General features: G+C 40.7%; 6 protein-coding genes across 8 annotated transcripts; 2 read left to right on the top strand and 4 right to left on the bottom strand.

Moving 5' to 3' along the window:
* Positions 1 to 10,065: 10,065 nt before the first annotated feature.
* Positions 10,066 to 27,048, bottom strand: LOC137294992 (dimethyladenosine transferase 2, mitochondrial-like). Its single transcript, XM_067826231.1, has 10 exons — positions 26,488 to 27,048; positions 25,804 to 25,872; positions 25,145 to 25,236; positions 24,316 to 24,472; positions 23,638 to 23,786; positions 22,575 to 22,673; positions 22,387 to 22,437; positions 20,856 to 21,019; positions 20,078 to 20,180; positions 10,066 to 11,745 (listed from the first exon to the last, which is right to left on the bottom strand). The coding sequence occupies exons 1-10, from the start codon at positions 26,858 to 26,860 to the stop codon at positions 11,569 to 11,571; spliced, it is 1,434 nt and encodes a 477-aa protein (XP_067682332.1). The 5' UTR covers positions 26,861 to 27,048; the 3' UTR covers positions 10,066 to 11,568.
* Positions 27,049 to 28,896: 1,848 nt separating this feature from the next.
* LOC137293883 (mediator of DNA damage checkpoint protein 1-like) lies at positions 28,897 to 64,228 on the top strand. The gene is made up of 17 exons (XM_067824666.1): positions 28,897 to 28,935; positions 31,459 to 32,922; positions 33,269 to 33,331; positions 40,285 to 40,376; positions 40,731 to 40,758; positions 44,679 to 44,940; positions 45,255 to 45,617; positions 45,803 to 45,971; positions 54,025 to 55,151; positions 55,323 to 55,374; positions 55,848 to 55,934; positions 57,180 to 57,382; positions 57,925 to 58,078; positions 58,202 to 58,309; positions 60,458 to 60,564; positions 60,780 to 60,888; positions 61,279 to 64,228. Exons 2-17 carry the CDS (start codon positions 31,560 to 31,562, stop codon positions 61,600 to 61,602), a joined length of 4,611 nt encoding a protein of 1,536 aa, XP_067680767.1. The 5' UTR covers positions 28,897 to 28,935; positions 31,459 to 31,559; the 3' UTR covers positions 61,603 to 64,228.
* Positions 64,229 to 69,598: 5,370 nt separating this feature from the next.
* On the bottom strand, positions 69,599 to 77,064 carry LOC137294541 (isoaspartyl peptidase/L-asparaginase-like). The gene is made up of 7 exons (XM_067825580.1): positions 76,929 to 77,064; positions 76,301 to 76,547; positions 73,382 to 73,524; positions 72,251 to 72,411; positions 71,959 to 72,089; positions 71,356 to 71,466; positions 69,599 to 69,954 (listed from the first exon to the last, which is right to left on the bottom strand). Exons 2-7 carry the CDS (start codon positions 76,497 to 76,499, stop codon positions 69,752 to 69,754), a joined length of 948 nt encoding a protein of 315 aa, XP_067681681.1. The 5' UTR covers positions 76,500 to 76,547; positions 76,929 to 77,064; the 3' UTR covers positions 69,599 to 69,751.
* Positions 77,065 to 88,579: 11,515 nt separating this feature from the next.
* LOC137294822 (palmitoyltransferase ZDHHC22-like) lies at positions 88,580 to 90,332 on the top strand. Its single transcript, XM_067825941.1, has one exon. It carries the CDS (start codon positions 88,689 to 88,691, stop codon positions 89,610 to 89,612), a length of 924 nt encoding a protein of 307 aa, XP_067682042.1. The 5' UTR covers positions 88,580 to 88,688; the 3' UTR covers positions 89,613 to 90,332.
* A 5,062-nt stretch (positions 90,333 to 95,394) lies between these two features.
* Positions 95,395 to 115,132, bottom strand: LOC137294120 (UBX domain-containing protein 1-like). Its single transcript, XM_067825080.1, has 11 exons — positions 115,024 to 115,132; positions 113,403 to 113,456; positions 112,704 to 112,783; positions 112,417 to 112,513; positions 109,418 to 109,549; positions 107,280 to 107,399; positions 99,113 to 99,184; positions 98,412 to 98,463; positions 96,412 to 96,522; positions 96,061 to 96,241; positions 95,395 to 95,801 (listed from the first exon to the last, which is right to left on the bottom strand). The coding sequence occupies exons 1-11, from the start codon at positions 115,074 to 115,076 to the stop codon at positions 95,758 to 95,760; spliced, it is 996 nt and encodes a 331-aa protein (XP_067681181.1). The 5' UTR covers positions 115,077 to 115,132; the 3' UTR covers positions 95,395 to 95,757.
* Positions 115,133 to 173,955: 58,823 nt separating this feature from the next.
* On the bottom strand, positions 173,956 to 282,135 carry LOC137293726 (homeobox protein Meis1-like). 3 transcript variants are annotated; one of them, XM_067824436.1, is made up of 13 exons: positions 281,771 to 282,135; positions 267,166 to 267,279; positions 266,815 to 267,038; positions 266,279 to 266,426; positions 265,518 to 265,568; positions 264,746 to 264,796; positions 263,393 to 263,593; positions 239,684 to 239,816; positions 221,276 to 221,433; positions 210,747 to 210,823; positions 180,786 to 180,844; positions 178,272 to 178,346; positions 173,956 to 177,764 (listed from the first exon to the last, which is right to left on the bottom strand). In XM_067824436.1, the coding sequence occupies exons 2-13, from the start codon at positions 267,175 to 267,177 to the stop codon at positions 177,427 to 177,429; spliced, it is 1,527 nt and encodes a 508-aa protein (XP_067680537.1). In that variant the 5' UTR covers positions 267,178 to 267,279; positions 281,771 to 282,135; the 3' UTR covers positions 173,956 to 177,426. The 3 variants fall into 3 exon arrangements, with proteins under 3 accessions (XP_067680537.1, XP_067680538.1, XP_067680536.1); XM_067824437.1 differs by lacking the exon at positions 281,771 to 282,135 and adding an exon at positions 267,992 to 268,103; XM_067824435.1 differs by lacking the exon at positions 281,771 to 282,135 and adding an exon at positions 267,992 to 268,082 and having other exon boundaries at positions 180,705 to 180,844.
* Between the last annotated feature and the right edge of the window lie 5,385 nt (positions 282,136 to 287,520).

Below are 287,520 nucleotides of genomic sequence, written 5' to 3'. Positions count from 1 at the left end.
TGTAGAATACAGGGTTACAGATCTGATGATATAATCTCACCGTCCACGGCCACTGCAGAATACAGGGTTACAGATCTGATGATATAGTCTCACCGTCCATTGCCACTTCAGAATACAGGGTTACAGATCTGATGGTATAATCTCACCATCCATGGCCACTTCAGCATACAGGGTTACAGATCTGATGATATAATCTCACCGTCCATTGCCACTTCAGAATACAGGGTTACAGATCTGATGATATAATCTCACCGATCTGATGGTATAATCTCACCGTCCATGGCCACTGTAGAATACAGGGTTACAGATCTGATGATATAATCTCACCGTCCACGGCCACTGCAGAATACAGGGTTACAGATCTGATGATATAATCTCACCGTCCATTGCCACTTCAGAATACAGGGTTACAGATCTGATGATATAATCTCACCGTCCATGGCCACTTCAGAATACAGGGTTACAGATCTGATGGTATAATCTCACCGTCCATGGCCACTTCAGAATACAGGGTTACAGATCTGATGATATAATCTCACCGTCCATGGCCACTTCAGAATACAGGGTTACAGATCTGATGGTATAATCTCACCGTCCATGGCCACTGTAGAATACAGGGTTACAGATCTGATGGTATAATCTCACCATCCATGGCCACTGTAGAATACAGGGTTACAGATCTGATGATATAATCTCACCGTCCACGGCCACTGCAGAATACAGGGTTACAGATCTGATGATATAATCTCACCGTCCATTGCCACTTCAGAATACAGGGTTACAGATCTGATGATATAATCTCACCGTCCATGGCCACTTCAGAATACAGGGTTACAGATCTGATGGTATAATCTCACCGTCCATGGCCACTTCAGAATACAGGGTTACAGATCTGATGATATAATCTCACCGTCCACGGCCACTGCAGAATACAGGGTTACAGATCTGATGATATAATCTCACCGTCCATGGCCACTTCAGAATACAGGGTTACAGATCTGATGGTATAATCTCACCGTCCATGGCCACTTCAGAATACAGGGTTACAGATCTGATGATATAATCTCACCGTCCATGGCCACTTCAGAATACAGGGTTACAGATCTGATGATATAATCTCACCGTCCATGGCCACTTCAGAATACAGGGTTACAGATCTGATGGTATAATCTCACCGTCCATGGCCACTTCAGAATACAGGGTTACAGATCTGATGATATAATCTCACCGTCCATGGCGACTGCAGAATACAGGGTTACAGATCTGATGGTATAATCTCACCGTCCATGACCACTGCAGATTAGGGCTTGATTGTCTGAAAGAATATTTCTTTGATTCATGAATAGAGAACGCTATCTCCAGATAAGTCACTGAATTGTGATGTCCTTGCTCCAATTACAGGAATCAGAACCCAACAGAAGGAAGGGCAGCCATGAAGGAACCAAATCAATCATAGCATTCCATTATTTACCTGGATGGACTTTCCAGGTGTGTTCAACTTTCCTCATGACATATATGCTCCCAAATTTTCGAGAATTAAAATACGAAGGGTTTTCACATTTGATAGACATCTGAGATAAAACAACAAACATTTCCACATCATTGTTCAAATTAGACAGCACCTATATGGTATTTAAAGGCATTTACTCATATCAAACATCTAGAAATTCATCTGCACACAGAAAGAAATGTCACATACTGTCCTAGTTCAACACACTTCTATACTTGGCATACATTTGTATGACTGTATGTGTTATAAGTATTTGTATACCTGAATACTTGACATAAATGTTCATACCTGAACACTTGACACAACAGATGTTCATACATGAATACTTCACACAGGTGTTCATACCTGAATACTCAACATAGATGTTCATTCCTGAATACTCAACACAGATGTTCATACCTGAATACTCAACACAGATGTTCATACCTGAATACTTGACATAGATGCTCATAACTGAATACTTGACATAGATGCTCACGCCTGAATACTGAACATAGATGTTCATACCTGAATACTGGACATATATGTTCATACCTGAATATTTGACATAGATGTTCATAGCTGAATACCTGAATAACTGACATAGATGTTCATACCTGAATACTTGCCATACATGTTCATAGCTGAATCCTTGACATAGATGTTCATACCTGAATACTTGCCATACATGTTCATAGCTGAATCCTTGACATAGATGTTCATACCTGAATACTTGCCATACATGTTCATAGCTGAATCCTTGACATACTTTTGTATACTTATATTGGATGTATATTTGTATACTTGTTATTGTTTGTCTTTGACGGTTTCGGTGAATGTTTGGCATGACTGTTACATCACTAGTATAAAATTTTGAAGCGAGTCTCTATTTAGCAGTGTCAAGATATTATACTTCACATTCTAACAACTGCTGTACATAACATTTTCATATTTATGGAACCGTACTATTTTCATAATCCATAAAAGCAACAAGTCACTAAGGAAAGGAAAGTTACTCTTATATTTTACATCTTTCTGGTTGATTTTGATCTGAGGATTCATCACTGAAGAACACAAAAGTGTCCCTGTAGGAGATGCTGAGTTATCACTGCTTCAAGTTGGGGATGATAACATACTTTAGTATATCTACAGTATGTTCTTGCACTAGACAACCTTGACCTTTGCATGTTCTATAAAGGTTAACTTTTTATTTCCTCCTACCAGGAAGTGCCCAGTATAGCACTGACTCATAGGGGAAGCTTTTGTCATGCTCACCTTTGCTTCAAATATAATGAGGTCAGTGGGAATTACAGTTGAATTTCCCCTGTCCTATTTGTATGCCGAGGACTCCCAGGTTCATATCCCCATACTTTATCATTGACTCAGATCTATTTCTACTTACTTAATCACAGACCAGTTTCAATATACATCACTGATCAAAATAGTACAGTACTTTTGTACATGTGTATATTCATGGGGCCTGCTGAGGTCTAGCTTTGAGCATGCACTTGCCAAGTCATGACATTAGGCAATATACAATTGAGATGTGTTGGTGACAATGAGGGTGAAGTTCTATGGGCGTCAAACTCAAGGTATCCCCAACCCCAAAGGAATATAGTTTACAAATAAAATTTTCATGGTAATTTTCTAGTGTGAGAATGTAAATCCAGGTAGTTGGATGTAGTGGCTTTGACAAGTGTGAGTAATACCAGATAGCTGGGTGTAGTAGCAATGACAAGTGTGAGTAATACCAGATAGCTGGGTGTAGTAGCAATGACAAGTGTAATACCAGATAGCTGGGCGTAGTAGCTATGACAAGTGTGAGTAATACCAGATAGCTGGATGTAGTAGCTTTGACAAGTGTGAGTAATACCAGACAGCTGGGTGTAGTAGCTATGACAAGTGTGAGTAATACCAGATAGCTGGGTGTAGTAGCAATGACAAGTGTGAGTAATACCAGACAGCTGGGTGTAGTAGCTATGACACGTGTGAGTAATACCAGATAGCTGGATGTAGTAGCTTTGACAAGTGTGAGTAATACCAGACAGCTGGGTGTAGTAGCTATGACAAGTGTGAGTAATACCAGATAGCTGGGTGTAGTAGCAATGACAAGTGTGAGTAATACCAGATAGCTGGGCGTAGTAGCAATGACAAGCGTGAGTAATACCAGATAGCTGGGTGTAGTAGCAATGATAAGTGTGAGTAATACCAGACAGCTGGATGTAGTAGCAATGACAAGTGTAATACCAGATAGCTGGGTGTAGTAGCTATGACAAGTGTGAGTAATACCAGACAGCTGGGTGTAGTAGCTATGACAAGTGTAATACGAGATAGCTGGATGTAGTAGCAATGACAAGTGTGAGTAATACCAGACAGCTGGGTGTAGTAGGAATGACAAGTGTGAGTAATACCAGATAGCTGGATGTAGTAGCTTTGACAAGTGTGAGTAATACCAGACAGCTGGGCGTAGTAGCTATGACAAGTGTGAGTAATACCAGATAGCTGGATGTAGTAGCTTTGACAAGTGTGAGTAATACCAGACAGCTGGGTGTAGTAGCTATGACAAGTGTGAGTAATACCAGATAGCTGGGTGTAGTAGCAATGACAAGTGTGAGTAATACCAGACAGCTGGGTGTAGTAGCTATGACACGTGTGAGTAATACCAGATAGCTGGATGTAGTAGCTTTGACAAGTGTGAGTAATACCAGACAGCTGGGTGTAGTAGCTATGACAAGTGTGAGTAATACCAGATAGCTGGGTGTAGTAGCAATGACAAGTGTGAGTAATACCAGATAGCTGGGCGTAGTAGCAATGACAAGCGTGAGTAATACCAGATAGCTGGGTGTAGTAGCAATGATAAGTGTGAGTAATACCAGACAGCTGGATGTAGTAGCAATGACAAGTGTAATACCAGATAGCTGGGTGTAGTAGCTATGACAAGTGTGAGTAATACCAGACAGCTGGGTGTAGTAGCTATGACAAGTGTAATACGAGATAGCTGGATGTAGTAGCAATGACAAGTGTGAGTAATACCAGACAGCTGGGTGTAGTAGGAATGACAAGTGTGAGTAATACCAGATAGCTGGATGTAGTAGCTTTGACAAGTGTGAGTAATACCAGACAGCTGGGTGTAGTAGCTATGACAAGTGTGAGTAATACCAGATAGCTGGGTGTAGTAGCAATGGCAAGTGTGAGTAATACCAGATAGCTGGGTGTAGTAGCAATGATAAGTGTGAGTAATACCAGACAGCTGGATGTAGTAGCAATGACAAGTGTAATACCAGATAGCTGGGTGTAGTAGATATGACAATAGTAATACCAGACAGCTGGATGTAGTAGCTATGACAAGTGTGAGTAATACCAGATAGCTGGGTGTAGTAGGAATGACAGGTGTGAGTAATACTAGATAGCTGGGTGTAGTAGCAATGACAAGTGTGAGTAATACCAGACAGCTGGGTGTAGTAGCAATGACAAGTGTGAGTAATACCAGATAGCTGGGTGTAGTAGCAATGGCAAGTGTGAGTAATACCAGATAGCTTGATGTAGTAGCAATGACAAGTGTGAGTAATACCAGATAGCTGGGTGTAGTAGCTATGACAAGTGTGAGTAATACCAGAGAGCTGGGTGTAGTAGCTATGACACGTGTGAGTAATACCAGATAGCTGGGTGTAGTAGGAATGACAAGTGTGAGTAATACCAGATAGCTGGGTGTAGTAGGAATGACAAGTGTGAGTAATACCAGATAGCTAGGTGTAGTAGCAATGACAAGTGTGAGTAATACCAGATAGCTGGGTGTAGTAGCAATGGCAAGTGTGAGTAATACCAGATAGCTGGATGTAGTAGCAATGACAAGTGTGAGTAATACCAGATAGCTGGGTGTAGTAGCTATGACAAGTGTGAGTAATACCAGATAGCTGGGTGTAGTAGCAATGACAAGTGTGAGTAATACCAGATAGCTGGGTGTAGTAGCAATGACAAGTGTGAGTAATACCAGATAGCTGGATGTAGTAGCAATGACAAGTGTGAGTAATACCAGATAGCTGGGTGTAGTAGCAATGACAAGTGTGAGTAATACCAGATAGCTGGGTGTAGTAGCAATGACAAGTGTGAGTAATACCAGATACCTGGATGTAGTGGCTATGAGTCTGAGTATGACAAGTCTGAGAACGCAATGCCATTTAGTTGCACATAGTAGTAATGACAGGTATGAGCTTGTAATACCTGGTGTTCTAGGGTGATCCACTAAAAGATCAAATGCCCTGATAGTTTATTTTTCAGGCGATGGCACACTTTGTGCATCACATCACACTGCATTAACATTATTCATCTGTCCATTTGCTATCAGATGCACTCTTGATAGCTGTACTGCCTCCTACAATAAACTACTCCAAAGGTCCCAGTTTCTTGCTGTGATTGTCATCACTCAGCTAACATCACTGCTGGAAACATAGTGTTTATGCTTTTAGATGGATAAAATGTCTCAGCTCAACTAACTATTAAATATCAACAAACCAACATTCTCAGTGTTTACAATCCCATAATACTCTGGAGTAGAAATGTGATTTTCATATTGACATTTGAAGTTAATCACAAATGTAATTAAAATGAAAAAAGTTAGAGAAGATATTTAACCCAATTGTACACAATGATGAAACTGATTATCATGGTTTTTTCTTGTAACAGATGTCATTTAGCCTTGAAGAGACTTGTTACTATCAAAAGTTATCAATCACAATATTCTTGTTTATTTCTTTCAGTTCCAATTATAACTCAACATATTTTCATACCAATTGAAGAAGTTGTCTCTCTAGTGAACAGCAAATATTCTTCTTACAAAAACCCAGAGATTTATTGACACTAATGATATATAAACTGGTGATAAAGATATGAGCAACTGTTGTCTTTCCCCTTCCTAGTGGAATTAGTAAAAGTAGAAAAAAGTAGAAAGGTAGATCCTGTGCTCTGGTAACAGGGAGTGTCTCTTAACCTGATAAGTAAACAGTTGCCCTGAAACACTGTCACAAATGCAAAATTAGCTGTAGTAACCTGACACAACATTCATGACCCAAATACATTTGCTAATGTGTCACTGATGTAAAGTATTTTAGGGTGTGAACATATTTTGAAATGACTCAAAGAGTCTTTTACATAAAACACAGTCATTGTAATACAGATGTAAACATTTCACATCCTTGAAACCTTCATTTCATCAGAAACCTGCACAACAGTAAACATCCTGTTTTGATGTTTCCTGAAGAAAACAATAAACCTGTGTCTGCCTTGCATGGCTGAATGATTAACTGTGGGGGTGTTGTGAAGATACACAATATGAAACAGGAATGTTGCCATTAATGTTCTACCTTGCAAGGAAATTAACATACTATGCACTGGAACACTTTCAACATGCAGAGAAAGTTGACATTACTTTTTGACTTGTCACCGAGGGACAGGTTGTTGCCTAGTCACACACATCCTGAGTCATGGAGGGGTATATGTCAAGTAGAGCTAGAGATGTTTGATTATCTGTAGGAAATCACTACATTATATTTGTACATGACACAGACACACGCAGACAGAGAGGGGTTTCTCCCAACCGATGGAAGACACATCCTTTGATGGCTGGGGGTGTTGTGTACAGCGGGCTAATTCATCCATGTGTGCAGATCACATGGCAGATACTGTGAAGGCCAGTCCCGATGAGGAGGAGGAGGACTGCATCACATGTTTACAATAGCCTGTGGAATCAGTGCAAACAATCTGCCAATAAAGTCAGTATGACTATGTTGCGAAAACTCTGTCTCAGCCTTTGGATGGAAAGTTTTAGCTTGTGACTGTAATGTTCAAGACTATTACAGGGTTGTGTTCACTATTGATTCTTTGGGATGTCTAGTGACAGCAATATTTGGCAACCAATGAGTCATAACAAAAATACACCTCTGTATTCATTTTATCATTTCCTTTTCAGTCCAACATCTAGCAACAATCCCTGTTGATCAAATGTAAAGGGGTTATATGTTAAGATCTCACATTCTTCAAAAACTCTTGTACACAGTCATACTGACTGCTCTCAAAAATGTTATTATTTCTACATGTCCACAACTTATCAAGAACTGCCTCAGATTCACCAGATTCAGGACACAGTTAAAGTTCAGTGCTGAGTAAACATCCTAACCCATTATAGCTCCATAGTGAATCATGTGGAAGGTATTGCAACAGGGTTCTAGCTGGTGGCATGGACTTGAAAGGAATTTTCCAATTGGGAAATCTAATCTGCATCCTCAGAGGAAATTTCAGGATGAGTTGTAAGATAATTTTCCAAATTGGTGCATCAATAAAAATAACCAGTTTTTGAATAATCAATAACAGACTGAATAGAATGATCTTGACCAATGTCATTCATCTGGGATAAGCTGTGGGAAAATATTGGATTTAACAGTAAATAATGACCACATTACTAAAGACATGATCGCTGCTTAGGACACTAATCAGCAGGGATAGCATGGGTAACCCGAGACAGGTGGGTAATGAGTTGGACCTGTTACCTGGACCCGTTATGATCACATGACTAACAGATTAAACAATGTAATGTGTTATTTTTTCATGATTAAAAGGTTGTATTGTCTTTGACAATTTAGACATAATTACAGTCACTTCTGTTGAATATATGGTTAAGATATGGAATAACTCCAACTTTCAGCCTCCAAGCTGATGAATATCTTGCCATTTCTTACAAATTTGATGTAAGGACTTAACATAACAGGCATCTGGATAGGGTAAATGGGGGTGGGTTACCCGTGTTGAAAATCATGATGTGTCCTATCCTTACTTATCAGTGTGTGGGCTTCCCAGCTGTACAGTGTGACTGAGGTAATCTGATCCAAGCATGGCCTGCAGAGACAGGCACAACAAACCTGTGTTGTGTGTAGGTGGTTAGACGTTATCAAACAAGACAAACAATGGCTAGTTCATTCTTTTATACCTTAAATATGAATATATTTTTTGGCTAGCAGAATAATGTGTGTTACTAATAAACTAACTGAACTACTGCAAAAGAGAATGTGCAGATCAGAAATTGGAACATCACAATTTGTAGGATTAAAGAGTTTTCAGACTGTCTCCAGATTTCCTGTACAAGGAAACATTTTATGAATACATGTTGGAGGCTTTTGGGTTCTGGTTGACAGACTGAGCAAATATTTGTTTCAGTTATCTTCATTTGCACCAACTCTTTTCTAGTATATATTGCTCTGTTTTTAAATCTATGTGGAAAACCTAAAAGCTCTACATCTGTAGGTCACTTTCTATACTTTTCAAACACAATGTTCTATGAAATGTCTGTATTGACTTCATTCTGTCAAACTATAGGTGAAGTATCATTTCCTGTAAGTTTGCCATAGAAAGTTCAACATCCCTTCATTTGAGAAAGCAAATCGAGAAGAGATGAGATTAGTGAGAGCTTTCGACTACTTACAGGATGAGATAAAGATATGTAAATATTTAAAATGATTTTATTGTACTCTCTAAATGTTCCTTTACATGCTGTAAAGCTATTTTGTATCACTGAAAGACAACAAAACCCATTTTAACCCAATACATCTCTTACTGTATGAACGCCTCTGTTTAACCAGCCTTCCAGCAAGAAATAATTATTTCTAAATTAAAGTGGTGATTCAACTACGAAGGTTCACACAAGATTTCTTCTGGTTTACAAGTATTTATCTTATGTTGTGTATAATATTTACTCCAAATAGATAAAACATCACTCCAAAATGGGTTATCGATCCTTGCATGACTGTTAATATGTGCACCAAGAAAAATATATTTTTACATACCTTTTGAGGCATGGTAACTTTAAGGTATTTAGAAAGGATTTGATATCTGTCATTCTTAATCCACCTTTTCGTATCTTCTACATATAGTTGTTCTCTTGAGTTTATCCTACTTGCCATCCCACATGAAATTATATACAATATTGTTTAGTTATGACAAATTCCTTTGGGGCCACATAGGAACAATATGTACTAAAGTTGATATTGCCAGCGATTTTAATACAGTTCCATGTAAGGTTAGTTTTCTCTTTTTCCAACTAGTAAGGATTCTGTTTAATGTTTTGAGTCTATTTCTAGCATTGATTAACCATAAATCCTCCAAATTGGGGTTAAAATATACACAAAGGGTGTTAAAGACACCTTCATGCCAGTCTAGACTATTTTCTGCACTAAACATCACTTGGCTACCAGTCACTGAACCTATACAAATAGCTTTTATTCTTTCAGTGTTTATATTAAGCCCTGACATTTTATAGAATTTATGTTAAGGATATATTCAAGATCTGTATGTACTCTATACATGTACTATGTTTTCTCTCTCACAGACAGTATGGACACTAACATGCCATACTTTAGTGAGGTATTGTAATGTCACATGCAGTATGTGACAACAATAAAACCATTGGACTTGTAGTCCAAGTGAGTTCATAATTATTAAACCACTGAATCAGGAGGAAAATGTCAACAGGAAAGAAACTTACAAATCTGTATCAACATTTCACAGATACATAACACTGGACATAAAACTAAAAGTTGAATATGTTTTATTCAATACATTATTCACATCTAAACTAACCTTTTAAGTCCAGCGATGTACATGCCTCTAGTGACACAATACAGACGCTGGTGAAAATGACCCAGAAAGGCCGACACATCAATCTGCAGCGATTACAGAGCAGCAGTATGTTTAGAGGGCTTTGAGTGAGTGAGTGAGTGAGTTTAGTTTTACGGTGCACTCAGCAATATTACAGCTATATGGCGGCGGTCTGTAAATAATCGAGTCTGGACCAGACAATCCCGTGATCAACAACATGAGCATCGACCTGCGCAGTTGGGAACCGATGACATATGTGAACCAAGTCAGCGAGCCTGACCACCCGATCCCGTTAGTCGCCTCTTACGACAAGCTGAGTCGCCTTTTATGGCAAACATGGGTTGCTGAAGGCATATTCTACCCAGGGACCTTCGGGGGGTCAGAGGGCTTTGAACTTGAGGGACGGGGCAGTGGCTAAGGCCTTCACTCACCATGTTATACACCTGAGTTCAATTCCCCACATGGGTACAATATGTGAAGCCCAGTTCTGGTGTCCCCTGTCGTGACAATGCAGTAATAAAACCAAACTCACTCACTCACTCACTCACTCACTGAAACAAGACCAAAGCGTTTCACATCAAGACTCTTCGATGCGTAATGACACATAGAAACATAGCAAACAATTGTTTTGTTGTCAGCAGTGGTGACGTCATTGAAAAGTCTATTGTCACGCTGATGCCATCGGTTACAAATGGATTTTCATGCCTCAAATACTCAATAACACCCGGAAATTGGCCAACACATGATGTTTATCTCCTAAAGAAATATTTTCTCAATTTACATTGAGTTCAAAAGGCATTTGCAGTTGTTCCACGAGACACGTTGTGTTGTTTCTGCAGCAAACAGACGTGTGAAAGACCTACCGGTGATACAGCTGCAGAGGGGAAGCAAGTCAAGCAAGTCACTTGGACAAGTGTGTACTGCTCGCATTGTCATGAGGGACAAGTAGTTGGTGTAAGCTCAAATTCTTTGATCACTGAAGAGATTATGAGACTCGAGACTCAACTAATCCAAGGGAGATAATCACAAACCTGATGTGCATTGACAAGAAGGCATTATATTCTCACCAAAGTATTCTTCACTCCTATACACAATATGATGAGGAATATTACTATCATTTGCACACCATAGCATCAGAAATAGATTATTGTGACACACATACACAACAAACCACACACCACCCCGCAGATCGGTCACCACCATGGACCAGCATGCTGACTTCCAGGACCCTGAGTAAGACTGGTGCATCTGTCACTGCCATGGGCCACCCTGCTGACCTCAGGACCTTGGTAAAGACAGATGCATCATTCACCCCATGGACCTCAGTCGCAACTATGGACCACCCTGCTTAACTCAGGACCTTAGTAAAGACTGGTGCATCGGTCACCACCATGGACCACCCTGCTGACCTCAGGACCTTGGCAAAGACTCGTGCATCAGTCACCACCATGGACCACCCTGCTGCCTTCAAATGCAATATCTTCATATTTCAACTTGTCCTCCTCCTCTTTTAATTTGTCCTTGACCTCTTCCTCATCAATGTCGACCTCTGACCTCTCTGTCAAGATGAAGGACAGGGGAGAGTCTGGATACTCTGGCCAGGTGAGAAGTGACTGAAAACAGATAACTCACATTTAGCACTTTCTCATATCATTAGTAAATTATATCAGATCTGACAAAAACAGAAACTCCCAAACAATCAAACTACAGTTTTCCAAAGAAGCAAATTTATTAAAATCTAAATATTGTAGATATTTAAATACTTACCTTATCACAGGTCTTATGCATATTACCTCAAGCTTTGCATAAAAGAGATCAGACAGTCGTTGATCTGCCATTTCCTCAAATGGCTACCTCATGTATCGACGAGTGTATGGGCACAGGAGTAGCATGATCTCCTCACCCTGCAAGCGCGGATTATTAAGAAATCCCTTTTAGTGGAAAGCAGGTCTGAAAAGCCCAGAGTGGGGAGGAGCGTCCAGCGTTGGGAGGGAATCACCGCCCTATGGTAAGGTAAGCATTTAAATATCTAAAATATTTAGATTTTAATAAATTTTTAACTTAACTTACTATAGGTATTATGCATATAGCTTCGACAGCAGGAAGGTAGTGTCAGGTTCCAGAGGACCAATCCAACTACCAAAGCACATGCAACTAGGACCCGAGAAACTAACTGTAGTCAGGATCAGGAAGACCTGACGCAGGAAAACAGATATTAACTCAAGGAACCCATTGGAAAAAAACACATTCAACAATATGAAGGTAAACCATGAGACCAAATGGTAAGCCTAAGTGGGTACCTATTCAGTGGCAGGCCAGGTGAGCTGCTGGGCGACCACCAGAGGTGAAAGTCAGTAACGTAGAAAAGGGCATGGATAAAATCTTATCTGATGGGCCAAATGCTGAGGTGAGTAGGCAGAGAGGACACTGCCACTGTCATAGCCGTAACGGAGAGAGCAGAGCTTGCGGTATCATGGCTTGAATCTTGTCTCAACACCATGTGTTGCGAAGAATGGATCTAATGTGTGTCAGATACAACCCTGACTTTGTCTATCTACTAGCAATGCGATACCATTCTGTGTACACCATAGACGTTTCTGCAGGAAAGTTTCAATCAGCTGAATATTCATGAAGAGGTAATACGAACAGGTACATGAAGTATCTGTAATGAAGACATTAGTACCTGGTACACTTTGTCATCAGGTCGTCAACATAGTTTAGATGTGAGCGAGCTGTCCTTCATGTGAAGACTACTTACAGCTGACTGGCTGTTGTGGTAGAAACTGACATAATTATGTTGCTGTTGACACCCAGAAACATGTACAACGCTGAATCAGCTGTAGAAGACAAGACCTCTTTGCATCAGGAAGACAATCAAATGCCGCTTTAGACTGCATTTATCATGCTTCCTATCCAACGTTGTAGATGGCTCCCTGACAAATGAGCACTAGTAGCATTGACTTTCAGGACAAGCACATTGTAGATGTGATGTCACCGGAAATCATCGTGGAATCTTGTGCTGTCAGTGATTCCCTCACTAGCAAATAGTTTTATCTGAACTCCGTTATTATTCGACTTGTCCCGGAAAAACATGAGTGAGTACAAGTATAGAAGACTCAGTAAAAGCGCATGAATTCTTCTGCCGCTTAATACTGACATATGTCGACTGCCCCTCAGGTCATTGTATCAGTGATCTTAAACAGGAGATAACACCATGGTCATCTAATACAGGAGCTGTGAAGCAAATGCCCTGCTTCCCCACGTTGATACAGGTTGACTGTAGTACATGGTCTCAATGAAGTGTCATAAATAATGCTGTTGAACTCCTTGCTGCTGCTAGCAACCTAATGTTAGTGCCGTTTGCTTGTTTGTAAGGAGGAACCAGTCGTGGTGGTTCATATCTTCAACAACCTTAGTAAGGACGCTTCCTCCTACCCCTGCCGGGCATCAAAGGGGGGAACCCAGGAAGGATCCTGCTGATGGCGCTAACCATCGGAGTCAGACTTGCCGCGACCACAGCCTCTGGTGAAAGCACGACGGATGGCTTCCCTGCAGAGGACATAACTACGCTTGCCTCTAGCCCTTGATGGCTTGCCATGAAAGGCAGAACCTATGACTTCAAAGGTTGACAGGGACACCATGGTGATCATGAGCTCAGCATGCTGATGGTAAATTTCAGGAATCTTCCCATTGAACAGAAACTGAGAGGTGAAAGGAGCTCGTAACAAGTGTCACTATAATTCTACCTGCCACGAGCAAGGGTTAAAAAATTTTGAGCGGTTGTATAGCTCTTGGAGCCATAGTGAAGACAACGGGAAATACAGCAATCTGTTCGCTATCTACTCATAAATGGCAGAAGAAAGACGGGGGCGGTAGGTATCCACATCATCCATATCATCCAGCTTGTCTTCATTATAAACCGCAGAGAAAAAAATGCTCTTTGGAGTCGTCCCAGGACACAACCAGTGTATCAAGTCGCTCTGGTGCTGAACGTTGAGGTACCGGAGCCGATTGACTGTCTTACCTAATGTTGTAAGAAGAATCTGGAAAACGTGATTTGGACGTTGAGCAGCAGCGATGGCCATGATGAGGACTCTGAGACCAACAGCTGGGGAGCTGGATCGTGATCTTCTGGAATGCTGGGAGCATTCGGCTTCTACACACCGAGCACGCTCTTCCGCAAGCTGGAGCTGTAAGTCTTCCTCCCGAGAGAGGGTATGAGATGAAGACACACCAGGTATGCGGCAGTCCAAGCTCTGACAAGCAGATGGCATAGGCATTGGTGTGGCGTAGGTAGAGGAGGCATCGACACTGGTACCGGCACTGGATCCAACAAGTTCACCACCCTAGTAGGGAGAGGTGTACAGGCGCAGGCGATTAAGACACGATAGCTGAAGAAAGGGTCAACACTGACGTTATCGTTGTCCTCAGTGTTGGTGTAGATAGTGGAGACATTGGCGCTTGTGCCGGCGCTGGATCCAACAAGAACAACACTGCTGTAGTTGGGGAAATTCCGGCACTGGCAATGAAGACACAATGACTGAAGCAAGGGACGAAGCTGGCGTCCGCATCAGGGTGGCGCCTCCACACCCAAATAAGCGTGGCAGGGAAAGTGACAACTAAGATGGCTGCCCCTACAAAACTGCAACACAGGTAGAAAACTAGAAACATAGCAACCATAACGACAAATATGGTGAAAACAAAGCATAATGGTGACACCATGACATACACACGTGGCCAGGTAATATGCATAAGACCTACGGTAAGGTAAGTTCAAAATATATTTTGATGAATACTTAGATATTTTGTCCACATGACAGTGGTTAGCTTTGGCAATTAATTGTGGGTGGCAAATGACTGGAAACAGTCGGCGTGTCAGCAGCCTTCGATCATGATGTCAGATGTGGGTTTGAAGTGCCTTGAGTTATTCAAGTAGTTCATGACTTGACCATATTGACATGTTTTTACCACCCCGCATAAAAGGTGGCCTCCTTTCCACTTTCTAGTGTCGTGTAGTGTTTCCTATGTAGCAACTGCTGTCATTGACATGTAGTGACTACTGTCATCCACATGTAACGACTACTGTTATCCCCATGTAATGACTACTGTTATCCACATGGAACAACTGCTGTTATCCCCATGTAGTGACTACTGTCATCCACATGTAACGACTACTGTCATCCCCATGTAACGACTACTGTCATCCCCATGTAATGACTACTGTCATCCCCATGTAATGACTACTGTTATCCCCCTGAAACGACTACTGTTATCCCCATGGAACAACTGCTGTTATCCCCATGTAGTGACTACTGTCATCCCCATGTAACGACTACTGTTATCCCCATGTAACGACTACTGTTATCCCCATGGAACAACTGCTGTTATCCCCATGCAGTGACTACTGTCATCCACATGTAACGACTACTGTTATCCCCATGGAACAACTGCTGTTATCCCCATGTAACGACTACTGTTATCCCCATGGAACAACTGCTGTTATCCCCATGTAACGACTACTGTTATCCCCATGGAACAACTGCTGTTATCCCTATGTAGTGACTACTGTTATCCCCATGTAGTGACTGCTTCTATCCCCATGAAACAACTACTGTCATCCACATGTAACGACTACTGTTATCCACATGTAACGACTACTGTTATCCCCATGTAACGACTACTGTCATCCACATGTAGTGACTACTGTCATCCCCATGTAACGACTGCTGTTATCCCCATGTAACGACTACTGTCATCCACATGTAACGACTGCTGTTATCCCCATGTAACGACTGCTGTTATCCCCATGGAACAACTGCTGTTATCCCCATGTAGTGACTTTTGTCATCCCCATGTAACGACTGCTGTTATCCCCATGTAACAACTACTGTTATCCCCATGGAACGACTGCTGTTATCCCCATGTAACGACTACTGTTATCCACATGTAACGACTAAATGTAACGACTACTGTCATCCACATGTAACGACTGCTGTTATCCCCATGTAACAACTGCTGTTATCCCCATGTAACGACTACTGTCATCCACATGTAACGACTACTGTTATCCCCATGTAACGACTACTGTTATCCCCATGTAACGACTACTGTTATCCCCATGGAACAACTGCTGTTATCCCCATGTAACGACTACTGTTATCCACATGTAACGACTGCTGTTATCCCCATGTAACGACTGCTGTTATCCCCATGGAACGACTGCTGTTATCCCCATGTAGTGACTGCTGTTATCCTCCTGAAGCGACTGCTGTCATCCCCATGTAGCGACTGCTGTCATACCCAAGTCATCCACATGTAGTGACCTCTGTAATCCCCATAAGTGACTGCTGTTATCCCCATGTCATCACTATGTAGTGACTGCTGTCATCCCCATGTAGCGACTGCTGACATCCCCATGTAACAACTGCTGTCATCCCCCATGTCATCACCATGTAGCGACTGTTATCCTCATGTAATGACTTCTGTCATCCCCATGTAACAACTACTGTCATCCCCATGTAACGACTACTGTCATCCCCATGTAACGACTACTGTCATCCCCATGTAACGACTACTGTTATCCCCATGGAACAACTGCTGTTATCCCCATGTAGTGACTACTGTCATCCACATGTAACGACTACTGTTATCCCCATGGAACAACTGCTGTTATCCCCATGTAGTGACTACTGTTATCCCCATGGAACAACTGCTGTTATCCCCATGTAGTGACTACTGTTATCCCCATGGAACAACTGCTGTCATCCCCATGTAGTGACTGCTGTTATCCCCATGTAACGACTACTGTCATCCACATGTAACAACTGCTGTTATCCCCATGTAACGACTACTGTTATCCCCATGTAACGTCTACTGTTATCCCCATGTAGTGACTACTGTTATCCACATGTAACGACTGCTGTTATCCTCATGTAACGACTACTGTTATCCCCATGTAACGACTGCTGTTATTCCCATGTAACGACTACTGTCATCCACATGTAACGACTGCTGTTATCCCCACGTAACGACTGCTGTTATCCCCATGGAACGACTGCTGTCATCCACATGTAATGACTGCTGTTATCCCCATGTAGTGACTACTGTCATCCCCATGTAACGACTGCTGTTATCCCCATGTAACAACTACTGTTATTCCCATGGAACGACTGCTGTTATCCCCATGTAAAGACTACTGTTATCCACATGTAACGACTAAATGTAACGACTACTGTCATCCCCATGTAACGACTGCTGTTTTCCCCATGTAACGACTGCTGTTATCCCCATGTAACGACTACTGTCATCCACATGTAATGACTGCTGTTGTCCCCATGTAACGACTACTGTTATCCCCATGTAACGACTACTGTTATCCCCATGGAACAACTGCTGTTATCCCCATGTAGTGACTACTGTCATCCACATGTAACGACTACTGTTATCCCCATGTAACGACTACTGTTATCCTCATGGAACGACTGCTGTTATCCCCATGTAGTGACTACTGTCATCCACATGTAACGACTGCTGTTATCCCCATGTAACGACTGCTGTCATCCCCATGGAACGACTGCTGTTATCCACATGTAGTGACTGCTGTTATCCTCCTGAAGCGACTGCTGTCATCCCCATGTCATCCCCATGTAGTGACTGCTGTCATACCCAAGTCATTACCATGTAGTGACCTCTGTAATCCCCATAAGTGACTGCTGTTATCCCCATGTCATCACTATGTAGTGACTGCTGTCATCCCCATGTAGCGACTGCTGACATCCCCATGTAACAACTGCTGTCATCCCCCATGTCATCACTATGTAGTGACTTCTGTCATCCCCATGTAGCGACTGCTGACATCCCCATGTAACAACTGCTGTCATCCCCCATGTCATCACCATGTAGCGACTGTTATCCTCATGTAATGACTTCTGTCATCCCCATGTAACAACTACTGTCATCCCCATGTAACGACTGCGGTCTTCCCCATGTAAGACTGCTGTTATACCCATGTAGTGACTGCTGTTATCCTCCTGTAGCGACTGCTGTCATCCCCATGTCATCCCCATGTAGCGACTGCTGTCATCCCCATGTAGTGACCTCCGTCATCCCCATAAAGTGACTGTCATCCCGTCATCACATGCAGTGACTGCTGTCATCCCCATAAAGAGACTGCAGTCATCCCCATGTCATCACCATGTAGCGACTGTTATCCTCATGTAATGACTTCTGTCATCCCCATGTAATGACTTCTGTCATCCCCATGTAAAAACTACTGTCATTCCCATGTAACGACTGCTGTCATCCCCATGTAGTGACTAGTGTCATCCCCATGTAGTGACTGCTGTTATCCCCATTTCCTCCCCATGTAAAGACTGCTGTCATCTCCATATGGCAACATGTAGCGACTTCTGTCATCCCCATATATACTACCAACAAGAAATAAGGGAACTAATGAAATAATAGCGAATTTGAAACTGCTTTAAATATCCACTAAATCCACTAAGTTCAATATCTGGTGTGTCCACCATGTTGGGCAACACTGTTAATCAATTTCCGGATGGTAGCCCGTGGTATTGCCCGCCATTCCTCTTGGAGAGCTGCACCAAGCTGGGCCAGGTTGGCGGGTCCTGGGTCCCTGGCGTACACCCTTCGACCAAGAACGTCCCAGAGATGTTCAATTGGGGACAGGTCTGGGGACTTAGAGGGCCAGTCCAATGTCTGGATACCTTCTTGTCGGAGATAAGCTGAGATAATTCGGGCCCGATGTGGTCTGGCATTATCATCTTGGAATACAAAATTTCGGCCGATATCTCTAGCCAATGGAGCCACAACAGGACGCAATATTTGGTCAACGTATCGCTGACCAGTCATGGCTCTGTTAATGATGACCAAATCTGATCGTCTGTCATGTGTAATCCCACCCCACACCATGACACTACCACATCCATATCGATCATGGTCAAGAATTGCTGCTCTGGCATAACGCTCCCCGCTCTGACGCCAACAACCTTTTCTGCCATCTGTGAATCATAAGCAAAACCTTGACTCACCAGAGAACATGGTGTAACGCCAGTGGCGCATAGCCCGTCCCTGATGCTGCCTAGCCCATGCAAATCTTTGGCATTAAATATGAGCTGAAAGGGTGACACCCTTAAAAGGCCGTCTTGCTTTCAGACGAGCTTGATAGAGTCGGTTTTTAACGGTTGAGGTTGAAATGCGTCTTCCAGTGAGTGTGCGGAATTCTCTATTGAAGGCAGGGGCCGATTTAAACCTATCGAGTAGAGCAATTAACGTAATGAGGTGATCCTGTTGTGGTCTCGTTGATTTTGGTCTACCACGCCCAGGTCTCGTTGCAACCCCACCCTTTTGACGGTACTTATCCCACAGGCGAGAAATTACACTTTTTGATTTACCCATCTGCCGGGCAACTTCACTTAATGATGTCCCCCCTCTATCATCCCCACAATTCTCCATTTTGTTGCTTCAACGAGATACTGCCTCGGAGGCATTTCTGTCAGTAAGTGTCAATCTCTATTGCATTAGTGATTGCGACTTCTCCAGTACATTTACAGGAGCTAACTTCTGTATGCACGTGTAGCACGTGCTGGGCATGCATTATGCGAAATTCCTTTGTCATTGGATGTTGCGCTTGGGAGATACGCCACGATAACAGACCCTGTCACAGTCATCTCCATGTCATCCCCATGTAGTGACTTCTGTCATCGCCATGTCATCACTATGTAGTGACCTCTGTCATCCCCATGTCATCACTATGTAGTGACTGCTGTCATCCCCACGTCATCACTATGTAGTGACTGCTGTCATCCCCATGTCATCCCCATGTAGCGACTTCTGTCATCCCTATGTCATCACTATGTAGTGACTTCTGTCATCCCCATGTCATCCCCATGTAGCCCCTGCTCTGATTGTGTTGGGACTACTGACCTTGAAGACCTGCAGCAGCTGTGCAGGAGTCAGGTCCATCACTAGCTGCATCATGGAGAACCTGGCCTGGATCAGGTGCAGCCCACACCCAGGGATCAGTTGTCTGTTGACACAAGCACACCGATTACAAACCACAATAGCAGCACCTAAATAATACTAGTGACACCAGCTACTTACAAACACTTATATCTTTAATAAAGCATGTGACTTGATACATATCAACTTCTTATTTATTACAATGAGCAATGTTTTGGTGTGGATTCTTAGACTTTTTTCAAGCAAAAATTATATTTTTGCACTTTAAGTTTGCAAACCGTGTAAGAATCAACACTGAAACATCACTCAATGCAATAAACAAGAAGTTGTCATCCATAAGGTAGTGTGCTACATCACTGCTTTTCAACTTCCAGAATGGCGATCAAACAATTATCACATGTTTGACTGCATTCTTTCAGCAATATGCCTTATTTCAGTCACTTTCAAAAGAACCTCAGCTGTAAATATTTATCAAAGGGAAGAGCTTAGAATGTCACAGAAGAAAAGGACAATATCATGGGGAAAAGGACAATTTATGAGAATAAATTTAGGGCTTTTTCATTTTGTCTTTCCAGGGTAGGTTATGAAGAAAATGTACATGACATGAGTCATGACAAATATGACAAATATTAGAGGGGGGCTTTATTTTGTGGTCATTTTCTGTGCATGAAAAAAGTCTCACCCTGCAATAAATGACAGATTCTCCTTATAGACTTGAGGTGAGGTGATAAAATGAACTTACTCCATTCGAGGGATGAACCTGTCATTCCTCCTGAACAGCAGCTGTTTCAGGAACATGGCAAAGGTGGTGATCTCACTGGGAGGAAGAATCTGTTCTACGTTTGGCTTCACTGACAGCTGCACAAGGTACTTTGTGTTGACATCACACTCGGGGTATAGCCGGGTCTGTACAACAGACAGTGATATACCACTAAACTCAGTCCTCAACAGACACAGTGACAATACACTACACTTGATCCTCAACAGACACAGTGACACAACACTACACTCAGTCCTCAACATACTGTGACACAAAACAACACTAGACTCGGTCCTCAACAGACATAGTTACACAACACTACACTCAGTCCTCAACAGACTTCGTGACACAACACTACCCTCATTTCTCAAAAGACCCTGTGACACAACACTACACTAGACTCAGTTCTCAACATCAGTCTAAGTAAACTTAGTCTCGGTACTTTTCGTTACACTCCACTAGTGAGTCTAACAAAACCTTATGGGAGGTTGCATCAGGTAACCTTTGAGATTGACCAATCAGAACACAGCTTACCAAATTGCGAAAGTGCACATTTGCACATACCTTTTGAACATTTTATCTCGAAAAGGTTCATACTCGAACAATTCTGAATGCTATTTAGCGTATGCCCGCTTCCAGGCGATGCACACGGCCTACATACAACCATGACAACAGTGAGTAAACAGTCGCTGAAAAAAGTGTTTTTGGCAATATTCAAGGATATCATCGTGCAGAAATATTAGATAATGGTAACCATGTCAAAAGAAACCCCAAAGTGTATATACTGCAGGTCAAATTACTGTGTTATATGTGGATTTTGGTTTGTGGAGAGATCTGTGTCAGTGTCCTGAATATTTTGAAAGTCCATAATAGTAGCTGTTATCTAATTGGTTAAATCTATTTAAGCGTCTCCCGTTTGATGGTCATGGTCACTGGATGGTCATTGGTCGCTCAAAGGTTACCTGACGCGATCTTCTACTAAGTTTTGTTAGACTCAGTGGTGGAGTGTAATGAAAAGTACTGAGTGAGTGAGTGAGTGAGTTTAGTTTTACGCCGCACTCAGCAATATTACAGCTATATGGCGGCGGTCTGTAAATAATCGAGTCTGGACCAGACAATCCAGTGATCAACAACATGAGCATCAATCTGCGCAATTGGGAACCGATGACATGTGTCAACCAAGTCAGCGAGTCTGACCACCCGATCCCGTTAGTCGCCTCTTACGACAAGCTGAGTCGTCTTTTATGGCAAGCATGGGTTGCTGAAGGCCTATTCTACCCCGGGACCTTCACGGGTCAAAAGTACTGAGGATAAGTTTACTTAGACTGTTCTCAAAATACACAGTGACACAACACTACACTCAGTCCTCAACACAGACAGTCACACAACACAACACTACTTTCAGTTCTCAACACACAGTAATTATTAACAAGCAATGGCTTTATTTTATTCTATCCCTTTTTTAAAATAAAACATTAAAATGTATCCTCAGAAAAGACATGATGTAACTTACCACTTTCTTGATTTTCTTTCTGAATGGGGGTGCAAATTTGTTGTGTTCAAGCTGAAAATAACATTGCCAGTGTTAGATGTCTCAACAATTTCACATTAATGCTGATAGCGACCAATAAGCACAAAGTTCAAGAGGCATGGTATAAATTCATATTTATAGGATATATTCTTGAAGCTACTTTCACTCACCTCCATCACCAACTTGAAGTCAAAGAAACTGTAAAGGATGACAGCCACTTTGTTGTAGAAGACAGACGACCAAACATCACCCCGACAAATTTTCAGTTGCTAAAGAAACAGAGCAGTTGTTAGCCAGCGGGAATGCCAGGTGGCCTTACGTCACAACATCCAGATGCTTTCTCTGTTTGTTGTTGAACAAACAGCTATATTCCATTCATCTCACTGCAGTCTGTAAAGCAGCACATCCTGGCAACCCAGCAGTTGAGTGCACGAGTAGCAAGGCACATTGTGTGGCCATGGTAGGTCATACGTCACTTTTTAATGATGACACAGTATCTCCATGTCATATATCATCAAGATGCCCCTGTGATATATGACCTAACTGATAGTGTGCCATCATGCAAGAGTGATTTATGACCTGATTGATAGTGCTTCATCATGTCCCAGCGTTGTATGACCTGGGTCTTTCAGCCAGGTCATACATCACTGGGGCATGATAACACACTATCAGCCAGGTCATACATCACTGGGGCATGATAACACACTATCGGCCAGGTCATACATCACTGGGGCATGATAACACACTATCAGCCAGGTCATACATCACTGGGGTATGACAACACACTGTCATCCAGGTCATACATAACTAGTGGCATAATGACACACTATCACTCGGTGATACACCACTGGGAATGATGACAGATTGTCACCAGGTCAAACATCACTGGCCATGATGACACACTGTCACCCAGGTCATACATCTCAGGGGTATGACACAAAGGGTTCTAGGTCATACATCACAGGGGCATAATCACACATTGTCACTCAGATCAAACATCACAGGGGCATAATGGCACACTGTCACTCAGGTCATACATCACAGGGGCATAATCACACACTGTCACTCAGATCAAACATCACAGGGGCATAATGGCACACTGTCACTCAGATCAAACATCACAGGGGCATAATGGCACACTGTCACTCAGATCAAACATCACAGGGGCATAATGGCACACTGTCACTCAGGTCATACATCACAGGGGCATGATGACACACTGAGAAGACTCACCAGATACATTTTGGCAGATACAAACAAGAACCAGTTCCTTGGCCTGACAGAGAACAGTCCTTCCCCCAAGGCAAAGGTCTTAGACAGGTAGGAGAGGAAGGGATACTCCTTGTTTTTACTCAAAACACCGAACACACTGACAGGAACGTCTGTAGAAGTTGTGAAGTGCCATGTTGAAAAACAGATTTCAACCAATAATGTTCAACATACACAGGCCAACCAAAGGAAACTTTCCCACTGTGCACAAAATGCAGAAAGCCCATATTAATCATGGAAATAGCAAAATAAACATAATACCTTGCTACTGAAATAGTAAAAATGGTATAGAAATAATATGAAACTACAAAATTTTAACATCAATGAACTCTGACCTCTACTTCGCATGCGCATTAAGATCTATGCATCTGTCAAATTTATGAGCAACAGTGAATGACCTCGTGTCGAAAAGGTATTGAATATGTTGAAAATATTACTGTCAAGCATGTCATACGAATGGAAAGTAAACTAGACAAGTGTGCACACAATCATGATGATGCTAACTGCCTAACAACACAAGAGAAATACTTTAAAAAGGGAATGTAGCTTTGGTTCAAACTGGACAATGGCAACATGTGGTCGAAACTTCCTCTCCCATATGCGCATGCGCTGAACAGCTGCTACCTATCTACTATGTCTGACCTGTCTCCAACCTGGATATTATGTACTGGGCAATGCTGTTTTCTACTTCCTTGTATGTGGCATCATACTTGTTTGTGATCATGTCCCGCCTCCACAAGATGAAGGGATCAAAGTCGAAATACTTGAGTTTGTCTGGGCCCACTGTCTTCTCTATTGTCTGTACACAAAGGTAGAAATACAATGGCATAACAACATAGGAAGTCTTCCCTTGCACTTCTGACAGGCAGGCATGCTAACACCCCTGCTGGAACAGTAAGCATGTTCAGAAAAAAACTGCATCATTTGAGTCGAAGGTTTAATTTCACAGCTAATGCTTTCTTACATACATAGGATATGGCCTTCTGGGGAAACAATTAAACTGATTGGTTGTTTTGCTGGAGACATTTAATATATGAATTTAAATTTTGAATGGGAAATAAGTTCACAGAGTACAAAATAAGAGCAAGATCTGGAGATCTCTGATCAGACAATTTATGTGTAACTACCACATTCATCCATGAAATCCCTAGTTGTGTCTTCATTGTCATTGTTGTCTTTCATGGTTTGGGATTTTTCAGGGCCTAAATGCCAAAATCATTTTGTGAGTAATCATGTGTAAGTGTAAACACAGAAAGTAAACTGAGATGAGGCAATGAGTCAACTGTTAAAAAGTTCAAGTTGTCTCAGTTCAAACCAAAGCCATCATCATGATCATAATATCTGTACTGGAGACAGAACTAGGAATACACTGTATGAGAATTTACAGGATGACAAGTGGCCTGTGAGACAGCTACCTCAAGGTTACAATGCCCAATGACAGGATGCAGATGCTGGAATGTGCATGATGTACCTGCATGTATGGCTGGAACTCTTGTTTGCTCTCTACAGCTACAATGTGCTGAAACCCTGCATCAAAGAATGCCCTTGTCAATATCCCCGGCCCTGAAAGTACAAGAGCCACAATAAAACAAGACTTTCACATGTTTGTACACCTTGTTCACACACTCATTTCAAGTGACAGAAACAAAGGACATGTGCTGGTCTATGGAATGGGTAATTGAAACAAACAGATTTCATAATGACAGGTGCTTCACTTTTTATTGCCATCTGGTTAGATGAGTAACTAAACTGCCAACAATGAACATTGGAAAGGCAGAATGAAGCAGAATACACTCCATTCTAGTGTCTACATCATTGTGAGTGAGTGAGTGAAGTTTTATGCTGCTTTAAGCAATATACCAGCAATATCACAGCTGGAAACCCCAGTAATGGGCTTCACACACTGTACCCATGTGGGGAATGAAACATGGATCTTCAGTGTGATGAGCAAACGCTTAAACGCTAGGCTACCCCAACTCACTATTGCAAGATCCATCAATGGTACCTCTCAGTCCAGCTTGTGGCAGGGTAGTAGATGTGTCACAGAGGTAGGATGGACAGTGTTATATCTTGGAAGATGTGTTGTATGCATGAGATTGGTCGGAAAGGGATAGATTCTAGATAACTCACCAGGATTTGCCTCGACAAGGAGACAACTTTCGGATGGCTGGTTTTGGTACACCGCTGTAGCTATTGCCCCTGAAATGATAAGTCAAATCATCATCTCAAATCTTGAAGAACTTGGCAAGAAATGATTGTGGGCATAATGATATGATGACTTCACACCGTCAATACATACCACAATACTGAAGTCTCAATATAGCATGTAACATGATAGTAAAAACACTGGGCTGTGACTTTTACCACACTGAGTGTGTCTGTATTCTGAATGCCACAACATGACATGACAATAAACTGGGCTAGACAAACGGTCTTTGGTTCAAAAAACTTTTAAAAGAATTAATAAAACTTGCAGTCAACATAAAAATATATATATGTTTTCTTTTGAGTATATTTACACCAGTAGTCCGCAAGTAAATAGTTTTTCACGCTCTGTGCATGCAAACAGCGAGTTGAAAAATTAATGTGAAACCAACGAATGTGATCCATAATGGGAACAGCTAGATTTCCTCATCAATAGGTTATGTATCACTGTTTGTTGGAAGAATGAAAAGTTGTCAGTATTGGCATTGAGCATGGTGGCTGCAGATATGACCTTTCTGGTTTAGTTTTATTCTGCCCCATGCTGGTGTGGTGTAATACACATCTCTACTGCCGCCATTGCCATTGTCATTTTGCCATCTGCATAATTACTTGCAATATCTCTGTCAATGATGTAATGACTTGAACGAGTAACAGTTTTTCCCGCTAACACCTCATGACTGGACAGGACTTTTTCCTTGCTGGGCACATCTTCTGCGTGTAGCAAAGACCGATGTTTAGGCACCGCCTCCGCATGTTTTCTGGGTATGGCAGGTCGGTAAGTTCCATCATTTGTACATTTTCTTGCACCTAAATGCTTTGGAACAGAGAAAGCATTAAGTTCTTTTGGGGTTGCTTGCGTAAGCCGTAGAAAGCGGGAACAGTTGATACAAAGGTGCATGCCCTGGTCTTTATGAACACTTCCTGCGTTTTCCTGAGTGTCAAAACAGTAAAACAAGCTCCCGCCGATTTGACATTGAGACATAACCTATGTTCCACTCAGATATGTCAAAGATGTCATATTTTATGATAAGACATTCCGAGAAAACTTTTGTTTTAGAAACTTGAAAAATGTACTGTTAATGGTTCAGTGTCAGGCAATACTTGAGCAGAAATCTATTTGTTTACAAAACAAGTGCACGTTTTCATGGTGGCAGCCATTTTGTGTCATGTGACCGTATTATTATATTTTAACCATCGCAAAACAATTAGTTTTAAGCACTCGTTTCGTCGACAACACTGGTGGCGAATGATCGAAAAATGATCGAAGATAAGTTGTATTGTAGGAGATGAATAAATATTGTTACAAAGCCTATTAAATACAAAAGAGTGACTCTAGTCCGAAATCGGATTTGAATTTGAGGTAATGTGAAGTAAGCATGCATTGACTGACCTCTTCACATAATTATATATATATCCTTTAACCTCTCTGACACTAGAGAAAACGGTTGTCTTTTCCTGTCGCACTTGTGCTAGGTATGATTAGTATTCGATATGTGAGAACTATGTGGGTATTTAACGGATCGTATTTCCAATGTCTCATTCAGCTTTGGGGTGTGTTGGGGACGGGGAACGGGGGAAAGGGAGGGGGGTCGGAGGATGGATGGTAGGGGATGGGAGGGCAAAACATCACCTTGACGAAGTTAGTGATCTGTTTGTTTTTAGTAAAGTGTTGATCCTTGTTGGCACATTCTGCTGATATCACGCGTGTACGAGCGACTTTAGTCCTCTCTCTGTGTCATGCTAAAATCCCCGACCGTTATAAGCATCTATGTAAATTACTGTCTTTACCTGTGAAACCTTATACTAAGTCGTGTTAAAGTCTGTTACGATGTTGCCTGGAAATGTAAAGATACTTTCAGTAAAAACTAAATTTTATGGTACTTCGAGATACCGTTTCTTTGCTATCGTCGTGCATTTCCATATTCTTACGGATGTTATAAAGGGGCTCCCCTATACAACATACGAATAATTCACATACGCCATTAGGTTTTTTGTGAACTATGTTGACGTAGAAACGCAGTCCATCCTCGGCCCAAGCGCCTTTAGCCGAAGCACCACAGTCGTTATCATGAACGAAGCTCCAGGTTTTAATCAGTCTACAAACTGTATGGTTATCTCACTCACTCACTCACTCACTCACTCACTCACTCACTCACTCACTCACTCACTCACTCACTCACTCACTCACTCACTCACTCACTCACTCACTCACTCACTCGATAGCTCGAATATATCGAGGATACAAACAAAACCTTTTCACTCAGATTCTTCAGTGTGGTTGTTGCGGTGTTTGGAACATTTTTTGTGAGAGTTTGCTCACTGAATATATAGTCACGTTCTTAAGAGTCATTTGAATTTGTTACGGCAATCTCCGCGCCAGGGTTTTACATTATTTTTGCCCATGGCAGAGCTAGTTGTCTTTTTATGCATTTGTTCATGCACTATAACTCAAATGAGAAATACTTTAAGACATCTGTGTACTTCTTGTGTATGAGTAATGTTGTGATCAGTTTCAATTGGTCTCCTATTTCAAATCTGATTTCTTATAAATGATCAATTAAGATTCTACATTCACAGACGTTGTTTTCTTCTTCTTCTTTTTTTTTGCATTAAACAACCAAAGAATAATATACATATATTGACAGTAACAACTCGTCAGTTTAATCGCCACCTGATCGGGAACGCCGACGAGCCAGGACGGACGGATTTGCTGATAATTACCTTAACAAGGTATCGTTTGTCTTTCAGATGAAGATTAAATGGCAATAACATTCTTTTACTAAAACGCCACACATTTTGTGGCGTATTTTCACGAATGACAAATATTTTAATGAACAGTTAGTATCACAAATTGTAAATTTTAAGTTCCATTTGAGGAATCTTTATAAATTTGTAATCAATAGATTTTAAAATATACATCCGTTGTATGACTACTTAAAGTTACGTTGAACCTTGAAGCACACTTTCACGAGTACATCGCCCATGCCATAATAAATGTTGTTTCGCCATTCCGGAATTTATAGAAAATCGTGACTGCAATGGCGGGGAAGTTTTCAGGTTAGTATGTTTCTTCACACTCGTGTGGCTAAGGATGACTTAATATATTCGCAATATTTGTGAAACCTGTCGTGACGCAAAGATATAAAATACTGATAATAAATATGCATATTAATTAGTTTTGTCAATGAATATTATTTACTTTGCACTCGCTAATTATGGGTCTGGGACGTGCGCTGCATCGCACTGGGAATCAGAGGGATCGCTTGTGGAATTCATTTGAGTTTGTCTTGTAATATGAAAGAAAGTATATTTGTCGATCTTTGTACGTATTTTGGCAATAATCACTAAGCGAAACAAATTGTATGCCAGTAAATCAGGAGTCTCGTTAATATGAAATTATAGTTTACGGAAATGTGTCCAAGGGCAGATAACTACCAACTGACACCTTCGATCAATACAACTTTTCAGAATATTGTCACCCTCGATGTGCAGTATTATTAGTCCAGAGTTGACGTGTAAGTGTTTTCTTGCTATATGCTCACATTGCATATATCTGTAGTTCGAACTCATTTCTATTAACAGAAGTTTCTTTGTTTCTTTTCATTTGCCATACAGCCATTTCATTTTGTAATTTGAGATGGCCACTAGGGGGCTCTGTTAAACTTGCATAGTAATGAGGTTTATTTATAAATACTTCCTGTAAAAGGTCAGTACATGCTCTCATGTATGTTGATAAAATGTTGAATTTGTTATGTATTCATTTTTATTTTGTGCAATGAAATGCATGTTCGGTGAATTTCGATGTACGTTTTCTATCAATAAAAGCGAAATAAGACGCGGGTAAAATGTTTCACCGAGGGCAGTTCGAATCAGGAAAGTTATGTAAAAAACAAATATGTAAAAACAAATAGTTCATTAATTGCCATTGTTGAGGTGATGGGTTAGCCTAGTGGTTAAAGTGTTCGCTCGTCACGTTGAAGGCTCGGGTTAGATTCCCCACATTGGTATGATGTGTAAAGCTCATGTCGGGTGTCTCCAGTGTGATATTACTGGAGTATTGCTAAAGGCAGCATAAAACCATGCTCATTCACTCACTTGCTCAATGCTATTATAACAGATGTTTGTGTTGTACTTTCACCTTTGACCTTGATATCCGAAAGCTGTTTGCGCTGTGAATGTAGTTACCTCACATTTCTGCTTACCATAATTGAAATTTTGGTCTATGCGTCATATTTCTCCTGGCCCTAGTTTATATTCTATAGTCTATAGCTATCCATCGTACTCAACATGTTATACATGTTCTGTAAGTAAGTTTAAATAACCCACCGCTGATTACAGTTGGTCAGCCAGCTGACACGATGAAAAAAGTCTCCACCCATCAGAAAGCCAGAAGTAAACATAGGGAGATGATCTGAAATTGTCCATGAATAAGTATTTAATGCACCATTTGACACCACACCTCTTTAAAAAAAAGTAATACATTTCTCTCACTAATACTCATGTACAATCAGTCCTCAGGGAAGCTACCATATAAATTATTCCCAAATAATTTTCATATCTAGATTACAATATTTGATGAAGACGTTAAAATGATTTTAATAAATGTTGCATTGAATGGATTCTTGCTCCCCCTTTTGGCTGAACATTAAATCAAGCAAACCTCATTGAGTTTAGTCCCTTGGTGCTCTTCACAAATATCCTTTAAAAAATTTGTGACTGAAACCAATTCAGTAAACATGGACAACACCAGGTGTGACAGTTTCGATGTATGGAGCAGTTGGTGTTCTGATGATTGAAAATGAGAGGGAAAAGAAGGATTAGATATAGTTAGCGATTGTAAAAAAGGTTTTGCGATTCATCAGAATTTGTTGTTTTAGTATAACGCACTTGAATGAAGTAAACGAACTATTAATTTTTATGAATATTCACAAACAAACATGCACTCAACAGCATAGAGCTATGCACATTGTAAAATTTTAACCACTTTAATTGTTTTATTGTTCATTTCAGTATTAAATCATGGGAGAAACCATTAAGATGGTGATTATGTTAAAAATGTATATATTTTGATTATATATAAGCAATAATCATTTGCAACAAGTCTCCAACAATCAATAGTGGATTAGTTTCTGATTCCCAAAACTACATCTATGGCAAGGGTTTGGAAGCTGTTCAACTCAAAGTTTCAATTACATATTTCAGACAAGAAGTAAGGGATAATAAGTCTTTTATTGCATTAATAGGAATCTAGAGTGAGTGCATATGTCCCAATATATATCATATGTGCTAAAAGATGTTGAAAATATATGAAATTGTGCCTTTAATTATTTTACTGTAATGAAATAAACTATGAAGTAGGAGAGACTTGGTCCCAACATGTGAAGGTTGCATTTAGTATCGACAGGGTATGTAAATAACATTGATTTTGAAGACTTTTTGTGAGGTTCAATACAGTAGACATTGCTGTCTTCAAGCAAGAATATTGTAGACTGTAGCATTAAACAAACTCACAAAAAGAACATTAGAAGTTATGTTCAGAAAACAAGTGATTACCATGACTTACAATTTGTGTATTTTCAGCAAGAACGACTGTTGAAGATGCTGCTTTACGAGTGGTGCATGTTGCCATTGTTGAAGTGCTCATGTAAATTGTTGACACTGGCATAGAGACTAGTGTCATTATGGAAAGTGTGGATACCCCCCAATCCTCAACAGGTGACCATGACTACTTTACACAAGCAACAGTACACATGGACCACATAGAACCTGTTCCATCAGATCATGACTATTTCTCTGAGAAGCCTCCTGATCCTCCTGTATCAGCAGAAGCTGACAAAGATGAAGATGCAGGAGCAGCTAAAGGGTCTGGCAAGGTTGAGGATTACATGATACTGACACTGTCTCCACAGTGTAATGATGATGGCGAGGACCGGGAACATACAAAGAAAGATGCACAACCAGATACAGAACCACAAAAGGAAAGTTTTGAAATAACAGCAGTTGTAAAAGAGAAAATAGATGCTAATGAAGGTGTAGAAAGTACTCCAGATAAAAAAAGTGTTGAAATCACATTAGAAAGTATGGAGACGGCACCAGATGAAGAAAGTATGGAGACTGTACCAGATAAAGAAGGTATGGCTACAGCAGCAGATAAAGAAGGTACGGCTACAGCACCAGAGGAAGAAGGTACGGCTACAGCACCAGATGAAGAAAGTATGGAAACCATACCAGACATGGCACACCTTAAAAGCACACTAGATAATGGAGATGTGGAAACTACAGTAGATGAGGAAGGCATGGATATTGACAAAGGGAATGAAGGTGCAAGTGAAGACAATGTTGATGAAAGGCAGGAAACTAAAGATGAAGGGACTAATGGCTGTAAAGGTCCACCTGGAGAAAAGGTGAACAAGACTGTAGGATCAGAGATTGCAAATGAAGTACAGAATAAACATGGACATGAAAAAGAAAACACTGATGCAGAAATACAAGGAGTTGTTGAAGAGAAGAAACCTGAGAGTGGTGCAGGAGATGGTTTAGATACTTCCAATGATGTAGATGCAGTAGGTAAGTGTGTCCAGGAGGAAATTGCAGGGGTTAGGGCAGAGGTGGTTGAGAAGGGTGGATCAACAAAGCCCCAGAGTGTTACCATTTCTGCCTCTCAGACAGATTTATTATCTGATGAGGAGGAGGCTGACGATAATGAAAAAAAAAGTGATAGTGGGAAAGATGATAATGACAATGATAAGGATACTGTGAGCACTGTAACAGCCGAGGAGGGAGGGGAGGCAGTGGTGGAGATGGACAATGCCGAAGAGGGTGAAAATGGAGGGGAGGCAGCCGACGACTCCTTTCTCACTGTAGAGAATCTCAACAAAATTGCTGGGCACGACAATGACAGTGACACAGAATCAGAAGTTGATGCGGGCAGATCCAACAGACGTGGGCGCAGATCAAAAGACTTTGGTGCCTCATTTGTAACAGAAGAAGATGACATGGGTTTGATCATTGATGCTGAATGGAAGGAAAAGAAGAGAACATCAAGTAAGTAATTACGTGTTAAGCCCTGCATTGGAACTGTGGTCATTGGAATTTTGAGTTAGATATAAGTACTCAATGGTTATTTAATGCTACACATATCCAAACGTGCGTGTCGTCTTTCTAATTCCTTTGTTCCCATGGGTGTTGTTGTCATTGAAAATCTTAATGTGAATCTTGTCCCTGTTATGTTTCAACTTTGTCATATTTACACACTAATGTGAACTAAAATTTATTACATGGCATTTAGTTCGCTGTCCCTTTCCTTGTACTCTTGTCCTTGTCTTTATAAGTTTAGGGTTAATATAAAGGATGGAAGTGGTAACCCAGACAACATGCTCCATTGTTTCAGCACCTCGACGTCAACATGAACTTAAGCTGGATATGTCATTATTGAGGGTACCCTTTGAATATGGTGAGTACAGAAGCTTAGTATGGTCATTAATCCCATATGTGTTCATGATTATAGTAAGTTCCCAGAAGCCAAAATAGGCTATTTCATGGGTCTTGTGAGGGCAGTGTTATAGCCTAGTGGTTAAAGCATTCACTCGTCAAGCTGTAGACCCAAGCCCATTTCTAGTGTCTCCCTGCCATTATATTGCCAGAATATTGCAAAAGGTAAAAGTGACAAAAAACAGTGTCACTCATTCGCTCATGGATCTTGTGGACTGGTGCATTGACATGGCTCATTCTGTCACCATTCCCGACAGCTTTGAAGATTGATATTAATATCAATCACTGGATTGTTTGGATAACACTTGATTAAATCCTTACATGTTTTCCAATACCAAAGCTGTATTTCAGCTGTCATGCTACAACAAAAATGTTGGGAGATTCATCAGAAATCTTTTTGTCAACTCTCCATAATCAGTAGTGATACTAATTGTACCTCATCCCCAATCACAGAGAGGAAGTCTTCACTTATTTGCAACATCATCTATTCTAAATGCAAAAACATCGGGCAGAAGGGTTAGTTTCCTGTTGATATTTTGGAACTAGTTTTTTATAGAAATTAGTAACAGTAGTTACAAGTGGTGCACTGATAGATCAAATAATTGGATTATTGATCGTTTGACTATCATTTTGTATTTGCAAAAGGCTCAATTCTTGTCAATTCACAAACAAGGTTTCGAAATGGATAGCTATATTGATATTGTCACATCAACTCTTAGATTTATAGCTGCTCTCTTCTGATTTCTGCATCAAATATGATCTTGGGTTCCCACGTTTCACATTCTTTTACAGAAGAAGTCCTCTTTGGGGTACATATAAGCATTTTTTATGTCCATTAAAAATCCCTACGACAGTTGTAACTATTTTGATAATAAAATATTTACAAAACAAAAAACTCGTTTTTGTCTTGTGAGACCACCCTTATAGGGCCCCTCAGGCCCCCTACAGCCAAGAGCAGGTAACTCTGGCCATCTACCTCGCACCTCACTTTTCATGCTGTCGTTCCAGTGAACGATCGCGTCCATTCAGAGTAGCGTAAATTCCTACAAACCCAAAAAGATGAGTGAAAAAGAGTGAGCATCTGTATGTATGGTTCCTTTCCTTTCGCACGGGCGTTAGTTGGAATTTCATGGCTGAAATTTTCATTCATAAATTGTGGTAACTTTTGCCAGATAGGTCCTGTCTTCCTGCCATGTGGCTGGCAGGATGGCGGTCTTTATGGCTTCTCTTTTTTATAGGAAGTGTTTCGCCTGCATCACATTACAGGCGGGGGGTGATATTTGGGCTCAGGACCCGCCCTCCAAAAAGGTCAAGGGTAACAAGAGCTCTAGCTCCTCTTCAGAAGGCCCAGGGGTCAAGCGGGCTAAGTCGGGGGATGTTCCCTCCTCTTCTTCTCTCCCCTCTACCTCTAAAGTTCCACCCCCCGAACCACTCACGTTAACAGATATTTCGTCTCTTTTACAGCAACAGATGTCATCTGTCCGGTCCCTGATCACGGACGCGATGTCCGATCTCTGGCAGGAGATCGGCATCCGTCCCTCTGATCTTGGGGGGCCGGGGTTGTCTATGGGGGGTACCCAAACCTCGGGCCTAGGCTGGGGCACGGGTACTGTCCCTGGAGGAGTGTCTGATCCGAGCTCAGGCTCCGGTGACGGCCTCCTCGCTGGATCGGCGTGTTCTGCACCGAGCTCAGGCTTGGGTGCAGTTCCGCCTCCCGGCGCTGGTCCATCGGGTCTCGTACCGTTGGTTACCGGTAACCTCACTAGTGGTTCCCGAGCACCGGCTTTGCCGCCTGCCTGGGTTCCACTCGGTGCACCAGGGGTCCCTGCTTCGGCAGCCGATCCCACGGGGTCTTGGCACCCAGGTTCATCAGTAACCCATGGGTCGGTCGGTTCGGGCAACTCGGCTCTTCTAGATCCGTTGTCCTTGTCGGCAGGCTCCTCGTGCGTTTCTTCGGAGGTATCCCTCAGTACGGGGGACTCCTTTGTAGAGATGCGTAGCGAGGTGGCCATGGACGAGGATGGCGGTCTGGAGCAGCTGGGGGAAGCTCACAGCTTCTTGCTCGGATTGTCCCTGCGGCAAGTGCGTGAGTGTATCGCGGTTGTTTTGCCGCAGGTGGTTGTCCCTTCGGACGCACCCGATCCCGCGGAGTTTCCCCTTCCTGGGGAAGCGTTTGCTCCGTGTTGGGTGGCCGAGACTCAATTGCGTATTTTACCTTCACTTATCAGTGAGGTAATTAATCCTCTCCTGTCGGGTAGTCGCTCACGGTTCGATCTTCCGGAGCTTAACCGCCGCTACTCGATGGGGGAGGATGCGCTGTTTGACCCTCCCGTTGTCGACGAGTGCGTGTACGCCTCGATCGCGCTTGGGGGGTCGTCTGGCCACAGCTAGGCGTGGCTCGTCAGGGTCGCCGCTTGCTGCCTTTTACCTCATCGAACCAGGTGTTGCGCTTGGTTTACCGCTCCTTTGAGGAGCAATATCGGAACGCCGTGCAGCAACTTAAGGTTGCGGTGCATTCAGCCTACTTCTCTGTCCAGCAGAGGCAGCTGGTGTCACAGGAGGACGGGGACGAGGATGTTTCCTCGTTCACGTTAGAGTGGCAACTTCTGGAGGTGCATTCACATTTGGCGCGCGACTCGATGCGCTCTTGCGCATGTCAAATGATGTGTGCTGTGATGGGCCTTCGTAGGCTATGGCTGTCTGTCGCCAGGTGGACTGCTCCACTACAGGCACGCAAGAGCAAGGGCAAGGGTAAAGGCAAGGGCAAGGCAGCTTCTCAGCCGCCTTTTCAGAGGAAGGGGAAGTCGACCCCGGCTTCCCAGTAAGCTTGCCTCCGGAGCCCTTGGTTGTCCCGTTGCATGCGGCAATCTCTCTGCCGTCGGCCGGTTGCCTTCTACCCGAAATTCCTGTGGGTGGTCGCCTCCCATTATTCCTCTGGGAATGGGAGAGAGTCACGTCCAATCCCTGGGTCCTGTCCATACTCAGGGATGGCCACATGCCACAGTGGAAGCGAGAGCCTCCTCCTTTTACCGGGATTCGCTGCACTCCGGTGCCGAAATCGCCGGAAAAGGTGGCAATCCTCCGTGCCGAAATTCAGTCTTTACTGGACAAGGCAGCCATAGAGATGGTTCCATTGGGACAGGAGAATACGGGGTTCTACTCTACTTATTTCCTGGTGACCAAATAGGACGGAGGGTTCAGACCCATTCTAAATCTCAAGGGTTTGAACAATCTGATAGAGGTACCGTCTTTCAAGATGGAGACACTGAGGTCAGTGATCTCGTCTGTGGAGGCAGGGGATTGGCTTACGTCAAACGACCTCAAAGACGCCTACCTCCATGTACCGATGCATCCCGAGTTCAGGAAATACCTTTGGTTTTCCTTCGATGGGGTTTGCTACCAGTTTCGCGTGCTCCCCTTCGGCATCTCCACAGCGCCAAGGGTGTTCACCAAACTCATGCTAGTACCAGCTCAGGTCGCCAGGGCGCAGGGCAACTTTTGTTTCCCGTACCTGGACGACTGGATCCTCAGAGCGCTTTCCCAACACCTAAGTCGAGAATCCACACAGTCAGTGATGGATATTCTCACCAGGCTAGGTTGGGTTATCAATCTTAAAAAATCAGAACTGGTGCCGACGCAGGATCTGGTTTTCTTGGGGGCGAGGTTCGAGACAACCCGAGGGGTGGTTTCTCTGTCCCAAGAGCGCATTATCAAGGTACAGAGCATAGTGTTACTGTTCCTACAGTCCCCCACGGCCTCGGCACGAACGTGGCTTCAGTTGCTAGGCAACATGGCGGCGACGGTGGACGTAGTTTGGCGTGCACGTCTGAGAATGCGTCCCATTCAGGGAATCTTTCCAAAGGTTTACCTCTGATGACTCCGGTACCGTCGCTCACAGTTCAGACGGATGCCTCGCTCACAGGGTGGGGAGGTGTCCTAGGCGACCTCACAGTGTCGGAACTATGGTCCGAACACGAGGCGACCTTGCACATCAATGTGCTAGAGTTGAGAGCTGTGAGGTTGGTGTTCGAACGCTTCGTGGATCAGGTTCGAAGCCGAGTGGTTAGTCTAGAGATGGACAACCAGACGGCGATGTCCTACATTCTGAAGCAAGGCGGCACTGTGTCTCCTTCAGGAGGCGTGTCAGTTTCTGCTATGGTGCGATCAGTTCAGCATATGGGTTATGCCTGTCTATCTCCCAGGGGTCAACAACATGCATGCAGATGCGCTCTCACGACGTGTTCTAGCTCCCCACGAGTGGTTGCTCGATCGGGAGATATTCGGGATTATCTCCCAGTTGTTTGGGTCGTGCCAGGTGGATCTGTTTGCCTCTGGAGTGACGAACCAGATTCCGGTTTTTTGTTCCTGGATTCCGGATCCGAGAGCGATTGCCGCCGACGCCTTCCAGCTGGACTGGACGGACAGGGTCTTGTGGGCGTTTCCGCCAATTCCCCTGATTTCCAAAGTTCTGTCCCAGCTTGCCACCCAACCAGCGCGGCTACTAGTGCTTCTCGCACCTCTGTGGCCGTCTCAACACTGGTTTCCGGTAGTACTCAGGTCGCTAGCGCAACCACCTGTACTATTACCACGGCGACCGAACCTACTATCCCAGGACGGCCAGCCTCACCCCAATCCCAGGATTCAGTGGGTGGCATGGCCACTGTCCGGAATCGTCTCCAAAAGAGCGGAATTCCTGCATCAGTTGCAGACACAATTCGGCTTCACGGAGGGATTCCACAAATGTACAGTATGAGGATAGATAGGTCTGTTATGCGCGCTGGTGTGGAAATAGAGGGATTCTCGATCCCTTTTCTTCGACTGTAGTTGAAGTATTGGAGTTCTTACAGTCTCGTTTAGAATCGGGTTTAGCCGCTTCTATGATTCGGGGCTACTCCACGGCTATTTCAGCCTTCCACATACCCGTCGAGGGTGCCTTGTTGGGACAACACCCCCTGGTACAGCGTTTTCTTGCAAGCGTGGACAGACTGCGTCCGGTCGTTAGACAGACAAGTCCTCCATGGGATTTGTCTATAGTTTTGGATTGGTTGTCCTCTCCTCTATTTTATGACTTGGCCAACCTGTCGTTGCAACTGTTAAGTTGGAAAACGGCTTTCTTGGTGGCGGTTACTTCGGGTAGACGTGTCGGCGATTTACATGCCATGTCTTCAGACCCGGAATTAACGGTATTCCATAAGGATCGGGTGAGCATACGCTTACCGGATTCATACCGCCCGAAGATTGATCACTCGTTTCATGTGAAAGCGCCTATCGATCTTCCTGTTTACGATACACGATACACGCCGTAAGGCTCATGTATTGGACATTTGGAAAACTCTTAAAGCTTACATTAAGAGAACTGCCTTAGTCCATAAGGAGAAACAGCTGTTTTGCTGTTATGGTGGTGGCAAAACTGGTTGTCCGGCTAATACACAAACAGTATCCCGATGGATTGTATTGGCAATCTGCATGGCCTACATACATAGGGGCTTATCTCCCCCAGAGGGGTTGAAAGCTCACTCAGTAAGAGCAGTGGCCACGTCAGAAGCGTATGCCGCTGCTCTGCCCATTGAGGAGATCTGCTCAGCGGCTATTTGGAGCCGTCCGAGCACGTTCATCCGGCTTTACCAACTGGACAGACACTCCCTAGAGTGTGCTCGGTTCGGTCAGTCAGTTCTCCACAGTGGACAGAGTAGCTCTGCTTGAGACTTGTAGACTATATCTGTTTGCACTTGGTGGTGGGTCGCTATCCGTTCCCATTTGACTGGTGGTGGTATTTGGTGATGGTTTTTTAATCCCGCCCTCCCTTGGCTTGGTGCCTTACTTTCCTATCCATTTCCCCGCTTAGCTTGCTAATGTGGTATGGACAGGTTTTCCAGTTTGGCAAGTTTCTCCTATGTCCACGTCTCCAAACTTTGTTTGGGATGGGCGGGGTTTGTTATTTGGGGTTTCCCAATTTTTGGCCAATGGAAATATAAGCTTTGACAAGCGGGTCCTCAGCTTTGTCACGCCCCCCGCCTTGATTGACATCAGCGGTCAGGTGACAAGGTAGGTGCCTTTTCTATTTCCGTATGGTTGTAGATTCGCACTTCAATCGAATGGACTGTGCTGTCAGACAGAATACCACTCCCTATTGCTTATCTTTGGGAGTCTGTTTAATGCTTATATGTACCCCAAGGAGGACTTCTTCTGAAAAAGAATTATACAAACCTGTAGAGGTTATGAATTCTTTGAAGAAAGTCCTCCTCTCATTCTGTCTGATACGTTCAGCATGAAAAGTGAGGTGCGAGGTAGACGGCCAGAGTTACCTGCTCTTGGCTGTAAGGGGCCTGAGGGGCCCTATAAGGGTGGTCTCACAAGACAAAAACGAGTTTTTTGTCTTGTAAATATTTTATTATCAAAATAGTTACAACTGTCGTAGGGATTTTTAATGGACATAAAAAATGCTTATATGTACCCCAAGGAGGACTTTCTTCAAAGAATTCATAACCTCTACAGGTTTGTAGAAATTTTTGCACACACAAATAATTGACGCACTTATTGTTTACTGTTTAAATAGTGATCTAAATTCATGTTAGTTGTCAAATACTCCATGATTTTCAGTATTATTTTGTCAAAGCGTATTTTAATCCATTTCTAAAGAAGAATGGTTTACGATCTCATGTCATATGACATCTTTGTTCCAAGCAGTTGTGTAGCAGTCGTTTCATAGCTGGTCTTGTGTTCATAAATCCATACTTTTACTCAATCATTTATCAATCAACAGAAGATATAGATAATCCATTATGGTTGTAGAGGTAGATTCCCAACACTAGTAGTCACTTTTTGTTTGATCATTTTCACCCTATTTTAATTGGGGTTGAACGTGCCAGTAGGTAGATGGTGTAGAGTGTAACATGGTGAGAATGTGTTGTGCAGGTTGGAAGAGGGAGGTGGTTGTGCGAGCAGTGGTGGAGGGATCCAACACACAGATGGACACCTATTACCATCCCCCAGAAGGACCGAAACTGGTAAGTTCACCATCCATTTTGCTAGAAATGAAAAGTTTTTTGACACAGTTGTGTCAGATGATGTAGGTATTTTTCACATATTTAACAGTCTTCTCATGTACAACTTATTACAGTGGTCTTCTCAAATTCACACAACTGGAACACGTAAAAAAGAAATATTTTGACCTGCAACACATTTTAACATGCTTATGTGCATTACTGCCTTGGCTGAAGAGAAATTGAAATCTGTTAATGTAATCAGAATACACAATGTTCCAATATGCTTATAGAATCTACCAACAGTAGTAAGATTTTCTCATTTATATCAATGTTAGTGAGTAATGAACTTATTGAGGTTGATGCGTTTCCTTCCAGAGGTCAATGGTCCAGATTGCTGATTATTGTAAGTACAAACTGTGGTTCCTTGACTGTATCTGTATGTCACTGTCTCTTCATGACACTGCTATGCTGTGAGGATGTTGTATGAATATAATGTACAATGAACTTGTTCAGATTTATATGGTCTTGACTGGCAAGGTGTTTTACTGTTTTACTATCACGCCAGATGGTATGATGCTGGTAGTGGGCAGGTGTAGTTGACATTATACACCTAGCCATAGGGGTGATTCTGTATTATAACAGGTTGTCCTTGGGGTGCGTATTTGCATTTTCTGTGGCTGAAAATGTCATGTGACAGTTGTATTCCTACTGCTGTCGTTAACACGTGTTTGACTGTGCTGATACTCTTAAAAAAAACTATGTCTGAGACTTCAACTACTTTAAGTATGGTCTTTATTCGTTCTTTAGAATGCTCTATTGACTTTGCAGTTGGTTATTTCTCATTTATGTGTCTTTTGTATGACAATTTATGCTGGCTTTCCTGCAGCTAAATGGATAAACCTAAATCTGGTTTGCAGGAATCTCAAGGTTTTGGTATGTCACTGATTGAACAATTGCTCCAACAACATATGGACTCCATGAAGACCCTTGTACATGAGTTGGTTTGAGTACTCTGGCTGGAGTTCCTCTCACACTCGGGATTGGTGATGGAGAGTTCAAAGGTCGGATGGCAGGGCCTGGCTCGATCCATTAGCCTTGAGGCACATGTAGATTTGTTGAGACTGGCTTTGGGTTCGTGAGCCTTGGTCACCCCAGAGAGGGAGAGATCGCACCCAGTCTCTCTCTTGGTGTTGGAGCGGGGTCCGTTGCGGTTTCTTGAGGCTTTAGTCCCTGCGCTCCATTCTCCTTGAGAGCAGAGGAGCCAGTTCTGTCTGCGCAGCCTCCTGCATCTTGGGACTGGGGTCCAGGTGTGCTGTTGGTTTCCAGAGCGGAGAGGGTCTCTGGCTCCTCCCTTGTTATCTGTTGCTGAGTCTTGCATTGGTTTGGAATTCGGGGTCTTCTTAACAAGGGGATCTGGCTCTGGCTCGGGGTATGAATCTATTGATGTGAGGGAGGTTGAGGAGTATCATAGTGCTTTTCGTTTCTCATTGGCTTTATGAGAGGTTCGACAGCTCATTGCGCAGATGCTGCCAACATACCACCAGGACACAGCTGTGTTCCTTCACCCACCAGGTGAGGCATTCACTCATAGGTAGCCCTCGCAGATGCAGCTCTGATCCATTATGTGGTTGATCCATCACTGTCTGACTCTATACTTCGGCTTGATTTACCCGAACTCATTAAGCAGTACCAACTCAGTGATGAGTCCCTCTTTCTGGTCCCTGTGGTGGACAGGTGTGTCTCTACTTTGGAGCCTGGCTCAGCTTCATCAGATGCAGCTCCATTTGCCTTACATGGATTTTTGGTTCCACCGTTTACACAGTCGGCACCCAGAGACCAGCATCTGAGGGGTTGGTTTCAGTGGCTGAGCAGGGGAGGGTGGAGGAGCTGCCCCGTCAATGCTTACAAGGAGCAGACCTTTTCGTCCAGCTCCGAGCAGGCTTTTCACACATTCGTTAGACCTGCAGGCAGCTCTGGCATCTCCTTCCCGACCAGTACATCTGCAGGGGACTACTTACACCCTCTTACCTCATGTTCCAGTAGGTGTCCGTCTCTATATTCCTGCCGGAGTGGGCAACACAAAACTGTTGGGTGCCATCCACCATTCATGATGGCAATTTACTGTGCAATCTGGTGCTGTCATGTCTGGTCAGAGTGGGTATTCTGCGTCATGAGGTTGAGGCTTTGCTGGACAAGACCGCAATAGAGCACATAACACTGGAAAACAGGCAGGGTTTTATTCCAGGCATTTCCTTGTACTGAACAAGGACAGCGGATTTCGTCCAATTCTCGATCTCAAGGGGTTGAATCGCATGTTAGAAGTTCCATCCTTCAAGATGAAGACACTTCGCTTGGTGATCTCCTCTGTTCAGTCCAGCAATTGTCTCATGTCAATCGATCTCAAGCATGTGTATCTACATGTTCCTATTCATCCCCTGTTCAAGCAGTACCCCAGGCACATGATGTGGTATCAATTCAGGTGTTCACCAAGCTCATGTTACTGAGGACGGTGTCTTCATTCCTCTCATAGCCCAAGGCTCCAGTGCTGACTTGGCTCTGTCTGCTGGGTCACATGGTGGCGACCATCTCTGGAGTGTTGCTTGCGTGGTTGAGGATGCACACTATGCAGCAAGCTTTGGTATGTGTGGGCTTACTCTGAGAACCTGGAGAAATGTCTCACAGTTTCAGTGGTGGACCAATGTCGGGAACCTCTCCAAAAGGGTCCCTTTGGAAATCCCGACACCCTTTTAGGCTTGGGGAGGGGTGTGAGGTGTTTTTCTGGGCCATGTCCAGATGCTGGTATTATGTCAAAGCCAGTCCTCACATCAATGTCTTGGTACTGAGAGCTGTGCAGTTGGTTTCAAGCATTTCAGTCTACATGTCCGGGGCTTGGTGGTTCAGTCTACAAGTCTGGTGCTAGGTGGTTCGTCTTCAGTTGGACAGCCTTATGGCCTTGACATACATCCTGAAGCAAGGTGGCATTGTGACGTTCTCTCTTACTGGATCCTGGCCCCTCTTGAGTGGATGATAGATGCTTGAACAGCAGAAATTTGGAGTTATCTCCCAGTTGTATGGATTGTTCCAGGTGAATCTGTTTGCGTCCGGCAGGATGAATTAGCTACATGTGCTATGCTCTTGAATGTTGGACCAGAGGGTGTTTTCCTCTGATGCCTTCCTGCTGGATTGGACGGGCAAGGTACTGTGACTGTTCGGCCACTACTTCTCATTCCATGGGTCTGTCCACCCAGCTTGGCTATTTGTGCTCCTGGCACTGCTTTGGCCATCACAGGGCTGTTGTTTCACCTGTGACTGCACGTTCTCACTCAAACATGTCAAAAAGGTGTGCCTACTCCAATCCAAGGATTCAGTGGATGACTTGGCCTCTGTCAGGTGTAGCACTGAAGCACATGGAATTCTCTGCAGGAGTTGCAAGGTGGGATTCGATGTACATGTATGCATGTTGGGTGCATATCTGTACCCCAAGGGCAATCTCTTTGAAAAAGAATTAAATAAACCTGTGGAGGTTTTCAATTCTTTGAAGAGAATCATCCTTGGGATAGGGCCGCCCACCTTCCTGCAATTCTGTTCTCTGATTTATTCAACAGAAGGAATAATGATACGGGCTTGGGTGCTTACCTGGCTGGCCATGCATGCTTGACAGTGAGGTTACTCCACGTATTGGGGGCTGTATATAATTCATAAAAAAGGCTTTTTTATTTATTGCACAATATTTTATTGAAACAATGATACTGGTGTCAGATGACATTTTCAGCCCCAGAAAATGCATATATGTACCCCAAGGACGATTCTCTTCAAGAACTGGAAACATCTATGTGTTTATCTAAATAGGAATGAATGCTATGCTCAAACCTAAACCTTGAATAGTCTGCTTAAAGCATAACAGAACACCAAGAAGGGTATGTTAAAAGCATGACACCTCAACTCACATATTGTAAGCATCTTTGTCAGTTATCCAGGTCAAGCATTAATATTGATTCCAATCCCAATTTTATCTCCAGAAACTTCTTAGATGCTAGATAAAGTAAACTACACTTCTAATGAGCTTGAAGGTACCTGTAATTTTGGTGTAGTAGTTTGTTAGGCACGTTTTTACATTCTCACAGTAAGTGGCCGGCATAAAAACATGCTGCAAGTTATATCTATCTGTTTGATGTAAGCATGTTCATTATTACTGTTGTTTATTTTATAGGTAGAGGGTAGATGTTTGTGTCAACACAGTGTATTTAGAAACAAGGAATGGGCACAAGTATGATGAGATGTTTAGAAGATGTTAGACTGCATTTGTTTACTTTTCTTCAACAGTGTCAAGGACTAAGTCTCCATTATCTGTCAAAAACTTTTCCTTTGCCCGGAAGTGTATCTCTGAACCTCCCTTTGAAGTCTTGAGGCAAGCTAACAGAGGAAGGAGATCTTTCCAGAAAAAGTCACGAGGTGGTGCAGGGTTTGGTCGGGGTCGAGGAAGGGGGAGAGGTCGAGGTCGAGGTCGGGGTGCATCTCCGGGTCGAGGTCATTTTTTGCGCTCAGCCACGCCAAGTCCAGAGAATAAATCTTCATTTCGTGTTAGGTGGGCCCCTGACGATGTTGTATTTTAAAGCTATAAAATCACTTTCATTCCAATGATCACCATGGTCAAGATATTTTCGAGTGATGTTCATATAAATATGAGCTATAGATCCGTATTTTCAGATTATGTTTGTGCTGTAAGATAATGAAAACAATTTGAACATAGAAGAATAGTGGAAAGTAAAAATATTTAAGATTATTTTCACCAGATAACCTTGCAATATCTTACAACTCACTTCAGGATGCATATAGCACTTTTTAAACCTTCAGGTTTGCCATTTGCCCATGAAGTATATAAATGTTTTCAATTGGCAGTGCTAAGACAGACAGTCCAGTGGTGACAAAAAGTTCAACACCTGTGTCTGAAAGTGTATCCCCACCCAAACGTAGACCAGGCCGCCCCTCCAAGTTGTCCTACCCTCCCCCCGAGGTTGTGATTGAGAGGGAGGAGGAGGAGGAGGAGGAAGAAGAGGAGGAAAGAGATATAGATGTGAACTTGAGCCCCACTGTTCAGTTTGCTTCAACTGCTGTCAGCATCAAGCGTTCGCACAGTGACGTGGAGGACACAGAGAGTGATCACGATGCTAACAGCTCCATCACCAGCTCTGCACCTCCACGGAAAAAGGCCACAGCAAGGAAGAGCACAACACCACGTGTCCCAAGCTTCAAGCCTCTTAGGTAGCAAATATGAGATTGTCACTCACAGCAAATAGTTGTAATTATATGTTCAGATGTACCTTTCTGACTCATGTTACTATATATACAGTCAAGATTACATTTTTCTGCTCTTTGTTGACTATGGATACAAGTTCAAAAGAGAGGACAGATACAGTATTCAGTTAATGACATCTTTCTGTTTTCAGCAAGACACCAACACCCCTGTCTCCCCCTGGGTCTCTTGGTCAGCTGTGCACGTTGCAGTGCCCGGGGCTGGAGGGGATACCCCCAACTCTACAGTGTGCTGGCTGTATGTGTCTCTTCCATCCTCGCTGTGTCAACTGCAATGAAGACAAAGTCACATTCCTCTGTCTGGTAGGTTCTGGCGTGTAAGGATAAACTTTGTGTGTCTGGTAGGTTCTTGGGTGTAAGGATAAACTTTGTCTGTCTAGTAGGTTCCAGATATATTAAAGACCTTCCATCTGACAAAGTCACATTCCTCTGTCTGGTAGGTACTGGGGTGTAAGGATAAACTTTGTCTGTCTGGGAGGTTCCAGATATATTAAAGACCTTCCATCTGACAAAGTCACATTCCTCTGTCTGGTAGGTACTGGGGTGTAAGGATAAACTTTGTCTGTCTAGGTTCCAGATATGTCAAAGACCTTCCTTGTTCTGGGGTGTATAGATAAACTTTGTGTTTCTGGTAGGTTCTGGGATGACAAAGTCACATTCCTCTGTCTGGTAGGTTCTGGGGTGTAAGGATGAATTTTGTCTGTCTGGCAGGTTCCAGATATATTAAAGACCTCCCATCTGACAAAGTCACATTCCTCTGTCTGGTAGGTTCTTGAGTGTAAGGATAAACTTTGTCTGGTAGGTTCTGGGGTGTAAGGATAACCTTGTCTGTGTGACAGGTTCTAGATATGTTTAGGCCAGCATCATCTCTTTGGTAGTACAGGGGTCTTAGATACAAGTCTCCTCGCTGGTAGTTCAGCATGCTTAAAGACCGTCTTAGTCTGTCTGGTAATTCAGGGGCTTTCAATCTGAATATTTGAATCTTTCATTCTTTTTCAGAAGAAGTCTTCCTTGGGGTACATATATAGCATTAAAATGTCCATTTTAAAATGCCTATGACAGTTGTATCAATATTTCAATAAATATTTACAAAACAAAAAACTTGTTTTTGTCTTGTGAGACCAACCCTACAGGGCCCCCCGCCTGGGCTCCCAAGAGCAGGTAACTCTCGCAGTCTACCTCATACTTCACTTTTCATACTGTCGTCATTGAGGACAGTCGTCCTTTCAGCAGCTCTCTGTAGTACAGCGAAGCTTGCGATTTGAAGTTAGAAAATGAGTGATAAAGCACCCAACTCTGTATGTATGGTTCCTTTTTAACGCACGGGCGCTATCAGGAATTTATAAGTCACTCCTTTTCATTCATGAAATGTAACTTGGCATGGTGTCAGCAGTCGACACGTTCGGCATGTTCCTCATTAATATTTACCAGCCTTGTAAGACTATAGGCATGGATAAAGAGTACTACAGGATCATAATTTAATATGCTTACTTTTTATCTCATATATAAAAAGTGAGGTGTTTATTAATTGTTGCTGAATTACTTAAATATCATATCCTTTGTGGCTTCTCTACTTCTGCACATGTGTCTACTATTTATACATTATAGGTATAATAGTGTTAAGTTTTTAACAGTTAAATACCGCCCGTGCGCACTATTGTTTCTGTTGAATATTCATGTGCATTTGATGGATCTATGTACCTTTGCTACTAGTCATAGCTCAGCTCTTTTTTTTCCAGTTCAAAGGATGCGCAACATGTAGCGCCATGCTGCCCCCACAAGATAGGCATTTGTTAGGAGGAAGCTCACAATGAGCAAGGTTGCAACATATGCCAAGCTTTCTTGATGGGGGGATATATGGGCTCAAGAGCCACCTTCAAAGAAAGCAAAAAAAGATTCAAGTAAGAAAAAGTCTTCGTCTTCGGTTTCAGTTTCGGTGGGGGGAATCTTCCAAACCAGTGAAGAGTACTTTGGTCCACACACACACACACACACACACACAGAGGCGGTGGCGTCAACCTCTAATGCACCTCCCCCTGAAACCTCTCAACCTTTAACACTTGATCTAATTTCCTCTTTGTTGCAGCAACACATGGCATCAGTACATACCCTCATTTCGGATGCGATGTCTGGTCTCTGCCAGGAGATCGGCATCCGTCTGGAATTGGGTGTATCTACACACACGGTGTCCAAAGGAATCCCCAAAGAAACCTCTGGTGCTAGTGTGGGGATATCCTTAGGAAGTGAGCCGGTACCGACCCTGGCATCAGTAGCAGGCCACTCCACGGCTGCCAATATTGGTCTGGCGGGTTCTGCCCCTGAGGTGTCTACACAGGGAGTGTTGCTGGTGATCCGCCACTAGGATTCCATGTCACTCACTCTCGGGTGTTCCCTCAAGCGATCCTCTCGAGCTGTCACTTGACTCAGAGACGTCGCTGCTGGGGGATCGTGTCAAGGAGACTGGAGGAGGGGGAGGGTCGGGGTGGGCCCAGCGAGTCTTCCTTCTCTTTGCTGAGACAGGTACGGGAGCATATAGCTACCGTCCTGCCTCAGGTTGTCGTTGCCTCGGCGGACCCTGCAGAGTTTCGGCTCCTGGGTGAGGTGTTTGGATCGGAGATACCTCATGGGGGAGCTCGGCTTGTACAACCCTCCAGTGGTCGATGACTGCACTTTTGCGTCAGTCGTCCTGGGGGTTCCTCAGGCACTTCCATGGCCTCGGCTAAACAGGGGCGTTGATTGCCCTTTACTTCTAATGTCACGGCTCTCAAATCGGCTTACCACTTATTTGAGGAGCAATACTGCAATGCTGCACGGTGTTTAAAAGTCGCTATCTACACGACGTATACTTCGGTATTGCATCGTCAGCTCGTGGATGATGGCGGGGATGAGGAGGAGTGTGCACTCTCTACCCTCGCGCAGCAGCTCACGGAGGTGCAGTCACATTTGGCATGGGACATTATCGGGTCCTCTGCGTGCCAGATGTCTGCGGTAATGGCTCTCTGTCGGCTTTGGTTATCGGTGGCTTGGTATTCACTGGCCACCCAACAAGCACTACTGACGTTGCCCTACTGGATGGAGTCTACCCTCTTCCTGGGGGTGGTAACAGTAGTCCGAGAGGCCGCGGGGGCTGTCTCCACATTCAAGGATTCCAAGCCTTTGTTGGAGCAGCCTCATTTGTCTCTGGCCAAGCAGACTGCTAAATGGGCGCAACCATTGCAGCCACATAAAGGCAAAGGTAAAGGTAGGGGCAAGGGCAAGGCTGCGGCGCCCCAGCAGCCTTTTCCAAGGAAAGGGAAGTCGAGCCTGGCTTCCCAGTAACAAGTCCTCGTTAGCCCTTGTTGACCCCGAATCAAGCAGTCACAGTACTGCTGAAGTCGGGGATTCACTGCCTACTGTCGCACATCCCTGTGGGGGCCGCCTTTCTCTCTTCCTGCTGGAATGGGAAAAGATTACATCCAATCCCTGGGTCCTATCCACACTCAGGGATGGCCACTTACCGCAGTGGAAGCGAGACCCACCTCCTTTTTCCGGGATTGGTTGCACTCATTTGAGTCGAGATACGATGTTTGTGGTAATGTGCATTCTCACCAAGATGGGCTGGATTATCAATCTCAAGAAATCAGACCTAGTTCCCACACAGGATCTGATCTTCTTAGGCTCAGTTTGAAACAGCACGAGGCTTGGTCTCCCTGTCTCTAGATGGAATCTCCTAAGTTCAGAGAATTGTTCTACAATTTCTCGAGTCCCCCTCGGCCTCTGCTCAGACTTGGCTCCAGTTGCTAGGCAACATGGACATTGTTTGGAGAGTGCGGTTGAGGATGCATACATTGAGTACACTTTGGCTCAGATGTGGTCTCATGCCCAGAGCTACGAGATTATTCTCCACACTCCGGGGTGGTTAATTCCTCATTTACAGTGGTGGACAGTGGTAGGGAATTTATCCCGGGGCTTGCCCCTGGACATTCCATCACCAGATCTCTCAATTCAGACACATGCTTCCCTCACAGGGTGTACTGGGCGACCAATCAGCTTTGGGCAAGTGGTCACAGAATGAAACGTGCCTGAACATCAATGTGCTAGAATTGAGAGCAGTCCGGTTAGTGTTCCAACACTTTCAGGAGATGGTTTGCGACTGTGTGGTGCGTCTAGAGATGGACAACCAGACGACAATGACCTATATCCTGAAACAGGGTGGTAAGGTGTCCCTCCTATGAGAGGCTTGCCAGTTATTGCTGTGGTGTGATCAGTTCAATGTCCGGGGGTGTGCCGTTTATTTTGCAGGGCTGGACAATGTTCGAGCAGATGTTTGCTCTCTCAACGTGTCCTGTCCCGGCAGGAGTGGATGCTGCATTGGGAGATATTCGAGACTTTGTTCGGGTCGTTCCAGGTGGATCTGTTTGCCTCTGGGCGGACGAACCAGATTGCTGTGTTTTACTCTCAGATACCGGATCCGAGAGCTATCGCCCAGGACGCTTTCCAACTCGACTGGACAGACGGGGTATTGTGGGCGTTCCCGCCTCTACCACTGATTCCCAAAGTGTTCTCGCAGCTTGCCACCCAACCAGCTCGAGTGTTAGTGCTCCTTGCACCTCTTTGGTTGTCTCAAAGCTGGTTTCCGGTAATTCTCAGGTTTCTGTCTCTGTCTCCTGTCCTATTACCCTTTCGACCAGACTTACTATCCCAGAACGGAGTGCCGCATCCGAATCCCAGGATTCAGTGGGTGGCTTGGCCACTGTCAGGAATCGTCTCCAAGCGAGCGGAATTCCTGCACCAGTTGCAAACACAATTCTGGCTTTGCGGAGGGATTCGACAAACTTTCAGTATGAGGATAGATGGGCCTGTTATGTGCGCTGGTGTGTCGACGGGGATTCATGATCCCTTTTCTTCAACTTAAGTTGAAGTACTGGAATTTTTACAGTCTCGGTTAGAGACTGGTTTAGCCGTGTCTACTATCTGAGGCTATTCCATGGCTATTTCAGCATTTCATATTCCTGTTGACGATGCTGTCTTGGGGCAGCACCCTCTTGTGCAGCGCTTTCCAGCAGGTGTGGATAGGATCCGTCTGACTGTCTGGCGGATTAGTACCCCGTGGGATTTGTCGTTCTTGACTGGCTGTCTGGCCCTCATTTTCATGAGCTGTCGTCTTTTTCTCTCCAGCTGGTTACTTGGAAGGCTGCCTTTCTTGTGGCGGTAACATCTGGCAGGCAGGTAGGCGACATTCATGCAATGTCAGCGGATCCTGCTCTGTTTTTCACAAAGACAGAGTCAGTATTAGACTGCTGGATTCTTACCGACCTAGGATCGCAGGCACTTTTCATGTTACAGCACCTATTGAGCTACCTACGCTCATGCAGCCTCCCTCTCTTCGACGTGCTCATGTCTTAAATGTCCGTAAAACTCTCAGAGCTTATATCAAATGAACTGTTGATATCCGGAAGGATAAACAATTGTTCTGCTGTTATGGTGGGGGGAGAGCTGGTCTGCCGGCGAACAAGCAAACCATCTCTAGGTGGGTTGTCTCTGACATTTGTGTGGCTTACACTCATAAAGGGTTAACCATACCTAATGGGTTAAAAGCTCATTCGATTAGGGCAGTGGCTACATTACAGGCTTATGCAGCGGCACTCCCCATTGAGGAGATCTGCTCAGCGGCTATTTGGAGCCGTCCGAGCATGCTCATCTGACACTACCAGTTGGACAAACATTCGTGGGAGTGTTCTCAGTTTGGCCAGACAGTTCTCCCCAATGGGCAGGGACGTGACCCTGCTAACTGAATGAGCTTTCGATCTCACGACCTTGTATAAATTCTTTCTGGTGGTGGGTTCCACAGAATCATTCTTATTGGTGATGGGTATTTACTGGTGGTGGTAAAAATTTGTTCATTACAGCGTTGACATACGCTATTATTTCTTTTTATGCACTGTTATTCCTGGCACTGTCTCGCTGGTTTGGGGAATTTTCAGTGTAGAGAATGGGGCGTGGGCATACGTCAGTCACTTTGAGCTCCTTGTCTGACTGGCTCTTATTACCATCATTTGCCACACCCCAGTCTCGGTGATTGGGTAAGTGCTCTCACAGCTTCAGCAGTGTATGAGAGTGTGTGCAGACAGAATGCCCCGCCCCGACTCACGTTCATTGGGAGTCTATCTTATGATATATATGTCAAGGAGGACTTCTTCTGAAAAAAGAATTACACAAACCTGTAGAGGTTATGAATTCTTTGAAGAATGTCCTCCTTGGGCTATGGCCACCCACCTCCCCACATTCTGTCTGACTAGTTCAGTATGAACTGTCACAGACATTTTAAAATGGACATTTTAATGCTATATATGTACCCCAAGGAGGACATTCTTCAAATAATTCATAACCTCTACAGGTTGGTATAATATGAAATAACATCCATTTTTATTTCCCTGACAAGCGATGTTGAGGGTATAGCCAATGCCTTGTCCATCTATCTTTGTGTAATTGTTTTTTTTCCAGGGCACAACTCAAAAACTCTTCTATATTTTTCAACAAAAATTGATAAATGTGTCAAACAGAACCTTAAGAAGTGCCCTTTACTATTTACAGATTTTGTCATTTTGTTTTTTCTTGGTTTCCGTTGAAATGTATTGGACTAAGTCACAAAAGGGAGAAATGGGCTTCTTTTAGGAAGCACAACTCAAAAACCTTTCAAGATCTTTCAACAAAACTTGGCAGATCAAAGTGGTGCCTTTTGCTATTTCTAGATTTTTGTCATATTTGCTTGTCCCAGTTTCTATGGACTGTTTGCATGGTCTCAGAAGGGAAGAGTGGGCTTTGTTTCTGGAGCACAGCTTCAAAAACCTTTCAATATCTTTCTACAAGACTTGGCAGACATATTGAACAGATCTTGAAGTTGTGCCTTTTCCTATTTACAGATTTTGTACATTGATTTTTTTCATGATTTCCATGGATATGATTAGGACTTAGTCTAATTATGATTCAGGTTAAATTTTTAAGTAACTGTCAGATGATTTGTTCTTTCATGTATGTGGTGTCTGGGACATTTGTCTGGTTCCCATTTGTGCAGATCAATGCTCATACTGTTGATCACTGGATTTTCTGGTCCATACTCATTTATTTACAGACCGCCACCATATATCTGGAATATTGCTGAGTGCGGCGTAAAACTAAACTCACTCACTAGGTTGTCTTTTTATGACTCTTGTGAAACTAACCATTGTATCATGCAATTTGGAGTGAGTGGGAAACAAATCACAGAATCTCTTCTCTTCCCCAACACAAGCTGTGATCTTTCACCTCCATTTCAGGCCAGATTTTATGTAGCTGGTGTGAACCTCAGTTTTTTCCTTTTCCCAAAAATGATGGATTTGAATATCACATGTTTAACTTGCTACAAGGCAAGATAGAAGTTTTTAATAGATTTTTTACACCGAACATTTTGTCAGAAAGAAGAATCACATGTCACAGATAATTAATATATTTTAGTGACAATCTGGCACTGAAGGTCTAATTACTTAAGGGTCACATATGCAACATAAAACACAATTTTGAAGATTCTGATACCTTTCAGTATGCATTTACCGAAACCAATCATCAAAAATGCTGATTCAAAGTTTAAAAAAAAACGTGAAGAAAAAGAGCGCTGAATCGGAGTTCAAAAGATTTTCTAATTTTCCCCCAGCGCTGGGAGAAAAGTGGTTTCAACTGCTATTCTGTGCTGCGATCATAATGCATGCGCAGTGAGGAGGTTCACAGAGCTTGAAACAGTATGCATGCTATGAGTATGAGGTCGTGAGCAGGAGTCTAATCCTGGTTGTGTACATAAACAAGTAAATAATCTACTCACTACATAAAAAAGCATGTTGATTGTGATAAGCAGCCTCTGTCACGGAGAAAGCTAAATGTGTGGTTTATTGACACCTACATGTCTTGCTTGTCTGCTGATGACAGTATGCTATTCACTACTTCAATGATTGACCTCACGCCATTTGAAATAAGTACCTTTATGGCTTATAAGCCATGAACAAAGAGCCGGCTAAGCATATCGGCAAATGAACCAGTGGCCAATGAAAAGGTTTCCTTACAGTTAAGTGCACACCCACCAGGTCTGACTGGGTTCGGTATAGCGGCTGCTTCGTTTTGAGAGAGGTAAACCCAAATACAAAATATTGCACCTTTGATCTGAAATTATAGGCTTATAAGTTTGTTTATTGATTTTTTCTTAGTCAGCAATGTATTTTATATCATGAATGAGTGATGACTGTGTTTTAATTATGTTTGATGTTTTGGTTGCATTTGTCATTTAAACATGTCCTATGTGTAATGTAAGTGCTCTGATGGGTGACCGAAAGTGTTTGTGTTTCTGCAGATATGTGCCCAACATCCACAAAAGTCTCTTAAGTCCAGCTCGTCTATGCCGACGCCAACCCCCCTCGTAGCTGTGTCAGGGCCATTTGTAACCCCAACCTCAACAATGATGATGCAGTCAAGCATCCCTGTGGCAGTCACTCCCGGAGTTATACGGCCCGTCAGACCAGCCCCAGCAACAACAATCAATCAGAATTCAGATGCCATTGGAGCTTTACGATCAATCCTGGACCGTCGACAGTCCAACTTGCCCAACTTTACCAGTTTGAATATAGTGACATCTGTGCCTGTGTGCCAGGTGCCAAGAATGACCAGTTTACTGACTACCAACAGCATAAGGACTATGAGTATCCCCACGGCAACGGTGAGAGCACCAGTGCCGGTTCATACCCTTGTCAATACCAGTGTGAGACCACCCCCTATTCTACCCTCCCCTCCTACAGTTTCCATCCCCACGACAACTGTAGTTCGAGCTGCACCCCCACTCACTTTGTTAAGGGCCCCACTCCCAACATCTCTTAACAAGCCTGCTCAGGCCACGATGCCTACTATCCCCCCTCCCAGACTCACAGTTGCCCCAGGGGTGCTTGTACCAGTGTCTCAAGGTTCTAATGGAATACAGCCTAGGACTGATGCACAGCTCGCATCAAACACAAACAAGCAGTCAGAAATTCCTCTCAATGCACAGTTATTGACTCTACCAGAAGGTGTGACAAAGAGATTAAAACTTTCACAGCCTTTGGCATTGAAAATCAACAATATTCAGATTGTGGTGCCTCCATCGTGTGTGATAAACTCAAGTGATGGGTTGAAGGTGCTACTTCCTCCCAATACCTTCCCTCTTCCAACAGATCCCAATGCCAAACTCAGTGTGACAGTGTCCAATAACACAGCTTCCTTGGAGAGTGCTGACCCCAAGCAGCAAGTTAGCCCCGCAGTGCAACCCCCAGGGGAGGAGCTGCCTGCTGCAGCTAAAAAGGATGCACCAGTCATTTCCTCTCCTTCCACTCGAGCATCTAAGCGGAGACAAGCCATGGATGCAACCTGCTGCTATATTAAAAAACTATATGCAGGTTATGACTGTATGCTACAGATATTCGAATATTTACGGACTAAAGATCTCCTAAGGTAGGTTATGAATTGTGAAATTTGTGCTGAGGTTTTGCACTTTGTTTTTGGTTTTGTAGTACAAACTTTCCTTTCATACTATAAATGACTGATATTATTGATTTGTGTTGAAAAGGTTTATATATGCAGGTTCGTATGCTTCTGCTGATTATGTTGGTGTTGTTTTGACAGGGCTGGAGCAGTTTGTCGTACTTGGAATAAAATCTCCTTGCAACCATGTTTAGTGAGTATGATGACAGTAGTGTTTACACTTGTCAAGTTATGGACAGTTTAACTAGTATTATTTGTTGATGTATTGTATTATTTTTAATAAATTTTATAGTTTTATGACCTAGTTCCATTGTAGCTGTGTGAGGATTCTGGTGGAGAGACTGAGTTGGGTTTTACACTGCTCTTAGCAGTATTCCAGTAATATCACAGCAGGGACACCAGAAAAGATTTACTCATCAGGGGAATCAAACACAGGCCTTCTGAGTGATGAGCAAATGCTTTAAATGTTGGGCTGCCCCACCCGTCTGTATTCTGATGTGGAATAGCTGTGAAGCACAGTGATTGACTGAAGCAGAAATTACATACATGACATAGATAGTCCACAGCAGTTTAGTGTGAGGTGTTAAAATGATATCATGGTGCTTGACCCACATTTAGTTTACAAGTTGCAGGTAGTCAGTGTTGGAATGTACGGTGTTGTTTCAGTGGAAGCGGGTACGACTGCGGAGCACAGTCATCAGTGAGTGGGAAGCTGCAGCACAGTTCTTTAGGAAGGTCCGAGTTGAAAGTTTGGTAGGTTTCAGATCTCTTCATGTCTGTCACAAAGCATCGGAAATGTGGCGTTCTCTTCACTGGAATGTCCTCAGGATATTACGTGATAGTGCATGGATTTTGGACCATGGTCTGTTCCGAATAAGTCGCTTTGGACTTTGGACTATCTCATTATCTCTCATCAGTAAAATCCTTTTATTATGTTTCCTTTCTCCCTACCAGTGGAACAGTAGTTATGACGAACTTAGTTATATATATTTCACACTTATTAACTTCGCATATCAACTTCATAAACTGTAGAGATAAATGTGCAAAAAACCCTGTATCTTCCTTTTTTCTGACAGTACTTTAGTGCTCCTTTCCAGAACAGAACTTAATATCCTTTCAGTACTCTAATTCCACTTTGTGGGCATTCAGGAAACTAATGGCCTAAATGAACAGTACTCTAATTCCAGTATCAACATTGCTGAGGTACATCAATTCATGGAAGCACTCAGGATGCTAGTATATGAATAGTTCATACATGTATCTTTTTTGTTTAATCTATGTGGAGAACGTTGTAACATTTGACCTGGTCATATCTAGCTGACAGTCATGAAGAGCATTTTGACATTGTGCGGGGTATCGATGACTTTATCTTCTTGTTAGTTATTTGTAAGAAGCTGTTGCATATTGCACAGCACTACATAACAAACAACAGTGACATCTATATAAGTGTGCTAGAGTGTGAACTCAGTTCATAGGTTTGATATTGACATAGTGCTGAGTGATGATATGCAAAACCTAGATGACTTCATTTCACTTGAAAATTGTAAACATGCTCACGTTTTGTAAAATGAAGGTTTGAAACTTAGTTGGTGTTGTGGGATGTGGTGGACTAGCTGGTTAAAGCACCAGGCCAGTGATCCAACGAGGTTGAGGTGTCAGGATCGCCTTGTGACTGGGTGTGAAAACTCTGATCGTGCAGACTCTTTCTGTGTTGTCACAACCCCTAGTGTACAGTAGACAACCTTGTTTACTTAAAAGAACCCACAAATCCGTTGGTATATGACCAGATGCTGACCACATAAATATGTGCATACACCTAGTTGCGGGTACAGCAACATGCAGTAAACTAGGACAAACTATTGTTACTGTGTCCAATGACATCCAATGATCAAGGGAAACAAATACCAGCACCTTGAGCAAGCACTAGTTGCATGGATACTGTATAAATATCCTATATCTTCTTGTTGGACATGATGTTGACCTAGTTGTCTGTTCCAGTGTCTACAAGGGATGTTCCACAAACATGACAGGAACCGGACATGGCACTTAATGATTGCCAACCTCCACCACCTGGTTGGTCTGCGGGAGATTGAGTTTGGCCATGTGCCAGCCTCAGTGCTCCACCAGGTCTGTGAGAAACTTGGCAACCTTGAGGTCTTCAAGTCAGAGTACATCTCAGAAGTCAATGGAGATCAGAATAGGTAACTTTAGTCAGTAGATGATGCATGAACTCAAGTTGAGTCCTTTTGGACGTTGCTCATGAAACAATAAAGAACATAAATGTATATTACCCTGTGTCCAAAGTGTCTGCATGGTGGGAAGTCACATATCATCTTCATGCAGTGTAAAGCAGGTTAACAAATGTTGAGAACTGGTTGAGCCTGTAGACAAACACAAATGGACAGCCCAATTAAGTCTGTGAGGAAAGTACTTATTTGAGTTCAGATTACCTGGTCAGTGCAGGGCCTCCTATCACAATGCTCAAAGGTGATTGTAAGTCACTGAGGTAACCTCAGTGCAGTGTTAAAGAATAGGAGTTAAGGTTAGCCATAGTAAAGGTTGCTTCATGAAAATAGCTCCAGGTCTACTAGTATTTCTCGTTATCACGAAAGCCTGTGACTCTTCTTCTAATTTAAGGCCATACTGCTGCAGATTAACATGGGATATTTATGCCATCATGTCTCCATTGATTCAATATGTTGTAGTTATTTCTCCTCAAATATTCTGTCTTGCCTTCTATCAGGAACATACCCTGTAAGATTGACTTGGGCAAGTTTGTGTGTCTGAAGCACTTGCGTGAACTGCGACTCCGAGGTACTAGGGGCCTCACTCTGCCTGCTTTCTCATTCAATGGGGGACTGGCAGAACTGGCAGCTCTCAAGAACCTGGAAACTCTGGTGAGGCAGTCAATTCAAGCATGTTGTGTCTAATGTTGAACACAGTTTCTAGTTACTGCTGAAATAGGTAGGCAAAATCTCTATGTGTTACTTATGGTTAACTTGTTCCTGCTTTGTGTGCAGTCCCTTACTACACTGAAGTCCATCCCGGATAATGAATTCCACTTCCTCCGTGACATGAAGCAGCTCAAGTTCCTGGAGGTTGGCAACTGTAACACATGGTCATCGGAGGTGAGTGCACAGATGAGTCATCTTTTACGTGTGGTTATCAGAGGGCTTATGAAGTAGGGTGTATCTGTGGGGCACATGTAGCATCAGAGATCATCAGAGGTCACAGTTCAAGTCGGCATACTGTTTGGGCATGTAGAATATGTGGTCAATAGGGACTCAATGTTGACATGGTGGAAAGTGTACTGAAGTAGAGATGATACTGCAAGTGGCTTCTCGGGAGTTCTCTTACTTTAAGATATGTCATGATATGTATGAGATTATGCCATTTTATGCTTTAGAAACAGCAAACGGCTATTGACTTAGAGGACAATGATACAGTACAAAGTAGAATCATTTAGGAACTAAACCTAGTGTGTTTGAAAATCAGAGACATGCTGTATATCAATTCAGTACAACATGTCTGATTTTCAAACACTCAAGGCTTTTCTACCATGACCCATTTAATATTGAAGCTTCCTTGCTCTGTGGATGACACTGTGTAATCCGGCTGTGAAGGGAGTGGTTGTGCTGTTCATATTTTTTAAACATTTCAACATAAAAAGTATTCTGTCTGAAGGAAACAAACTACTGTTTATTCAATACAATAATGTAATACCTAAAAGCTTGTTTTTATAATCCCAACCTTACATGACTGAAACCAGCCTATTGTTTTGTTTGCCGTACCCCCTTCTGGTCACACAACAATGGAATCGTTTCACCTACTTATTTTCTTGGAAGTTGAGTTACGCAGCAGTTTGAAATGGTGGACGAGCCAGTGTTTACATTTTGCGAAAAAGTTTGAGATTTGACGTGAAAGTGGTAAATACTTGACTAGCTGTCGAATCAGAACCCTCCAGAATCAATCCTTTTCTGATGGACCTACGACATGTAATTCATAAAAAACTGTTGTTCTTTTTCATAGAGATCGCCCTTGGGGTACATATATGCATTTTCTGCTCATACTTGCCTCCACTCTGGCATGCAATGAAGGAGTGACAGTGCTGCTTTGGCAAAATGTGTGTACATGCGACTAACTTGAGATTCCGTGAAACTTTGTTTTCATCATTTGGGGTGGATTGAGGCCAAGCTTTTTTCAAAGTGTTTGAACGTAACAGTGACTGCCTTGTGGGGATAATGGCAGAGCAGAACTCAGGTGGTTCAATGTTTTAATATATTATTGTGAATGATGCATAATGGGACATGATGGAGTATGAGTAGCATAAATTTGGTGTTTCATCAGACCATTATCTTGCAAATTTCCCATTCTAGACTTAAACAAATATACCATTTTCCTGGTAGGTAAATGTTTACTAACATTTCGCTGCAGAATTTTGTGTAGATAGGGTGTATTTTGGTATGGCATTCTGATTTATAAGTTAGATATTGTTTATGTTAGGGGCTATGTATTGTAATTGAATATTTTTATAATAGAGGATAATATGATTGTGAAATTCCCAGATAATTGTGGAAGAAAAATCATGTAAGTGTATCTTTTTACTACATGTTTTATCAGCATTTCCATCACGTTTCTTGTGTTGATATCAGTGATGTTGGTGGTCAATCTGAAGTAGTGCGGCAGTGTTGTACATACATACGTAATGAAGATCTGTAAAGTCAGATGCATTTTTATCCAAAAATTTCGTATTGCATATGTGGAAGATTTAAAGTCCATGAAGTTGTTGTTATTATGATCCACCATCATTATGGTCGAATGGAGGTACTTCTCATAATAAGAATTGTTAATGCGCGGTGAAACGGACTAAAATGAGATGAACATCAATCCAGAATTGATGCCGCCTGGCTTTTCTGAACAACCAGTCCAAATCCAGTATTTTCTTTAATCATGGTAGCATTATGCATAAGTTAACAAGTCTTTCAAATGCAATGTACAGTTTTATCTATTCACTACAAGTGCTGTGAACCTATTGGAACCTTACACTCCATTGGTGAGCAATGTTTAGCTTTTAATTACATGGTTATTTGGCATTGACTTGACCCAATTAAACTCCAGTATTCCAGTAATTAAGATGCATCTGTATATTAGTGTACACAAGGGAGATTGGCATTTCCATGCATTTGTAACAGGTCTTGATTCACAGTATCACAGAATGCAGGAAGAAGTATGTCAGTGAGAGAGACCCCTTGTGATAGAGTTGATTGTTTTCACAGACATACTTTGTGCTGGGCTCGCTGACCAACCTGACTCACCTCCGTCTGGAGTATGGTGGGGAGATCCCAGACATTGGGCTCGGTGATGCTCTGTCTTCCTTGGAGAAGTAAGTTGACTTACTATTAGCCATGTTCAATCTCCAGTTCAGTTACAAATGACTGTGTCCTGTTTCATTTTGCTACAAGATGAACATGCAGTAACCACTGTAATACAGATATAAGCCACACCAATCATGCTTACTTTACAGTGGAGAACCCTTAGCCTGACACAGGGCTGTCACTATGTATGTTGATTATTATACAGTGTGTATTTAATTGTCAGCCTGGAGGAGCTTCAACTGATCCACTTCAGTCTGGCAGACACGCTGTACATCTCACTGGAGCAGCTCACCAAACTCCGGTCCCTGGTTGTCTGGCCGGAGGCACCAGATGTAAGTCAGGTCCTCACTAAACTTACCATTACCTTTTGAACTAAATATCTACACCCATAGCTACTCATACCACGATGACTCTGTAGACTAGAGCTTGACGCTTTTGCTTTTTATACCACAGGCCTGAATTCAATTGTCCCTATGGGTTACGATGTTTATATCCTAGTTCCAGTATACTAGTTTGCCAAACGGTAAATACAACTAGAAACATTCACAAGAAATGATTTATTTACTTCATTGTTTCTGTCTTGATATACTGGTGAGTTAAACTAAGGTGACATTTGAACAGTTGAGTATGAGAAAGGATTTCAGCTGCATGACTTGATTGTGTTGTAACATCATGTAATTGTCCAAGGTTTTCTGATATCCAAGATGTTATTGTTGCTTCAGATGGCAGCTGTCAATTCCAACACGCTCACACTGGTGTCGAAACTCCAAAAACTTCAGCTGTTGGAGTGGGGGGTGATTGTCAACTCTGACATGTGTGCCCCGGATCCCATGTCTGACCATGACCGACAGGCCATGTGGATTCCCTTCTATCCCCCAAACTATGTGGAACTCCAGAAACAGCCAGAAGCCCCCACTGTCCCAGTCAACCGACTCAGCCTGATTCAGCTGACAGAAAGCCTGGCAGACTGTCTGGCACATACAGACATCAAGGTCAAGAAGATCAAGTCTCAGGTGAAGGTTAATGGCTGGGCTAATGACTCATAGTGAAAGACTGTCATAGTGAAACTTTCTCATCCATTAGAACAAATTCCTTTACAGACCTCTAGAATTGTACATATCTGAAGGGTGATGACTTGAGTGTGAGTGGAAGCTTGTTCCTGGCAAAGATGTATTCTCTGTTCTTGTTTCTGCTGATGGTCAAATAAGACCATCCACATGTTGTATTGGCAGGATTTTTAACATTTTGGTAATTTTATTACAGTGAAACACTAAGTTTGTTCTTTTATTTGAAATTATTTGGGAACATTTTATAAAGAATGTGGTTATATGTGTTTTGTTGAAGAAGTGGAAATATGAGACAGACTCTTGACATAGGGGATTGCATGATTTGTACAGCAGCAACCTTAACAAGAAGGCTCACCTTTTATAATTATTACAACATTATTGCTTGAAATATTGGTGATTGGTGTGGTGACAAGCCCCTCTCAGCTGTGGCCCTTGATTCAATCCTCTCTCCTCTGTCTTTGACAGCAGAGGAGGGAAGATTCATGCTACGACCACAGCTTGAATTGCTTGAAATTGACATACAACTTATGATGATAAGGGATTTTTCCTTATGTTTTTAACCCAACACACAGTGAAACAGCATAGAGACTATGGACAGGCCATTTGCTTAGAAACTAGTTGGCAAAGACCATGACTTGATGCATATGTACTAGTGTTTGGAATTGGTTGAAATCACACAATTGATGATTGGTTCATTGCCAATGAGAGAAGTATAAAGAAGAAAATTATGTTTTTCTTATTACTTGTTTTATTCATAAACTATGACTTTCACATCCAGTGTAAAATGATGGAACTTTAAAGTATTGACTGTTATACCATGAGGTTCTTAACATACAGTTCCCGGTGTCTTTAAGAAATGTTCAGTCATGCCTTCTCAGCAAGTGAAGTGAGTTTTCTAATAAGTAAACATGTTTTCAGGCCCTGGCAACTTCAGAGATATGTTCCAACATGAAGTGCTTCAAACACTAAAACACAAGTTCCAAAGTCATTTGTGTTTGATTATGAAAAAGTTTGATTGATTACTAGGTCACTTCTTCACTTTGACCAATCTTTGATCATTTGAATTAACTGGAACACAATGTGTACATGATTGTTTCCATACACTTTACTACCCTTGAATTTATATATAGTTGATAAATCCTAGTCAGTCAGAGAAACAGTGCATGATTATGTATATACAAATATGTCATGAAATAAAGAAGGTGACACAATGTTTTGATTAATTTGTAAAGGATTTTTGTTAATAAACATTTCTAATATGTGCAATAACTTTCAAAATGTGCTCTACACATAGATAACATTATAACAATAAATATGATGAAGAAATATTTTTAAGGACTTATCCCAGTTTTCTCTATGGCTAACACAAAGTTAGTACAGATGTATATTCATTGCAAATTACAAACCTGTACTCCTAGGATGGAACTGTCTACTGTTGAGTTGAAGTGTTGCTGACATCATCTAAGGGGTGGGGCAAGTAAGGGTTTGTTTATCCCTGAGGTAGCAATTGTAGTAATTGAAGCTAACTTTTAAAGCATCTACCCATGTTAGCTTCTTGTGGTAGAATATGCTGTCTGTCTACCATGCCACCTGCTTTCAACAGTAGCACTGCTGCCCCCATCTGCACAACTCTGTAAGGCAATAAGAAGAGTCATGCACAACCCCGTGGATGTTATGTTATCATGCTTTAACCGTTTGGAACAACCCATGGTGAAACGTATTCAGTAAGGGAGGAATACACATAACCATTGTCAGTTTATCAAAATATAGGTAGTTCATGTTTTCTTGTAATGACTTGTACAGTGTTAGTGAAGTGGATGGAATTTACTCCAGTATCTTGAAATACTGATTTAATGAGAATGATGGTGATTCAGTTGGAGAAAAATGAGAGAAAATAAATGTGAGCTGAAAATGAGGGATTGTAAACCGGAAACAGTCTTCTTGTTTTGGCATAAATTGTGGTACAAGTTTGTGTGATACTGATAATATTGTGTGGTTCTTTTTTTTCTTCTTTTTTTTTTTTTTTGACATTAGTAGCAACTATTTTCAATGCCGAAAGAAGTATTACTTATAGTCTTTCATGGATATTGTTTGAAGAAGGAAAGAGACAATATAAGTAATGTAGTCTTAGTGGGCTATGGATGAATGGTGGATTTACCCACATCGGTGACAGTGTGAGTGACTTGTGAACGTATGTGTTTCTTGGGAATGTGTACTGATGTACATGGTGCTGTTTCTTTCTAGATACACAGCTCTACTATATTACTATTGTTCTGACTATATTTCTACCTTCCAACTTGGATAATATGATATGGCATGTTGATTGTAATGTCAACGTAGAATATTGAGAAGGCAAGTTATACCACACATGAAACCTTGACTGTGTCTGCAAGAGAAAGGTTTCACTGGTTTCATTAATTGACTTATTTGTTCATAATACTTAATTAGTAATAATCTTCATTGTATATTTCATCAGCACTTGTATATAGCCTTTATAAAGATGGCTAGTGTACACTATTCATCTAGTGCTCTGTGACACCTGTGAACTTTGTATCAAAGATCAAACTGGATATTGCCCATTATGCAATAAATCATGTTTACGATACCTGCTTGTGTGTCTGTTTATGTGAATTCTTCTGGAGGCATATATATACCACAAAACTTCCTGCAGGAGTCCTGTACTCACTATTTCTGGGTTCACATTCTTCATGCTGAAGACCAAGGTTCACTTGGCCACATGGGTATAATGTGGGAGTCCATTTATTGTGTCCCCCACCGTGATATTGCTGGAAAATTACTAAAAGCGGTGTAAAACTCACTCACACAATTATTGCAGCCAGCATGCCTACCTCAAGCAGTGTGGACCTGGTTGAGGGTTGTAGTCTGATACTTACCTCTGTCAGCGGTGACACTGAAGCCCTGTGTTCAGCTTCATGACACAGGTATGTGAAGACCATTTGTAATGCCCTCTGCCCTGGCAGTGTATGTCTAAGGGCAACATCAGACCCTGCAGACTCTTCCATGTGATTCATACAAGTCAGCTTTCAAGACTTGGAAGGCAGGAATAGTTTGTTGGATCAACCATGGGACCAGTGCAAGCTGACCTGGACCAGTTACCTGCATGTTTATACTAATGTTGGGAATTGGTCAAAATCTCATAATTGATCATTGGTTCACTACATCCAATCAGTCATCAAAGATAATTGGTTAGCATTATTTATAAACTTTTCCTGGTTATGTTTGTTAATGAACAAAAAAAAAAAAAAAAAAATAGCCACATAGTTCGAGTGTATTGCAAAATTGCACAAAATGCATTTTCAAATTTTACATCCTTGAAGGACGACTTGTATCTTTGTAAACTAAAGTTCCCAGAGTCTTTTAGATAAATTCACTCCTGACTTGGAAGGAGCTGGTAGTACAACCTTGTTAAAACTATCATGCAAATAAGTGTTCCCAAATTGTTTGTGTTCGATTATTTCAGTTAATCAGACCACCATTAGTTCATGCCATGCTTCCAGCCCTGTATCACCAGTCCATTGCACAAACAGTGAATGCAATCAATCAAATCACAACAATATGAGCAAATGCAGTAAAACTGTCAGAAGTAATGATCAACGAAGATTCACGGACCTCGACCCGAGTTGGTGGTATTCCTGGGGTATATACAGTACGTAAATAAAATATAAATAAAATAAATAAAAAGAAACAAAATTAAGTATTTTGGTTGTATAACTACTACATAAACGTCTTCACATAGATCGTTTGTCGTCAATACACTTCTTTGTTTTAATACGTGGTACTGATATATATTGACCCCTCCTAGTGAGAGAATACAGGCACATTTCTACATTTGAATATATAGCACTGTTAGGATTGTGTAGGGTTTCAGAAGTACATTCAAATGAGCGTGCACTCAATAATGATACATTATTGTGTTAAGGTCATTGAACGCGGAAGTTGCGCTGTTCTATTAAAGAGTTTAACCCCCAGATTAATTAACACTTTCTCACTGTCACTATGGAAACTGCGGAGTGTGTGGAAAACAGTTGCCATGCATTCCACGTGGGACTTTGTACAGAGTTTAAAACAACAGAGCTGTAATTCGACACACACTGAAAGCGGCACGTAAGTTTAACTGCCTATTTATTTGTGTACGTCAGGAGTCACACACACAGACACGCACGCACGCACGCAAGCACGCACACACATAAATCCCACTGGGACGTTTTAGCTCTTCGAAATCGCCATTTTTTATCTTGTACCAGTCAACCCTAAGTCTGAGACAGCAGTTCTTTTCATTCGTAGCAGTTAGGTATTGAAGCCCCTAATAGTGATTTACCACGGAATTTATTCTCCGTATTCCGAAATAACTTGCAATAATGTACAGACACAAGTGCTTATTGGGTGCCGTGCCGCGTGTCGGTTGTTCATGGCTTGAACTGTATATAGTAGCAGAGTGTTTTGGCTTATGTCGTATGGTGTAACGCAAACATGTACATGATGATTCTTTTGTAGAGTTGGCTTATTACAGAAGACGAGGAATACATCCACTCATGGCGCACGCATCTCAGGTAAACGTATGATACCTTTCGATGTCTGGACCAGTGAAGGTCAGAGTGTGAACTGATCTTCAGCAACCAAGCGGGTGATTAATTGGATCAGTCTGTCTTGCTTTCTTGGTAGATGTCACCGTACCCAACATGCACACAACGATGGTCATGGTGTCAACTGATCATTCACAACCGCCAATATGTAACTGGAATATTGCTTAGTGAGGTTCTTTTATATGCGCGTTGGAGTGTTGCTATGCAGCACTGGACAACACACACGGGGCTTATGGCCACTGTATGAGTGGTGGCGAACACCCGGTATCATAACTTTCTGAGCCAAGCATTATTGTGCCCCTTGTGGATTCGGTAAATACAAGCAGACTTCCAATTCTTTCAGCTTATATTGTAATGTTTTAAAGAAAGGAAGACTAATTGTTTTAGAAAGCTGATACACTTGGGCTTTTCATCACTGACCCACGTGTCTTTGTGAGGATTAAAGATTTAAAACAAAATGAGATGATCCTATCCTAAATGCTTCACAGTACAATGCATCATGATGAGTTATCAATTCTGTGAAGCATTTCGAGTCGGGGGTCATCTAAACAAATAGTTTTGATCGTTAATCCTCGCAACGACACACGAGGGTCTGTACATTCCGCTGGCTGCATGAGTGTGTGGTAATGATTCACGTAATTGTACTTCCTGTAAAGTATTTGTCAAATCTTGACAAGAGACGTTTCGATTACAGATGTCATAATAAAGCTCTACATTATCCATGCAGAATTTCCTATGCACAGTAGTTTAAGTAAACTTAGTCTCAGTGTTATTCATTACGCTCCACCACTGAGTAGTGGAGTGTAACGAAAAGTACTGAGGCTAAGTTTACTTAGACTGCTATGCTCAGTTGATCCCAGGGAGCTAAACGAAGAAATGCAAACCTATAGACTCGATCGGTGTTTACACAGGCACATGGCAGTCAACATCAATCCATATAATTACCTTTCTCTGTATCTGATATATCTTCATAATCACCCTCACTCCTCTACGATCAGATCGACTATTCCTAATAACTAAAACCGACACAGGTGGGGTAGCCTAGTGGTTAAAGCGATCGCTCGTCACGCAGAAGACCCGGGTTCTTTTCCCCACATGGGTGTAATGTGTGAAGCCCATTTCCGGTGTCCCCCGTCGTGATATTGCTAGAATATTGCTGAAAGCGGCGTAAAACTAAACTCACGCACTCCTACAGCTTAGCTCCCTGTGAATGAACGTGCATATTTTAAATACCTCACTCTAAATGAAAGTCAGTGGGTAATTTTACGTCAGTTTGTCATTGAAATGTCACCTTACATCCATCGTGTATGTAGATATTTTATGAAGTTCAAGCATTTCGTAGTGCGAGGTCAGAAGGTACATGCTACAATATGGATGTGGAAGAGAGACTGTCGGTCAGTTACCAAACTAGATCTGTCTATAACTTACAACCTCCATGTCACCGCAGCCACCATGTCCGCCCGTCAGGAAGAAGAGCTACGACTCCAACACCATGAAAATGAGAACGGAAGGTACATTTATGTTTCATAACAAGCCTTTAATTAGTATAGCTTAAGTGCATAATAAGCACATCCTAATGTTGCTCAATAGCACAGGTTGTACATATCACAGCATGCAGATGCATACGTGCAATTACTCAACCAGGGTATCTTTTCAATACGTTACCCGGATTATTTTACAATAGCAGCCGGGTAAATATTCAGTGTTGAAAAAAGACACCTGGTGTTGAAATGTAAGTCCAGGTGGCCAGACTCGCTGACTTGGTTGACACATGTCATCGTATCCCAATTGCGTAGATCGATGATCACGCTGTTGATCACTGGAATGTCTGGTCTAGATTACTGTCTGGTCGATTACTTACAGACCACGGCCATGTAGCTGGAATATTGGTGAGTGTGGTTGTAAACAACAACCTGGATCCTGTTCTCAACCTGTTCTTGAGATTTACCGATATTGTATAGTATTGTGATATAACACAAAAATGAATCAGTGTGTTTAGTTTTACGCCGCTTTTAGCAATATTCAGTCAATATCGCGGCGGCTGACACCAGTAATGGACTTCACACACTGTACCTGTGTGGGGAATCGAACCGGGTCTTCGGCGAATGGAGCGAATGCTATAACCACTAGGCTACTGCTCCGCCCTGTAACTCATCGACATGCAGTGATTCGTCTCCTTCACTTGTGAACAAATATGTCTTACTTTCTGACCAATATACTGTATCTGTATATACATATTAACGATATCTTTTGTTTTGTTTTGTTTTAGTTTTTCTTCAACCACTTGAAACGGAGTATATTTTGATGCATCTTTTTCGTAAGGTACGAAAGGACGAGCCCCACTGTCCTCGTCTGGGAGAACGCCATGCGTTACGCTCCCTCCGATCGACGTTGTACCGTCGCCGATGTCGCTCAAACGAACAGATGCCGCTAGGTCGAAGAAGCGCTCTGTGTGTGACGATGACACAAAATGGATGATCAGCAAGCTGGCGGAGATGTCGTTCTGTGACAAGGACGTGGAACCGCTACAGGTGGAAGAGGAGGAGGAACAGCCCGAGGGTATGACACCGGAACCGGAACTCTTCAAAGACTTCCGGGTTTTCGAAAATGGCATAGCTGTTCTAACCGAGGAACAGAAGTTACGGAGCAGTTATCGGCCTCGCTATTGTTGGTGCTGCCGATGTCAGACGATGTTTTACATGTACAAAGCTAACGACCCTTCCCTGGAGTACTGGGGAAACTACCCGTGTCACCAGTGGTAGAACTTTACACGCCTTGTGATTGTAATCGTGGTGTTTAAATCCAACCCTAGTCACGTCTTCATGGTGTATTAAGGGGAGGGAGGGGTGTGGATGGGTGTGGGTGGGTGATAGGGGTGTGGATGGGGGTGTGGATGGGGATGGGTGCACCTTGAGAAAGAGGTAGCGCACACTTCATGTTCTCCCGTTTTCAGTGGTTATTTCATAAACTTTCAGGACAAAAGATGGGTGTGCACCCCAGCATCCCAACCCCCTCTGGATCCACGTATGGATCGTTGTTTGTGGAACTGCCCGGTAATTTTGATTTGGGTTAGACTATGGGTTTCATGTATACGTGTAAATGGAATGCTGCCTCGACCAGTGCTATGGGTGTTTATCGCGTGTATGTTAGTGTATGTCACGTGCATGTTAGTGTTCGTAGGTGTGTGTGAAAGAAAAGTATAGGGGAAGGAACTGTTACATTTAGATGAGAAACACAAGAATATGTGACTGTCCCATAAAGCTCATAAAGACTGTCTTTACCCACTTTGTTTTGCTTCAGTGTTTTCATCATGTACTCTGTTCGTGGTCTTTGTTGTATAATTCGTGTAAATAAAGACTAAACGTCCATAATTTGCTTTCTCAAGTCTTTAATAGATTCAGCAGTAGAAGACATTCGAAACTAATGAATTATAAGAGGACCAAAATAATTAATATATTTAACGTTATACATATTTTTTGTGGGATCCATTGAAACACACAGGTATGTACAGCCCAACCAACTCTCTATAGGCTGGCAACTACGTGCTGTCCGGAGTCCAGGCCATAGTGTAGCTCCCCTCCCCTCGCCCACGCCCACGCCATTCTGTCTGTGGTGAAGGAGAGGCCGATGTCACCCTGGGAACTGACCACCACCACACCACCAGCGCTGCCCACTCGCTCAGTCATATAGGCCAGGCCACGATCAGCCGCTTCCTGACACGGGACGCCTGAAGGGAAAGGCAGCAAATGTTTGACGTGCAGTTGTCTGGGGAGAGCAGACACGTACGTCGTGCTCGGGCATCAGTGACGACACCTTCAGTAGTCGGGGACGTAACTACCATTATTCAAGAAAGTCCGGGCATGCACATGCTTTTTGCCATGAAAATAAGGTGCTCTCTACTTACACCGAATTTAGATGCAATGTCTTGCCACTACATTATAACGACAGTAGGTGGCAATCGATCGAACCTGGTTTACGATTCTGTCCTATTTGCAACACCTCCATAGAGGATGAGTATCATTTCACTGTTATATGTCACTTGTTCATTGAGTTCAGAATAACCTTTCTCACGGAATACTTTTGGAAAATCCCTTCTGTCCATAAATTCAAATGTCTGTTATGTACATCTCACAAGCAATTAAACAAACGTGTACAGTATTACATTTACCGTGCCTACATAAAACGAAACATGTATTTAGATACACTTTAAACTTCATTTGTTAATTTTTTCATAACTTTGTATAGTTATGTCTTGTATATATGGGTCATTGGCTTCATAACAAATACTCTCCTTTTGACTTTAACTATGAAAGTAGGGCAAGCCCTCATTACCAACTAAATATAAGGCTTTGCAACCTATCGAAAAAATGACTAGCTACGCGCCCAGTACACATGTGTAAATACCTGCCAACATTGGCACGTGGCACGTCACTAGGAGGCTAGACACATGTCAACATAGGCACGTCGTCCGTCACTAGTAGGATAGACACATGTCAGTTTAGGCACGTGGTACGTCACTGGGAGGCTTGACACACACATGTGCTCGCGGTGCGTCACTAGGATGCCAGACAGATGTCAACATAGATACGCAGTACGTCACTAGATTAGACACTTGTCAACATCTTCACGTGATATGCCAATATGAGGCTGGATACATACATGCTATCAAGGGCACGGGTTAAGTCACTGGGAGACTAGATGCATACATGCTATCAAGGGCACGGGTTAAGTCACTGGGAGACTAGATACATACATGCTATCAAGGGCACGAATTAAGTCACTGGGAGACTAGATACATACATGCTATCAAGGGCACGGCTTAAGTGACTGGGAGACTAGATACATACATGCTATCAAGGGCACGGCTTAAGTGACTGGGCAGGCCGAACAGATGACATGTTTTCATACGGTTGTGTGACAAAAGTTCAATGCGGCTATCATGTTGAAAAACAATATAGGAAGGACAACGGTGAAGCAAAACGTCATTCGCACACATTAATGTTGTGCTAGGTTATAGAATTCGCGTGTGATGGTGAATAATGCTGTAGGCGGCATAAAAGTCTATTTTTTCGTGCAAAGTCAACATGAATACTGGACACCGGTACACACTTTCTTCAGTGTTTGTTACCTTGCTCCATGAGATCAGTGACACGCTTGGCGAGGCACACTCTAATGATTCCCTCCCCGTGGCCTGTGGAGGAGACGGCACCAGACCGGTTGTCAGCGTACCCACCAGCACCTGCAGCAGATACATGTGTAGTGGCAGTCACTTTGTATAGGGAATATCGTGTATCTCCCACCCTGTCTGGACTCTAACTCACCTCCTATAGACGTGTCCCCCACCCTGCCTACACTCTTACTCACCTCGTATAGACGTGTCCCCCACCCTGCCTACACTCTTACTCACCTCGTATAGACGTGTCCCCCACCATGCCTAGACTCTCACTCACCTCGTATAGACGTGTCACCCACCATGCCTAGACTGTCACTCGTCTCGTCTAGACGTGTCACCCACCCTGTCAACACTCTCACTCACCTCGTATAGACTTGTCCCCCACCCTGCCTACACTCTTACTCACCTCGTATATACGTGTCCCCAACCCTAGACGTGTCCCCAACCCATGTCTCACTCACCTATAGACGTGTCCCCCACTCTTCCTGAATTCTCATTCACCAACTTCGACTACCCCCCCCCCCTCCCCCACGCACGCAAGCACACACACACACTCACCTACTATTGACGTGTCCCCAACTCTTCCGGGTCTCTTTGCCGTGATGCCCCCAGTAGAGGTACCGAACGCTACACAGCCAGTCTTGTCAACTGCTACCGCCCCCACTGTGTCATGGCCCTGGGGCACCTTTCTGTCACACAAAACACTAGGATGCGACAATACATAATAATAACGCACACCATTTGACACACTGTCCAGAAAAGTCAGGTATCATTTCACTTTGGCGATTTGAACACAAGCGTTATTTTACAAGCACTGTCCGACAGAATGAGATGTGTGACAACTCCTCACCTATTGTTAAAGAGGACGTTGACAGTTCTTTTGTACTTCTTAAAGTGTTCTAGCTCAGCTCTGGCAGTGTCTGTGATCAACGACTCAGCTTGTACCGTCGGAATGCCGCACTCTTCAGCGAACTTATTGGCTCCTGGGCCAACCAGCAGAACATGCTCTGTCTGAAGATGAACACAGAACTGTCAACATAGTCACACGGCACAAAGACACGTGCTCCTTCAGGTGAACATAGAACTGTCAACATATAGCCACAATGCACGATGACACGTGCCCCATGAGGTGAATACAGAACTGTCAACATGGCCAAGTGGCATGATAACATGTGTTCCTGTTTTCAGGTGAACTCATAACTTTCAACATGGTCTCAAGGTACGACCTCAAGGTACCTCATTCATCAGCGAACTTGTTGGCTCCTGGGCCAACCAGCAGAGCATGTTCTGTCTGCAGTTGAACACAGAACTGTTAATATTGTTACACGGCACTATGACACGTGCCCGTTCAGGTGAATACAGAACTGTTATCACGCCACTTGGCCATGGTGTGTTCCTGTCTTCAACTGAACACATAACTTTCAACATGGTCATATGGAACGACAGAACGGTTTCTCTCGTCAGGTGAATACAGAACTATCAGCATGGTCACAAGGTACGGCAATACGTGTTCTGACTTCAGATGAACACAGAATTGTCAACATAGTCACATGACACCGCACTGGTTCTGCTGTCAGGTGAACACAGAGCTGTCAACATGTTCACATGGCACGACAGCACGTGCTCTGTCCTCAGGTGAACACAGAACTGTCAACATGGTCACATGACACGTAAGAAGATCTGTCTTCAGGTGAATACAGTCTTGACAGCGTGGTCATATGGGTCGACACGCAGCACTGAATTATGGCGCAATGTTGATGGCTGATATTACGGTTTTCCTTAATACATTACACCAACACACATGGAGCCAAAAAGTCCAGGCATAAACACAGCTCTAAGTCAAATGTTTTTATGACGAAGTGTTACAGTTATCACCTAGAAATCCAAAACAGTGTCAGTTTATGTCTGTAAAATCACCAGTACCCTGGAATATTCCGTGTATCAGATCACTATATATTCATCACGATAGAAATACACCGACCTTCTCGAGCACTTCTCTGGCCAGGATGCAGGGGTTTTTGATGTTCTGGACACAGGCGACACCCCCTGCTTTCAGGTTGCGCCCTTCCATCACGACGGCGTCCATCTCCACCTCGCCGTCTAGGGTCAGTACCGACCCAGTGCCTGTTGGTAGAAAAAAGTATCGGTCCAAGACAATAACAACAAATAGAGATGCAGGCAAAGCAAATCTGGACATTATGATATTCAACTGTATTTGAGACACAACATCACTTCGGCTCGTTTGAACCACACTGTGTAAGTATTAATTTGACATTCTCGTAAGAGGCTGTCTAAATAGTTTCAAAGTGAAAAAGTAAACGATTGTTGTTTGGCTAGTTTCAGATATTCGCATTATCCTCCAAAAGCAAGACGAAACGATTTGATAGCTATCCTCTTGAAAACAAATCTACTCGAAGGAAGAGGAAGTTGTTAGGTAAGTTATAAGTGCAAAATGTAGAATAGTTAAACTGAAACCAATGAATACTTCGTTCATACAAAATGAAATACTCTCCTGTATTTTGAGCTCTCATTGTATCTTAAGATATTTTCACGGTTTCCTTCGTATGAACCCCAGTGTGTACAGTGTTGCTACAGTGTCCTGTGTATGAACCCCAGCCTGTATTGCTACAGTGTCCTGTGTATGAACCCCAGCGTGTTGCTACAGTGTCTTGTGTATGAACCTCAGTGTGTTGCTACAGTGTTCTGTGTATGAACCCCAGCGTGTATTGCTACAGGGTCCTGTGTATGAACCCCAGCGTGTTGCTACAGTGTCTTCTGTATGAAAACCAGCGTGTTGCTACAGTGTCCTGTGTGTGAATCCCAGCGCATATTGCTACTGGGTCCTGTGTATGAACCCCAGCCTGTATTGCTACAGTGTCCTGTGTATGAACTCCAGCGTGTATTGCTACAGGGTCCTGTGTATGAACCCCAGCGTGTATTGCTACAGGGTCCTGTGTATGAAACCCAGCGTGTATTGCTACAGGGTCCTGTGTATGAACTCCAGCGTGTATTGCTACAGGGTCCTGTGTATGAACTCCAGCGTGTATTGCTACAGGGTCCTGTGTATGAAACACAGCGTGTATTGCTACAGGGTCCTGTGTATGAAACCCAGCGTGTATTGCTACAGGGTCCTGTGTATGAACCCTAGCATGTATTGCTACAGGGTCCTGTGTATGAACCCCAGCGTGTATTGCTACAGGGCCCTGTGTATGAACCCCAGCGTGTATTGCTACAGGGTTCTGTGTATGAACCCCAGCCTGTATTGCTACAGGGTCCTGTGTATGAACTCCTGCGTGTATTGCTACAGGGTCCTGTGTGTGAACTCCAGCGTGTATTGCTACAGGGTCCTGTGTATGAACCCCAGCCTGTATTGCTACAGGGTCCTGTGTATGAAACACAGCGTGTATTGCTACAGGGTCCTGTGTATGAACTCCAGCGTGTATTGCTACAGGGTCCTGTGTATGAACCCTAGCATGTATTGCTACTGAGTCCTGTGTATGAACCCCAGCGTGTATTGCTAGTGTCTTGTGTATGAACCCCAGCGTGTTGCTACAGTGGTGTATGAACCCCAGCGTGTGTTGCTACAGGGTCCTGTGTATGAACCCCAGCATGTATTGCTACAGGGTCCTGTGTATGAAACACAGCGTGTATTGCTACAGGGTCCTGTGTATGAACTCCTGCGTGTATTGCTACAGGGTCCTGTGTATGAACTCCAGCGTGTATTGCTACAGGGTCCTGTGTATGAACCCCAGCCTGTATTGCTACAGGGTCCTGTGTATGAAACACAGCGTGTATTGCTACAGGGTCCTGTGTATGAAACACAGCGTGTATTGCTACAGGGTCCTGTGTATGAACCCCAACGTGTATTGCTACAGTGCCCTGTGTATGAACCCCAGCGTGTATTGCTAGTGTCTTGTGTATGAACCCCAGCGTGTTGCTACAGTGGTGTATGAACCCCAGCGTGTGTTGCTACAGGGTCCTGTGTATGAACCCCAGCGTGTATTGCTACAGGGTCCTGTGTATGAACCCCAGCCTGTATTGCCACAGGGTCCTGTGTATGAACCCCAACGTGTTGCTACAGTGGTGTATGAACCCCAGCGTGTATTGCTACAGGGTCCTGTGTATGAACCCCAGCGTGTATTGCTACAGGGTCCTGTGTATGAACCCCAAAGTGTTGCTACAGTGGTGTATGAACCCCAGCGTGTATTGCTACAGGGTCCTGTGTATGAACTCCTGCGTGTATTGCTACAGGGTCCTGTGTATGAACCCCAGCGTGTATTGCTACAGGGTCCTGTGTATGAACCCCAACGTGTTGCTACAGTGGTGTATGAACCCCAGCGTGTATTGCTACAGGGTCCTGTGTATGAACCCCAGCATGTATTGCTACAGGGTCCTGTGTATGAACCCCAGCGTGTATTGCTACAGGGTCCTGTGTATGAATCCCAGCGTGTTGCTACAGTGGTGTATGAACCCCAGTTTGTATTGCTACAGGGTCCTGTGTATGAACCCCAGCGTGTATTGCTTCAGGGTCCTGTGTATGAACCCCAGCGTGTATTGCTACAGGGTTCTGTGTATGAACCCCAGCGTGTATTGCTACAGGGTCCTGTGTATGAACTCCTGCGTGTATTGCTACAGGGTCCTGTGTATGAACTCCAGCATGCATGTGCATTAACATTCACAGGCGAGCATAGGGGTAAGTTTTGTATTCACGTCCAAGCGTGCCAAGCCACTATGAAACAGACCAGGCAACATGTAGTAGCTACACGCCAATTTAGTACTGCCGACATACTGGCGTTGGGTGAATTATGAAATGAAGCTTGTGTCTTCTAGCATGCATCATAGCCACGACATCTTAGATGCGGCGTTGAAAATGTTCGCTCACTCACTCACTCACTCTAACCTGCATCAAAGGCCGGGTCATCCTCCATGATGCAGATAGCTGCTACCACGGCGTCCAGGGCGGACCCTCCCCCTGCGAGGACATCGTGTCCAGCTCGGGCAGCACGCTGTACCCCGTCAACGCTGGGCCCGGCCAGGTTTTCGGGAATACTCCATGCCCCACCGTGGATAGCTATTGCAGGCAACTTAGCAGCACTCATACCTGAGTGAGCGGAGGCGAGGGTTGGGGTAGCGTCTTAGGGTTGAGGCTGGAGCATGAATCAGACTGCCACAATACACCAAATCCAGGCGTATTATAGCTATCATTTATGAGAACGTTTTTAAAGTAAATGGCCCAATGAATAACCCAAATTATCCAAGGAGCTTGTGTAACAAACAGTCAATAGAAAATGTGCAAGCATTACAAAACAGTTACGAAATGGTTATGTTAGTATTACCCTGAACGAGTGTAACTGACTGTATGAGGGAGAGTGATCCTCTTTGAAGCTCACAGACCTAATCTTTCGACAATATGCTCACTATTTTTATAGAACACGTGGTTCTGGTACTATCGACATACTGACCATCTCTACAGTAGGTCAGTAAGGTTTTTCGCAGTACCACAATTCGCCAAACACCCCTCGACTCACCTGCTGCTAGAGGATTCAGTCCAACAATGTCAGGGTTACGCAGGTCTTTTCCTGGGGAATAGTGCTGCCGCGTTTGACCTAGTTGTTCAACCTCACAGCAGATAGTCTGTATACTTGAGAGTACTGTGACCCAAGTCAGGTTGTCGCAATATATTTCATCGATGTTCACTCTTAGTGGCATAGCATTTAATTGTCTCCGTCTCCAGACCAATCTATTTTCCATTCCGGCTAGTCCTGTACGTGAAGAAACTATAGATTGTCTTCACTGAATTTCCCATCTCGCCGGCGTTCATTTCCAATACAAACAGGTTATTCTCTGTTTCTATCAAAATTATTTATTTTCAGAGACTATGTGTTACTCTAAATATGTATCCAGGTATACATGCTCACATTTGTTTGTGAGTACTCTATATACGCGTAGTTTTACTTCAGTGTAAACTGGATGAGATGCGTATAACATACTAAACATGTACCTGGCAACATAGACTGATAGACTACTCTTTTTTAAGTGGCGACGACGTTTCCGATTTCGTTTTCGATTTAATCCACACACGAGTCTGTGAGTAAGTCGGGTTTTGAGCCGCAATGTTCAAGCAATGTCAGTGCGGGGGGCACCAGAAATGGGCTTCACGCATGGTGTTAATGTACTAATTCCTATCCGGCTGTTCAACGTTCACGAACCCATCATCAACTAGTTTAAAAACGTTGTATCCGGATATCTGTGAAAAGAAGCGGGCGTCCGATAGGTGGGATAGAGTCGTCTCGGTCACATTCACTGATGGTAAAAAACAAACTTTCGAATTCTCAAGTCTATACCTTTGAGACACCAGATAACACTTGACAAATGCATGTACATATAGTAGTCAGTGAGTATGGTATACTCCTGACAACAAATAAGACAATGTAACGATGTTCAAATAAACCGAAACATAAATAATGAAATAAACTACTCATGTGACATTGCGTATTAGTTGCAGTACATGTAACCAGATAAAATGTATCAGCGGCATATACAGTGTTCCCAGAAATTATTGAGAAAATCTTTGTTTCTTTTTTCTAATGATGCTAAGATTGGAAAAAAGGGCTTTCACTATGCACTAAGCATACTAAATAAGGGAGACAACTCTTGAAGGCTTAGAAGGCAGCTCATTACGTCAAGAGTTATCTCCCTTGTATGAGCAGACGGCTTCCTGTGTTGACATGGCAGAATTTACAGCAAGAGAGAAAAGAAAGCTCATTCTAGATGATTTTGAAAGGGGTGAGGCTGATGCTAAAGTGTTAGCTTGTAGACATGGTATTCCTCTGTCTACAGTATACAGAACTTTGAAGAATATTCAAACAGGAACCGGGATAGAGCACAAAGGAGGGGCAGGTCGGCCTAGGAATTTCAGTGTTGTGGATCGCCGAAGACTTGGGCAGATTGTGAGTAGGGGCAAATTGAAAAGTGTTGAGAACATCAGAAATGAAATGATTAGCAGAGGAAGTCCTCAGGTATGCAATGAAACAGTTAGGCAGGAATTACAGGGACTTGATTGGGTGAAAAAACGTGGAATTCCCTCGCCGTTGATGAAAGATGCACAAAAGGAAAAACGTTTAAACTGGTGTCGGGCTCATGAAAATCAAGATTGGGATAATGTTTTCTTTTCGGATGAAAGTTCTGTTTGGCTTTTCCCTAATTGTGTGAAAATTTGGACCAAAGATACTGTCAAACCTATCTACCAGCGACCAAAACATAGCCCGAAGTTTCACATGTGAGGTGGCATATCGGCTCGCGCAGTGACGCCATTGTGTGTTTTCACGGTAAACTTGACAAAAGAAAGATACGTTGACATTCTAAATGGTCACCTTCTTCCGACAGCACAAACATTGTATGAAGATGATTGGATTTTCCAGCATGATAATGACCCAAAACACACTGCGCGCTACAAAAAACAGTGGTTGTCGGGCGAAAATGTTCAAGTTTTAGACTGGCCCAGTTACAGCCCAGACCTAAACCCAATTGAGAATGTGTGGGGAGTCATGTAGGACAGAATAAACCAAAAGGGACTGAGAAATATTGAAGATATGAAGGGCGAGGTGGTCCAATATTGGGATACCCTGTCACACGATTACCTACAAACTTTGATGGGTAGTGTGCCTAGGAGTATTCAGGCATGCATTGCTGAGCGAGGAGGTCTAACAAAGTACTAAAACAAGACTGAGACTGTAAAAGGATGATGTTTTAACATCTTTATGTAAGTAAAACGCCAGAAGTTAATAAACGTAATGAGTTACATGACGCAACATGATTCTCAATAATTTCTGGGAATACTATATGTTGCCCGTATACACCGTACATTTCAGAAAGTGAAAACGGTTATGACAGTTTACATACGATAGGGGTATAACAGGCTAGTAACTTAGGTAATACTGGGTAGGTATACCCTTAAATGACTTAGACTAGGTGGTATGCATACATACAATGCTGGCAGTCGAACCCTTTTCGTGTCAGCTACAACAGGCCGGTGTTGACACAAACCCATGTCCAGAACATCTAGTCTACTTGTCAACTGAAGCACGTGCTTTGGAATATTTTTAACAGTAAAATCCAGACACTGCAACATTGACATTCAATGGTTGGTACTACATGAGGTGCATGGAATAATGAAGCTTGAACAATGTTTTTGAACTGCTGCTGAATTTGCAATACAATAACACAGTTCGCCTTGTTACAGTAGTCATTGTTTCAGTATGGGGGACATAAAATCCTCTGATATTCCTGATATGTAAGTGTCATGGTCCATGCCATGGGGTAGTCTAATGGTTAAAGCGTTCGCTCTTCACGCTGAAGACCAAGGTTCAATTAGCCATATGGATACATGTCTGAAGTCCATTTCTGGTGTAACCCGTAGTGATATTGCTGGTATAGTGCTAAAAGCGGCGTAAAAAAACTAACCTCATTTATTACCTTTCTGGAGAGAATGCGCACGATTTAACTCACGTTTTCTCGAAAGTCTTACGTTCTTGTCGTCTGTTCATATGATATATTTAATATCCGACGTGGTAGCAACCTGTTCACCTGTTAAAAACGTTTTCGTAACTCTTGATTTTTTGGCAGATTGTCCAGAAACAATGTAAAGACTTCTCGTGTATTTCACGGGATACTTGCCACCTTACTAACAGTACAAATCAGGCTGTAAATGTTATACGATACCAGTTTAGGTGGCTTATGTTAAATACTTTGATCTCAGGTACAGAGTAACCTGTTGGCTTGCGATTCCTGTTGAGATGTGGAATGATCTGAAACAAAACTCAGTATTGTAATTTAGTTCTACCTCTAGTCAGTGTCCAACCTGAGTCTGGAGTGCACTGGGTGTGAATGATCTAGTATTCTCTAGGGCATCATATAGTTAGACACTGTAGTTAGTTTTAGACTAGTGAAAATGCGGAAGAGCCATTTTATTGCTATCACATTTTAACTATTATGCAAATAACTATTTGAAACTGTGAACTAGTTGCCTTTCTTACAGGTGTTTACTCCTCTATCATCTAGACATCCAGCAATGACAACAACAATGCATTATGCTAAATAGTGCTATTCCAAAATGGGTTTATTGTTTTTCACGGCACATACATTTTCTTATGGAAAATTAAGATATTCATGTCGACACTGGATTACATTAACAGAGTCTATTCTCCTGTAATCTTGGCATCAAGCATATATGTCCCTTTCAATCCCCGTTTTTGGGGTATCACATGAACAAATACAAAACGTCTCGCTATCTTATAAAAAACAGGTTCATCTCAACCACAAGCTTTCGTCCTATTTACAATATCTGTGTGACGCAACACACCAAGTTACAGTGTGAGTGAGCACCCGAAAACATACACTGACGATAAAGAACGGTGTGTCGATGTTGCGTTCTGGCAAGTTCTCTTCAAGTCCACTAAACATATTCATTCTCTAGTAAGACGCAAGTTATCATCCCAAACTGTGTTCCACAAGAGATATCGCTTGTGTGAGATCAGACGATATCTCCTAGGAAATATTGCTTTGGCAATAGATTTTGCACAATGCAACAACAATGCTATGACGCCATGAACTTGATGACGTCACAATGCTGACATCGTTGCACTAAAAATCTAATTCCAGTGTTCTGTACAGAGATGTACATTTTTTCACTGAAAACTAGTGAAGAATGATTTTGGATGATAAATAGAATCTCACCCTCGTGCCTACTGATATCAATTATATCAACACTCGTTGATAAAGGTAAAAATATTATCGACAAGCCTCGGATATTTGTTACTTTATGAACGTGTTTATATATTTGATATCAGTAGACACTTGGGGGAGATTTTCTATTTATTACCCACGTGGTACTTCGTAAATGTGTTTCATAACAAAGTATGTGTCATAACACCTTCGAGTGATTTGATTGGCTAATGCGTGAACTTTGACATTACTGGCAATACACTCATTCCATTCATGATCTGCATTCAAGTTTTCACACCTGAGAGCATGTAAAACGAAAACACTTCTATGGAATTAGATAAAATTTATTTCATTTAGTGTGGTTACTAGCATTATTTTCAATTCTATGATAACTCATGTTTCTGTAATAAAAACGAAAATAAAACAATCTATAAAAAAACGTAAACAAATAAGTATAGTAGGTCTCTCATGAGTGTAAACAAACATGGCGTCGTAAGTAAAAGTTATTGATTTCGTAAAATTGACGGACAATTCGTTGGAAGAGTTGTGAATGTTATCAAGAGATTGAATACCTTCTGCGCGTATGTTGTCAGGACTGCACAGTAACACACATCAAAAGACGAGCAGCGCTCTTGTATCTCCACCAGTGCCAGCCGCATCCATTCGCATCTTCCCGCACAAACATATTGTCACGGCCATGTCTCCCGTAGTTTCTTACGTAGGGGTCAAAAGCACTTCCCAGAATCTGAACACAATAGGCTTGAAATCGTCTTCGTTCGAGGTTGTAGGCTGTGTTTTCAGACCTAATATTTTCGGTGGTCTTAAACATCGAATCTCGACAAGTGGGAATTCCAAGCCGAGATGAGAAGGCGTCACTGGCATCCGGCGCAAAGCGTCGCCGAATTATTTACAGTAACTCGTCCTCCGATGAAGAACATTAAGCTCAACTATTTGAGACATACCGTTCCCTGTTATTCACATTCGTCTTTGCTGTTGAGTTTGCCGCTCCTAATTAAATGCTCCCTAGAATCTTCTTCTTAGGGAACACTTCTCAACATGACGACTAGCCCGACAGTGACGGCCGACAGACGTTCAGGCAAGATTTAGGTCACGTAGTCAAGTTCGAAATATTTACACTTCACAAGTGTTTTGATGAATTACATTATTGCTTTTGAAAACAAATCCTCAAGTGAAAAGACTTAAATTTTCATTACGACTTGATTCGGTCTTAATTGGTTTATTTTCTTGTGATTTGGCGCCGTATAGGAAATACATTGCCTCTACGCAGCATACGTTTTCCTGGAGTGAAGCGGTTGACATTCCAATCACCAATGTGATGTATTAATCCGCGTTACATGGTTCTATATAGGAAAGCAAAACATTGCTATATTTTATCGACATTTTCACTTTTTAGAACGTGGGTAATAAATAGGATACAAAACTCGTTCCCCTTTCATATCAAGTATATTTCACTCGGGACATAAACTTGATATGAAAGGGGAAGCCCGTTTAATATCCTATAAATATTCCTTGTTGATTTCTCCAGACACAGGTTTTGAAAGTATCCCCTAGAAAACATAAAGGCTTCTAGATCTTTATTTTTTGAACGAGGGGATATTGCTGCTGAATGTTTATTCGTCTGTCAAGTCACACGGGTGGACCTCCATTACATACTAGTACAATAGGGTCCATGGTACAATCTGGATTATCTGTATATCTAACACCTGTATCTGCATGAAAGATTGTTGCAGCTGACGCCAGACTCCACCAAATAATATATGGTCTGTTGAAACTTAGATGGGTTGTTCACTTCCTTGATTGATTTTGTCAAGCCCACACTTGTGAACTGATCTCAGTTCAGTCTAATGTCGCCTGCACTTTGTACAACAGCCTGCCCCAACTATTGTGTAATTATTTCATATGGACAGTCTTTAGTTTGTATTCCACAAGTTTGTATGCATTGAAGCACCGAATAGCTGCCTGTTGAAGGACGGGCCATTTTGAACAGCTTGCATGGTAACTGCATTTAAGTTATCCGCCCTGGACTTGTGCAACCCTGATAAATACTTCCTGCAACGCTTTGGATTTCACTAACAGGCTCCATCTCTCTATTATCGTGACAAAAACAATTTATGAAAATGATTTAGGTATATATACTATAAAGTCACTCTAGAATATGAACATTTCAAAACGGTTTTATTATATGTAAAGGCAAAAACTTTTCCGTAGGTAAAAATAAAATATTCAAACACAGTCTGAACATGCATACTTTACACAGTGACATTAACTTACCATCATAAGATATCGAGTCTTACGGATCCAGCACACTCTGGACATAACATGATAATGGTGAAAGTGTAAACATAAGACACCCAGTTGATGCAGCACTGGCTGAAACACATTCAGTCAAGTTCTTCCCGACATACAGATCTACCGTAAGTTGTCAAAATGTAATTGATTCATCTAGACATTCCGTCTACGTCAGTGTCACAACTTGCAGGAATTGAGTCAAAATCTCCACGCATTACTTAAAAAATGTTCCCAACATCCTCGTATTAAGAGTTTTTAGATGCCTAATGCGCCACTCACACGGGCCCGCAACACTGAACTCCTAGTTGATTTCTTCACACTTAAGTTTTGAGAATATCTCAAAGACAAGATGACAGGCCTCTAGATCGGTTGACTTGTGTGAGGGGATATTGCTGCTGAATATTCATGCATCTGTCAAGTCATCAGGTGAACATGTTCGTCTCGTATCACACGACACATAAACCTCCTCTTTACAGACAATAGGATATGGACTATATGTATACCTAACACGTGTATCTGTATCTGAAACCAGACGCCACACCAAACAAAATATATAATATATGTCCACTTTGTCTTCAGCCGTGAACAACTCAGGACGACGTTGCCGCTCTCAGTTCACTCCGTGTTGCCTGCAGTTTGTTCAGCAGCCTGTCCCTTTTATTCTGCAAGTATTTCACACGAAGAGTTTTTAGTTTGTATCCCACAAACACACCAGTGGCAAATGCAATGAGGCACAAAATACTTGTTTGGTGAGGGATCGCCATTTTGAATAGCTTGCATGGCAAGTCTGGGGGAGTTACCCGCCCTTGGCTGGTTGATCAATGCTGCGACTTAGAGGAGAGGTAGAAGGGAGAGCTACACCAATGTAACTATGCAGGGTAGAGGCATTGTGGAATCCGGTAGTTTGTTGACAAGATATAATGACGACAATGAATTTTGTTCTGCACGGGTGTTCTTTGTTTACAAAGCAATATTTAAACTTTTCAAATGTACAGATGCTCTGTACATTGTCATAAAGTCATTTAAAAATGTTGGCGTAAAGAATTTAGAGACCGTAAAAGTACATGCAGTTTCGATTATGCCTTCTGTGCTTGCGAAACATCTGATGTTACGAAATATGCATCACGTGTTGGTATAACGAGATTATCAGCCACTACAGATATCGGTTGAACAATAGCTCTGTATCACTTTGTATCGGGGTTCAGGGTACAACGTACATCGGCAGCGGCAGTGCATTGTGTCATGAACTGTAGGAGCAAAAACACAACAGCTTCAAGATGAGACAGTTTGTGAGAATGAACGCAGCCTTTTCTGGGTCGAGTGTGATGGTCGTCGCCGCTCTGTCCTTACTGGTCGGGGCCTATCTCGGCTACAGACTCCGTGACAAGATGGACAAGAAACAGGGAAAGGACTGATACTGACATCAGGTGATACTTTACATGGATTTCATAGACTCAATATATCTCCACCCACTAAAGTAGATGCATTCATATCGTAGTGGGTGGCGTCACTTCGAGATACCGTGATTTGCTTAAACAAAACACTTACTTCGTTCGTGAACTGTTCTTTTTCTCTTTAAATTCTCATATCGACATGTCACAAGACACGCTGCCTACCAGCAATGAAATATTTATTACCTTTGCTGACATCCCCAGGAATATATTTAGTGTGTCAGATTTGTATGATATCAGTAATTATAACACTCTCCCACCCGTAGGCAGCTGCAAATGTATGGTGACGGTAATAGTCCGTCTATATGACGACCATATCCACGTATATTGCCTGCCCGCGGCGCTACATACATTACCATCCCTGGTCATAGGATACCAAGGTACTGCAAAATACACTTTAACTCCATGGGGATCATACAGCCATGCTGCCTGTTTAGCACACAGAACTAAACAGCCATATTGCCAGTCCAGTCTCACGGGTACCCATTTCACAACTGTTTGAACTTAGAGAATGTGGATCTAAGGATCTTGGCCAAGGCATAGAGGCATGTTTTGCGTAGAAACAGCTTTAGGAAAGACCCAGTCCTATTTTATATAGTAATGGGTTGGGTCAATACACCTATATATCTTTCAAATGGTGTTTCTAATCCGTATGGGTCAAGGATACTACGCTTGTGTTCCCACCTCGGTGCTTTGCTCGTTTGATAAGATGTGGTCAGTGTTATTACCGCCTTCATTGTAGTGTCGTAGTCAGAGTTCCTCGTTCTCAAATTCTATGTAGAAAACTGCCTGTTTTATTGCAGGGTACACGTCATCCTGGGAGGACATGGACCTTCTAATGCATGTTGAGGACGCATGTTCAGTACCCTCACGAGGAAGTCAGTTCAGCGCCATAGTCAAAACACAATACCTTGATTCTCCACTTTACGTTGAATAAACGATTTCCCACTTTTTAAAGTATGCCATTATTGTGATGTCAAGAATTCACACAATTTGGGAATTACAAATTCGGAGTAACGATTAATTAGTTCATTAACTGTGCACTCATATGTAAGTACTATAAGCAGCGCAAAGAATAACACTGAATCTAAGTTTACCTATATTGGTAGTATAGCGTGCTTTGCAGCGTAACACATACTTTGGAACAACCACCGTTCTAGTTATTTTTCAATTCCTTTTCGTTATATTGCGCTTAAACATGCCCACTGTCGAAAGACAGACGGTGCAGTTACAGTATTTGGTACATGTCCCAAACCTCTGAACACTCGGAGACAAAAACTAAAACCTATATCAGCAGGCTTATTTGCACGTGAGAAAACTTGAAAAAGTAAATATCGTCAACTTCAAAGATTACCTATTCATTACGTAAAATGAAATTCTGGGATTACAAAACTAAACTATTTATAGCCATTATCAGTCCGATGCCTGTTGGAATAGGTCCACAGCAAGCTGTGACTGAGGAAAAGTGTGAGTGAATGAGTTTAGTTTTACGCCGCTTTCAGTAATATTCCACCATTATCACGGCGGGGGACACCAGACAAACAGAAAAAAATAACAATTTGATCATTGGAACTCAAATGTTGCAATACTTAAAGACTTTTCCTGTCCATCCAAATATATTGTTTGTTTCTATTTCGGATAGAAATAGACAATATGTTAAAACAATGTCTCATACATCTCTCATGTAAGTCAATATTGTACCTAGAAAAAAATGTGACGTACATTTCAAATCAAGTTGCTGTCTCCCGTTACTTTGTTTTCGCCAAATACTACAATGACAGCAATGAGGGGGCTTCAAAGGCAGCAGACAATTGTTACTTCTAACTTTAACATATTAAGAACTTATCTGTCTTTTTACCAAATACTCTAGGTTTTCAGGTGGTAAAACGTTGTGTGTAACAAGTGCATACTGAAGAGGGACCACCATTGTTACGTCACAGCTTCAGGTGGTAAATTTCACTTAGAATTTTTAATCTTCCCTGCAACCACGCTTAGGTCTCCATGACTCAATTTAAACATACGTGCCACATGGTACTGGTTCATGAACCATGCACAAGAGCTCTATGCAGCAGCATCCGATGACATCTAGACGTGACGGCCATTACAGAAGATGGTGTCTAGATGGCATAATGGAGATGGTGACGGTGTCATCGCTGCTGTCGATGTGTGGTTTTAGGATCAGCAAGGGACTTCTGAGCAAACGCGAGGGAATCTGTTCTCATGAACTCGAAAAGGCCGCCATTTAGATATTCACGTCTGTGCAGCTGAATTTCCAAGACCAACCACAGCGTGAACCTTAATGGTTCCTTTGATTGTGACCCATGGCTACCAAATCTTAATGTAGAAAATATACACTTCAGCGATATGCTGTACAACGTATCAAGCATTCGATACTAATATTCTGAAGACATTACGTTTAAAATTTTAAGTATAGATGAGAGAAAAGAAGCATTACTGGGTACCAGGTGCTTACCATTAGGTTACATGATTAAATACTGTTCCAAACACGTACATTGTTGAATGGTGTATGCATCAAAATTGTGTCGTTTTTACCTTATAAATGCATTTCTGACAAACTGAGCAACTGTTTACACAAAACTAGGAGCTGCATTTCTAAATTGTATGGAAGTAACGTAACGTACATTTCACTAAGGTTTGCGACTGAACATTTGCCTGACATTGAACCCATTTGGTTTATCCATCAATTCCAGATATATCTGAATGATTAGACATACAATCATTACTTGCAGATTGCAAAAGCAATAATTCTAAGTAACCATGTCAGTGGCCCGTGTTTGAATCCCGGTGGAGACACCATAATGCGTGACCTGGGTCTAATACTGCGTTGTGTCTGTTCCAAGGTACTTTGTTTAAATTGTACTCAGTCCATCCTGCTGTTTAAAATGGGTACCTGGGAAATTAAGCGGATGTATGGATCTATACGGTCCCGCTTAACGTTTAGCCAGGTGAGTCAACAGTCTGTCGTCATACCTGGCTGGGCTACCTAATTAACATCTTGTAGTCTGCATGAACTATTGTTTTACGCAGCTATTCGTTTTACGAGTAAATATATACGTTTCTGGAAATCCCGGCCACAGAATGCCCAATTTGACCGGTGCGGGTTGTTTCGACATATATGCATTTTGCAACTGTGTAAATGTTCAGGATATAGAGTACAACAACCTAAACCCAGTTTTTATTTTGTATTTCTGACACTACTTTAGTCTGGTATACTTGTGAACCTGAATGTTTTGGTACTGTGTAAGTTTCACACACTTCATTAAGATCTTTATTTACCACACACAACATCATGCAAAATAAGTTGACGTCATTACATATGACAGTGAGACATCATTTTGACCTGCCTGTGCGGAAGGATTTCAGTGAAAACAAGCATGTCCGAACTGCGCTCTCGAGCACATGTCGAGTCGGGGCATGCGAGCGTGACATATCCGGGAGCAATCGTTATTCAGTTTTGTGGCTCGCCGGTATTTTTAGACAAATACATGATATATTAAACAAGTATGATACAAACAGTGTTTGTCATATTTGTTTTTACTGCCAACAGTATAAAATCATACTCACAATTTGCTATGAACTCACACACAAGACAATAAAGAAATGAATACGAGGATATAGCGGTAAAATACAAGGATTTCCCCCCACAGTCTGTTTACATCTCCTTGGTTACGCTGGGATTCCCCTTCTGTTGAAAGGTATCGCGTGGCCCATTCCAACCGATACAGAATTTCAACATTTGAGGCATTTCAGCTTGGGGAATAGGGTCTACACTCACGAGTAAACATGGAGAGCGGGGAAATGAGACAAAGGATGTCTTTGAAGGAAAAGTTCAAGAATCACTACAGAACAAATCCGCCAAAATTTGCACCGGAACCGAAGGAGGCCAATAAGGTCGGAGTGACTTACTTCACGTGTATGCTGCTGAGTTTGACGATAGAAGGAGTATTTATTCTGATTCCCTCGAATTTCAGAGGAGAATTCTATTCGATCATAATCTTTGAAGTTCTTGGAATTTTCATTTTCGTGCAGACATGTGCAAATTGGTATCGTACGTGGTACGACGTTGCAAATTACGTTCGAAGTACCACAAAGGAGAAATACTTCACGTGTGGAGACACCCCCGAGGGGTGGAAACACTGCTTCGCCTGTCAGCTGGACGCCCCTCCTCGCTCACACCACTGCGTTCTGTGCAACAAGTGCATGCTGAAGAGAGACCATCATTGCTACTTCACAGCATCATGCATAGGATTCCAAAATCAAAAATACTTCATAGTGTTTTGTTTCTATACGGTGTGTGGGTGTGCCCTGGCTCTGTATCTCCAACTGACTTACCTCAGTGAAATATTCCCTCTGGGTACAAGTGCTGCAATCCATTACATTCCAGTGATGCCTGTATGGGACTGGATAACTGGTGTCATATCCTTCCCTCTTCTTGTTCTGATGATCCACATGTACATGACTCTTACCTGTTTAGTGGCCACGGGAATGTTTGGCACCTGGCAGATGCTGATGATCATCTGTGGCAAGACTAGCTACGAAGCCAAGAGAAACCTCTCAACATACAATCTGGGAACATTAGACAACCTCCGAAGTGCGTTTGGCCCAATTAAGTTTTGTGTACTGTTGCTACTAGCTCCTGTTACTTTGCCACAACTTGGGGACGGAATACAGTGGAAGCTTAACCCCAGATGTCAAAAGAGGTCCTAATAAGACAATGCAGACTTGTCTCATGTGTGACTGTCCACTAGTGTGCTTTTACATTCTATCACGTTTCACTGATCTCATCTGTCAAATACTACTACTGAACTTATTTCCACTGGTCATCACTTGTTACAGAGTCTGGGATAATGGGTCACATACACAGCCACTTGAGGCTATACCCACCAGTACAAGTGTTATTGCACTGGAGTGCATGGAACTGTACTGTTAAACATATGGAAGTCTCTATCTTACAAGTAGCGAATGAGTGTGTAAGTGAGTGAGTTTAGTTTTACACAGTTTTAAGCAATATTCCAGCACCTGAAATGAGCTTCATACATTGCATCCATGTGGGGAACTGAACCCAGGTCTTCCGCGTGATGAGCGAAATCTTTAACCACTAGGATACCCCACTGCCAATTGGTGAATGAGTGAGTATAGTGTTACATAAGTTGTAGATAACAATCATATATGTGGTGGGATATCCTAGTGGTTAAAGTGTTGGACAGACATACTGAATCAGCTGTTGGGTTTACCACATGCATCAATATCATATCTAGAGACTCATTAGATTTTATCATTGGAGCTATTCTGTATGTCTACACTCTGAAGATATTGTTACCTGTGAGAGAATCAAATCACACTTACTGATGGTGAAGCTAACTTGTTGTTAAGTGATGATAATTTATCCCTCAAAAAGAGAATGATTTGCAATAAAGTACTTTGCTGTCAGAACATAGCTTTTCATTTTTCAGCTTAAAGTCCAAAACAGACATTCACTTGCCACATTTATTAGTCTTACCAACAAGTAAGAACAATTCTGTGTACGTCCTCCAAATGTCTTTGAGGAATATTTCTAACATTCATGCTGAAATACTGTGTAAATGAGTTGGTTGTTGTTTGATGCCCATTCAGCAATGTTCCAGCTATATGGCAGCAGTCTGTACCAGACAATCCAGTGATCCCATCAGTTACCTCTAACGACATGCATGGCATGCTGGAGACCAGTTCTAGCCTATATCTTCATGATGTGTGTAAATGAGAAAACATGGAACAAAATCTACAGCCATGATACCTGTATTTACTTACCAGGTACATGTATCATAATTTGGTTTTTACTTACGATGCAGAGACAAAGTATGTAGCATGCTATCTTCATTCACACCAGACAGCATTCTCACAGTGAAAGCAACTGGACAAAGTGTTATTTTCAGTGTAGGTCAACGATGCTAGCTTAGAGGCTGAATGCCTGATGACTGACATGTTACAACACTATAGCAGATGGAAGGGCAGACAACTGACAACACACACAAGCAGATGGATGGGCACACAAAGAACAACACAACACAGAAGGGTAGACAACCAACAACATATCAATTAGCATGAACCCAGCTGAATGAAAGACACAATGAACAAATTAGAAAATATTTAATTTGATATTTCACTGTTGTTACAAAAATGGAACAGAACATCAGCATAATACAGGGTGATGGATTGTTACAGCTTCACACTGTCTTGATTCCAGTACACAGCAGTACAGTCTGACACACACTGTGTTTATGTGTTGGCTTGTCTTCACACTAACTCCAGTACTATAGTTTGTACACAGGGAATCAACTCAGAAGGGTTGATGTTCACTGGCTTTCTTGCTGGCTCACGTACTGAACAGTACAGACACAAGGTGACAGACATTAACAGGTTCATCAGCTTTTCAATGAAATGAAAAGATGTAAGATCACCCACAAATTTCCACAACATCCCCGTCTGGTATCATTGCAAATCACAAGAGCAAAGAGCTTCCTTCAAGGTAAAGCAACTATACAAGATAGGTGTCCACCAACTCATACAATGCTGCATCACTAACAAACTTGCATGATGTCATTCAAACCAAATTTGTGAATCTAGCCACTTTTTACTATTTACTACTGCCTTCAGTAACCTACACAATTAGTGTGTACAAAAACAAAGTCAGGTAATATAGTGTGCTTACACAGGACAATGCTCTCATACATATTTGCTGTTTATTTTCAACCAGACAGCACATATAATCACATATTTAATATTAGACGCTAAAGACAGTGATTAATGTACTTGTCATGTAAATGAGAGAAACATGAAGGCAATCTAGAAGCCATCTGTTTTCATTAAATATTCTGTATCTTCTGATGCTTACTAAGGTGCCATGCACTACTATAGTAACTATGGTTACCATTGTTACTAGGGTAACATCAAATAGTCTTGAATCACTTGTATTTGACCATGTCTAGGAAAATGTGCACATTCTACACTGCGTAATACTGTGGAGGAAGTACAACTCATAAGGCACAGCCAAAATTCACAGAATATTGATACAGCATATCTCTGGTGGGTGTCTTCTTACTGCTCTCTACAAGTAAAACACAGAAAGAACAATATATTTTAAACCAGGATTTGTGTAATTTCATAAAATTGTATTTCATTGACATAATTTTAAAAATCATAACAAGATGGTACAAAATATTGTTATCTGGTACATTTCAGAATAATCTGTCCCAATTCACGTTGCATTTCAGATCTGCTCCTGTGATTTATCAGAGAGACTTCATTAATAATTGGCCTTATGGCCTCAACTGATTTCTGGCATGTCTGCACTAAACACACACAATGTTTCCCTAACATCATATTAACATCATATTTACATTCATACATGTTCAGTTAAACATACACATGTGACATGTTAGAAAGTGTACACCATCTGTACAATGTATAGCTCAAATGCCTGTGTATAACAAGATTTATGTTATTTTAACAATGTGTTTTTTGATTTGTTTCAAATTTCATAATATTCTTTGTTGCCTTATGTTGGACTTAGACATATGAATACTGACATAAACAAGATCACATGAAAGAGCTGTACACATTTTGATCATCGTAACTTGGGTGGTTCCGGACAAGATCATGAAATCTACATGAAAACAAATTACCATTGTGGGCTGAAACACTCTCAAAATGACATCACAATGAGTGTCTGAATACTGAACAAGAAGAATGAGTCAGAACTCAGGAAGAGTTACCACTCATTATTGTTAATGGTGTGGTCTTAAAAATTGCCCCCGCTATCAATTTTGGGTGAGAGCATTGCAACTATGGATAATTTTGACAACAATAATGACTATGAACAAGGACTCTAACTTATACCTGCAGTGTGACAGGGTAACAATACAGACTCACCATAGATTACAGCATTCAAACCCTCAACGGACACCAGCAACAAATTCCACCTAGCCCACAATCACATTTCACACAAATTGCATATCAAGGTACTACATTTGGAAGAAATCTCCACGACATAATTTTTACAGAGCAAATCTGGAGCTTGTTGATGAGAATAACAACCTAAGATAACATTACTGTTGTGTAGTGTAGCAATCACAATAGTCGAGTCTGGACCAGTGACTGATATCATGAGCAATAATCATGATGATCATCAATAAACCAGTCCCAATCACCATACTCTTTAAATGTGATTGGTCTTAGTCTGCTTTGAACTCTGAATCACCAAGATGATGATGTATCAGTTTGATGTGAGAGAAAAGCAACCCACTTTACTGACTTGACAAGAACAGGTTGACTATTTCCCAAACACAATCCCACAAGGAGCAAAATGAAGAACAAGTTGACAAACACTTGACAGGCTCAACATATTTAACACAGTGATGATGAAAAAACATCATCAGAACTACAAAGGTCATTGAACATGCAATCTGTCCAGAAATTTTGTAATAAACATGAAATAATACAAACAAATACAAACATTCAGTGATCACCCATTTCATTTTCTTGAGTTACAGGCTGGGTTTCCTACAGAGAATATTCTCAGTAAAGCTTGATGTTGGGGCCAGCACAGATGAGGATCATGAGACAATGATGACATTGTCTGCACCATGACAGCATGGGTTGTTGGTCACGCAGTCTACTGTTTGTTGGAATCAGGGTTGATTTACAGGCTGCCATGACACAGCTGGAACATTACTGACCATGACAAAAAACAACTTTCACTTCTTTGTGAGCTATCAAGTCTGCAGAAAAACGCATCACTGATTTCTTTCCACTTTGTAAGAACTGAGCTAGTGGTTGATGTGTGTGATCCAAGTAATAATTACAGTGTTGGTTTACAAAATAACAACATTATGAAAGTGATTTGTAAGAAAACAACTACCCTCTCTACTTTTATATTTGCCTCACATAATAGATATACAATCATCTTGACCAAGGTGGACACACTTCATAAGTTACTTTTACGACCAAAATTGTAACACACTTATAAAATATGTAGTTTTCTGAACAAAATTGATATTTTATACTTATCCTGACTCATGCTAATTGCTCATCTCCTCTTCCCTGGCGAAGGTAGTGGAACACCTGAAATCCCTTGAAGTTCCCTTCTAGAAAGAAGCGGACATAAAATACACTCACCCATGTGTAGCCTCCCTTTTCCCTAGCCCTAGGCCACGTGACCGGCCATGCTTGTTACTCTCTCCTTGTATATTGCTCGACACACGAATATAGGAATTCAGCATGCCTGTGTGGGGCGACTGGGAGGGCTTTTGTCATGAGTCAGGATAAGTATAAAATATCAATTTTATTCAGAAAATTGCATATTTTTCCTTATCCTGACTGGTGCTAATTGCTTACAGAATCCGACGGAAACAGCAGTGGTTCAGGGCATGCTGGATTCTGCTGGCTGTCAAAATTACGTCCAATAATTTTCCCCCCAAAACAGGAACTTGTAATGGCAATAATATGGTCCTGCTCTTCCAATATTCATTGTAGATTCTGGGGGGATCACATCCAGTGAACTTATCTTCAGCTGAAGGTTTCGCTGACTGGAATGTGTGACATCGAAAGTAACTAGCATCCTGCTAGTTTCTGATGCCACAAATTGTCAAGATATAGCAATCAAGACTAGTTGCGACCCTTCTTCATGTATAAGTAACTTCATTACAAGTACAGGGTCATAATCAGTCATGCTAGTCTGTTTAAGACATGTGCATGGACTTTCCACCATTATACTCCGCAGAGCGTCTGGCTTCCACAAGTCACGTGATAAAACGGGTGAGTGAACTCAGCGCCTTCGTAGAACTGTTAGTTGCTGAGTAACAATAAGAAGCCCAAACTGATGAATGCCAGAGACGTCCTCCATGGCTATGTCTCATAGGTAGTGGTTGGCAAACACTGTGTTTGACTTCCAAACGCAGCCCTCCATTATAGTTGATAGCGAGCAATTCCCATGTAGTGCTAGAGCAGAGGCCAAGGCTCTGACTTCAGGTTGGTTGGTGGCTCGCGCAAGTTCCAATCCTGCTGCTTTATTGGCTCTCAATGTAACAGCTCTGATCTACACTGAGATAGTGTTGCAGGATACTTCTGCAAGTCTCTCAGTAGATATAGGGATAAACAGGCACTTGAAACGTTGCCTTCTAAACTTGGTATGTGCGATGTATATCTTCAATGATCTGACTGGACATAATGATAAATCTTGAGTATCATGGGGTCCAGGGATTGAAGAGTGTCGGTATGTGGAATTGTCAATCCAGTTGACCTGGCAGCTGATTTCTCGCAAGAATTTAGTTTAAAGACTAAAATAAAGAAAGAACTTATCGCCATATCGGGACCCTCAGGTGCCTCCAGCCGCCCACATCGGGCGATAAGGACAGAGAGACAAGCATGGCCGGTCACGTGGCCTAGGGTGAGGGAAAAGGGAGGCTACACATGGGTGAGTGTATTTTATGTCCGCTTCTTTCTAGAAGGTAACTTCAAGGGATTTCAGGTGTTCCACTACCTTTGCCAGGGAAGAGGAGATGAGCAATTAGCATGAGTCAAGATAAGGAAAAATAATAAATATCTTAGAATGTACACTACACTGCAAGATATCTCATTTAGTTACACTATTGAACCGCTCCTGTAAGACAGCTGTGGGAGTCAGCTGGATGACTATTTCTGCCTCCTGTGTTGCAGGTCACGAAACAGTCTCCCCTGAGAAACACAAGTCAGTTCTTGAGCACACACTTTGCATCCAGTCTCGTGGCTGGAACTTGAAAATGTTGTTCCAAATATGCCGTAATAACATGTAACACTAAAACCAATGCTTCTGCTACCCACACCATTCGACAACCTATCACTGTGTCTTTGTGACTATCAAAACAGCTGATGGCACCAAACCTGAAAAATAACACAAAATATCACACATGCTCTCACAGAAATGCACACTTACACTGAAGTGAAAAAGTAGTGACACAAGGCACTGTAACTCATTGGACATTTTACATAAATATCACCTTGGATCAAAAAGGCCACCAGAGTGAAAAGAAATAATAGAAGATGTTAAACTGAAGATATTCTCAAATATATTCACTCATCCACATAATGAATGAAAGATGTTGCTACCTAATAAGTTTAACAAATAAGACATGACACACACCTAATGTATCTAGTGGTTTCTCCATGTCATCACTGGAGAAGACTTTGCGAGGGAATGATGTCATGAGGGAGAAGGGTCCAGTCCCATCAGATCGGTTCATCTCGATGTACAGGCGAACTGCAGCAAGAGGTTCCTTGGCCTTGAAGGTTTGGGTCAGTGCCTGGCCATTGGTCAGCCGGATCTGCCAACACAAGAAGCAGCAGCGTAATGAAAACTTGATTGCAGATGAAACAGGTGTAGAATGCATAACTAAATCCTATGGTCAAGCTATTAACTAGTGGCAAGCAAGCAATGCTGTGTGACATCAGCTGATGCTAAATGCTGGTGGTAGACCGTCACTGTGGAACATACCTGTAGCCTACAGGTGTCATACTCCTTGGGGGCTGCTGCTGCTGCTGTTGTCTGTGTGGCAGCAGAGGGTGATGCTGCTGCAGGTGTAGATTCCTGGCTGGTCTTGCCAAACTACAATCAGTCAATAGTGTATGAAAAAAAATCACAATTCCTCATGATGATTTTTATACAGAAGCATGTACAATGTGAATGACCCCTCTAAAATATATGTACAAAGTAAGTGAGCCCGCCCTGCATGTCATGTAAAAAAAGTCAATGACCCTCACTCCACAACAATAATTTTATAAATACTTAATAAACATTAATATGGACAAATGCACAAAAATGCTGACCCCTTCTGGTACATGTGCACAAAAGTCATGTCTACCCTGCTTCTCCAGAACAAAATGGGTGACACCCATTGTTGGAACTGGTAAAACATTGTGGTTATTTTAAAAGTTCTTATTTCCTCAGACTGAGAGATACTTTAACAATGTATATAATGAAATGATTTAACACCACCAGTAACAGTGAAAGTATTTCCCTTGTATTAAGAAGAAATTCCCTTATACTGACCAGCAGTACAGTGATACTTTCATAGTCATAGTCATTACGATAGCAACATGAAATTTCCAATGTTCAAAGGTCACATGCAACTTAAAACACAACTTTGCACATTCTGATACCTTTCAGTATGCACTTACCAAAATAAAATCATCAAAAATGCCAATTCAAACTAAAAGTTAAAAAAAAAAAAAGTCTGCGAAATCTGAGTTCAAACAACTCACTAAATTTCCCTCAGTGCTGGGGGAAAAAGTGGTTTCAACAGCTCTGCTGTGCTCCGCCCATAACGCATGGATCTTGAAACAGTATGCACGCCCGGAGTATGAGGTCTTGGGCAGTAGTTTAATCGTGGTTGTGTACACAAACAAGTAAATAATCTACTCGTTACATAAAAAACGTGTTGATGGTAGTAAGCAGCCACTGTCACAGAGAAAGCTCAATGTCTGGTTTATTGACACCTCTATGTCTGCCTGCCTGTCTGCTAAAGACAATATACAATTGACAGCTTCAATCATTGACCATATGCAATTTGAACTTAACATCTATCAGGCCATACACCATAAACAAAATAAATTGCTTTATGACTCGTGTACCCGAGTCCTGTACCTGCCACATTACGTAATTAGGCAGGTGTGATTCTTGTAGACATGACATGTTTTTATGTCTGTGGGATGTAAACAAACTACATCTATTTCACTTTCAAGTCCTGCTTTGTACTTGAATGAATGACAATTTCCAGCCACACAGTAGTTCACCATCTCTACTGTGATGATTTTGACTGGATCAAACGCAAATTCAGAGAACATGTATTTACAAAACCCAACATCTCTATATACATTCTTTATGGATAACAACTTCTTCTAGTGTATATGATTTTACTTGACAATAGTATATGAATCCATACTGAAACAATGCATCAAATACAATAAAAGAAGTTGTTATCCATAAAGAATCTCACTTTCTTGTGACTCACCATACTTCTAAAATGCCCATCAAACAAATCATCTTTCTGTACACACAATGAGCCTTCATATATCAGCAAATGAATCAGCCAATCGGAGGGCCAACATTACACTTGAGTGCACAACTCACCCGGGTTTGGTCTCCCGAGGGCTTCGTTTCGAGGGAAGAAAGCCCAAGTAAAGAATATTGCACTACTGAATTGCGATTGTATGCTTATAATTTTGTTTATTTTTTATTTTTACAAGAAGCATTGTATATTATGTCATGAGTAAGTGATAATTGTGTTTTAATTATGTTTGAATTTTTGGTTGCATGTGACCTTTAACCAAAACTATAAGAATGATTTGATTTCAGTACGGGTCTGACTATCACCTCTCTAATGCTTAGATATGTCCCTGGAAATAACTCACTAAGCACACTGTGCTAGGTGAAACATGGCCCAGCAGGTTAACACACTCATGGAGAGTAAGGTGACATACACAAGTCAGACTTACCTTGACAGCCCTGTCAGCTTTGTCCTTGGCTATCTGCTGCCTCACACGCTCTCTGGAACAAGATGACAACAGTCCAAGGGAGGCAACTCACAGCTAACGGATACACTGTCAGAATTTTGTACATTCATCCCAAACTAAAGGATTGTCACAGTATCTTAAAGACTGGACAGAAACAACAACATTACCCTGTGTTTAAAGGGACACAAAGTTCTTGACAACTGCTCAGGCCACAAATTCCATATCAGCATCACTTTCAGTCTTAATATATGGATGAGTACATGCTCATTTCACTAGATCATAACCAGTTTTATGAGACTGGGGGTTGGAATTCATGACAGCAACTGCCAGTCGTGGAATGTCTGTCGTCTTCAATACACAACTGTATGTTTGTTGAGAAGTTGCTACAATCTTGAATGACAGTGTCTAAGTTTACATGTGGCAGTAACTCAGGTAGAACAAGACTGTAGCGTAGTAGTATATCCTTGAGCATACTCACTGTTTTTACATTGTGACCATGCACAATATTCCAGACTTTCTAAACAGCAAAATATATGAGAGTATGCAGTCATCTGAGGCACTGGTACAAATGAACACATCATGCGGTGTGACTGACCTAAATATTTTTGGTTAGTATCATGATTACAGACGAAGACAAATTATTGTTATTTTCAAGGGAAGCAACTGTGCGGGTTTCTGCTCACCTAGCCAGCCTCTCTTCCATTTTTTCTCGCCTTCTTTGTTCTGCTATCTTCTTTATTTCCTCCTCCTCAATCCTGTCAGCAGAAATAAGACATAGGTTATTTGATATTGTAGTACAATCCAAACTGTTTGTGTACCAGAGAGGGAGTTGTAGTGACAGATCCAGTCCTGCCTACCCAGTTGCCTTCGCAGTATGGAGGCTAACACATGTTTTTTTAGGTGGAAAAGTGTACAATTTCATGAGGAGTATAATCTGGCTCCTCCAAGCATGTTCCCAAATACGCAATATTAATGTCTGCACGGCAACATGTACAATACACAAACCTAGCTCCTTTAGCTGACCTGCTTATTCTGGGGATGGAAGAGTATTTCTCAATAAACTTCTGAGCAAAGGATAATGTTTGGATTTTCGAATCCTGTGGCGTTGTCAATAGCTTGGTCATGCTGTTGCCATTCGGAAGCAACTGGCATATATTGGCGTAACTCGAGTATGTGTGTTGATGGCACTGATAAACAATATTGGGAGAGCAGAGAAGGACGTTCTCAATGATGGTTAATTCTAAAAGTTGAACTACAGTGGAATGAAGCTATTTTGAAGATTATAACTTGATTGGCGTACAATCTGCTATCTGGTTGTATAATCGTATCTTATTTGCAACTTTTAGGGTAAGTAGAATTTCCATGTATTCGGGATTATACTTTCTCAATAAAGGGCAGCTGTAACCTACACCTGTCTATTCACATTTATATTACCTCACACATGAATGTCGTTTTCTGACTGGATGAGCGCTCTTCTGTTATTTTCAATGTATCCCGCTTACAAGCGATATATTATTTTCAATGTACACCGCTGGGAATTCCGAACACTTCTGGTGCTTCATGGTAGTACCTTTTTACCTCGAATAACTCTATATCTGTTTACCTTGTGTCTTCTGCAAATGGCAATTCGCATTCAAACACTTCAAAATGAAAATTCAGGTGTTCGGTAAGATAAATATGTTGTTTACTGGTCCCTCGGGTCCATAGGCTCATGTACCCTCGAGGTTTGATTTCCCCACAGGTTCGAGGGTACATGAGCCCATGGCCCCCTCGCGACCAGTGAACAACATGTAATTTTCTGAAAAAATTGATATTTTATACTTATCCTGACTCATGCTTAATTGCTTATCTCCTCTTCCTGGCGAAGGTAGTGGTACACCTGAAATCCTTTGAAGTTCCCTTCTAAAAGAAGTGGACGTAAAATTCACACTCATCCATGAGTTACCTCCCCTCCTGCACACATGGTCAGCTGATCGGCCATGATACTCACTCTCTCCTGTAATTGCCCGACACGAGAAAATGAGAATTCAGTGTGTCTGTGAGGGCTTTCGTCCTGAGTCAGGATAAGTATAAAATATCAATTTTATTAAGAAAATTACAAATTTTTCCTTTCTCTTTATATGACTCATGCTTTATTGCTTACAGAATCCAACGGAAACGGCGCTGGGTTAGACCAAGCTGGATTCTGCGGGCTGTTCCAAGTGACATCCAATATTTTTCACCCCTAACGGGAATTTGTAACGGTGATAATTCGGTCCTGTCCTTTCTAATATTCATTGTAGATTCTGGGGGATCACATCCAGTCAAACTTGTCTTCCGTAGACGACTTCATTGACTGGCACGAGATGACATCGAAAGTAACTAGCATCCTGCTAGTTTCTGATGCCACAAATTGTCAAGATATAGCAATCAAGACTAGTTGCGACCCTTCTTCATGTATAAGTAACTTCATTACAAGTACAGGGTCATAATCAGTCATGCTAGTCTGTTTAAGACGTGTGCATGGACTTTCCACCATTATACTCCGCAGAGCGTCTGGCTTCCACAAGTCACGTGATAAAAAGGGTGAGTGAACTCAGCGCCTTCAGGGAACTGTTAGTAGTTGCTAAGTAATGACAAGAGACCTAAACTGATGAATGCCAGAGACGTCCTCCGTGGCTATGTCTCGTAGGTAGTGGTTGGCAAACACCGTGTCATGTTCATACGCATCACTTGTGAGATGTTGGAGTACAATGTTTAGATGCCATGCTGGAGCTCTAAATCTACGTTGTTGATCTTCCAACTTGAAGGAGCGTAGCAAGTAGCTCGGGTACTTTAGTCAGCTTGTTCCCTGTTTCCATGGTGATAACTGAGCTTAGAGCTGCCAAGTATGTAGATAATGTAGAGCCTTCCAGACCTCTGGAATATCGTAGGTGACATAAATATTTTGCTATCTGCGGATATGTTGTCTTCATCGCTGTGAAGCCTTTCTTCTTGGCGTACATCTCAAACCGCTTCCATCTGTCATCATAAAGGGTGCAAGTGTATTTCCTTAAAGGTCACATGCAACCAAAAAATCAAACATAATTAAAACACATTTATCACTTATTCATGACATATAATATACATTGCTGCTGTTAAAAAAACAAATAAATACAATTATAACCGTACAATCGCAATTCCAAAGTGCAATATTTTGTACTTGGGCTTACTTCCCCCGAAACGAAGCCCTCGGGAGACCGAACCCAGTCATAGCAGGTGGATATGCACTCAAGTGTAACGACGACTTCCGATTGGCTGTTTCATTTGCTGATATGCTGAGGGTTCATTGTGTGTACAGAAAGATGATCTGTTTGATAGGCATTTTAGAAGTATAGCCAGTCACAAGAAAGAAAGATTCTTTATGGATAATAACTTCTTTTTGTGTATTTGATGCATCGTTTCAGTATGGATTCAAATACTATAGTCAAGTAAAATCATATACACTAGAAGAAGTTGTTATCCATAAAGAATGTATATAGAGATGTTGGGTTTGGAAAATAATTGTTCTCTGAATATGCGCTCGATCCAATGAAAAGTCATGTCAGTAGAGATGGTAAACTACTGCGTGGCTGGAAATTGTCATTCGTTCAAGTACAAAGCAGGACTTGAAACTGACAAGAGTTTGCACCAGTTTCCGTCAGATCCAGTCATCCGAAAAAAATGAATGTAGTTTGTTTATAACCCACAGACATAAAAACATGTCATTTGTATCAATGATTGAAGCTGTGTATTGCATGCTGTCTTTAGCAGACAGGCAGACATATAGGTGTGAATAAACCAGACACTGAGCTTTCTCTGTGACAGAGACTGCTTACCACAATCAACAAGTTGTTTTACGCAACGAGTAGATTATTTACTTGTTTGTGTACACCACCACGATTAAACTACTGCTCACGACCTCAGACGCTGGGCATGCATACTGTTTCAAGCTCCGCGAACCTATTCACTGTGCATGCGTTATGGACGCAGCGCAGCACAGCTGATGAAACCAGTTTTCCCCCGAGCGCTGGAGGGAATTTAGTGAAACGTTTGAACTCTGATTTCGCGGGCTTTTTTTTCATCGCATATTTTTCAACTTCATAGGCTGAATTGACATTTTTTATGATTTGTTTCGGGACGTACATACCGAAAGATACCAGAATCTGCAAAGTTGTGTTTTACGTTGCATGTGACCTTTAAGGCTAAGGTAACTGCTTTCGCTGCTCTCATCAAGTATCCTCTGTGTTTTAAACAGATTTTGATACGTTCCACATGTGAAGTCAGAACGCAGATGTGTTGCTGTTTGCCTGTTTCGTGTGGAGATGGAGGAGAAGATTTCCCCAATCTGGTAGTTGCAGTGTTGGTTGTCCTAACTCCTCTATGAGTGCTGGAGACCAATGTCTCGTTGGCCAGTAAGGTGCGACCAAAGTCAGTTGTGTTTTGTCCTTCCCATGGGATGCTGAGACCATCTGTTGCCCATGCTAACGGGTGATACAAAGGTTGTAGTCTATTGTGGAACCTTGTTGCAAATAAGTCTATTTGCAGCGATCCAAATGTTTGGCTGATCAGTTAAAACGCCTCTTGAAGCAGCATCCACTCTGTTGGAGATGGACGAAGAGGACGAGATAAGGCGTATGCCATGATGTTGCAGACTCCTGGTATGTGACATATTTTTATTTGGAGATTCAGACTGTCGACCTTGTCAAAAAGTTGAAAAAAACAGGTGTAGTAGAGATGGCGATCTCATTGACCCTTGCTTGTTTAAGCAGAAAGCCACTGTTGAGTTGTCTGTGTGGATCATCAGTAGCTTGTCTCTCAGTGTTGTCGACCAGTGATGGATAGCATGAATCACCACTTTCATCTCCAACTGGTTGATTGGAAGAGTTCGATCTTACGTCATCCCGATTCCTGCTGCAATGCCGTTGTTTAGATGGGTACCCCATCCTTGGAGAGACGTGTCTACATAGAGATGGTTGTTGATTTCCGATTGTAACATATAAGTTCCTGAGCAGACATTTGACTGGCGAGTTCCCCATAGTGGGTGTGGTTTCAAGTTGTCAAGCATCATAACACGGTAAAGATGTGAAACCGTGACACAGGAATCGCTGTCACAGACATAGTAGTAGGCGTCATATTCTGAGATGACGTGAGCAGACTGAGTAGACAACTGACACTGTCGTAATGGTAGCGGAGAGAGTAGAACTTCCACTTGAACTTTGACCCACCGATACTCTGGGACAGTGGTGTATTTCCACTTAGGGATGAATCAAATCCTGAGAAATTTAGATTCACATGCCATCCGAGCTGAGTTAGTAGCCTGATTGTGAAGTCCAACTGTAGAGTTGACTTCTCTCACGAAGAACTTATATGACGTGAAGATACGTCATTCTTCATTTCCAGATCGTCAACACTATTCATTATGAGCGTGTTCAGATTTGCAGGAAGTCTATTTATAGCTGGCTGCCCGTCTGATCAGGAGCTGTCATTCATTGCTGCAATCCTAGTGATAGGCCACATTGAGTCTGCTGTTAGACGACCTCTGTGCTGCCTGACGAAATCAAATGATGCTGTAAACTGTTAATCTTGTGTGTAATCGACATCTTTCCAGCATTGAAAGTCACCGACAACTTCCTGATACTGGAACAATAACACCACATTCTGCGCAGGGCGTTGTCTCTTAAAGACCAATCAGATTGTAGATGTAACACCACCGGCTTTCTTTGAAGGGCGTTGTCTCTTGGGAACCAATCAGATTGTAGACGTGACGTCATGGGTGTAACAGACAACAGATCATCGTGAAATCTTGTTCATACGGTGATACCCTTGCTAGCATTTAGGTTTGTCCGCAACCATGCTGTTTGACAAGCACGTGTCTAAAAGAGTAAAGCAGGCGAAAAAACCTTCGTCGCTTGAAGCTGATGTAGACAAATTGTCTTCCAAATAGATGTGTTGGAATTTTCCCCCGAAGATAATAACGTCATTTCTGTGATCGGAGGTGTATTTAGCAGTGGTATGTTGTAGTTGTCTTGAAAATTCGTCGTGACGTATTCATCATTGAGAATTCCCCAATTGAAAACTAATCTAAGGAAGTAGATTTAGTCCCGCAGTAGTTGAGACGAGGTGTTTGGACGTAAGCTACTGATCCTTCTGAGTGACGAAAGCTGACAGAAGCATTTACTCCTCCTTGTTCGCTGGATTGCTGAGCTTGAGAATCTCGTTGATGGCTCTAAATCAAGCCCGTCTGAAGAAGGTGTGTCTCGTAGAGGTGTCCCTCTGATGGAGGGCTCCCTATGGTGAAGAGGGAAGCGACGAGCGTTGAAAGGTGGCAAAGGTTGGGTTCGCTGGAGTCCTTGGATGGTGAGTCTAAGTCCACACTATTCGTGATTCACGATGTGACTTCCGAGTCCGAGACGAGAACTTCCTTCAGAGAACACGATCGCTAATATCCGTTTTAATCTTTCCGTAAGTGAGACGCATTTGATGGATGCTGACATCTTTCTTATACGAGTCCAGGTCTGAAGGGGACAACAAGTACTGACGGTGCCTTCGACAAACTGGGGAGACTGCTGACGATCTTCTCCATTGACGGGTAGACCTGTGAGTGCACTCACCCACATGAGCTTCCTCACTCAAGCGAGAGTAGTCACCCACGAGTGCACTCGCCAGTGCGGTTGCACACACTCGACGTAGGAGGATCTCAGTCCGAACTGCGACAGGATGATAAGGATGATGGTGACGATCTTCCTGAACAGGTGCATGCATACACCTCCTCTTCAACCTCTGGAGTGAGTGCAGATCTAGTTGAACGCTCACCCGGAGCAGCAGTCGATGTAGTTGAAGATTGTAGTCTTCGTTGAAGATTGTGGTCTTTGTTCTTCTTCAGCATGACCTATCCAAGCTCATGTTGCATGAAGGCATCTGCGTCGAATGGCTGCATTGAGTACAGCGACAGCTGACTGCCCGAAGTGTAGCATCAACACTGGCTCATCGTAGACATGTCCTTCCTGTAGAGGGACGATCTTGTCACTGAAGGAAGTTCTTCAAACAACATTCAACATTCTTTGACGACTTCGTCGCTTGACAACAATGGTGATCTAGACTTCTTAGGCTGCAACGCAACCGTTCCCGATGAAGCACTCTTCTGTGGTCTTGGGGATGACTCGTTTGACCCCGGTATAACCCTGGAGACGCGCCTGACTGGTAACTGGAATAAAATTCAGCAGTTAATGAAAAAACGATTACCTGAAGCTTAATCACCTGATTATACATAACTAATGAAAGTCGATGTTGTCTGTTCCTCGCATGCCTGTGAAAAGAACGAATTTATACAATAAATTCTGAAACGGATAAATTTCTGCAAATTTCACAGCAAATATTGGAAGAACATAAGGGCTTACATGCTAGAGCAGGTCAACTGCTGACAGCCATAATCTACACTGCAAACACAATTTCATCAACAGAGACTAAATCTTGGTTGACGAAATACGTGCTATATCAACACCCAATAATCACAAATAAACAAGTTGTGATACTTGTACCTAAACCAAATACTGCATAGGACATAAATATAGTAAAAGGACCGAAATAGTTGACAACCTATCGCCGTAATGGAGACCCCAAGTAACTCCAGCCGTCATCATCAGGCAATACGGAGAAAGTGAGTAACATGGCCAATCAGCTGACCATGTGCGCGGGAGGGAGGTAACTCATGGATGAGTGTGCATTTTACGTCCACTTCTTTTAGAAGGGAACGTCAAAGGATTTCAGGTGTTCCACTACCTTCGCCAAGAAGAGGAGATAAGCAATTAAGCATGAGTCAGGATAAAGAAAAATTTATAATATCCTGCCATACAATTGTAACCTACACATCAACCAGTAAAAACCCAGGCTACATCAACCCAGGTGTGCAGCAGTAACCAACACCTTCTATTCATAAATACCCTTGTCCACATGTATTGTTTATCAGGGTTTATTCATTGTAATAACTGCACTGTTAACCAGACAGGTTATTCGGCTTCTGTTTGTGTACTTGTGAACAGTTCGCGAAAACACACCTGACAACACCTTACTTCGTGGAATGCACGAACATGCAAAAAAGCATGCATTGTCACCATGTGCAGGGTTTGATGTGACATTGTAGTTAGTTTGTTTTCATATGTTGATTAGGCAGCATGCCTCGAGACTGCCAGATAGTGTTTGTATCATATGGGTGTCAGATTGTTTGACAGAAGGTTAGTGTAACAGAAAGATAGGAAGGTAAGACATTGTAAATATAATAAGAGGTAAATTAAAACAAATATTAGATTCTGATTTAGTGGTTTCATTTTCATAGCCGCACAGTTCTTACTGACCAGTGTGGAACTGATCTGTACACAAAGCCAACAATCTCCTACATCAAGGCACCATGGTCAAGGACATGAAACGGATCTAGTGAAATCTAGTGATGTCATTCGTTTATCAGTTTGGCACCAACGACATCATTTGCAAGGGACATATAAACCAAGGTGTGCATATTGTGGAAATAGAACTCTTGGCAAATGTGCAAGATTTGAACAGGTACAATGCCAAAAGTAAATTAGTTACTTATGACATCTATACTCTTTTGGCGACAAAACTACTTGACAAGCATATTTCATTTTTGTGTAAAAAGAGTCCTTTGATGTGACAAGAAGATGCATGAAGACCTTGTACTGATGTGAAATTGTCTGGTTACTACTGGTCCCCTACAACCATACAGTTCCATTTTAAAAAATTCTTATCAGACAAACAATGAGCTAAAACACATCAAGCTGTCATGTTCAAGTGGTAGTCAGAGGCATACAGCATTAGAAGCTGACAGGATTCTCTTACTTCTGCTTGGCCAGACCAAGTTCCTTGTTTGTGGTGCGACGAGCCTTCTCCCTGGCGATCTGCTCCTTCTTCTCTTCCTCCTCCTTTGCCAGACGCCGCTGCTTCAACCGCTCCTGCAGTCTGACAACAACATCACCATTCATAAGTACACTGTCCTACAGTCTGACAACAACATCACCACTCATTAGTACACTGTCCTGCAGTCTGAAAAAAAAACATCACCATTCATTAGTACACCATCCTGCAGTCTGAAAAAACATAACCACTGATTAGTACACTGTCCTGCTGTCTGACAACAATAGTACACTGTCCTGCAGTGTGACAACAACACCACCACTCATTAGTACACTGTCCTGCAGTCTGACAACAACATCACCACTCATCAGTACACTGTCCTGCAGTGTGACAACAACATCACCACTCATTAGTACACTGTCCTGCAGACTGACAACACCACCACTCATTAGTACACTGTCCTGCAGACTGACAACATCACCACTCATTAGTACACTGTCCTGCAGACTGACAACATCACTCATTAGTACACTGTCCTGCAGTCTGACAACATCACCACTCATTAGTACACTGTCCTGCAGACTGACAACAACATCACCACTCATTAGTACACTGTCCTGCAGACTGACAACGCCATCACCGTTCATTAATACATGGTCCTACAGACAGACAACATCACCACTCATTAGTACACTGTCCTGCAGTCTGACAACAACATCACCACTCATTAGTACACTGTCCTGCACACTGGCAACACAATCACCACTCATTAGTATGCTGTAAAGCAGTCTGACAACATCACCACTCATTAGTACACTGTCCTGCAGTCTGACAACATCACCACTCATTAGTACACTGTCCTGCAGTCTGACAACATTACCACTCATTAGAACACTGTCCTGCAGTCTGACAACATCACCACTCATTAGTACTCTGTCCTGCAGTCTGACAACATTACCACTCATTAGTACACTGTCCTGCAGACTGACAACACCACCACTCATTAGTACACTGTCCTGCAGACTGACAACGTCACCACTCATTAGTACACTGTCCTGCAGACTGACAACATCACCACTCATTAGTACACTGTCCTGCAGTCTGACAACAACATCACCACTCGTTAGTACACTGTCCTGCAAACTGACAACACCATCACCACTCATTAGTATGCTGTAAAGCAGTCTGACAACATTACCACTCATTAGTACACTGTCCTGCAGTCTGACAACAACATCACCGTTCATTAATACATGGTCCTACAGACAGACAACATCACCACTCATTAGTACACTGTCCTGCAGTCTGGCAACAACATCACCACTCATTAGTACACTGTCCTGCACACTGGCAACACAATCACCACTCATTAGTATGCTGTAAAGCAGTCTGACAACATCACCACTCATTAGTACACTGTCCTGCAGTCTGACAACATTACCACTCATTAGTACACTGTTCTGCAGTTTGATAACATCACCACTCATTAGTACACTGTCCTGCAGTCTGACAACATTACCACTCATTAGTACACTGTCTTGCAGACTGACAACACCATCACCACTCATTAGTACACTGTCCTGCAGACTGACAAGAACATCACCACTCATTAGTACACTGTCCTGCAGACTGGCAACACAATCACCACTCATTAGTATGCTGTAAAGCAGTCTGACAACATTGCCACTCACTAGTACACTGTCCTGCAGACTGACAACATCACCACCACTCATTAGTACACTGTCCTGCAGACTGGCAACACAATCACCACTCATTAGTATGCTGTAAAGCAGTCTGACAACATTGCCACTCATTAGTACACTGTCCTGCAGTCTGACAACAACATCACCACTCATTAGTACACTGTCCTGCACACTGGCAACACAATCACCACTCATTAGTATGCTGTAAAGCAGTTTGATAACATCACCACTCATTAGTACACTGTCCTGCAGACTGAAAATATCACCTACTAGCACCTCCATGTCTACAAAGTTTGATAAGTATAATAGTTATCTGACAAAATAATTCCTACTATGTAATACATCGACAGAAAGTTGAACTTAAGTTCAATAGAAAGCAGATATTGTTGAGATAGGCTGCAGACAGTTTTGTCTACTCACTCTTGTAGCTTTTGTTTCTTCTGCTCCTCTGTGAGTGGTTTGATTTCTTCTGTGCTCTCAGAGAAGCTGGCATGCTGTGTGCGAGCTGCATGGGCCTGGGCGTCCAATTCTGACTTCAACAACTTGCTACATCTGCAGACAACATGAGGTCAATAATAATTCATTCCATAAAGGAAATTAGGGATGCTTCCTCTAGAATACTTAAAACTTTGTAAAACTGTATGCTACTTATTTCAACTACAGTCTGACTGAAATATTTTCCCACCTAGTACCCATACACTGCTGAGTCACTAAAGGCAATTTTGAAAAAAGAAATGGCTAAGTTGAGACCACATGTGCTGTGTGTGTATCTATTTAACATTCACATGAACACTGTGTTTAAACAATACTTAGTAGGTGAGGTGAGGTGAGGTGAGGTGAGGTGAGGTGAGGTGAGGTGAGGTGAGGAAAGGAGAAGTGAAATGGGAATTAGCATTGCACTTAAAGTAGCACTGATGTGGAGCGAATAACGCTTCTAGCAAGCGGTCTAATTATGATACCAAGCTGCAAATTGGTCAGCGGACAAAGGGACTGGGCTCCTGTCCACATTAGCAAAGTTTCATCACCCTAACCAGTCAGGAGGCTGGATGCCCATCATATGCCATTATTTAAAAATATTCATGGTATTGCTTGTCTGATTGTAAAAAAATATCTCGACAGTGTAGTTTTTTTTTTATTCTTGGATGGTAAAGTGACTGATCCAATTTGATCCTATTTCTGTGCTTCTTCCCTCGATATTTAATCATGTCATGTGAAACACAAGGTTTACAGGCACGCAGCAAGCCATTTGTTTCATAAAAGTGAGAAAGATTGCAAAGCTTTATATTTAGCTAGTTTTGAGGGTTGGCCCAGCTGTCATAGCTAAAAACATTATGCAAAGTTTTGGCAGCTATGGTAGCTACCCTGGTTGATTATCTACATGATAATAAAAACACACAGTTGATTTATTTGAATTCGTAGACAAAAAATGACGACTTTGCATATTGGTAGAGAAATCTGAAAATTGTCTTGCGTATGAAAAACTGATTACACCTATTTACCCAAGTACACAGCAAATGCCTGTATGTATTTCTTATGTAACAACGAAGTTCCGCTGGTATCCTCAAACCAGTGTCAGCCCACACGTGTTTTCTTGCCGCATGCGACACACAGATTACATCCTCCTTGCTGTAACTCGTGTTTGATGGTATAAACCTACATGTGCTATTTGTCCTCATACACTTGATGGTCAGTTAATTAATTTATAACTGGTATAATTAGTGGTAACACCACTCAGATTACTAAACAAAGGTTCCCATTTGGCATTTCTTCTGTCTGGAGTAAATACTCAACATCATAAATAAAGGTCTGTAGTGGTAAATGTATTGTATGTTATGTAATATGTGCATGTAAGTGATGCGAGAGGGTTTATCAGCTGAGTTACAAAAACAAACATCGAGCAAAGGAATAACTGATAAGACACTGATTGATTAATTCCTTTCATCTTCTACAGTGGATTTGTCAAAAGGCAGTGTGTGCAGATGTACTAATCTATACTGATACACCCTGTTGTAAAGTGCGAGTGTAAAAACAACATCCTCCCTTCAAAGAATGAACCACCACTGCGTTGACTGATTGCTCATTATTGGTTAACTAAATTACCTAGAATGGAGGACATCATACAATTAGTTGCCAGGCGTGCCATCTTGGGTGACCAATGAGTGGTTTATCAGGTTTTCACCAATGTGAAAGACGTTAAAACATGTTTTACTTTTTCTCAAATTAGACTGTTGTAAGACACATGACACAGAGCAGGATTATTCACCAGCTGCAGATGAATGGAATATTGTTCTTTTATGTGGATATTGATGGATACATTCCTGAACAAGGTAGTAGCCTGATATTATTGCTATAACATTAGTCTGTTTTCAATTCATTCTTTGCATTTTGTTTTAATTTATTTGTTGTATCATTCAACGGAATCTATATGACAGAAAACACACACTAGATCGTGCATAGGGCGTGTGTAAAATAGGATCCATATTGGCAGTCTATACAATATTTAAATGTTACAATCATGTAAGAAATTTACTGTAAGTATAAACAGACCGTGTGTACTAATATGTTTTACCATTTCTACCACTGGCAGATGATTAACCTTCAAAATGTTTCATTTGTTTTCGTAATACATTTGTAATGAAGTAAAAATGACTTCATTTGAGTTGATCTGTCTATACTTAAACTCTCAATTGCACAAATGGCTGCACATCAGAGGTCATGAACCAGTCACAAATTCTGGGATACCATCCAGTTACACACCAGAGAAAAACAATAACAAAAGGAACAACCAGTCCACGGAAACTGCTCCACATCAGTGCCCCTTAAAGAATATGTCACTCATATGACAATGCCAATGTGTGTATGTGTGGCTGTTTGTACTTGCCCATACTTAGGCTGGTTTTTTAGTGCCTGCTAAATGAGATAACATGCCACAATACATTAATCATGAATACCCCACTCAGACAACTCAGACACATTATATTGGCTCTGAACTGAACAATCCTTGTTGTACCCATAAAAGCTGAACATTAGGCCAACAAGTATCGTATTTTAATGTCTTTTGGTATATCGCAACCAGGGATTGAACACATGGATTTCCGCTCTTTGGGCTCATCTCTAACAACTACACCGTATAGGCTGTGAGTAGTCAGGAATATATTACCATCTGGTGTAATTAGTGAATGAGTTTGGTTTTACCCTACATTCAGCAGCAATATTTCAGCTATATCATGGCAGGTACCACAAGAAATGGGCTTCACACATTGTACCCATGTGGGAATCAAACCCAGGTTTATGGTATGATGACCAAACACTGTAACCACTAGGCTACCCCACTGCTCCAATAAGTTGTTACTATAAGTGTGTTCTTCCAGTGAGGAGTGTAACCTGGAATCTTCTAGATTTTGTACCCAAGGACTCACTCATCACACTTGAGTGACTTGACCTCCATAGTACCTTCATCTTGGGGTTGTGGACCCTCTCCCCCTGCAGTTGTGGGAGGGGCAGGGGCAGGGGCATCTGAAACCATCATCACATACTTACACACTGGTGCACAAACAAGAACATTTCATGCCTGGCATTATAATATATTATTATATATTGAGGTAAGCTGAGTTCTGTAATACCTTTTCACTAGCATTTTAATAACCAGGGTCTTCAACAGGACCAGACATCTGTTCACTGTATTGCAGAAAACTATTGTCCTTACCTTCTGCTTTACCAAGCACATTTCCCTTGGGAGCTTCGAAAGGTTCATCGATGTCTGCATCTCCTTCATGGGCAAACAACCTTCATAACATGAGTATAGCAGTCAGTGAGTACAGGCATGTATGTAAGCTGGAATTTATTATGAAGTACTGGTATTGCATAAATATTCATCTAAGGAATACATGAAATAACAGATTTTTAAATTTAAGAAAAGTATAGTGAATCTGTCTGTATGGTATCAATTCTGTAAATAGCAATATCCAAAAGTCAACAATGTTGGACAGAATCAATGCTTAGTCATCATTCCTCCCTGTGAGTCAGTTCATAAGTTTGGTTTGAGCTTTTGGCATTATTCAGGCAAAATCATGGCGGGGGCACAAGAAATGGGTTTCACACAATGTACCCATGTCGGGAATCAAACCCAGGCCTTGGCGTGACAAATGAACACTTTAACCTCTAGGCTCTCCCACCGTCCCTATGACTTGATGGTTACATCATATGCACGGTATGATTGATATATGTCATCGTTTCAGGTTACATCACCAAGTCACCAAGTCACCAAGTCTCATCACATGGGTCACATCTTGCTATTGGTAGTGGTTGCTAGACTAATTGTAATCTGGAATTCCTGAAACATCATGCCATCATAAGTACTTGTGTCAATCACAATATATAGCATACAGCAAAGAGTTTCACTTACCAATCCATGGCTAACTGAACTCCCTTATAATTCGTTTTTGCCAAGGCTCTTTGCCTGAAAATACCAACAGATATATCTCAAAGGACAGATCCAGCTTGTTCAAAGGAAACAATAGTAATTATGTAATATTCAGCAGTGTGCGCTATTATTTCAGACTGTGCTATTGTTCATTTTTTGCTTTTCATCACTGCAAGTCAGAAATATTCCCTTGGGCTTACAGAAGAGAAGTATGGCCACCTGATGTATTTGGTTGTCTCTGCATAGCTTGCCGTGTCCCTACCTAACTAGGGATCTCAAAGTAGTTCTGATGTTGATGGCTGTCTACTGACCTGAATAATGAATATGGTGAACTGTGGCTAGTCCCTTAGTTAACTACGCAGATACAAAATTTCATAAAAAAATTGTACAAATAATGTTAAGCAGTATCATAAATCTGATTCAAGCCTCTAGAACAAACTGGGAAATTATCATTTTAAGGAGCAGGTTTCCGCTTATCAGCCAAAAGGTTGTTGAACAGATTAGACTTACTGTGCATGAAAATAAATTTTAGAGACTTTGGAAGCAAGGTTAAAGTGCAAAACATCAAATATGGAATCTTTACAAATTAAATATCTACATGTGTAGGTTTGTAACAGGTGCTACTTTCATATCATTGCCAGAGGTCTGTACTCTGAGGCAATCTATCTCCTTAGATGTTGGGAACAGTCACATAGGAAATAAATACTAATTCAAAAATTAGTCCTAACGGTACATATGCTTTCTGAGTCCTTTTCTTTTGGAGTGCAATAATTATGACTACTGTTTGTATTACTGTAACTAATCTAGACTTTGCTACTAATCCATACTTTGCTACAGCAGATAAAGAAGACATTCTTGAAGATTTTCAAGATCTGGTCTATTTCTGAGAGCCTACACTTTGAGTAACCAAACACTGACTGAAACTGCAAATATTGATGATATTTCAATGAATGACCATGAATGTGCAAATGACATCTATAAGGTCAACAGTTGGTGTTTTAAGCAGCTGAAGTGCTAATCTGATATATCCCATACTTTCTTGGACTAATGATGTGAACATTTCCAATTGTTTCTCACAGCATAATTCTACAGGGACCAGCTGTAAACTGTGAGAGAAACAATTTGGTCTCTGGTTATTGAGTTGACACATAGGTGATTACATTCGCTCAAATGTGAGGAGTTAGCCTAGTTTGGACAATTTGATTCAAATTCAAGTTGTGCTGAAACTGGTCGTGGGCACTGATTAGTCCAGCATATAACTAGACGACTTCGCCCTATACCAAGTTGTGCTCGATGTGGGCCTTGGCTGGAATACGAGTTAATTCATATGAACTAGGGCACTGATTTAAATCGTATCATTAAATAGTGTCATTACTTAGTAATAACTAGGGAACAATAAACCTGGAGAAAAACTCTGAAAAGTGGTGTCATTTCTTTGCAACTAACTGTAACGTAATGTAACGAACATTGTCTAAAACATTAAAACCTGCCCTTACAACTTTGCATTGCATGCATGGTAGCAAACTTCGAATCAGACTGATGATTCAGAAAATGTATGAAGTTAATTGTCACAGTATTTATTCTTAACAGCTTAAAATCATACGCTTTGTTCCTGGAAAATCCCATTTCCATGAGTGTATCGACATCTGAGGACATGTTTGATTTAGGTGGATAATCACAAGCGTTCACGTTTGGTATTAACTTTCCGGCAACAAAAGTTATCTCCCTTGAATGTAACTATTTCTCCCTCCAATAACTAAAGATGTCGGTTAGGGAGACAATAACAAAAGTGACAGGCCGTTGCCGTCTATGGCGTGTGGCAGATTCCCTTGTTCTAATCCGTTGAATGTGAATGCAACTGGCGACACTACAAAATCGTGTCAGAAAACTTGATTTTCTTCGAGGTTTGATAATTTGTATTGAGTTGTCATGCGCCAAATTTACTTCAAACTTTATAAAATACATTGGAAATGTCCCCGGACTGAAAGGCCCATGTTTATTATCAACTATGGAACACGATCATTTACCATAAGCAGTTAATAACCTTTAGTGTTCTTCTCGTGAAAGGCCACGCATTCCAAATCGAGTAACAAATATTGCATAATACATCCAGGGATAATCTACACCAGTCTATATATAGATCTAGTCTCCTTGATGCAACACACACAGGTTGGGCATTACGTTGGATAATGTAAAATCAATACTGACAGCTCATAGCCATTTGACGAACTGTCACTCGAGTGTCAAAATCATGACTAACCATCTACCACGGATTTGTTTCAAGATCCACATACAATGTTACGGGTGTGTCAAGGCAGTTATCTCTCAAAGCTGATGAAACGAAGGATCATAACATTCGCATTTCATGATCCCCTACGTTTATGGAGAAACAGTTTTATATCCTTTTATCCTACTGATAAATGTGTTTGACGAGATCAGGCAGCATTTATATTGTTTGTACTTGGCTATGCACACTAAAGAGTAATGATAATATGCCACATTTCTATAACGCCCTATTTGAACTATGTCTAGATGACACCTAGGCACCTCACTAGATAAACACATAACTGGACATAGACAATGTCAAAGAGATGTGCTTTGAGCCGTTTTTGGAGGTACAGTGTTGTTTGTTGAAGCAAATACATTTCAGTCCTTGATTCATGCAGCAGCCAGATTGTTGCTGCATCAACTATTATTTTTTAACATGACTCCCTCAAAGGTCCACTCACATTACTGGTTTGAAAGGCCTTCTTCTGGAGGTGTGAAATGTCCTACACAGCAGAAAATGGCGCTGTCGCCATCATCATCGTTACTACAATGGTTTGCCGTTTATTTATTTCCCCAAGAGATGCCAATTAAATTAGTCAATGCATAAGTGCGTTGTCCAGGTGCAATCATATAGCTATAATAGGTGTAAGACGTCGTTTTGTCTTTGGCAATTGTCCTACAAAGGTTTGCTTTTTCGGGAAATATGTCGCCGGTAGAATTCACTGGATTCCTGAAGACCGAAGTCACCACTATACCACTTGCTGATACAGGCGGCCTTCAGAGGAGTCCGTGGTGTTCCAGGACTGGTTGTTGTTTGGTTGTGATCCCAAGATTCCCCATAGACACAAGCCGCTCAGCATAATGTCCCCGGGTCTCAGTTCTCACACCCGAAGTCTTAGAACACCGCATGCCGCCAATGCCCAGGGCACTCCCCAGAGTGTTCTCACGTTAGATTATTCAGTGAACTCAGTGAGCTTATCGTAAGAGGCGATTAACGTGAAGTGGCGGCCAGGCTCGCTTGCTTGGCTGACACATATCATCGTATCCCAATGGCGTAGAAGGATGATCATGCTGTCGATCGCTAGATTGTCCGGTCCGGACTGGATTATTTACAGACCGCCACCATAAAGCTGGAATGTTGGTAAGAGCGGCGTTAAACAACAAGCTAATACTCCATTCTCTGTTTTCTATGGTCTGTCTGACATATCGTGTCGTCGGTCATCCATACTCATATCATATATTACATCAACATTCTGCTGTATGTCATCTGAACGTCCTCCTGTTCTTGTGTTGATATTCCTCTCTGTTACCTTTCACCTGTGGCAGAGGATGGATCATCATTCCCTTCAAGATGACACAATGACCTCATGGATCGCTGTGGCAGTTGTATATGGAGGTCCTGTAAGACAATGCTGAAGTCGCATTGCTTCTTTCTGTCAACAGAACATATATGGGCCACGTTTCACAAAGTGATCGCAGCGCTAAGGTGATCTACCTCCTATACTTATACACAGACTTGCGACAACCGTGGCGCTAAGGTGATCTACCTCCTATACTTATACACAGACTTGCGGCAACCGTGGTGCTAAGGTGATCGTAACTGCTATACTTATACACAGACTTGCGACAATCGTGGCGCTAAGGTGATCGTACCTGCTATACTTATACACAGACTTGCGGCAACCGTGGCGCTAAGGTGTTCGTACCTCCTATACTTATACACAGACTTGCGGCAACCGTGGCGCTAAGGTGATCGTACCTCCTATACTTATACACAGACTTGCGGCAACCGTGGCGCTAAGGTGTTCGTACCTCCTATACTTATACACAGACTTGCGGCAACCGTGGCGCTAAGGTGATCTTCCTCCTATACTTATACACAGACTTGCGGCAACCGTGGTGCTAAGGTGATCTACCTCCTATACTTATACACAGACTTGCGGCAACCGTGGCGCTAAGGTGATCTACCTCCTATACTTATACACAGACTTGCGGCAACCGTGGCGCTAAGGTGATCTACCTCCTATACTTATACACAGACTTGCGGCAACCGTGGCGCCAAGGTGATCGTACCTCCTATACTTATACACAGACGTGCGACAACCGTGGTGCTAAGGTGATCTACCTCCTATACTTATACACAGACTTGCGGCAACCGTGGTGCTAAGGTGATCTACCTCCTATACTTATACACAGACTTGCGACAACCGTGGCGCTAAGGTGATCTACCTCCTATACTTATACACAGACTTGCGACAACCGTGGTGCTAAGGTGTTCGTACCTCCTATACTGATACACAGACTTGCGACAACCGTGGCGCTAAAGTGATCGTAACTGCTATACTTATACACAGACTTGCGGCAACCGTGGTGCTAAGGTGATCGTACCTGCTATACTTATACACAGACTTGCGACAACCGTGGCGCTAAGGTGATCTTCCTCCTATACTTATACACAGACGTGCGGCAACCGTGGTGCTAAGGTGATCGTAACTGCTATACTTATACACAGACTTGCGGCAACCGTGGCGCTAAGGTGATCTTCCTCCTATACTTATACACAGACGTGCGACAACCGTGGTGCTAAGGTGATCGTACCTGCTATACTTATACACAGACTTGCGACAACCGTGGCGCTAAGGTGATCTTCCTCCTATACTTATACACAGACGTGCGATAACCGTGGTGCTAAGGTGATCGTACCTCCTATACTTATACACAGACGTGCGACAACCGTGGTGCTAAGGTGATCGTACCTCCTATACTTATACACAGACGTGCGACAACCGTGGCGCTAAGGTGATCTACCTCCTATACTTATACACAGACTTGCGGCAACCGTGGCGCTAAGGTGATCTTCCTCCTATACTTATACACAGACGTGCGGCAACCGTGGTGCTAAGGTGATCGTAACTGCTATACTTATACACAGACTTGCGACAACCGTGGCGCTAAGGTGATCTTCCTCCTATACTTATACACAGACGTGCGGCAACCGTGGTGCTAAGGTGATCGTACCTCCTATACTTATACACAGACTTGCGCATGTCGTGTCGCTAAGGTGATCGTACTTCCTACACTTATACACAGACTTGCGACAACCGTGGTGCCAAGGTGATCGTAACTCCAATACTTTATTAACTCCAATAACTCCACAGACTGCGACGGCCGTGGCCCTACGACCGCTTTATGGAACTGGTTCCTGGTCACTTTACTGCCTGCTATAGTGTACCTCATTATGTATCCGGTAGTGCAAGCAAGTGAGCACAGGAAGTATCGTTCTCCAAACACCACACTTCCACTGGTCTACCTGACACTCTTCTTTCTAAAGCATTGTCTCTCAGCTGTGTATATATACCAAAGGTATATTAATTACATTATAGCTAAAATGGATAGAATTATCATTAAAACGACCGCAGGCAGGAAAGTGCATAATGACACAAGCACATGTGACGAATGTGAGCCAGATATATGGTCAATAATGAACCCAAGTTCAAACGAGCCGTAGGTGATGAACTTCAACAGTTGAGTTACTTATGACGTCACCTAACAACGGGCTTGATAATGGCCCGTCGTTAAGCATTTTGCGGGCATTATCAAGTTTTATAGCTAAAATGGATAGAATTATCATTAAAACGACCGCACATTATCAGAAATGAGCGGTCCGCTGTAACTTGATAATGACCATATATCTGGCTCACATTCGTCACATGTGCTTGTGCCATTATGCACTTTCCTGCCTGTGCAAACCATAACAATTGTATCATAAATGACAACATACAGCAATGAAAATATCGACTTGAAGTCTAACGTTGTTGATCACTGAAAACAATGGCGGCTGGTAGTATGAGCAGAGGTCAAGGTCGAATGTCGTCACTCTCAATAGTGACGTCATCTGTGTTGTTCTATGACGTGTCTATGTTTGTAAAATGTGTGTCAGTGACCTCCGTCGTTTTGTTGTTGGCAGTAAATGCTTCTAAACCGATGCCGCTGTTTTTATTCTATTTTGTTAAAAATTCTATTCATTTTAGCTATAATAACAGTAACGCTATTTTTTAGGGCATTATCATTTGCAGAAGCCCTCGGTCTTTTCAACTGCCCTCCTTCGTCGGGCAGTTAATGAAAGACCTCAGGCTTCTGCAAATGATAATGCCCTGAAAAATAGCGTTACCTTATATTATTCACTGTTTCTGTGGTTGCTTTTTGGTTGTTTTTTTTCGAAAGAAATATCACAACGGAAGGTACACTTGCACATTGAAAAAAGTAATTAGAAGCTGTATATAAGGGTTTAACACGTGTATTCTATATACTGTCTGCCGCTGAAGTCAGTGAAAATACAACTTTGTGTCCAGTGTACAAACATATCCAACGCTATTTGGCCCTTCTTTTGCGTCAGCTTGTGATTGCTACCTGGTCTAAGGGAGATAACTCGTGCATGCCTCTTAAACACTACACCAGCACACGGCCAATGAGATGACATTCCTCTCAAAGGAAAGAAACGCTCTGTTTCCTCAAAGAATCGTGATAGCGTCTCTAGTTTCCTGTTGTTTGGATATATAAATAAATACACACTGCTGTTGCCATCTACTCTATTACCCTAGTAACAGGCAGCGACAGGACTGTAACCTTAGGACAAATGTGCACAATATGTCTACGTGTGTAACGATGTAGAGGACTGTCTATTATTAAAACATTCACAATAAATGACACAGGCTGAAAGGTCGAGGATGGGTCATGATTACACTGTTTGTGTGTCGTTTAACTTCGAATTCAGCAACAGCCCGTGCTTATGGCAGCGGTTTGTAAATTTTCTCGTCTGGACCAAGCAAAAAAAATGACTGACACCATGAAACTCGATGTGAGACATCGGGATAAAATGTCACGCATTAACCGAGTCAGATTGAGTGACCAACTGATCCCATTAGTCGCTGTTTCTGACAAACCAGTGTCCCAATAGATAAATTCTAACATGGATGTTCATGGGGTGAAAGTCCCAGAAAACATATGACAGCAGACCGAGGGGAAAGGTGATGGAAACAGCTGGCTTTTGTCAGAAAGAGAGGAAATGCGTCTATAGTGTGCTGGAGAATTATTTTTGATTTTATATTTGTACTATTCCATATTAGTATTTATTACCGAGTGACCAAATGTTGAATATCATCTCACAGACAGCTATTTATAACTATTTCTGGCCCGTGTCTGAGGCTGCATTCAGTACACCAGTGGTTGATACAACGAAAACCGCTCCACACCCGATCGAATATGGCGACTTACTTAAACACATATGTTTATACTTCTGCAGTCAGTGATATTGTACATGTATTGTACAATCAAGTAAACCCAACCTGTTTTAGATATAACTATTAGTGATTTGATATATGGTAAAGATACTTAACACCACGTCAAGATCCCACCCAGTCAACAAAATGAATTCGTTATCCAACTGGTCTTCATTCAACTAATATGGAATCGCATTAGTGTAACAGTCTGAAACAAATAGCATGTACGCAGAAGCAGTGAGACTTATACATTGTAGAGTATCCCTGGGAGAAGATACTTAAATCTCCGTAGACAATCAGTGTGAGATACCTGCTCTTTCTCTCAGAACACCGCAGCAATGACAGAACATGAACGGTGTCTCCACCGATGTTAAAACTCCTGTACATGAGTCTCGTTATACAAATTACAAGGAAAATATTGTAAAAACAAATGCATGTCTGGCCACGAAACTCCATTTAAATTAATTTGTACCTCCCAGGGGCATCCGTAACACGCTAATTTCTTTATAACGAATGTTGATAATTTTAAACGTAAATAGTGTACAGACTTTCCAAGTCATATTGAAGGAGAGGAGGTTAAGTTTCACACAAATGTTATGCAGGCGATCACAGCAATCCGACACATATCCGTTAAACTGACACAAACTGTTAATGCTGGTGAGAAAATTACGTTTTACATTTTGGAAGAACCGTCACCACGAAAGATGATAAACAAAATATGACGCCTGAATACATGAGAAAAGGGCAGCTGTTTTGTCACATTCATGATTCGTTTCCTGACACCCGTGCTTAGTTTTGGCATTTAAAAATCTTGGAAGTCATTAATATATTTTATGCCGAGACCGACATCGTAAGCAATAACAACGGCGTGACAAATGGGAGGTAACTCTATACGCCCTCGTTGGATTAAGTAGGGTTACTTCCCTTAGAACATAAATGCAGCCTGTGGACTCGTATTCAAGAGGGCGTTCGCGATGGAAGGCAGTGTTATTGATCATGACGTTAATATTCACCATCAAAAGAATCTGTGTCAGCAAAAACAACAAGTTATGTCAAATTCGATATATTTCAACACTATACTTCGTATAGTAGGCTGAAGACAATATTAATTCATTACCTAAGATCATGTATATGTTGAAATGTTTACTACGAGTATAAGCAATTCAGGTTTCATTATCACTTGGGTTCGTAGCCTATCCGAACCTGGGATTTTATTAGGAATAAAATTTCCATTTATGAATACGAAAGACATAATCAATGTGTCTCAATTATTCCACCGGATATAGAGCGGATTGTCACACCAACATTCGAACAATCGTTACTTGTTTTTGTCGCCTATATCGCTGAAATATTGCCTATGCGACATGTAAGTTACTCGCTCACTCACTCGTTGACAGGAGGAACGTATTATGACTTGCCCTAGGCCTTTCAATGTACTGTTATTCAGTATTCCTAAAGAAACATGCTTGCTCTGTTTGGAAGAACTTAACAAACTCAATTTTCAGATCATGCCTGAATCATTATGCAATATTTTAAAATTCAAATGGTATATAGTTTAAAAGATTGTACGAATACACACCTCACGCTACAATGGGGTTTTACCCTAGTTATTAACATAGACACGAGGCAGAACACCTGATAGAACATCAGGCAGAACACCTGACCGAATGCCCCGAGACAGTAATCACGGGCTATGGTAAAAAGTCTTGTATTATACCTTGGTGGGAAGACACTCGTCGGGGAAAGTGTTCGGTATCTCTTAGCAAGCCATTCGCTTTTTATCGGGCGATGACGTACGGAGTCAGTTTGGCGTCAGGGACAGGTGACAGACACGGAAGTAACGGGGGGTCTCAGTGCGGTATGAATGCCAGCTAGTGGATTTGATGAAATTACTATAAACTAAGCGGGAGCAGTTCGTCCATAACGAACAACACGTTTGTTTTAATGCGCCCCTTCCTTATAAGAACAGAAGTTGTTTCACGTCAGGTGGGGTGGCGTTTCGTATGGACCTTCGTTTTGACGATCGACAGCCCCATTTCTTTAGTTTTCGGTCACAGCAAGTAGAAATACATTCATAAAATAGAAGTTATCAAAATACGTATAATCAAAATAATTAGACTGCGCCAGGGTGATATCGTCAGCAGTTTAAAGGTGTAGCATTTGGACATGAAATTAGTTCAATCAAATTCGCCGAGAAATGGGTTTGTAATGCTCTCTTAATGTACGCGGTCTCAGATATCGTTATCATATTCATGTTATTCTTTATGTTTAAACAAAGCATGAAATATTTTGAACAGTGGTGGCCCCATGCATACATAAACAGTGTGTTTTGTGATTCGAACAAAACCCATTCAGAGTATGTTAATGAAGATTGTCCTTGTTGCTTATCTGCCCTGCTGTGATTTTCCGGTCCATTCTCCCAGATTCCAGTAATCCTAGTCTATCACAGGTGTATTGTACACGGTACTTCAGGTTGTATCCGCGTGTCGTAGGAGAGTGTAGAAATAAGGAGAGTGTAGAAAGTGCCAGAGAGTAGAAAGTTGTTGTTTAAAGCTATATTCAGATGGAGAAGTGGTAATTTTGTGTCTAGTGAACTGTCATGGGTTCACTATGCGGATAAAAACTAATCCCCGATAAAACAATGATTGCACATCTAGCAGTGTCGAAGATGGCGGTTTTGTTAGGTACTTGGGTCAGATTATCACTCAATAGGCGGAAGTGTCAGCTAAAGTGCCGCCAGGTGTCAGATAATTTACTAGGTCGCTCACAGCATGAAAAACAAAACAATTTTATTGAAAATACAAATTTAAAATGTTAAGTCATTCGAACAGAACGTATTTTTGTCGAGGCGTTTTATCATGCGCTTATACGTTTGAAGACATGGCGGGAGACCCTTTATTGAAAAGGTTCATCAAAAAGATGTAGACCGGAAAATATATTTTCCCACCAACAAGGCAAAAAGTCAAACTATTTGTACGCTATCTTTGATACGAATCGTGCACGATAATTGTTAGAATGTTCTGTATAGGTGATTATTGTAGGCCTAATATACAAGTTTAGGAGACGATCGATTAAATAAACACTATAAAAATATTATGCATTTTCATGCGAATTATATAATGGGAAGATAAACACATTATGCGCACACTCCAACAATATTACACAACTGGTTAAGAGTAAAATGAACAAGCATTATGAGATGAAGGAAAAGTTTAATTTCATTTTAAAGAATGGGTGTATTCAGGAATGTAGTACATTAAATTCTTTTAGGTTCGTCTGTGTATTATAGTTGCATCACATGTTATTGTATTCAGCCAGAGATATCTCGTAGTGAAGTCTTAAAAGCGCAAATGTGTTCAGCACTTCTCCCCGACGCTCATACCACATTATATCCTGATGTGTAATTATGCTATTCGAACCGAAGTTCATCTATTGATAATTGTGCAATAAACTAGAGCAAGTTCGTGTTCGTGGTTGTTGCTGACCACTGAAGCGTCATTTTGTTATTCATTGTCTTTTACTGTATATACAGTTTTCCAAAGAACATGGGATATGTAAGTGATGGTTTAGCTCGACCTCTGAGCAGAAAAGATGGGATATTTAAGTGATGATTTAGCCCGTCATTTGACCAGAGCAGATGGGATATTCAGGTGACGGTTTGCCCGTCACTTGAGCAGAGAAGATGGGATATTTAGGTGACGGGCAAACACTTGAGCAGCCAAGATGGGATATTTAGGTGACGGCTTTGCTCGTCTTTTGAGCAGAGGAGATGGGATATTTAAGTGATGGCTTAGCCCGTCATTTGACCAGAGTAAATCAGGTGGCAGTCAAGAGACCCCTCTGGTAGACATGTTTCTCATAAAGAAAACGTCATGAGCCAAAAAACCAATTTAATTATCTGTATGGCATTTTTCAACCTGGTTAGATCCTAGCCCTGACTTTGTCAACCAACACTACACGTTTTGTGTCTCTGCTTGGTTAAAAACAAGCAAAATGGACCATTTCCAGATTTGAAAGGCCCGAGCGACAAAGCAACATTCCTGATTATCATTACAATGAAAAAGAAAAACAGTCAGAATATGTATAGCGCCCTTCTTGAAGAGAATACAGTAGTATTGTTTACGTCTGGCGGAGGAGATCAACATTTTAACAACAACGCTTTTGTTCCGAAACAGGATTAAAATTCCGTCTCTGCACCATAAAACAAAACCGCGGTAAAAACTAAACATATTTCCCCCAATCAGGAACAGCTAATTCTTTCAAGCATATTCAATAGATCCACAGAAACACTAGCCAGATCGGGTTACGGGAATAGTTTTTTTTCCTTTTAACCTAATAATTCTTGTGAAGTTTCTTAATGCTTAAAACCGAGCATTCTGCGGCAAGAAAGGACGACAAAAACGTCCGTGGAGTGTTGCAACATACTATGTCGACTACGTACCGAGAAACGTGAAACTGTGGTAGCTTCACGTCGTAGATGTGGACACCTTTGCCTTGAGGACTGGACAGATCGAAAGCCGTGACAACAGCAAAAATGACTGCAAAAATGTAAGATCCAGAATACTACAGTTCGGCACATCGGCACTTCGATACTTGATGTTCGATTATGATTGTAGGTTGTCGTCTTTTCCAAACAGTGAATTATAAAGTATAGGTTTTGTTTACTTGCTTTTATTCTTTATCATTTTGTAAACTGAATTTCTTTCAGATACTGGTTATTGGGTGGGGTTGTGAATAAGGCGACAGGCCGACTGTCCGTGTTCGATCCCCTTTAGGAGCTCATGATGACAAAGTTTTCGGTGTTAGAGTTTTGGTGAAACGTCATGTTTGAAAATGTTTCGTTGTTGTAAAATTGTGACGCACTGATGATATCAAAACGTTTGTTACAAAGACTAAGCAATAGATGAATCGTACGATTAATGAACATTTGCTCTCCAAATATAGGGTGGTCATGGGCCTATATATAGCGTTCTTTGCAGCGCAGTGGAAGAATCAAAGTCTGTGACATCTGACAGTGTTAACACGCCAGCTTGGGATAATGTCATTTCAAATGTTTTTAGCACACAACATGTCACCACTTGAGAATGGTCTGGCGGAGAGATGACAGTGGGCGAATGTAAAAAGCATTTGTTTAAACCTGTCACAGTATGCATCAGATATGTTGACAATGTACTTTCACACGATCAATTACTGCAGTTTCACCATGTCAACTATTTCCATGCAGGTCACGTACGGCTGTCATAATACACTAAAGTCGTCAGGCAATGTCGAAAATATGAAAATAACCCAAGTGGAATGCGATTACCAGTATTACGAAAAAATCCCCTAATTTCAATACTTTGAAGTTTGATTCGATATGTTCCTGTTTCATCAGTTTCCGAGATACCCTTGTTCGTCATCAGTTTGTCTAGACGAGCTCAATCATTAATTCAGATGCAGTTATGTTAATATTATCAACACAAGTAAGAGTGCTCCTATGCACATATCAAATCACAAAAGGGTCATATATAGCCCCAATTGAGAACCAGATGTCTGTACACGATGGAGGAGGTTTGAAGTGATTTGGTTTTAATCCGCCATCAAGTCAAAGTTAATAATTACGACTATATATTGTTATCCCGTACTCTCAGCGAGGGCGGAGGCGAGATATGATGACGTGAGTATCAAAAGACACACACACACAGACACACAGACACACACACACACACACACACACACACACACACACACACATGCATGCGCGCGCGCACTTGTGTATATCTGCTTGTGTCAATGTCCCTAGTCTGCATTTATGTCACATGTTCAATGTGTCTGTGTTAAAATAGTACAGCATCATATATGTACATACAGAAAAGAATTATAATCAACGAATTCAGAAATAATTACGGAGCTAAACAAAATATGAACACATATTTTTCAACACACAACGAACCTTTAATGTTTTGTAACATAAAGATTACTGCATATGTACCAGGGAATGAATATACGAATGTTTTGAGTTAATCAGTCAGATCAGGCATTACATCTCCCACCAAGCTGACATGCAGGTGATTGTGACAGGTCTAAAGCTCTCACTTCGTGACCCTGACTACATACTTCAGTCAGTTACTCAGCCTTCACAAGACAATCGATACACCAATATACTCATCACGCAAACGAACGGCCGCTTAAAACAGGTGGATGGTAAAAACTGCCTAAGCATTTCCTGGAAAATCTTTCATATTATGGTGCAGCGTATGAGAGTTGTGCAATTAATTTGTACAGGCACGGCAACACCGACTCTTCGACGGGAACAACCTTTGCAACATTTACTTTGTTTGGTGTATTAAGGCGTCGCAGAGTCGATGGACAGGTTCCACCATTCTGGGTGACTTTGGAAATCCAAGAGGAATGCATGAATATACCTCACGCCCAGTCTCTGAATATGTATGTGTTTCATCGCAGCATATAAACCACTATGATTTGAAAAGGGAGACCATAGATTCAGAACCTGGGCAAATCTACACTTGCATCATTTGTAAACTGAGGTGACGTTAGTCAGTCACGTCAGTTCAGTTTAAAATCAAAATTTGTACAAACTCTAAATACTATCCTAAGCCTATCAATACGCACGTGTATCTATAAAACGTGTGTTAAACTATCACTGTTTCGTTAACAATCTCGGCAAAGAATGGTAAAAGATGTTGCTTGTCTGTATCAGGTATCGTGATTTTTTTCAGATGAAGGTTGTTAACTAGAAAAAGTGCCGCTGCCCTCATTCTCCCTGATGCCAGAACTAGTATATTAACATTCTGTTGTGGTGAGCTACACGGCGGCACTGATGCCATAATTAACTGCATTAAGACTTTACTTTATCTCCTTCACTGACACAGATACAGATTTGCAACTAAATTAATACAAGACAACAAGCTGCTTGGCACTGGTGTCTGCGCATACCAGCACGATTACCAGTCATATATGGCGTGCTATGGTACGTCCCTTAATGATATGCGTTTGTTGTTTGTTAGTTTCTGTAGGTTATTACAGCAGGCAGGTGATCGGAAAGCCCATGGCGAATAGTTGCACAGTGGGTAAATGAGCTGAAATGGAGATAACAGATCAGGTCGAATCGATGTGTCCGACGGTGCATCCTTCGACTAGGTCTATCGTGGCCCGATACAGTCAGTGGTAGTCAGGACAAAGATGCTATACTCAACAGTCAACGAACACAGTCCTTTCTGGAACAGACAGTTCTCCTGACAAACACAGCTTACATTTTCATGTCGTAGACCTACTTTACGTTTTTGACTAAGTGCTGGATGTTAGAATCAATTCTCTTCCTCGGCTACAATAACTCGAGACAACATCTGATCATTGTCGGGTTGAAGTATGTAACCCAAGAGAACACGGCTTATCTATGGCAGGTTTATTCTAACTTAAGATAGGCTGCAAGTTGGGGAGCGTTTTTCATAGTCACTGAATATGTAGAGCTTAAATACCCATCCAAATACATTTCCGTCAGGAAATTCTGTCTCGGATGAAAATGGAATGCATAATTGTTCAGGTGAGGCAGGAGGACTTATGACACGGAAATAAGCAGTTATGGAATTATAATATTGTATGATGTAACTCTTGATGAAACTTTTCTTACTACATTTCTTACTATTCTTGACTAAGTAATTATCGCATTTGGTGCATAGTTATAGTTTTCCCTTTGTCCCAAACATTACTTTGGAATTTGTAAACCTCAATTCTACATCCACAGTTCTGAGCTTTACTTCATTTCACGTCTCATGCTTTTCACCTTGTCACACTCCCAGAAGATATGATAGATTGTTTCGTCATAATCGTTGCAAAAGGTACATTTAGGACTATCCCTAAGTATGGAACACCTTGCTGATATGGAACACCTTGATGCTGGGGTGGAAAATTTTAACGCGGGCGTGGAACATCGTGATGCTGGTATAGAACATCTTGACTCTGGAATGGAATATCTTGACGCCAGGATGGAACACCTTGATGCTTGGGTGAAACACATTAACGCGGGTGTGGAACATCGTGATGCTGGTATAGAACATCTTGACTCTGGAATGGAATATCTTGACGCCAGGATGGAACACCTTGATGCTTGGGTGAAACACATTAACGCGGGCGTGGAACATCGTGATGCTGGTATAGAACATCTTGACTCTGGAATGGAATATCTTGACGCCAGGATGGAACACCTTGATGCTTGGGTGAAACACATTAACGCGGGCGTGGAACATCGTGATGCTGGTATAGAACATCTTGACTCTGGAATGGAATATCTTGACGCCAGGATGGAACACCTTGATGCTTGGGTGAAACACATTAACGCGGGTGTGGAACATCGTGATGCTGGTATAGAACATCTTGACTCTGGAATGGAATATCTTGACGCCAGGATGGAACACCTTGATGCTTGGGTGAAACACATTAACGCGGGCGTGGAACATCGTGATGCTGGTATAGAACATCTTGACTCTGGAATGGAATATCTTGACGCCAGGATGGAACACCTTGATGCTTGGGTGAAACACATTAACGCGGGCGTGGAACATCGTGATGCTGGTATAGAACATCTTGACTCTGGAATGGAATATCTTGACGCCAGGATGGAACACCTTGATGCTTGGGTGAAACACATTAACGCGGGTGTGGAACATCGTGATGCTGGTATAGAACATCTTGACTCTGGAATGGAATATCTTGACGCCAGGATGGAACACCTTGATGCTTGGGTGAAACACATTAACGCGGGCGTGGAACATCGTGATGCTGGTATAGAACATCTTGACTCTGGAATGGAATATCTTGACGCCAGGATGGAACACCTTGATGCTTGGGTGAAACACATTAACGCGGGCGTGGAACATCGTGATGCTGGTATAGAACATCTTGACTCTGGAATGGAATATCTTGACGCCAGGATGGAACACCTTGATGCTTGGGTGAAACACATTAACGCGGGCGTGGAACATCGTGATGCTGGTATAGAACATCTTGACTCTGGAATGGAATATCTTGACGCCAGGATGGAACACCTTGATGCTTGGGTGAAACACATTAACGCGGGTGTGGAACATCGTGATGCTGGTATAGAACATCTTGACTCTGGAATGGAATATCTTGACGCCAGGATGGAACACCTTGATGCTTGGGTGAAACACATTAACGCGGGTGTGGAACATCGTGATGCTGGTATAGAACATCTTGACTCTGGAATGGAATATCTTGACGCCAGGATGGAACACCTTGATGCTTGGGTGAAACACATTAACGCGGGCGTGGAACATCGTGATGCTGGTATAGAACATCTTGACTCTGGAATGGAATATCTTGACGCCAGGATGGAACACCTTGATGCTTGGGTGAAACACATTAACGCGGGTGTGGAACATCGTGATGCTGGTATAGAACATCTTGACTCTGGAATGGAATATCTTGACGCCAGGATGGAACACCTTGATGCTTGGGTGAAACACATTAACGCGGGTGTGGAACATCGTGATGCTGGTATAGAACATCTTGACTCTGGAATGGAATATCTTGACGCCAGGATGGAACACCTTGATGCTTGGGTGAAACACATTAACGCGGGCGTGGCACATTTTGATGCTGGGATGGAATATGTTGAAGCTGATATGGAACACTTTGACGCTGGGGTGGAACACCTTCATGCTGGTATGGGGCATCTTGACTCTGGAATGTAATATCTTGACGCTAGGATGGAATACCTTGATGGTGGGGTTGCACATATTGAAACATCATGTCACTGGGGTGGAAACTTTAGACGATGTAAGTGATAATATAATGGTTATTGAGGTACGGAATGACTAGACACTGCTACGGAACATATTGACGCCGCGTGAACAGTTCGAATTCTTTTTGCTGGTGAGAGACGATCATAGCGATGCTGGATGGGACTAGTAAGCACCGTCTCTCGAGTGACTGTATGTAGGCTGATATGCTTAAATTGCAAAGTTTCAAGACATTCATGTCACACTGGCCGATCAGTAATGTAAAAGGGATGAACTCTCAACTGAGGCAGACGCTGACAGAACAGGTTAACTCATTTTCCTCTTGAAAGGTTTACTTATCATAGCATTAACTACATGAATGTTTTAGATAAATGTTCCTAGGCTGTCGTTTCTTACTTTGTGATACTAAGGAATTCCAGACATCGCCATTTTCAATCATATCATTTCCCTGACTTCAAGAGATATCAAGGGCGGGTAACTCTAATCGGACTTCAATGGCATGCGATTATGCCTGTATAACGGCCAATCCGTGACATGAAAAAACAAAGATTTGGTAGAAATTATGTACACATCAACAGCACAGCCTTGTGGTTCTACTGGGAAAATAATTTGTCCATATTAATCAACAATTGTATATTTCCTTCATATACACGCACAATATGTTGTTATCGCTTAGAAAAACAAACGAGGTGCAGTTAAGATTTCCAGTGGACAAGACCATGCTTGACACTATGACTATGTGAAAGTTTAACACATTGCGAGTTTGAGTAGCTGTGCGATCCGAAATGCAGACACAATTTGGTGTTATCTTTTTGTTCGATCGTTTATATAAATGTTCAAATTCATTGGGTCAGTAGTTGCATCATTGTAGACATCTTCGGTGCACGTATCACGTTTTCTGGCGCTTTGTAATGTGGCTACATAGTAGTCGTATTTGGTTTTCAATCATTCTTTAGTCGTTTGTTTTTCTTAAGTTAATGATGTGTACCCTACTCTGCTATTTTCAAGCATGTCTGGTGTCTTGAACAAATATGAACCCACATGCAGTATCACATCTGCCTTCACAACTATAACTAAGTTAGCTAACAACTGTTGTTAGCCCTCTGCACAAACTATTTGCAGCTTGACTTGAGCCAAATTCGTACTGCTTTATACCAGGTCTACACCGTTTTCAGCTCTTTCCGGTGTGTGCTATCCTTTTCTTGCCTCTGTGGATGGCAGACCTTATAGTGACCTGCCCAAAGTCGCCTGGTGTTAGCCATGAATGGAAAGTGGATGAATGGCACCCGGGTTTTAGCTGGCAGATGTTAGCACTGACTTTCCACCTCCCCTTTCGAAGGGGGTAAAACTAGTATGTTATAGGGGTGCTGCAACATTAACTAACTGTCTCAACCATGTTGTTCTGTTGGTCTCACTCACGTCTTCAGGAGTCGGTGGTGTGGCGGTGGAGATTGAAGCTGGAGTTGTCCAGTTCCTGTTGTTGCCACGATCTGATCCGATTCTTGTGTACTCTGTATGGACTCAAAGTTCCATTATCGTAGTAGAATATTCTATGGTGAAGCTGTCTATCGAACAATAAAGGCGATTGTTGGTGCAGCCAGCGAGCTACGTACAAACCCCTCGACCTTCCAGTGAATTCATTTTACTCTGAGACAATTCAGTCGTATTTTGAGGTGCCCAAACTTTTTCGTCTTCTTTCATACCCCTCGGACTTTTCACGGACTCACTGTGTATCACCTTTAGACATTTTCTCTGAAAGGAGGGATCGAACAGTTGTGATCACGCTATGCCTCTGATTCAAGGGAAACTATTATCTTTGGCAATAATTTCTGGAAAATCGTTTCCTTAATTAATATCCCAACACCACCGCGTCTATTAACTATGTTAGATGATTTAATGTTAGATGGTGTTCAGTAATCTCAGTTTGTAGGTGTAAGTTTGGCTACACAGACCGCCAGTGCTGCCATGTTCAACTGAACTCATTTCGGTTAATGTCAGTTCTGCTGACAGAACTTAGAGAAGTGAAGGTTATGTCAGTTCAGCTAGAACAGCTCCAAGTTAAGTCAATTCGATGAACAGCACCAACTGAAGACAGTTGGTGAACAGCACGGAGTGATGTCAGTTCAACTAGAAGAGCTGAAGCTGAAAACAGTTGCATGAACAGCACGAGGCGATGTCAGCTGAATCAGAACAGCCCTAGCTGAAGAGAGTTTGTAAAAAAGTTCAGAGTATAGCCGGTTGGGTGAAGTGTTAGCGTCCATGTCGGCTGTTTTCCGGTGTTAGATGTGGATATCTAAATGAATACATTGGGAAAACGTAATCACGTCTGAGGGGTACTTCTTTCACTGTCACTTGGTTTAAAAACACAAATAAAACTCAAAGCCCCAAGAAGCAGCTTTACTGAGGGAACATACTGTTTCACGTAGATGTTATTGCAGAAACCTGCTGCTGTAATATTGGTCAGGTACCACCATGACCGCACAACTCCTGCTTAGTCGAGTTCGAGCACAATCATGATGTGTTCTGTGAAACAGAGGACTGATGGTTGATAGTATTAGCACTGTTCCACCAAAACGGCCCACTACACAATGCCAGTCACAGCCTTGCCAGTCACACTGCAAATGTTTTGTCCCCGACTCTAATGTTAGATTTGAGTCGACACTAGCAGCATGAACCTCTCTTCTGGGTGTGCACCTCTGAATAACTAGAACTGAACAGAATCCTCTTATAACGAATGCTTTTATGATCCATTTACATCTTAAGGATTAATTTATCCCGATAATGAAATCTTAAGGGTTCTTACCCTACACTCAATGCCGCAAGAGTTCAAGGTACTTTTTGAAAGCATGAAAATGTGGAGGCGTCGTCAGTAGAGATATTGAGGTCAGTAATCCTCAGTATATTGGCGCGTCATCGTCTGGTAATTAGTACAGGAAAATATATGGTGCATGTAGCGAGAACTTTCAGAACAAACTAGGTAGGAAATGAATATACTGCTGGTAAGAGGCTCAGGAAAGGAATCTCGACATGACATCCTGGTCATTAAGACAACGGCGTAATGACACAGGCAGGTAGCTGGTGATGTGACGTCCAAGACGTTGCCCGAGTCTTGGTCTTGGTTCAACAACCACATTGTTAGTGAGTGAGGTTCAACGCTACTTTGTACATTATGTTGGATGTGTAAATGCGATGTGAGGAAGAAGTAAAAACCCACGAGATGGATAGAGTCTCGAGAAACTCTTCCGACCCATGATATTGCTAACCTCGTCTCACACTGCCGCAACATTCAATTACCTTCTTCTTTGGACATGACACTCACAGGGGTAGAGATAAGTTAGCATGGAAATCGCGGAATGCCATGGAGGACAGCTGACATCGATATCACTGAAGGCTATAGAGTTGAATGGGCATACATGTCAAGACCGGTGACAGAAGTCAATGGACATGAAAATCATGGAAGGCTTTAGAGATCAATGGACATGTAAATACGTGAAGACCATGGAGGTCAATTGGCATTGAAGTCCAGACTGGTGACAGAAGTCAAAGGCCTTAAAATATGTGAAGGCAGTAGGGGGCAGTCAAATATGTGAAGGTCGTGGGCATAGAAGTCAAGGAAGGCCATGAAGTACGATGGACACAGATGGCCGTGAAGTACGATGGACACAGATGGCCGTGAAGTACGATGGACACAGATGGCCGTGAAGTACGATGGACACAGATGGCCGTGAAGTACGATGGACACAGATGGCCGTGAAGTACGATGGACACAGATGGCCGTGAAGGTTAGTCGACACCTCTAGGTCCATAGGCATCGAATTCATAGAAAGTAATTGAGATCTACGGGGATGGAAATCAAGGTCGGTGATAGATGTCAATTGTATTCAACAGCCACTACCCGCCTGACATAATGACCGGCGTTGGTTTACTTTAATGAACGAAACAAGTGACCTGTGCTGTACGGAGCCAACGGCTATGCTTCACAATTCACGCAAATTTAAGGATCAGATTATTGGTTTTTATATAAAATATATTCTTATATCTTGTCAACACATCTTTTCAACAGACGGCGATCAGTAAATAAGAACCCATCGGACTGCATGGGAAAGTACTGGTTTCTTGAATGGTTCAGTGTAGATCATTACACCCTTATCTACCTTCCAAACGTTTCTCAATGCTATAAACCAGACGTTCTCATCCAAACAGATGTATCTATCTTTGTGGTGGGCCGTGAATGCCAAAGCCTAAAACTACAAGAACGTGTATTATTGGAGAATATCTTTACTTGTCTACCAGGATGATCCACAACAACTATATAACATTGATCCTACATGCACATCCATACCACGATGGCAGTAACAAAACAATTTCCAGGCGATTTAATGGTTGTCAAATACTGTTTTATGCTTTTTAGTATCCCCCAAAGCAGATCGAAGAATGTCTTCAATGCAACGGCTATCACTGTGGTACTATTATCTAACGGATAACACTTAAAACAGATATAAAGTCGCCCAGTTACGTTCACAAACGCTTTCCCCTAGCTTTGCTGTCCTTTCGAAACGCTGGAAAATTGCTCTATTTCTTGTAACGATCAAGGTTGAATTTAAGTACCCGGCGATTTTGTGGTTATGTATATAAAGGGAAGTAACTACTGCTTGTCATCGCACATTACATTTGAAGTCACCAGATGACCAGTGTCTGCGGTGATCCCGCATACTCCTGGTTGTAAGCTGAACTAGTCTTGCTGAGAGGTAAATATCAACATCGTTGTTGTTATTGCTCTAACCGTTGCTCTTGTATTACATCATCTTTGAATTTGTACTGCCACCCATTTTATGCTGCCATAGTGATGCCTTTGCATCAGTTTGTATTAAAACATAATTGGTAATTACATCAATGGTTTTTTTTGTTTGTTTCACAGCTTGTTTTTTTAAACGTAGGGACCAACAGTGTGATGCATACGTATGTGATCTGTAAGAGTGAAGCCAACATGTACCTGTGTGATGAATACGTGTGCCTGTGTAACGCAGAAGTGTGCATGTGTGTCAGTTCCTTGTTGTATTTGCATGTGGGTCATCACTCACTGTGATCGTCTGAGAGTCAGCAAACGTCATGTGACCCCACAGTCAGCATCTAGAGTGAGAATCAGCACCGCTCGGTCGTAGCCTGACAGTCAGCACCTAATTACTTAGATGTACGTTTGAGAGCCTCGCATGGCATTGACCTTGTTCCGATTACGTGGCGCGTGGTTCTGAGCCTGAAGGATATATTGTACACGCTTAACATTTTTCATGCTTACCAAATCTCACTAAAATCTGTTATTAATTCTCGCTACGGTTAAATACTGATCTAAAGACACAATATTATGGGACAGGTCAGACCGACTTTTCTTCCCACTAATTATAGCGTCTCTGATCAGGAAAGTGACTTTCAGAATGTGTTTCATAACCATGCAGCCTCGAAAAGGTTAACACGAGGTATCCCGAACAACGGACTAATTCCGTCAAAGTCTAGGTCTTCCTCCCGCTTCAGTGAGTTAAATGTTTGAACGGAGGTGACGTTTCATAGCATATTGGAAATGCTGCCAGACCTTCTCAGCGATATATACATACAAGCAGGTTGAATCACAGTCATCAGCTTGAAATTTGTAGAAAGCTGATTCCTCATACGCTTATGGCGACATTTTGTTGGTGACTTCATTGGAAGGACAAAGTTCTCAAAAGGTTGTTCTGACTTGAACTGTGCTGGAATATCGTCAGAGAATTGTGTAGCAGAACCATGAATCACCATCTGAAACTACTGAGACTAGTATGCTTATGTGACTTCATGTGAACCAAATAGGAGCCAGGTATACATAGCCAGGTATACATAGCCAGGTATACATAGCCAGGTATACATAGCCAGGTATACAGAGCCAGGTTGCATATTTCTGCAGCTGTCATATGCCCATAATGTCTGTTGATGAAATGAAGACATTGGTTATACCGCTGCCATCATGTACCTTCAGCTGAACTGGGTAAGAACAAGAGTCATCCATGATATGAACTAGGAGATGAGGTATCTCCTACCTCGTGTATGGGAACATATTGCACATATATTAGCATTGAAGTGAGGGCTTGGCAGTAGAGGAAATAATGTGGTTCAGAGACTGTGAGACAGAGATGAAGAGGTGAACTCGGAGATGATTAAGTAGAGCTTGAATTGAGCAATGTTGATAAAATCCACAATGTGGAAGACTGTCACCCAACCAATAAGGTAGACGTTTCTCACGATGGTGAGACATTGTAGACGGCACAGACTAATGTCTAGTCTCTGAATACATATGATTTTGACAGTAACAAACAAACCCATATAAACTGAAAAGGAGCACCAGGGGGACCAGATATTCAGAACCTGGGGAAATCTACTCTTGTTTCATTTAGACTTTTAGCATTGCAGGAAGGGCTAGGTAGTAGGGAAAATAATACGGTTCGTGGACAGTTAGGCTGTAGACGACATTACGCATATGTAATGTAAGTAGTCAGTTACAAGTAACGACTACCAGTCAGTTTGCACAGTTTAACAAGGTATACAGATATGAGCGTACGTAAATTAACAAGGGCGGCAGAAACAGTTCGTTGTTTCACATGGTTGACAGTAATACTCTGTACCCTGTGACGAGGGCTAGTAATTAGCTTCCACAATCTGAAGGGTTTATGTTCTGTTGCATGGCTCATATTTTCCAGCTACGTTTGTCTCGAACTCTCGTGCTGGCGCTGCCTCCATGTATCGCTGGTCATTGGGTTTCTCCATACTCCACAGTAGACTGCAGATCGTGCGGCGGACGGATATGCAACCAGATTGCAGATTACAGTATGTGTGAGGTCATTGCAGTAACTTGATTTTCACGAAGTTCCGAATGAAAATTAGATTTTGTCAAATTTCATTTGAGCTTTGAGGTCAACTCCCGTGCGAATATTTGCATTCTTCGAAATTCTTTGACTGACATAAAACTATTCCCGTGACAACAACTAATCCAAACAACGTCCCATTTTGTCGAAGAAAAAGTATGGATGGCTACATTTATTCGACCCGAAGTTCTTTTGCTGTCTCCGACTGTTGGAGATATTGCTAGTTCCCCTGTCGAACAATTATCCCTGTTCTTTATTTTAAAAATGTCAAGTAAGGCTTTCAGTAATGTGGTTTGGAGGACGATTATTACTTGTGTTGTAATGGCGGCTGGGATGTAGTTGACGGGTCGGTGGGCTGAATGTAGACTGTGATTAAACTACGTTAGTTGGCCTGGGATGCGCTAACTCGAGCTGGACATCCTCCTGGAGGACCGCGGACAACTAATACCTTTGAAAGGTCACATCACACTCCATTCCCTCAGTTCGTTTGTGAGCAGCTTCAAAGGAAGACGCTTGTATGTGTCCATCATTCCGAATAAACATCTTGAGCAAGTCGAGGTGAGATGTTCTAACAAGACTATTTAGACGACAGTCGGATCTGTAAATAACTTACGCAACAACCTTGTTCATTCAGTAATGCACGTTCATTTGATAAATCCATATTTAGTTTACACATTAGTGTGACACAGGGTCGCAATTATGAAAGCACTAATTAGGGTTATGAATATTGCTGAGTGTGGCGCAAAACTAAATTCAGTCAGAGTTATGAAAGTGATACTTCACATTTAGAAGAAATAGCATGTATTTCTTTTCAGATACAATGTTTTTGGGCTGTAGAATACATTCTATATTTTCGGAACTAGTCTTTATGATATTATGTATGCTTAAATGAACATTATAACATTCAGAAATTACGATGACTTTGGTTTCAGACAATGGTTGGATGCAAAGTGCAAAGTACGGAGGACGTAAGGCACAAGCCCGCGGGTGCGCCTGTTTTTATTACAACAGCTTCCATGCTGCATTTAGATGACCAAATACAGTAACCGACAGTTTATATCAAATTGACAATTTATTCTCTGTTGATAAAAATGAACAAAGTTGGCTACCTCGCTGTCTTCAAGTAACTATACCTGACAGGATCAACTATATGAGTGATCCATGTGGACATAGGGGTACACTTTACGGGAAGATGCTCCTTTCCTCCTTCCTTCATACGGTCAAGAAATAGTCAGTGGGAAAGGGAGAGGCTACGACTACGAGTCAGTAAATATTAGTTTTACGCAGCACTCAGCAATATCCCAGCTATATTATGGCGGCGGTCCGAAATAATCGAGTCTGGACCATACGAGGAGACAATCAAATATCAGGAACACCTCCACCGATGAAGTCCGAGTCTGTTCCACCAACTGGAAAGGTCGTTAAGTCTTCAGGTTTCTGCGATTCCAGACACATACTACTGCTGGACTTCTTTCCGAAGGTCAGGCGATGTCACTCATCTGCGTGATATGCGTGTGAATGTCAAGGTTAAACGTGAAATATCACAAACCTTTCACAAATCTTTTGACGTCATGACTGGTTTTGAACTCATTGAACAGTTTGGACATAGGTGGAACTTAGACGGTGCCAAATCTAACGCACGAGGAGTGGAAATAAGGATGCAAATGGCAAGCATTATATAAATGATGACGTCGATTCAGTTGTGTGTGTTATACTAGCGGTGGGGGCTGCCTCTATGCCCCAGGCTCTAGAGCTTGAAGAAATAAAGAAACAGAGACCAACTAGTCAAAGCAGTCAATCGCACCAGTTATCAACTTTTCAGCAGAGAAAAAAGCAAAACATTATCAAGTTGCGTATATGTTTTTTTGCTTTGACATCACTGTATATTCGCATATTATGAGGTATATGTCAGACATTATATAATTACTTCATATATGCATAGTAAAACGGGGCTGTCTGTTTGAAGTGTATAGCATGATTGTACATGGGCACATTGTACGTGACTGTATGTTTGGGCATAACGAAATAACCAATGTTACATAGATGTTATGACCTTATAACTTATATTTTTTGCATGCATGAAAAATGACATAAAGAAATTGTACACTCTGCTATGATGAGGCTTTGGTACTGTGTACCATTATAATACAGTTGTTCGTTTTAATGTCATGACACAAGTGGCTTTTCAAATGTCGGGGGTGTCGTGAGGTCATTAACTTTGTTCATAACTGTTATTTGAGTCATTCATATTGTACATGCTTACATGCATCTCCATAAAAATCAACATCAGCCCCAACCTTTCCCCCAGCCATAAATAATGTACGGTTTCCAATATGCGCCAGTAAAACCGACGTGAGCGGGTATTTGAGGGGACCCAGGATACAACACCTGAGAACAGTACTGTAGAGTTTTCCCGTGTGTCTGCCACTGGCAGTCTCACCCCACCATGCTTTATCCCCCACCCCCAAACCTAGTATTGATCCCTGTCGTTTACGCGACTTCATTGCCTGCAGGGTTTAGCGCCGGATTAAGGTTCCGATAATCCACTATTGTGTAAGCCTGTGTATGGGCCCAGATTAGCGGCTTGTCGCCTAGTCGATTTGTCTCCGAGCTCCACCCGATAACCCGGGCCGACCTTATTAAAACCTGACTGTAACACATTAAAAGGGTTGAGTCTCTTTTTACACACAGGTCTTATCATTCCACAATTTGGAGGATTTGGGAAATGCACCCCGCGGTCTTTGATCGATTATCGATTAAAAACGATCGAAATGTATTGATTGACAGGTGGTATAATTTTTGCAGTGCGTGGACGTGTTGTGAGACGTCAGTGCTGTTGCGAAATGTTCTATGTGTAGCTCTACCGTCCTCTGACCTCTTGCCGTCAGGAGTCGTCCACGGGAACACCGCCCAGACACCAGACGTGTTATATCAGAAAAGTCGTCGTCGTAAACAGGGGCGACACCATGACGTTGTGGGCAATGGGGACTATGGGGATGGCCACTCTTTGATTCCTGAACAATACAAAACGTAACAGCACATCCACGGCCTCGTTTCAAATTTAGACATAAACAGCATTATTTTTCGTCTTAAATTGAGGATATTATATGAGTGTTCATTTCATACCTTGTTTGAGTGAGTGAGTGAGTTTAGTTTTACGTAGTCCGACATGGGCACGAATATAGTATTCTGTTTATTACCGAAGTCGTCAAATTGAGGAAAATAAGCCCAAATGTTCTTGCAAACATGGGCCGTCGCCGCTTGTACAACGCAACGTCACATAAGAAACGTGACGTCATATCATTGTTCATGGCGTCACATCACCATGATAAAGTGATATTGTGCCCTTGGGCATCGTATGATCGAACCCAATATCTTCGCCCTCATAGGTAATAATAAAGTATAATTCCTACCAACTGTATCACAGCTGTGAATACTACATTGGAGGTTGTTGGTACATGTCAGTTTACTTTTGCTACTAATAAAAACGTTCTTGATGTTTTTGAGTTAATAACCTTAAATAACCTGGAATCACACGTGTGTGTAATAATTTTATAATCGATTTTGGCGCATTATTATTAAGTTTGAATAATTCATATCTGATTTTACTGTGAATGTCATTATCCGTTGCTGAAATATATCGCTCTATGATAACGTTCAACTTTTTGCTGAAACCTTGTTGTGGGCATCTCTTGTGGGGACTTCGGTCCTCCTGAAAAGACTTTCTGATTTATGTGCAATTTTACAATTTAATTTGAAATCATGCAATAAAATCAAATAATAAATCCAAGGACTGAAGTTGATTTTATTACATCCAATTCCTCACATATTCAAGTCGACCGCTGAACAAACCCAAACACACCACAAACTTCGGGGCAAGAAATGAATGACAACGTTCAGCCAGGACGGCAACAAAAGAACAAAGAAATTCTTACAATACCTCGCAGCGTTATTTTAACATTAATGTAATAGAATTTTAATTTGTAATTCACGTTGAGAATAGATAATGACTACTGATTGCCATCGCGAAATAAAATCGTTAGAAGAACACTTTCCTCGCTGGTCTTGGTAAGGTTTACGCTTCACAACACGATGAACGTGTAAAACATGCTTTGTCTTCAACACAGACGGATTAGCACTAAATGCTTATCTGGGGAAACGGGCAGCCTTCCATGACCTTCCTAAGGCTGAAAAGACGTGATCAACAACGTCAGCTACACCTTAACTACTGCAAGGGCGTAACTTTCACCTTGTTTTTTGAGAATATGTCCAAATTACATCGATTTCTGATTCTGCGTGGAACAAGCGTTCACGGCCCTTTCATGTCAGAGAATGGTAAAGTATGCCATTCTTTGACGAATAGCGTTTTCACGATCGTCCACGTCAGAGGGTTCAGTGCAATTAGCTCGGTCCTCACCCTCGTAAATTCTGTCTAAAAAGACCACATCTCACCTTTGACATGCCCTCTCGCACCCACCACACAGAATGGTACTTTAGTTACACATACTCCGCCTCGGGTTGATGACAACAGTTAAGTAGCGACCATAGGTGCAGTCTACATTCTCGACAAGACATTCATTACATCATGTCTAAATGCACTGCCACATCCACTAACCGCTAATGTCGGCTTGTAACAGAAATGTTGTTATGTGAAAGAGTTCCCGTGATCTCGTCAAGCTATTTAGCTAAATAAACAAGCGGAGAGAAGACTACCTGTGTCATATGTTCACCTAACAGTGACTAAAAGATAATGATTGTCAGCTGACTTGTCGTATCCCGGAACAAAGGACAAGTCAAAGCAGCGATGTATTGAACTGATGTGGCGATAAGGTTGGGTAGGGGCGGTGGGGTCTTAGGTAAAGTGTCTGCTTGTCACGCCGAACACCCGAGATCGGATCCCCACATGGGTACAATGTGTGAAACAAATTTCTGGTGTCCTGGAATATTGCTGAAAGCGGCGTAAAGCCATAATCACTCACTCACTACAAGGTTGGGTAGTACTTTTGGAATAAACGAGACAACATTGGTAGCATCCACCAGTTTCGTTAAGACGTTTTTGTGAGTACATTTGCTGATATTCTTGGGAGCTCCTTCTCTGATGCCAGTGTCTTGGTTTTTCACCTGTTTCAGAGATGACAAACATCGTATTTATAGTATATATCTGTGTCAACTCAACTCGTGCATTGCCGCACTTCCCTCCTGGAGAAGTCAGCAGTAAGCAACTCACCATATTGTGGGCAGTTGAGGCATGACGTCATTATCTGGTATTGTGTACGGACGCTGGGTACGCTTGGAGGAAATAGCATCTCCTCATATGAAGATCTCGGAAAAGACCATTAATGTTTTGTTTTCTACATATTCGCATGGAAGATATAGAATTTTTTCCAATCTAACAGGAACTGTTAAAAGGTACCTGTTTAGAGTTGCCAACCTAAATGACTGTATTATTGTCACTTTCTCGAAGAACCTCTAATACGCTCTGTATACTTTTACCCAGGCAAATAATTCAGTGGGAAGCATATAGTTACTCTAGCTAACGTTTACCGAAGGCTCTGACCATACAGTGAAACTGGGCATGTTTATAACAGGTCCAAAGTATGTCAACTGCCGTTTGATTTGATACAGGTCTTTGAAATCCTAAACCTCATCTTAGATATAAACACCATTCTGTACTGCAGTCTTCAGTCTGCAACAAACTATAAATGAAAATATTGTTAGTCAAACTCATAAATTCATTGCACGTAGTAAGCATTTCAATTAATGTGTAACATGTCTTGCTTCTGTTCATTTTCCATTACATGTATCTTTCCATACAATTTTCGGGAGCGGCCTTTAATAAGTTGAATACCTTGTGCCCAATCCCTTTCATTAACGAATAAAATATGTTGCAACAAACCCATGACAAGACCATGTGCGTAGCATTCGCCAATACAGTGATTGTTAAATATGGACGAACTTGTTCATTAACCTTAGAATGATAGTGACTCACTTTCAGTTCCTGTAATGTGGCTATTTATTGAAATATTTTCAAACCAGAAGTTTAGTAAAATACATCAGAATATCCTGTAGCCTGCTACTATTTGGAGAAGAACGGTTTATTGAGGTGTTGAAGGTCGCCGTACGTCCACCAGCAGCTGTCGCCCTTCACACTTGAACTCGTCACAAACAGTCTATATCCGGATGTACACGGACTCTCGGAATCCAGGCATAAACAGCACTTCCATTTGATGTGTCAACGAGATATATAACCTGTCACTTGGTGGATTTTATGCAATAAAATAGTTTGATTGGTTATGATTTCATTCAGTATATCATAAAGGAATTCACAATTCAATACAAATTTGGTTGGAGGAACATATATATAACAGGACTGACAGAAAAGTACTCAGTACACCTTAACCTTACACGAGTAAACATCTGTGAAAAACAGCCGTCTCACAGTACACTTTAACCTTAGATGAGTAAACAGTTGTGGAAAACAGCCGTTTCACAGTACACCTTAACCTTAGATGAGTAAACAGTTGTGGAAAACAGCCGTTTCACAGTACACTTTAACCTTAGATGAGTAAACAGTTGTGGAAAACAGCCGTTTCACAGTACACCTTGACCTTAGATGAGTAAACAGTTGTGGAAAACAGCCGTTTTACAGTACACCTTAACCTTAGATGAGTAAACACTTGAGGAAAACAGTCGTTTCACAGTACACCTTAACCTTAGATGAGTAAACAGTTGTGGAAAACAGCCGTTTCACAGTACACCTTAACCTTAGATGAGTAGACAGTTGTGGAAAACAGCCGTTTCACAGTACACCTTAACCTTAGATGAGTAAACAGTTGTGGAAAACAGCCGTCTCACAGTACACCTTAACCTTAGATGAGTAAACAGTTCTGGAAAACAGCCGTCTCACAGTACACCTTAACCTTAGATGAGTAAACAGTTGTGGAAAACAGCCGTCTCACAGTACACCTTGACCTTAGATGAGTAAACAGTTGTGGAAAACAGCCGTTTCACAGTACACCTTAACCTTAGATGAGTAAACAGTTGTGGAAAACAGCCGTTTCACAGTACACCTTGACCTTAGATGAATAAACATTTGTGGAAAACAGCCGTTTCACAGTACACCTTAACCTTAGATGAGTAAACAGTTGTGGAAAACAGCCGTCTCACAGTACACCTTAACCTTAGATGAGTAAACAGTTGTGGAAAACAGCTTCTCACAGTACACCTTGACCTTAGATGAGTAAACAGTTGTGGAAAACAGCCGTCTCACAGTACACCTTAACCTTAGATGAGTAAACAGTTGTGGAAAACAGCCGTTTCACAGTACACCTTAACCTTAGATGAGTAAACAGTTGTGGAAAACAGCCGTCTCACAGTACACCTTAACCTTAGATGAGTAAACAGTTGTGGAAAACAGCCGTCTCACAGTACACCTTAACCTTAGATGAGTAAACAGTTGTGGAAAACAGCCTCTCACAGTACACCTTAACCTTGGATGAGTAAACAGTTGTGGAAAACAGCCGTTTCACAGTACACCTTAACCTTAGATGAGTAAACAGTTGTGGAAAACGGCCCCTCACAGTACACCTTAACCTTAGATGAGTAAACAGTTGTGGAAAACAGCCGTTTCACAGTTCACTTTAACCTTAGATGAGTAAACAGTTGTGTGAAACGGCCTCTCACAGTACACCTTAACCTTAGATGAGTAAACAGTTGTGGAAAACAGCCTCTCACAGTACACCTTAACCTTAGATGAGTAAACAGTTGTGGAAAACGGCCGTTTCACAGTACACCTTAACCTTAGATGAGTAAACAGTTGTGGAGAACATCCGTTTCACAGTACACTTTAACCTTAGATGAGTAAACAGTTGTGGAAAACAGCCGTTTCACAGTACACTTTAACCTTAGATGAGTAAACAGTTGTGGAAAACGGCCCCTCACAGTACACCTTAACCTTAGATGAGTAAACAGTTAGGAAAACAGCCGTTTCACAGTACACTTTAACCTTAGATGAGTAAACAGTTCTGGAAAACGGCCTCTCACAGTACACCTTAACCTTAGATGAGTAAACAGTTGTGGAAAACAGCCGTCTCACAGTACACCTTAACCTTAGATGAGTAAACAGTTGTGGAAAACAGCCGTTTCACAGTACACTTTAACCTTAGATGAGTAAACAGTTGTGGAAAACAGCCGTTTCACAGTACACTTTAACCTTAGATGAGTAAACAGTTGTGGAAAACGGCCCCTCACAGTACACCTTAACCTTAGATGAGTAAACAGTTAGGAAAACAACCGTTTCACAGTACACCTTAACCTTAGATGAGTAAACAGTTGTGGAAAACAGCCGTCTCACAGTATACCTTAACCTTAGATGAGTAAACAGTTGTGGAAAACAGCCGTTTCACAGTACACCTTAACCTTAGATGAGTAAACAGTTTTGGTAGACATAGCCGTCTCACAGTACACCATAGACCATAGTCCATAGACCACAAACCAGACATCAGACCAGGCCCAGCCACCGCAGCCACGCGTATCCTACCGTAGTATACGCGTGTAATCCCTTTATCCCGTGACGACATTCCCTACATGTGTGATGCCGCTCTAATCCGCCCGATCCATCTAATCACCAGCACATGATCGTTGTCTGCATAATATACCTACTATTGATTAAAATAGCGATATAATGGGATATAATGTTTGAGCGCGCAACCCTAGGGAGCCCCGGGGATCTTTATGTCCATAGCACCGCCTCGCCTCACTGAACGCCGATGCACACGTGTAGTTTATTAAACATTACAGCCATTAACTAAATATTTTCATGCTGACATATCGAACGAAAAGAACGCCTAGTGAATTACAAATAGATATTAAATTCAGTTCATAATCCTGTACTCGATTCATTGGGTAGATTTGGTAGATTTTCTCTGCACCGCAATCGTTTCTGCTTGAATGTATAGCCTTTTGGTAGTACAGGAAACGCGGAGATTCACCGAGGAAGAGATTTCCGAGATGGTGCCAACTAAGTTGTTGTATTTAGTGCTATGGAATTAACAGTTCCGACTGCTGTACCTGACCATCGTCTCGGTAAACACAGCTGTATCTCTGTTCTGAATCAATGAGATTGTAACACTGGACTCAAATGCCCGACTCCGTCACAGAGAGAACTACACGCCTCCATGATTTGCTTTTGTACACACACAATTATCAACACAAACAAACGTCAAATGGAACTTGCGCCACACACGATATTTCATGCTTTGTACAGAAATATGTGTAAGATTGATGGTTCATCTTTTGTCTTTGCAAAGTAGTATGTCCTATATTCACATGATATTTGCGTTACAATATGGATGAAGATGATTCTTGAGATTCTTAAAGTAAGCTCGACAAGTGATGTGTACAAGTGTATACAGGTGACATGTCAATAGCATTCAGCGTGTACAGGTGACATGTCAATAGCATTTAGTGTGTACAGGTGACATACCAATAACATTTAGTGTGTACAGGTGACGTGTCAATAGCATCCAGTGTGTACAGGTAACGTGTCAATAGCATTCAGTATGTACAGGTTACATGTCAGTAGCATTCAGTGTGTACAGGTGACATGTGAATAGCATGAAGTGTGTGCAGGTGACATGTCAGTAGCATTCAGGGTGCACAGGTAACGTGTCAATAGCATTCAATGTGTGCAGGTGACATGTCAACAGCATGTAGTGTGTACAGGTGACGTGTCAATAGCATTTAGTGTGTACAGGTGACATGTCAGTAGCATTCAGTGTGTACAGGTGACATGCCAACAGCATTTAGTGTATACAGGTGACGTGTCAATAGCATTCAGTGTGTAGAGGTGACATGTCAGCAGGATTCCGTGTGTACAGGTGACATGTCAGTAGCATTCAGTATGTACAGGTGACATGCCAACAGCATGTAGTGTGCACAGGTGACATGTCAGTCGCATTCACCGTGTACAGGTGACATGTCAGTAGCAATCAGTATGTACAGGTGACATGCCAACACGATGTAGTGTGTACAGGTGACATGCCAACAGCATTTACTGTGTACAAGTGACATGTCAGTAGCATTCAGTATGTACACGTGACATGCCAACAGCATGTAGTGTGTACAGGTGACATGCCAACATCATGTAGTGTGTATAGGTGACATGTCAGTAGCATTCATTATGTACAGGTGACATGTCAGTAGCATTCAGTATGTACAGGTGACATGTCAGTAGCATTCAGTATGTACAGGTGACATGTCAGTCGCATTCACCGTGTACAGGTGACATGTCAGTAGCAATCAGTATGTACAGGTGACATGCCAACAGCATTTAATGTGTACAGGTGACGTGTCAATAGCATTCAGTGTGTACAGGTGACATGTCAGTAGCATTCAGTATGTACAGGTGACATGTGAACAGCTTTTAGTGTGTATAGGTGACATGGCAGTAGCATTCAATGTGTACAGATGTCATGCCAACAGCAATCAGTGTGTACAGGTGACGTGTCAATAGCATTCAGAGTCTACAGGTGACATGTCAGTAGCATTCAGTGTGTACAGGTGACATGCCAACACGATGTAGTGTGTACAGGTGACATGCCAACAGCATTTACTGTGTACAAGTGACATGTCAGTAGCATTCAGTATGTACACGTGACATGCCAACAGCATGTAGTGTGTACAGGTGACATGCCAACATCATGTAGTGTGTATAGGTGACATGTCAGTAGCATTCATTATGTACAGGTGACATGTCAGTAGCATTCAGTATGTACAGGTGACATGTCAGTAGCATTCAGTATGTACAGGTGACATGTCAGTCGCATTCACCGTGTACAGGTGACATGTCAGTAGCAATCAGTATGTACAGGTGACATGCCAACAGCATTTAATGTGTACAGGTGACGTGTCAATAGCATTCAGTGTGTACAGGTGACATGTCAGTAGCATTCAGTATGTACAGGTGACATGTGAACAGCTTTTAGTGTGTATAGGTGACATGGCAGTAGCATTCAATGTGTACAGATGTCATGCCAACAGCAATCAGTGTGTACAGGTGACGTGTCAATAGCATTCAGAGTCTACAGGTGACATGTCAGTAGCATTCAGTGTGTACAGGTGACATGCCAACACGATGTAGTGTGTACAGGTGACATGCCAACAGCATTTACTGTGTACAGGTGCCATGCCAACAGCATTTAGTGTGTACAGGTGCCATGCCAACAGCATTTAGTGAGTACAGGTGACATTTCAATAGCATTTAGTGTGTACAGGTGACATGTCAGTGGCATTCAGTGTGTACACATCCTCTCATAACGCAGACAGTATGAGTGTTCTAGACCACGTCTTCTCATAACGCAGAGAGTATCAGTGTTCTGAACCACATCTTTCCATAATCCAGACAATATCAATGTTTTGGACCACATCGTCCCATAGATGCAGACAGTATCAGTGTTCTGGACCACGTCTTTCCATGTATGCAGACAGTATCAGTGTTCTGGACCACATCTTTCCATAATCCAGAGAATATCAGGACCAATTAGGAAGAATACTATTGCCGTCTTAGTGTTATACATATGGTACTGAGTAAATATGCCTAACCTTTTCCTAATAGTAACTGCCCAGTTTGAGACTTTCTCTTTTAACTAGACATTATTCCTCAATAAAGTGCATGAGAGAATCTGTCTGAATATCGTTATCGATGAATGGGGAAATCAAAGACGAAGAGGAAAAATACTAAATGTTGGTGCTGTTGTGATTCCGGTTAGTAACACTTAATAACTAATTACAGCCACTCCAAAGCATCTCAGATTGTTAATTGTTAACTCTGAGTGAAGAAGCCAAAATTCAAAATTACTGAATAACTAATCGGTGTCTTGACACTAGTACACCTGTAAGCTGGTGTCTAATGATTGTTTAGTTGACATAATTACTATAGTTCTCGGACATAATGTAGTTTGAATACCACACCTGATTCTCGTATGTTTTTCGCTATTTGAAAAACAGAACGTCGCAAACAGGGTATATTTGTTACCTTATGTTAGATAGGACTGATGGACAGAGGCTGAAAAACAAACACAGGTGCTGGTTGGTTTTCCGTTATACGGAAGTGCTGAATAATTAAACAACTCTTGCACAGAGGTGAACTTGTGAGGTGGGGTTTCAGTATATATGATCACACTGTTGTAGATGTTTTATGTACAGTCTTTGAATAACGATCCCGCTAACGAAATAACGAAAAACGAACCCGCTGCTGACTTCATGAATCCTGTCTATCTTCCACTATTATCCCCACCCCTTCCTTCTCACCCCCGTGCCCTGTCACCCCTCCCTCACCTCTCGCGCCATGAAATAACAAGGAGGTAATCAGACCCCGGAAAAAAACACACGACAACTCCCTGAAATTCCAAGAATAGAGCCCGCTAATAAGTGAACTGCAGGCAAACCAGTCAGGAAGAGCGATCCGCCTACTTAGGCTGTATCAAGTCAGACAGTTGTCACTCCCCGGGATGACACAGTCTTCAATCCCGAGATTGGCTAGGTAAGGTTTCTATCAAGGGATAAGGATATCAGAGGTTAAGCTAAAACAAGGTGTTCTCGAGATATGCAGCTGGGAGTACAACTAAGAAATCCTGGTTTAAATAAGTTAACAAGCTGCCTGTTGAACGTCCCTTTTCTCCCGGAGTGAGAGAATGCTAATAAATTTCTAATGTATATATGGCAGCCAACTTATTTGGTTGTCGCCAACTTTCTATACATCCAAGACGCAAAAATGACATTTCCTGCGTCTGATGTTGATCCATGTCTTATAACGAGCAACTGTTGTCCTAACGGTCCTTTTCTGTCAGTGAAGGTTTTTAATGTCAGAGAAGATCTTGGATTCCAGGGATGGCTGTAGACGTCAGTGAAGGTTGTCGAGAAGGTTCTATACGTCAGTGAAGGTCTTCAATGTCGAAGAGGGTTGTACATGAGTGAAGGTCATCGATGTCAGAAAAGTTTGTAGATGTCAATGAAGGTTGTAGATGTCAACAAAGGTCTTTGACATCAGTGATAGTTGCAGATGTCAGTAGAGGTCATATTTGTGACGGCCGAAGAAATGTTTTTCAGATGTCTGTGAAGGATACATATTTAAAAGAAGGTCATAGATGAAGTAAAGGTTGTAGATGTCAAAGAAGAGTTGTTGATATCAGGGAATATTGTAGATGGTCCTGACTGTTGTGAAACAAACTTTAAATGCCAGTGAAGGCTGTAGATAGTAAAGGTCCTTTGCGTCTTGAATGGTACTGATATGCAATGTAGATCTTGACTTGTATGACATTTTAATACCTCCCGTAAGTGGTCAAAGAATGGCATGGTTAACTATACTATCCCCAAAATTAAAACAAAAACAAAAAAAACCCAAAACAACAAAAGCAAAAACAAAAAAAACAACAAAGAAAAAAAAAAGAAAAAAAAAGAAACCCAAACAAAGCTTAGACAAGAAATCTCTTGCGAAAAATATCGTGTTTTCAAACATGTATAACTCGTCCACAAACAGATTTAGTGCAAAACATTTTACACCAGTTTAGAAGAAGGCAATATCTACACAGCTGAATACTTTTAGATAACGGAGACGTTGGACGCGGTGGTGACGACGTAGCACGACCCCGACGTCTGGTTTCCTGGCTCTCAGACCAAAACCTGTTCCCTACAGTTTGACCGGATGTCCTCTGAAGTCCGGGCACCCTGACTGCTGTGATCTCACCCATGACAGTGCGATGACGCAGCTGTAGTATCCGGATGTACAGAGCTTGGGCTGCAGTGGTAACTCGAGGTCTGCCTGTACGGGGACGGTCATTTGTCCTACCTGTTTGGTTGCAACGAGCTGCAAGCCCTGATATCTTGCTCAGACTAACTTTCAGACGCCTGGCAACAGAAGAGTGGTAATCTCCAGCATGGTTTCTTTCAATGGCGATGTTCCGTGTCGCAGAGTCAAGATGTGAAGCTGTGATTTGACCTGCAAAACGAATGCCATTTTCTGAAAGTAATCTGGATTTTAACTGCCAGACAGTGAATGATCTTTGTTGCACAATTTCAACTGGATGGTGATTTCTAATGCGTTGTGGCGATGCCTTTCTAATTCCTGTAAGAAAATCCTCATCAAAATCAACATTTTCAGGTAAAATCGATTTTTTATTAGTGCAATTGTGTAAAATCATGTTATCAACATTTTTGTTACACATTTTGACGATTGTTTGGACACAATAGGTGATTAATAGATTTTTGAATATACAAATCATCTATGCCTTTCTTTTTTGGGATAGTATATGTAAAAAGGGATGCGTTTTAGCTACGTCAAGGTCGTGCTTAGCTGGAAATGTCTTGGTTGGCAGTGAAAGTCAAGGTGGCTAAAATGTCGTAGCCAGCATTGGTGGTGGAAGATCACCCATCTAGATTTTGAATGGAGGACAATCCTAGAACAAAGAACATACCAGGAATACCAATGGAAAAGCGAGTACGGATATATCCATCAACACCACTCATAGTCACTGTGAAATCTGTGCCAGAACAGTTCGTGTCAGTACACATCAACAGCGCGAATCACTGTTCGTGTGTCTTTGTAATACTTAACCTTGCCCAAGTACCTATTGTTTCACAAATATTACCAAAAGTCGATAAAACTTTAAAACCATTTTCTCCTGGACAAAATTATCTCCAAGTATTTCCCATGCGATCCCACGTTGTTAAATTATCAATCTTGAGAACTATATAGTTGTTATCGTGAAACCATAATTATTCACAATGTGACTTGGGTATAATATATTCTCCGATACTGAGGTCCTGCGGGAAGCACATGGTGATAGTATGTTTCGCCTAATAACAGAATGCAGTTGTCAGAATGAGCACGAAACAGAAGGATTTGTGATCAGAGGCACCATGTTTTTCACAACAATTCTAAAGTCTGTTTATTCCCCTTCAGAATCGCGGTGAGACAAGGGATATGTTTGAATATATGAGTCTCCCACGTTGTAGTGTTGCAGTATTTCTGAGTCGTCTCGCGTGTGTGAATGACAGATTTAAGCCATTAAAGACCTTCTACCGGAAACTAACCGTCAGCTGTCAGCTGAGCCACCAGTGTAGACAGTCGTGTAGACATGCAATGTACATGTGATGTAGATAACACGATGTCACAGTTGGATGGTTGTCGGTGACAGATACACATCGTAACTGTTTGAGATGTACATAGCATGACGTCACAGTTGGATGGTTGTCGATGACAGATACACATTGTAACTGTTTGCGATGTACATAGCATGTCGTCACAGTTGGATGGTTGTCGGTGACAGATACACATCGTAACTGTGTGCTATGTACATAGCATGACGTCACAGTTGGATGGTTGTCGGTGACAGATACATGTCGTAACTGTTTGGGATGTACATAGCATGTCGTCACAGTTGGATGGTTGTCGGTGACAGATACACATCGTAACTGTTTGCGATGTACATAGCATGTCGTCACAGTTGGATGGTTGTCGGTGACAGATACATGTCGTAACTGTTTGCGATGTACATAGCATGTCGTCACAGTTGGATGGTTGTCGGTGACAGATACACATCGTAACTGTTTGCGATGTACAGAGCATGACGTCACAGTTGGATGGTTGTCGGTGACAGATACACATCGTAACTGTGTGTGATGTACATAGCATGTCGTCACAGTTGGATGGTTGTCGGTGACAGATACACATCGTAACTGTGTGTGATGTACATAGCATGTCGTCACAGTTGGATGGTTGTCGGTGACAGATACACATCGTAACTGTTTGCGATGTACATAGCATGATGTCACAGTTGGATGGTTGTCGGTGACAGATACACATCGTAACTGTTTGCGATGTACATAGCATGATGTCACAGTTGGATGGTTGTCGGTGACAGATACACATCGTAACTGTTTGCGATGTACTTAGCATGACGTCACAGTTGGATGGTTGTCGGTGACAGATGCACATTGTAACAATACATGATGTACATAGCATGACGTCACAGTTGGACAAATTCAGATGATTCAGCTACATTTGATGTACATAGCATTAAGTCGCATTTGTACCGCTGTCAAATGCATTCCTGTCACATGTATTGTACACTGTTTCATATGCAACAGTTATAAACTATAAATAGGTGGCGCTTTTTAGTATTCACCATCCTGTAATATTTTCTTAGTGGCAGTCGAAGCCTGATACATTCCTAAAAATACACGTTTTTTTCATGAAGAAACGTATCAACTACTCAACACTGAAACCTGTGTTGAAACTTGCGACTCGAATATATATTATATATATACACTATTGTTTTCATTCCACTAAGCTCGAGCAATTTCCACTAGTGCCTAAATACATAGCTCGTTTCGAACGCACGGTTGACTTGGGACGTATATTAAACCGCGGAAGATGCGGGGAATTAGCCACCACGACCGCAGAAGTTAACTCAATTTAAAAGACTAAAGATAATCTGGTTGATGATGCAGACATTTCCTTGTATAAAAAATTCATCATCTTTTGTGTATTCATCACATTTTCTGTTTGATGTTACTATGAAGTAAATATTATTGAATCTTCCCAAGCAAGCCCACACCGCCTCTCCATGCCATAGATCATATTTGCTCTGGAAACAGTGACCACGGTACCGAAAAACACTTTTAACTAAATCTATGCAACTAAAGGCATACAGTCCGTAGCTAACGATCGTTCCAAATGTCGGGAACAATTGGATTTGGAGTTAAGCACTGCTTCGATCAATAACAGCGCATGTGGCGCATCCTGCCTTCAGTGAGAGAAAAATTAATTAACAAAGCAAATTATTGCCAAGTCAGTAATTGGTTTAGCTGAAATGGGCGAGATTTCCTAAACACCCATCTTCGTACAATCTTAAACCATATTTCGCAATTGGATTTAGTGAAATATATTGACATGCTATAAATTACCCGTACTTGCAGGTACATGTATATGCTGAAATGCTGTTTAATGGTGAGGTTGGTATGTATAGAAGTGTGGAAGACTATCACTGTACGTGGTTTGTAACGATTCTTAGCACTATCACCAAATAGCATGGGCCATATAGAGAGGGCGGATGTGTGCATCACCACAAACATACCTATTACTGACACACATATCGCAAATATCACACAAATGGCACCATAACTTTGTTCCAAGACTGAACTGAGAGCTAAGCCCATGCATTTAAAGAGACAAGTGAGTAGGGACCCCAGTCTGATATTGATATTTTTCATAGAAATTATCATTAAAACTATTTATTATTACTTTGGAGACTTGTGCGAGTCTAATGGCAAAGGTACCAACACAAGCATCAGCACTACCAACACAAACATATCAACACTACACGTCCCTGCTACTAGTCCAACACGATAATTTCAGAGTGTCAAAAAGGCCCGACCAGCGTCCCGAGGAGCAATGACATTCCATAATCTGGTCGTGAGTGATAGTGAAATGGAGGAATCAGGGCGACTGCCGTCGCACACAGACACTTACATCAACATTAAGTATAACACTTCTCCGCTGTCTTCTGCAATTACATGGACCAAGCTGGTGCTAACATCAACGTATGTGTCTGGACCAGATACCACAACCTTACCCATTTGGCTTTATTTACCGGCAGACAATCGGCGAACTCTACTGTTAATACAGCAGGAGCGCTGGATATGATATATTTCACTTACAGAAATGGATACGTGAGTCTTTCTCTAATAAAACAGTCTCGTTGTTTGTACTGGACGTGTTTGGAGGCCCTCAGTGAATAGGTGTTCACACGTTGACGGTTAATGGCCAATATCTGCCGTCACAAGCGGCATCAAGTGGTTGTCTTGAGGGTGCAATGGTCATACACGCCGATGGAACTGAAATAAATCTTTTGTTTGATTTTTTTTGGTACCAACATGTAAGGCTCACTGATTTCGGAGACAGTTCTAAAGACTTTAGGTAGATACTGTGCCATGCTAGGGATGAGGAGCCACGCCGGGGCATGTGGTAGAGCCAGGACACATGCTACAGGAAATGGAACCAGGGTTCGTATATGCAGCAAAGCTACGGTATATTGAACCTTGTCGTGATACTGAGCCAGGCACACCAAGGACACAAACTCTGGCGTCTTGGTACAGTACAAGGTAGGGCGTCAGGGTACAGGGCATGGAGTCAGGGTACAGCATCAGGAAACAGGGTATGGCGTCAGGGTACATGGTATGGTGTCAGGGTACAAGGTAGGGCGTCAGGGTACAGGATATGGCGTCAGCGTACACGGTATTTAGTCAGAGTACAGGGTATGGCGTCAGTTTACAGAGTAGGGCGTCAGCGTACACGGTGTCGAGTCCGATTACAGGGTATGGCATCAGGGCACAGGGTATGGAGTCAGGGTACAAGGTAGGGCGTCAGGGTACAGGGTATGGCGTCAGGGTACAAGGTAGGGCGTCAGGGTACAGGGTATGGCGTCAGCGTACAGAGTAGGGCGTCAGCGTACACGGTATAGAGTCAGGGTACAGGGTATGGCGTCAGGGTACATTTAGAGCGTCAGGGTACACGGTATCGAGTCAGGGTACAGGGTATGGCATCAGGGTACATGGTATGGCGTCATGGGACAGGGTATTGAGCCAAGGGTGCTGGGTATGGAATCAGGGTACAAGGTAGGGCGTCAGGGTATAGTGCATGGCGTCAAGGTACAGGGTATGGCATCAGGGTACATGGTATGGAGTGAGGGTACAAGGTAGGGCGTCAAGGTACAGTGTATAGCGTCAAGGTGTAGGACTTCAGGGTACAGGGTAAGGAACTACGATACTAGGTGTGACGCCAGGGTACAAGATGTAGCTCATGGATACAGGATACAGAGTATGGAACCATTTAATAAGGTTGATGGCAGGGTACTAAGTATGGGGCATGTTACAGAGTATGGAGGCAGGTTACAAGGTATGATAAGACGTAACATGAGAAAAAAACAGGTTACAGGGAATGGAGACCGGATACAGCGTTTGACGACCGGTTACACGGAATATAGACAGGGTACAGGGTATAAAGCCTTGTTACGAGGATATCTGAAGCCATGACAGGGATGTACTGGACGGTATCTATTTTGCCATGTCAGCAATATCTTTTACGTGTTTACAGATACATGTATATGGCGAGGCGTGATAGCAAGAAAGACAGCGGATGTTATTAATATAAGAACGACATGACAAATACATGAACCCGCCACATGCCTCATCAGACACTGCAAAAATATTGGCAACATTTAAGAAACAACATTTTGGATCAGGCAATAATCAGTGCTTTTCTTCGAAATAGGCGGAAATTACGTCTGCTCCTAGACTAACGCTTAGTGTCTGTATATATATATATATATATATATATATATATACGTCTCATGGTAACAAACAAACAAACCCATATAAACTGAAAAGGAGCCCCGGGGAGACCAGACATACAGGTCCTGTACCTGGGGAAATATAGACTTGCTTCATTTAGAGCCTTAGCATTGAGAAGGGAGCTTGGCAGTAGGGAAAATAATGTGGTTCAGGGACTTTGAGACAGACTAGTCTGTTGTTTATCACTGAGAAAACGCTGACACCAAAGATAATGTAGATCAGCATTCCTAGCTACAAGAACAGGGAAATGAGGGTGTAGTGGACACTGCGCTGTTAGATATTAATCAGTTATTAATTAGGGGATACATGAACCAGAATAGCAACACAACTGCAGTGACGCTCCGACATAAAAAAACTGAAAAGTGTAATTAGCTTTGATTACCTGAAGAAATACCTGTTTGTGCTATGGCGAATATTTGTAACAAAGATCTTTGCTTTTTGCAAATTTTGTCAGTTCAGACAATAAACTCTAATGTTAAAGAGTGACATGTTGTCAACAGCCAGTCTATATTTCTTCACGTTGAGACCGCTAGTTTTCAAAAACAAACATTGACTAGTCCTGTAATTAAGCATATCACATAGCACTAATTGCCAGACCGACATGTTTGTCAATCACATTTATTATGACATCTTGTGATTTGTTGATTTTCAGTTTTTGTCGTGAGTTGAGATAACCACAAAAAAGGGTATCTGTGAAAAGGATATAGTTAACACTTTGCTCGTTACAATATCAACACGGTTACCGTTCTTGTATCAACAAAGCTCAAGAGCTATCACAAATCTGATATGGGGAATAGGCGGCCTACAGAAAACACCCTTCGGTTGCAATCACAAGACGGAGAATATTTTAGCCAACGGTTGAAATTTATACTGCGGTGTGATGCAGCCACGGGCTATTTGTTCTGAAAAGCGATGATAAATTCAGTCGTTAGCCACCTATCAAATGATGACCCACCCCCGGAGCGTGGACCCTAATTGGGCTGAATTATGGAAATGATAGTGCTGGTAGTAGCTGTGTGATTATGTAAGTGTTAAACAACGTGCTACTCCGTCAAGGAACATCCTACTGGGGTCAGGACGCTTGGCAATCTCTTTTTCGGAAACGGGACGAGAAGATACTCTTTCTGTAAACATTTACCGCGGAGATATATACTTCAGCGTGTCCCTGTCCATGTGTTTGCCTTCGATTTGAATCTGCAACATACACACAGTAGACATGGGAACGTGAGACGACCTCACCAGGTCAGATGGCTGTCTATTTAGACTTTATTGACAGAAAATGGCACCAGAAGATCCGTGGGTAAATTTTATGATATTATTTCAAACGGAAACTATCGACGCCTGCTGTAACGGCATTTGCATCTTTGGTTATTTGGATGGGATATGTTACAGACAATACATCTTGAAACAGTTGTCTCACACTCATATATCTATTTATTTCATCTTCCTCACACAAAATCATGTCTCCTGTCAATAGATGTACGACCTTCACCTTGCTGCCTGCCGGAAACTGAATATATTCAAGATGCGATCTGGAATGGGCGACGTGTTTCCTGTATAATGGCTGGCTCTTATCGATGATGTTCTTCGGCCTTATGAAGCCCATTTCTGATATCCCCCGCCGTGATATTGTTGGAATATTGCTTTAAGTGGCGTAAAACCATACTCACTCACTCGCTCGCTGGACGTCCATGGCTGAAATGTTGTTCAATATCGATGTTAATACCAACCCATTTCGCGGTAACGCTGTGATGACTCTCGCACTAGTACCGACCTTGAACTTGGTGAAGCATGACATGTATTCGCGTCATCACCTCAGAGAATTAGGTGCGTAAGGACCAAACTGACCCGATCCTTTTCAGCCGTTGATCCATGTTAACCCCGGGGGGCATCACAAGATATGTAAACAGTAAGTTTTTACACGTGCCCTCCCCCCACCCCTGCTTTCCTCAAATCCCGACAGTCACCCGTGCTCTCCGTACCCCAGGGGAACTCGTTCTTCGTGCGGCGCTTCTGTGTCAACGCTCCGCTCACACCCACAGCGCCGCCAGATTATTCACTTAGGTTCGTGAGCGAAAGTGTACTTAGACGAATTAACAATAGATAATAACACTTGCAGCGAACTGCAGCCGGAGAACACTCTACTTTAACTCAGTCCGAGACGACTAGCAGTAATGTGCGGAATAATAAATGCGCCGTTAGCGTGACGGCGCCAATTTACACTCGTTTTACGCCCGCTGAATAAAAATAGTGCACGATGTTAATTGTCACTTTCTGCGAGGTCTCTCAATATCCATCGATCTGTGAATAAAGAAGCATGTCTCTGGTTTTATGACCGTTTATCTCATATTCTCCGAATTGCCAGATAAATGTAATCATTGTAACCACTCACAAGTAGCGTTACATTTTATCAGCCAATGAAAACTGTCGAAACATAATTCTCCTAGTAGATGTGTGGCTAGATTGACAGTGCCAAGGTCGGTTGTAGTTCCGCTAGAGAATGTAGAATTAAAGCTTTGCCTCGTCGCCGAAGGGATAGGGGTCGTAATTACTCCACGTAATATTATTATTTGCATGTAAATTCACTCGGGTAGAAAATTATTGCATGTTTACGTCTGCTGATCCATATAATAATTGAAGCACCGCACGTTTAGATCATAACCAAAGTTCAACACATGCATATGTAAATGCAACTGCGTGCGCAGTGAGTATGGGGATAACGTTCCTCAGGCATGGGGGTATATTATTGTCACTTAGACACGGAGTTATTGTCAGGACGGATTTTACGGCTTTTACACTTAAACTCTTACATTTAATATCTTTAATTTGGAGTTTTAATGTGTATGACGCACACCATGAATAATCAATGAGATCAACATGACTCACGTAACCTATTAAGATGTCAAACATTTGTTTACGTTTTCCGATACTTACTGGAATATCGACTGAGCTACGGTGTATTCAGAGTTCACGTTCTTAGAAGTTGTGTCCCGTTAGCAGGATCCGCTTGGTCTGATCAGCAGTCATGGTCGGTGAGGGAATGGTCGTGCGTGTTGGGTTTTCTTCCGAACTGTCATACAAGTGACATTCACCTCAAAACGGCGTTACACAAATCTCACTTGCTCTTCCGATCGAGTGACAACAAACCAGCTAACCAATCAGCACCAACTCCTTAGCCAGCAGGACAACCAACCAAATACCCTCCCAAACACCCAGTCAACTAATCAGCTCATGCCATCAGACCCTGCTCGCATCGCCAAAACCATGAGAATCTCCCTGGACAAACGTAAAGTGAGGGAGTTGTAGCCCAACACTCCTGGTAAGATGAAGAACCATTTATATTTATGAATGTCTAATACAGAAGGTTCTCTGATTAACAAACACAGGTAGGCAATGTATATACAGGTAGGCAATGTATATACATCAGCTATTTGATTGACAGTGTACACATGCACAGAACGAGGTCGTGATTGAGTGAGTGAGTGAGTGAGTGAGTGAGTGAGTGTTAACCTTGCCCTGAGCGGCGTGAAAGCCAAAGTAATACCGACAAGAGGTCCAAGATAGTCATCATGTTGAAAACCCAACATGGATCATAAACAAGGATAGGGATGAACAGTAGAAAATGATCATGTTCTTGGCACAACTTAGCTTTACTGACCTGGCTGATTTACTTGGCCTTTGAATCATGAATTGTGACATCATGCGTACACTCTGTCTGTAAGATCAGCTGATCATCCGCCTTAGTGAATGAGCCACGGGACCACAACCTCCGCGGCCAGTATATTTGGAATGGTGCTCTGAATATTGTACAACTGAATATGGTTACTCTCGGTTTTTATAAATAAACATTCCAGACAAAATCGAATATTTTATGAAGCCTAATACTTCATACCCTAAACTGACAGTGTCAACATCAGATTTGAGTTTTGGGAGATCGTGAATCGTACTTGTGGTGTATCCCACTCTAATCATAATTATAATGATAACACTCACCAGAAAACCAAACTGTGAATTGATACAATTATTCATTTGACGCTTAATTTGAAAATATAACCAGAACAAATATTTTCCATGTCAACTTTAATAGGCTGTTTTTGAGATTACCAGAATGCGGGAGAACAGCTTATTTTATGTCCTTAACTCGGACATAAGGAATCCAAGTATGGGACAATGGCAAAGCTACATTTTTTCACAAACTCAATAACGGAATCACTCAGCGTGTACAGTAGTCCATCTCCCACGCTTAGTGTCCGAATAGCAAATTTATGGAGGCATGTTGAATGGCTAGGTATACTCTCTGTAAATCTGCTGCCAGGCCTCGAACGGTAACCGGTGAATTTGGCGTAGACGTGGTGCTATTTAATCCCACGCAAATTGTACAGGGGTGATGAGATCCGGTGAATTTGGAAGCCAAAGCAGAACTGGAGCGTTGTGGAGAAAAGCCATAGCAGCCCTGGCGGTGTGAGGACGGGATGAGGTATACAGGAGGAAGTGTCAATCCTAGGCCATGATGTTGAAGAAACGGAATTGATCTTTGTACCCATACCTGTCAAATTGAGCTCACGTGCATTTATCCCACCCCATGACACCAGTACACTCCAAAGACATTCTCATGGATACCACAAGCTGAACATGACGCGTCCAAAAACGCATGGACGCGTGAACCATGGTGACTGTACGGGAGATGTTACGTCTGGACTCATCTGTAGAAATATATACCATGCGGTGCCATGTTTTCGGGGTATTCCTTTTCCCCGTAATTTCTTGGGTTCAGTGAGATGACAGCGCCACCTGTAAACACCGTCTCGTGTGCAGAAGCTTCCGCCACAATAGGAACACAAAATGTTTGAAATGCTCAACTTTCACGGAAGTTGTGGCCTAATTTCTGTCAAAGTACTAAAATTCTACGGTAGAACGTAATGCACTTTGAGAACCTTCGTAAATGTGATCATAACTTTTGAAATAAAGCTCGCAACTTGTCAAGCGGTGCATCGTCTGCTCGAGTGAAAAGCCAAACATAAATATCACGCGACTCGAATGTTGGCGGCGTAATTAAAAAAAAACATTGAACACAGAATTGGTCATCTCTTACATATATTTTTTTTCGTGCAGCAGAATTCGTACCAGGCATGTGACCTCTGGGTTCATTTAAAATTCTACTGCGATGATAGTATACTGCGCAGACATGACACGTTTTATTTTCCCTTCCATGGTGGGCCATGCAGACAAGAAGAATGAATATGCAAATGATTGAATAACTTACCTGTAAATATGTTTATTTTTAACAAATTTCACAAAAAAACGACCCTAAAATAATCAAGAAAAAAAATGACCAGTTTGCTTGCCTTTTAATTCTTGATTTCTGTGGATAAGAATGCATCACATGAGCTTCCATATAGGTGCGGGACCCCGCGCAATAACGAGTAACCGCAAAACATGGTACGTCACTTCTAGAGCTCGTGCTTGCGGACAAGACACGAAATGTATGTTGCATCGGAAACCAGCGGATGACAGAACATTCTAACAATAAATTCATAAAAGGTGAGGTGACATTTACTTACGGAATGACTGTTTTGATAATCTACTGATACGCAATAATGTTCATGATAATCTTTTGCGCTATTACCCCGAAAACACGTTACATCATGGTATAAGAGTCCTCCACCATTAGTGATGATGTTGATTGACAAGATGTCGGCATCATCTTTTGCGACGGTGCGTCTGTATAGTTTGACGGTACCGTCATGACCTAAGTGATCCCTGCCTGTGATCTTGGGGTAGATAAAGCGGAAATCCTGCTCCAGTTGGACCAAACGCTCGTAGCACCTATACCGTCTTAGATCCACATTCAAGTTTGTATGCAACGATGATAGTAGCGCAAAGATCGCTTTGTGCTGGTGGACACTGGAATTGTTTAAGCAATGATCTCGGTAGGCTGAAAGCTATGCCGGAGATGGGTTACCCCTATCCATCTGTCCTGTCTTGGCGTTGTGGCACCTGGCCATCCTGGGCGATCGGCATCTTCAATTTTGATATTGTTTGATAACGTTTCAACAGTGCTGAAATGATGCTGGAAATAAAAAAAAATCACAGCAATCTGACATTGGGACACTCCCCTACAGACCATACCAATAGCATCACGGTGATATGCAGTTGTTACTCGTCGCATGATGTACGGTTCATTAGCCGTTTAATTTTTTGAACGATCAGACATCAAAGAATTAAGCTCAAGCATTCATGTACTCAACGCAGTTTATTGAGATGCACATTACAAACATATTGCTCTTGCCAAACACACTGACGACAAACAACGTCGTACATGCAAATACTGCTTAAATCTGTATGTTTGTGCACATGTACTTACAATAGACATTTCCAATGTGCAGTTATTATTAGTGGGTATTCAAGTTTCGTTGTATTTCATATCAGTGCTTCGCATACGCATGACTTAGGGGGGACTGAAACTGACAGAACCGGAGAACCAAATACAGGTTCGGAGCATGACTTGTGTGAATGATATAGGTGAACTACAGAACCTCTTTGACTGATGACTGGAAGCTGTTGGAAACCGTTACGAGTCGAAAACATATCAACAGATTCTCTGCTGCTGTAACAACGGGCAATTTCGTTTTGAAGCAAACAATGGTTGGTGTAGAAGCGCTGTCTGAGTTTATCTGTTGGCGATGGTACCCTTTATGTTGATAGTGTATCGTATTTAATAAGATTTCAAGGCGCACGGGACACGCTGCAGACACAACATAATTGAAAACTGTCTATGACGCCCGATATTTCCAGTCCGAAAAAAGATAGGATGTGAAAAAGAATTCTGTTCGACACTGAAGTCGACAAAACCCCGATTCCATCGTCAAGGGTTGAAACCCAAGCCAGTTTGAATCGCCTTGCGAAGATGAAGTTAATTTAAAAGCTGTTTAGCGCTAGTTCCGGTAGAAAAGACGGAATGCGGAATGTAATGAGAATGGCCTCTCGAGCAGAGGAGGAAACTCGATACGCTGAAAAAAAAGACCATCATAAAAAATACGCAGAGGGAAGCACGGATGTACCCTTCGTCAAATTTCACACCTCTCCGTCCATAGATCCCAGGAATGCTGCAGTGCCTTTTTATCGCTTTCACGAAAACAGCATGGCTTCGGAAACAGCCTCCGATCTATATGTGTGTATCAACAGCAAATTGGTCAGAATGGCTGCCTTTAAAACCTCTTCAGGTAGATGATAACCAAACTGTGGAGGAACATTACCCTTGAACGAGCATGTTTTGAAAATAAGATTTTAGTTGTTATAGTCGCAGACCGATCAATGCGACACTTTATCCGTCTTTGCCTCTTGTGGTAATGAGCAACAGACAGACACGATGGTAGGAGAGATCATTAGAAACAGGGCAATATGTATAAAAGTATATTTTGAACATTTTTCAAACATTCTCAGCATTCCTGGCTGAACAATGCACGCGGTGAGACTGTAAAAACCACAAGCAAAGAGTTCTTCTGGAAACGTAGGCCGATATTTCTCATGCACGCACGCACGCACGCACGCACGCACGCACGCACGCACGCACGCACAGATACGTCTGACCACCAAGACCGACATTGCTTAACGTGCAGAACGTGTTTTACTATCTACATGAAATGCTCAGTCTCGAAGATTTCACATTAAATTAATTCTTTTCTTAAGGCCAGTGTTCTCGGTAATATAGACTTTGTGTTTCTCATAATGCATCTGAAGAAATCCTTTCCGGTTAAAGAAGGTGCACTTACATAGAGGGTCACACGTGCAACACATCCGATATAAGCAACTATTATATTCATTTAACCACGTTTCAGTTCTGTCCCCTTAATCGCTTGAATCTAAATACCTGTCAAAGAACTGGGACTGGTCACATCACTACAGACGAACTTACTCAATATGGACGCTGACCGGGGTATCTGGCAGCTTCCAAACTGACGGGATCAAGGCTCATCCTAGACGAACAGATGACCACAAAAACGTGAAAGTGTTTCAATTCCTTTTGGCAACGTGTCGCAACAGTTAATGTTTGCCAACATGGGGCGGCCAGAGACTGCGAAAAAACTCCCCCACTCCTCATACCATATTCTAAGTAGAATCTAACAGTGTTAATTTTTGAATGGCCATTTTTATTATCAATTATAGTTAGATTTACTTCAGTGGTAACCTTTTTTGCCCTCAAATTTCCAAGCGTTTCTTTCATCTAATTGTTCCCACGTGGCTTGTTCTCATACAGACGGCTGAAAAAAAGAATACTAAATGCCGCGTAGTCTGTGCTTCTGGAGAACATGAAAAAAATCTAGACAAATCTTTTAAAAAAATTCGTCCAAACCAACTAATTCTTGAACGAGTAACCCACGAATACGCTCATTGCACCCAAGGGGCAAAGGGAAATTGTCGTGTTATGTTTTTTATTCTGTTGTAATGCGACGTGGGGTGGTCACCGAATGATCACTAGGGTGCTTGGTGACTTCCTAGATGGAGGTTAAGTGATGGAGTGTTTTTACGCCAGTCGTCACCGCGGGGACGATAAGTACTGACATTACACAATGGGCTAATGACGCGGAGACCGACCCCAATGTGAGGTAGTGTGTTTCGGTCAATATTCATGTGTAAAGATCCTTCAACGTCAAAACGAATGTATATTCATTTTACATGTAGCTTAAAACTGGTCCCTAAACTCGAAAAGCTATAGTCATTAACGACAAAGGTCAATCAGAGGGCAATGCGCGCACATGACCATTTGGCGGAAGTCGTGATCCTTCGTGGGAACTCGCATACAAAGACACTGGCGGCGTAAAAGGTCTGTTTCAACATAGAAATGTGTTCAGGAATGTATGAATGAACGCCTGTGTCAATTCGACTGACAATATCGCCAAGTGACCGTGTCCCGACCTACATTATTTACTTTACATTTATGACACAGATCTAACTGTGTGTAATTGTCTGTTTTCCTGACTACATTGCCACGTATCTGTGTCTGTATTACTGACTACATCGCCACGTACCTGTGTCTGTATTTCTGATTACTTTGCCACTTACCTATAGTACTGACTACATTGCCACGTACCTGTGTTTGTATTACTGACTACATTGCCACGTACCTGTGTCGGTATTACAGTTTATACTGCCACGTAAATGTGTCTGTATCACTGACTACAGTGCCACGTACCTGTGTCTGTATTACAATTTCCACTGACACGTAACTGTGTCTGTATCACTGACTATACTGCCACGTAACTGAATCTGTATAACCGACTATACTGCCACGTAAATGTGTCTGTATCACTGACTACATTACCACGTACCTGTCTGTATTACAGAATATACTGCCACGTACCTGTGTCTGTATCACTGACTACAGTGCCACGTACCTGTGTCTGTATTACAATTTACACTGCCACGTAAATGTGTAAATGTGTGTATTACGGACGTTATTGCCATGTACCTGTGTCTGTATTGCCGACTACATTGCCACGTACCTGTGTCTGTATTACTGACCACATTGCCACGTACCTGTATCACTGATTACATTGCGACATACCTATGCGTGTATTACTGACTACATTGCCACACACCTGTGTCTGTATCACTGACTACATTGCCACGTACCTGTATTACTGATTACATTGCCACATACCTGTGTCTGTATCACTGACTACATTGCCACGTACCTGTGTCTGTATTACTGACTACATTGCCACATACCTGCATTACTGATTACATTGCCACATACCTGTGTCTGTATAACTGACTACATTGTCACGCACCTGTGTCTGTATTACTAACTACATTGCCACGTACCTGTGTCTGTATTACTGACGACACTGCCACGTACCTGTATCACTGATTACATTGCCACATACCTATGCGTGTATTACTGACTACATTGCCACACACCTGTGTCTGTATCACTGACTACATTGCCACGTACCTGTATTACTGATTACATTGCCACATACCTGTGTCTGTATCACTGACTACATTGCCACGTACCTGTGTCTGTATTACTGACTACATTGCCACATACCTGTATTACTGATTACATTGCCACATACCTGTGTCTGTATAACTGACTACAGTGCCACGTACCTGTATGACTGACTACATTGTCACGCACCTGTGTCTGTATTACTAACTACATTGCCACGTACCTGTGTCTGTATTACTGACGACATTGCCACGTACCTGTGTCTGTATTACTGGCTAGATTGTCAGGATATTGTATCTGTATTACTGATTAGAATGCCACGTACCTGTGTCTGTATTGTTGACTACATTGCCACGTACCTGTGTCTGTATTACTGATTAGAATGCCACGTACCTGTGTCTGTATTACTGACTACATTGCCACGTACCTGTGTCTGTATCACTGACTACAGTGCCACGTATTTGTTTGTATTCTTGACTACATTGCTATGTACCTGTGCCTGTATTACTGACTACAGTGCCACGTACCTGTATTACTAAATACATTGCCACGTACCTGTATTACTAACTACATTGCCACGTAAATGTGTCTGTATTACTGATCACATTGCCACGTAATTGTCTGTTTTCCTGACTACATTGCCACGTATCTGTGTCTGTATTACTGACTACATCGCCACGTACCTGTGTCTGTATTTCTGATTACTTTGCCACTTACCTATAGTACTGACTACATTGCCACGTACCTGTGTTTGTATTACTGACTACATTGCCACGTACCTGTGTCGGTATTACAGTTTATACTGCCACGTAAATGTGTCTGTATCACTGACTACATTGCCACGTACCTGTGTCTGTATTACAATTTACACTGCCACGTAGATGTGTCTGTATTACAGACTACATTGCCACGTAAATGTGTCTGTATCACCGACTATACTGCCACGTAAATGTGTCTGTATTACAGACTACAGTGCCACGTACCTGTGTCTGTATTACAATTTACGCTGCCACGTAAATGTGTCTGTAGTACTGACCACATTGCCACGTAAATGTTTGTATCTCTGACTACATTGCCACGTATCTGTGTCTGTATTACAGACTACATTGCCACGTACCCGTGTCTGTGTTACTGACTACAATGTCACGTACCTGTGTCTATATTACTGATTACATTGCCGCGTACCTGTGTTTGTATTTCTGACTACATTGCCACGTACCTGTATTACTGACTACATTGCCACGTACTCGTGTCTGTAGTTCTGACTACATTGCCACGTACCTGTATTTCTGACTACATTGCCACGTACTCGTGTCTGTAGTTCTGACTACATTGCCACGTACCTGTATTTCAGACTACATTGCCACGTACTCGTGTCTGTAGTTCTGACTACATTGCCACGTACCTGTGTCTGTATTACTGACTAGAATGTCACGTACCTGTGTCTATATTACTGATTACATTGCCACGTACCTGTGTTTGTATTACTGACTACATTGCCACGTACTCGTGTCTGTATTTCTGACTACATTGTCACGTACCTGTATTGCTGACTACATTGCCACGTACCTGTGTCTGTATTACTGATTAGAATGCCACGTACCTGTGTCTGTATTACTGATTACATTGCCACATACCTATGTCTGTATTTCTGACTACATTGCCACGTACCTGTGTCTGTATTACTGACAACATTGCCACGTACATGTGTCTGTTTTACAGTTTATACTGCCATGTAACTGCGTGGTATTACTGATTATGTTGCCATACTGCTTTACCTGATGCCTAAACCCGTATTATGCATATAACAGGTTCTTAAACCAGTACTCATCTCACTTTACAATACACACTTCAAACAATAGATGTACAATAGATGTATTGTAAAATTCAGCACCAGATCCGCGAGTAAAGGCACCTTTTAACAGTAATACCTGTAGTTTCAATTAACCTTTGTTTCATGTCAGCGCAAACGTAGGAAGGTATTCGCTTCGACGATGCAAACAACATATTTTATCTACAGGTGTCCTAACGGTGCTCACAGAACAGGTAACAGCTCTTGACGCAACAGTGTCCGTACACAAAGTGTGAGTGTACAGTGCGTTCATTCACGCATCGGTTACGTCGATCTTATGTACCAAAATGTCGATGTTTGTGCGCCAGTTATCTCCCCCTTGCTCTGAAAGTCACAGTTTAGAAACAGGGACCAGAAAGTCACTCTTACTTTGTCCGTTCCGTCCACAAAATACAATCAAACTGATCACACTGAAACAACCCATATAACACAGTTTAATCCCAGAAATTATTGAGAAAGTTTTTCGGCATATATCTAATACATGTACATATGAACTATAGAAGTTTCGCCTCAATGAATATGTATGCGTTTCTCCTCTGTACTTTGTGAGACCCTCTTGCCCTGCAATACATGACTGAAAGCGCCTAGATGCACTACCGATCACAGTTTGTGCGAAGACAGTTGTAATCTCAAGTATAACATGATACATTTAACCACTTTCTAAATGACACAGTGTATTCACAACCATCTCAAAATCTTGCAAAAGTCCAGACACAATCTCAACTTGTTGAGCCTGGTACAAGTAAACCGATTTCTTGAAAGAAATTCCACCTCGTGCTGTCCTTAATGCCGGCTGATAAAGGGAGATCAGTCCATTCAACAGCGGGGTAGACAGTGCAGGGGATGAATGCGGATTTCTCAGTGTCGAACCATGTCTTTCCATGCTTATATACTGAACGCGTTACACCCACGTGTCGACTTGGGCATGTCTCTAAAGTAATACTTAATAGTTTAAATGATACTGTAACATATTTCTTTAACAGACTAGCGGCCTTAGACTGCACAGACCGTTTATCTAGACTTGAATTTTTGAAGAATACACTTTCTATATTCATGGGCTTAGCACTCAGTACAACCTTGGAACAAGGCTATCCCATCTACTGCAAATGCGTTTTGCTGAATTTCGTAGCATCCGAAGTTTTCGTGTCATCCTGTGGCAAGTTCCGTCGTTGCCATGGAGATTGTAGGGCGATCCCAACACGCACCTGCAAGTTGACGGGGCGCATGTTTACAAACATAGTCGATATCATTATGATGGCCTCTGTGTTTAAGTAAACAATTTATCTGAAGAATGTTCGCCGGAAATATCTTGGCCGGAAAAATAAACTTCACTGGATATATCGTTAAAATAAAGTTCAAACAATTTGATGGTTGTTAATGCTAATTAAGTCTGTATACATTGCCGACATGACATTGAAGTGTAAAGGTTGTATTCAGATGCTCAATGCTCGGGCTTATTCGACCAAACAAACATCCTGGCATTAATAGCTTGTGAAGCTGTCATATACACCAAACCTAGTATTTCGAAGGAGACAACAATGGACTCAAAACGATTGACCTCCATGGCTGGTTGTCGTAGTATTCTTTCGTACTCTGACTGTACAGATCGATGATTTGCTATATCGCCCACTCTGTTCATTACATATGGAGGCGAGGGGTAGCCTAGTGGCTAAAGCGTTCGCTCCTCACGCCAAAGACCCGGGTTCAATTCTCCACATGGGCATGATATGTGAAGCCCATTTTTTGGTGTCTCCCAGTCAAAGTAAACTTATATACTCCGCTACTGAAACTAAGTTTCCTTAGACTTGGGTGTCCCCCGCCATGATATTGCTGGAATATTGCTAAAAGCGGGTGAAAGCAAACTCACTCACTCATTACATAGTGTAGCCATACTCGTTAGTGGTGACCGGATGTCAGCGGCGTTGGTTGTCGGACACGTCAGTCGTTCATACCAAGATACCAGATTTCCGTGGAGACACAGTGGCAATATTCCATTAACCATGCATATATCATATATAACATATATAAAGATAAACGTACATAACTCAAGGTAACAAAACACACACTAATACAAAAAAATATAGTGACCTAGTATTTTCAGATTAGTTTGAGCGAGTGAGTTTAGTTTTACGCTGCACTCCAGCTACACGGCGCAGATTTGTTTGAAGTGTATACATGAATATAGATTATTTCTAAGCTGTAGTGGTTGTCACTGGTCAAAAGAAGTTAATTTCGTTCTGTGATGATAAAACTTCTAAGTAAACAATTATTTTTAGAAGAACGTAAATGAATGAAGGTTGTGTGTATTGTTGGTTAGGCTCTGTGTGTGAGTTGGTGGAGGTTATGAGGTATTTTGGTGGATGTGGTGTGAGAAAGGTTGGTAGAAGTTATGTGTGAGTTTGGTGGATGTTGTGTGACGCAGGCAGAAGGTGTGTGAGGCTGGTAGAGAGTTGGCAGAAGGTGTGTGGAAGATTTTGTTTGGTTGACGTGTGGAAGTTTTGTGTGAGGATGGTGGTGGAGGTGTGAGGTTGGTAGAAAGTTTGTGTGAAATGTGTGGAACATTTGTGTGAGGTTTGCAAAAGGTGTGTGTTTGAGGTTGGTTGGGGGCTACTGTGAAGTGTGCGGAGGATCTGTATGAGGTTGGTAAAGAGTTAGGATGATGTGTGTGAAATGTTTCTGTGAGGTTGGCAGCAGGTCTGTGTGACATTAGTAGGGAGTTAGTGTGAGGCGTAAGGAATATTCGTGTGAGGTTGGTGAGGAGGGTGTTTGTGAGAGAATAGAAGGTGTCTGAGAGATTGGTGTAGGGTATGTGTGAGAGTATGGAGGGTGTCTGAGAGCATGGTATAGGATATGTGTGAGAGTATGGGGGTGTCTGAGAGGTTGGTATAGGGTATGTGTGAGAGTATGGAGGGTGTCTGAGAGCATGGTATAGGATATGTGTGAGAGTATGGGGGTGTCTGAGAGGTTGGTATAGGGTATGTGTGAGAGTATGGGGGTGTGACTGAGAGGTTGGTATAGTGTATGTTCAAGAGTATGGAGGGTGAGTGAGAGGGTGGTACAGGGGATGTGTGAGAGTATGGAAGGTATGTGTGACAGTATGGAGGGTGTGTGAGAGGTTGGTACAGGGGATGTGTGAGAGTATGGAGGGTGAGTGAGAGGTTGGTACAGGGGATGTGTGAGAGTATGGAGGGTGTGTGAGAGGTTGGTACAGGGGATGTGTGAGAGTATGGAGGGTGAGTGAGAGGTTGGTACAGGGGATGTGTAAGAGTATGGAGGGTGTGTGAGAGGTTGGTACAGGGGATGTGTGAGAGTATGGAAGGTGAGTGAGAGGTTGGTACAGGGGGTGGCAGCAGGTCTGTGTGACATTAGTAGGGAGTTAGTGTGGGGCGTAAGGAGGATTCGTGTGAGGTTGGTGAGGAGGGTGTTTGTGAGAGAATGGAGTGTGACTGAGAGGTTGGTATAGGGTATGTGTGAGAGTATGGGGGGTGAGTGAGAGGGTGGTACAGGGGGTGTGTGAGAGTATGGGTGTGTGTGAGAGGTTGGTACAGGGGATGTGTGAGAGTATGGTGGGTGAGTGAGAGGTTGGTACAGGGGATGTGTGAGAGTATGGAGGGTGAGTGAGAGGTTCGTACAGGGGATGTGTGAGAGTATGGAGGGTGTGTGAGAGGTTGGTACAGGGGATGTGTGAGAGTATGGAGGGTGTGTGAGAGGTTGGTACAGGGGATGTGTGAGTGTGCGGAGGGTGTGTGAGAGTTGGGAGGTGAGAAGTATGAGGTGTGTCTAATGATGCCATGTCAAGGGTCTATTATGCGAGGTAGGTGTAGTGGTGAGTGTTTGGAGTGTGTTTGGTAGGTGTAGTGGTGAGTGTTTGGAGTGTGTGTGGTAGGTGTAGTGGTGAGTGTTTGGAGTGTGTGTGGTAGGTGTAGGGGTGAGTGTTTGGAGTGTGTGTGGTAGGTGTAGTGGTGAGTGTTTGGAGTGTGTGTGGTAGGTGTAGTGGTGAGTGTTTGGAGTGTGTGTGGTAGGTGTAGTGGTGAGTGTTTGGAGTGTGTGTGGTAGGTGTAGGGGTGAGTGTTTGGAGTGTGTGTGGTAAGTGTAGTGGTGAGTGTTTGGAGTGTGTGGGGTAGGTGTAGGGGTGAGTGTTTGGAGTGTGTGTGGTAGGTGTAGTGGTGAGTGTTTGGAGTGTGTGTGGTAGGTGTAGTGGTGAGTGTTTGGAGTGTGTGTGGTAGGTGTAGGGGTGAGTGTTTGGAGTGTGTGTGGTAGGTGTAGTGGTGAGTGTTTGGAGTGTGTGGGGTAGGTGTAGGGGTGAGTGTTTGGAGTGTGTGTGGTAGGTGTAGGGGTGAGTGTTTGGAGTGTGTGTGTGGTAGGTGTAGTGGTGAGTGTTTGGAGCGTGTGTGGTAGGTGTAGGGGTGAGTGTTTGGAGTGTGTGTGGTAGGTGTAGTGGTGAGTGTTTGGAGTGTGTGTGGTAGGTGAGTAGAGGGAGTGTAAAGGACATGTATGCCTTGTATTTGAGAGAAATGTTAGTGAAAATCAGATGGGAACAAGAAGAAATAATCATGATGACCCCACAACATATATATTCCCGCTCTTTGCCAGCTGTTGTGTCAAAGAGATGGCAATAACCCACTGACCTGGTAACAAAGTTGCTCTCTGTTTTACACAGGCATCCAAAAGTAAAGAATAATGGTTTCTAGTTTTTCACCTTTGAAGGATGTTGTTTTAATACACTGTGTCCTTGTCAAACCAAGGCGTATAGAACACTTCACCTGTGTTGTCTTGTCTCGAGTGGGATAGGTAGGTATCTTCGTTCTAGTCAACAGCAGTAACACTCAGCATTTATGTTTGCATAATCATGTGTCATGATAGTAAATGTTGTAGCTCCTTCACAAATATTCATAATGCTATTCAACTCCTTTGTGAGAGTACAATTCCAATAATTGAAGACTTGGAGAACACTGTCCTCCTAAACACTGAATCTGAGACTTCTATCACAACCTAAGTATAATGTACCTACATGTAGTCTTTGATGCAGCTAGATTTTTTCCATATGGGGACAAGGTATGATGCCTTGGAATTTCTTCTGAAGCTCCAGCCTTGAAATATCAACAAGTACAAATAACCAACACAAATTTTATTTCCATAATAAAGATATTTTTATTTCTGCAAGAGTTCATGGCAAAACCAAAAATCTGGTCTGTAATTATTTGAAAGCTAAAGAAAGTGGAGTACAGCTGAATGAGTTTCCCTCTCCCATATATTCCCGTAATGGACCTTAAATTCTATTTTCTTTGGACGAGTCCATTTGGAATACAAGGGAGGGAATATGAATATTTAAACCTGCCGTGTGTGAATTACAGATCATGGTTTTTAAACTTTGTGTGGCATTCAATTTGAAGGAAATAAATAGTAATCTTTGGTGTAATCAGTGTATTGAACAACAGTCAGTAAAGTTAAAGCTTGGCAATGGAAAATAAAAATTTGGCAAAAAATTTGATTTTTATTGATGAATGATTATCACAGAAATAGAAAACAGTTATCAATTTTGGGTGAAATAAAAATTTGCATATCTTGAACAGAAATAATCTAATATCATTCTCTAAATATGGAAAATGAGGAAAAGAAAGTTCTTTGGCGATTATGATGAAGTTGAACTCATTTAATACACAGGAAGCATGTCGTCATAATGTGATTAGACAAAATCCACATATATACATACCATCACTTCAACAGAAATATAAATACTTGCACCTCTTGCACATTACACGTAAATATCAAATTGATATGTCACACAGAGTCTAGCGAGGTTCAATGATATCTAACCCAGTTACTTCCCTTTTTTCTCACAATAACATCAAAGATGGGCTTGAGCTACACCAAAATGTTGACTTGAAGCAGAGTGACATTAATACACGAAATACAGACAGGTATGAACACTATAAACAGAGTTAGATTTATACAACAAATGACCTGGGAATCTTCCACAACATGAAGGAACCTGTATGTTCATTATCTACAAAACTGTACATTGTAATAAAAATATTATCGGCTATTTATGTTATAAATCTGGTTAAACCCTGATCTTCCCTCTCTGATTGTCTTTCTGTGCTTGACATCAAACATAAGAGCAGCAGCAGCTAGCATTACAGAGGTTATCTCCCATGATGATTTGTCTAGAAGTGTTGTCTCCCTTGATATTTGTAACCACCATTTTGACAATAATGTTTAATATCTCAACAGTTGCCTAACACATCTGTGCACTAAACATTTTCCAGTATGAGTTTCCAAACATAATGCATATATGATATTCTGGCTCGCCAACAGAGATTAATTGTGGAATATTTCCTAAAATTGTAATTTTCTTTTCACACTGGAAAACTACTTTAAGAAACAATAACTCTGCATGTATTTCAAGTATGTTGAAACTATATGGTTTGAAACAAAAAGAGACAATAGGAGACTTGAATGATGCGTTTAGATATTTGCTCAAGCAGTTTGAATATTTGTGTGAGAATCATTAATGGCTACTTTGAAGACACATGAGAGGAAATATGACAAAGAACTTCTATGTCTATATTTGCTGAACCTCTTAGGAAAGATAACACATTCTTGGACCTTCTTAAAACGATTTCAGAAAAGAGCATTGAGACACAAACAAGCAGCCTGCCTTATGAATAATGGAATATATATTTTGAGATGGGTTTTGTTATTAATAATGACTTCTGACACTATATTAGACTTCTGGGTACTGAGAATTGAACACATTCTCATAATCTATTGTCAGGTATTCACAATTTATTCCTTACAGTTATTTTGTGGACGACAATATCAGGTTTGAATCTGTCCAGGATAAATCTTCACAAAAATATGTTTCTAAGTAACATTATGATTTGTTTCTTTCATGAATTTGTCTCAGTTTACCCAAAAAATAAAAGAAAGTATTTTTGAAGGAGTGACTTGTAAATGCAAAGTTTGACAGAATACAATTAGCACTTGCCATGTCATAAATCAAGTGATGTACAATACCATAGATCTTGGTCACCCTTTGTAGCAACAGTGAAACAAACATTGCCATTTTGTTGCCATGCAGATACAGGAACCATAGAGTACATCCTGGTCTCTCCATTAGCCCCAGGTGCAACCCTGTGATTTATGCCATGGTAAGTTAACTCACTGATTTCAAATGCTTTGAGAAGATGACATACATAGGTACACACTTAAAAAAAAATGTCGCGCAAACAAAATACTAACATTTGGTATGAGCAATTGTTTGAAAATGATGTTTTCTTCCTGTAGCATTAAATCTTGGTTGAATAATACGGTCACGTACAGATTGTTACAGTGGACATCTACATGTTCACCATGAATCTCTACCATGCAGCAACTTCCACAAATCAACAGCATTTATTCTAAATACTCAACAATTTTGCACCAAGTTTTACACAGCAAAAGTTTGCTTATTTTTCTATGATACACGTACAAATTTGAAAAGGACAGTGAGGTCAGGGTGACCCAATTAGCACAGGTCATAATGACCCAGATGAACAGTTTGGTTCAGTGACTGGGTTCTTCGTTAACATAACAACTGGCTAATACTATAGACCTGTCTATATCAGGACAGATTGAGAGACTAAAAAATACTTTGGTCATAGGCCCTGCCGGACATGGGCTATATTTGAGGCGCTGTTAAGCCTCCACCAGACCTGGAGTGATATAAAGCGCCTGTGCTTCTTTGCTCGCAGCTCTGCAGCTCCAGTTAATTTCAATAAGTTAATTTGGAATGCAAGTACATTTTTATGTTCCATCTTAACACAGTTCTTGAAGCTTAAAACATTGAAATGAGGTATTTCGAGTCTTTGTAAAGCTGTTGCAGGACAAACATGTCACCAGTATCAGAGTCTATAAATGTTGTACATACATTCCATGCTATTTGATTGTACTTGGGGAGGGGGTGGGGATGGGTGAGGGGAGTGATAACACTGGTATCATATACTGGGCAGGGGAAACTAAACCAGTGACATATCATTTGTCTTAAGGGAAAATAAAGTCTTTAACTCAAAACCAGGAGCTAAGAATGATTTTTTTAGATTGAAAATATTTTTTTTTCAGTGGTGCCATGTCTTATCTTGGTAATGCCTCCATGTTGGCATGGGCAGGAAATTAACAATGGCAAAAAGACATTATGATGAATGTCCTCAGTGACTAGGTCCTGTTAGAATTTACACACTGTAGCACAGCTTCTGGGAACTCTCCAAGTCAAAACTCCACACTGCAAATGTCAACTAGAGCATTGTGGGAATCTTATTCCCTTGCAGCGTCTGCTGTGAATCACCACCACCATCACATTCCCAGAAGTCTGGTCTTCCGTTCATCCATCCACCCGTTGAACTGGTCGCGTCACGTACGACGTATGCATGTGGCTGCACCGTAGTTTATAACTACAGAGTTACAGAATCAAGCACAGCACGTGCACAGCTGCCGGTTTGGCGACGCTCGGCCACAGCCAAATATCCCTCGCGATTTTGTCCCGAAAAACACTTTTCCGAACATATTACGAGGATCAACAAGAATCGTCACACTTTTGACAGAACCCGTTTGAGCGTTTATCCAGCGTGAATGTCTTGTATATGCTGTCCCATTCCATCCATGCTGGCATGAAGGGGAGGACTTTGGGTAGCGGACATCCCATGGTGAGCCATTCCTGTGGCACCGTGCCCCATCATCATGTGATGAGGATGTCCTGGGATCAGCATTGCTTGTGAGTGCACAGGGGGGCTGAACTGGGACATTTGTGCATAGGACCCACTGACTGGGGGTGGATACATATCAGTCCTGTGCATCCCCTGCACCCCCAACATATCATAGCGCTGTGATCCTTCCAGGTGGGAGTACCCTGCTTTCATGGGATCATACATGTCGGCTCCGTGCATACCCTGTAACCCTGCAACACAAACACACATAACGCTTAATTCACCTGAAACAATGGGTGGGGAAAACTGGGGTGTGTGTAGGCTTAACATGTAGGATCTTGAGTGTTTAAACATTTGGGTGTTAAATCTGTTGTGTATGGGGTGCTAAATTGTTTGGAGGACAGTGATAGTTGTGTAGAGTGGAACATTTAACCATTGATCATATTAGATTTCCTCTCACATGTTGAAAACTTAAAAAACTTAAAACGGAACATTCTCTGACAATTACTGCAAGAAACCCTTAATGTAGATACCTAGTGAATCATTTACTGAGGAACATCAGTGAAATAAGCACTGACAAAGTCACATATCTGCATGTGTGGAATTTTACCACTTTAATAGAATTTATCTTCCTCCAAAAGTCCCTGTGATTACAAATATCCTCGATGCAGACATTCAGCATTTTATACAAGCAGTGTATTATTGATATGTTAATGACACTTGACAGAAAACAACCATATTGGTAATATTGTACTTACTTCCCATCTGCATGTGTTGGTTGTCAAGGTAACCCATCCCTGCCTCTGGGTTGTATGCTGCATGAGCTCCTGGACCTAGAACGGCAGAAACGGACATGAGAAACTGAAGAAGTGTATCTGGCATCCCCTCAACAAGATGGACTCTTCCAGTAGCAATGGAAGGATGATTCCATGTTTGATTGGGGAAGGTTGGTGGTTGCATGGGAAATTAGGAAAAACGATTCATGCAATTGGAAAAAAATATTATCAAGGTGAAAAGAGATAATGCCAATCAAGATGCAGATGAGATGTACTCGGATTCATTTGTTACAGGTTAAATACACCAATAATTAATAATTAAAGATATATAGATTTGCTGGTTGATCAAATTTTTGTTTTCATTGACAGTACATGGCTGTGCAATAAACACTGTCTCGGTACTACTTTGCATCTTGAATGACAGTTAAGTGATGTCATGCAAAAAGAACAACTAGAACAGGCAGCAATAGGTCAAAGTAGGAAGATTACTTGTTAACATGCAGGTAAGGTAGGCATGCCTTATTGACAAGTTTACTGTTGTTTTGATTTGAAAAAATAAGTTTCAAAATATTTCTATTTGTTCAATATTTACACTTTAACTGTGAGGATGCAGAGAAAATAAAATATCCCATTATTAACTGCAACTGGTATCAAAGCAAAACTGCTCAAATGAGCCTTTGCTGCGGCTTCCGAGTTTTAGCCCACAGAGGATTTGAAATTTTTTTAACCAATCAGATTCCTGACAATTCTTATCTGCTTGACTAGTGATCTATGATGGTTTACCGTGATGAGAGTGAATGGACGTGAACATGTTGGCTGTAGTAGAGGGCACACTTGTGAATTATTCCACAGATTGAGTAATCGGTAAGCTGCAGGTACCCTTGTTTAAGCCAATGTAAAAACATCTCTAAACACTTTCCAGAATTAATCACAGATCGTTGATTTCTGTCAATAACGACGACTGAGCTGGGGCAGATGGATAGCCAGGGAGACCTTGGCTAATGTTAGTTTTTCAAATGACATTTTAAAATTCTTTCACAAACTGGTGAAAAGACTGGTATGGTGGCTTAGCTGTAAGAGCTCAGTGATGTACAAACTTGAAAAATCACCCTCACATCTTTGTTAATGGTGCATATGATTTGTCGTAGATGGCATAGTGCCCATATCATCACATGGATTGGAAATTTAATTATTGTAATTTGCCCCACCATTGAAAAAGTCAGAGAATTAAACATCAAACAGTCTGATTGGGATAATTAAATAATCAAGTTAAAACAGACGCACATTCCGAGAAAAACCTGCTTGATTCAGACTCCCACTGGACTAATTAAGTGCAACAATTGAATAAAAATCATCACCACTAGAAGAAGATTTATTGACTAATTACAGCAAATATTGCGACAGTGGTGATATGTACAAGCGTGGGTGTCAGTGGAGCACATAAGCCTGTTGTTCCCGGAAGTTGTCAGAATGAAATGTACAAGCTTAAATAATGAGAGAAATGTCTACAAACTAACGAGAGAGAAAGACTAGCAGGAACAGCAGGAGGGATACATACAAAGCGAAGGAGTAGGTAGTGCTGACAGAAAGGTGCACGCCAATTTTGGCATGGGTTTTGGAAAAATTTGCACTTTCATGTGTGTGTGATTGACAGTTAGTGCAATGCGCGAGCATGTTTCATCTGTGAATTATAAGTTCCAACATCTTGAGTGAGACTCCAATTTCTATATAGCATCTCCACTAATGAGACGAAAGATGGAAATCGTTTTGCTTGTCAGATTATGTTGTCCATTTCATTAAGAAGTTGACGACATGCTGATAAAAGTCATGCATGATTTAAACACGTATCATAAAATACGACAAGGAAATAATTTTTGCTTTTAAAAAACACATTGTGTGGTGATTATTGGTGGATATTAATTACCCCTGATCATGTTACCTGGTGATCAGACCGACACAAATATGTCTAGTTAATACTGATATACAGCTTATGATCAGGGCATTCCATTAAAATGTTATTTCATCTCTGACAGCACTTCTGATTGATGTGTCAGAGGCTATACTTGGGGAATGGTCAATGTATAGTGCAAAGTGCAGCATGCAATTTATGAGTATTCCGGTATCTTCCAAAAAAGGGAAAAAGAGACACAGGAAATGCTACAAAAAGGAAAGAAAAAAAGAGACTAGATCTAGATGTTGCAAGCGCATGCACATTTCTTGGAAAGGTAAGTCATCATCTCTTTCGTGGGGTGGGTGGGAATGGGCTTTGGGGGCAGGATAGTGACCTTCACCAATATTAGGTCAAGGTCACAGGTCAAAGTCAGTTCCCTCTCTCCAGTGATCTCTACTCTCTCCTAGTTGTGTTTTGAGCAATTATGTGCTCTCTCTTTTTCGGACCACAAGTCCGAGTTTTACCTGGGGAGAGGCCGAGAGATTCTGCTGATGACGACTTACGCCTCCGATTTTTGAACACAGTTACCAGCTGAGATGACTTGCCTGCTCTATTTGATTGGTCAATCATTGGTTGAACAATTCTTCGTCTTGCATTGATAAACCTGGAAGCAAAAAAAACAATATTCCCTGAATAATCTCGTAAATGGTGTCAAGCATCAAGCTAAACCTATGACACCTTTGTTCTACAAGGCAGCAAGTTTGCCACTGTGATGAAAGTTTGACGAACAAAGGATCAACGTATAATACACCAAAATTAACAGGCTAAATAATAATTTTTGACACCCGAATCCAAAACGTGAATGGCCCCATAGTAACACGGGTGTAATTGGATGGTTTGTACCTGGGCCTCCCATCAGTGCATTCTTGTAAGTCTGAAAAGTCTTTTCACAGCAGAAAGTTGCTGAAACCACTGGTGAAGTGACAAGTGCTATTAGACCTTCATTAAAGTAGCCCGCTACTATTGAAAGTAGGGGTGATAATCAGAAGCAAAAACCTCCACAAATATTTCTTCACAATTTGTATTTTCTAGGCACTCTCATTCTGTCAGAGGCACAATGGTCCACTTGATATTGTGAGGAAGAAAAAACACTCTCCCAGCACATTCTCAATACAAGTAATACAAATAAAAGGCACTAGCCAAGCGAGGTAAGAATGAGAAGCAAAAGTGTTTGAAAACTATCTCCAAACTTCTCCAAACGAGTTCTCATTCCTCAATAATAATATGCCAATGCTCCTTGACAGAAACCCACTAGGTATAATTGGGATCTGTTTTATTTGCTTAGCTACAAAGGCATATTCGGCTGAAGTAGATCGCAGCACTAGAGGGCGCTAACCTGTTAGCATAGGCTAATAGCAACAATACCAATGTTGAGACTCTAGGCGGAGCAAGTTTTTGATTCACAATGCCAATCGTTTTATTTGTTGAACTTAATTTGCTTGCTGGCTTGGGGGTCCTATCACAAGCATCCAGATTTCCCACCTTGTTTCGCCCACAACTCAGGGTTTGCTAATAACAAGGGGCGATATTGACACTGGGTGCTAATTTCATACTGCAGTATTTCCCCTCAACCCCTCTTTCAATACTTTTTTCATATTTTTTCAAAACATTGATTACAAAAATTTAAATTTGAAATTCGAAACTTAGCTAATTAATTTATATTTGAAGCTTGAAGATTGTTGTTGAGAGCAGAATGTCCTTAACCATGTCCATAGCTGTCACTACCTTGTCTATAGCTAGCATTGACTTGTCTTATCATATTTGCAATACACAAAGCCTGTGTCTTGCACAAAGCAATAAAAGGCCCCTAGGATAGACAAACACAATATCAGGCTGTCACACACAGTCTTACTCTGGCCTTTATCAGGCAAATGTTCAATAATAAAATATGTTTTACACCCATACCAAACACATTTCTACGTTTACATATTTCTACCACTGAAAATGTCATGCTGATCTGTAAGTTTTACACATTAACTTAGACAAAAACTAAAATTGTGAACTTTTGTAATGATTGCCTTAACACGAAATCTATTGCCTCAAATCTAATAAGTTTTCCTCTGATGCTAGAACTGGGGACAGCAAAGCTTTCAAACACCCAAAATTATCAAAATCATATTTTCTTTGATATCAGAGAAAATTTTCTGGCTAAAACAAAATTGAACATTTTATGGGTTAATGGTAAAAAACCTGACATGTGCCACATAGTCTAATGATGGAACAACAACAGACACAAATGAAATTCTGAGTTACGGACTAGTTCCTATGTGAATTGAAATGAAGGTCTGACAAGGCACATTTGAATAATTGAAATAATAGGGTCCCACTGGGCCTGCATATTACCCTCTCGAAATATTCATATCCCCAATCTTCATTCCAAATAATTTGCTGTATTGCATAATTTCCTGACATTGGTTTAAACTTGGAAAAAGCCAGGGATAATTTGTGTGGGGAGGGTAAATAAAATCTCAATGTCAGATCGGTCAAATTTGTCTTAGACAGTTTTCCAGTCGGAACAATTACCACAGAGTTTTCGTGGTGGTGAAATCCTTGTGGAGAACTCTGTAGTTTGCAGAGTACCTTATGATTAATTGCTGGATACACTATGGAGGCGCCAAGACGAACCTGCCTAGCTTGGCAATTTGTGGCAGTTTGGGTTTGGGATGACTCGTTCTCATTAAGAGGTCATGGGATGACCTTTCTGACTCCATTTGGAACAGATAGTTTCCGAAGAAATTGCACAAATTGCACCACAGGCCCAGGAGGAGAGAGAGGCTAGGGAAATAGGGCTGACAAAAAACACTCTTTGAAATTAAAATTTCGTTTTTCGGGTGATTAATGGCGGAAGGGGTGAAAGCGATCTCTGAATCCCGGGGCTCTGCCATATTCTTTCCAAGACTCTGCTGGTCCAAATTACATCTTCATTCTCATTAGCCAGGTCCGCTGCGATCAGGTTACGATTTGATGATATTCTTCTCCCCCTCTTGCTCCCCATCCTCAACCCAGTGTAGCCTGTGCTGTATGCCACCCTCCCAACACATGGAGCTGGGGAACTCAGGGGGCCTCCACCCAAAACTGCACGACAAATGACTCTCCCCTCATTTTCATTTGCACTTCAGAATGCCAGGATCACAAGAAATGGCAGTTACGGGCAGGCAACGTCCCATCTACAATAAATTCTGACTCTAATCAAAGCCTCCCTGAGGATGTCCTGAGCTGTTGGAAATTCTCTAACTGAGCCCAACTGATAATTGAAATAAAGCCTTAGGTTGGTGGTACCATTGATGGCACTAATGAGCACATTATCCCTTGTTAATGTAAGCTACATGACCCATAAGCTACAATATTGGCTTTGACATAACACTGGCTCAACAATTTGTGCAAATAAATTTTTCTCCCTTCTGAATGCTCATTAGTGGAAGCGTTCTCCAGTTATGCTAAATGGTGCAAATTTCAATTGAGCTTGTCCGCCTTGATTGATAGGCAAAAAATTACAGACAACTCTCTATGCAGGTTGAGTTTTGGTCTAGTAAGGATGTGAAGCTAGGTATTATTCCTTGTTCTATTACACAAATTTGGGGACATCACCATTGTCATGGAATGATAGTTTTTATAACCTTTCTATGTGAACAGATAGCTTATAACCTTAAGAAACTCCATTTTTCCACAGTCACGTATTTCAAATCCTCCCGTTGAAAGTTTGTATTATGTCTGCAGGGTGAATGGAGAAATGACATATTGTCCATGACAGGGACAACAGAGGTGGAAGGAGTTACTTCCCTTAGGTTATCCTTCAAATGCCTGAAGCACTTCTACATTTTAGGAATTTTAAAACTAAATCTTCTGTGTGAAAAAATGTTTTTTTAAAAGAACAGAACCTTGAATTAAAAGACTTTTTAAAACCCTTAAAAATGTTCTAAATCTTCGACATAATTGAAATGCAAATGCTTCTTCGAAGGTGTTCGAATCCTTAAAATCGATATGAGGTTGGGCTAATATGCCAGGATTGTTTGGGTAACCTCAGTGAATGCTGAGAAACAAGAGAAATGCTCAGTGGCAATTATATTGGTCTGGGTATGTTGAATGAAATATTTGATGGCACCGTGACAGTTTCATAACTGCACTGACCTATCCTGCCAGCTTCCTCCACAATATTAACCCTTCAGGATCCCTCATTCTGTCAAGGTCGTCTCGTTTGGTCATCAGGGCTAGGGCAGTCCCTCCTCGACCTCCAGTGTACCAATCATCCCACAATAATCTACTGAAGAAATTACTGCTTTCCCATGGGACCTGAAGGGCCATTTTCCATGCAAGTTTTTCCTGACGACATTTTGATATTGAATGATATGGGCGACTCTTCAGATGGCTCTCTTTTAGTCAATTCTGATCAAGTCGAAAACAGTTCCATTTCCCTGTCCTCGTTTCCAAAATTTTGATTCTCTGTAGCGGGTGTTTCTAAATTACCATGATTCTGGCTTGTGAAAAAATACCATTGCAGAGAATTCACAAATAGCACACTCAGATACCTTTTTCAAAAATGCTGAATTCTATTCTGTAAAACTGACAAATTGAAAATCCACAGACAAAAAAACCTGAAGAAACTGTAAAAGAAACTAAAGAAATAAAATATGTATGAATATGAGAGTTTAAACTTGAGAAACATTCTTTCGTTACCTGCACTGACATCTAGAATCTAAGAACCTACATTAGGATTTCTTTCCTCTTAAACCTGTCAGCATTATCAGCTTGTCATCTATCCATACTTGCTTAAACTGTCATAAAATAATGAATTGCCCTAGTCGGAAATGAGTTGAAATTCCCCCCAGAGTTGAAAAAAAATACTCATCATTCAAAAATCTAGTAATTGTGATTTTTCTTCAAGATTGTCAAATCTATATGAGAGTATGAAATTCTACCAGACACAACAATTCAATTTCATTCAAAAATGACCTAAACTTGAAATGGAATTGCATACATTTTACAGACTTGATTCCCAACCTCACAGAGAAGTCAGTATGGACTGTACTTATCATACAAGACAAATGACCTCTTTTATCCTAGTATGCACACACGAGTATCATCTGCCTTCCTCACTGAAATCCTGAAGCTGTAGTTGTTGTGGAGAATACTCCTGCTCTCCTGTACCCCCTTATCACCATGTGGGGGTCTAGCCCCAGTTAATAGGGATATAGCAATTATTTCGACTTATAATGAGCCAACCTCCATCTAATGGCGGACAGGTGGCACTGATCGTAAGAACTTCACATCAAGGATGTCTAACTTCCTTGCCTAGTTTTGTATTACTATCATTTTCTGCTTTCTCCGACTACACGTCCAATTTTCAACTTCCTTCGCCCTTTCTGAGCTATTACGACCTTCTTTTTCCCAGTTCCCTCATAGGAAGCGCTGCATCCGAGAGGCAGTGTTTCCTAGCAAGGAGAGGATATGGTGTTTTCTTTCTAAATATGAAAAAGATGCTGCTTATGGATGAAACGAGGGCCCATTTATCAATCAGTTTATATTCCGGCTGATATTTATAGGTGTAAGTAGAGGTATTACTATGATCAATTAGGGCTATGGAGATGATGTTATCTTTCCGGATCCATGCCAGTCAAGGAGAGTTTTTCAGGAAAATCATCTTTAGCTTGTCAATAATTGAACTACAAACAAAATGTCTCAGATGGCTTTTAGAATTACAAATGCATGATAATCTCATGAAAACATTCTCTATGAGTATCTGATGATGGGGACTGAGAGATCTGGCTGAAACACTAACTCTCATTCAACACCTAAAACAACATTGTCATGATGGAGAAGGTATATGTTCAATGTAACTCCAAACGAAGATTGATTAGTATAAATATTGTCATAGAATATAAAGGTAATTATTCAGTCCTGAAAAGAACACATTTAAACCATTTTCCATACAAAAATCATACTGCTGTATTGAAACAACATTTATATCATGTATATCATATATCTATATCATTTCTAGGCATAAGGGATATCAGTGTTATAACCTTCATTTCACAATAGGATATCTTACATTATATTATGCAGGGACATCAGCATTATATGTTCAATTCGTGATAGAATATTTTCTTTTTTCATGATTGGATATCAGCATTATACTGTTTATTGTATGAGTATACTTTATTGTCCTAGTCATGACAACATGAAATAGATGTAAGCCATATCATGTACATTTCTTGATGTGAAATTGAGAACATAAGCAATATCATGAGCATTTCTTGACACAAGTTATGACAATATCATGTAGATTTCTTGATGTGAGATGTGAAGTACTTGTATGTCCCCAAATAGCTACATTCTCCCTACAGGCGGGTTACGGAAGTGTCACTGCCTCTGCTTGGCTGCTCTAGTCCAAGTGGGTTAGGAGTGACAAGCCCTGCACCATGTGCATCTGCCTGGCGCCCTGCAGGGGCCATGGAGGGACCAGGGACCACTCTGTGCACAGATTACACATGTTCCACAAGTGGCACGGTCCACCACTTACTGAATCATTAGTCCTGACATGGCACACCAAGCACCACAGCTAGTCAAACGGGAGACATGTGTCAGTAATGAATTTACCATCTTCACAAAAGGTGGAAATTTTATTAGATTATAGACTTTACAATTGTATTTTTGAAAGTGATCTGATTTTTATAAATTGAATATTTTGCTAGGAATTTGATTAAGCTGCTAGACTCATCTTGAGTGAAATGAAAAAGCAATTCTTGTGTTGATTGCACTGCATGGACATGATTAGTGAAATTTACGTGTTGTGCGCTTTGTGAAATGAACATAACAGTCAAGGACCATACAACCTCATGCGGGGAACATACTTCACAAACACACTGATTCTCCAGGGAACATATTTCACAAACATACAGATTCAGTTTCACGAAGATATGGGGAAAATCCTTGTGATGATTGTTTGGCAAGAATATGATTATTGAAATGTACATGATGTTTTTTCCTATGACATAAACAAAGGTATGATTAATGCAAGTTGGCTCATGGAATTGTGGCTTATCTGACATGTACGTGCTCCATAAATATAGTGCAATAAAGCACAATTACCAAGCCCTAATTGACATTCACTTGAGTGTGAAACTTATCTGTGCAGGAAATATAAACCATAAGTGATATTTACGAGGCTTGTACCTCACGTAAAACTGCTGATCATCTCTAGCCTGAGTCTCCGCACTCCACATCTTTGCCGCCATTCTGTGTCTCCCCTTTCCCGAGAGAGTTCTACAAAGGTAGCACTTTTCAATAGGAAAATTAGGGGAGAAGCGCCCTGAATAAAAACCCCATTTTCCAAAAATTACTATAGCGGATCTCTTGATATTCCTGATTAACTGAGGTGCCCAGTTACCATATAGGCCTGCACAGAAAAACGGATTTCTAACTATAGCCTATTCTCTCACTTCTCTATGAGAATTGTGATTAATCATTTCACTGCTTATCAATCGATTTCGCACTGACTGGATCAATTCTTGTTCATTTCAACTCAAGGTAGCTTTTTCTACATTTCATCAGACCTAATTTTCTGTAATGTATTACCTGCTATTAATGACGATTTCTTCTTTTGTGGTTTCCCATGCACTGATCATATTTCTTAACGAATTTGTTTAGAATAATGAGATAATTTACTTATTTCTCTCCAGCTTATATTGCTACATGACTGCCATGTTTGTGAAATAGACAACACTGACATAAGCTCCTCATTATCATTTAAGCCTGTAATAACAAAGTCTTTTAAGGCCTCTTCCCATGCGTCTACAGGATATGACACACAGATAACCTCCTTTTATTTTCGCTAATTGCCATGTGTTCATTTTTCCATTCAGGAAATTAACAACTTTCACCTACCAAAGACTCATCCTTTAGACAAGTAGAGAGAGACACCAAACCATCCTTATGGCTTCATTGTATCTAAAGGTGGCAAAGGCATTGATTATTTATAATACTGCCCCTGGCAATACTGGATGAGGACATGAAATAATACAGAAAGATGCACATGCTTGAGAGATGGTTGTCATGTCAGTGGTGCAAGAGACGGGCAAAACGTTCCACTGAAATCACTGATCACAAGCAAGCCTTGAACAGAAGCAGTTCCACTCCAACCACCTGCCCCATCGCTGACCAAGATTGCCCCGACAAAATGCTATTTCTATACCTTGAAGTTTCACGAAAATGACATTTGTTTCAGGGTTGTGCATTTCTTTTAATCCTACAATAAACTCAATTCTGTGTCGATTGCATCAGTTGTACTTCAGTGCTCATTTGAGGCAATGGCAATTTTCTGCTAGTCCGTAAAGGGCTGAAATGAGACCGTGCACAAAATAGCACTAATAAACAGGTTTAGAAAAGTCTCATTTCCTGGCGATTTTCACCAGTTGTATCAGTGCTCATAACACGACGCAATCAGCGTCTCTAGTGAAAGCCATGTGCCAGCTGATAGTATGTACTTAACTCGTTAATTTCATCCCCACTTTACTGCCGATGTAATGTGCACTGATGGGATTTTTGTATCTAAATAAACATCCTTCTGCCGTTTTTTGGTATCATTTCCTCCACAGTTTATCTCCCACGATAAACTTTGATTTGTAGGAATTTGAAGGATCCTGTGATGAATACTTTATAGCCAGTGAGGTTTCCTAAGAGACATGACTGTTTGAAATGATGACAAGTCACGTCTTCCAAGATGTTTACAATTTGAATTAAAATTTACCTCAAACAAAATCTAAACAACCAAAGTGTCTTACCAAGTCATAAAATTTTTCAATTTTGGAGAAACTTTGACCTGAACATCCTTCTGTAAGTACTTGAATTTTCAACAACCCACTAAATGAACATCTGTTAGATAATTACATCCATTTATCATACATCCTAACAAAGTATAAAATTCATATGACTCTTTGACCTGTTACCTTCCATCTTAACTGCAATGTAGGACTGCACTGTTATCAATGTGACTTTGTCTCTATTCATTAAAACAGAAGCAGTATTAATGGGTGACTGTCATCTCGGAGCTGTCAAGCCATCAATCACCAAGCATACATTTCATCACTGTCAGTCAGGGGCAACACACTGACTGCCATGTACATCTCTACATGCAAAGAATATCTCCAAATGTTAGGACAGCACTGAGGTCATTATCTATTAATGAACTGAGAAAAATGGGTGCAGGAAACAGTAGGAGTGGGCAGCCACACCCTGAGGTTGGCCTGTTCTCTTCCATGATATCACCCGGGTTAACACATAATTTGCTGATTGTAATTCTTAATTTGTCAATTACAAGAGATTGACACTTAATGCTGCACAAACGCGATGTGCGGTTACTTATAATAGAGGCCAAGCACAAACACCAATCACCCACGGTGCAAATGTCTCGTTTATCATCCATGAAAACAAAATGTCATAAACAGCAGGGAGGTTGGGATATTAGCGATAATTTTGCAAAAAGGGCACTAAGCTATCGCATTAAAGTGGTTAGATACCAGTCATAGACACTGTGACTCGCGTAAGTTGAGAGGTAGTGGATATTAACATCATAACATACATTTATAGACACACAATGGAAATATAGGCCAGGAGTTACATACACTGATAGACAGCTGATGAAGCAAGTGAAATACAGTATTATTCACAGGTAACATTCATCACTGTAATGTGGACATAGAAACATACATGCTTTGAGTACTGACATAAAAGTTTTACCAATTTCATTTTGCTAGCGTGAATGCTATAATTATAACATGGGCCTAGGGTGACTGCAAACAGAGTACAATAAACGTAACCTCGGAATTTAGTCATGAAAAACTATGAGACATAATTGTCTGTTTCCTAGTGCTTATCATTAATGGCTGTCGCCCATCGTGTCCCTAAGAATAGATTCGGGAGATTTATAGTGAATATAAATACAGCGATTTATGACTATTTAACAACTCTCAAGCACACCTGCCTACATACTTGTGAAATTCACAAAAGTCTACCATGCACTTGGCAAGTAAATGCTTCCTTTAACTAAGGAAAAGAAATCATTTTTTTATTTTCCATTTTGAAATTCACTACAGATCATTTCAAATATGTTTCAGAAGATTTAAATGACACGTATGAGTTACCTCCCTTATTGGCGCAATGTCTTGTTAATGAAGTCGAGATGTTTTTAGTGGGAATCCTCTGTGAGGACCCAGATGTAAAAGAGAACGTTTATCAATGTACAAGTAATGCTCCTGATGATCGCAATGTAAATAGATGAAGAGAACACAATCTTAAAATGGCTAATTATGCATCCCAACGGTTCTCCGAGTCAACCTTGCACCATATACCAACATACAAATTGAAACTTTTCTCATAAAACAGTAAGATTACTGTGCAGACAGCGTATTGAAAATGCCACAAGATGTATGGAAGTTTAATGGCATTTCCTCTGCACGGTACCAGCAACATACATGCAAAAAGCCTGCAGATATGTTTTCACGAGGAGCTTTACTGCCCCCTGTAAAAGTTTTACGAGTGTGCCAGAATGCGCGTGTCTGCTCAGGAGAGCCGGGAACTTTAATATTCAGTATGGTAGCTGGGCATCTATGTACATCGTAGTCCAAAGTGGCAGTTTGAAAAGCTATTAAATCGCAATGTTGGCCTCATGTCATTGAGTCGATATAATGAAGCAATTTTTGTCTCAGTTCTTATCATGCTATTAGTGTTCATCCTCTACTGGTATATATACTGGTAAGTAAACACCAGTTGGAAAAACTGTGACACCACTGGCGAAATTATGCTTCTTTTTATCTGATTGGAGATAATGAGCTTAGCAAATGTGGCATGAGCGTCCATCTCGACTGGAAATAAACCCTGAAATTCATGCAGGGTTATTCTCAAATCAGTTTGCTTGCTGAGGATGATGTACGAGTCATCCAAGCGAAGACCATTAACAACTAAAACCAGACAGGCTTATTATCAGTATTTGGAAGTGCAGGTTCCGAATCTCCATCTCTCTAATACAGCAAGCTTGATCAGGGAAAGGTGGGCTTGACAGGGCACCTGCAGTGAAGTCAGCAGGCTTTCAGTGTTTCTGACATATTACATCATGAATGCTATCAGTACCTTTGCATATTTCAACCTCTGTCTGTTTGGTTCCCTTCCTGTGATGAATTTGAAAAGTGGTGTAAATATGATGTGTGTGGCTTGTGGCTAGCATGGCATGTTCTGTACACTCTCTGGGTAACCAACGCCACGCATTTCTGGCATTTGGCATAAATTTAAATTCCCTAACATGACATCTCTGATAAATGGACCTTCTGATGAAAACAGACTGCAGAAATGTAAATTTGACATATATGATTATTAAACCCCAACGATGCAATTCACATCGGCAACTCAATTAGCAAAATGTATGAAATGCATTTGGACTTATTAGATTAGTACACGAAAACAATATGTAAAAAACCAAACTTAAAAGTTCACATACCTTCTGAAAAACTTCAACACCAGATGAATAATACAAAGAGTTATTTTTAAAACAACAAAATCTATTATTGGCAGTGGAAAAAAAAGGAACTAATCTTCAAATCCATATTTCTTGACATAATTTCAGACCGATACATCAACCTATACTGGAAATGGCCAAACTCCCAATTTTTGCCCCTAATTAGCACCAGTGGGTTCTCCCTGCGCCTATCCAGGATGATGGGTCTCTCCTGATAAGACTGAAGCCACAATTTTTCAGCTTGTTGGCCAGGGTTGTATGGAGGGCCCTATCTAGCCCTGACAGACCCTGATATGACACTACTGTCCGGGCAGTGATGGATGGCTACGTCCCTCATCAGGTCTAGGAAGACAAGCCATAAAGAGAAGGAAGCCACATCTCGCATTTCTCATTACAGCCTCTTGCTATTTGTCTTTCTTGGTGTATTCAAATCTTCCTTGAATAAAATTTCCTGGAATGATATTCCTTGAGTTGGATTGTTCACAGCTAAGCTGACTGGCATATAGTATTTTTTTATATTTCATATTATTAGTTCACATTTTTTTTTCAAATATTAAATCACTCAAGTTACGGATGTAAAAAAAATATATTTTGAATTATGATCCTGACCTGATTCCAAGTCTTCACACTTAATTCCTGAATTTATGGTCCCTAATTTTTTTTCAAATTCAAAAATTGAAAAAAAAAACACACACAAATAATTCAATTTAAACAAAATGGAAGAGACGAGTAATTTGAGAATAGTTTATGAAATGGTCCCAAGCCATGGAGCTACTTTCTGACTTAGCCAGCGCATTGGGAGTTTGTTTTATGTGAAAAGAGAGGTGGGTGGCTAGATGGGAGACATAGTTAAACTCCCTGTCCCTCTCTCATAAATTATTCCCCCTTCCAGCTTCCTTCCATTCTGTCACCATAGCAACACAAATTAAAATTCTGATAAGGGATAGAAAACAACATTAAAATGTAATGCGAGATGTGGGCTGGATAAGACTGTGAAAATTACCCTGCTCCCCAAAAAACTATAATCATCCCATGCTATGCTCTACTGTGGCAGCAAGCAGCTTTCGGTTCCCTCCATCCCCCTCCCCCCTCCATATGGGGGTCAGAGGTGAGAGATGAGTACCCTTGTTGGTGTCAGCCCTTAGGGGTCCCACTTAGAACTTTAAGGGGACCAGACACAGGAATGTCAGTCATGGAATAAGATACATCTAGGACTCTCTGCTTCCTAAACTGATGGACGAGTATTTTATCTTATTTATATTTTCGCTAAAAAAGCCCGATTTCACAAAATTCTCATTACCTGTCAAAAAAAATCAAAACTCCTTATTCATTTTCTGTTCAGCATATTTGTTTCAGTCACAGGTCAAAATGAGGCAAGTTTCATTACGGCTGACGAGTCCTTAAATTAAAGCAGTGTGATACCACATAAACTGTTTTTTTTTTCTTTCTGAGCCAGTGTCTTGCTCGCAACAATTTGTCTTGGTCTATTACAAGTATGACAGACGTGATATATTTGATTGATGATGGTAGAGGAGGGACTGGGAAAAAAACACATTTCCTTTTTTACTGCTGAGCATCACTGACTAAGCTACAATCTAATATCACAAATAAACCACAGTCATTGCTGGGATGTCATTCTGGAAATAATATTTAATTGTCATTGACATTATCACTTTTCTCCGGTTTGACATACTAATATTAACTGCAATTAGATATTAGATGCAACTTGCTTTTTTTAAAAAGTAATGTCATCTTGAAACAATGGCATAATTACGATGCTTGGAAACAAATATTAACAGAATATGAGCATGAAAGCGCCAGAAAAAACAATTTCGCTTTATATTGTAACATTTGAGCGTGTTTCTCCTTTAACTCAAAGCTTTGGTATAATCTTTCAAAATATTTATTGATAAAAGAGTGATATTTGGATAAATTCTTGTATGATAATAGCCCCTCGCAAAAGCTGTGCATTATTTTCTCTTCAGAACATTAGAACAAGACTAGGAACTGCTCCAGGGAACACAAGGAAAATACAAATACAAGAGGAAGTACAGCCCCAGCGAGAGAAGGGAGGAAGATGGAAGCCACATGTTCTGTTGCCTGTGGGCCTATGATGTAAAGGCTGGGGTATGTAGAAGATCAAGAAAGATATCTATTCACTTGGCTCAAGTGAAGGTGAACCATCAACACACAAGGCCAAAGAAAGGGGGTAACCCTATCTTCTTGATTTCCTAAACTCTTGTCATTAAAACCCCATTAGGCTTGGCCAAATGTGGCAAAGGGGCTAGTGTGCTGCCCCTCTGGACACCTTGACCACTGCCAGTGACCACAGAATTCTTTTATGAGTATTTCACAGCTTTAGAGGACTCTGGCAGTGTGCCTTGCATCAAAGATGATGTCTTGTGTCGAAGTCGGCTGCGAAAAAGAGATTTTCTCTTTCGTCCTATACTTCAATAATGTTTTCAGATGAGGAAAGCAGATCGGAGTGGCAGAAAAAGCCTCCATAGACGACCAATTTCAAATGGTTTCAATTAAATACAGTTTAGGGAAGAGAAAATCAGAGATGCTTCCATAAGCAAAGACTGGTATTCGGATGCTGGGACAGAGGGGACTCCAAGGGGTGGCTGAAGCTCAATAGAAGAAAGGCTATTAAGAAGAATAGAAGGGCTTGAGCGTGTTATTGGGTTTGACAGATGACAAATGATTAGGGGGTGGGTTGCAACAGTGGTCAGCTTGACCACCATGTTACTTCTGACCCATTAGATACAACACCGGTCAACATGGCTACCCTTAATAAGGGCATATGGCCTTTATACAAAGCCTCAAACTGTGGCAGGAAGAGGACAATGTTATAGCGCCCCCTATAGAATGGATACCTAAATTTACCCGCCCTGCTTCATTGACAAACTCACACGTTTAGTCCACCATTCATGGATTCCTGTTGAGCAAAACCTGGACTCGAATGTCTGCATAACAATGAAAGGGAAGTACTTAGGCCCTTATGCTGGACACAGCTTTTCATCTGGCAACCCTTTTTACTCTTCATTCAAAAGCAATATAATTCAACAAAACATCCCTTTGAGTCACGCTTTTTACACTGCCTGCCTCCTATTGTTGTTGTATCTGACCAAGCAATATTCTAATGACCAATGTTAAAACCCCTCACATGTGAACAATATCTAAAAGCATTGAGAGTGGGATGTCAGAGATTGCAGTCTTTGTCCGGTGACTACTGTAGGTACCATCAGGGCACAAACTGCTCCCAACAATCCAATAGATTCAGTGCAGTTCCCGCAGAAACCGTAACCATCATCAAATTCCCATAATGAGATTCTCTCCACATTGATGATATTATTACGGCCATCTTTAACGTCTTGGATACATGGGATAATAACTAACTGGCTACCAAGGTGGCTCCAAGATGGTCCAAACCCGCACCTTCCCCGAGAAAATTACAACTCTGTCTCCAAGAAGAGGATAGGCCTAGACTGAAGTGGCCTCACTAAATGGCTTAACAAGAGGAGTCTTAGATGACTATTGTCAGTGTCGAATGACCATCTTTGCATTAGACTCCCTAAGATTGAGTTAATCATAATCCAAATTTTCCAATACAGCTCTATACATAAATCAACCCTGTATCATGTGATTATCTTGGGAGTTGAATCCAAACCAATACTTTGTAAACTAATGTATTTATACAGAAATCTCCATTGTGGTGTCTCCAAGTGATCGGATCATTCCAATAGATAAGAATTTAATTATTTTTCAAAATGTCAGTTTTGAAATTCAGACTTTGAAAATAGAATCTTTTAAAGACCGTATCTCTTTTCTCCAGTTTCTAGAGATAACTAAAGAAGGATAATTACTGATAACGATTAAGAAAGTGTTTGAGAGCATTAAAATATTAAATTTGTATTGTTTAGCTACTCAGGAGATTTCTTTGGTTTCATTGTCCTCTGGGTATACCTCTTGAATATTTAATCCAGCTGTGCAGCAAAATTGATTAGCGATTAAGATTTTCACATCTTCATCTTCTTTCAACATCAAAGAGTTGGCAAAACAAAGAGTCTAAACATTCCATGACACAATAACCTAAGAGTAATCAAACTTTGTCTCTAAAACAGAAAATATCAATTTTTCTCCACCTACAGAAATTCATTCATGCCTTACCATCAACACAAGGACAAATCTAGCTGAGTTATATTCTTGTTGAAATCATCGTAAAATGATTATATTCAGAGTGGGATAACTTTAATAAAATCACCATAAAACTCCACAGCCAAATTGAACACTGAAAATGGGGAATTATGAAAAATGCCAAATTTTTTGCCAAAATTTAATACAAGATTAATTCTGGCCAAATTACATACATGAGTGCTCTTGCCTCATGCCTAATTGGTTGCGCATCAAAATAGGATCTGCATATGCATAATCATTCACGTAGGTCTGGTAAGGTTGAACGTTTATGAATCACAGGGCGTCGACATGTTTCTTGTGATGTATTTCGGATCACAGATCCATAACAACAATTAATTTACTGTCATTTTTATTGCTCACGTGACTACTGGAAGCTGAATTCACGCGAAATCAACGTCTCCACACTAAACCATCACAACAGCTACAATGTTGCAAATTCAAATAGGATCGTAAACAAGACTGTCTGAGGAGATAGTGCTCTTAACAATGATCAGTGTTTTTGCCACTGAAGTGTTCCGCACCACTGGATCTAGATTGCAGTCATATTTCACACCCGACTGCACAAGAGGAGATTTATATGCCTTCGCTATGTGAGAATAAGTAACATGTTCTATTGCCAAGTCTGCCTCATATACATTGGTAATATCACTAAGTGTGTCATCTTTGTCCACTACACTTGTTTAAAGGTTTTTCAGCTTTAACAAGCCGTCTCATTGCTGTTGATCACTTAACAGGGTTGAAATACATGCCATTATCTCCGTGGTGGGCCTTTCATGAAAGCATGTTGGAAGACATTAAAATTTCTTGCATGATTTGTCTGAGTCTGGTCAAATGAGTATACAACTGGGTTTATTCCTGCATCTCAGTTGGGGGTCGAAAACTCTCCAGCATTCAGGGATTACAACAAAGATCAGGCTAGCCATCACTCTCTCCAACACTGCATAGCTGCCTTTCAAAAAAATGCTTGATATGTCCATAAATTTGCTAAATTAATGTGAAATGTATAGGACAGAGGGTGGCAGTCTGAAACAGAATAGAAACAATCTTATGTATCCATGCCCTTCAAAATGTCAAAATAATCACAAAGTTTATATTCATAAATTTTTAACGGTATGGCACGCATGGAGCGAAGCTAATTAGCAAAATTAAAACCAATATTTTTTCATTAACTTTAGCACGTTAGAATTCCCCTCGAGCACAATTTTAATAATCAAAGTGCATTCAATCTGCTTCTCAAGTGGTAGAAAACATTGTGATATAATGGCCATAGGGTTACCATAATGGCCTTGAGTTGGCAGAACATCTTTAAGCTTTCAACTGATTGACTGAATAAATGCTACATTTTATCTGAAGAGATGAGGATAAATTCCTATCATGCTATGGGGTGTCCGGTGGTTCCTTGTAATATATCTCACATCTGTGACCCAGTGGTCAAACTCTACCTTGCGGCTCCTATAGTGACACTACACAGTACCCAGCCAGGGAGAAAATTGCTACCTGTTTTCCTAACAAGAGACGCCAGGCTGTTCAACAGTACTGGCACCCAAATTCTCTAGAAAATGTGTTGCTTAATGACAGATTCGCGTGATTCTCTACGATCAGACAAAAATACACATCATGTTGACCCTCGACCTCTAGTTTTTTCCTCCTTCCAATGAGGAGATTTCTACAGCAATTGCTTCAACGGTCTGTGAAAATTACCCAGGCTGACCTGGGCTCTCCCGAAAACAGAGGTAGCATTTGCTACAACCAGCTTTCAAGTATTGGGATAATTGGCCGAGTTGTGCATGAAGCCAAACAGTCAAATATAGAAGTTAAATGAAAGAATTTCCTTTATCGATAAGGCCTCCTGCAAGTCATCATACACAGCCTGGCTGCCTCTCTCCGCTCGAGTGCCCCTTAGGAAATTTCCTGATCCTGTTCAATCTAGGTAAGGCCCCTCATCTTCAATAATCCTCATCGCAACGTAAATGCTTCAACAAAAGAGACCCATTTCTTAAAACCCTTTTTCTCAATTGTCCTAGTAGCATATGGGGTGACCTCTATAGACCTTTCAAATCAAGACCAAAGATTTACTTTTCATTTCTCAACCAATCCTATTTGTCAAAAACACCCAATACAATGACAAAGTATTCTCTAGCATCAAATCTTGTGGCAAACGAGCTGTGTGCAGCACCTTCTAGTGGACAATCACACTGGACAAACACAACATCAGGTACATTACACTTCATTTCCACACCATACACCTTTCACCTGACATCCCCTCCACAAATTACTTCTTTCATAAAGCAAGGATTATGTAATTTTAGCCATTTTCCATTATTCGAGGTCCCTCCAAGGGGGTCAGTTAGGAAATTCCCCTGGCTATTTCACCCATAGAAGTGGATCAGCGAACCGTATGTAAAACATAATCTCATGCCGACTTTCAAATGATATTTGCTGCAAAAGATCATTACAGCAACAATGTATGACATGTCATCCTATTAAGACACTATATTTAGCAGTGTTACTCAATTAGCATAATTACCTTATTTTGCTTCTTCAGAATACAAATATCCAAGTTGAAAAACAAGACAAGGAAACAGCCCCCACCATATCCATCCCCTATCCTAAATGTAGATATTTGATGACACAATGATGTCATAAATGGTCCCTTTAAACTAGTAAATTTTCATGTTCTAACTAGATATACGTAATTTAGTATAGGGAGCTTAAATCAAAATCACATTTTCCTTGCATCATCTTGTGTATAAAGAAATCCTACTGTACACAGCATTTCCCCTGGATCCAAGAAACCCATGTGGAGCGCCTACAACAGCAAGTTTCAGTACATGCCGTGGTAAAAGCAGTACACCTGAGAGACTTCAGAAACATATAATCACTACATCACAACTGATCAGATATTAATCGGGGCTGTTTCCCTAGTCACAGCTGTATGTAATGAGAGATTAGATATTGAGCATATGATTTCACGCCATTTTTAAACTGGGAAAATTATCGTTTATTCAAAAGAACAATTCTCAATTACCCATTTTTCCACATCTGTTGCCAGTGAAAATTGCTTTTTGGTAAATTTGAAAAAAAAATCCCTTGTAATCGGAACTGTTGCCTGGCGATATGAAATGTACGTCTATTGATTACGTTTCAGAATTTTCATGACTCCCTTTAATTCAATATCATCAATTTTTCAAAACTTAGGAGACTACAAGTCTAAGACTTTGCCAAATGAATGGATTAATCAATTCGCGGGACGCGAAGGGATGAACAACTCGTCGGCACTGTTTCGTACCAAGATGCGATTTGCCTCCTTAAAATGAGATTTCAAACACATTGGGTCAGCCCTTGGTATCTTTCCCGTCATAAAAGAAAATAAGCATGACGAATATGTGGTAATATGATTTCAAATAATAACAGTCTCTTGCTCCCTATGATTGCTGGTTCGATTTAGGATTTTTAAACATTTTTTTTAATAACAAACCTAGAATTAGAACAAACAAATCCCCAGATTTACACAGAATGATACCTTATTAAATGTTACTTTGGAAAAATCACAAAATGAAATTACTGAAGTGAATACAATATTCCTTCTTTTGAGTGTTGAAGTTTCTGTGACGTTTCATCGTCTTAGAATCCAGAGACAAAACATGATATGAACTACTTTGATATTGATTTATATTGAAATGTACAAGGGGACATGTGATGGATTTCTCAGACCAAAGGTCATGTAGTGCAAAATCACATTTTTCTTCAATTACACATTTCTTACTGAGATTTGATATGATCCGCTCATACTGTACTCATTATATCCTTTAAAAAATCTGGGGGACATCTTGGGTGGAACCTGACGTAATAATCAAATTATGAGTCCAATTACTGTAGCGAAATTTTCACATCTCTAACGATAATAATCCATTTAGCACAATGAGGTTTTTTTCTTAGATTGACCATCTTATCACATAATGCTCAAAGGATGATTCGTACTCCATGAAAATTCATAATTGGGAGCCCGACTCGGTTACATATATTTAGCAAAGCTAATGCCGGATACAGATACGACTTTCAGGAAAATCTGCAAAATTTCTGTCTGTCCCAATTACTGATATTATCCATTTGCTGGTTTACTGTCATCTCGGGCTGGATGAACAGCACATGAAATTCAAATCGGGGAGGAAAAGGGAGGAGAAAATAAGCCACACTTGCCCCATATCAGTGATCATGTACGTAGAATAATGTGGCAATATGAGGGGCTAATATACAATGGTGTATTAAACAGGTCTTATCTTGCGATGTAGGGACTGGTGATGGCTCTTAACTGGGGCGTCCATCCCAAACTATCATTAGGCATTGTATCGAAGGAATAGACAGCTTAGCTACGGATTAGAAGATAATGGGCGAAAATGCAAAGGGGCTGTCTTGAAATCTGTGGCCAAATGCTAATTGTCTAACTTCTCCGTCCCAAACATGCCGCCATAATGGGTCCGATAAAGTACCATTGTCTGATCAGTGGCTTGTGTGGCGAATGGCTTAATACGGAAATCTCATTAGACGGAGCGGGATTGTGCCCTGTACGCTTCAAACAAAGAAGGTATCACATTAGGCAGTTGGTACAGTTATATTCTGAAATTCTGTTCTAGTGTTAGTAATGGTATTAAAGCTACAGTGTCATCTAGGCTGGTGGAACCGTTGCAGCAAATGTGCACTTTTCTTGACAACACTGGCGTATAATCGGGAAATGTATTCACACAGAGCCGACAGGGAGACAAGGACTGAATACTAAAGTGCGGAAGAACATGGGAAAAGGAGAAACAACAAAACCTGAAGCAGCATGGAAGCTAAACCTGGGTTTGATACACTCTCTTATCATACTGCCTCCAGGCTGACTCCAATCTCCAGACAGGGAAAGATTCACCACAATTTTCCACCATTAGCTCATAATATCAAATCCATAATTGTAATCGGATATATGTTGATTCCAAGTCTTCAATTAGGCCAGCGTCATGCTCCAACCCACCTCAATAGCCTAGACAATTTCAATTTAGTTCGACCTGAATCTCCATGCTGATTCGTTTGCCAGTATGCAGAAAACGTAAATATGATACAAAAACAAATGCAGATAAAATGGAGACTGTCCAGGAGAGAGGCCGACTGTGGAGACAGATGAATAGTCCTGCCGTGGGCATGTATTTCTCAGGTGGTGTGTGGTCGGTCGGTCGGCTGGTCGCAATCCGTGGACCATGCAGGCCCAAATCAAGTAATCAATTTCCCTACACAGTCTCGCTATTCTGTTTTTTTGTCAATGAAGTGTGAGTATATGGCACAGTGGTCCGCTAGCCGACATGCGATGCTGATACATAATGCATAAGGGTTCTTCTACTTTAGAGCAGCGAGCTAATAGCTCGTACGGATTAGAAAGTAAATATTTGCAGAGGAGCTAGCTAGAGGCGGGAAGAAGAATTTATTGCCGTATTTCAAAGAGCATTCAACACGCATCTCCCTAACTAGTCTAATTACCATATAAAGGCTCAAAATAATAGAGAAGAAAAATATTGAGATTTTTTTTTAACCAGTGACACATGGTGTTTTCTGTTTGATAAGGCGAATATCTGGGCTGTGTTCTGCATTGGGTCAAATACATCTGTGATTGGAATGGGGATCTGACACATTAGGTATCTATCAAAGATTTAGCACTATACATGCAATTCACACACGTCAACAGTCAAGTATATGTCCCAGTGGCGCCAACCAACCATGGAAAATTTTCTTTGCAAATTTGTTTGGCATTGTGACCCAAGTTTTCTGGAGTGGAATTGTAAACACAATTGGCCACATAATGGAGTCAGTGTTGCTGTGAAATCTACCTCACAGTCAAACATTTAGTGGTGTTGAAAAAAGTGCTGCCTTTTGAACCCACTATGAAGTCGCAGTATGAACTAGCCTATTTAAATAAAGCATGATCATGTGATAAGCTACTTGTGTAAACAAACAGCAAAGCAGATTGCTTATAACATAAATCATCTCTTCTAAACATAGACCTAGTAATTCCTTGTATAATCTTGTCTATTAATCAAAGCTCATGAAAGAAGAAGTGCATGAAAAGAACATCAAATGAACATGAAAAAATACCATGCTGGGGAGGTAGGCAATGATTAGCATTTCATTCCATGGAAAATTAATTAGTGAAATCAGTACATGATGAAAGAAATTGGCAAGTTGAAATCTGTGCCATTTACTACAGCGAGTCAGTGGCCCATTAAGGAACTGCTGTCCTAGTGTTGTAATTGACAACTCTCAACTCTCCTGTTGACATTGCCTTATCTATTTACTTTACAGGACTTTCATTTGTCACACACTTCAAGCATCTAACCCTTATGCTTGGAGTCAAAAGAATTCAAATTACCCATTTATGAAAATTTACTGAAATGTACAACACATGCTGACAGAATTGAAGTGTTATGGAACATTCAGCACTCAACTAGAAATCAACGACCTAGAAACAATATTTGAAAATGATCACTTTAAAGAACCCCCCCATGAGCGGATTACTTATTCATTATTGAATACAAATATATTAATTAACTCTACTTGAAATACATTAATAAACATAACTACAATCAGTCAACAGTTGATATACAGCTAGTACACCTTAAGTATAAAGTTCCTATAAATGTGTGGGTATAATCCAGACTGAAAGCTACCACACTGCCTGCAAGGCAGTGCTATTGACGACGCCTGAGTACCATAAAACGTCTATTTCTCCACCGATCCCCACTGTCTATCTCCTCCCAGGCATGTTAGCGACACACGCCATTGAAACAAACTAATCGGACTGTTTTTCAATCAGCATAATCACTATTACTCAATAACAAGGATGTAAACCAACAGAGATAACTTAAATACTAGCTTGGGATCGCTGTGTCAATTTTGTGTGATTTGATAAAAGACAATCACCAATATCAGAGTGGACTGAAAGCCAGAACTACCTCAAGGAAGCCATGATATAAAGATGATATCTTTTATAATACTCTGATTATCAATAGCATCCTTGAACACAACCACAGTAATACTTGCTTTCTGCCTCCAAGTAGTCTTTCTTGTCACAAGCACAACTTAAGAAAATTAGCTTAATAGCAAGCCTGAGGCATGTAAGCTAGGACTGAATCTTCCATTACATTGTGGGGCTGCTCGCTGCCGTCTGCATGGGAAATGGCAAGGCAAGTAAGTGTACACGACACAGTGGGAGAAAATCATAGTAATTCATTGTATCTTCCACTTATCGTTTATATGATTTAGTTGTGGGAGGATTGTTAAATCAGGAAAGATAATTATGGCCTTTTTGAATGTCGAATGTCATTTGCAATTTTCTGTGTGTTCAAATTATCTAACTGAACAGAAAATAATAAACAATGTTTCTTGTAGAAACAGAAAAGTATTTAAGTAGGTAAAACATATGGAAAGAGTTTAAGAAAGAACTTCAGGTTGTGATGGCATAAAAATTGGATTGCTAAGTTGTCAAGATTTTAGAATGTTGCAAATTTGTGTATCCCGTCTGAAAACTTTACACTTGACTCCTTAAAACCAGCTGTGCTTTTTGGTAAATATTTGACTATTGCGATATGGCGCAGACACATTTATAGTTGTGGTGAAACTGAAAGCTGTAGGTGAAGAGCCATCACAATTACTATAAAAAGCCTCCTTTGGGAGACTGTAAATCACAGCACGGTCTCCACAATGATTTAATTCTTCAGGTAAACTGCGATAGTGAGTGTTATGGCAAGGTGAATCATGCTCGTCCTGAATGTAAACAAACACTGGTCACCTATCTGCCAGATATCTACACCAGCCCAGACTGGGATCTGGCAACTTGAGGAATGTACAGCTCTGTGCAGGATATAGATACCAGCACGCTGCACCATGTACATGTACTCAGTAGCTTATGGGCACCCAGAGAAATGTACATGGTTCCAAGTGATACGGGCACCTAGAGAAATGTACATGATTCCATGTTATACGGGCACATAGAGAAATGTGCATGGGTTCATGTGATACGGGCACCTAGAGAAATGTACATGATTCCATGTTATACGGGCACATAGAGAAATGTACATGGGTTCATGTCATACAGGCACCTAGAGAAATGTACATGGGTTCATGTGATACGGGCACCCAGAGAAATGTACATGGGTTCATGTGATACGGGCACCCAGAGAAATGTACATGGGTTCATGTGATACGGGCACCTACAGAAATGTACATGGGTTCATGTTATACGGGCACATAGAGAAATGTGCATGGGTTCATGTGATACGGGCACCCAGAGAAATGTACATGATTTCATGTTATACGGGAACATAGAGAAATGTACATGGGTTCATGTGATACGGGCACCCAGAGAAATGTACATGGGTTCATGTGATACGGGTACCTAGAGAAATGTACATGGGTTCATGTGATACGGGTACCTAGAGAAATGTACATGGGTTCATGTGATACGGGCACCTAGAGAAATGTACATAGGTTCATGTGATACGGGCACCCAGAGAAATGTACATGTTTCCATGTTATACGGGTACCTAGAGAAATGTACATGGGTTCATGTGATACGGGCACCTAGAGAAATGTACATAGGTTCATGTGATACGGGCACCCAGAGAAATGTACATGGGTTCATGTGATACGGGCACCTAGAGAAATGTACATGGGTTCATGTGATACGGGCACCCAAAGAAATGTACATGATTTCATGTTATACGGGAACATAGAGAAATGTACATGGGTTCATGTGATACGGGCACCCAGAGAAATGTACATGGGTTCATGTGATACGGGTACCTAGAGAAATGTACATGGGTTCATGTGATACGGGCACCTAGAGAAATGTACATAGGTTCATGTGATACGGGCACCCAGAGAAATGTACATGGGTTCATGTGATACGGGCACCTAGAGAAATGTACATGGGTTCATGTGATACGGGCACCCAGAGAAATGTACATGATTCCATGTTATACGGGTACCTAGAGAAATGTACATGGGTTCATGTGATACGGGCACCTAGAGAAATGTGCGTTGGATATGTAAATGCAGTTGTAACAAATGTTCACAATTCAGATGTCAATACCATTACTAGATTGGAACATTTGGTGTGAATCTGTTGAGATGACTTCTGCAACCCCAATAGACATGTAAACTGTCAAAAGTCTCTCTGCAACAGACAAGTTTTTGTCCACAAATAAAGACACAAACTGAAGATGATGAAAATGACGATGTTAAATCCCCAGATGCTGTACCTACCCCAGAAAGGTAGAAGAAGAGGGGAGAGGAGGGGACTGTATTCCGAATCGCTTGTCTAGACTCCCAATTATTTCTCAGTGAAGCGATATGCTTGCAGTTGGCTCCAGTTAATGCGTTATTTCACACAAAGGTGCCCACAGAAGATGAGACCTCTCAGCCGTGGTCAAAAAACCCAGCTCTTTTCGATAAACCATTTTTGTTCCCCATGTAATTATTGAATTTATTATCTGCTTCATTTCACAGCAATATTCTATACACCAAGACATTCTTCCTTGGCTAGTATGAAACATGAGCCACTTCCCTTGTTAATAATCAGCCAAAGATTGACAAGGATGGTGCGAAAAATGGAGCAGGGGGGTAAAAATATCCCAAATCCTGAGAGAGATGGAACCCTATTAATAATGAACCTTTAACCCAAAATATGAAGGGTAATTTTTGGCACACCAGATGTTGGCCTTTTTCTATTACTTCTCGAAGGTGAGTAGTTTCGTTCCTGGTCATAATTCTGAACACTTTCTTACTTATGCTGCCTGTTCTTATCTAATTCGATGTCATTTGAGGTAAGAACTGGTGATAAACATTTCAGAACTATCTTACCAGTAATTAACTCCTTGATGGCAGCGATGAGCTCTCTACTTGGAGTTACCTATGTGCCTTTTAAACATTACAGGCAGGGAGAAGTGATGGCTTGACTATAATTGAAATAAATATATGTAAGTCAGCATGGCGTCCCCACACCATTAGTTAAGCAAGGGTGAGGTACAGGAGGACCTCCTGAGGAAAAATTGTAAGTCTGTGACAAACGATTCTCTAGAGCAGATTTAATTGGCTTTCACCCAGTTGCAAGTTGGACCTCTCACTTGTACTTAACCCCCTTGATCAGGAAGAATTAGACCCTCTTGTTCCAGCCACGCAGACAGTCTTAACACTCCAGGAGTTTTCAAAATCCACAGGGTGTTGTGAGGTTGCATGTGAAACGAAAATCGAATCAATCTAACTGCTTATTGGAGCCTTTAGCAGGCCTGCTCCCCATAATGCATGGTGATAAGATAAGATAAGTAAACGCAGAGCTTTGCCACCTAGTGGTGTGCCGGCCAGTTCAGGCCAGCCAACATTTCATCACATGAGCTGAAGGACAGGGTTTTATCTGGTGCAGGGAAACTAGCCCATAAACTGCATTTTAAGTTTTCACGATTCAATAAATGAAATTTAGGAGTGGTTGCTGGGAGAACTGACGATAACTTTTATGACCTTTAAAACATATCATGTATATTAGTGCGTAAACGAGAATTTCCTCCTTAAATTCAATAAAGCATCTTGTGACCATGCTGGTAGCTGAGGAGACATCATAGTGCCATTTATAAGGCTGACTGTTATTTGACATTTCCCAGCAATGTTTGAAATTCCATTAAAATACAGTTAAATGAATAAAGTGTGAGTCCGTATAAAGGATTTGTGATGAAAGAGACTAAAAGTAAGTGAATCATTTCGACTTGCTACATGTAATAGAAGTAAAATGTGCATCAGGGTGGGTGGCTAGAGAAGGTGGTGGGGTTGCTTGTCAAGGGTGGGGTCAGACAGGGAGATAATTGAGGTATCAACTCATGAATAAATAGGTCAAGAGCCTAATGGACACACAAATTGTAGAGGAATGTGAAACTGACCCAAACGCCTGGAGATATGTACCAAAAAACAGTACTGATATTGACAAAGATATACCAGAGAAATACAACCCTTCCAGCGAAATTGACATACATTCCTTGAGACCAGCTTTATCTAAATGATTCCGTTTTGGCGAAAAGATGCATTTTGATAGAGGACCCCTCCGAATTGGCAACGGGCTACCCAGATGCTCACAAAAGACGAAGCCCGAAGCAATCTTTCCACCCGGGCGCGCAGCATTGTTAGTTCCTTCAATGAATTCACAGCTAACAAAGCCTAAACTGGCTGATGCTCTTTTTTTTGTGATTTTGCCGTCATCCATTGTGAGTGTTCCTCATTTGAGAGAGCAAGCTTGCTGCTCCGATGGTGGGGCACTATTAGAAGATACAGGGATCACAGATATAAGCTAAGATAGTCTTCATATTCACCTCTGTATACCATGCTTACACGCTGGCAAACCAAGCAGAAAAGAGTGCTGGTCTCTGTGAGGGGTCAATGATTTCTTGGTTAGCCTGCTTTCTTTTCTTATATGAACCTCAATTTTAGAACTTTTAAAAGTCCTTCTACACACAAGATGATTCCTTTGTCCAGCTACATAACTCGAAATGGAGATTGTTATCAGTTAACAGCTATCAGCATGGGGACAGACGAGGCTGAAACATACATCATCACTAACACATAACATGCAAATGACTAGGCTCCATGTTTATGCAATCACGTAAATTTCTAGCGAAATATACATGGACCGATAACATCAAAATTCAAGGACTGTATAAAACTTGAAACTGAACATGAACCATTTTTTGGCTACATTTTAAATTTCCCTAAGGTCAAGTATACCTAATCTCATATAATTTGTCTCCCTTGAATGCAATCTCCTGGCCTGTTAGTCGACAAGAGTAAATGCCAACAAAGAGTGCCAAAATCATAATGGCCACTGTAGCCAGTAAGATAATTTCCCCCTCTTCAGATAAGCCATAAACATTCCCTGAATTCCTTAGTAAAAGAAGCCTGTGTTTCCAATAGATAATGTAGGCAGACCACTGTTTACATACAACCAATATTTCCACAAATTATTTTCATTACTTGCAATAAGCTCTGATTTTATCAAAACAAATTCTATAAGCAATTCATTATTTTCTCCATAAATCTTGTAGATTATTATTTCTTGATAACTTCCATCATAAACAGAGCTGCCAATTTCGGAATCAATTTTGAGAAATGGGCATCATAACGACAAATGTGTATGTGTGAAATTGACAATGTAAATATACCATAACACACATGTATTGCACCCATGCAAGGAGAATCTACAGAGCAGTAAACAATCCCTAGAAGATTGGCTGTAATTGAAATGCTAGACCAATGATTTCAAGCAAGGCAAATTCCCTGTGCCAGGTTTGGTTCAAAGACTAACAAACCCTGTGGGTCCCTGTGGCTCCACAGTTAAAAGAGTTATGCCAAAATATTTTGACCTTGTCAATTGCACTGTGGAAGAAATGCTCAAGGGGTATTTCTCCAGAAAGTCATAGACATGAACGACAGAGCAGGCAGTATTCAATACAAATCTCTATTGGCTTGCTCTCATATGGGAGCCTGGCCAACTACACTGCCACGTGTGTGTGCGAAGCACTGCCTGTAATTACAATGTAGATAACAACCCGAACAAACACACCTTCCAACTAGTTTTTTTCTTCCAGCTTAATTCCCCTGAATTAATACTGACATGTTTTTTATTGAAGATTTTCAGCATATCTCTAAAAACTTAAGATGTCTGCTTTACTCAAAAAAGATGACTAATATGAACCAAATAGATACAAACTGCAACAAGATCATTAAGTGATACAAATATGTTTCAACTAGATTGGAATGATTTGTCAACCTGGCTAGTTAGTCTCATTTCAGTCCAGCAAAGCAACTGCTGCTCCTTGCAAGGAGAGCATTGGTGACAATTAACCCTGATCCCAGTGTGTTGGCTGTGCTCTCCCTAGCGAGAATGATTGACAGCTACCTACATCAAATATATCAGAGCAAATCTCACTGATCCAGATAAGACTGACAAGGTATCCCTGGATCACCACGGAAACAGAACTACCGCTGTCTCCTACACACTCACGCTTGCCATCATACTGCACAAATTAATCAAATCCAACAACTAAACCATCTTAATAAGCCAAATTAACACATGCTGATGTGAAATATACATTCTAATTTCTGAAATTGACAACTTCCTGAAACTAACATCTCAAACCATGAAATGAACAAGCCTAAATATGAAAGCCCACAGTCTTTGAAATTATGTACTGAATGAACTAGGAGTTCCGGAACCTGACGTATAGCACATTAAAGCACCGTGCTTGGTCCTCCACATCGCAACTTACGTGTACCTAATCGCTCTCACCTGCGTCGACCTTTGTACCTTTCAACATGTGTCACTCCGGCTTGACCTCTGCTTACCTGAATTCACATCCAGTGATACTACCTTGTCAAATTAGAGCACAGTATCGCGTGTGCAGCCATTGTGTAACACAGATTTCTGCTTGTGCGGATTTGGCGATAACATGAGTACCAATCGTACTTGATGGCGTTTATCATTTCCCGAGTATTGTGGGCATGAAGGATGTCCATGCCCTCCCACCAAGTCACCTATCAACACATTTCCGATAAAATATCACTTAACAAGATTTCAGAAATCTACACCTGCATAATCTTGTCTGGGGCATATTATTGTGTACAAACAGTATTTCAGTTGCTTGCCCAAATTTTATCTTGTTTTTATCTCTAGGAAATATTTCAAACTGTGAAGTGCAAACGATATTTACCTTTGACCATAAACACCTTCTTGAATGAACCTTTCAGCCTTACCAACCCGATTAGGCCCATTCAGTACGACAAAAGCATTGCTTGAATTTAGATCATGGACAAAATAAGTTTGTGTAGAACAATACCCTGCTTGTATATAAATAATGTCCTAATTTGATATATGCAGTGATAAAATATTTGCCAGTTGGCAAGTCAAAACTACTAGCAATCTTGCAAGGCTATCATAATGCAATGTTGAGCTACTTCTACAGGAACAATTAACCTTCCCATTCCAAGGTCAGCTGGGAAACCTAGCACATGACCATCTTGACTTAAAACTTCCGTGAATTCCTGTTTGCCTCTCATCATGAACCTGATATTAAATGGACATGTCGAAAAGCCATCTATAAATTATAAATCCAGAATGTTGGGCATATTAAGCCAATTGGTTACGAGACGTTGTAATATTTTATATCCTCATAAAATACCACCAGCCAATCAGCTATCAAGAAGCACAAATATACCTGCTACACAAACACAAGGACGCCACTACTTACTGCCCCCTCCCAAGAGAATGAAAGTTTGTGACTTAATGATGGGTAGGCTAGGCTCAACAGTTTGGGCTTGGGAAAAAAAGTTTTAGATTTTTTCCCCAAAAGGACAAAGTCGGACCCAAAAAAAACGCTCTTAAAAAACATCCCCCTTAATCAGTGGAGGCGGTCGTGCAGCAGACATGGTCTCAAATTCCTCCAGGAAGATATGACAAGCCAGTAAACCAGCATCCATTTTTATATGTCCATTATCTTGGTGGATTGTAAAACTGCGTAACTCTAATTAGACAAATGGAGCCACAGACTTGGCCTCCCTCTCAAGTAGTTCGTCTAGCGGGGAGAGTATAGTCGTCCACCTCATTAGTGGGGCTTCACCTTGCAGTGGTGACATCATTGAGATGATTTGGAGGGTCTCCTAGCTTTTCTGTGCCCCAAAGAATCTCCAAGAATGGTCTTAAAGTTGAGGCAAGTCTGGGGAAGGTCACATTGAGGGCACTTACCAATTGTTTACTTGTAGTATCGTCAGACCAGTGTCTTGAGCTAGCTGCTTCTTCTGTTCTTCTGAAGGGTAGGGATGCTGCAACCAAAAGATGCCACGTCATTAACACAGTCAAAATAAACCTGCGTTTACCCACTTGCCATTTAATTGAGTAACGTTCTCCTACCTTGGAAAATATTTGTTTGATTTGGGGAAGACTCTTTAAACTGCGAACTCAAATCTTACATGGGAGTGAGTTCACATATCAAAATGTGTTTAGAAAGGATATTATTTCAGTGTCGACCACAAGCCGACTAAACAGAAGATAAGTAATAAGTTCAGTCGCTATCGTGGTTGGACCATCTGGAGTATATGCAAAGATGTTATTTTCAATTGTGGAAAAAAAGAAAACTGAGAAATTGATAGTATACATTTGTTCATTTCGTGGTCTCAGGGTTCCTAGAAATTCTGTATCTCAGAATATACAGCAGATATACAGGATTTTGATTTCATTGCACTCCAATAATGCAATAAATATGCTTGAATAAATACACATATAATACCATAAAACCCTACTTAAATGTTAGCATCTACTTAACTCTATTTAACTGCACAGAGAAGCCATACAGTTAGATGTCGTTTTATTATGTGATCTACAAACAAAACTTTACAACATTCACAGATGCACAAAACCTGAAAAATAACTTATACATGTAACACTAATTCAAGCAATTCGAAACTGGATCCAGTTTCTTGCTGTACAGTGACATTAGAATACCATATAAAATATTTTTACAATTTGGGTGTAATGTGGACTCATTAAGAATAGCCATTTCATGTATCCTTGAAACTGTCATACAATAAGGTGTTAAATGCCAGTGGGGTGTGATGGCGCACAAACAATATACCAACGTGATTATGGACCAAGTCGTAATAGCACTGAAAGGTCATGTGGCAGTTTGCTAAAATTACAACCACGGGCCATCAAGCACTTCCAGCAACCATGGACAGGAAATACAGGGACTGTTCGGGGTTGATTTGGGAGATAGGGGGCTGGCAAGGGGGGTGGCCAAATGTCACGTCTCTTTTTACTCCCATCTCGTTAAACATTTTAAAGATGAAAACAATGCAGTATTTTGCTCTGACTCAGGGTCAGACATCCATTGTTGTGATGACTTGAGACCTCAATTTTCGCCAAAGTTTTGTCGGCCAGTCAGATCAAGGCGAGCTGACAGAAATGATCAAGTCTCGCGGGGATTTGGGGAGTGACATGATTTCCAATCAGATTTTTTTGTTCATTACAGCTGAGAAGCAGGTCAAAACCATCATAATCAATTCACAATTTTTCTCTTTTGCATATTCGTTATTCTATGTTTGAGAAAACGATTATCATAACATGATTATCATTTCCATATCGAATCCCCTGGCAGCAATGACACAGCTACAGCTATGACCTTACAAAATATGTCTCCATTAAAATATTCAATATCAAAAAATATTTTTTTTCAGTTTGAGAAAACCTGTGAAACCAAATAAATGTTATTCAAACACTAAAGAAAATAAACTGGATTTATAAAATAACAAATGCTGAATGGTAAACAAATTGGTTTTTATACAAACATAGTTGGAAACTGGATACCGATTTGCTGAATTTCTGTGTATACTTAGACCACTTTGAGGACAATTCTGCAAAACACAGCTATTCAGTTTTCATTGTGGCACCTTCCTAATTCAGTTACCTCTGCGACATTGACCCTACTGTGCACACAAAGGGTAAATACCCCATGTTTTCACAATTTCTAGAGGCGGGACCGCCCAATCACAAAGTCAGCTGTATTGTGTACTTTGCCAACCTAGGCAAACAACTCCCACGACAGGGAAGCCAGGGACTTGCTTATGCATGGAGGATTACTAAGATCTTATTTCCTTTGTAACATTGAGTTGATACTTCTGTAGACTTCTCAATTTACTAGAAAGCATTATGAATAATCCCAAATTATGCAATAACACAGTATCTTAAACTGATTGTGTATTTGATGATTTGCTGACCAAATGTAACGAACTAACCAATTTAGTCAGACTACTGACTGGAGCTTAACATCATATAAAATATTCAACAAAATGATGTATGTTTCTAATCTCACTTGCACCTGTCAAGATTGCTGATAATATTATTGTCATATTATGTGTCTAAGATGGCCCAGACAAATTTTGTTTATTCGCAATAATTATGATGTCTGGGAATATTATTTATTTTTAGTAATTTGGCAATATTATATGTGTGTTTATCTTTCTGGATGGTGACCAAACTGCTTATCACGGGCAAGAAGTGATTTATACTCTCCTTAATGTAAACTGTCACACAACAGTGAAACTAGCAACACCAAAATTAACATGACATTTACATCTAGTCACAAGCTTTCAAAATATGTGCACAACAAAACACTCTTATAAACAAAGAAAACAGCCTAAAATACCCTGCCTCGTATATCTCTCTATAATCTACCCTGGCACCTTTGTATATTTAAACCTTCCACTATAAATACTTTTTGGCAGAGAACAATTTTCCTTCACTCCAGAAATCAGCTATAGACAGCTATGGACAACCATTTCTCTTCATTATAGAAAAGTAACGTCTTCCTTGAGCATGATGCAAATAGAACTAAATTAAGTTGGCCAAGTACATCATGAAACCACTGAATTGAGCTTATCTAAAAAACAAACAGGAAACAAACAATAAAAGCGCTTGATACCTATAAGACTAATGTCTCAAGCTGAAAAACTAAACTAATTATCTTAAGACAGATAACCTATATAAAAATCAAATTGTAACATTTGTTTGAAATATTTATAGAGACAAAAAAATGCCAACTAACATGATTGTAGAAATGAAAAATTTCCCCGAGCTAACAAACAGGTGTTGGGAAATTAGCACATATCACTTTCTCAAAATAATGTGTGGTTATTTTCCTGAGCATGCTTCCATTTATTATTGAAACATGACAGAGTTTGAAGTGTGTTTTGGTTACGAGTGTCAATTTCTTGTCAATTAGCAATTAACAACATTCCAGTGCTGAGTACGATAATACCTGGAGAGTAATGTACGTCACCTGACACAATTTACCAGCCTCAGCCTCAACTTCAGCACCCTTACAAATCTTAAATACTCTGGCTAGATTTCAAATACTTATTTTAACAGCTTTACTAAAAATACAATATGTCTCAAAATAGTATTTACAGTGAGATAAAACATTATCAATCTAAATCTCTCCCAAAATACTTCCCCTAACCAGATAGAAGGTATGACGAAATAAAAATGTTTATTTTTTTCAAAGACTTAAGTATGTTTATTTTCATCCTGATTTCTAGGTCATTGCCAGAGTTTTCAAACAGAGCTGAAAGATGTAGAAATGGACTTGTGCCCCAGCTCATCTCAGCTCATCGTGCTGCTCAGTAGGGTATTAAACAGTAGACAGAATTAAACTGAAGTTTTTGAGCCATTGAGAAATATCACTTGTTTGTACAACGGTGAAGCTATGGTGGCTCACATTCAGGTTTATTTGAAATATAATGAAAGCTTCTTGGAGACTGTAGATAGTAATTTTATATCTAAACCAGCATTCACCAAAATAGAACCCATGTCATAACAACGTCGCATCAATTAGGGCAGTGGAATTCATAATCTAACATCTATAAAGAAATACTGACATGCAAAGTTCTTGATCTCCATGTAAACAAAGATCAGTTTTATACGAAAGTGACATAAGTTGTCCAGTAGAGATGGCTGGTGATTAATAACACTAAGTGGTAAATAATTATAGAAATTAAACACAATTACGGAAACCCTGTGAGGGGGAGAAGATCTCATTACCTCTGTGAAAACAATGACTGTGCCCCACAGCTGTAGAAATGGGATGTTTGTTTGGGTCTGGGGAGCTGGACATGGACAGTTAGGGTGGTGAGTGACTGACACAACAGCTACAGGGGCACTACACCCAGCTGATCCCCACAGGACATGATATACTTGCCACCCCTGTAATCAGTCTGCGTACCCCCCCCCCCCCACCATGCGCGCACACACACACACACACACACACACACACACACCTCTCACTCTAGTCCAGTGAGGTCATGTTTCCTTCTTCAGTGTTGATATACACTGTGATACACTCTCACAACGCCATGTCTGTGGACTTATCAGTGAAATAAGCATCATCTTCAAGTAGGCTACATCAAATTGACACCAAGTCTGGGTATGATTCAATAAGAAGAAATTATTAAAACTACCACTAAATGCTACATTGAAGCCAGATTTGTTTCCAAACTGATTAGATTTTTCATAGACAAAAAAGACATTCATCTAGTGAAAGCAATTCCAAATTCAATATAGCACAGCTCAGTGGCATCATTGTCTTCATACGTCAATCAGTCACATTTAATCTGCATATTTAATTCCAAACACAACCTAGATTTGAAATTAGATCCAGAAAATTGCAGTTTCTCCTTTCATAACCTCTGAAGTGTAATTGCAGGATAGTGATCCGATGATCAGTTGCCCAGTGTCCAGTGAGTGCACAATAGGGGTGGGAGGCTAGTCATCAATTAGGGAGCACACAGGGGGACAAAGGGATGACACTTGTATCGAGTGGCCACACCACTGGACACTGGGTAGCCACAGTCCACTGCATTTACCCTAGGTGGCTAAATGGCGGGTATTGTACGGGTAACTGTGTTTGTTTTGATGGTCAGTGGTGGTCAGCTTGTCAGTGCATTATTGATGTCATAAAGATGGGCTGGAAAGGATCTGGACAATTGCTAATCAGGGTTTATGTTGCATGTAATAAGGGAGACTCTATGGCATCCCCATGCTCTGTCACACAGTTGGCTTTGTGACACCTGAAATTTACGACGGGGATGTTTGATTTGGGGATTACACAATGTAAGAACTACTCAAGGAAAGACCACATTTCCATCATCATCTAAAACAGCTAATTGAAATTTATGACTTGCACTTTTCAATGTTTGATAGTGATGTATCTGTCATTTACATGTTAGATTAATAAAAATGTCAAAACTTATCCATTTCACTGAAATGAGTATCTCTCTTGTCCATCAAATCATTTCGGTCAGGTAAAAAATTGTCAATTAATGGTATACATTGTTCACAAAAAGCATTCCAAACACATTACCTGTCTTGTAGCAAGCATGCCTTTTAACTTGCCGTGTCATTTTTCCACAAAATTAAAACTGGCTTTGAAATTTTCAAAATACTGTGCTGAGTTGGGTCTCATCTTGTTGCCCAAGTAGTTTACACCATATATCAAGCCAATCAAACACATGCTTGTAAGTTTTTTCATCATAAAAGACTTTTTTCATCTAACTTGATCACAGAATCAGCCATTTGGCCAGGCCTTTTACATTTATCAAAGGATGCATTGATAGTGTAATTAAAAGCACGATGCAGTTGAAATCCAAGCATCAAAGACAAACCAGTGACACAATAGATAATGTCAATCTATACATCAACGATTTACCAAACACAAAGATCCATTTACAAGCCACATCTATGCTGCGAAAACCAAAATTGAGTGTTTTGTTGTTTTGGACCTACACGGATGAGATATCAATGATTAACAGTAATACTACAGTGTAACTTACAGCTTATTGTGAAATTATGTATTGATCAATCCATGCAAGCAACAATTCAAGTTCCTCTTTTCTTGATTATCTCAAAAACATGATGGAAACCATTTGGTAATAGCTCTGCAATTTAAGGACTTAAGCGAGTCTATATTCCTACATCATTGGCTCGATTCTCATTTCCTTGTCCATCCGGCTAGTGGCAGAAAAAACACTGCACATCCGAGCAATTATGCCATTGTCTGAAATTAGTTACGCTTCTTTAACAAATCGTTGTTTTCAAAGGACCAGTCTTAAAACAATTAATGTTTTAACTAACAAGTTGCTGCTTGCAGCTACCTAAATGTTTCTTTTTTCATGCTTACCTGGCGATGATGTCGTACAATATTTCAAAGAATTCTCAGATAAGAAATCCATGTTTCCAATCAGTTTCCCGGATCCATTTCATATTTACTGACATCAAAACAAGCACAATGACAGCCGCCGTGAAGTCTTGTCATTATGATATTTAATAAAAGCATGGCTGCAACCAAATACTGTTTGTGTGAAATGTATACTGTCTTGCCTCAAGCTCGGTATATGAAAAAATTTAATCTACAGTTTTAAAGACCTGACTCAACCCATTTACCAATGCCATCATTCTCAAGTCATCTGAATGGCAATGGAAGAAGCTGTGAGTACCGACAAACTGGCTGAAATCTAATTCCTCATTTGCTTTGTTGGTAGGTTTGCCGATTCATTTTCTTCTAATCACAGTAATATACCTACTAGAATACAATGTCAAGACCATAGTGTGTAGGTCCAAAAGTAATTGTACAAGCAGGCCATAACTGAAGCATCTGCATTATGCATGCTCCTCTACAAATTGAATTGCCTGTTATCTGTGCCGGGTCGCCCTATCCAGTTAAGGGAATCGTAAGCACCCCAATGTCAAAATGGGATTAACTGGCCCCACACTCTCTACTCTAAGTAGATTGTTTATCTGAAATTTCTCAAACAAATGACTGTAAATACTTTGGAGAAAGACAGCGAAAAGGCTGCTTATTTTCATCATGTATATTTGATTTGCATATCTCAGCATAGAAATGACTCATTTTGTCTAACAGATTATCGGAATTCCCACAAATCGGACATGGTCACTAATTTTTCAGCGAACAGAGCAGAATGAACGACCACCCGTAGACCCCCTTGTCAGCTCTCCCAGCTTTTAAAGCCAATATTATTGTGTTTTCATTGTTTGCCTGAAAGCCTTTTAAATGAGAGAGAAAATAACTCTATCGTAGGGTTTGGTAAACTAGGAAAAAATATCTGCTTAATTGAAACATTACCAGATTAATCCAACTGCTTCCACGGATCATTGGGCATAAATAAAAAGAAAATATAATTGTCACGCTTACTAGCTTTGAAGTACTCATAAATATCTTATTTTGTGCGATCACTCTTCAACTTTAATCAAATGAGTGTAGGGAAAGTTTTAAACAGATTTCGTTTGCCATTAAGGGAACTCAAGCACAAAATGATTTTTCCTTAAGGCTTGTGATTTCAACATTGCCTTGTAGGAGATAAAATGAAGCTATCTAACTTTTCAAAAAATTCCTGCAACTTGTTTAAAGGCAAATGTGTAATGCAATTGTTGAGAAAAAGTACGAAAAGATTCAGAAATATTGCGATAACACTCTTGCATCCCACATTGGCAATACAAACCATAAATATGAAATCTATTGGAGAAAACTGCCTTAATTTCCATCAGTTTTATTGGCATTGTGAGTAGTCTCCATCTTGTGGATGACCGAAAAAATATAAGTTGATACCTTTACTAGACATTAATTTCATTTCTACACTATTTCGTTCAAGCTCAATCATTAAATTTATCATTTTCTTAGACAACCTGAAATAAACACAATCAGACTTGATGATGCTTCTTAAATATGAAAATTTAAATTAAAGATGCACTAAAAAGTAATGGAAAAAAGTAATGAAATATTTCCCATGCTCTGCCTACTTCCGAGGTAAAAGGTTTTGCAAGCAATTCTCTGTTTACTTCAGATAAATACCTCAATATTTTTTCACAGTTGGAAAATACAACAATTCAATAGTCACTGATTGGTAACTTTGCTGGCAACATTGTGAAGCGAACAAAATAAAAGGAATTCTTTTGCTGATTTCCCAGATTCATTTAAGTCAGCTGGCCAGTGCGCGTGATTGAAAAAGGCAGTAATTAGATTTACCTGCCCATTAATTAAAGAATCTATACGAACTTCGACCTGCCTTCAGATTATTAAAGGGCATCTTTTCTTTGAGTTCCACATTAGTTCGGAAATGAGGTCTTACGAAGGTTCGCCTACAAGCAAGATGGCAGCCGAGCGTAATTGAGTCAGCCCGACGACATTAACAAGATAGCTCGACGTTAGACGCTGTCTTTTCCGTTTTAGATTTTTTTCCCTCTGCTCAACAAACTTCTTTCAAGTTGTCTATTCTTGGGTAACTTTGTTTCTATCGTTTATCGAAAGTAAAAGTGTGGAACAACGATACTGTGTTTAAAGTTGCTGCCGTTTGTATGATATCAACAATCTCATGTTCGTAAGTCGAACCCATGACACTGGAAATCAAAGCAAATTTTGATATGTTGAAATTAACAACTGAGTCAAGAAACTTGAAACATAATACAGAATTTTAGCAATTAAACCCACTGTGCTACAACTGAAAGTTTTCTCAACATATCTTTTGACATTAAAACCCTTAAGGATTGCTCTGTATTTCTTGTGTTACAATATTTTTACCCAATATCCCTGTGTAATATTCCAGATTGTTTTCATCCCTCCAAACATTTTCAGCTATTCAAACAAAATCTGTGCAATTGGCGTCTTCTGTCCAATAATGAGCATTTGATTGCTTAATGAAAAATACATGTTGCTTAACATAGTCTTTGTATGTTTCCGTTATCTGTCAGAAATGTCCTGCTTCCTGGAGCAAACTTTTGATGGCGGAAGTTGTGACTTTCCTACTACCTAATTACATAATATGCAATATACTAACGACCATATTCTCATTAATCAAGCTCTGGACACCTCAAAAGAAAGGTTCTTTAATTAGAAATTGTTCAAAGCGGGGTCTGAAAGGGGCATCCCTTCTCTTATCATGAGCGGTAGGAATGACTCACACGCTCTCACAAAAGACGCGCCCCTGAATCAAAAAGATAAAGAAAATTAAGTTTAGATTAAACAAAAGAAAATCAGCAATTTCTTCCTCATTTTCTCCAGAGTTGTTGACCGCCAAAATTCTCATTACTAAGAAATTAAAAGTGTTGGAAATTAAGCAGAAAGTTAAAGAAAATCACCAATCCTGACTCCAGTAGTGGCATTCAATTACTTTCAAGTCTGTAATCTGACAATTTACACTGCAACACAAACCTAGGCAGCTTGGTGAAGAACTTTTCACTGTTAACTTTCACACTAATGTTTAGCTCATATTTCTAAATGTAATGTTCATAATAATCAGCTTTGCTGCAGTACAGGAACAAGAGGGATACTTTTTTTCACGACCTTTCAGAATATATGGTCTGGGCCTCTCCAACTAGCAGTGGAGTATGTGGCATGTTGACCGATGCAGACTCATAATCAAACTCTCATCTGGACATATAACTTGACCGTTGGTCAATCAAATAAGAATTACTCTCAACAAATAGTCATGGAGCGAGGCTTCTTGAAGTCAGGAAAATTGGAAAAGGGGGCAAGGAGAGGCAATACTTGGACAGTGAAACTTGTTCCAAAATCGACGATAGTGAAATGGGCGCTGGTGAAATCGACGAAGGCGGCAATTGCGATCCTGTGGACCCTATTACACTTCCCTATCTTCTTTCTACTGGTCATTTGCCTGTCATCTAAATCCTTTGAGCCGAACAAATTCGGCTGATAAAGCCCCAAAACTAACACAGGGTCTAGGCTGGCATCCCAAGCTGTCACTCAGTCGCCAATTTCTCATTAACTGCCGAAGTCTTTTAATACGCTCCCTAATTCTTGCACCTTCCTAGGTAGGGAATTATCACAAAGTTGGCGGGTGCGAAATCAGCCCTATCTGCTGTTCAATCATCGACAGCCCAAAAATGATAATCATCGGATTTTCTATTACAGCCACTCGGCAAATTTAGTCATCCTAAAGTCATGAATGTTAATAGAAAAATATCAACTCCATAAGATGGCCAAAAAGGATACTCTACTGTTCCCCCTTCCAGAGATTTTTTTCACATTGAATCAGGCTGTCTTTTTATTGCACAACTGGCAAAGTCGCTAGCGAAAGTGTGGGTTTAGGTATTGGGTTGGATTATAGGAGCGTTTGGTTAATGCCACCATTATGAACAATGAGATATTGAACGGGCGCCCTAAGTGACTGAAATTTATAATAAATGGAAGCAAGGAAGGACCATCGTCCTTCTCACTGCAGCCATTAATGCCACAAATCCTGCTAAGCATACCAAGGCATAAAATCAACACTCTTGGCATTTTAAGTGTGATTTTAGAAGGTAGATATCGTAATGTCATCATTGCAACGCCATTCTCTTTGACACTGGTGAAAATAAAACAATCTATCATTACCCCTCAAAGCTAATACTTTTCACCGGTTACACTGCACCGACACCCATGGAAAAGTTATAGCTACTAAACTGGACTGGAGATGGGATTATTTTCACATTCGATCAGCAATTGTCTCATCATGGCTAATTCTATTATCCCTTACCATGAGAAATTTATCACCACTACATAAACCTTTTCAGCTTTATGTCATTCAAGTGAATTTTTTGGGCAATGCCTGAATTATGTTTCATAATAAGTTTGTAAATAGTTTCAAAGTGGCTAGCAGTTGCTGAAGAAAAGTGATGAAAGTGACATTATTTGGGGTGATTTTTCCACTTACAGAAAGATGCTGAAATAGCCATGCCCTCATGATGTTAGTTGCAACTTTGGGGAAAATTCCACGTTTCTTTTGGCGTTTTGCTGACCGACTGTCTCCTGTTCCATCGTCCTCGCAATCTGTGCCTTCTGCCGACCCTACACTGTTGTCAAGGCCATCACCTGTCAGAACAAGCATAAAACATTTGAAATATACATACACATGTTGATCACACTGCTGAAATATGCACCAAATCTATGATGTTGACATACGATATGTGCAGACATGTTCAGCTGGCACATTGTCTGCAGGAACATGTTACATGCTCAGTATTGATGATTATGTAAGTAATATTCTAGAACATGCCAGAAGACACATCACCACATGCATGGAATACACACTTGTAACCTTGACATAAACCATGACCATATACAACTCATTCCTCTCTAAATCAATTCTCAAATATAAAAACCAATAATTGTTTGATAAACATTTCTCCCTGACTAATGCAAATGTTGTCAATTTCACACCGAAATTGACATGTTTAGTTGGCACCAGTCATCACGTTTAGTGTTGTAAGTACCTCCTGATTGCCAATACACAATGCGACAGATGCGTTCAAACAATCTAATCTTAGATACAAACTTGAGGGCATTTAATAAATGACACTTTCTCAAACCATGTGTACTTTTCATGCCAATCTAAACATGAACCAGTTGACTGAATGATTCTTAAGCCTTTTGCATCCATTGTTGCAAGGAAGCGTTATTGTTGCAGCATTTTCTTTAGAGGTCAGAGCTTTTCTCACTGACAAATAGGGCATTTACTTTCCACAAATTGTGAAAACAATCTCTGTTTCCTGAAAAGCTACGGCCTGATCGCTTGCGAAAAGAGCTAGAGGGAAAATTCTGGCAAAGCGCGAACCTCCATTGAAGGAGATCTGACAAATTTAATTTCTTCCACAAATAATCCATGGCCGAGAGAGTTTCATATGACGCAACTCTCGAGCAAGTGTGTTTACTGAAGTCACGGTTTAGTAACGTTAAGCAGTGGCAACAAACAACATTGGCGAACTGATTGAAAGGAATCATGGGTAATCCGACTAGCTTGCTCGTCAATTTGTTTCTTTTGTATCCTCTGAACAAACTTTGTTGAATTGGGAAAACTAAACCATTCGATTCCAATCATTGGACAAGTCCAGGGACTTCTTAACAGTTTTCTTGAATAAATGACATGGGGAAAAAAACCTGACCTAACATTTACCTTCCTCTTTTTCTGTCTACAGAATTTGTTATTTGTAAAATCATTAATCAACCTCTATTCATTCAGTAATGTTGACATCTGCAGTTTTTATGAACAATCACATGAATAAAATCTATTTCAACTGTTCGGACGTATTTATAACAAGTTGTGCACCCAATCCTTATCATTTTTAAAGTTGATATTTTCTGTTAATAGTCACTTTTCAAATATACTAGACGTCACATTACTTTCTGAAACTTTCAGGCTTAAAGACTGACACTTTCAACAAAACCTATCCCAAATTCACTATGTCAGAACCGTGTCAAACAATCTCTAGGAGCAGGTTAAAAAATATGAAAAAAAACCCCATATATTCTGATTCATATCACAAGACAATCACAGTAACTGAATTGCACATCAGTGAAGGAAAAATACATTTCTTACTCAACTCCATTTGTATAGATCCAATATACAGTGAAACAAATATTTCCATATCCCAGCTATATTTTCATGGCATTGACCACTACCCCAGAGTGCAGTTGGAAGCCCAAACAAGCAATCAATTTGGGGAGGAAAGGTTGGCTGAGGGAACAGAGCCTGGCCGAAAGCCTCTCCACTAGATCACTAAGGCATATAAATCACGCGATCGTTGCATGTAGACGCAATTGTGTCACTTTGGAAGCACACAATTTCAATATCCGCACATCGTTACGGGGATGAGGAGGGTTTTCAGCCACACGAGGGTCCAGGCTACACAGCCCCCAATCTCTGCATTGAAAACTTAATTATGATTTGAAAAGATGAAATGCTGAAAGAGAGTATTTTGTGTGTTAAGATGTATTTTCCTGAACGTAATGAAAACTTCGAAACTGTTTCACCCTCTGTTAAGGAACTTTGTTCTCATTGATGATGAGATTTTGATGAGAGAGTAAACAACATTACAAGCATTTTGTAAATAATGCATGTGTGAAAAGATAGGCCAAAGTAAATAACATTTTCAACAGCTTAAATGAAGCATTAATAATTAATTTGAAAAACTGAACTTAAATGACAAAAAAAATGTTTAAAATAACAAATAAGTAAATGTGAAAACAAAATCTTAATTAAGTCCACAAGTTCAATACAAAACGTCTTCATGTATAGGAGTATTGAAACAATAATACCAACAATGCATTGATAAAGGGAATATTTTACTGACACACATAAATAATGACAAAACTATGTTTTCCCACATTACATGAGAGAACCATCAACATCCAGCAGTAGTTTCCAGATACTCCCAGCCTACAAGAGGATGGATGCTGGGTACTGAAGATAAAATTCATTAGCTATTTCTTGGTCTACCTAAGAAAGAGTCAAATGAAACTGTCTGTCACTTCCCGTTTAAGTCACCATCCATCTTCCTTTCCATCATCGTCTGTTAGTGTCACGATTCTTTGTACCAACTTGCCTAACAAGCCTCGCAGGAAATTCCCACATAGGTAAACTCAAATGTAATACAGGTAGAAAAGCACATCAAAAAGCTTGGGAAATCTCGTAGGATATTGACAGATCCCAAGTGAAATTAACGTCAGACGTATATTAAAGCTCATGTCAAGAGGAATGTCTTTGAATTGGCCACTTATAATAAATCTCAATAACTTCCTTTTTTTCAGATTTATGCATTTTTAAATACTGGTATCATTTTTTAAAAATATCATTTTAAATTCAATTTCGGAAATGAATTTTCTAATCAATTTGAGCCCATCAATCATTATTGTGACAGTCATTGACATGTTTCATGTATATTACATGCCGACTTCTTCTGACGGATGATCAGTGATGGGCAAAAAGGAACAACAGCATTGACACACCAGCCATGGACGTTTATGAAGATGGAATATTTGTATTATGAAATTATGAAATTCCACACTAATTTGGTCATCTACCCCACTGGCGTTCCCGTAGAACATCAAATACTAACACAAAGACATGCACAGGTCAAAGTAAAGAGACTCACTCGATAGGAAAATCCACGATCCAAAATTGATATGATGTTTGCAAATTAGATTTACTATTTTCTCAACCATGTTAACAGGATTTTTTGGCCCAAATTGTGCTGCACATTAGGTTTGATTTACTACTTGTGAAAGACTGCAAGACATATGGTTCAAAATGGATTTTTAATGCAGTACTTAATTTTTTTTTAAAGTCGTCTACTCAGGGTAAAATGTGATCTTTCATGTGGCCAGGATCCAGAAAAGCATAGCAGAGCGGGGACATTATGTAATTTACCTCTCGGTAGGCTAAACACTTTATGAGGAATTAATGTAGTCCCCTACCTATTCATGTGAGGGTATTTCACTCTTCTGTATACTATACAAGTACAACTACATTCAAGCTTCATTTTGCCATAGGAAATAGAAATTTGACAGAGGTGCTGACCTGATCTTTGAAGCAATCACCTCGTATGGAATACAAGATCGCCGATTTCACCAACAAAATGTACGCATTTACAACATCATTGATGCATATTACCATTTGTCTGTCGATGGAAATTAGATCTGTATTTGTATTTTTGAGCATTGTATCTAATATGAAACCATTAGAAGGGGCCTTTCACAAGGATCAAATTACCTTACCAATTTGCCCTAATCCACAGAATTCAATCTCGTTACTATCACCAAGAGACAGACGCCGCAGTGACGTGCACCCAATGTTGGCTTGTTACATGTGGGACAACGTCGACTACCAGCACCCGATTTGCTAACTGCTCCATGGCATGAGGTCGCTGGCCTGTGCCTGACAACACTGTCCTCCATATATTTATTGCTCGAACAATTGTACCGAAAAACCAACAATAGCCTCATTTATAGCAGTGATGGGGGATGAAGGTGTGTGTTTGACAGCTGAAACCATCTCCCAGGCTATGTCGTTTTGTCGTCAATTGTGCGCTGGTTTGAGAGGCCTGGTATTGGCAACACCATTTCCAACACTCCGGGATGTGGCCACGAAACAGAACCCATGCTGCCCACCGACCCGCTGGAGTCCTACAGACTGCAACTCTCAACAACAATGCCCTCTGGTGATAAAAGAGAGAACTAGCCCCATTGGGAGTATCGTTTTTCTCAACGCCAGACTTGCTAGCAGAGGCTGTATCATCACCTGGTACCAGTCAGACTCTCTCCCTGGACCCTACACTCCTCCCTACCCTCGTACTACCGGTGAAGAAATGCATAATTCATGATTTTATCGAATCAAAAATATGACTCTCGGTACCCAGGCTGCATCCCTGTGCGGTTATCAAGCATCCGCGTCCAATGTTGGATGTAGTCCACGCTGTCTCCTGGTCAATTATAGGTATTTCCAGACCCCCACCTCTCACACATGCTTACTGAACTCGTTGATCATTCACAAAAACGATTAAAATCTTCCAGGGGATAAAAGCCAGTAAGCTCCCTTTATTCTTGTCAGTTAGATATGAACAGGCTGAAAAAATGCCATTGGCAAGCAGGCTAAAAGCCCACAACTAAGAGTTATGATGCTCCATTGCACAATTATTTACTAAAAGTATCCCAGTGACAGCCAACTGACCTCATAGTAGTCAATAACATGGCTTGATGAATTAGCAAACGGAAAAACCAACATGGGCAAAAACTGTTTTTGATAGGTCTGAGAGAAAGCATTAATCATTAACTATACAATCAACGTTGTGAAATATGCCTCCCTTTATAACTTGATCCAGTATATAGACATTGCAATCAACATCACTCTTCCTGGCATAAATACTAGTTTCCTCATTCCAAACACACTGGGCTATTAATCTTATCAAAATTTCAAAATTCAGGTGAAAATTTGAGAGGACTTACAAACATAAAAGAGCAATTGTAAAGTATTTTGGTCCAAGAAACAATAAAATATTCATTCTATTCATTGCAGCGCTGTGTCTATGAATGCCAATGAGGAAGAAAGGACAAGTAAATGTGTGAAATGTACTGCACAAAAGCAGTGAAACTGACACTTAACAAGATGCTTTTTCATATAGCTCATCTTTATGATCATGTTCCATAGTTTCTGCACTGTCAGTTGCAAGATGACTTTTTGCAGGTGAGATATCAAATTTCATGTGACAACCTTGGCATTTACTAATTGTACTAAAAAAAAATCCTGTAACAAAAAACATGGGACTGTTTGTAACTGATTCCATGGTATTTCGTGCTCACAGCCTTCTCATGTAACTTAACCTGCCTGTTAGTGCTGTGCCTTGCTACTTTTTGTGAGATTCGGGAACCAAATTTTGCAGACTGCCAAAAAAATAATTTTTTCGTAGCATAACAATGATCAGCAATTTTTCAACAAAGCCACTTCAGATTTTTGTTTTGTTCACATGTATGTTTGGTTGCCATGGTAATGAGAGGAAATAATACAGCAATTTAGAAAACCCTCGGTCGACTTGGTGTGATGGAATGCTGTCTGAATTTGAACAAGATGACAAGATGCAAATATTCCATCAAATCGGTGGTGCAAACCTCAGGCTGGAAGATTACATATCATTTCGGGCAATATCATAGACATTACTGGGGGCAAGTTATCGATCCAGGCCAATATAACCTAATATGAGTGTTCCATCCCTGGCCGTGACGAGTTAACCACTCACTAACCACCCCAAGCCTCCCAAGAGTTACAGGATTTTACAATTCCCTTAACTACAAGATAAGCACTTCTATTAGTCATGAAGCTGAAAAGGAAAAAATATGATCTGCAATTTAATATGGCATATTGTTGGAGAAAATGCGTGAAAAGGATCGTGGGGTGCATCAGGGGTCATTTGCGGACTTGCCCTGCATGTAATGAACTTTTTGTTTGTCTAATCAGAACCCTCCGTTTGGGCATCAAACAGACCCTGTCGGAGGGATGTCGGGGGTTAACAAATAATCTGGCTAATTCTGGCCGTGTCTGATAGGAGCCTGGTGGAGAAGTGAGGAAACTGTCACATATAAATGTAGACTGCGAGTAGTCAAGCTATTATCTTCTCCAAGGCCCTGGCCCTGAAATTTGCACTCACCGATATCGCAATTAACTACACAAGCATTCGACCAATCACTGCACAACCCCACATTTGCCAATGATTTTCCACAGACCTCCAATACTTCAATTCATTCATCAAGGATCCCCTCAATTTTTGACTGGCTGTCCAATCTGTTTGCTATTGAAAATTTCACCAGTTGTGACCCATAGCAACTTCAAAAGGCTTGAAATATGCACCGATTGCTCTGCTAAATTAAATTTCTAAATCTGTTTAAATGAATGAAGACTTTGACTTATAAACAGCTTTACATGGCTCCTGTCATGCTTATTGCCACCGCTGTCAATCTCAGCTCACAGGCCACGCACTGGCAGTAATTAACGAGGGAAATATCTTGATGAGAAAATAATAACTGGTGATCTATTGTCCTTGGTCATAAATGAATAGATGGAGAAGGAGAGAATGAATGAATAAATATTCCCAAGGAGTACTTTTACTGGCAACATCATACGATGCAATGTACAATGAAATGTAATAGATGAAACACAATAATTAAACGAAAATTGACAAACGTCTCAATGAGTTAGCAATGTACATAAACAAATGAAGGTATTGGTTGAAGAGGCAATATAGCTTCCATCTATCCATGCCATGCACCATAAAACAAAAAGATATGAATATATGCCAAAGTTGTCTTCATTCTGTCGTGGAGCACAGAAGTAATTATTCGACAAAATCTTGAAATGAACATTGACGCATTGATTTCTGGCGTTCATTACGGCAAATCTGACACTCTGGGGGTATTGGGAGCTTTGCTTATTGGTTACTAAGATAGAATCAATAAGGTTGGAAAATGGCACTGCTTTTGGAGACGAAATCTTGGGTAATATGGCCGAAATTTGGAAATGAGTGATAAAAATGCTGAGATTGGCTAGATTTGATAGTAACTTTTCTGATCTCAAGTCCAAACTATGGAAAAATCATTGGTGAATGGCGCAAGCTAATTGCAAACAATATCTCCAGCTTTCTCCCCAAGTTTTGGGCAAACATAATTGGGAAGGCTTCCCCGATCCAATCTAATTAAAGTCCCAAACTTTCATTGATTTTCTTCATTTGGTCCAATCGAGGACTTGGGTTATCAATAGTCCTCCCAAGTCAAAAGTCAGCCAACGAGGTGAAGTAACTTCTAAACAAACTTAACGGCAACACTGCCTTAATTTTCAGTGCAAACATGGGATTTGCATCAGAAGATCTTCCTCTTATAGTTCCCACAGGCAAAAATGCCTCTGACCACTTTTAAGTCAAACAAAACCTCAAAAGCCTCAATGTCAAGAAATGGACTTTTCCTGTTCTCCCCCAATCGGGGGAATGTGCCTATCTCATCTCTAACCATTAAAAACTAATATCATCAGAAAGAAAATATTTCAGAAAACTGTGCCAACAACTGTCTTGAAGAATCGATTTTGTTTTAAAACTTTCATATTTATTTCTGCAGTCTTAAATCCTAATTTTGGTAAAATCCGCTTCCAAACTCATCCAGAGCATGTACTAAACAATAGATCAGCTATACATGGATGAAGAACATTCTACACCTTCAGTCATCCATACTAATGTTACAAGAACTTTCTATTATTAAAATAATAAGCATTTTCATGGAGGTTTACTAACTTTTCATAATGAAACAACAAAAGAATTATTAATGTCATATATTAAAACCAACACATAGTAATGCAGTGTTCAGAAAAATTCTTTGCCATGCCAAAATGGCAAAAAAATAATTTTATCAACCCAAGTATTTTTTTCTGAAGACCCAGCAAAAAATTGTTTTGGGAGGCTGAGATTTAATCTATAGGGGAATGGGGGAGTGGAAAGCGTGTGAAGTTTTGAGATATATTGGGAAGCCACATTACTTTTGGCAGGCCAACTTTCTGCTGCAAGCTGATAGAAGGAAATGGAGTCCCTGATAGTGAAATGAGATAGTTCTAGTTCCTGGAATGTTGCCCTCATTTCTGCCACTCACAAGAAGCACAGCTCACTGTGCTATTTGGAGGATGTTGACATTCAATATTTGGGCCTTCACTACTACAATACTTCAGAGGAATTTTACAGCTTTTTTATGTCTAAACAAGTCTAAAATAACTCTTAAAACTTATTATATATTTGAAAGATGTGCAATCTGAACAAAAGTGACATATGTACATTTAGACATGTATGTAATGCGTTTCAACATGTTCATTTCAATCATGTAAGTTCATGTTCGTTTCATTATGCCTCAAGCTACAGAAAATATCCATTTGGGTATCTCCATGCTGACATATTTCTTTGTTTTATTTCTCTCCTTGCTTTCAAGAAAGTGAGGTTTCCAGAAGGCTCATGCTAAAGACCCCTGTGGTCTGTGTCAACAAGATCTCAGTTTAATATCAGGCCCTCTCAGCATTGTCCACAGTCATGCTGCGCTGGTTTACTTATTTAACTAGTCAACTTATCAGCCCAGTAGGGAAGTAGTACCCAGAGGCTCCATCCTCCATTTCCTCCTTCCAGAGAATGCAACTTACAACTAGTCACAACTTAAAACATTCTTCCCTGCTACAAACCTATAAATCTAATGTAATAGGACTGGCACATGTAACTGAAAATCTTTTTAAAGAAATCTATGCTGTTGACATATTTGAAATACATATCCATGTAAACCTAATGGCTTTCTTTTCTTTTTTGTGCTGAGCTGTATACATTAATACTTTATTTATCTATTCTCTGTCCATACTTCAGTTAATCTGTGCATTGTCAGAATGAATTCGTGTAAATACTGACAGAGGTTGACATAGTTTTTTCCTTAATGATGAGTTTGGCCTTCATAAATGCCTGTCAAGCTTTCATCTTTTGAATAAACATATCTGTCCTAAAACTGTAGCATATAGTTGGAAGAATATGCTTTAGAGTATCCTTGCAGGAATCAGCGTGGCATGATAATGTCATCATTTAAGGTAGTGCTGCATACAAAGTCATGAATTCAACCAGCTACTGACTAGTATTTTCCTTCTGTCCAAGAGCATGGTGTAGTTTATTTGCTTCAGAATCTCTCCTGTAATCATGATAAACTTGGTAGGCAGACACCACACTCCATGTGTGTGAGTCTCCGAGAAACTCCAACATGTGGCTCTTTAACAATCTGGCAAATAATTCTGTAAGAAAAGTGAAGAAAAGGTTTCCTATACTTAATATCATAGTGTTGTCAATACACTTATATCAGTAAGTAAAGGTGCAAATTCAACTGTACCATGATTGTTGCAGTATCAGGATGTGCAGCTGATGTAGTCGCCAATGATGATGGGGAATGTGCAAGTGTTTTTCACATGATCAGATTACAGGTCAAATTAAGGAGATGTTTTCCAAACAAATTGTGAAATTCTTTCATGTATTTATCTTGTGGAAACCTGTCAGTAAGCACTGCAATAACCCGGGTGGGAACCGTAGAGGTTAACAAAGGACACGAAGCAACAAACCTGGCTATTGTTTCAGGTGTTGGGTGCTTCAACGATAATTCTCATTTTCATTCTGTCGCCACCCTCGCTTGGCTCATGCTCTATCTCACATCATCATAAAAATGTGTGGCATCAACAAGGGTAGGTTGCAACTAAGGAACTGTTTATCAGATCACTAGTGAACTGCGCAATAACAAACTCAAATGTGTATCAATGTTGCATTGACTGCTACAACAAATAACTGATTACTTTGATATCAATGCTTGCTGACAAAGTGTTGATTTAATCATGAAAAAATAAATATGTCTAACCAAGAAATTATCTCTTCTAACCTTAGAGAAAAATGTAAAATTATATTGCTCAGAGATTCAGGAAATTGAAATAGAAAGAGTTTGATTTCACATCCATTTTTCCTGGAAATCTGGAAGTTTGTCCATTTCATGAAAAATTCTGAAACAGGTTGCTCTCCTCGTCATCCCCAACTTGCAACATTGTCAGATGCAGTACAAGGTTGAGCTATGTCGGACCAGGAATCAATGTTAGTTAAAACGGATGTCAGTTTAACAATTTCTGTGTTTCTAACTAATGAAAACTCGATGGGTGTCATGTATTGGCAATGTACGCTACTGAAATGTACACCTCGCCTTTAGGCAGAATTCCAGTTACAGAAAACAAACAGGTCCCAGTTTTTCTTACAGAACAGAAGCTACTGGCAATTAAAGATTAAAGGTATTGCCATATTTTCTATGTAAATATTCATATGTATATGTTACAGCCAAATGAAAACAGAACTACTTTCTCCTGCTAAGAAAACAATGTCATTCAAATGTGTTCAATTCAGAAGGCTGTTTGTTTGGCTTGTCAGTCAAAGTGTCAATCACAGCATAAAACCATGAGGGGTTATCAAATCTTAAACATGAAATTGACAATGAGGGGTAAAACTGCACTTTTTATGCAAAAAAAAAAACACATTGTAGAAGATCATTTACATCTATTTGAAGAAGGAAAACAATTGACTCACAACCCTGCTTGTACCTGGTATCTTAAAGGCAATGTTTTACAAAAATATTTAAGTTTCAGAACAATTTCGGATTTGAAACATACATTAGCATTATTCTACCATGTCATACACAGGTACAAATACATATTTCAAATTCAGATCTAATTTATACATTTCTAACAATTACAGAAACAAAATTAAAATTGTTCAAAATGTAAGTGGTAATTTTTCAAAATCATTGGGTAAAACTGCCATCATCCAAGTTTTCTGACCCCAGGTCAAAGTTGAAATCCTCACTGATAAGACATGCCTGGTTTGTTGGGGGTGGAGTCACCTCATGTGAAATACAACCCACTCATTGGCAACTGAGACACCCTGCCTCCCCCTGCTCCTAATCCCCTCCCTCCCTTCCAAGACCCCCCACCCTAACACACTTTGTCTCCCTGGGACACCTAATCCCTGGTATCATCACTGTAACATTGTCTCAGAAACCAGGAGGGAGGCGGATTAGAATCCCCATTTGAAGCCTGACCTTGTGAAATAAAGGGCTTTGACTAAGTGGGTGGGGACATTTTAATTCCTGAATTGAAAGGCAATTCATTAACAACATAGTGTTAAGGACAATGGGATTTTTTTTTTCAAAATGAATTCTGACCTATCATTTCTATTACTACTATTTTCAATCTTTCCTGTTTTTGACAGTTCCAATTAATTTTTTGAAAATTGTTTTGGCACATTTAAGATAATGATTTTATAAATCTTTCAGCCCTTTTTTCTAACAAGTTGAGAAATTTCCTGGGGTCTAGAACTTTGTAATTTATTTGCCAGAGGCATATTATTGTATAGTCAAGCATGATTATCACCAAGGATTCAAACTGACATTAAATATCATCCCAGGGTAATAAATTCTTCATATGGCCTCATTAGCAGTGCCCAAATTCCCTTCTCAGTCCTCTTGAAGCCAATTAAAATAGTTTCACCATGCCACTCCTGCAATTCAGTCTCAGAAAAATTCCTGGTGTTGGTCAGTTAAATGACCCTTCAAAACTGACCAAGCTTGTCCCTGACAACAGGCCACAGCTGGACCTTGCTATCTCAAAGAATGCTTAAACTCAAAACAATGTCATTAATTTGAAAGTGATACCCCCTTCTCTCTCTCTCCCATCCCCTAGCTGACACAGTCCAACTGGCCATCAGCAGTAGCCAAATGCTTGACCCTCTTGCATGTATATTTCCTTTATTCACTTCCTCAATCGTTGGCCACTTCCGTTAATTTTGCCCTGTGGCCACCTAATGTCCAGTCAAGCTGAGGCCATGGCAGGCCCTAAGCTAACAGCTTGGTAATGTGTACGATTCCTCTTCACATATCATAAATAATCTTAATTAATTGTGATGATGGTCACTAGTAACGTTTATTTCATCCAATACAAAATCCATATCAGTTTGGAGTGTTGATAAACTCCACTTCCTCTACACTCCTGCTCATCCTCCCATCTCAAACAGCACCAACACATATCTGTCAATCTGGTCATGCTTATTTCACTGCCATAAAAAACTTGTTGGATTGGAAATAATTCTCCTATCATCTTTACGCTCTTATTACTTTTGTTGTTTTTACATGTACATGTATGTATCCTCATATCATATGCACACAGACACATTTCAGATCATTCAGTCACCTGATGAAGGAGTAAGGATATGCGCTGAAACATTGTGGTCCTCATAATAAAGAAGTTGACAGCCTTAAGACTCTCTTCCTTATGTTGGATTGTTATTTCTTAATAACTTCTCCTGTTTTACATCACAATCTTCCTCACTTGTAGCCATGTTTGGATTGTTATGTCAGTACAATCACCTTAATAACTTCTTCTCCAGTTCTGCATCACTATCTTTCTCATTTGTAGCCATGTTTCTCCATCCTAGATCCCCACCCCTCAATAACTACCCCCCACACCCTGACCTAGTTTCCCCCACCCTCTGCAGATCTCCCATTAAAGAAATCGACTGCTACATTACCTGTAATGAAATCTACCTGGATAAACAGTCCATTATCCTCATAATATAATATCCAATCAATGTTCATTAGCATTGCGACAAGCGGGCCCAGGTGTGGGTTGAGGGACACTGAGAATGGTTTGATGGAATATCACTTTGGTCTGTGGCCCCTGGGACCTGGACTTGCCCCAGAACTGTTGTATGTAGATGAATGCACGATTTAATTACAGATTCCTCGGGATACGCTGGAAATTGTTTTTAACTTGGCTGTGCCAGATGAAATTTGAGACACCCACATCTGTGGATTGGAAATAATTCTCCGTTCTCTCCCATCTCCCTGTAGAGTATGCCAAGGAATAGAATATTAAGAATATCTGAGGTGAGGTAGAGGCCTTGGCTGGCCATGTGTTCTGATGAGCATACATCAAAGTGCACAGTGATCACTAACTCACTTTGAACCTTCCTTCTACCTGGCACCTGGGTCGACCCAAATCATACCAAGGTGAATACACTAATTGTCCAAGCTTCACCCTGGCACAAGTATCTATGAATAGCAGAAAGAATATGTTTGTAAACATGAAGGAATTGCTTCTTTTTTTGCCTCTGCCAACCCAGATTCGTTTCTTTAGATGTATGACTCTCGGGGCAGAGGCTAAGGAATTATACCATTATTTTCACATTAGGCTTGCTGATAGAATTTGGGGAGCTGAGGGGGGCCTGCTTTTCATTCATTTTTATCAAAATACTCTCAGAAGAGAACTTGGCTGAATATGAAGGGATAGAAAATCCCCGAAAAAACTTAGTATAGAACTGTGCAAACTGTCCTTCCTATCCTAACTAGGCGGAACAGTCTATTTGATTTTTATGGGACATTTATCCCTCGTAATAATTTCATCTTTTACCTATCCCGACTGGGCATCAAATCGCATGGTCTTAGGCCTCATTGACCAGTCAAGGACCATTAGGTCCATTGTCCGGTACAAATGACAGCCCAACCCTTCCTACATTAATTCCTTTTAGGCAATGTTACTTGTGTTATAGGATCGTGGTTCCCTTAGCTTAAACTCTACAGCCCTATTCAGAGAGTTGACTAAACGTTTTGTTGCGATTTGTGTGGACGTTGAATAGTAGGCAGTCTTTTTTCACTGTACAGTTTCGCAGCTGCTAAACCCGGTGAATAGAGTATTATAAGAGCCGTGAAATGAAATCAAATGCCAGTGCACTGTGTCTCTCAATAGCCGTGTTTCCTAACAGTGGGTGACAATGCCCACCGTTCTGGCGTACCAACAGCTATCACAAGTGACTACCTGGTCAAACTCTCCATGCTCCCCAAACCCACGTTGATAAAAACATAATGCACTATGATAAAGACTAGGGTGGTTGGAAAGGGACTTTCAAAAGCACCATACCTAACAATCGATAACAGCTACCTCTCAACTATAGGGTGATCTTAGAATCTAACCCAGGGTGCCCTATGTAGGAATTAATATCTAGCTGATCGGTCGTTCCTTTCAGGACTATGGTGAAGGAAATCTACTCAAGCTGCCTGCATTGCGCCCTATCTACACAAACTAGGGGGCTCAAGGCTTCTCTCATGTTGCTGGGATCAGTTCATTCTCTCTCTGTCTCCATACCTTGCAGCCTTATCAATCTCTACACCAAACTATTATTCTCTTGGGTTTGTTTTGGAAGCTGTTTGGCCTGCCCAATTGTTCCCTGGCACAGCTGTTTAGCATTTCCTTGCCTTGAGTGTATCCATCCCAAGTGGCTCAGGAATGGCGTATCAAATCTGACCCCAAGGAAGATGTTTTTAAGGGGTTTCGAGTGTTTTCAGAAATTTTTCGGCAATCTCCGACCAGTATTAACCGCCTATCACTGACAATGATCAAGCTTTCTTTCTACAGGGCTGAGGAACATTTGAACATGGCAGGAAATACATTTAGAAAATGAGTTTATGAGATGCTCCTTGCAGACCAGGTGAGGCCACATGATTGTACAGGGGGGAGAGGGCACCAATGGGGAAGGGAGGTGCTAAGGGGGAAGGGTGGCTGGTTGAGAGGGGAAGGGACTTAGATTTCATTCCCACACGTTTTCGATTTGTGGCAATCCAAAACACATCAAGAACGGGAAAGGTTAATGTTCGTGTTGTTAAGAATGCAAACATGTGAAGCAGGAATAAAAACAATTCTCAACGGCCCAAAGCAGATATCTCAAGTAGGCAAAATTATTAAATTTATTTTTTTTATCCAACATAAATAATCTGAAGCAAATATTATTGATTTTACCCCCAGCACTGAGAAATAAAATCTCAACTCTAGCCAATGTATACAGTTGGTCACGAAAGTCTAAATTCAGAAATATTTTTGAAATTTAATAAATAATTGATTTCTCATCTTCTAAACATAAAACCACGCAGTGAGATTCTTAAGTCAATGTGTGACACGTCTTGACTGTGTCTGTATGGTCGCAGATAGGTCGTTGTAAAGACAAGAGATTAATGGTTGGGACATTTATGTCCCAATGTCATAAATAGGACAGTAAAAAGATCATCGGAAGCCTCGAATCAATAGCCAGAAACTGCCACCCTTTTGAACTGGTCGTTTTCAGACGACATACAAAAACCGTGTTCTTCTCCAACTTTATGAGAAGACACTTTATTAAATCTGCCTAATTTGTTATTCCACTGACAGTTGCAATTGTGTTGGCAACTCCCAAGAAAGCATAAAATCTGACCGTAAACTGAATGAAATTTCAAGTTGGTGACAGGAAGACTAGGTGACGAGCTAACGTTTATTTCATCCAAATTATGACGACAACTCTTTCTTCGCCAATTTCTGGCCAGTAGTTATTAAGTTGCCCTAAATCAGAAATATGTACAGAATATCTCAAAATTATTAAATTTGGGTTACCCTTTTTGACATGTGTGCTGATTTGGAAGTAACTCTTTGCAATTATAAAGAGACTAAACTCATATCAAAACTGATAAAATAGCAATGGTGGTTCATTTGAAAAATTGGAATTAAAAATTGTCTGGGAAGAATGTCTTTCTCATAAAACTTCCGCTGCAATTGACTGTAAAAATATTGATTTAAAATCATGTGTTGCAAGCTTTCCCATATAATCTAACTGCATTTTAATGAATGCAATGAAAAATACAAACTTAATATCATCGCCATAGCCAAACAAGGACATAAAAATGTCAATCCTTTTTTTAAGAGCAACATTATGATTGCATGTCCAGTTTATGCTCATAAAATATCATCTTCATGTTCCAGAAACTACTTTTTCACCGATGTTACAAATGTATATTATTCCCTCTACAAAGTCACAATAAAGACTGAACATATGAACTGTAATCAGGACTAAGCTTGTAATGTCAAGTTGAAATCATGAAATTAGAATTTAAAAGATCAGACCGAAAAGAAAATTATGAATTTTACTTGCATTAAGCATCTATTCAGATATCAGTCCAAATCTAACAGATCTGTACAGTTCACAAAAGCAATCAGAAATACCATGACATGAAATAGGAGATAGGCAGATATCTTCTGCTATTGTAATGGACAATATCGCTTAGAAAGTGTGCATTTCCATGTATGACAAGTATTAGCTTACTGACACACGTAAATGATATTTCCCTTATTCCTGGGCCCTATTGATTTGATGGATAGAGATACACAACAATAGTCATTTGACACACATTCATTGTCTATGTCATGCACATTTCAACATGAAATTAACATCCTTCAAAATTATTAGAGTAATGATAGCCAAGTTTGCCATAGCTGTTCACTACGAGGGTGGAAATAAACCTTAGTCAATGAACCCAAACTTAGTACGTAACAAATTTCAACATATGATGATTTACACTTAACTGGAAGGTGAGTTATTTCTACTGTTGACTTGTAGGTAGAAATCAACAAACACTAAGATGTAGATACTGTTAATCAAATATGAAATCAGCATGGTTAGTGCGGAAATGGGATTTGCCCACAAGTTTTTCTCATAATTTGATGACATATGTCTTGGTCGTCCAGAGTAGGGGAAACAGATCATGCCCTTTCTGTAGTAAATATTTTATTTTTGCAGCTTTTTCATTACTGGATGTTGAATTTGTTTGGCCATATACCAGTCTGTTAGTGCTTATACAGCCCCTTCCAACTTCTCAAAACAATCCCTTCTAGCAAGGATAACAAGTTTTCCATCAGCACTGTAGTCAGGCATGAAGAGAAAGGCCAACAGAGTCAAAGACTTGTGCACATGACTAAACCTCGGACCTAAAGAGAAAAACGCAATATTGGATTTCTTTTCTGATATATCCAGTGCCTGTTCGAATGGCTGCTTTGGGGGACAGGGGGAGGGGGAGGGATTCAGGGGGGTGAGAAACCTCCTTTCGTTTTATTTTCTGGATCAGTTCCCTTGAAAATCACCTCTCTCCAAACTTGTAGGCTCTAGGATACAGGGAAAAGTATATTGGACCAGGGTTGAAACAAACGAGCATCACTTTCGTTCCACATCTACATCATGATTGAAATCCCAGATACATAGTTAGACTGATTTAGTACAGAATACACTTCCTAGATATGGCTGACATCAACCATTTTAACAGTAAGACATTGCAGTTTCATTGAAACTAAACAATAAACTTGTCTCCTTTTTCCCATGCAGAGGGGAAGAAGTTGTGCTCCTGTTGCGATCTAATTGGGGTGCTTGTCTGTGTGTCTTCTTTTTCTTTCCTCCTTGTTATGTACACACGTACATATCATTCTGCCCGAAATAGACAAGCTGGCCAACATTCTGCCACACTGCCAGGGCTCACTTTGCCGTGTTTTCTTATCCATTAGTCGGAAAAAACTGCATATTTCCTTGCTAAAAACCTGATCAATTCCGAAACTCAAAACCTGTCAAAATATGACGACTGACATCTTGGCAATCAATTACCTCCATGTTTTTTTTCTAAATTTCATCATGAATTTTTACCCCCTTACCCCCAAAGGCAAATTTTGGAATAGTATCATCAAAGATTAGAGATATGAGATGGGACGGTTCTGTTGTGGTGTTGATGTTTAAGACACAACTGCCAAAGACTTTACGTAAGTTATCTAAAACTATGCTTCTATAAACTTCAAATAAAAGCCTCTAAATTTTTAACCCTGTTTTCCAAGACATTATTCTTTGAAATTTGATTTCATGGCCACCGAAGGGGGAAATGGAGGTCAGAGGGTTAACAAGCACCATGGCCAGATGTAATGTTTCAAAAGAATGTAGTGCATCATTTTTCAATAGAGTGAGTGAACCCGCTCTTCCTCGGCTAACTTGACGAGATCTTGAGTCGCACAGAAAAGAACTTGCAACTCCTTTTAGTTCTAAACTTTGAAAATTTCAACAGAATTGAGCTTTTAACTTGAATTGATATTCACATTTCTCATTTTGAAAATAAAAGTCTGGATTTGTAATGGGCTCAAAGTTCTCCTGATTTTCTCTCATTACTACAGATATTTATTTGTCAGAGTATAAATTTAAAATTCAAACAAATAATCAAAGAGAAGACTGAAGTTTGAAAACGACATTTTTTACTAAATTTTCATTTTGTTTTTAGGTGCATGAAATTTGGGTGCATATGACATTTCTGTGCGACTGACATAAAAAACGTCAATTTCATGAACAATTTTTTTAAAATGGTATAAATGAAATAAAAATATTTTTACCTGACTCGCTGTTGTTTTCTGCATTGTGTGAGGAATTAGTATTTGGCTGATTAGATGGCACTGGTGTATCTCCAGACCGGGAGGACTGCGTATCATCGGCCTGACTGTAATTCAAACTTTGTGATGGCGGCCTCTGCAAAAACAAACATCAACACCATGTACATATAAACTTTTTAACACATTTCACTGGAAATAGAAACATTTTGAAATCCAATTAAACACTTTTTTTCATAAATTTCATTTCATATGACCACCCTAGTAGAAACCCAGCAAATTTACTGCATCAAAACATTATTTTTTCCCCATTTAATGAGGAAAGGTTGTGTCAATGTTGTTAATTTTGTGCGATACATTTCCCTTTTGATTGACAGGGGGATTTATTTGCATGTTTCAGGTGATATTCCTCAACTGAGGTCAACGAGGCAGGGTAACGAGGGGGGTTTACAGCAGCCTGTACACAAAGTCAACTCTTAGTCTCAGGATACCATATACATAAGGAGTTTTGCCCATACACACACAATGTTTGCTAGTTGGAGCTAGGACGCTATGAACAAAATACTCCACAGAAAGGGACTGCTTTTACCATAGAGGCTCATGGAGGCGGCTTTCTCTAGTTTTTCTTACATTCGACCACTCCTGCCAAATCTATTCTAGAGATAATCTCATATTGAGGCCCTTGAAAGGTGGTTTTAGACACTTTTACTAACACTTGTGCTCATGGTCCTGAGCTAACTAGGTTTCTATTCATGTCTAAATGTCTGTGGGTTACCGACACTGTATAAGGCAGGCAAGATGATATTTTTATTCATTCAAATATGAAATGGATGAATTTGCTTTCTGAGGCTCTCAAACCTGGGAGAAGAAAAAAGGTGTTTACCCGCCCTTGCCCAGTGAATGTGGTGGGACCTGGTAGGATCGTATGTGAGTCTCTAACACTGTTGAAATCTCATTTGTGAAGAGACCTCAATAGCAAGTCTGTTAAAGTTTGCAAAGCACAAGAATGTCCCACGACGACTTCCTTGACACACAGGGTTAGAAGGAACTTTATCTGTCTACGATAAAGCTGTGCATTGTTGACAATTGTGAATAGCCCTACCTATCCCATACAATCCTGGAGTGTCCACGGTTCTCTGTAATTATCGAATACTTCCACTATATAAAAGACTGAAATCAACGCTGGCGATCTGAATGGTCTTAAAGTCGACGTGGCTCAGATAGCCTGATAGTATTCACAGTGCTAAATGCAGAAAAATTTGCATGGTGCTGTTGGCACATTGACTTTGTCAGTCTCACCCGAGGTAATTTCTGATGGTCAGATTTACTCCTGCTACAAGATGAGCTGAATGATTGTTCAGCAGAATAGTTTTTTCAAGTTTATGTTATTCACAGACATCTACCAGTGATTGCGAGCATTCAAGCCAGCAGTATACATGTTGAGACAATACTGAGGGAGTTACATGTACCTCCAGTAAGCGTCACTGTGGGTGGGTGTTAATTCATGATAATGTGTGTCCACACAACCACAAGCAAACCCAGCAGAGTTGGTTTAATATTTGTTTACTGATCAATGAAGAAGATAAATTTTAAACAAATCATTATGAACATTTAAATATATAAGTTGCAGATGAAAAGATGTATTCACAATCTTGTGGAAAGTTAAAAACAGAATTTTAAGAATTAATTAAAAGTCAAATTTTTACATTAAAACATATATTAAGCATTAAGAGCTTCAACTGAAATTTAAATTGTGAAAGTTTCAACTCGACAGTGAAATAGACAAGCAGGTGAATATTACAGCATTTATTTCAGTCAATTTCAGAACAAGAACAAGTTGTCTGTGATAGCAGCTCCTTATATAGCAGGCCAGTGTCATCTGATCATTGGTACATGGCCCCTAGGTTCATGCACGACTAACGCCTGTTCATGAATTGCGTGGTCGTGACAACTCACCCAACACCACTACCGACAGGTAGGGACAACTCTGTGTGACGGACACAGACTGCCACCTATAGAGACGGAAGATATGATGTATTGTACCTAAGGTTCGATAGTGCCACAGTGCAGGCACATTAAGCCATAAACTTATCAATGTTGAATCACTTCTGCAGATATACATTATCTGCTGAACAGATATATTTCACCAAGATTAACATCTTAAAATCACCTGTTCTGCTAATGACAATTAAGTGAAGAGGTATTTTCTCTAAGTGGATCAGTCATGTGGTCTTGTGTGGAGATTAATGTGATGTTAAATTATTCAGTGACATAACATAAACAAAAATACCAGTTGAAGTTGATTTCACTACCATCAGATACTCCCTGACATTATAGTATTACACTACAAATATGTACTTAAAATAACAAGTGATTGAAACTTATATTTTAATTGTGCTGATCAAGTGTACTTTAAAAGTCAAGAGTAGATAATTCATATGAAACTTAAAACATTTCCAGAGATGTGTAAAACGAGCATAATGTTGGATATGAACATTATAAAATGTCTTAACTTGAAATCTTGTTCAAATGAGTTACTTGATTACCACATAAAGAGTTAGATAAGGGACTTTTTTCTGCTTTCTGATGGCAAGTTTTTCCCTGCTACGTGTAAGGTTAGAGGTCAGGTGAGGTACATGAGCAGTAATTTGTATTTCCCGTGACTCATTTTGATAAGGTGTGTCGTTCTTAGGCAGCCTCACACAGGTTTCCTGACACATAGGAACAGTGTCAAATGAAGTACACCTACAACTTATTTTCTTGAAGAAAAAAAAGAAAAAAACATACATGAATTATAAGAAATGGGCTTTGTAAATATTAATAGTTTACACAGTTTTCCATCATGTTTTCTATACAGTTTTCCATCATGTTTTCTACTACATCAAGTGGCAGCATTATCAGATAGCTCATCAATCACAACTTGTGACTTGTAAGCATGTACTAATTGTCGTTAATGCATTAATGGAGGTATTCGGAACATTCACATCTTTTTAAAATTCCATGCCATTAAAAAATGTGATCAAGTCATTATTTATACTGTGCTATTTACCATCAAAATATTGGTAGGATGAAGTGTCTGCAAAAGGGCCTTATATATGTATTACCAGAAGTAACTCTATCAGACCTAGACTTCATATGTCAGTTAGGAAAATATCCATACTCCGAAACAGACATCTGCAGCCTACAACCTTATCGATATCTATCTGTCACTATAGAATCAACCAGTTTATCAAGAATTTGCCACACATGGCCACTTATTCATGTGTAATTGTATTTTAAATGCCGCTGGGTGCAAAAATCATTAGCCTTCTGTATATCACAATATCCTAATTTTCCACACCAGCACTAATATAACAAAATGTGTTTTGTTATTCCTGCTATCTTTGTCAATAAATTGGGAAATGTACGTTATTGTCAGTCCGCCATCTGTCAAGCGAAAGCGACAGTGATCGATTGCAGTTTAACTGTCATGGCTTTGTGAATGAATTCAAAATACTTGAGCTCCTGTAAGTAAGAAATTGATCTCGTGGCACAGGGGTTTTGATTTGTTTACATTTTCTATTATCGGAGGTTCTTTTTAGCAGAGGGGAAATGAACACAAGGGCCAGTTGTTAGGTGCAAGGTTCGAGTGTGGGGAGCTCATAGGTCTATCAGGTACATCGTGGTATAGAATTGAAAATCAAACAAATAAGCAACATGGCACAAGCAAAAACAAACAGATATTTGCTGGAGTTAGAGGGATTGGCATAGGTTAGATTTCATGCTACATCTAGAATGACATGGTAGATATCAGCACGTCAGAATTCACCCACATGACATCCATGACAATAGTGTCTGAGGCATTTAATAGCTACAACAGCCTTAAAATGTCCCGATGTTAAAATGATAGAGCCTTGTTTAAAAATAAATCAAATCTGTAAAACATGTAAATACAAACAAACAATTAAACAATGTGATGATGGTACCAAAAATTAGATTTTGCCAAAATTATTGTCAAAATTTGTTATGACTTATTAGTTAAAATATGATCATTTTTTTAGGGGGGATTAAGTCAACGTGCATACATGTGAAATGATAACAAGCATCACCTTATCATGATTATAATAAATTTACCTACTTCTAAACTAAATTGACACTTTTATTTGTGAGACAAGCCCTAGAGCTTATGGTAATGGTGAGGTAAACCGACTGGAGATTCTGTCATTATCCACTCCCACCTGTCCTAATCTCCACAGTGACCAGGGTCAAACACTGACTGACCCACTCACTGACCAAGCTCTTCATGACATATTACACCCTAGTAAACACTCCTAGACACTCCATCTCAACAGATAAACATTGCAGATCCGGTCCATGCACATGTTTTCAACATGGAGTAGTGTCGTTGATTTTCAAACAATACAATTGAAAACAATCCTACCAAATACAAGAGTCAGGGAATTACTTACAAATAGGGACCAAAAATATTTAAATATATTTGTTCTTTTCTTTCCTACAGAAATATAAATTATGCATAAATCATATTTGAATGGAAAAAAAAATTGTATTATGAACTAATCCAGTTATCTAAATATGTTTACAAGTATATGATTTTCTTATCCTCGAGCAAAAATCTAATGATGCATTTCTGAAGCCATTTATTAACAAAACCTTGATAGGAATGGCCTTGAGATATCTAAAATATCTGTGATCAAGGGAGGAATCAGTTAAACAAAGCCATACTAAGTACTCAATAGAGGCAGGTGACAGGCAGACATTCACAGATAATGAATGATCCCTCAGGTAAAGATGGATCTATGATAAGCTACAATCAAAGGTTGAAACTGCCTACCTGCTGAAATTGTATATCAATTAACAGGTGTGGGATCAGTTTTATCAACCATCACATACTACAGAAATTAACAAGCATACATTAACAATTCGAATTGTTTCGAATTGAGCTGAAAGCTACGACAAATTCAATACAAAATGTAACAAAAAATTGTTTGATGAAATGACAGTAATTGAAATATATTTGACACCTTAACATCAAATGCTGTTTGGTAAAAAGGGAAAAGAGAGAAAAATTTGTTTATAGTCAAACATTAGGAAATATATCTCTCCAATAGACCAAAAAGATATGGACCTGGTTTTTAAAAAATATTTCAAGAGGAGCTTGAGGGTATTTGGGTGAATGAAATGGACAAAAGGTCATGTGAAAATCGAGTTATAAGTTGCTATTTATCAAATCTTTGCTGGCTTTCCTACGATTCATATCTGTAGAAAGATATTAGAGGATCTTAAGCTTGAAATTATACATTTGTCAATATGAAATCTCACCGGGTCAAACCTCCAATGCACACACACCAAAGCCCACACATCCCTTTAAACCCAGGTTTACCCCTTGCCTGTAATGTACACAGGGATGCAAGTTCATAAGCTAAGCACTGATGACAGGTTTTAAACTTGATTGTGCCATATTTTCATTGAGACATTATCTCATAGTTTTGTTGCTATTTCATGCTTTTGTACAGTCTTGGTACAAGTCCATATGTAGCTAAAGGTATGGGTAAATTCCTTGAGTGCCCGGAACAGTCTAACTGGATACCTGAACCAATATCTCTCTCTTGTGAGGGTCAGGGATATTTCAGCAGGTGAGAGCTGCTGATATGCGATAACAGGCGTCATCTGGGTCAGCTCTGTGACATTTTCCCTAGCTTGTGGATAGCAAATATGGGACAGGAAAATGACATTTGTTCGATTAAGATTTGTTAATCAATAAATTATCTGGAAATAACATATTTGCCTTAGCAACTGTCAAATAAACAGTTCGTATCTGTGATATAAATTACCCACAAATGAACTTAACTTCCACGTATTTGAAAAGAAAACATTTTAGAGTACATTTGGTTGTCTAGATATAGTTAAGTTTGTGAAGAAATAACCAATGTACTTAGATTAGCAAAATATGTCCCTGTATATTTCTCTGCAAATGAAAAAGTATCTTACCTCTTGCATTTCTGGAGAGAAATCTGGACCACCAGTGACAAGTGAGAAGTATAAAGCTGGACAAATGTGAATGAAGGTGAAGTACATGTAACGACTATGGCAATCTATGACCAGATTGTCTGTAGCCCTGAGGAAGAGATCACTTACAGGATTTTCCAAGCAGTCTAAGCCATTTGACAGTTCCCTCTACTTAGTCCCAAGATGAAATTTGTCAAAGTTAATATATGGGAGGGGTAGCTACCATCAGTAGTCCTGAGGCGAAAACACTTGTGAAGAGGATTTATTGAGTGAGCCTCCTGCGTATGACAACCACATATGCACGCTACCTTAAGGCTAGAAAAATTGAAATCCCTCGCGTATTCCTTCAATACTGAAAGAGAGAGGCCAGCTTTGCCTCTTTACTGGGTCTGTCAAATCTATCCTATTATTTGCCCGTGTTTCTGCATGAGGCAGGGTTTGTGTCAGGAATGGGTAATGATAAATCATGTATATTTCCACTGGTTCAAGGTTTGTATATATAACAGTAAGCCTAGAGCGACCAGTAAACGTTGTGATTAATAGGTGCTTTCTCATCCTTCTACTGGTCCCCCATTATTCTCTGAGGGCCGTGTTTACGACAGCCCCGCGGGATTACCTGCTGTAATGCACCTATCAATTCGCTGTATTAATTTGTGATAAAGCCTGGCTTCTTAATACACATAGATAAATATCCGTGTGCTCCAAAAAATGAAAAGCTACACGTTAAATGCCTGGATGAACAACCCATTGGAAGAATTCACAATACGAATATAATTGATTGTGTAAAGTTTGCCTTTTAACTACGACTAAATTGGTACGCAAGTGTATAAACTCGATCCTAGCATGTGATTTATGGCGTGCAAATTGTCATTGAAGCTCTGTCCCAGCCATGTGGATGCATACCTCTCTATTGAAAAAACATCAAACGGAAAGTCTTTACCAGACATTAGCTAGCAGTTACAAGACACAAGTTGGACTGTTTAATTCAGCACACCTACCCAAGTGAGAGTTTAGTGTTATATAATTCACTGAATGTATGGACGTGCAAGTTTTATGCTCATTATTCAAGTAAACTATCAATGCACAATAATTATTATATGACCCAATGAATTCACCAATATGGCTAATATGGTTCGTTGCTTCCCCTTTTCATTTCATTTCATAGCTCTAGTGACAGCTTTTCACATGATAAGGTTCAAAATTCAAGAGCCATTATAAGCAAAACAACCATTGCCACCACCTCCTTTCATACTTTGTCATTTATTTGCAAAAAAATGTCATATAACCTAAAGTTGAAAAAAAATTTCTTGACAAGCATTCTTTGTGTGTTACCATCCCTAGCTTGTGGTTAAAAGTATATATGCCAAAAACCAATGTGTAAAATATGGACAATATTGAAAATTAAGTCGATTTTATTTCTATTTTGATAATGTTTCCTTCTTTCAGTTAAGGCAAGGTAAGGTTTCCCACTTGACAGCATTACAATAGAGACTTAGACCCTCTGCTGAGAAAAATCAAAATACTGCTAAAAAATATTGCAATTCAAATATTGAATTGGTATAAAAAGGTGCACATTAAACTCTGGAAAAGTGAAACTATGCGTCTCCCCCACGTGTTCAGAATTTCTAACAAGGAAACACGCTCCCTGCAATTCACAAGTATATTGAAAGAATCGGGCGAAACAGAGAGAAAAATCCATAGTCTCTGGAGTAGAAGGTCTGAAGCTACGTTTTATTATGGAAATTCATGTAAAGGAGAATCTTATGGTCTTTATTGATTATCAATAACACATACAATCTATAAGACTAATATTTGACTCCCCTAGCAGGCTGATGCAATGCTGTCCAAATGGGTGATAGTTGTTTTCACTCTCAATAAATTAAGTTAGATTTTTTTCCTGGGAAGGGTGAGCTTGTACGATCAGATTTTTTTCAGTCACTTTTATCTATTGATTACACAGGCATCTAGAGAATACCGTTTGAGATCTGCGATAGAATTTTTCCACTCAACTGAGCAAAAACACAAAGGCCTGTTACGGCTAGCCAGGTCTTTTGTGATCCCTTGCAAATGGGCACCTGTCAGAAATGACATTTATGGCCTCAAACTAGTATTGATATAACATTTGGCAAATTTTCATGTCTTTGTTATACGCAATTTTCTATTGGTGTATAATGACCTTAGTACAGACACAGGCTGAAATTTAGATCCGCAACACATTTTTCCACTTGAAACTATGCAAAGAGAGGTATCGCTGTTAGCGTATTGAATGTACGCACAAGTCATCGACTGATTGCTGCAATTAAAATGCTGCTGAGTTTTTGCTGATGGCCAGATAACCTGCCCTTGGCGCAGGTAATCTGACGTGGAAGTAGACGCTGACTGGTCAATATCAAATGCAACATGTGCTCAAGTCATAAAACCCAGGTCTATAATGTGGTTGTGATTTGATAGAATGTCAAAAACATTGTCTGCAAACTACTGGATTATTATGAGAGATAACCTGGTGCTTTATTTGGTGTCTTGCCGATTTGACGACACTGGAAGGATGATAAAATTGCAATAGACGTGATCATAAAACTGACAGGCTCTGCCATGTTTGTACAGGTATAGCTGACGGGAATGAATTGTACAAGCCACTACCCAGGTGGCCCCTGCAGCACTTTTAATGCACTTCACAAAAAACATGTAATCTGCATACGTAAATTTCATGTAAATTTCACCAGCAAAACAAAAGGTTAGCAAACCAGGAAATGCAGTTGATGTTTTATCTATTTTCGCTGTCAGACTTAATTCCAAGCTTACAGTGCCGGTGGGATTCCGATTATATTCTCTTTTATAGATCCATAGTTTCACTGATGCATGAAATGTTCCACAGAATGGATTTCCCAACATGCCTTATATCGTCGAATGTGAGTTTTATTTCTCGTTGAATGAACTTGAGAAGTACACTTTCTGTGCAGAGGCTAGACTAGAAACAAGCTGCAGTTTATCAATGGGTCTCATTGATTTTGTTCATTTATGTTGAGAGTTGAGGAAAATTTTACTAGCAGGCTTTAGAAAACAATGCAACATGTTGGTGCGCAGGGAGGAGGGAATCAATGGTCGGATGAATGCAGTATGTATGAATGAACGGCAAATGGCCTGCCATTGGTGATCTATTGCATGTCTATAACTAGCCAGTGAAATAGACAACAGCGAAGAGATAACCTGTGCTCTCATGTGATTTATGGCAGAGTAATCCTCTAGTACTCGATTATGAGACAGGCAAGTAGAAACAAAGACAGCAATCAATAAACATAGGGTTCAAGTGTAGCCCCATTGTCTTTGGCCAGTAGCAGGATGTACATACTCTGCACCTGAATGTAGCCATCTCAGACACACATACATTACATCATAGGAAACTCATTAATTTTCCACACAGATACCTAAACAGTTTCCATGTTTGCCTCACTAATGATGCATTGTCATGATGCAACACAACACAATGGCTTCCCTCTAAATCAGTGACGTAATGCTATTTAGCCCATCAATTAAAATAAATAATGTCGGTCTCCATTACTAAGGCCACCTGTTCCAGATCAAAAGAATAACTAAGGATGCCATCACAGCTTAAGAATGTCCTGTTGAAGTGCATTCCATGTTCATTTCACTATATCCGAAATATACGTGCTTGTAGATTTCATGATCACTTCAATTAATGAAATGTGCAAGAGAAGGTTTCAGGGTATCTTCTAATGGTTCCTTGTCAGGAGGCTATTTCAAGGACACACATCAAGATAATTATCAAACAGCATCTCTAAAGAAAAAAGGAAAAAAATATCGCAATCCCTATAAACCTTATAATGTTTTAAGAAAAGCCATTAATCCTGGCTTGTTTTTCCCATGAGATTAGCAGATAAATTTCATGTTTGGTACCACGACATATTAATTAACCCAACTAATTTCATTATGTAGAAGGAAAAAAAGTGCATCAGATGGTATTTGTGTCTTTCCTCCTCTGTTCCCCGTATGCTCTTGTAGTGCAACTCTCACCAAATGAGAAACACAGCATTTTTCGTATTCCGGAGTTACGCTGCTGCGTATTGCATTCAGGTGTCTTAGAGCCAGCTTGGGATTTCCCCCAGCATTTGTGTTGCAAAAATCAATCAATCTCTGTTGAAAATACCTTTAATGAACTCACTGAGAGGAGAGGGGATTTATTCCACTGCCAGGTTTGTCGTAGCTGGGATTTGGGGCGGTAAGGAGCTTGCTTGGTACTACACAGCTTACTATCGCCGCTGACCACAGCTCAAAATGAGAATATGCAATTGGAGGAGAAGATTTCGGCAACTTTGGAGGTGTTTCAGTCTGTCACTTGTGCTTTGAAGAATTAAGCCTTCTTTGCAAAAAACCTGGCTTAAGTCGACACAAAAATACATGATCATTAGCACCCCCATATTAGAAGCTTTCTGATCAGGGGAAAAAACTGGTTTCTATTTCTGTCATGGCCTCAGTATTCATATTTTTTCTGTGACTTTTGCCAACATTTGATGCCAAACATTTCTATAAGATATTACTCCAGAAAATTCAGAGGAAGACATTCTGAAGTTTACCAACCAAGCAAACAAAGAATATCAGATGCATTACTTCATACTTCCAATGTGCAGTCAATTCTAAATTTTGCCACACTCCTTTCCTTTAATACCAACACACAACAAATTAACTGGAAGATGGATGGACTACGACCTCTTCTTCTGAAATCTCAAGTCATTATCAGACAGGCTAAGACTTGCCGGTGAATTAAAAAATGCCTAATAGCAAGATTTTAATTCTCGTCAGCTGTTTGTCAGCTGCTGAGGATATGACTGTGAGAGGGGGCTAGAAGAGGTCTGGGTAATTAAACAAGAACAATGGCTACTCCTTGCTACATTGAAGCATTACTTGGGGATCGGAACTTGGCCAGAATAAGGAAGTTGAATTCTACGCCATGATGATTGTGAGAGACAGAATCTGTATACGTGTCATGGTGCCTAGTGGGAGATGTTAGCGCCAAGTGCCCTGTGCTTATCTACTGGCTGTCCAAGACCAGGCAAACGTCTTCTCCTACAATGGTTCAACTGTAGCTGATAAAACACTGCAATGTAAATTTAGATATGGATTGTGTCTTATTGATTGTTTGTTTTAATACCTTGTTGTGTAGGTGATGCTGATTGCAGTATATTGTTCGCTTACAAAGTGTCATTGTTGACATGTGCTTGAGATTGTAATGAACAATGCAGAAGGGTATGTGAATCAGCTATTACAGACTTGAACAGTGTTATGAATGTTGATCAGGTTATAACAGATTTGAACAGTTTGACGAAGGGAGATATGAAGAATTATTGCTAAAAGCAATGCTATGGCGTATTTGTCATGAAGCTTAATGGGTCATCACATCTATACATTTCATCAGGTCATCTTGTGTAGGGGTCACAGATCTGTTTAACAGCCTTTATGAAAAGGTATTTTTTCATTCCTATTTAATGACTCTTAGAGACCTATGTGATGAGTTTGCATGAATTAATAACTACAGAATAGCCCATGTGCACGTAGTTGATGAAAATGTGTCATAAATATTTGATGAAGTTGTTTCAGAAGATACTCACACACATAACCGTTGCAATAAATCACTGATAAAATTCAAGAAAGAAATGGAAAATAATGCTCAAGAATGTTTTTCAAGGTAGGCAACATGGCCATGGTTATCAAGCAAATACCATGACTTAATTGCTTCTGCTTGCTGCTAGAATCATCAGTTAGCTAATGGTGATACAGCACAAGTGATTGCCATTGGGGAAGGCATTTCACAAGCTGTGAAATGCACAACGAAATGAACATGATTTGAAATAGACAAATCTGGCACTGATTTGATGAGGGAATTGAAATTTTTTGAGGGCGCGAAGAGAGTGACCTGAAGAGGGATTTCTGCCTGCAAATAGTGTAGATCACAGCCGAATACTATCCACTTTGACGGGTAAATCAGAGAGCAAAGCAAAACGACCAGGACTAGTAATTCCCAGACAACTTATTGATAACTTACAGATATTGATCAATTGCCAGACGAAACTCATTTTTTATGGCGCATTCGGGAAAATTACAATCTTCGACAGAAGAAAAGAAGTGTGAGAAAGCCGCGGAAACAACACTACTCCTCAGAGGGACACAGCTTTGGTAATCTGGATGTATTCTCTGCATTTGTGTACATGTCTGACACAACAAAATATGATCAGCGTTTTTCTGTAATGAACTGTCCTTGGTACAAAATGATTTTTTTCTGTGTTGCTATTCTTGGAGGTTCATGTCCAGTGCAAAACACAACCCAGTTGTGAAAATAGATATTTATTCAATCACGCAAATTTTCAAAGAATTATGCTTTCGATGATAATGTGAAACAGAATCGTTAAAATGAATATTCAACAAAATCATCATCCAGCATGGGAATAAGTGAAATATCACAACTGAGAAAAAGCACTATCTGATACATTTGGAAGAAACAGTAACCCTTGAAGACTATTCAGATCTCAAGTCGGAAATGCATGCAGTCTTATCCCAGCTCCTAGCTGAAATTTCCCCCATCAGTCGAATTATGCTGCACATACATGCATGAGGACGTGAGAATATTCACACTGGGGTTTGGGGGAATTGCTGGGTTGCAGATGGGAGGAACAGAAAGGTGCTCTGTGGACAACGATTGAGTCCGTCAAGTGTAAAATGTGTTCTAACTGCCCGTGTTGTCCATTGTCGGGCACTATTGTTCCTCATCCACGAGCACGGCCGTTTTAATGGAACGCATAGGATCCCTGTCCTTTCGTGCATTGGGTACGAAGAACGTGAAGCTTATTCAGCCATGAATATTATAGGACATTAAGCTTTGCGCCAAGCTGGTCTGGTTGATCACTTGGCTGTTTTGCTTTGGTCCTTGATTCATTGTTGGGAATTGCTGGAAGTGCTGAGATAGAAAGAAACAAGAAAAGAGCAATATTCCTGCATTTGGCCAAAAATAAACAAAATTTACAAGTCTATCGTTTTTTAAATTGACAGAACATTAAAGATCACAGCCAAAATACTGAGCAACTTTACATTCCAGTACTCTGACAGTGATGAACACAATTACACGGTCTTGTCAATTTTACAGATTAACAAATATTTTAAATGTGTCAATTATTCTTGAGTGATTCTAATATTACTGTTTATTAATAAGTCTCGTTATGGTTGCAGTTGTTCTGAAAAATATCTCCATAAAATCTAGTAATATCCAAAATATAATAAGATAGTTAAGAAATTTGAACACACTTTTTACATTACATGAAACTGATGAGAAATGTACATTACAGACAAGTGATATGTAATCTACAAGCCTACAATCAGTGTTCAGACATCTCCCTCTATGCAGCAATCAGCAATGACCCACACTACCAACAGAACACGACAATCACCCAAACACATTATAGGGTCAGAAAGCTGAAACTTTTTTGACCCAACACTGCCATGGTTTTTGTCGATCAAAGTGAATCATCCCAAATAAAGAGCAATTCCTGTGAGCTGGACTCTAGAGATGGTGATGAGATTAGCCATGACGCCATTAGCTCGCCATAGTCACTCTTTTCATGTCCCCCCCTGTGGAGGGTAGTTTTTTACAGCAAGAAATTGTGGGTGGTATGGGCTGTAAAGTGTCACACCCTGCTGTCGTGGACAACAATCGGACAAGCAACATACCTGGATGGTCTAACACCACAATCGTCAATTTCATAGCTGTCAATTTGTTGAGGAATAAACCCAATGTTCCTTGTATCACCAAATCTCAGTCTTCTATTCATAAATAGTGTGAGTTATAGGCATTACTAGTCATTGATGCATGTATATTACATAGAGATGCCCTGGTGATTAGCACATAAAACATGTTGATTTCATGCTGATTTCACGCCCGAGACAGGAATTTCTCTATGAATATTAAGCGGATAAGTACTTCACTTAAAGTGCTTTATCACATTCTCTTTGAAAATTGGATAATAAATTATGGGCAGATTTCATTCATATGTAATACTGTGTGTGTAGAATATTAAAAGGTTAGTTTCATGTGTGTGTGAGTGTATGTGTGTAAGTATATATTTATATATACAATGAGAAAATTGGACAACAGAGCAGAGTTCTTCCCCTTGAACAAAGACACTGCGAAGCAGTACAGTATACCCTATGAAACAATTAACTCTGTTGAAACATAGTTACATACTTTCTAGAAAGCCTGATGCAGCTTGACATTTATTTACTTACTCTATATTTCCCCCTTGGTCATAGTTAAACCTAGTTACTGCTATACATAAACATCTGATGTCATTCATCATATTATATATGATCTTTCGAGATGTTTTGAGAATTAAATTAAAGATTCATGCTCTCTGGTTAGTTTTTCAACAGCTTTGTACCCAGTTATTTTTTCAACAGCTTTACACCTTTCCTGAATTTCTATAGATTAGTCCCCATAATATGATTTAATTCAAGTTGAACTTTAGTCCACCTTCTCCTCTATTGCTCAAACAGACATGTTTTGTTACGGTTGGTTATTAAGGAAAATCATGGAAATTTGAAACCATCCACCGCATCGGTATTTCTTGTCCATTTGTATTAAGAAAAGAAAAAGCTAATAGAGACTCTAACAGCAACACATCAATAGCAAACCCCACAAGTTGTGAAAGATCTTTTTTACCAGTTTTCATTTCGCTAAAATGAAGTTTTGACGTTATTCACAATGGGATGAAAGCAAGGGGTTGTAAAAAGGACGTCCAAAATTGTGAACAGCACTGTTGGAATCTTATGGTGAAGGTAGCCCGGACGGTTACCCCCTCTTACAAATTTCATTGACATTGCCGAGGCACAGAGTGGGTCAGCAAAAGAGCTTTGAGGGGATCACAGAGAAAGGGGAATAAAAGACAGGTGCCGTGGGCACAAAAGCCCTGGTTCCCTACACAGATTGGATCCTAAGAAGTATGCTTAAACAGGTTAAGTGAACGCTAAGTAAACGATGCATTTGGCTTTTGGTTTGTTCACAACCAGCTCAGTGTTTTCGGGTCAAGACTTTTGCCACGAGCTTACATTTAACATTCTGACCCCACAGGCTGGCTGCATTCAGAGCCTTAGGCAGCTTGTTTCCAAACCTCTATAATATTTACACAATTAATTCTCTGTGTGTTTCAATCTATTAGTGTGTTTTTGTTACCTCAAGGTCCCTCAAATCCCTACAGCATCCTATCGGGCATGGGATGAAGGGAGGTGGTAGAAGTACTATAGTTTTCACAGGGAAATCTATGCATTCAGTTAGATTGGCAAATTAATTTGTAATCTGTACATCACAGATTATCGCTGTCGTTACACATTACCAGCATTATTATTTGTGTAGAGGGGAAAGTAAACAGTAAAGATACAGTAGTTTCTGAGGGAGAAAAGCCTTCATCATTTAGAATATGTATACTAATAATTATCATTATGATCAATGCAAATAAAATGTTCATTTTAAAGCGTTTCTTATCAACATAAAAGCACTTTTTTCAGATCAGTTTAAACAATGATTTACATAACAAAATATTTAGATAAAATGCCTCTTTGAAAAAACAACCTAGGTAACTATGTAATGCTTTGTAAGTGATGATCACACAAATTTGCCCTCAAATATAAATGTTCAGACTTGTCCATGATATTGATTTCAACAGTAAAAACAGGAAAATTAAGTACATTGTCAGGACACGCTCGCTCCCTAAAGAAAATGCTCGCTCCCTAAAGAAAATGCGTGGTGGTAATGGGTAAAATCTGCTGTGTTTGTAGCCCAGCTGGGGGCTGAACTGGTGGTGTTTCTCGAGTCACTTACTCTTGTGATTACTAGGCCAAGTATACCGCTCACATCCATCAGAATGCATTTGTCTCACTTCTAATTTCATTATTTTCTGATAAAGCCAAGTCCAGCACAGGGGACGGTGCTGGCCAGCAGCGGCCGCCAGGGTGACCTGAACTGAGGCGAATCTACTTTGGACATAAACGATCTTTGTCTTGAGACACTTAACATGGGCTGACAAGGGCTGTGGGCTCACATGATGTGCAATTGATGACCATGCAGCACAAAATAAACTGAGAATTACCACTGTGTCAGCTAATGCTTGTCTGTGCAGGGTAAGCAAAGCTGGCCTGAGGTGACGGGTGGGTGGCTGACAAGATATATAGGTTAAACCTACAAAAACTGACGTTAATGACAATATACATCATGTCTCAATGTCATGTCGCTGACATAGGAATTCAGTGCTGGATGACAGGATTTCAAGAATCATTGACGTTGTGTTGACGATAGAAACTGACATTATTGGTCAGAGAAAGAGCAGTCCTTTTTAAACCAGTAAACTCATTGATACAACCTGGAAGGGGGTTGATATGGGACACTGCCTTCAAGAATTATTGACCTTATGCGAGGACAGAAATTGACATTGTTTTCCGAGCAATGAACAAGTAATTTTTTTATGGCACAAACCCAATGATACAAAGGTTGTGGAATGACACTACTGGCGTGAATTGATATCAGCATTTGTGGGCACGGCCAGACACCCTCTGCTGGGTTTTTCACTGGGCTGAAAGTGTGTAGTATGGCGAAAGCCCATGGGACTGACGTTATGTGCTAGCAAGCCTGATGGCCTGAAAGAAACTGACAATGTGTACAAGGCGACAACTTGTAAATAATTGACCTGACCAAATTCACACTTTTAAAAGCTTTTCCTTTTTTGTAAATGCAGAACAGTCGAAAACTGTCTCCTCAAAGCTCCGAGTGTGCTTGGGACCCTGTCTGTGACAGGTACATGTGTTGGGGACACTCGTTCTAATCATTAATTTATGACAAGTTCGCTCATCAAAGAGAGGGATGTTCTGAAATAAGTGTTATCTTGCCTTGACCAGGAGAGTAGGGTTTAACGGTCAGGTCAACACAGGTATGTAGTTCATCAGTAACTATTTGGATTTGCTGGTGATATCACACCATATGTGAGTGGTGATAAGTACTAAAAATAGCCACTGACTGACCTAGTTGTCTATTTCCATATCATATACATGTACATCTAGTGAAATCCACAACTTCAATGATTACACAGCATAGCATTAATTTTGATGTAACTGGACACATACATGAATTTTGAAAATACAGAATTTTGAAAATATAAATATTCTACAAAATGAAATCTAAAATAATGTTTAATCATTGCAGACATATAGTCAATCATAAAATATATACATATATATAAATTAAAAAATACACTTTCAATGTTTAATTCAATAAAACTGAATTTGCTTGCAAAACTATTTTTGAATGAAATCCGTTTCCATCCTGGCTGAAAGTTTGAGAAAAATATTTGTCAGAGAGAAGAATTACTTCCTAGTTTTTGCTGATTCAAATCGATACATGAACGTTGTCACTTAAATCGTATATTTCATAATTGAATCGTTCCCCCTAGTCTCCATCCTACTCCCACATTGGACTGCGACACTTCGGGGCCATGGGGCCAAACCGCTTTCGTGAAAACTTCATCAAATTTCAATAACGCATCCAAAATTCCACGCAAGTCTGCATTTTTTTCCCTTGTTGCTAGTACTTTGGAGTCTGGTTGTTGTGTGAAACTGGATAGCTAAGGGTATAGCTTGCCTTGTTCCTCTAGTCTTGCATGACACTCTGATTTAATGCTTGGATACATCTTCTACTGCACAATGCACTTTCTTACTGTTTATTGATAGGTCTGCAACTGATTGATGAGGATTTTCGTCTGGCCCTTGTTTGAAAATAAACATTCTCTGTCCAATTATCGAAATATTTTTAACATCATCATTATGGAAATATGTCACTGCTTATCCAACAAAAACCCTGGTAAAAACTGCTAATTTCCTTTGGAGATTTAATGACAAAAAGTATGAAACACCCTCGTGTCAATATTACGAAATCTAATGACCCACGTCAGAGGAAGTCAGTTAAACAAGAAGAAACATATCAGATTGTAAGCTGTCAAAAAAATCAAAGAATTTCCAGAGAGTAGTGAATTTTAGATCTTGAAAGAAAAATATCCCCTTTGAGACCTTCTATGGTTGATGCAATAATATACTAATTGATGTAGAGTCCTGTGGGTGGGCTAATGATTTAAAAAGAAATCAGTCATTTTTGCGTGTCCTACTGATTTATTACCTTCATGACAGTTCTTGTCAGTCTTTGAAACACATTACACTTCCCATTTTGAAACATGTGTTTTTATTTGTCTGATTTCAGACAAAGTTTTCCTAACTCAAAAACTCCATTATAACATTAAATATATTCTATAAAAATCAACAGAAGCCTTTGTTAACCGTAAATATTAAAACACTACTGATGATGCTCTTTAGAATTTTAAATAATATTCGAGTCAGCTGATTAAAATTTCAAAATGGCTAACTTCACATTGCATTCATCAAAGAGTAAGGTATGAATTCTTAAAGAAGTCTCTAACGACTTTTGGTGTAAAAATCGTCTTTCAGTTCATATTTTGAAATTTCCAAAATTAATAATACTTCTGAAAATATAACTGTAGAAGAGATCCAGGCAGTGAATAGTTCCCTGTATTTAAATTCAGTAAAAATAATTTTGGGTGATATTATTACAACAAAATGATTTCAAAATTTGTTATCATAGTTCCAAAATTATTCTTGCTTATTTCTAAGAAAAAAAGATGATTTCATCTAAGAATCGTTAAAAATTATTGGAAAGAATTTGTTTGATCCTTTGAAAGACAAATTTCAAGATTTTCTTGATGAAAAAGTGTCTGTCGTCAAAACCTGTCAAAGTTTCAGTAACAAAGGTGCCAGCACCTCATTTCTAGAACTCTTTGGCCCTTTTGAGGACTCTGACACTGGAAGAAGAAGCACCATGGGGAAAGACAGGGTTGACAAAATAAGGAAAAGGGGCCATTAGCTATGTTCTTGGTCCAAGCAAAATGCAATACACTTTTTAAAGTGTGTGCGATTTTGAATCTATATCACATTTATTGATTTTGTAAAAGGCAGTGGAGAAATCTCCACTTGCAAGACATTTTCTATAACTCTTGACAGCTTCGTTTTTTTAAAGCAATTTGAGTCTCTCTGGCCCCTCTTAGACATTTCCCTGCGACGGATAGACACATATCAGGACCCAGATGTGAAATGGATGAATCCTAAATATCTGATTACTCTATTCATTTCAAAATGAAAACACTACGGATGGATGTGGGGAAGTAACAAAATGGGTAAAAAAAGTGAAATTAGATCCAATTCACCTTGAAATGTGCATCTTTTTAACTTGTTGCTTTTTTTATAAATCTGTTTCTAGACTGATTATATTTTCATCAGACTTAGTGAGCGAATTCAAAATAATTATTTCAAGTAATGTGTCAATTTTCAACAAAAACTTTGCCTTATCTGCCAATCTTGACTGAAATGTATGTCATCACTGAACTGGCATTTTGATTTATGTTCAAGAATTCAACTGAAACAGACATGGCCCATTCAAACTGACCTGTCAATCATCACAGGTAGATATATCACTATGACAACTTCAATCACCTGTCACTATCAAATATTAACTAACAGGCTTAACATTAATTTTAAATCACTTTTAACATTAACTGATACCATCTCCTAACCAAGTATGAAATAATGACAGAACATCACAAAACAATAAATTGTTAACAGCCAATAAAATGCAAACAAAAGAGAAAAATTAGTTTGCCGCAATGAATCTTTAATGAAGCAATATGGAGAACACACCAAGGTAACATCAGTCCATGTGTACTCCATCTAAAAGCATGCTATGTTTGTTTATAATTTTTGCTATTTTTAATAATTTCCCATGGGAAAGCTTAAGATACCAGTTTGGTTGCAAATACATGTAATCGCATTTTCCCAAAATATGTCAACAAAGAAGAAACCCACAACAGAATCAAGGAGTAAATTTCAATTAACAACACTAACCTCAAGTTATCAGTTTTTTCTTGATTGAAAAATGAAGTGAGTGTGGGAGGTAGATGATATTAGGTCAAATATAAACACAGGGGCAGATCGCCAGCTGTGGGGGTGGGAACATGGAGGGGGCGGGCACATGGAGGGGAGGGGGAGGAGAGAGAAGAGAGGCTAAGTCTATTCCAGGGAGACACAGATAAAATCTCTCATTCATAGGACTCTAACACTTGTCATCTCAAATTTCACTTGTGTTATATTGTTACCAGCAGCTGTTGTAACTATACCCAAAGACACAATTCCTGGTGCAAAATGGACTTTCCCGCTGGTTAAAAAAAATACAAAACAACACAAAATTGATTTCTCCGAAATGAACTTAAAACTTTTTCTCATAATCTGTCTGTAAAATTCACATCAGTTGACATGGCATGATTTATGAAATTTATCTTCAGAAATATCTTATACAAGCTGTTTTTTCCCCCTATTTGGCAGGTTCGGAGAGTTTTTCCTCTAACTAGAACACTGGCTTTCTGTTTTATTGTTTTGAACCGTAAAGTCAAATATATACATCTGCTTATTTACATAAACCTTAGACTACATATCCCGTAATGTATAAATTTGGTTAACTGAATATTTCAGCTCCGGCATGTGTACGACACAGACACTGCCACCTATTGTTATAACCTATACCATTTCATCCCACTCTCAGTCCACCAGCACAAATGGTGTGTGTATTTATTTAACAATGGCAATGTACAAATCAAGATCTGCTTCTAACTATTTAGCAACGGTCTTCTAAGTAGGGAACAAGATAATTGAACGATCCTGGCGCGTCACTTCATTCTTCCTATAGCGCCAATATCGTTGATCAAAGCTCCAGCAAAATCAATTTATTTTATCTTTAATTGATCGGAGAGAAACTGCTACATCAGTTGCTACTTGTCAAAAGAAGACAGGCGATTGCTAAAATGTATAATAGAAATAACCACCCTAAACAATAGCCAGTAGAAACATAAACTCAAATCTGAGAAAGAAAATCGTCGTCGGACTTGCAAATCGGGGATTGTTTTGAAGTGGCCAAACGGTCGCCAGTGTCAACACTTTGATATCCCTAGAGAGCTTTCCTAATTAACAGATAATGGCTATGATAAGAAGATATAGGAATTTTTTGGTGTCGGCTCCCTAGCGGTTTGCAGCTGGGGAATTGTTTCTGGGGCAAGCAACACTAATCGCTCCCTTCTAGAAAGGGCAGTTTTGGACAAAACTGTTCAACCGTAACCCCCATTTCTCTCAAAGGTATAAGGGTATGGGTGGTGCTTTCCATCCACCCTTTTATCAATGGAATCGGCCATGCAGAAGAACGGTAGCCAACGGCGAAGTGACCGTCTTTTGGCAGGCGGACACGGACGAGTCAAATTTAAACACTGCTTTAGAAACGAGATAAACGCTTTACCATGGGTCATTTTATAGTCGTTAAGTCTAACTTCTTTTTGTCCAGACCACTGATTGCTTGAAGAGAGGTACAATGGTAACTGACCATCGCAGGCACAATAATAACAAACCAGTGCTAAGTGAAAGTTTCATTCCACTTGAAAAAGATAGCCCAACTTCGTAGCCGGAAGGCAGACTCCTAATCTATTTAATTATTTTCACAAGTTTTTATTTGGGAACTTAAACTCTAGTCGTAATCGCTATTGTAGTTGGAAATGTAAATAAAACAAGGCACTGTGGCGCTGGATCAATGGGGTAAATTTTCCTAACTTGTCGATTGTTAAAACAACAATACCGTTGCATGACAAATGACTTTTCTGTTCACCCAAAACCCTACGGAAATATTAAAAAGTCATTCCATAAACGACAATAAAACGAACGGGGATTGTGTTTAGCTCTTTAGTTTTACCCACCATTAATTTTACGTGAAACTTTTCATGCAGAAGTATATTTTCTTTCAACGAGTTTCAGCAAAATCGAACAACAAAACTACCAGAGTAGAAAACATGGCTATACTAGAGGACTTGACACGAATACCCATGAAAGAATTTGCCAAGAACTACCGCAGAAAATTAACGCTTAATGTGAATTCTTATTGTTAAGAATTTTTAAAACACCCACACATGTACCGACACGATTTATACCAATTCACACCACTGACCCGCCTGTAAGTTCAGCAGAAAGGAACCTCCACGAAATGTCTTGGGTCCCTATAGAAACAACACCGCCCCTCAAATTTCCCTCAAAACAAGAATCATTTAAGCTATTATTACGGGCAACGACCACAGACATCTCGCCCTGGTGTAGCACCAAATAATAATTATTTACCTGATAACCAGCTACGCCTATTGTAAGTCTATGGCTACTAGATAAGACATCCGACTCCATAACATTCGGGGTCCGGTAGATTCCAGAACTGACGACTTGAAAAGTTCTCGGAGGGATGAAAGAATTGTTTCTTAACCAAATCCTCCACGTTCGACCAAAATATCATTGACGATTTTTGACATATTCCCTCGAATACAATAACCGAATTCTCTCCATAAAATCAATTAATATTAGTTAATCTCAAAGACTAAACAATCTGACTATCTGGGATCACCATTAGCATTGTGGTCATAGTCAACCAAGGCCCATTAATATCTAACTAGTGTACATTTCAACATTCAATGAAATGCACAAAGTATTTATTTCAGATCACAAAACGAAAACGTGACAAATCAGACAATATGGACATTTCCAAAAGTATATGTTTTTCAGACTAATATGTAACGGGATAGTTCATGCGTGGTTTCATCAAAATTAACAGCATTCTATCAATTATTGATGCCATAAATGTGTTGTAGGTGGTATATTTTAGAACTTAAAATTCTTTGTCATAAAAATACCAAAGTTTTCAGTACCCAAATAATATCAATTCATTAAATTTTCACGAAATGTTGGTAAAATATACCACAATAAAAGAACGAAAATTGTATACCTCAATGAAAATAATTGAATTATGCTTGTATCAAAAACAGGCTTCCTACAAATGATAACTAACTCCTAAACAACACTACTTTAATCTAATAATACACCAACCGTTGAGTTGCAAAAAGAAACGGGACAGACATAGCTAATTGAATTAATTTTTAGCGGTTCATCTTTTCCCACGTTAATTCCCCGTCTGAACCAAACAACTATTCAAAATTGATGCTCCGGTTCAAACAAATACATTATCTCATTTTTCACTGAAAATGTCTAATTTTATCTTAATAAGAATCGCCAATTACAGGTGAAATGTCCAATACTGGTGTCATGGTGACACACTGCGCCAATGTAATTTTTACGATAGGCCTATTGAGATTTTTATTCATTAACGCTCATAAAAATGATCACTCGGCGGCGCTACTGGCTTTAAATTTCTCCATTCTGCCCTTTAAAGTGACCGTCGAACAACCAAAATGACCATAAAAAAACAACTTTCATTATATACCGTTTACTGTTACTGGTGTTCAGGTTTAATACTATTTGATGCGTTTCAGCTATGTATATGACTGGATATGAATTCATCTGCTTTAATTGGCACGTGACTAGTCCAACTGGACATATAGACACAACATTATATATGTGTCATTCATGTTATGTCTACCACAATGTAAACAATGGCACCTGTGAATTATGACACACGGAAAGGCATGAAACTACGGACGAACAAAATGGAAAAAGGAAACGTGTGCTTACCTGTTCCTGGTTATTTGTCTCGGAATTATGTTCAATGGGGTTATCAGAATTTGAAGAATTCACTGTCGTTGAAGATGATGAACTTTTGCAAGGTGTGCTGTTACTCCCACCTTCGCGGTCATCGATCACCAAGTCTATGGGCATTTTGCCTTTTAAACAGCTAATGTACCGATGGCAAAAATTGTCACAGAGTTCGTGCACCTACAAAATAAATTATACCAATTTTCCTTAAAGACATATTTCTTACAGAAACATTCTTGTATTTTCATCATTCAATTAGGGAGAGAAAGCACCATGCGAATTTCCACGAATGAAAACAAGCGAAACGACTCGCACTGAAAGTCCACTGCTAATTCGCAAATCTGAAATTTTGATTCGAAAATTGGTCAGCAAAAAGGACAAAATCGGCATACATTTCGTGGAGGGATTTTTCCTCATTTATTAGATTAGTAATCCTTATGCCTTATTAGCGTCTTTCGAATGCAGATCACGGCTAAACGCTCCGAGCAGAGCTAGCCTTTTATTGTATCCAGTGGCTCGGGCAACATGGCGAACATGCGTCGTCTGCTACAGACCGCCATGCTGGCACGAGGCATTGACCAAAACAAATGCAGTTTCGGATTTTCTCGGGCGCTTCATTTGCCGTGTGGTTTCCAAAAGGACGTAATTTGTATATTAAATGTCAAAACTAAATTGCCGATGATATTTTCTAAACAACATATCCGCTGTTGACAATGTCAGATTCTACGACACCTAGTAATACGGTGACAGACTTGGTATCTACCGACGACTGAATAGAACGTTTAGTACACTCAGCTCAGTGCGACTCACTTCGCGTTATCGTTTCGGGTCCTATGTGTTTGCATAAACTTGAAGGAAATGCTGTTATCAATGAAGGAAATTTTCTTCGGTGGAGTTCATGCCGATATCACCAAGAAACAGGGTGGATATAGGCCCGACACTTAATACAACAAGCGACATCCACGATCGAAATTATGGCATACATTTCTTATACATCGTATTTCATGTAAGAAACGCCTAATTTCCTACGTGTGAATAAAACACGGATTAAACAGTTAATTATTCACATGTAACAAAATTGCCAGCTAGTTAATCCGCTTTGAGATTTAATCAAAATCTATCGCCTACACATACTGTTGCCAGTGTCATGACATATATTGTAATGAACACCGTCAAAATACCAGCGTGACATGCAAACTAGACAAGATTATAGCAATGGATAATAATTTCTTTGTTCAGCTGTTTACAGCGTGAATTAAACAATACTACACCACGATGTTTCAGTGGCAATATGCAAAGGGAAACAATTCATATATATTTAGTTCAACCCACCTTTTCTAATTCCAACAGATGAAAACGTAAAACCTGGATTGACTGAATCATCTGGAAAAAATGACATGGAAAAATTGAAACTTCATATATAGAAGGAAACTTATACGAACGATAAAAACACGACTTATAATACCCCATCAAATATTGGAGACGATACTGCAAATTCACAACAGACCATGGGCGATTTTAGGCTCTCAATTTCCACTCGAACCAGATGCCAATTAAAGTTTAATTTATTTTATTTTATGCCTCTTGGGTTCTTGAACACTTGCGCCCTAAAAGTATCATTTCTGGTAGCTGGTTGAGACCGCCGTCTAATCAAGGATAGATGGGAAAGTCTCGTATCTGTTACAGGGAGTCTTTTGTTTTGGAAGACGGTCTTCCCAGCGGAGGTTAGCCCATAAAACCATCTGGAACGTTTTTCTCGGGCAGAATCAGTCTAAAGTAAAATACTCAGTCCTGGCGCTATTTTCAGAATTTCCCTCGCGTCTCACGGTTCATTAGGGGGACTTGGCGAATTCGACCTTCTAGCGAAAACATGGGGCAAGTTGAGGCTCAAACTACTCGCTCCGTTTGCGAAAGAAATTTCCAAAACGGTCATTTGGCGATGTGGCACTTGGAGTTGATGAAACTAGACCGTTCCGAATCACAAATCTCCATCGACTTGGCCACAATGGTGCATTGGGGATGAGGAGAAATGGTCGTTATTAGTTCCGAGTCGGAAGCAAGTAAATTACTGATGATTTGAGGGAAAATAAAAAGGAAAACATACCAAACTGTCCAATTCGTGGTTTGCTGAGAAAAAGGGTTTGTCCGACCGGGCCTGCCAAGGAAAAATTAGAAAACGGGAAAAAGAGTAGTAATAAATACATATATGGAATACGGGAATGTTTGGATCCATGTAACAATAAAAGAATCGTATAGGAGCCATTTTGCACGTATCAGTTGGATTTTATTATCGACTTGACCGAATAAATTCAATGTTATTACACATCTCTGGAACAAACCTCTCCCTGTCTCTACATTTAGACCACACTCGCTTTTAACAGCCATGTTAAGTATGGGGTTCTATATACAGAATTCAACCAAATCACATCGCAACACCCATCCCGACCATTTTATTTTATTATGTTCCTCATTATCTCTGCAAAGCGCTATAACTCTCGGGCGAGCAGTGATGAAATAAAAGGCGGACAATAAATTGAGGCATTGTGCAAGGTTACAATAATAAAATTCTCACTTTTCCTCTATTGTCTACGGTGGAAGCGGAATATCTAAACATGTAATGAAATGTGCCGGTTTGATTGGAAATCATTATCGTACAATGCGTCGCCAACCGACTGGTTTAATATTTCTGTCCTATACATGATTACTAGAACTGACGAAAAAACTAGACGACCTAGAAATTGCAGATGCATTCAGTGTGCGTAAAAATATTAAAACCTGGATCAGATTTCTCCGGATAACGACTTGGAAATAATTGAGAATTATTAGGGAAATTGAAATGCTGATGACAATGATTTTTATACGTACGAGAACTTGTTTGCTGAAGACGGCTATATCTTCGTTGAACGATTCTGATGAACACACGTCCCCACCCGCTACTCCAGGCTCTCGGGGGGTACATGTGGCTAATTCGCATTTTTCAAAAATTAATGCGAGAAGCGGGAAAAGTGCGTGTCTGAAAGAAGCGGAAAAAGATACAGTTATTTTTTAACATCACAGATATGGCCGCCATTTTGGGAGCCGCTAGTTACTGGGCAATGATAGCGTGTTTTCGTGATCATCAGTGAAATTCGGCCCTAAATGCCACAAAATATGCCGACATAAGGACTGGAGATATCATTTACAGAGAGCAATGCCAAAAGACGGGGCCACTACACAAGTGTCAAGACTGATTTAGTCAAAACAAACCCGGAAAGCCGCGACCGAACCAAAACATTGGTTCAATGTGTTACAGTTACATAGACGCCCGGCAAGGCTACACGTGCCGTGTGTTGTGAACTAAACTTTGGACCAGGCCGCGTTACACGGTGATAATACTGCCTACCACACGCGGATATACTTACGAATATATAGAATCTTTATCCCGTTTTAGTTGATTGTCTTGTGTTGATGACATTACCCCCGGCATTGTGCTGCTGGACGTGTAGGGTGGGTACTGGTGGATAGGGGACGGGCCGTGGTTGAGACTCGTGGAGGAGTGGGTTAGAGGGTGACTGGGCAAAGACCGGGGGTCCGAGTACATAGCCGAGGTGTCCATACTCCCGTAGTGTGGGAGTTCATTGTCAAACTGCAAGAGAGACCAACACCTTACAACGTGCCACCAAGCACAGTATCAATTTCTCATAAATATTATAAACAGGAGCGGCAGTGCTCGTAAATTTCATTTAAAACAAGTGTGTATGTATAATACTCACCCTCTGAGCCATCGGCGTGAAGGGAGAGAGCGTCTCCACTCTCGAATCTAAGTCCAGATATTGCGTAAGTTTTTACACTTCCACCGCCAGATTGGTATAAACAAATCCAGTGCCCTGTCAAAGAAGAAACAAACTGTCAAACACTGTAAAGCTCCATAGATCCAAACACGTTGGGCTCGGCCGTCATCACAACCTTAGTTTAACAACTGGCCTGTCGCAGCCTATAGCTAGTACCACTAAATCTGTCAATCAAGCCAGGGTTACTATAGTACGGGATAACAAATGAGCTGTCAGGGCCTGCCCTGCCTTGGGCGATCTGACTTCAACCAGTAGGGGATCCGAGTTTGCAACATAACACAAACTCACGCACGCTCTCTTTCAGTGGCAAGCCGTAGACGCTCAAACTGGAGAATCACTATGGAGAGTACAGCGACCGGAGCTTCCGATAGTCTGTCGGAGACTTTATCCAGATCCGTGGCTGCTATTTCTGCTGGCAATCGGTCTCAGTCAGCCGAATCACTTCAGTCGTATCGAGTTTGCCCATTGTTTATCTCTATTGCGCTGTAATAGTTTTTCGCCTAACCCCGTTTTCCCCGACAGTCCTTTCCTACTTGCTACCAGCGATAACATCTACCATCCGATAGCAGGCTTCTTCGACAGCAGAAAAACTAAGCATGCGAGGAAAATCGTTTCGGCGCCAGTCGGTTAAAGTATCCAGTAACCTTACTCAGCGGAATTAAATTACAGGCCCGGCACTAATTTAATCTAGGTTCCCCACGTGTTTTCGTCCACGTTAGCGCAAAATATAACTAAACCATGCATATACCTAAGCTGTCGTCTTGGTGTAAATCCGTATTCTCCGCGATCGCTGCTTGTGACAAAGTGTGTGAACTATATTTCTTTACTGTTTATCATCGGACTTGGAGAGAGACTGTCATACTGTGACTGAATACCCGTATCCCTAACACTCCGCCCTCTCGGCCACGCGGACTGAAATGGACTCGTCCGCTCCACCCCCTTGCCCCGCCCCCCTTCAGCTATGACACTCAAGGGTAATCGGGCGTTAGCGTTCAGCCAATCACAGCGCTACCGCCTATACACCGCGCAAATTCGACTTCTTCGGCTCAGCTCTCTGGGTTTCGGGCCGAGTTCTCCGACAAGATGGACTAGGTCCGTGTACAATGCTTGTGATGTTCCAGTGCTTGGGAAATATTTGATATAGGGAATAGAGAATATACAGGAAAGTCTGTTATCTCGATCTGCTGGAATAAGCAACTAAGGTACTCACGGAACTACCAATGCTTATGATAGACTCGAACACCGCAAGAAAGCATGGCCCCTTTCGCATTCTGCTGTTCAGGAGGATTCTAGTGACTCTAAGATTTTCGCATTCTTTCATGCTAACCTTTTTGTAAGTGTTTTTCAGTTTCTGTCGTTTAAACTTAATCTTCATCTTAAACAGTTATTGACTTTAAAAATAAATCATCGTTAACTCTTTACGCTGGTCAGCTTATGAAATGCATGAGATGAGCATCTGAAATTGCCATTAGTGATATCGACAATGATCTTTAGGAATTCCTTGTCAAATACAACCAGATTGGCATCACTTGGGGTCATAAAATGCCAGTATAACATGTCGGCAGTAATACCCCTTGTAAACGGTGTCTATGTCTTAAGCCATCTTGATATAATTAACAGAAGGTATAATTAATACAAGCCACTAATTACGAAACAGGGTTTTATTATGAAGTGACGACGTTCTCACAGTATGGCCACTGAAATATCTCATGTCGCGCTAAGTCCCACCTACCCGGCATCGGTTAGCGAAATCGTCACAATTTTCCGCGCCATGATTTTATTAGCTTAACAGGAATAAATCAAATCCCCCCTGAGATAGACAGACAATAAGTACTGTGCGTATAGTATACACTACGGGGATAATTACGGAATTCCGTAGGTCTTTCTGTATCTGTCACTGTGGCGATTGTCTGCGAATTTGTTTATACATTTTCTCAAATTTTAACGACCGAGACTGGCCTATTTGGCCACAAGCTAAACTGTCGGGCATACCTTCAGAGGTAATATTTATCTAGTTACGTAGAAAGGTCATTTCATTGGAATTAGCGTGTCGTTTAACATTCGTAGAAATGCTTTAGTGTAGTTAGCGGCACTTTCAACGTGGCACTAAAAGACACATTCTCCAAACATTCATAATGAATAAACATATAGACGCCACGGCAGAACAAATACGTATATTATCACCAGCGGTATGGATAGAATTTAAATTACGCTTAATCACACATTCAAATACATTTAGAGTTTACACACGAGGTGCTGGTAGTTTACAATCAGTGCCTGTTGTAGACACATACAGTTGATATTAACATTTGGCCAGTTAAGCCCTTGTACGTGAACATAATGTGGCGATGCCTGAATATTTATACTAACTTTCTGAGTATGTTTTTGGAAATTTATTAAAATATGCATTATATATCAAAATGGGTGTATGATTTCTCCTGGTATTTTGACAGAAGCTAACTCAATTATCCCTATAGATCATTTGAAATATAATAACATTTGAGTAACATATTCCAGTGGACAATGAATTTGTTTAAATATATTATCAGAGAACACACTCTTACACTATTACGCTATATGCCTGCTTTAAATTAGCTTTAAAAAATCACTAGCCATGGACTGGTGTTTCAACTTAAAATATACAAGAAAAAGTATTTAAAATCACACATGAAAACTGAATCTCCAAGAAACAACCGCCTATTGTTTCATTAAGATGGAACCCCTGATTAAATTCATAATTAGCTTACCCTGATTCAAGTAGCATTTCATTTGTTAATGGCGATAAAAAGTAGAAGACCTTAAAGCACACACGCTAAACGTAGTTAATCAAAATAAACGTCTGCTAGTATCATTTTCAAAATTTGATTTTAGCACTGCGCATTTAAAATAACTTGGCAAAAGTACCTTAGGGGTTTCTAATCTGTCCCAAGAGAATCCCGTCGCAGACTGATTGGTGCATAAATTATGATTTGTTGACAAAACACGATTTTATTGATGAGAAAACAGTTTTGGTTTATTTTGAAATGTTGGTTGATCTGGGATGACTACATTAAGACAGAAGTGAGATTCTCGTCGGTCTGTATACCAACCAGGGCGTGCGTGTAGGTCACTATACAATAGCCCGTCATTTAGTCTAAACAATTAATTCTATGTTTTGAAATAGAGCTAGATTCATTTACCTCTTACCTATTCCAAATATGTGACAAGTATGTCGTTGGATATTGTCACATGAGTTGTGTGTCAGTTGAGGTCACCTAAATAGGCTGGATTTTGAACCCTCGCTATTCGCATGATGTATACTCTTCATGTACAGCTAATAGTTACTGTCCTACCTAAGGTTGTATGATGTATACTCTTCATGTACAGCTAATAGTTAATGTCCTACCTAAGGTTGTGGACAACTTTGATGACCAGCGGTGGAAGAATAATAATATACGTTCCCATACACAAACAGAAGAAATTACATGCATAGAAATAATCCAAGCTCATACGAAGGGAGGCGGTTTAAAACCTCGCAATGATACGTTTGTCTCTGTGTGCCATGGTGTACGTCCCGTATTAGTTGCATTCAGAGTGTGGTTATAATCTGAAAACGCCTCGTGGGAATGACAGTCTTTACAAGTGAACAAACTGCCAATAAGTGTGAATTTGGGGATCGTTGGCGCACATGCCTCGTCGCCAGATACTGCTCCACGTGTTTTTGGGACAGCAACGCTGAATAGCAGTACGTCATCTATAATAAACGCTTATTTATTACAACCAGTTTTAGAAAGCCAATGTGAAATTGTCTGTTTCAGCTAAGGATGGAATCAACACGAAAGCCAATAGCAAAATAACATATCTCCAACACCGCTGTTGTTAGCAAATGTGTAAACATATAGCGTAGGATAGCCTATATTGACAACTAGCGGGGATTTGTCAATCAAGCCTGGAGTGAAATACACCATGTCTGTTTCAAAGTAAACCGCCCTCGACGACACCGGTGGTACTACAATACCAATATAGCCTTCTCATAACACATGGTTTGTATATAGCCGATGCAATATAGAACTGGGCGATGAAATAGGCACTCGCCAACAGTTTGACTCACATTGCTAGCGAGGGGTTTTAAAAGGAGCCATTGAAAGCACATATGAATAAGGAAATAACGGCAACAAAATACATCACCTTTATATCACTTTGATGTTGTGTCAAATGAGTTTGGTTGTGTGTTTGACTATGCAGGTGTCATGTCGGTTTCAGTGCGTGTAATTCCCACATTCGGAATAGCAATCGTCTCGATATTGCCATCATTTCATAGCAATTTCACAATAAGTGCCCTAGTCGTAACTATTACACAAACGGAGCTGTCATTACGAGGAGACTAACGAGGACTCCCAGTGCACTGCACGACGTCATGTATGTATGATGTACATATCTGTGCAATTAGCAAGGTGAAACATACAACAAATTGTTTATACGAACCAGGCATCACGTCTCGTCAATAGGGTGTTGGTGATTTCCATTTATAGTTGATATTTGGCCAATAATTAGTATCAGTGACTCACGAAATTGAGCAAATATGAGCACATTATGTCATAATCATTAATTATGCAATTTACAAATGTTGCTATTAGTTTCACATGTCTCTAAAAGAAGTATCTTAATGTCGACCATTTTTCCTGAAAACGCGTTTTCTACGATTACAATTGCTATAACCTTTGGGTGGTAGTATTACACTGCCTATAAATCAGTAATGTAAATCCCACACATAATCAGCAGTTTAGCACATTACTTGTGACCAAAGACCATATAACTGTTAATTCCTGTTAAAAAAATACTTCGACTCTTAACGACTAAAGCACGACGTGTTTATCTCTTGTCAGAGGCAAGAAGCAGCTTTAGGATAACTATCTGCTTACATCATGATAAGCAGCCAACAAAATGAGTGCCATTAATTACATCAATCAACATGCAGTTTGATATACACATCACTCATCAGTGGCACATTTGATTTTTTCTACAAGGAAGCATGCACATTTCAGGGAAAACCGACATTAAATGAGAACCGGTGTGTGGTGTTCAGTATGTTTCTGGGCCTGTTGTATCTGACCAGTGTTTAGGAAACCACTTCAACGCCGAATGCGCGTGGCACAGGGTGACCCCCGTATCCACTCGATATGTAATGCCACCCCGAAGTGAACGTACCGGCTGGGAGTATTGGCCTGTCTGACACTGGCAGCGGTCCTAAATGACTGTCGATGGACTCACTGCTTTAATGAGCTGGCCCCCTATTCTTCACCTAGCGTCAAGGGTTAGCCTTTTTTCGGAGCAGATACCGTGAAATTACTCTATGGGCACACTTCGAGCCTGGCTCTCACGGGTGATATTTTGACTTCGGTGTAACGAGATGTCCTTGTACATATTCGCCATGACGAGATTGTACGAACGAAATTGCGTTAAGCTCGGCGCGACACTTCTGTGTTTAGCCTGGGTGGTTTAATGAGCGCTCGTTACCGATGACCCCCTCCCTCCCTCCCCACAAGCCCTGGGGCCCATCCCAGCGCAAGGCACCCTGGCTCTGCACCCTAACTTCAACAATACGACCTGTGTTGACGTGTCAGGACTCCACCGTCAACTCGGCGACAGCGAAACGAGCCCCTCGGCAAAATGATTTCACCAAAACATAAGTAGCAATTCTAGCCGTTTACGCCAAGAGACTGGCAAGCTTGCCAGCCCCAAGAAGCCTAATTTAGTGCGAATTCAACATCCGTTGTCGTGGAAATGTCGGGATGGGTCGAGTGGATACTGATCTGTTAGTTATTTTAGAAGCACGTGCAACATCCCGGCACCCCCCGGGTAATTCCGAACAAACATCCAGCCATATATCAACGTACCGTTCATTACCGACCGCTAAATACAGACGATCTCAGAGTAAACAACAACAGAACATGAAACAAAACCATGACGATTCGTAACTCCGTACAACACAGTCTCCCACCTGCTGCCGTTGTACATGTCGACGACAGTGGTGCATTATATTGAAGGAAATGTGTTTCATTTGACATACATGACTGTGGTTAGTGACATCAGATTCACTAGGAAGACAATACAGGTTGACTGACAGTTATCGACAATGCAAGACGCCAATAGATCATTAAAAGAGCAAGTGTGTCATACTGTTAATACGAGTGTAAGCTTCCTGTATTTCAGGAGCAAGAGCGAGTGTATTGCATAGATGTACACATCCAGGTTCGTAATAATAATATCACATTCATGCGAGTGTAGTAATTTTTTTATCAAATGTAGTTGTAGTCTGTTCGAGTTCCACCTTAGAAAATGATACACTGATCGCGGACGCAATTGTTGAGATACGTCAACAATGTTCAGTTATGACGTCATTTTAGTGTGACCTCATTCCTACCTGATGTCACAATGAGATACGTGATGTCATTCATAGAGCACTGGTGTGCGATATTTAAGAGATGAACATACTGTGTTGAAAAAATCAGAGGTATATAAGGAAATTATAATAACTCTAAATCTGATTTAAAACCAAACCCGTAGCGTTTTTCAAACTCAGAACATTTATCTCCATTCTGCCATAACCGTGTTATTAAGTTGGTTTTTTTTTTTTAAAAAAAACAACTATATACTGTGCTAAAACATCAGAGGTCTATAACGTAAATATGTACCTGTGAATGACCTTGATTAAACAATCACAATCCCGTATTTGCTGAGGTCATGGTAGAATTGCACTTGTACACATGTGATTTTTATGAACTCTATTCCTATATATAAACTCATCAGTGGACTGGTGTACCTTACCGACGGACTCTCACCTACAGATGGCTGTTGCAGAATCGTCAGTGAAATAATATACATCAATGAAGATGAAACAGACATTTCGTTTCGCATGTACATGCAGTCGCGTTAACACATGGAGATTCTCAACAGAGATTAATTAATATTATGACACAAATCTGTCAATGTTCGGATTATGATCATCCTAACAGCAAGGTACAATAAAATCATACATTCATTATTCAGTCGTTTGTGTACCTTTAGTTAAAGGGCATGACGACAATGAAGCGATATATCCGCCTTCACCGTGGTTCTACTGTTTGCGAGCCTAACGGGGGTTAGAATTGCAGAGGACTTAACAATTCGAGAGCAACTGCAGACAAAACGGCTACCACTGACACGACAAAACAGGTAGAATCCGCGGGATGGTGAATTATACAATTAAAAAAGCGAAATGGACACGATGGCGTGATATTGAAATCTACACGATGCTTATTTCATCCGTGGTGAAATCGACAACGCACATGGCGCGGTCCTGGTGAGAAGGACACTGGCGTTTCCTCGTTCATTTCAATCTCACGAGAAGATACGCGCATCCTAGAGCTGCGATCGAACTTGAGGCTCGCCTCACAGAACTTGTCAATTGCTCCGAGTCGGAAATCTACCAATAATCGGCCACGCATTTGTGTTCTGTTTTCGTTCCAGTGATTTCTGTGACATGTATGTCGTATTCACCTCTCACCGCTGCTTATCCGTTTCACGCACTATCTCTCCCACTTCCCAAATCCCGTCTTTCTTTCATTCCACAGTTTATTAATAAGAAAATTCTCACTATCTCCCTAAGCCGCCCGCAACAAACGATATTGCGCTTCGCTCACACACGCTTCAGTGAAGTTTTCGATCCTGCCGCTTTCGCCAGCCGGTATGAATTGTTCAATGAAATACTGATTGATTGCGTTAGTAACACGACACAATTTCCTCTCTCTGTCTATCACTCACCCATCTGTCACTCTCCCCCTCACTCACTCCAAAGAGTCTGTTTGGGTTATCTGCCCATGTCGCGACACCCTCTGATAAGAAAACGATTTCTTTAACTCAATTTTGTATTTTTCGGAAAACTCTCAGTCTTCACATTATGTTCGATCCATTAGAAAACCACATTATTCATTTCCCTCCTTACAGCTCCGAATTAGAAGATTATTCAGGAACAGCTCATGACAGTCCGCCATCCCCAACAATGGGGATTGTTTTAAAAGCAGATATTACACACCCGTGAAACTATACAACTACACTGGGCTCATGTAAGCAATTACGTAAAATTGTTTGAGAAATTGTTTCCTATAAACAACGTACATAATTTGCTTCACGGGGACATCCCACTTCCTGAAACACTGTAATACTGCCGCTAAGTTCTGACAAAAATAAATCTCTCGTGAATATACGTCGTAGTTCTTTTGATGTGTTGTTTTAATGGTTAACATATATATCAATAAATTATAGACAAATAAACTGCTGGATCGATTTCCAACAATTAGGTCACGCGGATCAGGGCCGACTCTACCATGTACCATCTGCACCAGGCGAAATTGACACTGTGCATTGAAAACACTCACATTTCATCCTGCTGTCGTCCGCTTATCATTTATTCATTCTGTCTATCTAGTGCTTCACTCAGACCCTGCGCTGGGGCCGACTTATCATGGATATTCTTTCCCAGACTTGATTACTACTCCTGCAAAGTACGCCGGCCGTCACATAAGTTTGTCATTTATTCATCTATTATTCATTCTTTCATTCCCTAGCCTCGTTTCATATCCTCTTCGCACATGGATCTAGTTACGGGGGTGGGGGAGGGGGCAGATTAATGGTGGGGGTGCGATCAAACACGATTTAAGTTTTTTTTTACAAAGATCGAAGTCTTTGTATTTTGCAGTTGGAAGAAACTGACAACTTATCTTCGTATGGATCGCGAATTGAGTTGGCTACTCCGTAGTACTAGTTACGAAATAGTTCAGACTAAAAGAAATTTACTGATGTATGTTGGCAGGGGTCTTCGCAGGTTACGGACCATATACACAATGAACTATTAGAGATCACCAACATAAGTCTATATCTGAACCAGTCTTCCCTGCACGCCCTTGTCCGTGTACCAGTCCATGCTAGAGGACGTAGCGCATTTCAATGTCAGAGAAATATACAAGCTGTCTGTGACCATCTCACGCTGTGAGAAAGTGACGGGACAGTCACATACCTGACAGCGACCTGTCATCACAGATTTCAAGCTGGGCCAGTCGCTGACCACTTTGTTCCCCACATCACATCTCGCTTGAAAAGACAAGTCACCCTCGATAGTGACGGACTATCTAGATAATATATACCTTAAGACAATTACTGATATGTGTAAGTTTGACACAGATACACTTTGTTTGAATGGCAGTTATAAGTGACATGTTCTACTACATTCCGACCCCTCTACAAAGTGTTATGTTCGTGTATTTTAAACACCCGGCATGTTCTCCTTCTTTATCAAATACTAAACTTAGTACGGTCACGAATAAGGATCCCAGACATTCTTTACTCAATATATCGGATAAACACATTGAGTTATATTTGCTTTCCTGGTCCCAGTAGAATGAACGTGTCACGCATCCCCTTGGCCTAATCTGGAGAATACTTTTTCTATCATTCGTTCACCCTTAACTTGTCTCTTCTGTCAGTCTTCCTTCATTTCCTTTATTGGTCCGAGACAGGCTGAAGATTCGGGCCAACTCCTCCTTGCGATGAGTCAATGTTTTACATCTCGACACTGCGCAAACTATAGCGTGCGTACGCACGTTCGCAAACATTCCTGACTTAGTCTTGCGCACGTGAAAATTACTAGAACAAGGGACTTTCGACATATCAAGTGTTTTGAAGATGATTTTATTCGTTTAATAGGGGAGTGAGAGTATTTAGCGCTTGTTTCTCGCGGCAAGTGTTGTGTCGCGACTTCGAGATGTCTAAGAGGTGGCCCCTCAATTTCGTAACCTCTTCATTTGACAAGCTTTCATTCGTAACAATCTGACTCGTAATGAAACCTTTGATGGATAGGCCGAGCAAATTGAATATTACAGCACTGCCGTGAAAATGATACGAGTCGAGGGGGGCTGCTCCCGACGGTCCGAAATAAAAGATTTTAATTTTTGACAGTTTGTAAACGCTAAAAGTTTCACTGCAAAATAAGCCGGGGTAAATTCTAACGGTACCTCGTTCCTCTTGAATTAATCATATTTGCCTTGGTGGGAGCTTCCCGTGTCACAAATGTCACATCAAAAGTTTGTCAAAATTGATTATGAAATTTGACAAACATACCAAGTTGGCTATTGTCCCCCTTGTTCCCACTCTGTCACTCAAATCAGACTCAAGTCGCATTGTCCAAGCCAGTCAGTGTCACTTATCTTTCGTCACAAGTCTCACTTGGAATTAATAGCCCACTGCCCACTGAAATTCACTTTTCAAAAAAACATTTCAGGGAACCCCTTTGTTCAGGAAAATTCAGTTCTACCCATGTATTGAATAATAACAGCATTCTGACCTCTGAAGTCTGACTATTACAACAAAAAACAACATGAAATGTAATGCACTGTTTGTTCTTATTAGTGTGCCAATATACGTTATGTTTCTTCACAAAGTTTTTGTTTGACCTGTTTCGTTTGATGGTATAAATCTTATATTAACAGCAAATTAATTTCAAATATATTCCCATTAAAGTAGATCAGACAGTAGATCAGAAGCTTGCCTGTTTCAGAATACATTTGAATACACTGATTAAATGTGTTGCCTGCATGTTTACAGAGCGGGACAATTCGATCGATTTCAGTAGTTCATGAAATTTACATCAGTTCACTATGCTATTCTTTCTCTTCCGCTTATCAAATTACCACCATAACATTCGGAATAAATGAATTTATGTTTTAATCATCACCGATCACGCACCAGTCGTAACAGCGAAGCATGAGATGTCAATTTCACGAATACCTACACTTTCATAATCACTTATTGCCACTCGATATCTGGTTGTTGATTTCAACTGCTATTGACTATGAAGATTCTCCATTAATCGCTGATCTGTCAGGCGACACAGCTTTTGTATCCACCCATTTCTGCAAGAGCGATTCATTGATCGACTGCATGATGATATAAACACCATTGAGGGGAGAAATGTACATTGCAGGTGAAATGCATTACCGTCAGATAGCCAGGTTGTTGTCGATTTCACAGGCCTGTCAATAACGACATACTCGTTGGCAAGTTAATGTCTACCTACTTGCTGTGTTTATTTTGGTTTCCCGCCCTGCTAGTTTCAATTTGTTGACATTACGGTATATTATGAAATTGATTACCGATGCAAAGTGATGTAAGTGGCCTGGGTTCGCCGATGTCAGTTTCAGAGCAGAGTTTACAAGTGTATGTCAAATTGTTTATTCTGGCAGGTCGTTGTATGTGTCCGTGTTATTAGGGGAAAGTACCACTTTACCAGACAAATAATCATAGTCGTGTGTGTTATGATCAACTACGTTTTTTATACATAAACTACAGCGTCTTACTTGCTTCTCCCCTCTTTCAGGAAAAAAACAACATGCATTTACACCTGCTAAGATAGCTGGTTTCAATAATCTATTTCAGTATATTTTCCTAATCGTATAAACACATCATTATTTATAAGAGAACTGCTATTACAAAAAGCATGAATAACATTGCCATTTCAGTAAGCCTAGTTTAGTCTTTACCTTAGTCCATAACACAAATCTAATTTCACTTAAATATATATATACAAAAATTGTGAAGTACTTGTTATGAGCAATGCAACTTGAAATTTATGTTTGAATCCGTTAAAACTTAATTTTCACCAGGCTTGATAACGTCGTCAAACTTTTAGACATCTTCAGAGTAAATTATTTCTGGCAATCACTTCGCTGATATCTATTTAAAAGTTTGGGTGTCTTGAAATGATGCGCAAAATTTGGTTCGACGCCTCACTAACTTCTCGTTTAAATGTTCATACTAAGTACATATTTTTTACAACCCGCTTTTTCTGTGCCATTGTGGAAATACGTAAAACACACGTTTCTCGTGTACAGAACCCGTGGTGTTGAAACAGACAGCCGTCATGACAAGCAAGTCCTGCAGTGAAATCATTTCTAGGAAATTTACAATTGCGTGTAGGTGGGTGGAGCCGGCATTGTTAACCACGAGCTAATGACCCTGGCAGCCTGAACGACATCAGTGCCGGACAAGCTACGTTGTCGTTGTTGTGTATCGTCCCAGCAGCCGCTTGTATATTTCATCCGCGTGCACGCCCCAACTTAATGGCTGGGTCACTTCAGTTATACGATAAACAATGGGTCTGTTTTCTAGAGCTTTGTAAACAAGTTTGACTGATCAACATACACAGAACATGTATTAGTGTACGAGACGATATGGAGCCGAGTACGCTGATGTGAAACGTCGTGGAATAATTTAGGGAAGCTGATTGAAAGGCACAACTTGAAATTTACATGTGTCACTTTCTCAATTCATTATACCAAGAAAGTTTCATTTCCTATTATTGACAGTACTGGTATTATGTACATTTCAGTTTCAACATGGACGTCTACTGGCAGTATTCATGGGTAATACGTACCATTAGTTTGTCGCGTTGGATATTAAGAAAGTATATGTCAAATTGGATATTCAGCAATGACTGTTTGATGTAAAAATACAATTCCATCCTTCAATATCACATTTAGTATTAAATCATTTTACAATAGAATGTGATACAATGTTGAGTAAACAGATTATTATATAGACGTGTTGACAGACATTCAGTGTATTGTGTCTCGTTTTATTTGGCACGCTGTTAAAAGTTAGCAACATATGGAGATAGGTCTAGAAATAAATCCTAACCTAAAGCTATGACAACCATTGCAGTCTGATGCATTTAATATTGGCTGTGCAATTACACTGACTATTAAACCGGATAGTTTTGAATTACATATTGATACAAGTGTTTTCAGTGACGGGAGAGACAGATTAGATTTTGCGTGGTTCAATTCTAAAATTGGTGATTTCAAAATAGTTCGTGTGTTATGATAATAGTATTTCTATATTTAATAGTTTGATTAGTAATATCTGATAGGGAGGTATCATTATGATAAGATATAACGGTATATTTTGAAATATTTAAGCTATCGATTTAAATAATGGAACACTTGAAAACATGTGAATGTCGAGAGAGACAGAACATAGCTGTATAAGTACTTTAACATATTCTGTTATTTCATATAGTATTTCTGTTTATCATTTATACTAATTTGAATGAATGTTTCCTCATTACCCCATATTATGTAAGCAGAAATACGTAGCGGTACAAGTGTGTATATCTACATGTACAACTGATTCATTTATACACATTTGTGAAATACATACTCGTTAGAGAGGAATGATTGAATAATGATTCGAAAGTTTACTCTTTTAAAGATTAAAATATAGCAAAGAGAATCATATTTCACTTTAAGGTTCAATGCCTTTGTCTCATACGCAAACACGTTTATTGTTCGAGTGTGTGATATGGTTGTAGGTTCTGTGTAACATTAAATTTTAGTTTCTCCCATTGTGTTGCTCTGCTGGAATATTACTAGTAATAAAACAGCAAGCTTACTTAAACGGTCTAGCGGCTATTTTACAAGAAAAATCGTAACACGGCTGATATTGTGAGTCGTTGATTTAATGAAGATTAACATGCTCTCTCTCTCTCTCTCTCTCTCTCTCTCTCTCTCTCACACACACACACACACACACACACACACCATCATGTACAGGTATTGTCATTGTGTTATATTTCAACCATCATTTTTATTATCATAATAATTTTCATTTTCACGTTCGCGATGTATGATCGAACTGTCACCTAAACACCTGTCAATCGGAAAAATATATACATCTATGTATGTAAACGTGAAATTCACACTATGTAAAACTTTGCTGGCTGGCTCAGGCTCACTGTTGTGTTTATGGTGTTAATTTTCAAGGAAGTAACCAGTGCTAGTTTATATAAAGCGTCGAACATTCTTCATATCTGAATGTATACAAAACCTCCACATATTGTTGATTGTGGGATCGACAAGATTGGAATTTCGATCGTTTCAAGTAAACAAATCTTACTATTGTTTGTGCCGAGGCCGGTGTTGTTTAGTGTCGGACGTAATTGGCAACGCGGACATGGCGGCGATCGTCTGCTACTAAGCAGACGAAACGAAGAATTTCCCGCGCTTGTAGCTGTATCGCCGGCAGGAAACTACTCTCGCGGCAGATCCCTTGGTGAAAGATTGCTCTCCATGTGAATCACTGCTCCTCAAAGATTCGAGTGAAGCTTGGAGATTGTTTGAATTAAAAGTTAACATCGGTATTTCCTAGCTTTTTGATGTATGGAGCAAGTTTACATTCGATAAGTTGTCCGGAGCTGATGCGCCACCGACTTAAACATACACACGCGTGGCTTCGAGCAATCCATAAAACGATTTTCTTAAAATGTTTACAGAATTTCGCGGCTATCCAAGTAGCTTATCGTTCTATCACATCCAAACGCTTTCATCGGATCCTTTCTGAACATCCCAGAAACCCCTGGAACCTCAGATTTCAATTACCCGAGTTGAGAAATAATGACATTTCACATTAGAAGAGATTCCCTGTGTTATATTAGCTCCGCATTAATCTCGCTGCTTACCTTCAGACCGTAAATCCGTTTCCACAGACCAGTGTGTCTTTTACAGGGTATTGGTTTATGGTATTCCGTGTGATGGGCTATGTGAACTTACTCCAAGTTTTAGTAACTTTAGTAAAGTACTCCACAATCGATAAGTACCAGTATCGTTTCAGCACTTACACAGCTAGCGTCAGCCGGGTTCTCTCTGAACGCGCCACGGCGCTTATGCGAGATTCCGCGATAGGTTTCGTGGCTAAAACCTAGGGTTCCAAATTCCAGTTGCGATTAGGGACAATAAATTTTCGCCCGTCTGTCACAATGTGATGCGTTCAGGGATATGAGCAAAGCCCGGGGTACGTGGAGACTTTCTTACGGTGAGGACCTCTATCTGGGGTCAAGGTCATATTTAGATGATGAGGTCACTCAAACCGTTAAGAGGATTAATTGATGACAGTCTACCGGTGGCATCATAGAGTAAGTTACAAACTGAGACAAAGTTAGTTTACATTGGCCTGATTTGTCGAGCTCACCCCCGTGACAATCAATGCCCCCCACTCCTGGGGAGATCAGGAATCGTGTCCTCACCCTAACAGTCTTTCACCTTGCCCAGCTAAACAAGCATCTGTTGAGTACCGAAAACAATATCACACTGGCGGTGTCAGAAGTGAAGGGGGAGGGGGAGGGCAAGGGGAGGGGGTGAATGCTCGGAAGTATCGTTTTCGCTGTAACTTCTCCATCCACCATCTTTCATTAAACCGTCTATTTTCACTCAGGAACCTCTCGTTTGTTGCACTGATTTCTTTGTTCGGCAGCGGCTTCCGAAATAAGAGGGATGAGCATCCCCACTGGAATCAGCTAGGTATGTTCTGCCCGTGTTTGACGCTCGGTCCATCTGACATAATACATGCAGCAATATAATGCTGTGTTAAACTATTTCAGTGGCTAACAAAAATCCCTTTACCGAGATTTACCCCGAGATTTCCACAAGCCTTGTTAACGGGCTGTCGGTAATGGCTTCGCGTGTTTTGGAACATCCATTACTTTCAGTGCTTATGTAAAACTATCTTATTCCGATCTGTATGACAACATTTCGAGTGAGACTGACATAAGGGGAAAATGCATGTTTTATGTTAGTTTCATATACAGTTTGGGTACAGGTGGGGATCATCTCGCGATGTAGATTACATGATACTTATGCAGTCATCTTTAGTGTACGTCTTGATGTAACATTGAATTGAAGAAAAAATAACACACCACAAAATACAACACGAATGAAACCGACGGGTCCATGCATATCTTTGACTGAAACTGAAACGGGATTGTGCTAATATATTAATCAACTACACTTCCGTCACATTTAAGTATTAAATCAATTATCAAACTACGTGTTTATCGGCAGAACGGTACAGAACTTAGAGAACCAGTAAAAGCCGCAACGCCCACTAGCATATCATAATGAAAATACACGTTCCGTACTCAGCATATACCTCATGACCATCAACATTTTCAGCAGCCACTTCGTGCGTCATCCGATGCCATTAGAACAAAGCTGATGCTCGACGTCACGTGACGTAATTAGATACTGTTTAATTGCCTTTGTTTACATGTCACACCGATGTATAATGGTTTAATAAAGAGATTCCGATGCATTTACCATCAAGGAATACCCCTGGGTATTTCGTAACCTTCCAACCAGGCTCTCCTGTGCAGGGCCCGTGACGTTAGTGGCCCTCTGACGTTAATTAGTCGACGCTAATTAGGTGGCCGTGACGCTTTGGCCACTGGCGTTGTTTATTGTTTGTGTCAGAGGCATCAGTTCTCCAGGGCATTTTGTTGTTATTTGTTTGAGCATTGTTGGCATAATTAGTATACTGAGAAACTTAAGTGTTATTTACGTGCCCGCAACTGTTGCTGATTAACTATTTGTTTGTTTCATGATCCGTGAAGTTGTTGTACATCGTGCCTGTGAGCTTTGCCTCTCAGCGATACGAACAACTTGTAAAATTGTACTCTTTTCTGTACAGCTCTTTGTTATTGACAAAAGTAAATATAACTGATGATTTGTTTAAGGCTTCCTTCCTTGACATTATGAATATTGATTAGTAGTGTTACTCACTGAAAATTATTTATAATGCAATGTTTTATATCGATACCGTTTTTAACAGAAAGATGTAAGTTTTTATTTTGAGTTTTGATATCAGCGGACGCACATTTCATACATTTCCATCTTGCAGTGGTGACCATGTGGTATTGCAAAGCCTTCCTTCATCCTGTGCAGTGAAATAGTTAAGACTTGGGAATGCTTTTAACTACCATCAGATAAGATAGATGCAAATTAGGTCTGAAATCCCTCGACACGAACTATGATACATTCAGGGATTTTCTTAATTTTCTAAAACCCAAAGTGTTCCCAGTGGAGCAGTTTAGAATGCGTGCTAACTGAAATGTACAGATTGTTCCTAACCTTTGTTTCCATCATGTAACAACTGCAATGTATTTTTGATGAAGAAATTATTATGGTTTACGAAAACTTGGTCTTAGTACAGCATAAACATACAACATAGACTTTGAATGATAATGATAATAAAATAAAATAAAATAATAAAATAAAATTTCTTATAATTGGAAACGTTTATTTTCGTAAATATATTCCATTATTTTGTAAAGACGACATGCATACAAACTGCTAGCTATCTGCAAGCATGACGCCATGTTTCAGGCCTCTAGAACAAGTGATACGAGCCATGTGACAATAACGGTGTATGAAAGTCTTAAAGAGTTAATATTCTTCATCCATGCAGCTTTGAGCATGTAACTAATAACAGTATGTAGAAGTAACTATATAACCAATATGCAAACCCAGAGTAGAATATTTTCTATATCATAATTCAATGAAGTTTTTTTATACGTGTGAAAACATATGTCAGTGATAATACAGCACTGGGTTTGTATGATGAGCACTAGCGTTAGATGCTATCATATTCCGCAGGAGAAACCAGCATTCTGACGTGTGTCATGTGTTTCACAGGTGTTTATCAAACTCTCCAACATTAATGAAGATTAACATGCTTTTAGACACTCACAGAGACCCTCACACGTGGTACTTATATGTTGTGTATGGACAGATATACACGTACACACAAGTATACGATCTCTCTCTCTCTCTCTCTCTCTCTCTCTCTCTCTCTCTCTCTCTCCATCTCTCTGACATGAAACATGAATGATTCGGGTCCGTCCATTTAGTGGATTTCTATATATTCAGTAAACAGACTACCACAGTCCGCGCGTGGAATTATTTTATAAATATCCGTCATTTAGGACAAATATATTCATGACATTCACAAATCCTGGATATAAAATACTTCTGAAATATACATGTACATACATTATAAGTTATGAAATTTAATGTCACATTAATGTATAAATAAAATACTGTTTTGAAATTCAATTAGTGCGAAACACCTTTTTGCTTAATTTATACTTATTTATAATGCTTGAATACAGAAATACAGAACTAATTTTTGTCATGTGACTCGATGTATAGCTATTAATATTCAAAACTACTTTGAAGTCAGGAATTGTGTATTGAATATTTGTATTGATAGGTATAGAAATACTGTTTGAAATAGTATGCCATTAGACGTAGTTCGTGTTTTATTGTAATTAATCGCCCACAGAAACACAATGTGAACACAAAGCATTAATTATGTATATATTTGCACAACAAAAATAACAAGTGAATATTTTTTCAGAAATGTGAAACAGGTAAAACTCACATCTTTAGAATTTTTCATTCTAGAATTACAGCTTCACACATTCATATTATTGTGTATACAGTTCACATTTATATTTGTGTATGATTGTATCCACATTTCAGCTGCTAAATGCCAATGGTTTCATTACAAACAATGCACTGAGTTGTGCGATCCGTTTATGTATATGGGTCTCTAGGGCGTATGATCTAAACATACGTCCATATTGGTAATCAACCCACTGACTGTAATAAAACTAACTTTAAAATTATGTTTCTAAAATCTAATAAAGGATCAAATGCGAGGGTGATCGGTAAGAGGTTTGAAATCCATTTTCGCATGAAATTATAAATTCTGTTGGTGGAGATTAATCTGTCTGTTAAGTTTGATCAAATTAAATCCTTTGAAAAAGGACATGTGCATTTACTGTTGAATATCAACGAAAATAACAATTGTGCAAACGCTGAAATTTATCACGTTCGTTCAAATCACCTGCACAAACGCGGCTGCCTTTCACAGAGTTTCCAATGTAAGTAACACGTCGTGGTAGAAGTAACTTTTGTTGTTCACGAAGAATAAAGGAATGGTACATTACTCGATGACCTAAATTTAAATGCCACTGGCAGCCACGCATTGTTTACTGTTATGAAATTTCATTCATCATTTTTCAATAGGGACTTCACATGGGCCTAGTGTCAACACGCCGAGCGTCAACCGACCGACCCACAAGACAACATAACTGTCATCTTTGACCAGATCAATCATTGTCTTACTGGTCATTTCATGGGGTCTTGACCTGCAACAAAGACGATGACATCAGAGGTTACACCCTGCCCCCGACGCAAACCCCTAAATACGCCGGAAGACTCGTCCGCTTTATAAAGCGTCCTTTCGCCGAGACTGTTTCCTTTCAGTTAATTATTTCAGGGGTGGATTAACTTTGTAGCGAGAGATTTAGACCCCTGGTTAAGATAATGTTATCGTTTTGTAGATGGCAAAGTGGCATTATCTTACCTAGAAATTGATCCCTTACTTATCTATAGGTGGGTTTATCAACTGATCGCATTAATTATTAGATAAACAAAGAGTGACATGTAAATATTTATTTCTAGCGTTTGTGTAAGGCTGTCGTTAATTGATAGTTGAATCTAAAGAAGGCTACTAAATATCTGCATACGCTATCAACCGTTATTTACTACACGAAACGGAATGGATAATGTGGATATTCCTAAAGCAGTTTTTAAATCTATAATTTTTTTTGCATGGTTGAGTTGTTGTGGACATGTGACGTGGATGAGTGGGTGTCGTTTAATCGATGCAATCTCTGTAGAGGAATGTGAGGGGTAAGACTGTGTGGTGTGTCTGTGTGTAAACAGAACCTCCATTCAGACCAACAACCGTACATTGATATTCTGTCAATATTTGTGAATGATTAAATTAAAATGTTTAAGCTCTTTAAAACTACACGCACACAAGATTAGGGCAATCTAGCGCTGTGCATTCTTTATGTTTTATCTGCCGGCAATTTCTAGAACCAGACCATTAATATCTCATAGCACCATTTCCACGTTTTCTGCGTGTGAACGTGTGTATTACGTGTACACACACACATGTTGTAAAAATGGTCGAATCGACATATCCATCAACTGACATTAAGTCCCAGAAATGATTTTATGTTATTTGAAAACATATGTCTTCAAAACTTATGAATACAAAATTTCAAACAGAGTCGAACCAATTAATCATTTCTGCCAATCTAGACTTGCCAAATGAGTCATGCTTCAGTTAGCCTTTACTGGAATGTATTCTCAAGGAATTTTGAGACATAACTATATGGAAGAATTAGATTGAACTGTCAGTTGATCCCTTACAACACATTGTTCAGGACATGACATTTGCCGGGACAATAAATTTGTTTCGGACTGGATATAAGTATAAATTGTTCTTATATTTTGTTTTAATTTTCAACATCGCACTCCTGAAATATTAAATTTGCTCGACAGTAATCTGTAAATATGG

Source organism: Haliotis asinina, chromosome 8, assembly GCF_037392515.1.
Source record: "Haliotis asinina isolate JCU_RB_2024 chromosome 8, JCU_Hal_asi_v2, whole genome shotgun sequence".
NCBI classification, from domain to species: Eukaryota; Metazoa; Mollusca; class Gastropoda; order Lepetellida; family Haliotidae; genus Haliotis; species Haliotis asinina.
This window is presented reverse-complemented; position numbering and strand designations above follow the sequence as displayed.

Excerpts from the sequence above, each read along its gene's own strand:
- LOC137294992 (XM_067826231.1), bottom strand. The coding sequence starts at position 26,860 with ATGTCTCAATGTCAAATCGGCGGGAGCTTGTTTTACTGTTTTGACACT. Across the intron at positions 22,674-23,637 it reads TATCTGCCAAAATGTATCTG|CAACTGAAAATTTGTCGGGG; the intron begins GTGAGTCTTCTC and ends CTGTTTCTTTAG. Across the intron at positions 11,746-20,077 it reads AGCTGCTGCAGGTCTTCAAG|TCACTTCTCACCTGGCCAGA; the intron begins GTCAGTAGTCCC and ends ATCTGTTTTCAG.
- LOC137293883 (XM_067824666.1), top strand. The coding sequence starts at position 31,560 with ATGGAAAGTGTGGATACCCCCCAATCCTCAACAGGTGACCATGACTAC. Across the intron at positions 33,332-40,284 it reads GAGGGTACCCTTTGAATATG|GTTGGAAGAGGGAGGTGGTT; the intron begins GTGAGTACAGAA and ends TGTGTTGTGCAG. Across the intron at positions 55,375-55,847 it reads TCTCCTTGCAACCATGTTTA|TGGAAGCGGGTACGACTGCG; the intron begins GTGAGTATGATG and ends GTGTTGTTTCAG.
- LOC137294541 (XM_067825580.1), bottom strand. The coding sequence starts at position 76,499 with ATGAGTGCTGCTAAGTTGCCTGCAATAGCTATCCACGGTGGGGCATGG. Across the intron at positions 72,090-72,250 it reads AACGTCCTCTTTAACAATAG|AAAGGTGCCCCAGGGCCATG; the intron begins GTGAGGAGTTGT and ends TTTGTGTGACAG. Across the intron at positions 71,467-71,958 it reads TGGGGACACGTCAATAGTAG|GTGCTGGTGGGTACGCTGAC; the intron begins GTGAGTGTGTGT and ends TATCTGCTGCAG.
- LOC137294822 (XM_067825941.1), top strand. The coding sequence starts at position 88,689 with ATGGAGAGCGGGGAAATGAGACAAAGGATGTCTTTGAAGGAAAAGTTC.
- LOC137294120 (XM_067825080.1), bottom strand. The coding sequence starts at position 115,076 with ATGTCCTCAGATGTCGATACACTCATGGAAATGGGATTTTCCAGGAAC. Across the intron at positions 112,784-113,402 it reads GTTCAGTTAGCCATGGATTG|GTTGTTTGCCCATGAAGGAG; the intron begins GTAAGTGAAACT and ends CATGTTATGAAG. Across the intron at positions 99,185-107,279 it reads CTTGGTCTGGCCAAGCAGAA|GATTGAGGAGGAGGAAATAA; the intron begins GTAAGAGAATCC and ends TTCTGCTGACAG.
- LOC137293726 (XM_067824435.1), bottom strand. Across the intron at positions 265,569-266,278 it reads TCTTCAGCAAACAAGTTCTC|GCCCGGTCGGACAAACCCTT; the intron begins GTACGTATAAAA and ends TTTCCTTGGCAG. Across the intron at positions 239,817-263,392 it reads AGACAAATAACCAGGAACAG|AGGCCGCCATCACAAAGTTT; the intron begins GTAAGCACACGT and ends TTGTTTTTGCAG.